This window comes from Phocoena sinus, chromosome 3 (assembly GCF_008692025.1).
Source record: "Phocoena sinus isolate mPhoSin1 chromosome 3, mPhoSin1.pri, whole genome shotgun sequence".
Classification (NCBI taxonomy): Eukaryota; Metazoa; Chordata; class Mammalia; order Artiodactyla; family Phocoenidae; genus Phocoena; species Phocoena sinus.
The window spans coordinates 132,468,992-132,757,349 of NC_045765.1; the positions used below are offsets into that span (position 1 = coordinate 132,468,992).

At 38.3% G+C, this 288,358-nt stretch overlaps 2 protein-coding genes, 1 non-coding gene and 1 pseudogene across 9 annotated transcripts; 2 read left to right on the forward strand and 2 right to left on the reverse strand.

Moving 5' to 3' along the window:
• Positions 1-2,531: 2,531 nt before the first annotated feature.
• Positions 2,532-124,442, reverse strand: NDUFS4 (NADH:ubiquinone oxidoreductase subunit S4). Of its 2 annotated transcripts, XM_032628961.1 has the most exons (5): positions 124,309-124,442; positions 72,308-72,386; positions 39,753-39,925; positions 28,322-28,395; positions 2,532-2,748 (listed from the first exon to the last, which is right to left on the reverse strand). In XM_032628961.1, the coding sequence occupies exons 1-5, from the start codon at positions 124,404-124,406 to the stop codon at positions 2,645-2,647; spliced, it is 528 nt and encodes a 175-aa protein (XP_032484852.1). In that variant the 5' UTR covers positions 124,407-124,442; the 3' UTR covers positions 2,532-2,644. The 2 variants fall into 2 exon arrangements, with proteins under 2 accessions (XP_032484852.1, XP_032484853.1); XM_032628962.1 differs by lacking the exon at positions 28,322-28,395 and having other exon boundaries at positions 2,534-2,748.
• Positions 108,910-108,982, forward strand: TRNAG-CCC. Its single transcript has one exon. It is a non-coding gene; the product is annotated as a tRNA-Gly (tRNA).
• A 28,387-nt stretch (positions 124,443-152,829) lies between the features above and the next one.
• LOC116751102 lies at positions 152,830-161,315 on the forward strand (annotated as a pseudogene).
• A 22,454-nt stretch (positions 161,316-183,769) lies between these two features.
• FST (follistatin) lies at positions 183,770-189,346 on the reverse strand. 6 transcript variants are annotated; one of them, XM_032629112.1, is made up of 6 exons: positions 188,882-189,346; positions 186,803-186,994; positions 186,160-186,378; positions 185,617-185,841; positions 184,670-184,900; positions 183,770-183,929 (listed from the first exon to the last, which is right to left on the reverse strand). In XM_032629112.1, the coding sequence occupies exons 1-6, from the start codon at positions 188,964-188,966 to the stop codon at positions 183,847-183,849; spliced, it is 1,035 nt and encodes a 344-aa protein (XP_032485003.1). In that variant the 5' UTR covers positions 188,967-189,346; the 3' UTR covers positions 183,770-183,846. The 6 variants fall into 6 exon arrangements, with proteins under 6 accessions (XP_032485003.1, XP_032485004.1, XP_032485006.1 ...); XM_032629113.1 differs by having other exon boundaries at positions 184,670-184,897; positions 188,882-189,345; XM_032629115.1 differs by having other exon boundaries at positions 183,770-184,204; positions 188,882-189,292.
• Between the last annotated feature and the right edge of the window lie 99,012 nt (positions 189,347-288,358).

Consider the following 288,358-nt stretch of genomic DNA (forward strand, 5'->3'; position numbering starts at 1 on the left):
CAGTGGGGCTAGCTAGTAAATGGAGAATTGACAGAACTAGAAAATTACCATTTGCAGTCTCTGGTGTAATACCTGATTCAGGTAAGGACAGTCCAAAAATGCTTACACAGTTTGGTAAAGTTTTCTTGGGAAACAGGATTTATGCAACCTCAAAGTATCAAACCATAGATTATGTACTAATTAAGAGATAAACGTACTTTGTGATGGAGACTCTGGCATGTACCACCTTAACCAAGTGATTACACTAACATCACCAATAATTGGACAGTGATTTTACGTGCCTCCAGGACTGATTCTTTGAGAAAAACAAAAAATTACTAATTATTGGTGATATTAAGTTTGATCACTTGGTTGAGGTGATATGTGCCAGATTTCTCCATCATAAAGTACTTTTATCTTTTAGTTAGTACATAATGTATGGGTTGACACTTTGAGATTGCATAAATGTGCTTCCCAACAAAATTTCACCACTGTTTTAGCATTCTTTGGATTATTACCAGGAATGTTTAACTTTAATCTCATCATGAGGAAACAATGAGAGAAAGCTAAATTATGGAACATTTTTTGAGGACTAGCCTGAATTCTTTGAAAACACCCAATGTCGTGGAAGAAACAAAAAAGCAGGTGAACTGTTCAAGATCAAGGAGACTAAATTTAATATATAATTATTGATTGGATCCTGGACTGAAATAAATCAGTGTAAAGAACAATATTGGGGCAACCTGGCAAAGCCTGAATATGGACAATTGTTAAACTATCAACAGTCAAATTTTTTAAAATTGTGACAATATTGTGGTAATATAGAATAATGTCTTTTTTCTAAAGAGATATTTCCCTAAGTATTTAGAGATGATATGATGCCTGCACCTTACTTTTAAATGAAGATTGTGGGGAGGAAGGGGGGAGAATACATGTGACAAAATATTAACTAGTAAATTTAAGTGAAGGGTATATGAGTGTTAATTTTTAACCTTTTCTTCTTATAATAAAAATTTGTGGAAAATCCCACTGAAAAGGAAAAAAATTTAAAAATCAGTGATCTTTAGATTAGGAGAAAATCTATTACAGTATAATATATTATTATGATCACATACCATTGTTGGCAGGCTTTGGTCACAAAATCATCATCAGGAGCTTCCTACAATAAATAATGACATCTCCTGGACTTATTCTTGTTAAATTGACAACTGGAGAGACACTGGAGCTTCTCATTAGGTTCCCAGAGTTGCCATATATTCCAGCATTCAGTTTCCTCAACCTAGATCCACCCCTAACCAGGATCCAAAGCACAGGCGTAAATCATGTCTACATCTATGGGTAATCAATTAAATCACAATTTGAAAATCTATTTTTTTCTAATTTCGTGATTTAACCTTCATTACCCATGTAGGTTTAATATTTATCTTCCAAAAAACCCACTTTAATTAACTTTTCCTCAGTTTTCGAGAATATATGGGAGATTATTTTAACAATATTTAGGATAAAACAAGATTGTTTTATAAAATTAAAAAAAAATCTGAGTTCTAAAATTTTAAAAATCCATTTAAAATTAACTCTTGAGTGGTCAGTATAATTCTTAGATGAGTGTAAATAACATCAACTTTTGAACAGCTATTGAATAGAGTCCCAGTAAACTGAAAACTAGAAGAGAATGAGACAGACCAGGTTTGGTTTGTATTCAGAATCACTGAAACAGTCAAACTAACCATTGTTTATTGTGCTTTCCCATGAGTGAGCCTTTGTTGAAGACAATGAGAAAGAAATTTCAATACTTACAGTTTTAGTCATTTGCAGTCTGGCTAGGGAGGTAAGAGTTATATGTTTTTAAATATAAAAGCAAAAAACTGGGAAAATCAAAACATTGAAAACCAGAGGTTTAAATTGTGTATTACATGCCACAATATAAAAAATGTCTTGAGAAAACACGATATAGTCAGTGTGTGCTTGGTAACTCATACTGTATGACCTAAATGATTAGCACATAACAAAAGCATATATATATATTTTCTAAAAATAACAGTGAATACTAATCATCTTTAACAAACAACTGGTTTTTGTTTTCTGAGTCTTTTAATTCACAAGAATATAAAATCTTTACCTGAACCTCACAATCATGAAGTGTTGATTTGTGGGCAGCATTTAGTATGGAACACAATTCATTCAGGCTCAAAGAAACTTAGAGAATATTTCTAATTAAAGAAGAGAATTTCAACAATAAGGAGATTTGGGTTTAGGTTTATCAAATTGCAATGTAATCATGAATTTCTTTACCTATGATAAAAGGAAAATTTCTAAGACAGCATTTTGATAATGATGGCTGGTAGTTTATAAATATTATTAACTTGAGAATGGTCATAAAAAGCAAGTATAAAACTTCAATATTGCAGATTTCAAGTATTCCTTTTAATAGATTTTTAAGTGCCGAAATTTCCTAGAGGTATGATCACCTGAAAATGTCTCTCTATAAAGGAAATTATAACAAGTTTAATTTGAGACATCAAAAAACATTTAAAATGACACCACAAAATGTATCTGTAGTTTAAAGGTCAAATTTATTAGGAGATTGAGGTGTAATATACACGGACTATAAATACTGAACAGCTGACTTTATTCACAGACAAGCAGAGATATAATCCGTGCCAACCTATTTTGTGGATACTCTTGTTCTTTTGTTCCAAGAAAAGTTTGCGCCGTAAGACTTGGACTTGGGTTTCGGAACCCTTCTCTCTTCAACATCATAGCTCCATCCTAGAAAACAAACAAAAAAATAAACACACAAGAACAGAATTAAAGAGGATACCTGAAGAACACAGCGAGCAGAGGCTAACTTTCATAAATTTAATGTTCATTTATCACGAGTATGTGTCAACACATTTGAAATATAAATACTTAGTAATGCGTTCCCTTGTAATCCTGTGTGATGAGAGGGTCTAAAGTATTGCCTGAAGATGATTTACCATATCTTAAAGGTGTAGGCCATGATTTAATTTCTCTTTGCTGAATATTACTTGTTCAAATATCCATTAGTTATGTATTATGTAAAAATTTCCATTCCTCTTTGTGGTTTAATATGTGATTTCTTTAGCTGTAATGAGCACTACTGAACAATATAACCCATCTCACTGCTTTCTAAGAGCTGGTGCCTTTATAACAGTTTGGAGCTCACTTGAAGTGATACAGAGAAACATGTACAGAACTATCTATATAAATCAGAGTTAGAGGAGACCAAAAGAGATTACTTGGTTGAGCTCCCTGGAGTTTGACAGGCAGATTAAACTCAAAAAGTTTTTCAACATTTGTTTCAAGGGCTGTCTACATTAGAATCCCATTGAAGTATCTGATAACAATGCAAATTCTTAGGCCTGACCAGAGATCCACTGGATCAGAATCTCTTGTGGGGACCTGGGAATCTCTACTTAATTGATCCCAGGAGATTTTTATGCATAGAAATTTGAGTACCACTGGTCTAAACTGTCTATTCCCTTCTGAGAGTTTATACCTTCTCTCCAAAGCCCTTCTCAGTGTTTTACAATTTTGAAAACTGGATTTATATATGTCTATACCTTCTGCTTTAAGTATAGTTCAGTTCTTCTAAGACATGGAGAAAACCCAAAACACACTCCTCCTTGAAAATATAATTGTCATACTTTTATTCCCTAGTCCAAGCAACCTATCTATATAACTCACTTTTCTTCATTAGAGCCATTTTCCATCTCTGTAATTTGTCATTCTTCTCTTCTAGAACTTTCTTCAAATAACTCATCTTGGAACATTTTGATTCATGGCTGAATCATGCAGTCATATATAAAATGTCCAAACTGAATACTGTAGTCTAATTAAGTAAGCTTCTTGATCTTGTGAGTTGTTATGAATTCTAGTGCCTCTAGGTGAGTATAGTATTTGCTACCACAAAGCTTACGTTTCAACAAGCCTTTTAGAATTCAATTTTGCCGTAAAAGTGAAGCCTATGAAACTCAAATCATCAAAGTATACTGCTAGTTTGCCTATTTCAGTGCCCAAAAAGGGGAAATAATTAATAACTCCACTGCTAGAACACTATCTTCAAAGAAAGCCCATTTGCTATAAGGAAATGGAGGAGGAATGCAAATGAAACAAATGGTTTAAAATACATCTTACTTTCACGGAACCCCAAATACTGGTATATTAACAAGCGGTTGTTTGAATTTCAAAAAATTTACTAAAGAGCATAAGAATAGTACCTACTTTATAGGTTGTCATGAGGTTTAAACAAGCTAATTCATGTAAAGTCTTGGCATTTATTAACTTCTATGAGAAAGGTATTTTTCTAAAACCTTTATATGAATTAATATTAGTTCTTTTATATAACTGAGGAAACTGAGGCACAGAATGGTTAGGTAACTAGCACAAGGTCACTCAGCTAGGAAAGGGCAGAAGCAGGATTTGAACACAGTCTGATTCTGGAGCCTGTGCCTTAACCATACTCTATTGGTTCTTGTGGTTTATAGTAAGAACTTGATAAACGTAAAGCTATTATTTCTCCCTCAAGTTTGATTTGCAACTTCCTAGCAACTTATCTTCTATATGAAGTATTTATGTGAATAAAATCTGTCATATTGGAACCCATTAATTTTGAACTTATGCTTTGAATCTAGTTAGGCATAATTTGGCCTAGTTATTAACTATAGAAAGGGGTTTTGGTAAGCAAATTAATACTGTGAACTAAGCATAATTTTAACATTATAAACTTCTCAAGCATTTCCTACATTAATCAGCAAGTGGTGCTGGTAATTATAAAATACTCAATTCAGTAAAGCAGGTATAACAATAATATTTACTGAGCATTTGTTATACATTTAACAAATATTATCAATTGCCTTCTCTGTGTCAGGAACTGTTTAGACACCAGAGGTAAAGCAGTAAACAAAAAATTTCCAAACTTCTTCAAGTCAGTAGGGGAGGAGAAGTTAATAAGTAAATGCATAGTATATTACGTGCTAATATAGTAAAACGTATAATTAAAAATATATATTATATACTAATGAGTACTAAAGAGAAAACATTTTAGAGAGGGCAGATAGGGGCACCTTCCGTCCCTGAGAAGATTACATTTGAGCAAAGACATAAAGGACATCAGAGGGTTAGTCATGTGGATGTCTGGAAAGAGAGCTTGAAGGCAAAAAGAACACAAGTACAAAGCCCTCCATTCAGGAATGCGCCTGGTATTCTGTGTTCTAGGTCCTGCACTGAGTTTTAAAATTGAGTTCATAGGTTGCCTGGCTTATGAGGTAGGCATTATAAATACCCTGATTTTATATCTAATTATGAGGAAAAATAGAGAACATAAACAAGCAGCCTAAAGCCACATGGCTAATAAGTGGCAAAGCCTGGATTTTAATTCAGGTTAAGTCTATGCACCTAACCACCTCATAATAAAATGGCATTTCCCTGTAACTGCAATTTTTATCTATTTCACCCATCTCCTTTCAACCTGTGTGATTTCCTAACTTTTTTTTCTGTTTATTTTTGTAAATGAGTTGAAAAGACGGTTTTAAGAATCCCTGGAAAGTAAGGCTACGTCCTCCATATGTCCCCCATAGTTGTGAAGAAAGGAAATCGTTTCTAGTGTGGATTCTATGTCTGGTTATTGTAATGATTACTGGTAAGTTACCCAAGACTCTGTGATCTTTTCTTGCCAAATGATGGGTGAGACGACTTACGTTCCCTCCCCCTCGGCCTTCCTACACACACTCTCCAGCCCAATAAAGACACTAAGAGGAACTGAAGAAGAAATGAGAAAGCACTTAGAAATATTTAGTAACTGGTACTATACACACACACACATACTTGATAATCACTCTCAATTACAGTTATCCTTCAACCACGAGGGAGAAAAATAATTTTTTTTTACTGCATCAGAATGCAGACATAGCTCTATTATCTGTTCTGTCCATGGAGTCTGAAAACGCTGTCAGGGTCACTGCAATGTGAGAAGACTGGGGTTTTGTACACATAAAAGAACAACTGGTTTGGGTTTTCTCCTGGTAACTAAGGAGTGAGCTGACTCTTGGGAATTGTGAGCCAGATTATAGTTGCTGTTGATAGTGATAACAACAATAAATAGAAGTATCATTATAGGGATTGGAATGTGGATGGGCAAAGCACCCTGTGAAACAAACAGAAACACCCATGGAAGAAACCTGCGTTTGCTAACGGCATCTGTCTCTATGCTATTACTTTCCACTTTACCACAGCCACCAGTGATTTTTCTACGGAAAACTCTGTTCCCAAAGCGACACAAGCAACTGTGTTTCTCTGATTAAGTAAAAGCAAAGAAGGGTATGAGGAAGTCTAATGACAATTCACAATAGAGACTGAAACTCAAGTCAGAGTCTACGTAAAATCTCCCTTTGGATTTTTCAGCAGTTTTCTACTATGTAGGACTGATGTTACAATGAAAATTTGCCCTTTTCTGGAACCCTGTTAAGAATCTGACCACATTTCCAAGCATCCCTCTACAAAGTGTTTACCTTACAGTGCCTGGATGAACAAATTTACTGGTCCCACTAAAAACTTCATACCACAATCTTTCCCAAATTATTTTTGTAATATTGTAGCAGTATAAAGGCTACTGGGGCAAGCTGTAGCTTAAACTAAAAAGACAAGATAACTACAAGAGTAAAAGCACTTGAAAGGACATTGAACATTTGTACTTAATGAGTATGTTACATGAATTCTACTCATCTTTTCTACTTCCTATTTGAAACTTGTTCTTAGAAGGATAGAAGATAATATAACCTGTGGGAAATAAAACATAGACCTTTAAGAATGGAATCTTATTTGTGAAATGTTTAAATTTCCACAGGAATTGCTTTTTCAACCTGAATATTTTTTTTAAAGAAATAACTCAAACTTGAGTTTTTGAATGAGATTATGAAAGTGAAAACGCTTGCACTCTCTGAATGCTTGTATAAAATCAAGGTGTAGTCTATGACAATGGTTTCATGTGTTGTTCTGTTGTTCTGGTTGTTCTGAAAACCAGCCCTTGCTCCTCCCAGCTGTGCAACAGAAGAAGATCAAAGCAACTGAGTCTAAGGCAGCTGCCCAGGGATGGGGTAAAGCTCCTAGGGCTGCCGTCACTTCCCACTGAGGAGAGCAGCCATATGGCATGGATTAACCACAAATCCAACCAATAGCACCCAAATGATGAGAAGCTGACTCCCTTTGCTGTTTCACACACTGGAATGCTTTCACAAAGATATTTGAACTTTAAGCCCTAGTATCAGAGAAATACCTCTGGCAAATGCTCCAATAAACTTAAAATGTGATCTGTGATATCCCATGCTCAATTTCTTTTTCAGAAATATGCCCATTTATTTTGTTGACCTCCAGATTGTGGCTGGTATATTCTACGTCCTATGATATGAATGTCTGGTGTAACCTTTTCAAATACTACCAAAAAACAAAAACAGAAAAGCCTCTGAACAAAACGAGACCCCAATAATTTATGAATTCCATGTATGAGACAAAAGAAAATCCCATTCATTTAAATTTACAGAACCATTTTATTTATGGTTCAGTAATGCAGAAATACAGAGAAACATTCATCAGTGTTTTTACTGCTTGTGAAATATGTTACCTCTAGTAACCTTGGTTCAAGTCCTGTTAAAGGTCTTTCTCCTCCAATAACCTAATCGCAAACTCTGATATTTGGAAGTGAACAGTTTAATGATTTTTCCTACTGTCCATTTGTGTACAAAGTAAGAACGATCACATAATTTGGCACAAACTGACATATCTGGCAGTCACTGCTAACAGAGGCATGGGATCAGAATAGCAAAGACTCTGAGAGGTATGTTGATACTTAGAAAGTTTCAAGATTCCCCACCAGGCCATGGACCCATACTATGCGCCTAGGTAAAAGCAAAGCATAAACTTAATATATAATTTAAGGAAGGAAGGGGAGAAGAAAGAAAAGTAGCTTTATAGGCACTCAAAAGTACCTTGGGACTTCCCTGGTGGTCCAGTGGTTAAGCCTCTGCGCTTCCACTGCAGGGAGCACTGGTTTGATCCCTAGTCGGGGAAATAAATAAGATCCTGCATGCCGCGTGATGTGGCCATAAAAAAAAAAAAAAAAAAAGTACCCCTATTTGAAATTCTCACGTATCTAATATTTTGGGGGAGAGGAAGAGGTTCAGAATAATTTAAAAATATCTTAGATCTTCTTTTAGAAAATATTATAGAGGAGAAATGTATTTTGGATACACTGGCAAAGCAATTCTTTCCATGAAAATTATATAAGATGGATTAGCAACACCCTACACCTGCCACAGCTGCAAAGACCAAAAAAAAAAAAAACCTTTGATACGATAGTTAATCCTCCCTTAAATTTTATCTGTTCAAATAATATATTTGCTATACAGTATTATTTTTTTAGAGCCACATTCAGAATTTGCCACAAAACAAACTGGTTTGTGTTCCAAAAGTACATTTGAAAATCAGTCATTAGAAATTTACAATACATTTTTCTAGAGAACTATACAACAAAGGTAGATTTTCAAAAATCACTCAGGGGCTTCCCTGGTGGCACAGTGGTTGAGAGTCTGCCTGCCAATGCAGGGGACGGGTTCATGCCCCGGTCTGGGAAGATCCCACATGCCGTGGAGCGGCTGGGGCCCGTGAGCCATGGCGGCTGAGCCTGCACGTCCGGAGCCTGCGCTCCGCAACGGGAGAGGCCACAGCAGTGAGAGGCCCGCGTACGGCAAAAAAAAAAAAAAAAGAAAAAAAAAAGAAAAGAAAATCACTCAGATTTTGACATAATTGGTCTGGGTGTGGTCTGTGTGTAGGGATCTCCAGAATCCTGTAGATTTCCAGAATCCTATATAACCCAAAATATACTAGAACCTCACTAAGCCCCCATGTATAACGCTATCTCTATAAGAAAAATTATTTCAGACTTCCAACAGGGAATCTAAGGAATTCACGTCTGTCTGTCTGTCTTTCTCCTTAGCAGCCAAACGGAACATTTCCCTAGCCACAAGACAGTCAGTAGTACTGGGACTGGGGATTGGGAAGAAAGAATTATGTAGAAAAAAAATTTGGTGCTTCAGTAGAGACGACGCAGTGTTTATAGAACAACAGATCATAGCTGTTAATCTTCTTTGAGTTACTTTGCAATTCCAAACGTTGTATGTACAAATAATCTTCATTATTCGCAGATTCTGTGTTTTCAAATTCGCCTACTCACTAAAATTCATTTGTAAACCCAAAATGCATACTTGTGATGCTTCCATGGTCATTCATGACATGCACAGAGCAATGAAAATTTTGAGTCATCCAACACACATGCTCCAGCTGAGATCAAACAAGGTAATGCTCTGCCTTCTTGTTTCAGCTCTCACACTGTAAACAAGTATCTTTTTTGTAGTCTATTCACAGCCACGTTTTTTGCATTTTTGTGCTTCTTGTTGGTAATTTCACTGTTTAAAATGACCCCCAAGGGTAGTGCTGTTTAGTGTTTCTAAGTGCAAGAAGGCTGTGATGTGCCAAGTTGTGTTAGATAAGCGTCATTCAGGCATAAGGTATAATGCTGTTGGCCATGAGTTCAATGTTCATGAATCAACAAAATACATTAAATAAGGTACTTTTAAACAGAAACACACATAAAAACAAGATGGTGTATTGACTGGCTGACAAAATTTTGTGATCAGAGTCTCACAGGAATCATTTTCCCTAGGAGCAATATTTCAGTATTCACTAATTTAGTGTTTGTGGTGACTTTATAAAACATAACTACCGGGCTTCCCTGGTGGCACAGTGGTTGAGAGTCTGCCTGCCGATGCAGGGGGCACGGGTTCGTGCCCCGGTCCGGGAAGATCCCACATGCCGCGGAGCGGCTGGGCCCGTAAGCCATGGCCGCTGAGCCTGTGCGTCCGGAGCCTGTGCTCCTCAACGGGAGAGGCCACAACAGTGAGAGGCCCGCACACCGCAAAAAACAAACAAACAAAAAAAACAGAAAAAACCGTAACTACCACGAATAATGAGAATCAACTGTACTTGATGGATATATAAATTCTGTCCTGCCTGGTGACTCCCTAGGGCCTTGGAAAAACCAGTTTTGTTTCTATTTGCAATTCATCTCATTCTTTCACTCTATATAAATTTGTGCTGTACTGACTTTTCCTTTGAACTGGTTATAACGCCTGCCTGGCTCCCTTATTTCATGAGTAAAATAAATTCTTCAACACATGTTTACTTATATCTATATTAAATCATAATCTCATCTTTTTCAGGATATTCTTTTAACAATTTTGGAGGTACTACTGAGATGCCCAATAGGTTCACCAACCAAAACCAAGTAAATTTCTTCACCAGAAGTTCTGTACCTTATTTTAAGCTCAGGCATATCTTTTCTTGGCTTCTGAAAGTAAGAGAACTTTGCTGATTCTCGTTTTTCAAATTTCAATGTTGTTCTCTACTAATCTGGGGAACTGACTTAAAGGTCTGATCATTTAATGATTCCCTTAAAATGGATTAATGGGGACTTCCCTGGTGGCTCAGTGGTTAAGAATCTGCCTGCCAATGCAGGGGACACGGGTTTGATCCCTGGTCTAGGAAGATCCCACATGCCGTGGAGCAACTAAGCCCGTGCACCGCAACTACTGAGCCTTTGTGCTGCAACTACTGAAGCCCACGTACCTAGAGCCCATGCTCTGCAACAAGAGAAGCCACCACAATGAGAAGCCCACGCACCACAACGAAGAGTAGCCCCCGCTCACTGCAACTAGAGAAAGCCCACACACAGCAACAAAGACCCAACGCAGCCAAAAATAAATTTTAAAAAATTATAATAACATTTTTAAAAATTAATTTAAAACAACCAAAATGGATTAATGCCTTTAGAAATCCATTCTCAGATGAGAAAAGACAAAATCTGGTTTGTTAGTCCTTCCAATTTGAGGTCAAATAAATGAAGAAGTTGTAATCACTGAGTAGAGAACAGCTCTTTAGCGTCGACCAGTGAATATTAAAATTCTATGTTTACTATTAACCCATGGCTGAAATTTCAGAATTGAAATTATAAGTTCTTTGTGTGACTGTGTCTGTCTACGTAACCTATTAATTCAGAAATGCCTTTACTTCTCATTATGTGTGTGGCTAGTGTTTTTCTACCTCCAGATGGAATTAATGAATTAGATTATAAAATATCTTTAAGGGGCTCTGTTCTGACTGGGTATAGAGAAAATACGTGCTTGTATAAGTGGAATATTCCTAAAATGAGGGAACTGAATTTCTAATACCTTGAATGTGCTAGGTTTAAAAAGTATTCTTATAGGACCTAACAAACATTTAAGAATTTAAATTTAGGTAATATAGGTAAATTTTGGCAAATGGCAAATTGAATTTTTGTTTAATAAAAACAGCTATGTTTTCTCTAATATATCAGTGTTAAATATAACACAAGCATAGATTTTTATTCTACCCGAATACAGTCTTTCTAAACTTATACAACTTTTCTGATCAAATAAGCTAACATTACTTCTTTTCAATGTTTTACAGTCCTGCAAAATGTAAATTTGTGTTTATCTACAATGATTAGTTATTCTAACAATTTTATTTCAACACTAATTACATTTTGCAATATGTCATCTTTAAAATTAATTTCCAGGATCTTTAGGTAACCTAAAACCTTAAATGATATTAATGAATATTTATTAGATACCTAGATAATTTCTACAATAAAATACTGAACAATTGATTACTAAGCAAAAATTTTAATTTATGTACTTTTGCTTCTTTTATACGCTACAGGGAGGCTGTATCTTTGGTTTGTTAATGGACACGTTCATTTTTGCCACTTGGATAAGTTGGACTGTAAGGAATGCACACGAAGATGGCTTACTAGGAGGACACGGAATTTGCGTCTCCTCACAACTAGGGCACCTACCAGGCACCGGTGGGTGACCACGGTCACCTAAGGGGACAGGAGGAACCCCCAACGACAGGGTAGGACGTGGGGAGTGAAGGGGGAGGAGAAGTGGAGGGGGGATGGGACTGGCACCCCTGAGGGGTGGCTTTGGGAGGGGAAGGGATCCCAGCCTGAAGGGGGAAACTGGTGAACCGTTAGGAGGGCAGAGGATCAAAAGGGAGCGTGGCCAGGTTTCCCCTGCCCACCTGGATCCCCAGGAACCTGTTGAGATCCTGGGCCAAATTCTCTGCCCACCTAGGCCCCCTCCAGCTGCCTGGGTCCTGAGGGAATGGGAGGGAGGTAAGGGGGTGCAAAAGTAAAGGCCGGACCTCTGGGACCGGCACCCCTGAGTGATGGCTGGGGGAGAGAAGGAGTTCCTACACCCAGTGAGACCCACCCACAGTTAGAGATCCAGTGGCAACGGGGGAGACGCTGGGGGAGATGATGGGGGAGGGGTGCGAAGTAATGGAAGGGAACACAGCCAGGGCTTTCCCTGGCCACTTAGGCATCAGGAAGCCTGTTGGGCTCCTGGGCCTAATCCTCTGCCCTCAGAGCCTCCCTCCTGCTGCACAGAGCCCAAGCCCACCCCTACACCCCCACCCAGGGCCCTACCTCCAGAACTCCACACTCCAGAGGCCCTTCCTTTCCACTTACTGCCTCTCCCCTTCCCAGCAGGTCCTAAGCAGAGGCCCTGCCCCATGCTTAAAAATCGCCACACCTAGGCCACGCCCCCAGGGCCTTTCCCAGCTATGTGGGTACTGAGCCTAGGCCCTGCCCCACCCTAAACCCTGCCCCTGCCTAAGTTCCACCCCTAAGCTCCGCCCTCATAGCCAAGGATTTTTTCTTTTCTTTTTTCTCTATTCGATTGGAGGTCTGTTATACCTTGTTGATTCATAGTTGTTCATTCTTATATATCTTTACTTTTCCTAATCTTTTATTTTTCTAATTTTATTTTATTCTTTATACTTTATTAATGATCTCTCCTTTTGGCTTGCTCCCCACGCCCCCCCGCTTTTTTGTTGTTCTCTTTTTTTCTGCTGTGGATTTATTTTACCTTATGGCAGTTGTTTCAATTATAGTTTTATTTTTCCTAATATATTTTTTATCTTTCTAATTTTATTTTCTTTTGTATTCTTTGATATTGTACTGCTCCTTGTTTCCTTCCCTCCCTCCCTCCTTCCTTCCTTCCTGGTTCTTTTATTTTGCCATGAAGCTTGCGGGATCTTGGTTCCCAGGCTGGACGTAGGGCTTGAGCACCTTTGGTGGGAGCTCCGAGTCGAAACCACTGGACTAACAGAGAACCTCAGACCCCAGGGAATATCAGTCAGAGTGAGGCCTCCTGGAAGTCCTCATCTCAGCACTAAGAACCAGCTCTATCTAACTAACTACCTGCAAACTCCAGTGCTGGATGTCTCAGGCCAAACAACCAGTAAGAGAAGAATACAGCACCACCAATCAAAACAAACAAAAAAAATTGAAATAACAAAAAAATGTTACAGACGAATGAGCAAGGTAAAAACCTCCAAGACCAAATAATAAATGAAGACGAAATAGGCAACCTACTTGAAAAAGAATTCAGATTAATGACAGTAAAGATGATCCAAAATCTCAGAAACAGAATGGAGAAAATACAAGAAACAACAAGGATCTAAAAGAACTAAAGAGCAAACAAACAGTGATGAACAACACAATTACAGAAATTAAGAATACTCTAGAAGGAATCAATAACAGAATAAGTGAGTCAGAGAAATGGATAAGTGAGCTGATATATAAAATGGTGGAAATGACTGCCAGGGAGCAGAATAAAGGAAAAAGAATGAAAATAATTGAACACAATCTCAGAGACCTCTGAGACAGCAGTAAACAGCACCAACATTTGAATTGCAGGGTTCCCAGAAGAAGAAGAGAAAAAGAAAGGGACTGAGAAAATATTTGAAGAGATTATAGTTGAAAACTTCCCTAATATGGGAAACGAAATAGCCAATCAAGTCCAGGAAGTGCAGACAGTCCCATAAAGGATAAAACCAAGGAGAAACACACCAAGACACATATTAATCAAACTGTCAAAAATTAAAGAAAAATATTAAAAGCAGTAAGGGAAAAACAACAAATGACATACAACGGACTCCCCATAAGGTTAACAACTGATTTTTCAGCAGAAACTCTGCAAGCCAGAAGGGAGTCGCAGGACATATTTAAACTGATGAAAGGGAAAAACCTACAACCAAGAATACTCCACCCAGCAAAGGTCTCATTCAGATTCGATGGAGAAATTAAAACCTTTACAGATAAGCAAAAGTTAAGAGAATTCAGCACCACCAAACCAGCTCTACAACAAATGCTAAAGGAACTTCTCTAGGCAGGAAACACAAGAGAAAGAAAAGACCTACAATAAAAAACGCAAAACAATTAAGAAAATGGTAATAGGAACATACATATGGATAATTACCTTAAATGTAAATGGATTAAATGCTCCAACCAAAAGACATAGACTGGCTGAATGGATACAAAACAAGACCGTATATATGCTGTCTACAAGAGACCCACTTCAGACCTAGGAAGACACACAGACTGAAAGTGAGGGGATGGAAAAAGATATTGCATGCACATGGAAATCAAAAGAAAGCTGGAGTAGCAATTCTCATATCAGACTAATAGACTTTAAAATAAAGACTATTACAAGAGGCTAAGAAGGACACTACATAATGATCAAGGGATCAATCCCAAAAGAAGATATAACAAATGTAAATATTTAATGCACCTAACATAGGAGCACCTCAATACATAAGGCAAATACTAACAGCCATAAAAGGGGAAATAGACAGTAACACAATATTAGGGGACTGCAACACCCTGCTTCCACCAATGGACAGATAATCCAAAATGAAAATAAATAAGGAAACACAAGCTTTAAATGACACATTAAACAAGATGGACTTAACTGATATTTATAGGACATTCCATCCAAAATCAACAGAATACACTTTCTTCTCAAGTGCTCATGGAACATTCTCCAGGATAGATCATAGCTTCGGTCACAAATCAAGCCTTGGTAAATTTAAGAAACTTGAAATCAAGTATCTTTTCTGACTACAACACTGTGAGACTTGATATCAAATACAAGAGAAACACTGTAAAAAAAATACAAACACATGGAGGCTAAACAACACACTACTAAATAACCAAGAGATCACTGAGGAAATCAAAGAGGAAATCAAAAGATACCTAGAAACAAATGACAACGAAAACACGATAACCCAAAACTTATCGGATGCAGCAATGGCAGTTCTAAGAGGGAAGTTTATAGCAATACAATCCTACATCAAGAAACAAGAAACATCTCAAATAAACAACCTAACCTTACACCTAAAGAAATTAGAGAAAGAAGAACAGAAAGCCTCCAAAGTTAGCAGAAGGAAAAGAAATCATAAAGATCAGATCAGAAATAAATGAAAAAGAAATGAAGGAAACGATAGCAAAGATCAATAAAACTAAAAGTTGGTCCTTTGAGAAGATAAACAAAATTGATAAACCATTAGCCAGACTCATCAAGAAAAAAAGGGAAAGACTCAAATCAATAGAATTAGAAATGAAAAAGGAGAAGTAACAACTGACACTGCAGAAGTACAAAAGATCATGAGAGATCACTACAAGCAACTCTATGCCAATAAAATAGACAACCTGGAAGAAATGGACAAATTCTTAGAAATGTACAACCTGCAAAGACTGAATCAGAAAGAAATAGAAAATATAAACAGACCAATCACAAGCACTGAAATTGAAACTGTGATTAAAAATCTTCCAACAAACAAAAGCCCAGGACCACATGGCTTCACAGGCGAATTCTATCAAACATTTAGAGAAGAGCTAACACCTATCCTTCTCAAACTCTTCCAAAATATAGCAGAGGGAGGAACACTCCCAAACTCATTCTACAAGGCCACCATCACCCTGATACCAAAACCAGACAAGGATGTCACAAAGAAAGAAAACTACAGGCCAGTATCACTGATGAACATAGATGCAAAAATCCTCAACAAAATACTAGCAAACAGAATCCAACAGCACATTAAAAGGATCATACACCGTGATCAAGTGGGGTTTATTCCAGGAATGCAAGGATTCTTGAATATATGCAAATCAATCAACGTGATACACCATATTAACAAACTGAAGGAGAAAAACCATATGATCATCTCAATAGACGCAGAGAAAGCTTTCGACAAAATTCAACACCCATTTATGATAAAAACCCTGCAGAAAGTAGGCATAGAGGGAACTTTCCTCAACATAATAAAGGCCATATATGACAAACGCACAGCCAACATCGTCCTCAATAGTGAAAAACTGAAAGCATTTCCACTAAGATCAGGAACAAGACAAGGTTGCCCACTCTCACCACTCTTATCAACATAGTTTTGGAAGTTTTAGCCACAGCAATCAGAGAAGAAAAGGAAATAAAAGGAATCCAAATCGGAAAAGAAGAAGTAAAGCTGTCACTGTTTGCAGATGACATGATACTATACATAGAGAATCCTAAAGATGCTACCAGAAAACTACTAGAGCTAATCAATGAATTTGGTAAAGTAGCAGGATACAAAATTAATGCACAGAAGTCTCTTGCATTCCTATACACTAATGATGAAAAATCTGAAAGTGAAATCAAGAAAACACTCCCATTTACCATTGCAAAAAACAGAATAAAGTATCTAGGAATAAACCTACTTAAGGAGACAAAAGACCTGTATGCAGAAAATTATAAGACACTGATGAAAGAAATTAAAGATGATACAAATAGATGGGGAGATATACCATGTTCTTGGATTGGAAAAGTGAACATTGTGAAAATGATTCTACTACCCAAGGCAATCTACAGATTCAGTGAAATCCCTTTCAAACTACCACTGGCATTTTTTACAGAACTAGAACAAAAAATTTCACAATTTGTATGGAAACACAAAAGACCCCGAATAGCCAAAACAATCTTAAGACAGAAAAATTGAGCTGGAGGAATCAGGGTTCCGGACTTCAGACTATACTATAAAGCTACAGTAATCAAGACAGTATGGTACTGGCACAAAAACCGAAATACAGATCAATGGAACAGGATAGAAAGCCCAGAGACAAACCCACGCACATATGGGCACCTTATCTCTGATAAAGGAGGCAAGAAAATACAATGGAGAAAAGACAGCCAATTCAATAACTGGTGCTGGGAAGACTGGACAACTACATGTAAAAGAATTAAATTAGAATACTTGTAACACCATACACAAAAATAAACTCAAAATGGATTAAAGACCTAAATGTAAGGCCAGACACTCTAAAACTCTTAGAGGAAAACACAGGCAGAACACTCATGACATAAATCACAGCAATATCCTTTTTCACCCACCTCCTAGAGAAATGGAAATAAAAACAAAAATAAACAACTGGGACCTAATGAAACTTAAAAGCTTTTGCACAGCAAAGGAAACCATAAACAAGATGAAAAGACAACCCTCAGAATGGCAGAAAATATTTCAAATGAAGCAACTGACAAAGGATTGATCTCCAAAATATACAAGCAGCTCATGTAGCTCAATATCAACAAAACAAACAACCCAATCCAAAAATGGGCAGAAGACCTAAATAGACATTTTCCCAAAGATATACAGCTTGTAACAAACACATGAAAAGATGCTCAACATCACTAATCATTAGAGAAATGCAAATCAAAACTACAGTGAGGTATCACCCCACACCAGTCAGAATGGCCATCAAAAAATTTACAAACAATAAATGCTGGAGAGGGTGTGGAGAAAAGGGAACCCTCTTGCACTGTTGGAGGGAATTTAAATTGATACAGCCACTATGGAGAACAGTATGGAAGTTCCTTAGAAAACTAAAAACACAACTACCATATGACCCAGCAATCCCACTAATGGGCATATACCTTGAGAATACCATAATTGCAAAAGAGTCATGTACCACAATGTTCACTGCAGCACTATTTACAATAGCCAGGACATGGAAGCAACCTAAGTGTCCATCGACAGATGCATAGATAAAGAAGATGTGGCACATATATAAATGGAATATTACTCAGCCATAAAAAGAAATGAAATTGAGTTATTTGTAGTGAGGTGGATGGACCTAGAGTCTGTCACACAGAGTGAAGTAAGTCAGAAAGAGAAAAACAAATACCATATGCTAACACATATATAGTGGAGTCTTAAAAAAAAAATGGTTCTGATTAACCTAGGGACAGGACAGGAATAAAGATACAGATGTAGAGAATGGACTTGAGGACACGGGGAGGGGGAAGGGTAAGCTGGGACAAAGTGAGAGAGTGGCATGGACATATATACACTACCAAACATAAAACAGCTAGTGGGAAGCAGCCGCGTAGCACAGGGGGATCAGCTTGGTGCTTTGTGACCACCTAGAGGGGTGGGATGGGGAGGGTGGGAGAGAGATGCAAGAAGGAGGGGATATGGGGATATATGTATGCATATAGCTGATTCACTGTGTTATACAGCAGAAATTAACACAACACTGTAAAGCAATTATACTCCAAAAGAGATGTTAATAAAAAATGCACACAGTTGTAGAAAGTTGTGTTACGTGTATTAATGACCTTTGCTTGTCTACTAGAATGCTGGTGTTTGAGAGTTTTCAACTTATGTCTATTTTCTCTATGAAATCAAAGTAACTTACATAGAATTAATATACAGAAATGAAACTCCACTGGGAGTGATGGTGGCAAAGGGTATAACTTTGTATGCAAGGTTATGAGATGTGTTTTTGTTTACCAAGGGGAAAAAAGAATAGTTAGGTCCTAAAGTAAAACGGCTGTTCCAGAATGAGAAAGAGAATTATGAAGGACGAAACCTGAATGGGTACAGAAAGTTATGTAAGATTTGGAAAAAGTAAATTTTATTTGCCTTAGATTACAGTATGTCTGGAAAATAAGTCTGAAAAGCTATGATATGTGTTAAAATCCTTGCAAAGTCTGCTCCATTTTGATGGGCTTGTTTCGTTAGTTTACTGTTTACTGCTTTCACCTACAAAATGAAGGGTTATTCTTTTTGTCTAATCTGCCTAGATTGCAAAGATTCTGTGGCTTAACAGAATAACTTTATATGCTTTATGTTGACTTTAAGTACTTGATGACTTATGTAAGAGCTCAGGTTCTTCACAGTTATGCTAACCTCTATGTTTATAAGTTTAATTGTCACTTTGACATGAGCAGTCAAATACTGTTTCTCAGGCACATGTGATTCTGTTTCCTAAATGTTCAAATCTATTGAAAATGTTTTATTTTTGCCTCCCAGAAATCAAATCCTAAATGTAAAATATTCAGCGTATCTTTGCATCTAAAACTATCTTTGTGATCTTCCACAGGCCCTCTGGGGAATCTCAAAGATGTGTGCTTCCAACTTTGTAAAACGAGAAGTGCTAGAAACAATTAGATTTATTTGATATGTTACTATTGATGAGCTACATTGGCAGAGCTGTCAAGTCAGAAGAGATGCTTAACCATCCTGAGGTTAAATCTGTATGGCTAAAATGTTATTAATGTAAGTATTTCACAAATTGTATGCTATATGCTAAGTATAGAGATTTGTCAATACCCTCACTGTCTATGATAGGTTTTATCTACCTGATCTCTGGTGCTGCTTTGCCTGATATCAGAAAATGGTATAGGTTATCAGTCACAATTTCAGTTAATTTTAAAAACATTAACTTGGTTGCATCTTTACTTCTTTAGTTTAGACCTTTTATCTTCTAGGCCACTATATGTCAATAGGAATCCATACCGCATATCTATGGAGTTTTATTAATATACAGATGTTTAGGACCTACGCTAGACTTATTGGATATTTTTACTTGATATATTTTTTGACATATTCTTACTATATGTTTGGTATAGTCATGGTATATTATGTCTCAGGATTACTTTGTCTTAAGATTCTTTTCTCTGCAAAGAGTATGTTCATCTATTTTCATAAATTAGATGAACAGTCACTGTCTTCTTTGAAAACAGGCTTACCTAATTGTGTACAGATATTTTGCCTGTAACATTTTTTGGAATGCCTTTAAATTGCATTATTCTTGTTATTAACTCCTATCATTTATTTCACTTTTGAAATTTATCTGTAATGTTAACTACATCCATTTTAAGTCTTTAATCATTTACAAAAAGATTAAGTTTTACTCTACTGCTTCCCTGACAGTTCTTGCAAATAGCTACAGGCAGAGAGCTTTATCTTCAACAATGAAAGACTGTCTCAAAGCCCTGTGAAGAATATGTATAGGCTTCCGATGGCATCACTTAAACAATTATAAGACCGTATCAGTGGACTCAGTCAAAATTTCCAGAACTCTAGTTAAGAAGCAAATACATTTATGATCCAGTGAAACAAGAATTAGTTACACAGGACTGAAAAAATTGATGAGAGATAATTCTATGGTTTGGAGAATATTTTATGGAGAATGGAATATTTTATGGAATATTTCTGGAATTTTATGGAATATTTTATGGAGAATATTTTTGATATTGTTTTAACGTTCTATTTTCTGGACATATAGGAAGTTCTTTCCCTCTCCTCTTGAGGTATCTATAACTCATTACAATTTAACAGAAACAATGGTTATGCAACAAAGGCCTTACCTGGAATGACATATTTGAGAAAGATGCTCATTTACTCAGGTATGACCAGACATTTGTAAGGAACTAAAGTTGACTTTATGGAGGCAATGCTTCCAAAGTTCTTCCATGGCACTAGGGCTTACAAAGTTCCCTAAGGTATTAAGGAACCTTAGGATATTTTGGGGACGCTGAGAAGGGAGGAATTCGCCCAATTTAATAGGTACTGCAGGAGAAATCTGGTGGCAAGTTATTGGCTTGGCTTCTTAGTCTTAAAACGGTTTGAAAAACCCAATTTGAGATTCCTTATGAAATTTTCAGCAAAGCAAACGTAGGAAAGCTTATGTGGTAAAGAGTAGAATATGCCATTCCAAAATATACCTCTTTGGCAATAAGGATTATCTTGAGCTGGTTATTTTTAAGAAACAGTAAACACAGGAAATCTCTGAAAACAGAGAAATTGCCCTTTTCTGAGGGACATTTACATTTATAAGGGAAATTTCCATTTGTAAGGTGTCTCCTTCTCTGTAGCAGGAGGAGAAAGGATGACTAAAACTCTAGAAACTTATCAATGGAGGAGGCTTGAACTTAAATCTCCATAACAACCATACCCTTGTTTATGATACTTTGCCTGATAACCTCCCATAACTCACTCCCCACCCAAAATATCTCTTGTCTTTAACTGAAGACCGTATTTAAGGACTAAGAATTAAATTGACACGAGATAGATGAACAGGAGAAAATCAAACAAAAGTTTCATAACATATATACATGGGAGAGACCCAGCAGAAGTAAGTAATTAAAAACTGCCAAAGCCCTCACCTTAAATACCATCCTCAGCTAAAGACAAAAGAGAACACTGAGCATAGGGAAAGTCAATTCTGTGAGATCACCAGGAAAAAAACAGTAAACAAGGGTGAGATTGTTATGCAGATTTAAGTCATTGCCTTCTCCACTGATAAGAGTTTCCGGAGATAAGGTCATCCCCCTCTGTCAGGTACATCAGGGAGATACCCTTACAAACCGATATTTCCCTTATAAATGTAAATGCTTATTACAAAAGGGTAACTCCTACTTTCCTCCAAGTATGCAGTTTCTTAGAAAATAATCAGCTTAAAATAATATGCCAAAGAAACGTATTTTGGGGTAGCAAATTCTGCTCCCCTACAGAGTAAAATAAATCCTTTAACAAGCATTTTATATCTATATGAGAGTCATAATTCTTACTTTTGTTTTGAAAGTCGTCTTGTCTTGTTCGTTTTATTTTTTTGAAAGTTGTTTTTTTAATAACAGATATATGGATGTGAGGTTGAGACCCTCATTACAAGGTTTAAATTAGGCGGAAATCTAGACCTTGCTGATGGTGTCCACTTCTGGGGTAATTCTACGTTCTGGGCTGCAACTCCAATTATCTCTTTATTTTCCTGAATCCAGGGCCTAACCTGTCTGCTTCCTTAGTTGCTTCCACCTTCTATTACTTCAGAGGTGGGTTTTCCTTCCCAAGAGACCACTACAGCAGTTTCAACGCTTATTCTCTGTCTTCCTATTTCTGAAGGAAACCCTCCTCTATTTTGAGAATTTCAAAGAGTTTTTTACAGCTAACAGCAATGAGAAAAACACAGGGGGTAAAATGACATCCCAGAGGAAACTCACAGAGTTTCAAATCAGCTCAAATGGGGGTGGGGGGAGCCATTCTGGTCCCATTAGCATGTAAATGGTAGTAGATGCTAGCTTGCTATGGAAATTTTTCACAGCTTCTACCTCCTCTCTCAAGGATGCTTCCTTCTCCTCCCCCACCCTTTGACTCCAACATGAAACAAGAAAAGACAAAAGCCACATGGGTGAGAAAGGTGGGTCTTTTCTGTACACAAAGAACTAAAATAAGGTTCATCTACATTTCAGAGGAAACCTCAGATAACCTTTCTTTGTAAAAAGAAAAGAGTTTGAAGAGTTCCTCTGGAATATATGCTGCGTTCAAAGTGGGACCTTTAGGATGAGGAGGATGAGGCTCTGGAGTTAAAACCCAAAGACACAGGGGCATTTGTAATTTACTTTGTGTATGTTGGGGGAGGGAGAAGTAAGAGGTGGGAAGCAGGGGGAAAAAGAAGCCATGAGAAAGCATTCAGTCTTTTTTTCTATCCCAATCCCCATTTCACAGAACCAGCCTTCCACAAGAAGTGAGGAATGGTGAGAAGGGAGACCTAGGCAGAAAAGAGGAGCAGAGAGATAGTTGCTGGAATTATCAATAGCAGGAAGAAGAAAACTTTAGTCTTAGAGATGAGGGCATTCTTAGGTAAAAAGATGGACATACACAATGCCTTATTTGATTAAGAAATTGAAAATAGGTGATTAACATGGGTTTTATGACGTAATATAGGTCTCTTTTAGCTATTTTATTTCACTATTATATGTAATGTAAGAGTTTACACTTATCCTTGATTGATATTGGGTAAGAGTGTCTGAAGAACAGAACTGCATTTCTTTTTTAAAAGTTTTTATTTTTTGGTCAAGCAGTGCAGCTTGTGGGATCTTAGTTCCCCAACCAGAGATTGAACCCAGGCCCTTGGCAGTGAAAGTGCTGAGTCCTAACCACTGGACTACCAGGGAATTCCCCACATTTCTTAAGTAATAAAATGTGAACTTTTAAAAATTGGGTAAGTTTTCCTGTTCTTTTTAATATTCACCTAGAATATGTGTATAATGAATGTCTTGTATAGCTTGAAGTATTCTAGATTAGTGCTGTCCAATAGAAACAGAATGTGAACCATACATATGATTTTAAATTATCTAGGAGCAACATTTTAAAAAATGACTAAAAAGAAACAGGTAAGCCTTTAATCATTTTTTTCCTAGCCCAATACATATGTGAAATATTATCATTTTAATATGTAATCAATATAAAAATTAGATATTTAATGCTTTTTTATACTAAGTCGCTGAAATCCAATGTATATTTTACAGTTAACAGCACACCTCAATTCCAACTAAACACATTTCAAGTGCTACACAGCCACGTGTGCCTACCACACTGGACAGTGCACATCTAGATGACTGATTTTTTAAGATCTACCAGCAGCATAGTATCAGAAGAAACACTGGACTTGGAACCTAGAAACTTGGGCCCTATCAGCTGGGAGCTATGTGATGGATACTGGTCTTGTTTTATTAACTTCTCTAGGTCTGAGTATCCTTTAAAAAGAAAAGTTTAGAACAAATAGCATACAGCTTGGAAATAACTCTAAAGTTATGAAATAATCATCTTAAGTACACTGGAATATACTTTAGGGTACTAACTCTTAAACTAAGGATAAGATGCAAATTAACTTCACAGAAAAACGTTTATTGGTTGCATTTTACAAACACTAAAATATAAGAAATTGCTAATCATTCTACTATAATTTTGTTTCTTCAGGTTGCTACTTAGAGGGAATTAACAGTTCTTCTAAAAGATACAACAAGTAGCCAAATTAACTTAAAGTGATTTAAGGAAAAGTTTAAAACATGATCTGGAGAATAATTTATAACATCACTAAATATACTGTTGAATTTACCAATTTTTATTGAGCATATTAAAAGATGAAGATGAGTGAGACTGGGTGTTTTCCCTGGTAGGTGCTTATAATTCAGTAAGCAGGGTAAAATATTACAGTTTGAGTAAGAGGACTATGCCTTATTAACTAATGATCCCCAGAACCTAGCCACCACTGCTGGCATATGACAGGGTACTCAACATATGTATGACTGAATGCAATACAAAAGAAGTAAAATACAATACCATACTATAAGAGCTGTAAGAAAGGAACAAATCATTGTGGAAGTTAAAAGGAAGAGAGGGCACATCTATTTGGAGGTGGGAGATGGAGGTGGGAAAGGGAAATAAGAAAAGAGATCAGGAAGGAGGTAACATTTAAAATGTATTTTGAAGACTAGGTTGGAGCTCACAGGCAGGAAAAAAGAAGAGAAAGGGAACAGAATGAGGAAGAGGTTATAGAAGGAAGAAACTAAAGCAGGCTTGGGGATAAGGGCAGGAAGAAGAGCTGAGGCATAGTAATATAAAGTTAGGTTAGTACTTGAGTGATAATTCAAGTTCTTCACAATATAAGCACTAACTTATCAATTGAGAAAAGTGTATCTATTAAGCACGGGCCTTTTGAAGTGTCTGAATAAAGAATATTTTGGATTTATAAAAATGTCAGGGAAGAAAGGGTCTCAGTATTGAGGGAATACATATAATTGTTTACATGAGGGGTCAGGCAATATTTTCTGTAAGTGGCCAAGTAGAAAATATTTTTAGACTTTGGGAGCCATAAGGTCTCTATTACAACTATTTAATTCTACTATTATAGCTGAAAAGAGGTCATAGACACTACATGAATGAACATACCTGTGTTCAAATAAAACTTACCCCCTTGTAAGTATGTGGCCTTGTTAATGTTATAATATCGCTAAACCCTCAACTTCCTTGAACTGTAAAATGAGAATAACTGTTCTTGCTTCATAGAGTTGTAGTGAGAATTTAAATTAGAATGAAAAGCACTTAGCACAGTGACTAGCTCATGACTTGGTGTTTATGAATGTTAGCTTTAACTAAGTCTGATATATAGGCATTAAAAATGTTTTCTAGAAAGCAACGGAATCTGTAAATCTTGTTCTTCATTGTACTGATTCTCTACAGTACAATCTTTTGTGTCAAGGGAAATGATGGTCATGACTTTTTTAGAAAACCATTTAAAAGTAAGGGAAATTAGAAAACGAAGGAGGAGATGAAAGGTAGATTGTTTATTTTCAGAACAGTTCCCTTCGTGTACAAATTATCTTTTTTGTGTGTGGTAGTTTTACCCTAACCTCCTATTTCTAGACACTATTGAAAGGCAAACTAATGCTCATAACTGGATTGCCAGATTTTACTATCAACACAGAATTATCTATATCAACAAAAACAAATGTTTCCTTCTAGAGCATATGATGAATAAGGCACTGGGTTAGACAGTAAAGAAATAAAGATATATATGAGCTGGTTCATGGGCTTGACATCCTTAAGTCTATAGTTTTTTATCATTACTCAATCCAACTTATTTTAAAGATGAAGAAACATGTTTATCAATGGCTATAGTGAAACATGACTTGCTCAAGCTCTCCTGTGGGGCAATTACAGAATGAGAATCCTAGTTTCTAGCCTCTTAATCCAATAGTCTTTCATGTTAGTGCTTCTGAACCATTTCTTTTTATTGCCTTAACCTACCAGAACACTGGTTCACGTAACCTTCAATAGCACTAGCTTACAACAAAATGACCTTTGGTGTGGAGGGGAAGCGGGCATCTGTTTGTATGCCCCCCACCACTATGCACCTACCCAAGAGAGCAAAATCAGAATAGAGGGCATGCTGGGCAATTTGGAAAAGATCCTCCACCCCATGATTCTGTACCATTTCAATGGTGTTTGTTTAGACTTGCTGCCACGATAGCTGCAGAAACAGGACTTGTCTATTTAAAGACATATAATGCTAAATGTTAAATAAATGAGGAATGAGGAATAATCATTGAGGACTTCCCCAGGAGATGAAAGTGGCTTCAAATTCTTGAGTAGAGGAAAATATTTTGGAAAGTCAATAATTTCACCACATAGCAAGTGTCCATTATATAGGTTTTGTGTTATGTTGCTTTGTTTCCAGTATGTGCCCAACTCTTGCTACATTGTAGGTTAGAATTCCTGATCCACTGTTTTTCTGTTTTTGTTTTTTTAATTTTATCTTGGCCGTGCCACATGGCTTGTGGGATCTCAGCTCCCCAACCAGAGACTGAACCCGAGCCACAGCAGTGAAAGTGCCAAATCCTAACCACTCAACCACCAGGGAACTCGCCTGATCCACTGGTAGCTTACAGTTTTATAAGGTAATATCCTCTAAACTTTTTCAAGTTTTACTGTCTATTGACTTTGATAATGTTCCTCAATTTTCATTCTGGTGTTGGGGGTAGGAATCAGAATGGAAAGGCACTTGATTTTAACAGCAGCAGTGGTTAGTTCACACCTGCAAATCACATGGCAACTATAGTCAGGCAGTCCTTGTGCCCACTCAGAGACTAGTCACCAATAAGAGTTTAATTAGATTTCCTGTCATTAAACTCACAGTACGGACATTTTTGAAGTGTCAGACATGAAATACGGTAGGCTGCAAAGATGAAAAACATTAATAGAACTGTTGCTGATAAGCTGTATTACAGTTTAATTTAAAAAAGAGCAATGTAAATGTTAAATCATAATAATATTTTAAAGACTATAACCACTTTGAGAACAAATATGTAATTCAGAAATTTGGAAATTGCCAAGAAAGTATTAATAAGGAATTATACTTAAATCTTTTTTTTTAATTTCAAAAGTCTACTACTAATAAAATAAACTGATATACTATTACATACTTACTTAACTATGTTCTAAGCACTTTAATTAACCCATTCAATCCTCACAACAATTTCCATTGTACTTCCATTTCCTCCTGTACAGAGTCAAACAGCAATCCGACATGGATTCAAACCCAGGCAGTTTGGCTTTAGACTCTTAATCGTAAGGTATATAATATGAACTTAGGATGAAAAGAAAACATTTCAGATAATAATAACCTTTACAGTGCTTTCACGTTTGTATCAAATGTTAGATAATGCTAATAATCTTTTACACTTATATATTGCCTTATAGTAATAACATACTTAAATGGACAGTATGTCATTCAAATAGATAGCTAAATTAGATACAAATTCAATTTGACCAACTAGGGCAACAGAATGCATTAGATACAAATGCACAGTACTGCATTAAAATCCGAGAGAAACAGCAGAAATAACAGATGGAGAGGGAGGTAAGGAACAGGATTAATAGTTACCAAACGTCTATTATGTATCAAGTACTGGATACGTACACCTTAAGATAAGTACCATTATTTCAACAACGAAGAAACATTAAGTCCATGATGAAATTAATCCAAAATCATGTAGCTTCAAGTGGCATAATAAGGATTAGAATTCAGAATGGTCTGCCTCCAAAGCCTCCTTTCACTACTGTGTTGCATGGCTTAACAGCAGGAAATGAGAAAAAAAAGACATTCTGTATTTTTGCTGAAAGCAAGACCAACATAGGCCAATAGTTTTAGGTGGCTACAGTAGTTTTGAGGTATAATATACTCTGAGGCTGTATTAATATAATTGTAGACATGAGATTATGCTTGGTACTAGGCCCAACATATCAATAAAAGTGGCAAATGTAGACATTTAGGCTTACATGAAATTTTAGAGGAAGTATGATAATGATAACTATTTTCAAATAATTGAAAAGCTACTAGGTAAAGTAACAGACATGAGATTTTGGCTCAAAGTAGAAAATAATAACCAGATGTCAAAACTGGAATAGGCTGCCTTATGAGATGTTTAATTGGAGTTTAAAAACCTAATGTTAATGATTTTGCAGAGGAATTCATAAGCAAGATAGGAATTAGACAAGTAGTTTTATTCCCTGTCTCTACTTCAAATTTAGAGCAGTTTGACTTATATGTTACATGTGCATTTTACTTTTAGATTTTTTTTTTGGAGGGGTAAAACAAAAAAATCTAAAAACCACTGGATTAGATACATTGAGAGATTTCATTCAACTTAATGACAGTTAGGGATATAGAATCTGATTAAGGTTAAGAACATAAAAATCATATCTTGATTTTATTTGTCAAAGCAAAACAAAAACAAACCAAACTTACCATTTTTTTCTGCAAAGGCAATTGCGTCGTCTTTAGTACTGAAAGCTAGAACCATGTTGGACAATGGATCAGCCCTGTAAGAAACAATTTTTTTCCAGGATTTAACATTAACCTCTGGCTGAAAATTACTTATTTTAAATCATTCCTTTAAAACTGTTAAATGTTTGAATATGTTTTTCTGTGTTAAATTTGGTTTTTCTAACATGTATTGTCAAATTAAAAAATTTAAAATTGCAGAGATATTCAGCAATCTTTAATCTCAAATAAAATCATTTATTAAACTTAAAAAAAAACTAGAGGAGAATGAGAATCCTCTTAGGTTTTTCTTTAAACCTTACAAATTCATCAAAATGAGAAGGAACGTGGCCAAAATGGTGGACTAGGAAGACCCTGAGCTCACCTCTCTCACACACACCAAAATTACAACTATTTACACAGCAACTATTGAGAAAAACTGGAATCTAGTGGAAAAGATCTTCTATAACTAAAGATATAAAGAAGGAACCACAATGAGACAGGTGGGAGAGGGAGACCCCTACCCACGGTGGGCTACCACAAAGAGAAGGATAATTACAATTGTAGAGGTTCTGACCAAGGAGCAATGGGTCTAAGCCCCACATTGGGCTCCCAAGCCCAGGGATCCTGCACTGGGAAGACGAGCCCCCAGAACGTTTGGCTTTAGCCAATGGGCCTTACTTTCAGGAGACCCAGAGGGCTGTGGGAAGTAGAGACTAACCCTTAAAAGGTACACACAGGGCTTCCCTGGTGGCGCAGTGGTTGGGAGTCCGCCTGCCGATGCAGGGGACATGGGTTCGTGCCCCGGTCCGGGAGGATCCCGCATGCCGTGGAGCGGCTGGGCCCGTGAGCCATGGCCGCTGAGCCTGCGCGTCCGGAGCCTGTGCTCCACAACGGGAGAGGCCACAGCAGTGAGAGGTCCGCGTACCGCAAAAAAAAAAAGTGTCTAGGCTCTTTGAGGACAAGAATATCCTTGAGTCCCATACATTGGAGGACCTAAACATATAAATAGGAAGTTCTTAGTAAATATTTATAAAAAAAAAAAAAAAAAAAAAAAGGTACACACAAAATCTCACATACTTTGGGACCCAGGGCAGAAGAGTAATTTGAAGGCAGCCTGGGTCAGACTCACCTGCTTATCTTTGAGAGTCTCCAGAAGAGGCAGGAGGCAACTGTAGCCTGGAGACGTAGAAAACTGGCAACAGCCATTTTGGGGAGCTCATTCTACCACGAGGACAGTGGCAAGTGCCATTTTGGAACACTCCCAATAGCTTATTACCACTGGAACCCACGAGGCTGTAGGCACCAATCGTGAGGTGCCTCAGGTCAAGCAATTAACAGGGTGGGAACACAGCTTTACCCACCAGCAGGCAGGCTGCCTTAAGAACTTCTGAGCCCGTAGTGACCCCGGGACACAGCCCTCTCCACCAGAGGGCCCTGCAGCCAGAGACCCCAGGACCACAGCAGACCCTCAGCCTGCCATAGAGGACCCAGCCTACCCACCAACAGGCAGTACCAGCCCTGGGACCCCATAGGCCCTGGCTCTGTGGACCATCAAGGACAACACCAGCTCTGAGACACCGTGGATCGTGGATCCCTCACAATCCCTCACCTCCCTCAGCTGTCCTGGTACCACCCAGCAGTGGACAACAGCAGTTCAGCAGCAACCCCCAGGATTCTGTAGCCAGAGATCCCAGGACCCAGCTCTGCCTACCAGTGAGCCGGGACTAGCCCCAGAACCCCTTGGCCTTGGCCCCACTCACCATTCGTTTGACACCAGCTCTAGGACCCCTGGACCCTGCAGCAAGAGACCACAGGACTTAGCTTCATGCAACAGTGGGAGGAAATTAGCCCCGGAACCAGACCCTGTCCACCAGCAGGTGGTCCCAATCCCAGGACCGCTGCAGCCCCACAGCCTGCTTTATCCAGGATCCAGCCAACACACCAGGAGGTTGACACCAGAACTGAGACATCTTGGACTACTAAACCAGCTGACCTGGAGTCCAGCGCCACGCACCATGAGGCCAGCACTAGTGTTAGGACACCACAGAACCCCCAGCCAGCCATGTCAGGAAATGACCCCACCGACCAGTAGGCTGACACTAGATCCAGGAACCCAGCTCTGCCAACTAGGGAGCCAGCACTAGCCCTGTGACACCCTGGGTTTCCACAGCCAGCCTCCTCCACACGAGGTAAGGCCTAGCAAACAACTGGACCAGGGGCCAGCCACATCTCTCTGACTGCCCACAGTAGTCAACCTGCCACAACAGAAGGACCCATGCAGCCCACACAAACGGCACCCTTAGCGCATATAGCTTTGGTGACAAGAGGTGAGTGTGCTGCTAGGACACATAGGACATCTACAAAAGGCCACTTCTTGAATGTTGGGAAACAAAACAAACCTGCCAGATACATAGAAATAAAAAGGGCAAATCAGGCAAAATGAGGCAAGAAAATCAGTTCCAAACGAGGGAACAAGATAAAACACCAGAAGAACGAAGTGAAGTGGAGATACCCAATAAAGTGTTAAAAGTAATGATTGTAAAGATCAAAAAAATCAGGATAAAAATGGATGACACAGTGAGAAGTTTAACAAAAAGAAGATATAAAGAAGAACCAAACAGAGTTGAAGAATACAGTAACTGAAATAAAAAGTATACTAGAAGGAATCAACAGATGATGCAGATGAATGAGTAAGTGAGCTGGAAGTCAGGAGTAGTGGAAGTCACTGAAGCTAAAAAAAAAAAAGAAAAAAAAAAAGAAAAGAATAAAAAGAAATGAGGACAGATTAAGAGACCTCCGGGACAACATCAAGCATACGAACATTTGCATTATAGGGGTCCCAGAAGAAGAAAGGAGAAAAAAAGGGGTAGAGAACATATTTGAAAACATAATAGTTGAAATCTCTAACCTGGGAAAAAGAAACAGACATCCAGGTCCAGGAAGCACAGCAAGTCCCAAATAAGATCACCCCAAAGAGGACCAGAGCAAGACACATTGTAATTAAAATGGCAAAAATTAAAGATAGAGAATATTAAAAATTAAGAGGGAAAAACAACAAGTTACTTACAAGGGAACTCCCCATAAGGCTACCAGCTGACTTCTCAGTGGTAACTCTGCAGGCCAGAAGGGAATGGCATAATATATTTTAAATAATACAAGTAAAAAAACCTACAAACAAAAATACTCTACCCAGCAAGGCTTTCATTCAGATTTGGTGGAGAAATCAAAAGTTTTACAGACAAGCAAAAGCTAAGAGATTAGCACCACCAAATCAGCTTTACAGGAAATGTTAAAGGTAGTAAATCAACCATGTAGAAAGCTACTTGGAAGATTAAAAGTCAAAAGTAGTAAAATCATATATGTCCTCATAAGCAGTTAAAAGATACACATAACAAAGATGTAAAATATGATGTCAAAAACTGTATTCTTAGGGGGAAGGAAGTAAAAATACAGGGTTGTTAAAATGAGTTTGAAATTAAGAAAGCAACTTAAAATAATCACACACAAACATATAAATTGCTATATATAAACCTAATGGTAACCACAAACCAAAAATCTATAATAATACACAAAAAAGAGAAAGTAATCCAAATATAACACTAAAGATAGTCATCAAATCCCAAGGGAAGAGAAAATAAAAAGGAACAAAAACTATAAAACAACCCAAAACAATTAACAAAGTGGCAATAAGTATATACCTACCAATAATTACTTTAAATGTAAATGCTCCCTCCAATCAAAAGACACAGAGTAGCTGAATGGATATAAAAACAAGCCTCATATATATGCTGCCTACAGGAGACTCACTTTGGACCTAAAGACACACTGAAAGTAAGGTGATGGAAAAAGGTACTCTTTGAAAATGGAAATGAAAAGAAAGCTGGGGTAGCAATACTTATATTAAAGCAACAACAACAAAACAGTTTAAAACAAAGACTGCAACAAGAGACAGAAAAGGACATTACATAATGATCAAGGCATCAATCCAAGAAGGAAATATAACAATTGTAAATATATATGCACCCAACATAGGAGCACCTAAATACATAAGCAAAATTAACAGACATAAAGGAAGAAATTGACAGTAACACAATAATAGAAGGGGACTTTAACACTCCTTCTATCAATGAACAGATCATCCAGACAGAAAATCAATAAGGAAACACTGGCCTTAAATGACAAGACAAACGGCCTTAAAAGTTACACATTTGTATAAATCTATCTATCTATCTATATATATATACACAACAACATTCCAAACACAAGCAACAGAATACAAATTCTTCTCAAGTGCACATGGAACATTCTCCAGAATAGATCACATGCTAGGCCACAAAACAAGTCTCAGTAAACTTCAGAAAACTGAAATCGTATCAGTCATCTTTTCCAACCAAAACACTATGAGACTAGAAATTAACTACAAGAAAAAAGCTGCAGGGCTTCCCTAGTGGCGCAGTGGTTGAGAGTCCCCCTGCTGATGCAGGGGACATGGGTTTGTGCCCCGGTCTGGGAGGATCTGACATGCCACGGAGCGGCTGGGCCTGTGAGCCATGGCTGTTGAGCCTGCGCATCCGGAGCCTGTGCTCCGCAACGGGAGAGGCCACAACAGTGAGAGGCCCGTGTAACACACACACACACACACACACACACACACACACACACACACAGCTGCAAAAAAACAAACACATGGAGGTTAAACAATATGCTACTAAACAACAATGATCCAAAATCTACAGGATGCAGCAAAAGCCACTCCAAGAGATAAGTTTAAGGTGATACAAGCCAAACTCAGGAAACAAGAAAAATCTCAACAACCTCACCTTATACCAAAAGGAACTAGAAAAAGAACAAATAAAACCCAGCGTTAGTAGAGGAAAGAAATCATAAAGATGATAGCAGAAATAAATGACAGAAACTAAAAAAAAATACAGAAGATCAACAAAACTAAGAGCTGATTCTTTGAAAAGATAAACAGAACTGATAAACCTTTAGCCAGACTCAGCAAGAAACAAAGAGGGCCCAAATCAACAAAATTAGAAATGAAAAAGGAGAAGTTACAGGCTGCACCAGAGAAACACAAGGAATCATAAGAGATTACTATGAACAACTATATGCCAATAAAATGGACAATCTAGAAGAAACAGACAAATTCCTAGAAATGTACACTCTCCTAAGACTGAACCAGAAAGATATAGAAAATATAAACAGACCAATTACCAGTGATGAAATTGAATCAGTAATTTAAAAACTCCCAACAAAAGGAAGCCCAGGACCAGATAGCTTCACAGTTTAATTCTACCAAACATTTAGAGAAGTTAACACTTACCCTTGTCAAACTATTTCAAAAAATTGCAGAGGGAAGAGCACTTCTGAACTCATTCTGCAAGGTCAGCATCTTCCTGATACCAAAACTAGACAAAGATATCACACACAAAAAAGGAAACTACAGGCCAATATCACTGATGAACAGATGTAAAAATCTCCAACAAAATACTGGCAAACCAAATTCAACAACACATTAAAAGGTTCATCCACCATGATCAAATGGGATTTTTCCCAGTGATGCAAGGATGATTTAATATCTGCAAATTAATCAATGTGATACACCACGTTAACAAACTGAAGAATAAGAACCATATGATCATCTCAATAGATGCAGAAAAAGCTTCTGATAAAATCCAACATCCATTTATGTTAAAAACTCTCCACAAAGTGGGTTCAGAGGGAACATACCTCAACACAGTAAAGGCCACATATGATAAGCCCAGAGCTAACATTACAGTCAATGGTGAAAAGCTGAAAGTATTCCCTCTAAGATCAGCAACAAGTCAAGGATGCCCCCTCTCACCACCTGTATTCAATATAGTACTGAAACTCCTAGCTATAGCAATCAGACAAGAAGGAATAAAAGGAATTCAAAGTGAAAAAAGAAGTAAAACTTTCACTGTTTTGCAGATGACATGATACCATATACAGAAAATCCTAAAGACACCACCAAAAAACTACAAGAGCTCATTAATGAATTTGGTAAACTTGCAGGATACAAAATTAATATACAGAAATCTGTTGCATTTCTATACACTAATTATCAGAAAGGGAAATTAAGAAAAAAACCCATTTACCATTGCATCAAAAAGAATAAAATACCTAGGAATAAATCTAACAAAAGAGGTAAAAAACCTGGACTTGAAAAACTGTAAGACTCTGATGAAAGAAACTGAAGACGACAACGAACAGATGGAAAGATATACCATGTTTATGGACTGGAAGAATTAATATTGTTAAAATGATCATACTACTCAAGGCAATGTACAGACTCAATGTAATCGCTATTAAAATACCAATGGCATTTTCACAAAACTAGAACAGATAATTCTAAAATCTGTATGGAAACACAAAAGATCCTAAATAGCCAAAGCAATCATGAGAAAGAACAGAGCTGGAGGTTATCATGCTCTCTGACTTCAGATTTTTCTACAAAGCGACAGTAATCAAAACAGTATGGTACTGACATAAAAACAGACACATAGATCAATGGAACAGGCTACAGAACCCTGAAATAAACCCCATGCACTAATGGCCAATCAATCTATGACAAATGAGGTAAGAGTATACAATGGAGAAAAAACAGTCTTTTCAACAAATGGTGCCAGGAAAACTGGACAGCTACATGTAAAAGAATGGGATTAGAACATTTCCTCACACCATATATAAAAATAAACACAAAATAGATTAAAGACCTGAATGTAAGACGAGGAGCCATAAAACTAGAAGAAAACATAGGTAGAACACTCTTTGACATAATTCATAGCAATACTCTTTTAGATCTGTATCCTAGGGCAAAGGAAACAAAAGCAAAAGTAAACCAATGGTACCTAATCAGATTAAAAGCTTTTGCACAGCAAAGAAAAAAAAAAACAAAATACACTGACAAAATGAAAAGATAACCTACTGAATAGAAGAAAATATTTGCAAATGATATGACTGATATATCTAAAATAAACAGCTCATACAACTCAATATCAAAAAAAACAAACAACCTATCAAAAATATACAGAAGACCTGAATAGATATTTTGCCAAAGACATACATACAGATGGCCAATAGCCACATGAAAAGATGTTAAATATTCCTAATTATTATAGAAATGTAAATCAACACCACAGTGTGATATGACCTCATACCTGTCAGAATGGCTGTCATCAAAAGGCCACAATAACAAACATTAGCAGAGATGTGGAGAAAAGGGAACCCTTGTGCACTGATGGTGGGATTGTAAATCGGTGCAGTCACTATTGAAAACAGTATGGAGGTTCTTCAAAAAAACTAAAAACACAACTACCATATGACCCAGCAATTCCACTTCTGGGCATATATCCAGAAAAAAACAAAAACACTAATTTGAAAAGATACATGCACCCCAAAGTCCACAGCAGCATTATTTATAGTTGCCAAGATATGGAAGCAACCTAAATGTCCATCAACAGATGAATGGATAAAGATGATGTGGTATTCATATGCAATGGAATACTACTCAGCCACAAAAAAAGAATGAAATTTTGCCGTTCACAACAACATGGATAGACCCAGAGGGTGTTATGCTTAGTGAAATAAATCAGACAGAGAAAGACAAATACATATTTATGTTATTCCTTATATGTGGAATCTAAAAAAATAAAACAAATGAATAAATATAACAAAACAGAAACAGACTCATAGACAACAAACTAGTGGTTCCCAGTGTGGAGAGGGAAGAGGGAGTAAGATAGAGGTAGAGGAGTAAGAGGTACAAGCTACTATGTACTAAATATATAAGCTGCAAGGCTATATTGTAGGGACTTCCCTGGTGGTCCAGTGGCTAAGAATCCACCTGCCAATGCAGGGGACATGGGTTGGATCCCTGGTCCAGGAAGATCCCACAGGCCGCAGAGCAACTAACCCTGTGCACCACAACTACTGAGCCTGTGCTCTAGAGCCCACGAGCTGCAAATACTGAGCCCATGCACCACAACTACTGAAGCCCACAGCTCTAGAGCCCAAACACTGCAACTACTGAGCCTGCATGCTGCAACTACTGAAGCCCATGTGCCTAGAGTCCGTGCTCTGCAGCAAGAGAAGCCACAGCAATGAGAAGCCTGCACACTGCAAGGAAGAATAGCCCCCACTCACCACAACTAGAGAAAGCACCCTCACAGGTACGAAGACCTAGCGCCGCCATAAATAAATAAATACATACATACATACACACATACATAATTTTAAAAAAGGATATATTGTAGAGCACAGGAAATATAGCCAATATTTTATAATAACTTTAAATGGAGTATAAGCTGTAAAATTTTGAATCACTATGCTGTACACCTGAAACTAATAGAATATTGTACATCAACTATACCTCAATTAAAAAATTTTAGTATCAAGAAAATTGCTGAGTACAACCGTTACTACTACTATCATTACTGCCTCCCTGCCCCAAATAGATGGCAACAACACCTACTCTTCTTAATGAACCGTCATCATTATGGAGAATACTCTTTAGAATACATCATACTGACAATACTGTTTTCAGCTTTCGGCCACTTTAAAAAAATAATGCTCTAAGATCTGACATCTAATTGAGTTCTTCAAACTAGGATAGTGGTAATGTTTACAAATCTACATAGACTCTTTACAAAATAACCATATAATTTCAGAAATGTCACTTTTATTAGCATGTTTATTAAAAGACTGTTTTGCTACAAGTATTTATTTTGAATCTCTAAGCCAAGTATAGCATTCATTCTGTGAAACATCGTTTAGATACATGGAATAAAAAATATAGAAAAGAAGATTCAGGAAGTAATTTGGAGAGTGTAAAGATATGAGATATACACAGAAGAGAATACATGGGAAATAGCACTCACTGAAGTGAAGATTCACAAGTTGTACAAAATGGTTACTATTCTGGGACTCCCGTAAGATCCCTATATGCCAGATCAATCTTCCTAAGTTCAATTCCCAAATTCACTGTCCAACTCAAAAACTTTGAAAAACTGGAACCACAGTGGACTTGATCGAAGTTTATACAATTTTCCCCCCAAAGGTGCTCTCTAGTTCAGACAGCTAGGAGCATCAAGCACTCAAGCAGAAAGCCAGTCTTGTAAGCACAAGAAGTCTGGAGATGGAATTTAGTATATTCCCAGAGAAGCTGGAAATTTAGGAGCAAAAACAGTAAAAAGGAGGAATCCCCAGAACAGAGAACTTTTGAATTGCACATGAATGGACAAGGCTTTAAAACAATAGCTGAGGGCTTCCCTGGTGGCTTAGTGGTTGAGAGTCCGCCTGCCAATGCAGGGAACACGGGTTCGTGCCCCGGTTCGGGAAGATCCCACATGCCGCGGAGCGGCTGGGCCCGTGAGCTGTGGCCGCTGAGCCTACACGTCCAGAGCCTGTGCTCTGCAACGGGAGAGGCCACAACAGTGAGAGGCCCGCGTACCGCAAAAAAAAAAAAAATAATAGCTGAGAAGGCTGAGAGAACCCAACAGAGATTTCAGCAGCTGTCCACTTGCTACAGTGGAGACTGAGTTTGGAGTTCCACAGAGTTAGAAGGAGTTAGTAAACACCTTGTACTTTCCATCAAAACCTCAGAAAGGCCATGCCTTTTTATTTTCCAGATTATGTTCCAGGATTAAGAAGAGGGGTAAAACTGCAACAGACCTACCCTAATAAAGCATAAAATATATCTTCCACAAGTTCAAGGTTTTCTATCAGTAATTTAACTGTCTGTCATTAACTACATAAGCATAAGGGATGGAGAATTAATAGATTGTTGATATTTCTTAATATAAATTGGTTTATTAACTGATAATGTTTCAGGGATTAATTAGCATATTATTAGTATGAAGTCATACATTCACCAAAAGATTTGTACAATAATTTTCATTTTAGTATTATGTATAATAACCCCAAATGAAAACTACCCGATGCCATCAATAGATTGTGCAATGGATGAACCTTGTGTATAGATGAACACATTAAAAGATCATGTGACTTATTTAAAAATGAGTAATCTTAACATTTCAACCATTGGGCATAGACGAAGTTATTCCTTATAAATTTCTTTAGTCTCTATGAGTGTGTGATTTACAACAACACTCCATATATTACATGAAACATAAAATCTAAAGATACCAAAACACCTGAAAAACCATGCCTACGTATCATTCTGCCAAATAAAATATAATTCTATTTAAACTGCAACATGACAGATATTTTAAACAAAAATTCTCCCAGGTACATCATCAGGAAAAGATGTTAAGTGTCATACTTTTCTAAAATGAGACATAATTTAAACTGATAACTACCTTCAACTGGAGACTGAACACATATAATGTTCCAGTAGTCTCAGTAAGAAAGATAATATTCTTGAATATCTAGCTATTTTCTCTAGTAGCAGCTTCTTTCATTCAACTAGAGGCAGTCCTGCTCTTTAACATGTGGGCCTTATGCACCATAGAGATTCAGGTCATTGATTTCATTAGTGCCACAGAATTTATGACTACTTTATTCTAATGCCTGTAAACTTATTAATCACAAGATCTCACTCAGGAACTTACAAGTTTCCCTCAAAATAGCCAATTTCTAAACTTATCTAATCTCTTCTTATAAATAACAAAAAAATACTTTATAAGTTTTATTTTATAAACAAGTAAAAGTGTCACTAAATTATTAACACTATTCATACAGTGTATCTTTAATATATATAGCTTGGGGACCATGCTAAGAGTGCTCACAATGTCAGCCATTTTTATCCAATAAACAGTACTCTGAAAAAGACTATTTTTATGGTTTATTTTGCTGGGCCACACTTATATGAACATTATATATATGTTATATAGATGTAATATATACATCTATATCATTGAACATAGTGATATCTACACAAATTATCTCAAAAGGTATTGTCATAAAGCATCCTGGGGACTTTCCTGGTGGCACAGTGGTTAAGAATCTGCCTGCCAATGCAGGGGACATGGGTTCAAGCCCTAGTCCGGGAAGATCCCACATGCCACGGAGCAACTAAGCCCATGCGCCACAACTACTGAGCCTGTGCTCTAGATCCCATGAGCCACAACTACTGAGCCCACGTGCTGCAACTACTGAAGCCCATGCACCTAGAGCCCGTGCTCCACAGCAAGAGAAGCCACCCTAATAAGCAGCATGCGCACCACAACGAAGAGTAGACCCCGCTTGCCACAACTAGAGAAAACCTGCGTGCAGCAACGAGGACCCAACACAGCCAAAAATAATTAAAAAAAAAAAAAAAAAAAAGCATTCTGTACACAGAAGAGTCTGAAAATCAGTGTATTTAAAAGGAAAATCTACACAGAAAAACAGAGCAGAGAATAATATTCAAATAAACCAAAGTACTCACGTTGATGCCCAGCCCATCAAAGGATTTTCCCATCTCTCTCTGGTATCAAACTCCATCTTCCATTTCTTCGTGTTGTTTACTCCAGACTGCATGTTATTGCGAGCAGGAACAAAGATCCTGACTTTTCTAGTTTTGATATGCTCTTCTGGAATACCAGTTAAAGCAGTAATATCCTACAGAAAAACAAGCAAACGTGTTTCTAACAGCCCACATACGCTCTAATGTGTTTTTGTTGCTTTTTGTATCTTGCAATTCTATTCGTACTTATTTATACATTTTTTTAAGCTTTCTGACTTAATTCACTACTTTGTTATTTTACCACGTAAACTGCTATTTTGATATTTGGAAAAGATATATTGGGGGAGTGTTAGGGTACAGTGGGGAAGGGTTCATAAAAAAAAATTAGGTCCCTTCTGTACAACAAAGCACTGGTAATTTCTGAAGATTTTGCTGGTAGAAAAGCCTGTATACAATAGACTGTTATTTCATAAGCAAGTAATTACCTGCTAATTAGTTAGCAGAGAAAGAATGTAAAGGGATATTAAAAATAATGAAATATAAAAAGTGACTAAATTTTAAATAGAAAAATCTATTACCAATGGTTTCTACGTCAAACTGCTTACAACAAGGCATTCCCTTCAGAGGAAGGCCTGACCCTGTTTGTAAACAATTAAAATCAATTAACAACTTTAACTAGCATTTTGATTTATCTCCCTTTGGTGAAACCTATTGAAGAGAAAATGATATCAGATAGATGTCAAATCTATTCTGCAAAGCAGAGCCAAAAAATTTGCACAATTTTTGCAGAAACATGAGATGAAAACAATGGTAACTTTCTTGACTCTTTTTCTTTATTTCTATCCAGTAACAAATGCTCAACTGATGAATGCATACAATTTTGATGCCCTAGATTAGATATATTTATCAATTTATAATAGCAATCAGGATGCAAAATAACAAAGTAATTCAGAATTTAAGTCTCCATTTAGTAATGGTAAAATACTTTATCAACGTAAGCACATAGTAGGGTCAACTATATTATTCTTATAAATGAAGCATTTTAAAATCATGGTTCACTTACTAAGGTAAATTTTAACTGGTTAAAAACAACAGGTTTAACCTGGAAATGAGTATACCAAACTTGTGAAAACTAGAAAATATAGCCCATTTTGTCAATTTTAATTTCACTGTAGTATGTCCTCTAATGAAGGCTAATGTTTATTTGTGGTTCCACTCTAATCAATGCTTTGGACCAAAGAATTAGTATAAGTACTTAGTTGCAATATGTACTGGGAAAAATCTAAATGTATTTCTGACTGGACTAGGCTTTCTACCCACAGATTAAAGAACAAATTCTTTAAAGTTATTTTAGCTGGCAACTATACCTTTCCACCTGTACCAATAATTAGGTGTGGTTACTTTGTCACAGCTTGTCTGTTTGGAGAAACTATTGAAATGATCCATACAAATATTTACACAAAAAAGTACTTCTAGTATATGCCTACATTTTTTAAAAGTTTCTTTGCTTATAGGATAAAATTAAAACAAAACAAGTACAATTAGTACATAATTTTTAAAGACATGAATATAACTTTTAATTAGTAACTTCTAATTGTCAAGTTAAACCTCAAAGAAAAGTAATTTCAGGTATTATTATATTTAATGACTTTCTAAAGCATATTCTTCTACTCAGGAGCTTGAAAGAGACTCAACTCCTAGGAAGTCCTTAATGTTTATTTCCCCCTTTGAATTCACTACAGTATTTGTAATCTTTCATATTAACTTATTATTTAATACTATATATCTTCATATTAATATGTCCTATTTCTTCAGTTATAGTCGAAGCAAAGTATAAACAAACAATCTAAGTGTATTACAAAATTATGGGGTGAGGCATCCTTGTCAAACTCCATAGCAACCCCTCCATTCTGAACTGAGATCATAAAAACTGGAGCTGTAGCTAACTTAGCTATTCTTTTAATTAAGACTTATAGAAAAGGAAATATATTAATCTCTTAATACCAGTTACCTCAGAAAGATGAGATCATGGGAAACAGACTTACCTTTTAATAAATGTCTATATTGTGTGCATATGCCAAAGTAATTTGAAAACCAATAAAGCTTTAATAAAATGGAAAGAGTATCTCTTGATTTGTACTATCAAAGCAGAAAGGAATAGAATGAGTTTTTAACGATGGAAAACCTCTTTAAAATCAGTGGCTACAAAATATTGCTAAGCTCCTAACTGCCAGTGCTTCCATGCCCCCTCAAATTACGGCAATTATTTACTGATATCTTCCCCCAATAAAGCAGGCATTCGAACAAATGAGTTTCCAAATTTTGAAGCCCAAGTTGTTCTGACATAGAATCCCTGTCATTGCCTGCAGAAGACATGTAAGGTACTGCAGCCGAGTTGAACTGCTGCCAAAGACAGAATAAAAAGGCTTGGCATCTCTCACATACTTGACACCTAAAGGGCACAGAAGCTCTAAAATTCCTAGTCCCTCCAGGCACACTCTCAGTCTAGACAAACTGATTTCTCACACTTTTTAAATGCATCACAACACTCTATTGTTATCATTTCATCCACACAGCTTCAGCTAGTGACAGAAGAACATGTCCTTTAAGCGACATTTCAATGGGCTAAAGCTCCCATTCCAAGATTCCATTAAAACAATGTAATACTTGAAAAGAACTATGAAGCACTATGTTGAACTTTTTGCTTGTGTCTTCAATGCTTTGCTTTCCTCAAAGTTGTCACTCACCTACCTGTGACTCAACTTTTGAAAATAAATAAATAAATAAATAATCTGCACACTACTTAAACTATATTGAACTAATGATATTCTCTCTAGATTTCTACTTCTCTATTGCAATACGGATCATCTGTGATTATTTAAAAAACCCATTTACAAAAGATAGGAGTGCCCTGAAGATGCCCATGTTGCCTTTTACAGATTTCTCATTTGATTGGTAAAATAGGCAATTTATAAATAATAATTCATAAATTTTCTATGATTACAAAAAAGTTAAACCACATAAGATACGAGAAGCCTTCAAGTTGGCACCTGAAGAACCTCAAGACTCACCAGTTAATAATTATCTATAAATTCTAAAAAAACAAGTAACCCTATAGATAATATATACAGACTTACTGAATTTTAAAACTTAATTTTAAACAGTTGGGTCAAGCCTGAAACCTATATTTATATTATTAAAGACTGTCACTATCTCAATCAAGTTTTGGAAACACAATCTTATGTACGATAAGCTATTTTAAGAAATAGTAACTAATTAGCTCATCATGATTCACAGATTAAAGGGCATTCAAATTTAAAAATTTGCCACTGAAAAGAAGCATATCATAAGTTCCAAAGTTCTACTCTTTCAGTACCATCTCTTCCACAATTTAAATTCTAGAAGAGCTGATAGCTGACCTTCCATTTCACAAGTCTAGTTTAGTTAAATGGAAGAGGAATTTAAAAAATCATTAAGAAAGTATATGCCAGTATATGTAAATGAACTTTATTTTTTCAAACACCAATTTCCATTATAAAATATTAGTTTTCCATACAAAAACTGTATGACTCGGTTATCAACTGTCCCCATTTATCTTGTGTGAATTCAACTTTTTTTTTTTTTTTAAACAAAGGAAGCAGGGAACAAGCAATGGGAAGTTGGTGTCAAAATGCAGAAAAACCTCCCAGCAAGCTTCTTGCAACCACCCAGGATTTAGAGTCTTGCTGGCCGCTCTCTTTTCAATACCAGAATTTCACACATTTCAATGACTATTATGACTTCAAAGAATCAAATTTTCATCATTGTCCGTCATCTGCCAGTTGATTTGTATAAAGGAGTTCTTCTGCATGCATTCCAAACAAAAGCCTCCTTACTTTTGTGGCTATATATCAAGTTTAAAAGTTTTGTTTGTGACAGTTGTGTCTTTGGTAAATTAGGGTAACACTGAAGGAGTGCAGCTGCTCTGCAGGAACCTCCTTTTTGGCACCATTTCACTTAAATAAAAACTGAATAATTAGCTTCTGCCTTTATTAAACCACAAAAATGCCACTGGCCTTAGTAATTACTTCCGGTTGCCCCACCCACTTAACCTTAATACTTTACACTTGTCATAAAGAGAAATTAATGAAAAAGGTTTTCACCACTTTGGATGAATTTTTGATAGATCTCTCAGTACACCCAGAACAGCCAAAATTTTTACCAGGCTTTTTGGTAATAAGTTGACTAAATTGCATGTTATTATGGATCAATGTTGAAAAGTTTTAATAGAGTACATATTGGAACATTAAGTACAAATATTGCTCATAGAAACTTGTTCTATTGCAGGCTATTAGTTACCAATTATGTGTTTAAATTTATTTTAGGGCTAAAACTGATCTAAATTTGATGATTGTGTTTATATTCTACTTCAACCATGAAAGATGTTAAAAGGAAAACAATCCTGGATCTGTAATAAAAACTTCCTTTCAAGTGCCCTACAGAAACTTAACACAAGAAACTCATTAAGTGGTCTCATAAGTAATGAAGGACATTTTACAAAATAAATTTTACAGTTTGAAAATTAACAAAGAGTTGGTAGATAGCATAACCATATGTATTTACTTACCATGGAAGAACTTTAAACATTTCTAAAAAGTTAGTGGTCACATCGATTCAAGATACAATCAAAACTGTAAAAATACATTAGAAGTGTGCCAGCAGAACCAATTTTTGTTTGTTTGTTAAAGCAACATATTGATGTAGGAGTCTAACCAGGTAATGAAACAAGTGTTGAAATATGATATCCATTATATCTTGCATATCGGGCAAAGTTACCATGAAACCAAAAGTTCAGTTTTAAATGGAATGTTGTTAAGATATTAACAATGGATCAAGCAAATGATGCAGCTAATCATATAAAGAGCAAAAAACTAAGAATTAGAGACATGTGTCTCAATCTCAAACTATTTTCATTACTCCTAGATCCTTCTGAGCAGGATAGGGTAGAGCAATGTCTAAAAGCAAAGGGCTGAGTCAAAACTGGGTTAGAATCGCAACTTATGTTGGGTAAATTAATAGACTTCTCCCTAAATCATCATCTATAAGGATCAATTAAACAAAGTAAAATGAGGACTAAATAATGTATGTAAAGTGCTTGGGCAATAAAGAGATGTTCCATGTATATTTAATGTCTACTATGTATTAGACAATGGACACAATGCTCAATAGTATAGACATGATCTCCATTCTCATGAAAAGTACTATTTGACTTTTCAAAAAGGACAGAGTGAACAAGTAACAGCAGGCTGTTGTTAAGTTGAAAAAAACTCCCATCTTCTTTGAAGAATATTAGTAAATAAAATACAACAAAAGGAATAAGGTATAATTTATCTTTGTTCATTTCAATTCAAATGGACAGATCGTACTATGCCAAGTTATCTATGCCAGGGACTGAAGAGAATATAAAAATAAGACTTTAGTCCTGAATTTTAAAAGTTTATAATCTGTGTACCCATAAGGAGGGGGGATAACTAAGTAATCATTACTATAAAATACAGTATTAGTTGAGATTCAGATAAATCTCGAAGAACCCAAGCTCCACCGTTTGCAACCTATGCGGTATTGATAAGTTGCTTAAACTCTGTCAGTTTCCTCCTCTAAAAAAATGCACTACAAGGAATTCCCTGGCAGTCCAGTGTTTAGGACTCCACGCTTTCACTGCCGAGGGTGCGGGTTCAATCCCTGGTGGAAAAACTAAGACCCGCAAGCCCTGCAGCTTGGCCAAAAAAAAAAAAATGCACTACAAAACCTACCTCATAGCAATGTTTGGAAGGATTAAGTCAGGATATGAAGTAAAATGTGATAAATGCCATGGGGGTCAAATAAAAGAAAGACTGCATTTGGTTTTAAAGGTGCAAAAGTATCAGAAAATACTTTTTCTGACTAAAGAGGGAGACAAGATGATTCTTTCAGGATACTTATGATTTTAAGAAGATACAGTTAAAACATAATAAAAAAATTAAAGAAAAATTTAAAAAATATGTCCATATGTTTAAAACCCTAGCAACTGCTTTTCTTATGCATATTACCTACCAATAATTATCTATATACATATCCACTGTGTATAGTTATAATAATAATAAAATTATTTTGCATTATTGTTAAGTATCACATCACTTACTTTTTTCTCCATGTAGTTACCCAGTTTTCATATTTCTTGTTTTAATGGCCTCACTGACAATCTATGAAGTTGATATGCCACAATTTCTTAGTCAATTCATTATTGAAAAATCAAATTGTTTTGTTATTATTTCTTTTAAAGTACAGATTACTGCAATGAAAATCTCAGTAGCCTAATTCTTTAAGGTTAGTCACTGAGGGTAATACTAACTGGATCAAAGGTCATAATAATTTCCATGGTTCCTGATGTTATCAAATTGCTTTCCAAAGGGGTGGTAAATTTTTATATTGCCAACCACATGTGGGCCAATTTCCATTTATGCTCTAAAGGCACAGAGAAACAGGTATATATTAATTGGATTGAATTTATTTATTGTGTATTCTTCCATACAAAACTATAAAGGAGATGAGTTTGATCTTTGACTTGTAAAAACATTATCCTCAAAATTGATCCTAATGATATTACTTTATAGGAGCTAATACCAGTAGAAACAGGTGGGAAAAGGTAACACCTAAAATCTAATTAACTGTTCAAAATATAACTCTGGAACATCAGAGAGATGTATAATCTTTTTGTAATGGTGTAAGGATGGTGAATATTTTCATATTCTGAAATACTGTACATAGTTATAGTACATGATTTGACATATGGCATAGCCAAATCAAGTCTACTAAACAACTATTTTAAGACAGAATGCTGTAATTTTTTTTTTTTTTTGGCTGTGCCACGTGGCTTGCAGGATCTCAGTCCCCAACTAGGGATTGAACCCGGCCCACAGCAGTGAAAGCCTGGAATCCTAACCACTAAGCAACCAGGGAACGTCCCTGGAATTCTATAATTTAAAAAAGATTATACAGAAATAAACTTTTTCCCCCAAATCAGGAAAAGTCTTCCATTGGAAGACTTCCTTCATTTTTATAAGGAAACACTTGAAAGAATCTTCATTTTCTACTAACTTTGAAACAACTGAAAGTTACTTAAAAAAAAAAAAAGCTTAATAAATAAATGAACAGTCAATACTACCTCATTGAAAACCAGTATGCTTCACTGAAGCATTCTGAAAGTTATTAAGTTAATAATTTTTTAAACTTAAGAGAAAGATATAACATTAATAATGATCAACTTTTTAATACATAAACCCTTCTCCCCTTTTGCTTTTTAATCCAATGTTCCAGAATGTTTTTGATTTTTAAATCACTAACTCATATAGCTATATTAGGTCACATAATAGCTTTTTCAGAAGCTGAAATAAAGGGAAAAAAATTTTGGACACAAAACACTTGGAACTTATATAGCATATTATATTTTTAAAAGATCCAATCTGTTATTTCTTAATCAAATAGTCTTCCTCATACCGTGGTAATAAATTAAAAAGTTGACATACACACAACATAAATTAAGAATTATGAGAACAAAAGCCACAACAGCAGAGAACTAAATACGCAATAACTGTTGAATAAACATCAGGGCAAAGGAAAAGAAGGTAAATAAACATCTGGAAATCAAGTTATGGTTTAAACAATAAATGAAATTAGTTAAATCTGGAAAGGAAGCTGAAAATAATGAATCTAAAGCTGATTGTTTCTAGCTTAATAAAGCAATACTCAAGAGGCAATGCTGTGAAAGTCAAACTAGATTTCAAGGAGACACAAAATGTATAAGAGAATCCCTCATTACTTTAGCGTAAGAATAGAAGTTAAGCTATGCAATAGAAGTCTCCTTTCTGACTTAGGAACTGATAGTTGTTCAGTTAACTGAAAATATTAGTGAAAACAGAGGATCATTAAGTAAATACACACATGCACGCATACACAGCCACACTTTAAACACTGTATTGTAACTTAAAAAGCATACATGTACATTCTTTCAATAATCTTCTGATATAGGGCCAGTACCTTTCCTTTGAGTGTAAGTCCAGTGGTAAGAATTCCAAGTGTTGTTTCTTCCATAAACTACCAAGAAACTGCATATCTACAATTTATAGTTTTGGTTTTTTAAATGTGAAGTGAGAATACAAAGACACTTGTGAAACATGAGTCCAAAATCTGTCTAGATTTGCTTTTACATCACAACCTTTAATATAATTGTTTCACCTCCACCTAATTTGACAAAGATCGTGTTAGAAATTCACCTTTATTGTCTTTTCAAAGTATTCAAAAGACTGTCATATAAAGAACTCTTTGTCCCCCATATAGCAACATTCAGATTGTACTATCCAATTAAATTATGTAATTACAATGGCAAGTAAAACTGGCATAGAAAGGTGTGGAAACAAGCACAGCTGAGTTTTGGTAAACATGACTCATTACTGAGAGCTGAAGTCTGGTAGTATACTAAAATGAAACCTAAATTAAGCCATAGTATGTAGTGTGTTGGTAAGGATGTTTTATAGAAAGAACTGAGAGCATCAATAACAGAGCAAATTGTTAAAGGCTGGTTTAAAAAATTAAAGATTCATTAAAGCCATTATTGTAAAAGATTGTCACAATGTAGTATATGGATTTTCATTGGGATCCATGATGGAGCAACACATACTAGACTACCACTGTTGCCATGTAAAACTATAAAACTGGGAAAGTTAAGCAACTTTTTTCAGATATTAGACAACTAGATAATAGGCAGCATCATACTGTCATCCCTGAAAGAAGGAAAATTTATGTTGTAGTCCTACAAATGTCCCAGCTTTATGCCTGGAGGCACATTCTAGACCATGATGGAGCCCAAGCAGAACACCGGAGTCTCACTGATCAGAGAAGGTAGGGATTAGAGTTCAGGACTACTAACATTTGTGAGGCAGAGTTCTGAAGAGGAACAATTAGGCAAGAAAAATAAATTTAAGGCATCCAAATTGGAAAGAAAGAAGGAAAACTACCTTTGTTCACAGATTTGTAGGATTCTACACACAATCACAAAACCTGCTAGAGCTAATGAACAAGTCAGCAAAGTGGCAGATAAAAAAAAAAATCAACACAACAAATATCAGTTGTGTTTCTATACACTAACAATGAACAATATGAAAATGAAATAAAGAAAATAATTCCAATTTAAAAGATATATGCACCCCTATGTTCATTGCAGCATTATTTACAATAGCCAAGATATAAAAACAACCTAAGCATCTACTGATAGATGAAAGGATAAAGAAGATGTATGTATAAATACAATGGGATATTACTCGGCCCTAAAAAAGAATGAAATCTTGCCATTTGCAACAACATGGATGGACCTAGAGGGTATTATGCTAAGTGAAATAAGACAGAGACAAATATTATATGATTTAATTTATGTGTAGAATCTAAAAAACAAAACAGAAATAGACTCATAGATACAGGAAATAAACTGGTGGTTACCAGAGGGAGGAGTGGTTGGAAGGTGGACAAAATAGGTGAAGGGGATTAAGAGTTACAAACTTCCAGATATAAAATAAATAAGTCAGGGGGATGTAATGTACACCATATAGTCAATAATACTACTATAACTGTATGGTAACAGATAGTAACTGGATTTATCGTAGTAAAAGAAAAGGGTTGGGGGGAATATGCCAAGACCATTTCACTGGGGAAAGCACCAACAAATGGTGCTGGAAAAACTGCATACCCAAATGCCAAAGAATAAAATTGGATCCTTTACTTTATACCATATACAAAAGTTAGCTCAAAATGGACCAAAGACCTAAATGTAAAAGCTTAAAACTATAAAACTCCTAAGTTTTGTGCACCAAAGGACATATATCTGATAAAGGATTAATATCCAGACTATATAAAGAACTCCTACAACCCAACAAGAAAATGTGCAAAGTACTTGAATAGACATTCCTCCAAAGAAGATATGGAAATGGTCAATGAATGCATGAAAAAATGCTCAATATCACTAGTCATTAAGAAAATGCAAATCAAAACCACAATGAGATACCATTTCATACCCATTAGGATGGCTATTATCTAAAACATGGAAAGTAAGTGCTGGTGGGGATGTAGAGAAATTGGAACCCTTGTGTATTGCTGGTGGGAATGTGAAAATGGAACAGCCACTGTGGAAAACAGTATGGTAGTTCTTCAAAATGTTAAACATAGAATTACCATATAATCCAAACAATTCCACTTCCACGTATATACCCCAAAGAACTGAAAGCAAGGACTACAACAGATATTTGTACATCCAGGTATATAGCAGCATTATTCACAACACGCAAAGATGGAAACAACCCAAATGTCCATCAATGGATGAATGGATAAACAAAATATGGCACATATATACAACATAACCTTAATAAGGAATGAAATTCTGACACATGCTACAACATGGATGAACCTTGAAACATTATGCTAAATGAAATAAGCCAGTCACAAAAGGACAAATATTGTACGATTCTGCTTATATCATACATTATTTGGCAAATTCATAGAGACAGAAGGTATAATAAAGGCTACCAGGGACTAGGAGGAGGAGGTAATAGGGAGTTATTATTTAATGGGTTCGGAGTTTCTGTTTGGGGTCATCAAAACGTTCTGGAAATGGATGATGGTGATGGTTGCACAATACTGCGAATGTGCTTAATGCCACTGAATTGTACACTTAAAAGTGGTTAAAATGGTGAATTTTGTGTTAGGTATATTTACTACAATTTTTTTTTTTTTAGGAAAATGGAATGACATCTTTAAAGTGCTAAAATAAAAACCATCAATCTAGAATTCTATATCCAATGAAAAGGTTGTTATGGACTGTATGTCCATAACATTCAATGTCCTCCTGCCCTTCAATTCATACACCGAACCCTTAACCACAAATATCATGGTATTTGGAGACAAGGCCTTCAGGAGGTAATTACGGTTAGCTGGGTCATGATGTGGGGTCCTTATGATGGGATTAGTGCCTTTATAAGAAGAGACACCAGGACTTCCCTGGTGGCGCAGTGGTTGAGAGTCCGCCTGCCGATGCAGGGGACACAGGTTCGTGCCCCGGTCTGGGAAGATCCCACATGCCGCGGAGCGGCCAGGCCTGTGAGCCATGGCCACTAAGCCTGCGCGTCCGGAGCCTGTGCTCCGGAACGGGAGAGGCCACAACAGTGAGAGGCCGGCGTACCGCAAAAAAAAAAAAAAAGAAGAGACACCAGGGTGAATCCTCTTTCTCTCTCTTTCCTGCCATGTGAAGATTCAGTGAGAAGGCAGCCATCTCTACAAGCCAGGGAGACATTCCTAACCAGAAACCAACCACGCAGGAACCTAGATGTTGGACATCTAGCCTCCAGAACTATGAGAAAATTAATTTCTGCTGTTTAATCCATTCAGTCTATGGTATTTTGTTATGGTAGCCTGAGCTAAGACAAAGTATTTCAAAAGCAGAGGCAAAATAAAGGCATTTCTAGATAAACAAAAGCTAAGAGTTTTTGTCCCAACAGACCTGCACTACAAACAATGTTAAATGAAGTTCTTCAGGCTGAAGGAAAGAGACACCAGATGGAAATCTGTATCTATAAAGAAGAATGAAGAATACCAGAAATGGTAAATTTTTAAGTAAATATAAAATATTTTTATTCTTGTTTCTTTAATTTCTTTAAAAGATAACTGATTATCTAAAGCAATATTAATAATTTACTATGAGGTTTATAAAATATGTGGAAGTGAAATCTATGTCAACATTAACACAAAGGACTAGAGAGACAGATGGAAGCACTGATTCAAGATTCTTACGTTACATGTAAAGTGATATATTATTAGTTCATGGGAGACTGTACAAAGTTAAGAATGCATGTTGTATTCCCTAAAGCAACCACTTAAAAAAAAAAGAGATACAGCTAAAACATCAACAGAGAATATAAAATGGGTTTCCAAAAATGTACTCAATCCAAAATGAAGATGAGAAAGGTAGGCAAGCGGAGAAAAGAAATCAAACGGGAATTAAAAGGCAGAAACTGTCAAACTAGATGAAATAAAAGCAAGAGCTTTTTTTTTTCACTAGCAAAAAAGAATAACCATTTATTAAAGTAGATACAGAACACTCGTTTCCTCAGATTTTAATACTGCTTTACATATTGTGTTTGTGAAACAGTCCCTCCTATAACATGTTTATAAACCCAAATTTCAACTGATTACAGATTTATTTTTCACTTGTCAAACACACAGTTAATAATCTTCAGAGGAAAATACATCAAAGGAATTTATACAATTATAGAAGTTCTTTTTATACATGTCTCATGGAAGATACATTTATTACTTTTTAGATTCAAACTGGCTGATAAACTTCTTGTGGTTGAGGTCCTTCATTTTATTTTTTGTGATAAGAAAATCCAAAATTATTAATGTTGAATTTCTCATTGTACATTCATCTAAAAACACAGTAAAAAAACTTGTAAAGATTGTAGATTGGTTAATTTAGGTGTTTTATAGTGGCTTATTATCTAATTAACTGACTGCTGGGGATATCTGCTGGAGAAGGAAGAAAAATAATCTGGAGAAAATTCTCCCATTTGTTTATATCTGATAAACAAATAAAATGAAAAGAACAAAGAGCTGCAAAGCCACATTATGCTATTTCTGGCCTAGTCCATTAGGTCCTGATGAACATTTAAAGTGTTTTCTTTTTCATAAAGGTAAAAATCTGAAAAGAAAGACACATTGTAGGAACTTCCCTGGTGGCACAGTGGTTACGAATCTGCCTGCCAATGCAGGGGACACGAGGTTGAGCCCTGGTCTGGGAAGATCCCACATGCCGCAGAGCAACTAAGCCCGTGTGCCACAACTACTGAGCCTGCGCTCTATAGCCCGTGAGGCACAAATACTGAGCCTGCGTGCCACAACTACTGAAGCCCGCATGCCTAGAGCCTATGCTCCACAACAAAGAGAAGCCACAACAAAGAGTAGCCCCCGCTCACCACAACTAGAGATAGCCTGTGCACAGCAACAAAGACCCAACGCAGCCAAAACATAAATAAATTAATTAAAAAAAAAAAGAGAAACACACATTGTATATGTTTTTTCCCAAAATAGATTTTACAAAAATATACACATAATATATAGAAGCTGAAAGTATTCAAAACCAATAAACAAAACACCACAGAAGAGTAAGTGGGTGCAGCATAGAGATTATAAAATGTCCCCATAGCAGTTTGGGGGCTTCCCCCTCCTTTACCCATTTCATGATTTTACAATCACACCTATGTATCATCAAGCCTGAAATAAAGGCACTACTGACATCAGCTAGTGCAAAGAGTTCAGATATCTCTTTAAGTATAAAATACTTTAAATGAGTAGATGAAAATGCAAAATGGCACATTTTTTCAACTCATAAATGTGTGCAAGGTACAAACTTTACCTTTACCTTGGATTAAAGACCTAAATGTAAGGCCAGAAACTATAAAACTCTTAGAGGAAAACATAGGCAGAACACTCTTTGACATAAATCACAGCAAGATCCTTTTTGACCCACCTCCTAGAGAAATGGAAATAAAAACAAAAATAAACAAATGGGACCTAATGAAACAAAAGCTTTTGCACAGCAAAGGAAAACATAAACAAGACGAAAAGACAACCCTCACAGTAGGAGAAAATATTTGCAAATGAAACAACTGACAAAGGATTAATCTCCAAAATTTACAAGCAACTCAAGCAGCTCAATATCAAAAAACAAACAACCCAATCCAAAAATGGGCAGAAGACCTAAATAGACGTTTCTCCAGAGAAGATATACAGATTGCCAACAAACACATGAAAGGCTGCTCAACATCACTAATCATTAGAGAAATGCAAATCAAAACTACAATGAGGTATCACTTCACACCAGTCAGAATGGCCATCATCAAAAAATCTACGAACAAGAAATGCTCGAGAGGGTGGGAAAAAAGGGAACCCTCTTGCACTGTTGGTGGGAATGTAAATTGATACAACAGTAGGGAAAACAGTATGGAGGTTCCTTAAGAAACTACAAATAGAACTACCATATGACCCAGCAATCCCATTACTGGGCATATACCCTGAGAAAACTATAATTCAAAAAGAGGTATGTACCACAGTGTTCATTGCAGGTCTATTTACAATAGCCAGGACATGGAAGCAACCTAAGTGTCCATAGACAGATGAATGGATAAAGAAGATGTGGCACATATATACAATGGAATATTACTCAGCCATAAAAAGAAATGAAATTGAGTTATATGTAGTGAAGTGGATGGACCTAGAGTCTGTCTGTCATACAGAGTGAAGTACGTCAGAAAGAGAAAAACAAATACCGTATGTGTTAATACCGTATGCTAACACATATATATGGAATCTGAAAGAAAAAAAAAAGGTTCTAAAGAACCTAGGGGCAGAACAGGAATAAAGACACAGATGTAGAGAACAGACTCGAGGACACGGGGCGTGGGAAGGGTAAGCTGGGACGAAGTGAGAGTAGCATGGACATATATACACTACCAAGTGTAAAACAGATAGCTAGTGGGAAGCAGCCACATGGCACAGGGAGATCAGCTCGGTGCTTTGTGACCACCTAGAGCGGTGGGATAGGGAGGATGGGAGGGAGACGCAGGAGGGAGGAGATACGGGGATATATATATATATTTTTTTTAATTAAGAAAAGAAAAAATAAATTTAAAAAAACTTTAAATATAAGCTCACAAATAGGTTAAAAGTAAAAAGGTGGAATAAGATGCACCATGCAAAACTAAGAATAAGAAAATGGAAGCAGCTATATTAATGTCATCAGAGTAGACTTCAGAACAAGGATTAGCACCAGGATAAAGAGGGATGTTACATAAGGATAAAAACATCATTTCAGGGCTTCCCTGGTGGCACAGTGGTTGAGAGTCCGCCTGCCAATGCAGGGGACACGGGTTTGTGCCCCGGTCTGGGAAGATCCCACATGCCGTGGGGCGGCTGGGCCCGTGAGCCATGGCCGCTGAGCCTGCGCATCCGGAGCCTGTGCTCCGCAACGGGAGAGGCCACAACAGTGAGAGGCCCGCATACCGCAAAAACAAACAAACAAAAAAAAAACCATCATTTCATCAAGAACACATAACAATCTTCAATGTTTATGTACCTAATAGGAGAGCTTCAAAATCATTGAAGCAAAAAAGTGATCCAACTAACAGAAGAAACAAATTATATTTTGAGATGTTAACACTTCTCTCTCAGTAACTGACAGAAGACAAAGACAAAAATATCAGTAAGGATAAAGAAAACTTGAACAATGCTATTAACCAACCTAAACTTAAATTTATAGATCACCAAACCGTAAAACTAAAAAACTACGCATTCTTTCCAAATGTACATGAAACGTTAATCAAAAAAGACCATATTCTGAGCCGTAAAAATAAAAAGTCTAAAAAAAATTTCAAAATTGAAATCGTAAAGAGTGTGTTATTGACAATAAAATTAAATTAGAAATCAAAAATAATGTAGTTCACCAAATAAATGATGAAGATAATACTGTAGATATATTAGTGGATGATCACCTTGCATTGTTCTGGAAGGCTTTGTAACAAGAAAGAATATAGACTGACACATAAGATCTGGAGAATATTTCTCAGATACATTCTTTATATAACAAACCCTGTTACAATGCATTATAAAAAATGGTAATAGCAGTAGTACTAATTGCTATGCAGTGGCCTAATATTTTACATTTATTTATGATATAAATTTATCAGCCTGCACGCCCACAAACTGATAGTACGGTGATAGCTAAGTTCATAATGCTGATCCTCAGGATGTATTGAGCTTTGAAGTACTTTCTAATTCAATGGTACATCATTTAAGTACTATGCATTTTTATTATTTTCTAATTCTTAGATGTATAGTATTTATCTGTTGTACAGAACTTGTTAAACCCCATGTGTCAACGTTTGAAAGGCATCTATAGAACTGGATAATGTATACTAGAAAAAAAAACAGCCCATGAAGAGCCATATCTCTAAAATTATATATAGTTCATTAGTAAAAACCACTCAAGAAGGTTATTATCTTTAGGTATCAAAAATATTTAAAATATTAATATTAAATAAGCCCTTTGATTTAGTAATCCCACTTCAAAGAATCAATCCTAAAATAAAGATGTTATCAAAGATTAGACTTAGGAATAGAGATATTCATTCTAACATTGTGTATAATTGCAAAAAATTGTAAACAACCTGCAGTATAACAAGAGAAGTTATTAGGTATAGCCATATAATGGGAGATTATATATCCATTTACAATCATTCTTTTGAATAATTTTAAAGACAAAGATATTCACAACATAATGCAAATAAAGTGAAAAAAACAGGACATCAAACTACAAAGCATAATCTGTGTTTTATATAAGTATGTTGGCTGTTGCTGTTTAACTTTTCATATAAAAAAGAAGTAAATTCACCAAGACTATGACATTAAAGGTGATTTTAATTTTTTTATGTTAATATTTCTACAATGTACATGTTTATTAAAATCAAAAAATTTTTAATTACAGTTTAATGACCAAATATGAAGTTTAATACCAAGAATAATGCCTTCAAAAACTTCTTTGGAGTAATACAGTTTAAAATTCGCACCGTTAAAAATAGGTTATAAATGACTGAAGAAGTTTCTCATGGGAATAATAATCATACAGCAATACATCTACACAACTGATCGGCAGAAACTATGTAAAGAAAAATAGTAATATCACAGATTATTTAGTAAAATGCCACAGGCTGTAAGAAAAAGGCAAATTATATGACAAAAATCATTAAATACCAACTCGACATACACTGACATACACAAATGAACACACTTCACTAATATAAGACCACTGTAATTGAGACCAATATTTTGCTCCAAGATCCCCAAGAACTCAATACCTGAATAGCAAATTGACTTAGAACAGTAGTCTTCTCAACTAATTCAGATTCAATTAAGGATAAGGGTTATAATTTCAGTTTGCTTTTCTTTTCAGACTAATAACTCCAAACAGGAAAAAAAGGGGGGGGGTACTTTTACTGAATGATGAAATAAACAAGATGTTGTGTTCTCCTATTGTTTAATGTAGGTATTCTCAATTAACTTTCGAAACAACTCTAAGGACTTCCCTGGTGGTGCGGTGGTTAAGAATCTGCCTGCCAATGCAGGGAACACGGGTTCAAGCCCTGGTCCGGGAAGACACCACATGCCACGCAGCAGCTAAGCCCATGTGCCACAACTACTGAGCCTGCGCTCTAGAGCCTGTGAGCCACAACTACTGAAGCCCGCATGCCTAGAGCCCATGCTCCACAACAAGAGAAGTCACCGCAATGAGAAGCCTGTGCACCACAACGAAGAGAAACGCCCTCTCATCACAACTAAAGAAAGCCCATGAGCAGCAACGAAGACCCAATGCAGCCAAAAATAAAGAAATAAATTAATTAAAACAAAAAAATTACTCTAAAAGTGTTTTCACTTTATGAGGACACTCACAGAGGTTAAATAACATGCTCAAGGTCACACGGCTAAAAAAAAGAGATTTAAAGATATAATGCTATATCAGTAAATAAGTCCATGGTCTTTCTAATATCCCAAGTTTCTCACTAGATTGAAAATTTCAAGTAATATAATGTACAAGTCATGGTATTTCTTCTTACAGTTAGTAAATGTCTTCAAAAGTCCTGTATATTCCCAAAGGGGGAAATAAGACTGAAAGAAAAATGCAGTTAGAGGGTAGAGTCATCTTTGTCTCTCTTCTCTATATCTGATGTAGCTCTTCCATCATTTTGGAAGAAGGAGAGGAAAAAAGAAACAAAGAAAGAAGAAAAAGGGCAAAAGGCACATAAGTGTGGAGAAAGAAGAGCAAGAGAGGAAGAACAACAAGGGGAACAGAAGAGACACATAAGAGTGAAAAAAAGAAAAGAATAATGATAGCCAAAGAATTGGCCAGAGAGTCAAAGCCAGACAGAGACAGAGGTGGAAAGTGCAGAGGAGGAGAAAGAAATAGCCATTGAAAAGGGGGGACAGTACGGGGGTAGGAGGAAACACAAGCAGCCAGAAAGAGGAGAGACAGATGACTATCAGCTACATAGTCAGCAAAAGAGGAACAGAGAGTCACAGAGACAGAGGGAAAAAAACATACAAACAGTGGGTAATACAAACATATCTGGGGCTTTGTCAGCACCTAATCTGGTGGACAGCAGCTCAGACAATTTCTTATCTTTCTTCACCCTGATGACAAATCTCCACTATTTCCCGACCCCTTTTGGGGGTGGGGGTGGAGGGGAGTCAGTGTAGGAGGGCCATGGAGAGTGGAAAATTAGAGGAAGAAGATGAATTTATTACTCCAGCTCACAATATGACCTTTATAAAAAAGCAATTTCAAATTCAGAAGATTCTTTAATAGACAAATCAGTGAATTGTTATACCATATGTAAAATCTAAAATGCACAGACAAAAACTGTGGTCCTTTTTAAAAAGTAGTTGTTAAAAATTCAATTGCTTGTAGAAAACTTTGTGAAAACTATAAAAATTTCATGAATGTCCAAAAGAGGCATATGAGTAAATAAAAATAGCAACAAACAAATCACTTCAAGCTTCTATGAAGTAAACTTTAACTGTAATAGCTAAGTAATTCTCAAGCTTTTTTGAGCAGTAAATCAGATCAAATCACTTTCCTACTTAAAACCCTATAATGGCTTCCCATTAAAATTAGGATAATATTCACACTTGTTACCATGGACCTAAAATCTTACCTAATCCAGTTCCTTCCTACCTCTCTGACCTCACTTCCTATCACTCTCCCCATTTCTCACTATGTCACATAGCTTTCCTTCTCCTCTTTGACTACTACCACCAGCTAGTTAACACTTGAAGGCCTTACCCTTTTCCTCTACCTGGTATGCTCTTACGCTGGCTTCTCACATAGCTGGCTCCTCCTCATTCAAATCTTAGTTCTTATTTCATATCATCTCAAAGTGTCTTTCCTTGATTGCCCTATAAATAACACTTTTTCTACCCAAACCCCCAGGTATTCTCTACCCTATCACCTTGCTTTTTTTTCCTATAACATTCATCAATCTATGCAAATATTTTAATCATTTAGAAATAAAGTTGGCATATGCTTACACATGAAAATATTGATACAAGCTCTAAGGGGAATGATGCTGTTCCTTATTTACTGTTATATCCCCAGGGCCTAGAATATGGTACATAGCAGGTGCTCAAATAATTGAATGAACAAATGAAAAAGTACAATATGATTTTATATTATAAATAAAGGATGAGTTAAAAAAAAAAAAAATCCCTTGAAGGATCTTCACAAACACCTACAGATTGTCATAGTTGAAAACTCCCAGCTCTAGAGGAATTTTAGTCTCCAAACACTCTAGGCACATGCCACACCAGCCATGGTATGAATGTTTTATACATTATAAAGCTTACTAAAACAGTAACCTTATTTTAAATTTTTGGATGTCAAATTTCTAACTACTGAATTAGGCTTAAAAATCTTTTTAATTGATAGATTTTAATTATAACAATACATATTCAGTAGTCATTGTAACAGATGCAAATCATTACACTAATCAGATCCTCAATTCTTGAATTTAAATTAGCATTCTCAGCCCAATGTTTTGGTATATTTGTGTCCTATATGTTGCTTAGAGAAAGCCAAGATTATTTTTTATACCTATTTTATTGGAAGCATTAAAATTTAAAAAGACCCTCATTAACTAACATGCAATAAACTCAAAGTTGAAACAAATAAAATATTAAACATGAAACAGGACCTGAATAAAATGCCTATTCACACATATCTTGAAAAGTATGCCTAATAAAGAGAGAGTTTTGTGGACACATAGTACACTGCAAGCAGTAAAGCTTCCATATTACTGCCCTACATTTTAAGCCTCCTCATCTTGTAAAACATGAATGATATTTGCAAGCTTTCAAGTGGCCTCCTAAAGAGTAAAATCAGAGCACAGATTAAGTCATATAAGATTAGAAAGCCTGAAGACAGAAACAGATTCGATGTTTGCTAGTCTCAAATTCCAAGGTCTGCATTTTCCTTTCCTTTGCTCGAATTCTATTCCCAGAGATACATGATATAAAGAGAAAAAATAATTGTCACTATAAGATGTTACTCCTATTTTCTTCATTTCTTCTCACTCCTGCGTTCATTAAGAACTTACTATAAGATGATGGACATGAGGCTTTTAACAAATTTAATGTGGGTATTTGGAATTAATTTTTGAAATTATCTGGCAAGCTGGCCGATGAAAAAAGCTATAACTCTAAAAACAAAATATTCTTTCTACTACCAAAGAAACAAACAACAACAAAGTCCCACCTACACTCACAGTATAAAATAAAGCATCATATATCTACATACTCTGATATAAACCTTGATGATTAGTTTATATTCAGTTAAATAAATAAAATTAGACAACCAATTTTTAAGAGGATAATATACAGCTTATGACTTTGAATTCATTTTTTAAAAAAGGTAATGTATTTTCACATATAAATTGTATAATCTCTAAAATATAGCCAAAAAAATCTTAATGTAAAATCCAAACAAGTAAAATATTATCAATTCTACTTTATTGAGGGCCAAAGCTCCTACATAATAACATGCAAGAATTTTAAATTCTTGAAAGCAAGTGTCAAGTACTATACACAATTTCCATACACAGCAGGTAGCAAAGCAAGAAAAGAACTGACACAGTTACTCTCCTTAAAAGAGACATACAATAGAGAACTGTTATACAGCGCTAGCATACTACAGATCTATGCATTAAAGATGTTGTGGCTATTAACAGTTTAAACCTTTACTGTATTTTACTAATTGGTACATAGAACTTTAAAGCTTTTGAAAGATAAAACATTCCAGTCAGTTCAATTCTCCAGCATTGTTCAAGTATTCCAAGTAGGAACAAAGAGGAAAATAAATCTGCTTTAATTGCTGAAGAATCACAGATAATAGAGATGGTTGAATACTTCAGAGGAAAAATCTTTTGTTCCTTAAACAATTTTAATAAAGAAAGATCATTCTCTATTTAAGTTTAAATGGTTCCTGTCTGCATATTAAAACTATTATAACATTCATTTTCTCTGTATTTAGCTAGTACAAGTTTTATATAGCTTGACAGTATGTGAAAATACCTTATTTTAATTGGGAGTATATTTTAGAACACAAAGTTCTGTATTTACCAATATAATTTTATTTAAAATAACTGTATATAATAATTGATCTGACTTGTTTTAATCCGTGTTAAATGTAAGAGTTAACTGAAGTTGTTTTAAAACTAATGACATGTCATTAATAAGAGTACAAATATTTCTATTTAAATGATCGATTAATTCTATTAATTTAATAGAATTCAGTAATTTAAGAGCATGTTTTACCCATAAACATAAAACAAGCTATTTTAATATAAGTTCAAATGCTGAGGTATATTATGTCATGTAACAGGAATATTATATACAATTTAATAATCTTCTAAACATGTAAGCAATCACTTACTATGGGGATTAATGCTACTGGTACATAATACATTTACTGATTAACCTATACCAAAAGTGCAGAAGGGAACACATTTATTTCTAGCTATACTAAGTCTTAACATTTTTCATTACTTGAATTTTTTATATTTTCCAAAATCAATGCCCTCCCACCCTCCACACACACACACACCAGTACTTGAAAAAAGGCCAATTAAAGAATGGCCATTTCACTATACAATTTACACTACCAAAATCATTAGTCATTACTTCTTCCTTAGAATTTTAAGCAATAGTATTGCTACAATCTTAAAAGCTATTCACCAATTTTCTTCAGTAGTTCGTGGGTAACGTAAAACCAACAGAGAGCAGTACATTGTAAAAAACTATTGCTGTTTTTAAAACCTAAAACTATATTGCAAACTAACATTTATATTTACTCAACACTTCTCTCTTTTTAATAGTCTCATCTAAATACAAGAATATAAATAAGCATCTGCAAAGTAAAAAACATGAAAAAACATTATTCCATATTTAGTGCAAGTCTTAAAGAAAAAAAACTTTCATGCTAAACTGCCACCATGGAAGGTTCTCAAAGCCTACTAGTCTTTGATGTAAAATGAAATACTACTTAGTGAATAAAACATAAAAAACTCCTGTCTACCCTTCAAAGAGACATATCCTTTGACCTGGTACTCCAGACTAAAGCCTTGAAATTTTTGCACAAGAATGCTGCGTGAGGAAAGTCCAGACAAAACAGACACTTGAGATGCTAGAAGGCTGTATAACCCCAATCGCAGACACTACTCCTTCCAATAATCTAGCAGAGATAGCACTGCCATACACCAAAAGAAAGTAATCTCACCAAAAGAAAACTGACCCCTTAAAAAAAAAAAAAAAAAAAAAAAAAAAAAGCAAGCAGTCAAAGCAAATATAAGCCTTTAACTTAGGTTTATCTTTTTGTGCAGGTCACCTCTTAATGACCGATTTTTAATTCAAGTTTCCAGACTTATAAAAAGTTTTCATCTATAAACTTTTAGTATTGTAGGAGGCAAAAATAACATAAAACAAATACTGGTGCTGCAAATATGGATTTATTTTGAAAGACTTGCAAAAATCGTTCATTTTTAAAATTTCTTACAGTAATACAAGCAATGAAAAAATTCAAAACTTATTAAAGTGACAATAAATTTATATTAAATAACTTGCTGCTTGCAGACATTCTAAAACAGCAATATTTGTTGGCTGAATGTGTTAATAACATGTGCTTAATCAAGTAGCAATTAATTATTGCAAGTATCAACAAGTAACAAACCTTTAACTGCTGTGTTACTGCTATTTGGAAGTAACTGTCAAACAGCCAAACAAAAAATTGGCAATATTCAAAACACTGACTCTATTTATTTTACATGCACACCTAATTTTTAAATAAAGATATTAATACAGACTACGTAAAACATCTAAAATATTAGGATTTTATATTAATAGTGTGTACTATCGTAATTTTTCAAAAGAAAAAAAAAGTTTAGAAATCGTAGCCATCCTTCACCCCACGCCACAAATTTGAGATTTACAGATAGCTAAAACAAAAAAGTTTCCTTTCTTACATGCTTGTATGTTGAGATTGCATGTATAACTAAGTGTAACACCTTTATAAAATTTAAAACAGGTGGTGCTTAATAGTTTTTAGATAAAATAACCAAGTACCTAAATGAAAACAAACCACTGAACGTATCAATATAAACACTGAAGGATAGTGCCTGGCACACTTATGTGCTCAGTAAGTATTTAATGAATAAATAAATGAAGAATGAAGGAAAGATGGCATATAACATAATTTTATGGAAGTAATATACTAATGTCAAATTATTAAGGCTTATTTCACATTATTTTTATTAATAAACTGAAATCAATTCTTATTTTATCGGGGTAGTTTTTTATTTTTGTATGTTAAAAGATTAACTATAGCAGTTGATAGCTAATATAAGGTAATTGTGAAAAACAGGAATTAGTATTTTTAAAACACTTACTACAAATGATTAAAAAGCAAATCAAAAATGTACCTATGCAGGTCTAAGTTATGCTTTAGTTGCTTTGTGGGGGAGCCTTTACTCACTCTTCAAAGAGTACTGAAAATTTAACTTCTGTCTTTTGTATAATACAAGTGAATATAAAAAGACAATGTGTTCATTGGACTTGTGTATTCATCAAATGTACTGAAAGGAGACTGGGGTGGGGTGGCATAAAGAAAAAAAAGTTACTCTCTTAATAAGCACAAAGGCAAAAACATTCTTCACCCAACCTCCACAGCACAGCAGCTCCTGCCACAAAAAACAAGGGCCTAGCAAACAACCATTCGTTAGCTTTCCTTGTTATCTGTAGGAAGTATCACATATTTGAAAATAATAATGGTGCAACCCACAAAAGTTGCATCACGCAAAATTTTTTTTTAAACACTGTGCTTCTACATAAATCAACAAGATTATTCTAAGACACTGTCATCACCTCTTGATATTTAACATTTTATTAGTTGCAAGAATAAATGAGGGCTTCCCTGGTGGCGCAGTGGTTGAGAGTCCGCCTGCCAATGCAGGGGACACGGGTTCGTGCCCCGGTCCGGGAAGGTCCCACATGCCGCGGAGCGGCTGGGCCCGTGAGCCATGGCCGCTGAGCCTGCGCGTCCGGAACCTGTGCTCCGCAACGGGAGAGGCCACAGCAGTGAGAGGCCCGCATACCGCAAAAAAAAAAAAAAAAAAAGAATAAATGAAAAGGATAGTTAGCAATTTATACACAAGAAAGAAGATACTAAGAATGACTGATTAAAAATTTACCATGTGCTCTGACATAAAATTCATTATTAGCAGTAATCCAGGTATTACTACAATTTTATTCTCTGAAGATTTGTTTTCTAACAATGTGAACATTAGGTATAGTTCTAAAATGACAGAATAGAATTCTTTACACTAGAAAATGCTAAGCAGACTTTACCCCTCTACATTCTATTCCTAAAAGAAAGGATAGGATACAAGTTGTCAACATACAACTGATGCACAGAATAAAACGTTTTTTTCTTTGTATGGTATCGACATCCACAAAACACTATAAAAATTCCTTTAATTTGTTATGTTATATATATTAAATTCTACCTGTCAGATATAACAGTAAAAAAAGAAAGACAGAAAATTAAAGTTTACTTGGTGACATGCCCCTAGAGCTAATCTAATAACAGTTTAAAATAATAAGCATTATAGGGAGTTCCCTGGTGGTCCAGTGGCTGAGAATCCACCTTTCAACGCAGGGGACACGGATTTGATCCCTGGTTGGGGAACTAAGATCCCACATGCCGCAGGGCAACTAAGCCCACGTGCTGCAACTACTGAGCCTGTGAGCCACACAACGAAAGATCCTGTGTGCCACAACTAAGACCTGACGCAGCCAAAAATAAATAATTTTTTTTTTAAATAATAATAATAAGCAGTATATACTTAAGATTTAAGAAATGAAACATGACGGGACAAATAAAAAAGGGTCTGAGGTTTTAGCTCTCCAAGAAATCCACGTAAGAAGAAGTTTGAGGACCTAAGTTTTAAGTTGCCTTACTAGACTGCTAAGATTAAAAAAAAACAGAGGTGGGGCTTCCCTGGTGGCACAGTGGTTGAGAGTCCGCCTGCCGATGCAGGGGACACAGGTTTGTGCCCCAGTCCGGGAAGATCCCACATGCCGCAGAGCGGCTGGGCCCGTGAGCCATGGCCACTGAGCCTGCGTGTCTGGAGCCTGTGCTCCGCAACGGGAGAGGCCACAACAGTGAGAGGCCCGCGTACCGCAAAAAAAAATAATAAATAAATAAAAAATAAGAGAACAGAGGTAATAATCCCCACCATATCCTGCACCATACATCTGAAGTATCATGAGAAATCCTGGCAACATTTTAAAAGGGATTCAGTCAAACTGGAAGGTAATCAAGATGATGAATTAACTGAAACTCATGTAAAATGAACCAAAGCCCTGGGGATGTTTAAGCCAGAAAAGAAAAGACTTAGGAAAATGATTCTCAAACATTTTGGTCTCAAGACTCCTTTACACTCTTAAATATTATGGAACCCCAATGAGATTTTGCTTATATGAGATATACCTATAGATATTTATCATACAAGAAATTAAAATGGAAAGAAATTTAAACATAAACTTAGTATAAAATAATAATAAATCAATTATATACTAATATAAATAACATTATAAAAGTGTATTTCAAAAACTAAAAATTTGAGAAGAGTAGCACTTTTGAAATCTCTAATGTCTAGCTTAATAGAAGACAGCTGAATTCTGATTTCTGTTCTTATATTCAAACTGTTGGTTAAGTTGTCTTGCTTACTATATATGAAGAGAACTCATCCCCGCACAGATATGTAATTAGAGGGGGGAGCAATATTTTAATAACCTTAATATTTTCATTCTCTCATTAAATCCATGGCTGGTTCTTGCACTTTAATTGAAAATTTTACCAGGACTTCCCTGGTGGCACAGTGGTTAAGAATCCGTCTGCCAATGCAGGGCACATGGGTTCGATCCTGGCCCAGGAAGATCCCACATGCCACAGAGTGACAAGTGCGCCACAACTACTGAGCTTGCGTTCTAGAGCCTGCAAGCCACAGCTACTGAAGCCCGTGTGCCACAACTGCTAAAGTCCGCGTGCCTAGAGCCCGTGCTCCGCAACGAGAAGCCACCACAATAAGAAGCCCACACACCACAACGAAGAGTAGCCCCCGCTTGCCATAACTAGAGAAAGCCCGTGCACAGCAACGAAGACCCTACGCAGCCAAAATAAATAAATTTATTTAACCAAAAAAAAGAAAGTTTTACCCATTCATGATTTTACAACCATCATATGTCAGTTACTGAAAATAATGGTTCACAGAAGTATGCAGATCTTCCAAATGTTAACATATTTCATTACACAGTATTTTAAAAGTCACATTCATTAATATCACTATCAATCCCATTAGAACAGTCCTTAAGTACTGGGAAGTTGTCGAGCTCATTCAGATCAGTGGCAGAATCAAGTTCTACAAAAATTCTAATTTTCACTCCAAAGCTTGAAGTTTATCATGGGCAACACTTCCTGTAAGTGACAGGTTTATTTCTGAAAAGATGTCTACCACATACTGAATACTGAACAACCATAATGTGTCTGTCATCTGTTATTGTTTTTTCACCTAAAAGGTGTTCCATGAAGAAAAGGACTAGGTTCAGTTTGCAATGGCAACTCAACCATACAAGTTTTTCCTTGATACAACTGTACTTCGGTATGCCAAAGAGTTTTACGCATACTTCTGTTTTGCTACATGGAACATAAAAAAGGTGTACATGCAGAATTGAGATTTTTAAAAATTAATAATTTTCACTGCTTCATCAAAGACATTAAGTGAAACTAGCTTCATTTTTAAGAAACCTCAAATGCAGGGAAGTGAAGGATACAATGACAGGTCACACAGTTAGGGCCACTGCCTTTATTTACACTAAGGTGCTAACAGTTTTGCCACCGTTGCTTTTGTAACATACGTGTCAAAGTCAACGCACTGAAAAGGGCAAATAAAGTCTCTGAATAATTATGAAAATAGTTTGACTCTGTGGACCTTCTATAAGGGTTCTGCTCCCTGAGCCCCCCACCACTCTTTGAGAACCACCGATTTAGAACCAAAGAGCTGTTTTCAAATATACAGAAAGCTATCATGTAGAAAATGGCATGCCCCATGTATTATTAGGGCAGATCTTTTTTTTTTTAAATAAATTTATTTATTTATTTTTATTTTATTTTTGGCTGCATCGGGTCTTTGTTGCTGCGTGCAGGCTTTTCTCTGGTTGTGGTGAGCAGGGGCTACTCTTCGTTGTGGTGCACAGGCCTCTCACTGCAGTGGCTTCTCATTGCGGAGGACAGGCTCTAGGCGCGTGGGCTCAGTAGTTGTGGCATGCGGGCTCAGTAGTTGTGGAGCACGGACTTAGTTGCTTGGCGGCATGTGGGATCTTCCCAGGCCAGGGATCGAATCCGTGTCCCCCGCATTGGCAGGCAGATTCTTAACCACTGTGCCACCAGAGAAGCCCAAGGGCAGATCTTGAACCAATGGACATTATTTATAAAGAAACAGCTTAGCACCAAATTAAGAAACAACCTTTTCCCTTTAAAAAAACTGACGAACAGTAAAACCCACCCTTTATAGTGTACAGTTCTGGTTTTTTCTAACAAATGCATCACAAAAAATATCGGTTTTGACAAAAAAATCAACACGACTATCAAGATATAGAACAGTTCTCCATCGCCCCCTAAAATTTTCTAATGCCCATTATAGTTAATTCCTCCTTCCACATCCAATCCTGAAAACCACTCATCAGTTTTTTGTTCCTAGAGTTTTGCCTGTTCTAAAATGTCAAATGAATGAAATCACACAGTATGTACGTAGCCTTGGAGTCTGGCTTCTTATTAGCATAAAGCATGCTAATAAGCATGCTAATAAGAAGCATGTTCGTTCCTAATCAGTGTGCAGAAATCCACTGACAGAGTGTTTCCAGTTACTGGAATTATTAATAAAGCTATTAAAAATATTTACATGCAGGATTTTGTGTAAACATAGATTTCATTTCACTTCGGTAAATATTCAGAAGTGAGACTACTGGATTATATGATAAGCATATGTTTATAAAAAACTGCCACACTATTTTCCAAAATAGTTGTACCATTTTGCATTCCTATGAGAGTTCTAGTAGCTCTGCATCCTTGCTAGCATTTGGTATGGTCAGTTTTTTTAAGCCATTCAAATAAGTGTGTTGTGGGAGCTCACTGTAGTTTTAATATGCAATTTCATAATCACTAATGATGTTAAGCATCTTTTCATGCGTTTATTTCCCATCTGAGTATCTTCTGGGTAAAGTGTATGCTCATTTTTATTTAAGTTAATATCTTATTATTTAGTTATAAGTGATTTATTTTCAGATACATTTCCTTTATCAGATAACATGTTTGTCAAATATTTTCTCCCAATCTATGGCTTGTCTTTTCATTCTTTTAACAATGTCTTTCAAAGCAATTTGAAAGAAAATTTTATTTGTGAGCAAGTCCAACCTCATAATTTTTTAAAAAATAAATTATGCTTTGGTGTTATAGCTAAAAACTATTTATCCAAACCAAAGTTACAAAGATTTTCTCCTACATTTTCTTCTACAAGTTTTACAATTTTCAGTTTTATATTTCAGACTATGAGTTTACATCTAGGGCTTTGAGTTAATTCTTAAGTATAGTGCAAGGTATGAATGAAGTTTTTTGTTGTTTTTTGGTTTTTTGCATTTGGATATACAATTATTCCATCTTCATTTGTTTTGTGTATTTTTTTGATATATTTTTTTTAATTTTATTTATTTATTTTTGGCTGTGTTGGGTCTTTGTTTCTGTGCGAGGGCTTTCTCTAGTTGCAGCGAGCAGGGGCCACTCTTCATCGCGATCCACGGGCCTCTCACTATCGCGGCCTCTCTTGTTGCAGAGCACAGGCTCCAGATGCGCAGACTCAGTAGTTGTGGCGCACAGGCCCAGTTGCTCCGCGGCATGTGGGATCTTCCTAGACCAAGGCTCAAACCCGTGTCCCCTACATTGGCAGGCAGATTCTCAACCACTGCGCCACCAGGGAAGCCCCTTCATTTGTTTTAAAGACTATTTTTTTCTACATAAGAAACACCATTCTAATAATTATGACTGATCAGTGACATAAAGAGCAGCCTCAAAAGAAATGAGAATCAGCTGGAAATTTTTAAAACAGAAGTTTAAGAACCAGTTGTTCAGTCCAATAAAATAAAGGGCAGAACATTAAATTATCCTTCCAACTCTCACTCTATGAAGTCCCGAGAGGAGCATGTCTTAGGGAAGACTTACAGGTCTTCTTCCCTCATGTTCTCAACCCTCACCCTCCAGCAGTTCAGCTTTTATCTAGTTTATTACTAACTGAATTCCCACATCAGATTTCTCCTGAATAAAATGTTAAACAATTTTTTAGATGAAAAACAACCTGATGAAGTAATATAACTAGGTAACATCTAAAGTTATCCTTTGGTTTTAAATTCCTAAGATCCATTTTCTAAAACTAGAATAACCACTGAAATTGGTCCCCAACTAAGTTTAGTCCATATGCTTAATCACTGGGCTTTAATAGGTATACCTGTATTAATTTTTAAAATATATAACAGTGTTCAATAGAAATCATAATAGCTAGTTCCCTTACCTTCCAATTAAGATTCAAGCTTCTATCCAATTTCAGATACAAATATAACAGTAGTCTATAACAGTAGTGTTGAGTAATTAATAAAAATGGTATACTAAGTTAACAAATAGGTTTACCGTATATAATAGTGACATTAAAATGCTGTTTCCACATCTCCTTTTAAAACACGCATGAGGATTTACTTCACATTTTGAAATATTTTTATCATTAATGTTGATATATACATTTTTAGAATCATTTTTTGTTCAAAATGCAAGCATAATCAATTCCAATTGCTCAATATTTCTGGAAGTACCCTTCAGCCCCTGGTCTTGTCATTATGCTACTTATTAAACTCTCCATCCAACAGTGTGTAGGAACAAGACGACATGAAACCCCTACTGGCATTATGTTACCTATCTGATTACTTAATACTTTCATTTTAATATAAAACTAAATGAATGGCAAAAACTTAGGTTTGAAAATTACCTATGGGTTTCAGTTATCCATATTAAGTATCACTTCAAGAACTATGAATAAGGCTTCCCTGGTGGCGCAGTGGTTGAGGGTCCACCTGCCGATGCGGGGGACGTGGGTTCGTGCCCCAGTCCAGGGGGATCCCGCGTGCCGTGGAGCGGCTGGACCCGTGGACCATGGCTGCTGGGCCTGCGCGTCCAGAGCCTGTGCTCCGCAATGGGAGAGGCCACAGCAGTGAGAGGCCCGTGTACCACAAAAAAAAAAAAAAAAGAACTATGAATAATTATACATAAGACTTCAACTGATTTCAACTGGAATATCACACTGACATTTTGACTACTATACTTCAAGAAAGACATAACAAAGCTAGGGAAAATCTAAAAAGGGCAACAAAATTCATTAAAACTATACAACTGATTTTAGGGGATATCATTAAAAACACAAAATTCAAAGCAGCCTGTATACCTCTCTGGTATGCTTCATAGCACCTTTTTAGAGCAATAGATTGCTCTCTGACTTATTCATTTTGCAAACTGAATAGAAAGAAAAGAACTTACAAGTGCTACTAACAAACTCTCTAAAATTTGAAACTTTATTATAGAGAGTAAACCTCATAATACTGGAACAAGAAAGTAATCTCTTGGGGCTTAAAAGAGATGGTCATTGGAAAAGGTAAAATAATAGTACCTTCATTAATTAATGAACATGTGGCATGTGTAAATCCTCCTCCTCTCACACACACACCTGTCTCATTTCTCTTATACTTGACTAAGCAAGTGACATTTGGTTTTTTTGTTTGGTTTTTTGGGGGGGTTTTAGGCTGAGCCACGTGGCATGCAAGATCTTAGTTCCCCAACCAGGGACAGAACCTGGGCCCTCTACAGTAGAAGCATGGAGTCCTAACCACTGGACCATCAAGGAACTCCCAGCAAGTGACATCTGATTAACACTTGATGAACAGGTAGATGGTACCTGGATGAAGAGCTAGGGAATTGGTAAAAAGCAGCTGGGCATAATTAACTGAAATCTGAATGCCCTGAAGCAGGAAAGAAGAACAGCAAGTTCCAGGCTTGCTGTGGTTGAAGCACAGAGTGTAAAAGACAGAGGCACAAGATAAACTTAGAAAGATAGGAGTTAAATCACACAAGACCTCAAAGGCCATGATAGGATTTTAATGTTTACTCTCAGGTCAGTAAAAAACACCAAAGGATTTTACACAAAAGGATGACACAACCAGCATTTTAAAAAGACTATTCTGGTTATCTGTGGAAAGTGAATTAGAGGAAGATTAAAGTATCTATGGAGATCAATTAAGAAACAGGGCAGCAATCTAGGTGAAAAATGATGGTAGCCTTGACTAGGATGATGGCAAGGTCAGGAGGCAGATCTAAGAGATAATTTAAAGACAAAACCAAGCAGTCTTAGGCATAACCAGCCTTCCAAATTGTCTGTACTTGTCTATTTATTTATCTATTTATATCTTTAATGGTGCAAACAGAAACTTAAGTGTGACCCATTATTTAAATTATGTTTACAGGTTCAAAATTAAGTGACAAAAGAATGTACAATTAGAAAGGGAGTAGTCAAGAAACATACCCGTATATCTGATAATTGTAAACCAGATATAAAATGAAAAGCATGTTTATATGATTACACATTTTTACTAGAAGTCTTAGAAACTTTACAAAATTTATGCCATTGTACAATATAGGTATAAATAACAAGTTGCATCTAAAGTAACACCACACACTGAAAAATTCTATAAGTGACGATGACCAAAATTCTATCTGCTGCTGATTAACAGAAGAACCTTACTCATGCATTGTTAGTTGTAATCTCTCATGCATAATGCAGAAATAGGATGTGTGTGTGTACACACACATATATACACAAGTAAAAATTACAATAATTGGCTCCAGAAAAACCCAATATACTTAATTTTAGATAGTACTGGTAAGTTCTTACAACTTAAATAGGAGTGTAACTGAGAAAATTAAAAATAATATATTCATTATAAAAATATTGATTCCTACTTATAAATGCCACAAAAATGGAAGCCTTTTGTAATTTTAATGTTTGTATATATTTGTGTAAAATGCTTAACACAAATTATCTTTTTGTAATGATTATTTCTTCTTAAAATTTATATACACTTTTCCTAGAAGAACCCAGAACACCATCTGAAAAATCTGTTGTACAAAAATAACCCTGAAGGCAGAATCCTAGCAGTGTATAGTAGAGAATTCTTACCAATTTTTCATCAACCGTTATGAGTTGCGTGTCTCGAGTTTGGTCCTGTGCCAACCTCCATGTGGAAGTGCTCAGCGACCTGCAGTGAAAGACTTTAAGTTAAAAAGTGATCCATGCAATGAGAAAAGAGAGGCAGACAAATCTTACAGAAACCAGCTACTTTAACAGTATCTGTCTTATAAAACAAAAAGAATAGAAAGAAATAGAAGAGGGCACAAAAATCCTTTTTCTCCCCAATTAGTTCTGTCTGCTGAGTTTCTGGCAGACTCTCACTTGACAGTTCACAACAGGCTGTACTTTATGGCAGTCTATAGGCTCTCTGTCATAGAAGGGCCGCCAGTGACAAGAACTGTTCTGCTCTCTATGAATGCACACTGGCTAGTTTGTCATTACAAGGAAGAAAAATGCAAAGCTATATCAACACTTCTGGAATGCTGATTCCTAAATGATGGCATCAGAAAGAAAAAGAAAAATCTCCATCATATTCTTAATGGACTAAAGTAAAAGTTGTAGAATTTAATTACATAATGTTAACAAAAAGTTCCTTCACTCTAATTTCAAAACAAAAGTTTAAATAGGAATGATTTGCATCATTTAAACCAATGTTATTGGTTTAATCCTGTGACCCATTCACAGAATTGAATAAAGTCTGAATAGCTGAAATAGAAATATTAAGTCAGAAATAAAATCAGCACAGAATCTAACTCCTTTGTATTAGCATGGTCCCACTCTCACCCCAAGGAAATTATGAAAAGCTAACAGATTTTTTTTATTTCATGTACACACTGTAGTTTATACTAATGAATGCAATAGCCATCGATGATTGTGACAATTTAGTATTTTAGAATTTTCCAAAATATTAAACCATCCTATGTAGATTTCTCTTTAGAAAGTAAGTTAGTATACACAATTGACTTGAGTTTCCAAACCAATTGAATATAGAGTATTCAATTCTTTTATTTAATGCAATATAATCACCAATAATTCATGTAAAACTTCATACCAAATGTTCAACTTTCAACAGCTACATTGTACACAGCTTTATAGAAAATCTACCTACTAATAACATAAAGATAACTCATAATACAAAAGGCTTTGTTTCATGAACATATATTTTTTAAAAATATCAATTATTTCCCCTAATTAATACAATTCATTATCACTATAAATACCTTGCTCAGAAATATATCCACACAAAATACACCTACATGGATATTATTTTAAATTATTTATACAAACAGTTAAAATATATGTTCTAGTTGTTATAATACTAAAGAAGTATAATTAAGTACCTTTTAAAATCTATTTACTCTGGAAATCACTAAGAGCAATAATATAACAATAAGAACATTTTGAGTATTTATAAATAAATCCATATATTGCAAGAAAAAAGTGAGGCAATGATAAGGGAACTCAGGAAAACTTGAAATATTAGAAGTATTAGAAAATGCAGGGACTTCCCTTGTGGCCCAGTGGGTAAGAACCTGCCTTCCAATGCAGAGGACGCGGCTTCAATCCCTGGTCGGGGAACTAAGATCCCACATACCGCAGGGCAACTAAGCCCACACACCACAACTACTGAGCCCACGTGCTCTAGAGCCAGTGGGCCACAACTACTGAGTTCACACACCACAACTAGAGAGCCCACGCACCACAACTACTGAGCCTGCGTGCTCTAGAGCCCCCATGCCACACACACAGACCACGCACCACAACAAAAGATCCCTCATGCCACAACTAAGACCTGACACAGCCAAATAAATTAAATAAATATTTTAAAAGGAAAAGAAAATATAGCTATATTTCAAGAAAATGGAACTACCTAATTCCTCTAATGAATAGAAGTGTTAGATCAAAATAGTGGAAATTAGATTAAAACTCTGTAATCCACAAACTGTGTAATTTAAAATTATACAGTAGGTTTGATTGATTTAAACAATTTTCTTTTAAATTGTATGCTAAAATCTTATTGTACATTAGCTGTAACCCAAAGTAAATTTTTTAAAATGTTAAAGTATATATACTTTAATGGTAGACATATTTTAATAATTTTAGATTGATCTCCAACTAATCATAAGAATGAAGCTGTATGTCATTTTCTGTAAACAGATAACTATTATAAACAAATACACAGATGAAAAATTATGCTTATATTTTTATCAGCCTGTATGTAAAAGGCAACACAATAAAAGACAAAAGATGTTAAGTAAAATAATATTACCAGAAAAGTTAAAAATAAAAATAGGGCTTCCCTGGTGGCACAGTGGTTGGGAATCTGCCTGCCAATGCAGGGGACATGGGTTCAATCCCTGGTCTGGGAAGATCCCACATGCTGCGGAGCGGCTGGGCCTGTGAGCCATGGCCACTGAGCCTGCGCGTCCAGAGCCTGTGCTCCGCAATGGGAGAGGCCACAACAGTGAGAGGCCCGCGCGCCGCAACTGGAGAAAGCCCACGCACAGAAATGAAGACCTAACACAGCCAAATAAATAAATAAATAAATAATTTTTAAAAATAAAATAAAAATTTTTTGTAAGAAAAAGATAGGCTAGGGCTTCCCTGGTGGCGCAGTGGTTAAGAATCCGCCTGCCAATGCAGGGGACACGGGTTAGAGCCCTGGTCCGGGAAGATCCCACATGCCGCAGAGCAACAACGCCCATGTGCCACAACTGCTGAGCCCACGTGCCACAACTACTGAAGCCCGCGTGCCTAGGGCCCCTGCTCTGCAACAAGAGAAGCAACCGCAATGAGAAGCCCATGCACTGCAACGAAGAGTAGCCCCCACTCGCTACAACTAGAGAGAGCCCGCGCGCAGCAATGAAGACCCAACACAGCCAAAAATAAATAAATAAATTAAAAAAAAAAAAAAAAAGATAGGCTAGAATGCAAAGAAATTATAAGTAGAAATTCTTATTTATTATTTGAAACAATATATTCACATATAATTTATTTCAGAAAAATTTGCCTAAAAAACACACAATGTATATATGTATATGTATATATATGGGTTATATATATTAAGTCATGTGCCAAGTAGCTACTCCTGAAACACAGAGACAGCAATTCTTAAAAAACAAACCTCAGATGTGGAGAAAAATTTTCCTCCAATTCTAGATAGTTAAGGTAGCAACAGAGATCTACAGTCAATTACGAACACAGCATTTAATTAATTATACCTACAAAATATAATCTACAGTTAATTTTAGATTAAATATGAACTATATAGCAAATATCTTTTTGTTTATTAGCCTGTAAAGAACACCACAACAGTGAAGTGGAAGAAGTAAAGAAAATATTTTTAGTCATATTAGAGTATAAAAACGTTACTAAACAAAATATAAAACCTAGAAAGCATAAAGTAAAAAATGACAGAAGCTACTACAAAAAAACTCCTAAACCAAAATACGATAAATTAAGAATAAGACAGGTAGGGCTTCCCTGGTGGCGCAGTGGTTGAGAGTCCGCCTGCCGATGCAGGGGACACGGGTTCGTGCCCCGGTCCGGGAAGATCCCACATGCCACAGAGCGGCTGGGCCCGTGAGCCATGGCCGCTGAGCCTGTGCATCCGGAGCCTATGCTCCGCAACGGGAGAGGCCACAACAGTGAGAGGCCCACGTACCACAAAAAAAAAAAAAAAAAAAAAAAAAAAAAAGAATAAGGTAACAAACAAGGAATCTTTACAACACAAAACAGTAAAGGATCAATATCCAAAATAGGTAGGGAATTCTCTGGCGGTCCAATGGTTAGGATTCAGTGCTTTCACGGCTGGGGTCTCAGGTTTTATCCCACAAGATGCGCAACAGGGCTAAAAAAAAAAAAGTAAAAGAGCTCCTACAAATTGGTACATAGGAATAATGAGTTTCAAAGGAGGGAGTCAAACAAGAAAAAAACAACCCAATTACAAATGGGAAAAGAATTTGAAGCCACATTTATCTAAAGATCTACAAATAACCAATAAGCACATGAAAAGATGCTCAACATTACTAATCACTAGGGAAATGCAAGTCAAACCTACAATGAGATATCACTTCATACCCATTAGGATGGTTGGGAAAAAATAAGCATTGGTGGAATATGGAGAAATTGGAACCCTTCTGCATTGCTGGTGGGAATGTAAAATGCAGTTGCTGTGGAAAACAGTATGGCAATTCCTAAAAAAACTAAACAGAATTAACACGTGATCCAGCAATTCCACTTATGGGTACATACCCAAAATAACTGAAAGGAGGGACTCAAACAGATATTTGTAATATTCATAGCAGCATTATTAGCAACAGCCAACAGTCAAATATTAATAATCATATTTTATTGGGCCATGTATCATAATACTAGGAAGTTAAGTGTACATACAGAAATGACTAATGTGTAATGATTAGTAAATAAATGGTAATTTTATCTTGCTATTTAGTTCCCCTTTTTTTTTGGGCTGCATTGGGTCTTAGTTGGAGCACACGGGATCTTCATTGAGGCGTGCAGGATCTTTTGTCTCCACGCACGGGCTCGTCGTTATGGCACACAGGCTTCTCTCTAGTTGTGGTGCGCGGGTTTTCTCTTGTCTAGTTGCAGTGTGCAGGCTCCAGGGCGCATGGGCTCTGTAGTTTGCAGCACGTGGGCTCTCTCATTGAGGTGCATGAGCTCAGTAGTTGTGGCGCGCGAGCTTAGTTGCCCTGTGGCATGTGGGATCTTAATTCCCAGACCAGGGATCAAACCCATGTCCCCTGCATTAGAAGGTGGATTCTTTACCACTGGACCACCAGGGAGGTCCCTAGTACCCATTTTTGAGAAACTTAGAAATTTTGTTTGCTTCATGAACTTGCCTTGCTATCCACCCACTTGTTTTAACTGGTCTGTTCACATTTCCAAGTTTCTTAAGTGTCAATCTTAATTCTGAGCCCAAAGGGCTGTGACTGTTACTAATCAATTATTATTAGAGTATACAAACAATTTATTCTATTTAGTTTTTTTGTATAAGTTTCCTGTAAGACAATGAGGTATCCTGGAAATGGATATTAAGAGATATTATTTCTAACTCTGAATTTTACTACTTACTGTTGTGTCTATGAGCAAATCATTTAACGTCTCCGCATCTCGATTTCATTTTTGTAAATGTGTAAAATGAGGACTTGTTCCTCTCTTTTTTTCTACTGAAGAGTCTATGTGATTCTAATAAGTGGAACTGATTATAGTTCTAGTTTGTTTTAATAATCCCCTATGAAAATGCTATGGAATAACTACTCAACTCATAATCTGATTTTCTTTAAAAATCTAAGGAGTTACAACTTTCAAAAGCATATACACATTTGTTTATCCATTAATTTCATGATGAACATTTGGGTTGTTTCTGCTAAAGATATTCACGTGCAGTTTTTGTGAGGACATAAGTTTGCAACTCTTTGGGTAAATACCTAGGAACACAACTCATGGCTTATATGTTAAGACTATGCTTAGCTTTGTAAAAAACTGCCACACTGTCTCCCAAAGTGGGTGTTCCATTTTGCATTCCCACCAGCAATAAATGAGTCTTCCTGTTCTCTTCATTCTCACAAGTGTTTGGTGTTGTCAGTTTCTTGGATTTTACCTATTTTAATAGGTGTGTAGTGGCATCTCATTGTTTTAATTTTCAATTCCCTAATGACATATGATGTTGAGGCACCTTTTCATATGCTTATTTTCCATTTACATATCTTCTTTAGTGAGGTATCTGTTCAGATCTTTCGCCTATTTTTAAATTGAATTTTTTCTCCTTATTGTTGAATTTTGAATTCTTTGTATATTGTAGATAAAAATTATTTATCAGATGTGTTTCGCAAATATTGTCTCCAACTCTGTGCTTTTCTTTCTCTTAAAGTGTCTTTCAAAGAGCAGAAGCTTTTAATTTTAATGAAGTCCAACTCATCTATGTTTTTCTTTCATGGATGGTGTTTTTGATGTTGTATCTAAAAACTCAGCCCCAAACCAAGGTACCTAGATTGTCTCTTATGTTATGTTCTAGAAGTTTGATAGTTTTGCTTCTTACATTTAGATCCATGATCCATTTTGAGTTAATTTTCGTGAAAGGTGTAAGGTCAATGTGTAGATTCTTTTTTTTTTTTGGCATGTGGTTATGTTCCAGTTCCACTTATTAAAAAGATTATCTTTTCTCCACTGGATTGCCTTTGCTCCTCCCTCCAAGATCAGTTACCTATCTTTGACTAGTCTATTTCTGGACTATCAATTCTACCCATTGATTTATTTGCTGATCACTGTGTTGATTATTGCAGTTGTATACTAAATCTTGAAGTCAGTTAGTGTCAGTCCTCTTTGTTATCCTTCTTCACTATTATATTGAATATTTTGGGTCTTTTGCCTTCCAGTATATAATCAGTTTCTTGACATCCACAAAGTAGCTTGCTGGGGTTTTGATTGGAACTGTGCTGAATCTATACATCAAGTTGGGAGGAAATGACATTTTAACAATATTGAATCTTCCTATCCATGTATATTTATTAGGATCTTCTTTGATTTTTTTCATCAAAGTTTTGTGGTTTTCTACATAGACGTCTTACAAATACTTTTTTAATACTTCAAAATATACTCTTCAAAAAGTCTTAATGGTGAAAAGATAAAAAGAAATCATTTGCACTAAAAATAGTATCTGAATAAGAATCACATTGCTGACTCCAAGTACTAACACTATTCTCCTCCTGAAGCAAAGTAACTTTATCAACTAAGAATAGTAAAACTCCCATATTATTGTAGCAGTTTGAAAACATGGCTCCAAATTCCTTTGACACTCCTCCTTCCCATGAGGGGCTGGAGGTCTATGTTCTCTATTCCTAGAATCTAGTCCTGTGACACCTTGATCAATATAATACGGAAGTGAGGCTATGCGTATTTCCAGGCTCAGACCTTAAAAAACTAACAGTTTCCACTTCTTGTCTCTTAGAACATTGTTTCTTGGGATATTCTCTCTTGGAACCCAGCCACCATGTTGTGAGGAAGTCCAGCCTGCCCCACAAAAACCCATGTGAAGAGGAATCAACAGCCAATACCACTTTGCTAGCCAAGTGGGCAAGCTATTAGACATGAATCCTCTAGCCCAAGTTGAGCCATCCCAGCAGACACCACCTGCAGCAGAGATAAGCTTCCCTGCCAAGCCCTGCCCAAATTTCAGATTTCTGAGTAAAACAAATGACTGTTGCTGTTTCAAGCAAATGAATATTGGGGTACTTTGTGTTCAACTATAGATAACAAAAACATCCTTAAAAATAACTGAATATGGTTTTAAAAACATTAAAATTAAACCAGTAACTTCTAGGGACCAGTAATGATCTGCTGGACTTATAGACAAAGTAAAATTCCTAATCCTATAAAAATTATTAATGAATCAATGAATCCTCAGCCTTTTGACTAAAACCAATTATGCCTGTTGTCAATTTACTGCAAACAGAATTAACCCAAATTCACATTAAATCAGAAAGTGTTCAGTTCCATACTAAAACATAAGGAAATATTACTAAAAGTTCTAGCAGAAATAGTAAGATAATAATATATCCATATACTTTGTGCCACAATAACTATCTCAGGCTTAAAATATGTTGATATTTGGGTCAGTCACCTTCAAGTTGATGATCTTAAAGCTCTTCAAAATCTTGAATCTATAGAGAAAATTTAAACTGTCTTCATCATACTGTACTCACTAGATAGAAGCAAGAAAGAATGAATTGTTAACAGAAAAAATAAAAATGGGCCCTGGTGGCACAGCAGTTAAGAATCCACCTGCCAATGCAGGGGACACGAGTTCAAGTCCTGGTCCGGGAAGATCCCACATGCCATGGAGCAGCTAAGGCCATGTGCCACAACTACTGAGCCCACGTGCCACAACTACTGAAGCCCATGCACCTAGAGCCCGTGCTCCACAAGAGAAGCTACTATAATGAGAAGCCCTCACACCGCAACAAAGAGCAGCCCCCGCCTGCTGCAACTAGAGAAAGCCCGTGTGCAGCAATGAAGACCCAATGCAGCCTAAATAAATAAATAATTTTTTAAAAAGAAAAAAGATGGGAGGTCAGGAGACCACCTTAATATTCTGGGAAAATATGTAGAGTAAAAGGAAAGGCAAAGATCCTATAAATTTGGTTAATGCAGTGGAAATAACAGTGATGACAGTTTATAATCTATTCACAAATTAGTTACTTAATTCTAAATCAGATTTATTGCAATAATTTTTAATCTTTACATAAGTACTTAATATTATCTTAAAATGTTCAACTGGTCAAGTCAGTAAAAATTATAATATCCTGCTCATAGATATTTTCCCTTTCTTCTGAGCCAGGTAGAACTTGCAGCAGGATCTTACAGCTGTTGTGCCTCTGGACACAGCTCAAGCCAAAACCTTAAAGTAATCCTTTGAGAGTCATCCAACAGACTAAGGAGATTTGTGCAAGAGGGATAAGAGTAATTATGCTCACATACCAGACTTTGGAATGGAACTGAAGAGTAACAAGGAGGAGAATGTGGGCAAGGTTTCACAGGGTGGTAACAAAGAAACTGGAGGGCATGATGGAAAATGTAAAGGAGAAATATACCCAAGTTTATACCAATAGGATATCAAAATAAATATACATGAGCTTAAAACAAAGAGAATAAGAGATATAGGTGTCATGGTGATGATAATTATATTACAAAACACAACAAATATATGTGAAAAGTTCATATTTAGGAAGGTCAAATCATTGACCTACACTGGCCATTAAAGAATAACTTTACTGGTTTGGAACGCCTCAAAGGAAGGAATTGAGTTGCTGTACTTTATCATGTCTTGTAAATAACTGGAAGCTAATTTACCATAAGGATGTCAGTTTTTAGAAGATTTTTTTTTTTTTTTAATTTATTTTTATTTTTTTTGCGGTACGCGGGCCTCTCACTGTTGTGGCTTCTCCCGTTGCGGAGCACAGGCTCCGGACGCGCAGGCTCAGCGGCCATGGCTCACGGGCCCAGCTGCTCCGCGGCGTGTGGGATCTTCCCGGACCGGGGCACGATCCCGTGTCCCCTGCATCGGCAGGTGGACTCTCAACCACTGCGCCACCAGGGAAGCCCAGATGTCAGTTTTTAATCTACAAATTAAATATAATAATAATAAACTTCCTAGCAGAATTTTTATAAAATTAGATGATCCTTATCAGGAAGAAAAAATTCACAAAAATAACCAAGAAAATTTTGAAAAACAACTACAGGCATATCTCGGAGATATTACAGGTTCAGTTCCAGACTACTGCAATAAAGCAAATATAGCAAAAAAGCAAGTCACAAATGTTTTGGTTTCCCAGAGCATATAATAGTTATATTTATACTACACTGTGATCTATTAAGTGTGTAATAGCATTGTATCTTTTTTTTTAAAAGTACATACCTTTATTTTAAAATAACTTTATTGCTAAAAAATGCAACCATCATCTGAGCCTTCAGCAAATCATAATCTTTTTGCAATAGTAAATCAAAGATCACTGATCAGGCTTCCCTGGTGGCGCAGTGGTTGAGAGTCCGTCTGCCGATGCAGGGCACAGGGGTTCGTGCCCCAGTCCAGGAATATCCCACATGCCGCAGAGCAGCTGGGTCTGTGAGCCATGGCCGCTGAGCCTGCGCATCCGGAGCCTGTGCTCCGCAACAGGAGAGGCCACAACAGTGAGAGGTCCGCATACCGTAAAAAAAAATAAAATAAAATAAAATAAAATAATAAATTTACTTATTTTATTCATTTATTTTTGGCTGCATTGAGTCTTCGTTGCTACACGCGGGCTTTCTCCAGTTGCAGTAAGTGGGGGCCACTCTTCGTTGCAGTGCGCGGGCTTCTCATTGCCGTGGCTTCTCTTGTTGCAGAGCACGGGCTCTAGGCACGCGGGCTTCAGTAGTTGCAGCATGTGGGCTCAGTAGTTGTGGCTCACCGGCTCTAGAGCGCAGGCTCAGTAGTTGTGGCGCACCGGTTTAGTTGCTCCGCGGCATGTGGGATCTTCCCGAACCACGGCTTGAACCTGTATCCCCTGCGTTGGCAGGCAGATTCTTAACCACTGCACCACCAGGGAAGCTGTGAAAGACACTTTAAGGAATGAAAAGACAAGCACAGAGTGGGAGAAAACATTTGCAAAACACATATCTGATAAATAACTTTTATTTACAATATATAAAGAACTCTTAAAATTCCAACAATAAGAAAACCCAATCAAAAGGGAGCAAAAGACCTGAACAGACACCTCACCAAAGAAGATATATAGATGGCAAAAAAGCATATGAAAGTGCCTCAACATCATGTCATCAGGGAATTGAAAATGAAGACAAAAATGAGATGCCACTACATAGTAATTAGAATAACTAAAATCCAAAAAACTGACACCAAATACTGATAAGCATGTGGAGCAAGAAGACATCTCATTCACACTGGTAGGAATGCAAAATGGTATGCAGAGCCACTTTAGAAGACAGTTTGGCAGCTTTGTACCAAGCTAAACAGTCTCAACATACAATCCAGCAACTGTGTTACTAGGGTTTACCCAATTGAACTGAAATTATAAGTCCACACAAAATCTGCACAAGAATGTTTATCACAGCTTTATTCATAATTGCCCAAAACTGGAAACCACCAAGATGTCATCTTCAATAGGTAAACTGGTAAACTGTGGTAGAACCATACAATGGAATGTAATTTAGTAAGGAAAAGAAATGGTCTGGAGAAAATATTTGCAAACCACTTATGTGACAAGGTATATGCAAAATATATAGAGAACTAGTTAAACTCAACAACAAAACAACAACCAACTCAATTCAAAAATGAACAAAGGACTTAAATAGACATCTCTCCAAAGGAGGTATACAAATGACCAATAAGCACATGAAAAGATCTTCAATATCGCTAATTATGAAGGAAATGTAAATCAAAACCAAGAGATACTACATCTTACTCATTAGGATGGCAAAAGGAGCAAGGGAGGGAGAGAGGAAGAAAGGAGCAAGTATTGGCAAGGATATGGAGAAACTGAAACCACCAGTTAGAATGTAAAATGGTGGAGGTGTTATGGAAAACAGTATGACAATTCCTCAAAAAATTAAAAATAGAATTACCATATCATCAGGCAATTCTACTTTGGCTATTTAACCAAAATAATTGAAAGCAGGGACTCAAAGAGGTTTTTGTTCACCAGATGTTAATAGCAGCATTATTGACGGTAGCCAAAAAGTGAAAAAAATCAAGTGTCTACTGGTGGATAAATGGATTAAAAACAATGTGGTATATATGTACAATGAAATTTTATTCAGCCTTGAAAAGCAAGAAAACTCTGACATATGCTACAACAGGGATGAAACTTGAAGAAATGCTAAGTGAAATAAGCCAGTCAGAGAAGGACAAACAGTGCATGATTTCTACTCACATGAAGTACCGAAAGTAGTCAAATTCTTAGACAGAAAGTAGAATGGTGGGTACCAGGGGCTAGTGACACAGGATAATGGCAAGTTATTGTTTAACCAGTACAGAGTTTCAGTTTTGGAAGATGACAAAAAGTTCCAGGGCTATATGGTGGTGACGGTTTCACAATAATATGAATGTACTTAATGTCACTAAACTACACTTTAAAATGGTTCAAATGGTAAATTTTGTGTTATGTATATTTTACAATTAAAAACAAAAAGACTATGCCTTGTGAAGAAACTGCTGAACCCTGGTTTACACTACCAATAAAGAGAAACATACAAACAAAAGTTTGTCAAAGCCAAAGATGTATAGCTTTGCCTAGAGAAAGTCTCTCCATGTATGTATGCAGAAGTACTCTCTATGTATTAATCACTCATGTCTCTACAAATTTTTAGAAGACTAAATTGAAGCTGTTAAACCAACATACCACGGGGCCCACATGCCACGGAGCAGCTAGGCCCGTGAGCCATGGCCACTGAGCCTGTGCATAGGGAGCCTGCGCTCCGCAACGGGAGAGGCCACAACAGTAAGAGGCCCACGCACCGCCAAAAAAAAAAAAAAAAAAAAAGGACCAAAAATGTAGTTTTTTGTTTTTTGCGGTACGCGGGCCTCTCACTGTTGTGGCCTCTCCCGTTGCGGAGCACAGGCTCCAGACACGCAGGTTCCGCGGCATGTGGGATCCTCCCAGACTGGGGCACGAACCCGTGTCCCATGCAATGGTAGGCGGACTCTCAACCACTGTGCCACCAGGAAAGCCCCCATTTTTGGTCTTTAAGGTCAACATGATTTATTTACTTGTGCCTCCAAAGCTCAGAAGGGGTCAAAAAGTCGTTATATGATTTGCTTCACACCACCTTTAATGCTACTGCTTCATCATAGACAGCCCATCTAACTTTTTTTTAAAAAGGCTATGTATTAAAAAAAAAAAAAAAGGCTATGTATTTTATATTCATTTATCTTCACTTTGAACTATTCGAACTTGTTGCTTATTTGCTTCAATTTAAGAATCTTTACTTTAAAACTTTTAACTACTATAAAACGATCAGGGATTGGTTTGAATCGTATGTAGAAATAACACATGATAGTTGAACAACACAGCATTCATTATCTAGCAATGTTACACCAAAGAGAAAGCTAGTTGGTAGGTATTGCTTACTCTTCAATTCAAAGATGGAGTGTATGTCCATCAGGAAATCTGGTACACTTAGGCACACTATTTCTTAAAGGCTGATGATTACATGATTAAGAATAATTACAAATACATTGAGAAGAAAAAAAATCACTAACATTCATATTCGTTTCATTTTTTTAAGTGAAAAATGGTCACATAGTGACTTCAGAGTTGGTCAGAGCCATGTTAAAATTCCGTATATGCCACTGAAGAGCAAAACAATCCTGAACAAATTACTTCACAACTCTGCACTTCAATTTCCTCATCTGCGAAAATAAGGATAATAATACCTCACAGGATGACTGTCAGAATTAAATAACATGTTAAATAATTGACATGGAGGGCCTGGTGTAGAAAGAAATAAATCTTCTTTCCTTTCCCTCCAATAACAAATAAAACCAGTTCATTTAGTGGCAAGAGAGGAAAAGGAACCCTACAAAGGATTATTAACAAACACATATTTCCCAGATTTTCTCTAAGAAATGTAAACAGCTAACTTCTTTTTCTGTCTAATTAACCACAAAATACTACAAAATCCATTACTCTATTTCTGTCCTTATTCCCTCTCAGCTGGACTAATACATCCAACACTTAACTGGCCTCCCTGACTCTAGTCTTATCTTCCTTAAAGGCGTCTTCCACATCATCAGTGAATTACATCCTATCATGCCACTCCTTTGCTTAAAATCCTTCATTGACTGGTAGTAGTTTACTTTTAAAAATGGAAGTATTTAACGATGGAGTACCACGATATTTATAATTTACTTTCAAATAGATTAGATAATAAAGACTATATGTGTATGTGCATTTTGCTCATATACATATATACGTACATATAATCATACATGTATTTTTCTTATCTATATACATATAATACATAAATGCAAAATGAGCAAAAAACAGCAAAATATTTACAATGTTAAATTTATGTGGTGGGTTTATGGATTCATTATACTCTCTTGCATGTGTGAAGATTTTTATAAAAAGTTGTAAAATTGAAAACAAAATGGAAATTATTATATTACAATTAGCATGCTTCATCTATGGAAAAATCGAAAAGAAATAAGAATGTATTTGCTTAAATATGCATAGACAAATTCCAAGCATAAGAAACTGATAACAATGATTTCTTGGGGGTGGGGGTGGGGAGAGCAGTGGTAAATGGGGAACGGAGATGAGAGGAAGACCCTTACATGCTATTTATTTTATAAACACAGAACTCTGTGACTGTATTATCAATTCAAAATATTACACTGGAAAGTAGTGTTGACCATATTTTTACTCAATGCATATGGTTACTGTGAGGATTAAATGAGACAACATATATAAAGCCTTAGTAAGTGCTTGGCACTTGGCCAAGGATCAATAAATGTTTTAGCTAAGTCTAGCTGTTGAAGTAAGAAAAAAAAAATCTTGGCAATTCCCTGGTGGTCCAGTGGTTAGGACCCTGTACTCTCATTGCCAAGGGCCCAGGTTCAATTCCTGGTTGGGGAACTAAAATCCTGTAAGCCATGTGGCACAGCCAAAAACAAAAAAAAGAAAACTTCAGTATTAATAATACCATCTAATGTATACAACTTAATTTTAATCTACACCCTAGGGATGGTTAGTTATACACTCCAGAAGTGGCTCCTTACAGACACGAATTTCAAAAATGATTATCAAAATTTATAACAAAAGAATTTTTTGACTGGCATAAATCAAGACTGAAATTTTTTTCCTTGATGAAATGGTGGTACTTGAAATTTATGACTGTCTACAAAAACTGCGTGTGCACCACTGAACAAGGTTTAAAATCTAGCAAGGTCAGTAGCCTAGACTTTTAGAACAACACTCAAGGTCTAAAGCTCCATTTGCACCTAGGATCTCCCACTGTTGCCTGACTTGACCAGTCTTGCCATCAGACTACTGCTATTGTTTATCTTTAGTGAACCAAGATTCTCATCATAAGGCCTGTGAACTATCTCTTCATAGTGAACCCTACTACCTAACCTGACTGGACAGCAGACCATTCCTATCCTAATTTGTAATCATCTACCTTTAGTCAACCGAGGTATAACCTCATAGAAATACTAATAAGATTAAATGAGATATAAATGATAAATGCTTAGCACAGCTAATTCTAAGATATAGATTCAACTATCAAAAAAACTTCAGATTTAAAATTAACTAGACAACAATTCACTATCCTAAACTGCTACAGTATATGTTTGCTACCCATAACCTGTTTCAGAACAATCATTTTTTAAAATCAGGCACAAACCAAGGAAAAATTTAGTAATAAATTACTGTAACAAGAGGTGAGTTGTTAATAAAAGAAAAACTGAAAATATCTCGTACTAGTTAGCAATGCCATACTAGTTTAACATACAGTACATTTTTAAAATAATGCATGTCTGTAAATTTAACAGATGTATTAACTTGTTTAAATAAATTCAAATAGAATTTTTTAAAGTAATATGAAATACAATCTAGACTTTATCACCTCATAAACATTAACAAAATATATATGCGTAAAAGCACAAAAGGCCACATAGAAATGAAGATACAGACACACACTAAACTTCATAGTGGTTAGCTTAATGAAAATAAATAACCTGTTTGTTACTCAATTAACAGTTTTACAGGTCTTCATTCCATTTAAGAAAAACTTAGGGACTTCCCTGGTGGTGCAGTGGTGCTTGCCAGTGCAGGCGACATGGGTTCAAGCTCTGGTCCGGAAAGATCCCACATGCCGCGGAGCAACTAAGGCCGTACGCCACAACTACAGAGCCTGTGCTCTAGAACGTGTGAGCTACAACTACTGAGCCTGCATGCTGCAACTACTGAAGCCTGTGTGCCTAGAGCCCTGCTCTGCAACAAGAGAAGCCCCCGCAAGGAGAAGCCCACGCACCACAACGAAGCGTAGCCCCTGCTCGCAGCAACTAGAGAAAGCCCGTGTGCAGCAATGAAGATTCAACGCAGCTAAAAATAAGTTAATTAATTTTTTTTTTAGAAAAAGAAAGAAAAACTTAGCATTCACTATAAGATTTATGCAGGAGACCTGGTATAAATCTTGGTGTGGTCAAGATGGCGTAGTAGGATGACCCTGAACTCACCTCCTCCCACGAGCACACCATCTATGAGAACAACCTGAAGACTAGCAGAAAAGACTTTCCACAGCTAAAGACATAAAGAAGGAAACAGGATGAGATGGGTAAGAGGGGCAGAGATGTGGTATAGTCAAGACCTATACTAGCAGATAGGCAACCCACAAATGGGAGGACAATCACAATTGCAGAGGTTCTCCCCAAGGAGCAAGAGGTCCAAGCACCATATGGGGCTCCCCAGCCCAAAGGTCCTGCACCAGGAAGAGGAGAACAGCTGGCTGTGAAGGCCAAGAGGGCTTGAGTACAAGAGAGCCAGAGGGCTCTAGGAAACAGAGATTCCGCTCTTAAGTGGCGCATATAAAATCTCACACCATCCAAGTCCCACTGCTGAGGCAGTAATTTGAATGGAGCCTGGGTCAGACCTACTTATTGATTTTGGAAAGCCTCCCAGAGAGGCTAGGCAACTGAGACTCCCCCTGGGGACACAGAGGCTGGCAGCAGCCATTTGGGGGAGCACATCCTACCATGAGAACACTGGTGTTGTCAAGTAACATTTTGGAGTCCTCCCACTAGCTGATTAGTGCTGGGGGCTTACTGGCCCACAAGTGGGCCAGCACCAGCTTGAAGTCGCCTTGGGCCTCACAGCCAGCCACCCTAGTCCCTGGCCCTGTCCACCAGCAGGCTGGCACCAACCATGGAAGCCCCCAGTTAGTGGTACAGCAAGCTGTACCAGAACCCGACCCAGCCCACAAGCAGGCCAGCAGCCACCACAAAAGGCAGGGCCTCACAGCCAACCAGGTTGGGAGCTAGCCCTGCTTACCAGTGCACCCCCAGTAGTTGGTCCCACAACAGAAGGGCCCATGCAGTCCACACAGGGGGCAGCCTTAGAGCTTATAGGTCTGGTGACCAGAGTGGAGTGTGCTGCTGGGCCCCATAGGATGTAACCTATATGCATAGTTCTCCAAGCTCAGGAAATGTAATCAACCTATCTAACACACAGAAATAGACACAGAAATTCAGGCAAAATGAGGAGAAAGAGGAATATGTTCCAAACGAAGGAAAAAGAACAAAACCCCAGAAGAACAACTAAGTGAGGTAGAGATCAGCAATCTACCTGATAAAGAGTTCAAGGTAATGATCATAAAGATCTCAACAAACTTCTGAGAAGAATGAATGAAGTGAGAAATTTAACAAAGACATAGAAATTATAAAGGAAAACCAAACAGAGCCAAAGAGTACAATAACTGAAATTAAAAATAAACTAGAAGGAAGCAACAATGACGCAGAAAAACAGAGCATGGATCTGGAAGAGAAGTAGAATTAACCCAAGCTGACCAGAAAAAAGAATTTTTAAAAAACGAGGTAGGGGCTTCCCTGGTGGTGCAGTGGTTGGGAGCCCGCCTGCCGATGCAGGGGACACGGGTTCATGCCCCAGTCCAGGAAGATCCCACATGCCGTGGAGTGGCTGGGCCCGTGAGCCATGGCCGCTGAGCCTGCGCGTCCGGAGCCTGTGCTCCACAACGGGAGAGGCCACAGCAGTGAGAGGCCCACATACCGCCAAAAAAAAACAAAAAAAACCCAAGATAGTTTAAGAGACCTCAATATCAAGCATACTAACACTCATAGTATAGAGGTCCCAGAACAAGAAGAGAGAAAGGGGCTGAGAATTTATTTGAAAAAATAAAAGCTAAAAACTTCTCTAAACTGGGGAAGGGAAGAGACATGCAGGTCCAGGAAGCACAAAAAGTTCCAAACAAGATGAACCCAAAAAGATCCACACCAAGACACATTATAATTAAATGGCAAAAACTAAAAACAGAATTTTAAAAGCAGCAAGACAAAAGCAACTAGGTAAGTATAACAGAATTCCCATAAGACTATGAGCTGACTTTTCAGCACAAACTTTGCAGGCTAGAAGGCAGTAACACGACACATTCAAAATGATGAAAGGAAAAAACCTACAACCAAGAATACTCTACCCAGCAAAGCTGCCATTCAGATATGAAAGAGAGACAAAGACAGACAAGGAAAGCTAAAGGTTTCAGCACCGCCGAACAGGCTTTATAATAAGTGTTAAAGGACGTAAAAGGAGATGGAAAAGGTATTCTATGTAAACAAAAATGAAAAGAAAGCTGGGGTATCAGTACTTGCATCAGACAAAATAGACTTTAAAACAAAGACTGTAACAAGAGACAAAGAAGGACACTGTATTAACGATCAAGGAATCAATGCAACAAGGAAAAAAACAATTGTAAATATATATGCCCCTGAGATAGGTACACATAAATACATAAAGCAAATATTAACAAACATAAAGAAACTGACAGTAATGCAAAAATAGTAGGGGCCTTTAACATGCCACTTACATCAGTGGCCATATCATCCAGATAGAAAATCAATAAAGAAACACTGGCCTTAAACAACTTGTGAGACCATATTGACTTAATACAGATATACATATAGAACACTCCATCCAAAAGCAGCAGAATACACATTCTTGTCAAGTGCACATGGAACATTCACCAGGATGGATCACATACTAGGCCACAAAACAAGTCTCAATAAATTTAAGAAGACTTAACTCATATCAAGTATCATTTCTGACCACAATGCTATGAGATTGTGGTCAGAAAACTATAAGAAAAAAACTGCAGAAAACCCAAAAACACATGGATACTAAACAACCAAAGGGTCATGGAAAAATCAAAGATGAAATCAAGAAAGATATGAAAAAGGAAACACAATGATTCAAAATCTATGGGATGCAGTAAAAGCAATTCTAAGAGGGAAATTTATAGCAATACAAGCCTACCTCAGAAAAATCTCAAATAAACAATCTAACTTTACACCTAAATGAACTAGAAAAAACAGAACAAACAAAACTCAAAGTTAGTAGAAGGAAAGATACAATAGAAATCAGGGCAGAAATAAATGAAATAAGACAAAAAAAAAAAGAAAGCCCAGTAGAAAAGATCAATGAAACTAAGAGCTGGTTCTTTGGAAAGATAAGCAAAATTGATAAGGCTGTAGCCAGACTCATCAAAAAAAAAAAAAGAGGTGGCACAAATAAAGAAAACCAGAAATGAAAGTTACAACTGACACCAAAGAAATTAAAAAGGATCATAAGAGATTACTATGAACAATTATACTCCAATAAAATGAATAACCTGGAAGAAATGAATAAATTCCAAGAAATGTACAATCTTACAAGACTGAATGAGAAAAACAGAAAATATGAACAGACCAAATAATAGTAATGGAATTGAATAAGTAAAAGAAAACTCCCAACGAATGAAAGTCCATGACCAGACAGCTTCACAAGTGAATCCTACTAGATATTTAAAGCAAAGTTAACACCCGTCCTTCTCAAACTGTTTCAGTAATTGAAAAGGGAAGAATACACCCAAACTCATTCTATGAGGCAAGCATCACCCCAATATCAAAACCAACAAAGACATCACAAAAAAGGAAACTACAGGCCCAAATCACTGATGAAATAAAAGAAAAAATCCTCAGCAAAATATTAGCAAACAGAGTTCAATGATACATTAAAAGTATCATACACCATGACCAAGTGGGCTTTATCCCAGGAATGCAAGAATAGTTCAGTATTTGCCAATCAATCAGCGTGACACACCATATTAACAAATTGAAGAAGAAAAATTGCAGAAAAGAGCATTTGACAAAATCAATATTCATTTATGATAAAAATTCTCGGGGCTTCCCTGGTGGCACAGTGGTTGGGACTCCACCTGCCGATGCAGGGGATGCGGGTTCGTGCCCTGGTCCGGGAAGATCCCACATGCCACGGAGTGGCTGGGCCCGTGAGCCATGGCCACTGAGCCTGTGCATCCGAAGCCTGTGCTCTGCAACGGGAGAGGTCACAACAGTGAGAGGCCCGCGTACAGGGAAAAAAAAAATTCTCAACAAAGTGGGTGTAGAGGGAAAATACCTCAACATAATAAAAGCCATATATGACAAACCTACAGCCCACCTCATACTCAACGGTGAAAAGTTGAAAGAATCTCCTCTAAGATCAGGAACAAGAAAAGGATGCCAACTCTCACCACTTTTATTCAACATAGTACTGTAAGTCCTAGCCATATCAATCAGGTAAGAAAAAGAAATAAAAGGAATCCAAATTGGAAAGGAAATGTAAAACTGCCACTGCTTAAGGATGACATGATACTATAAATTGAAAATCCTAAAGGTGCCACCAAAAAGCTATTAGAACTAATAAATGAATTAGTAAAGATGCAGGACAAAATATTAATATATAGTAATCTCTTGTGTTTCTATACACTAAAAACAAACTATCAGAAAGAGATATTAAAAATAAAAATTCCATTCACAATTATGGCAAAAAGAATAAAATACCTAGGAATAAATCTAACCAAGTAGGTAAAAGACCAATACTTGAAAAACTATAAGACCGTGATGAAAGAAACTGAAGATGACACAAATAAATGAAAAGATATACTGTGTTCATGGATTGGAAGAATTAATATTGTTACAATGACCATACTACTCATGGCAATCTAATACAGATTCAATGAGATCTCTATCAAAATACCAATGGCATTTTTCACAGAACTAGAACAAATAATTCTAAAATCCATAGGGAAACACAAAAGACCCCAACTGGCCAAAACAATCTTGAGAAAGAACAAAGTTGGAGGCATCATGTTCCCTGATTTCAAACTATATTACAAGTTACAGTAATCAAACAGTATGGTACTGGCATAAAAACAGATCCGTGGAACAGACTAGAGAGCCCATAAAGAAACCAACACTTCGGTAAATTATTCTACAAAAAAGGAGGCAAGAATATACAATGGAGGAAAGACAGCCTCTTAAATAAATGATGTTGGGAAAACTGGACAGCCACATGCAAAAGAATCAAACTAGACTACATTCTCACACCGTACACAAAAATAAACTCAAAATGGATTAAAGAGTTAAATGTAAGACCAGACAGCATAAAAATCCTAGAAGAAAACATAGGCAGTATGCTGTTTAACACTGGTGTTAGCAATTTTTTTTTTTTTGGATAAGTCTCCATAGGCAAGGGAAACAAAAGCAAAACAAAAATAAACAAATGAGATTACATCAAACTAAAAAGCTTTTGCACAGCAAAGGATGCTGTCAACAAAATGAGAAGGCAACCTACTGAATGGGAGAAGATATTTGCTTACAAAATATCTGATAAGAGGTTAATATCCGAATAGGTACAAAGAACTCATACAACTCAACATCAAACAAACAACCCAATTAAAAGATGCACAGGGGCTTCCCTGGTGGCGCAGTGGTTGGGAGTCCGCCTGCCGATGCAGGGGACGCGGGTTCGTGCCCCGGTCCGGGAGGATCCCACGTGCCGCGGAGCGGCTGGACCCGTGGGCCATGGCCGCTGGGCCTGCGCGTCCGGGGCCTGTGCTCTGCAACGGGAGAGGCCACAACAGTGAGAAGCCCGCGTACCGCAAAAAAAAAAAAAAAAAAAAAAAAAAAAAGATGCACAGAGGGCCTGAATAGACATTTTTCCAAAGATACACAGATGGCCAAAAGACACATGAAAAGATGCTCAGTATCACTAATCATCAGGGAAATGCAAATCAAACCACAATGAGATATCACCTCACAAATTTCAGAATAGCTATTATCAAAAAGATAACAAATAACAAACGTTAGGGAGGATGTTGAGAAAAGGCAACACTTGTGCACTATCAGCGGGAATGTAAATTGGTACACTCACCATGGAAAACAGTATGGAAGTTCCCCTTCCCAAATTTAAAAACAGAACTATCATATGGTCCAGCAATTCTGCATCTGGGTATTTTTCTGAAGAAAACAAAAACTAATTCAGAAAGATATATGCACCCCTATGTTCACCACAGCACTATTTACAATAGCCAAGGAAGCAAACTAAGTATCCATCCATAGATGAATGAATAAAGAAGATACAGTGTATATAAACAATGGACTATTACTCAACCATAAACAAGAATGAAATCTTGCCATTTGAGACAATACAGATGAATCTAGCGGATAGTATACTTAGTGAAATAAGTCAGGCAGAGAAGGACAAATACTGTATGATTTCACTTATATGTGGAATCTAAAAAAACAAAATAAATGAACAAACATAACAAAACAGAAACAGATTCACAGATGCAGAGAACAAACCACTAGTTCTTAGGGGGGAGGGGATGAGGAGGATGAGACAAATAGCTAAGAAATATTTAAGAGGTACAAATGACCAGTTATAAAATAAGTAAGTCATACAGATATAATGTACAGTGTAGGAGGTATAGTCAGTAATACTGTAATAACTTTGTATGGTGACAGATGATAACTAGACTTACTGTACTAATCATTTTGTAATGTATAAAAATACTGAATTACTATGTTGCACAGCTGAAACTAATATAACAAATCAATTATACCTCAACAAAAAAAGAAAATTTTTTCTTAATTTATCCAAATCCAATGAAATAATAGACTACTAGACCTGAACAGAGTACTTAGAACTCTCAATGATTTCCCTAACTAAATGTTTAAGTCTATGACTTTTACACTAGAAGTATTTTCAGGTCTGTATATGCAATTTCATTTCAATCACAAAACTGATATAGTCAAAAAGAAAATGAGATATGGGGGTGGAGTCAAGACAGTGGTGTGGGAAGACACCAAGTTAGCATCTCCCCACAACTAAGGCATCTGCCAGCTGCTGGTGGGGGACCCTGATGCCCAAGGAGATGGAAGGAACCCCAAGTGAACTGGTAGAACATGCGGGGACAAGGCAGGTAGGAGAAGTGGAAGCCAGACAGGATTGGGGCTCCCGAGACCAGGGAGATCAGGATGGGTAGCTGGGAGGGGCCCTCCAGGAGGAGCAGGAGAGGAGTGCAAGCATTTGCCCCGCCCATGCGGGCTGGGGAGGCTGCTGAGTTCGCAGGCCAGTCCCCTGCCCTCCAAGGCCCCCCTCACCCCAGCCACATTGGTCCTGGGGGCACAGGAGGGAGGCCGGGCAGATCAGGAGAGGCAGGTGGGAGGAGCCATCCAGGAGGAGTGGCAGAGGAGTGGAGGGCGTTTGCCCTGCCCACTTGGGCCGGGGAGCCTGCTGACTCCCAGGCTGGTCCCCTGCCCTCCAAGGGTACGCAGCCACATTGGTCCTCGGGACACAGGAAGGAGGTCCCCTCTCCCCCTGGCCGCATTGGTACCGGGGGCATAGGAAAGAGGCTGAGGGGAGTTCAGGAGAGGCAGGTGGGAGGGGCCCTCTGGGACGGAGGAGCAGGAGAGTAGAGGAGGGCATTTGCCCCGACCACTCAAGCACAGGAAACCTGCTGGGCTACAAGGTGAGGTCCCTCACCCTCTGAGACCAGGGGTGGGGGGCGTGCCTGGGCCCCTTCCGTTCTTTGAGCCTAAGCCCCACCCCTCACAGCCCCCAGGGCCTTTTCCAGCCCTGTGGGTCCTAAGCATAGGCCTCACCGACTGCCCAAACCTTGCCCTTGCTTAGGCCCCGCCCTCCACAGCCAAAGCTTCCCCCCACTTTTTTTTTTTTTTCGCTTCTACCTCCTCTTTTTTACTACTGTGGTACTGTTGTACCTTCCAGTTGTTGATTCACGTATATTTTTATTTTTATATTCTTTCTAACATATCTGTTAGTTGCCTAGTCTAGTTTTATTTTTTACTTTGTTTTTGCTCTCTATTTTTTTTTTCCCCACCCCACGCAGCTTGCGGGATCTTAGTTCACGAGCCAGGCGTTGGCCCAAGGCTCCTGTGGTGGAAGCTCCGTGTCAGAACCACTGGACTAACAGAGAATCTCAGACCCCAGGGAATATTCATCAGAGTGAGGTCTCACAGAGGTCCTCATATCAGCACCAAGACCCAGCTCTACCCAACAGCCTACAAACTCCACTAATGAAATTGAAACCATAATTTAAAATCTTCCAACAAACAGAAGTCCAGGACCAGATGGCTTCACAGGTAAATTCTATGAAACATTTAGAGAAGAGCTAACACCGATCCTGCTCAAAATCTTCCAAAAAATTGCAGAGGGAGAAACACTCCCAAATTCATTCTATTAAGCCACCATCACACTGACATCAAAACATATCACAAAAAAAAGAAAATTATACACCAATATCACTAATGAACATAGATGCAAAAACCCTCAACAAAGTACTAGCAAACAGAATCCAACAACATATCAAAAGGATCACACACCATGATCAAGTGGAATTTATCCCAGGTATGCAAGGATTTTTCAATATACGCAAATCAATCATTGTGATACACCACATTAACAAATTAAGCAATAAAAACTATATGAGGGGCTTCCCTGGTGGCGCAGTGGTTGAGAGTCTGCCTGCCAAGGCAGGGGACACGGGTTCAAGCCCTGGTCTGGGAAGATCCCACGTGCCGCGGAGCGGCTGGGCCCATGAGCTACAAATACTGAGCTCTGCGCGTCTGGAGCCTGTGCTCCGCAGCAGGAGAGGCCGCGACAGTGAGAGGCCCGCGCACCGCGATGAAGAGTGGCCCCCGCTTGCCACAACTAGAGAAAGCCCTCGCACAGAAACGAAGACCCAACACAGCCAAAAATAAATAAATGAATAAATAAATTTAAAAAAAAAAAAAAAAAAAAAAAAAAAAAAAATAAACTATATGAGCGGGCTTCTCTAGTGGCACAGTGGTTGAGAGTCCACCTGCCCGTGCAGGAGATGCGGGTTCGTGCCCCAGTCTGGGAAGATCCCACATGCCGCAGAACGGCTAGGCCCTTGAGCCATGGCCGCTGAGCCTGCGTGTCCAGAGCCTGTGCTCCGCAACGGGAGAGGCCAGAACAGTGAGAGGCCCGCATACCAAAAAAAAAAAAAAAAAAACCAATATGAGCATCTCAACAGATGCATAAAAAGCTTCCGACAAAATTCAACACCCACTTATGATAAAAACTCTCCAGAAAATGGGCATAGAGGGGACCTACCTCAACATAATAAAGGCCATATACGACAAACCCACAGCAAACATCATACTCAATGGAGAAAAACTGAAAGCATTTCCACTAAGATCAGGAATAGAACAAAGATGTCCACTCTCGCCACTGTTATTCAACATAGCTTTGGAAGTCCTAAGCATGACAATCAGAGGAGAAAAAGAAATAAAAGGAATACAAATTGGAAAAGAAGATGTAAAACTGTCACTGTTTGCAAATGACATGGTACTATACATAGAAAATCCTAAAGATGCCACCAGAAAACTACTAGAACTAACCAATGAATTTGGTAACGTTGAAGGATATGAAATTAATGCACAGAAATCTCTGGCGTTCTTACATACCAACAACCAAAAATGAGAAAGAGAAATTAAGGAAACAATCCCATTTACCATCACAACAAAAAGAATAAAATACCTTGGAATAAACCTGCATAAGGAGGCAAAAGACTTGTACTCAGAAAACTATAAAACACTGATGAAAGAAATCAAAGATGGGCTTCCCTGGTGGCGTGTGGTTGAGAGTCCACCTGCTGGTGCAGGGGGCACAGGTTCGTGCCCCGGTCTGGGAAGATCCCACATGCCACAGAGTGCCTGGGCCCGTGAGCCATAGCCACTGAGCTTGCGTATCTGGAGCCTGTGCTCCACAACCGGAGAGGCCACAACAGTGAGGCGCCCGCATACCGCAAAAAAGAAAAAAAAAAATCAAAGATGACATAAACAGATGGAGAAATATACCATGTTATTGGATTGGAAGAATCAATATTGTGAAAATGACTATACTACCCAAAGCAATCTAGAGATTCAATGTAATCCCTATCAAACTACCAATGGCATTCTTCACAGAATTAGAAAAAGTTTACAATTCATAAGGAAACACAAAAGGCCCCAAATACTCAAAACAATCTTGAGAAAGAAAAATGGAGTTGGAGGAATCAGGCTCCCCGACTTCAAACTATACCACAAAGCTACAGTAATCAAGACAGTATGGTACTGGCACAAAAACAGAAATATAGATCACTGGAACAGGATAGAAAGCCCAGAGATAAACCCACACACATATGATCACCTTATCTTTCAGAAAGGAGGCAAGAATATACAATGGAGAAAAGACAGCCTCTTCAATAAGTGGTGCTGGGAAAACTGGACAGCTACATGTAAAAGAATGAAATTAGAACATTCCCTAACACCATACACAGAAATAAACTCAAAATGGATTAAAGACCTAAATGCAAGGCCAGACACTAAAAAACTCTTAGAGGAAATCATAGGCAGAACACTCTTTGACATAAATCACAGCAAGATCCTTTTTTACCCACCTCCTAGAGAAATGGAAATAAAAACAAAAATAAACAAATGGGACCTAATGAAACTTGAAAGCTTTTGCACAGCAAAGGAAACCATATGTAAGACAAAAAGACAATCCTCAGAATGGGAGAACATATTTGAAAATGAAGCAACTGACAAAGGATTAATCTCCAAAATTTACAAGCAACTCAATATCAAAAAAACAAACAACCCAATCCAAAAATGGGCAGAAGACCTAAATAGATATTTCTCCAAAGAAGATAAACAGATTGCCAAGAAACACATGAAAAGATTCTCAACATCACTAATTATTAGAGAAATGCAAATCAAAATTACAATGAGGTATCACCTCACACTGGTCAGAATGGCCATCATCAGAAAATCTAGAAACAATAAATGCTGGAAAGGGTGTAGTGAAAAAGGAACCCTCCCTCACTGTTTGTGGGGATGTAAATTGATACAGCCAGTATGGAAAACACTATGGAGGTTCCTTAGAAAGCTAAAAATAGAACTGCCATATTACCCAGCAATCCCACTACTGGGCATTTACCCTAAGAAAACCATAATTCCAAAGTCATGTACCACAGTGTTCACTGCAGCACTATTTACAACAGCCAGGACATGGAACCAACCTAAATGTCCATCAACAGATAAATGGATAAAGAAGCTGTGGCACATATATACAATGGAATATTACTCAGCCATAAAAAGAAACGAAATTGGGTTATTTGTAGTGAGGTGGATGGACCTAGAGACTGTCACACAGAGTGAAGTACGTCAGAAAGAGAAAAACAAATACTGTATTCTAACGCATATATATGGAATCTAAAAAAAAAAAAAAAAGGTACTGATGAACCTAGTTGCAGGGCAGGAATAAAGATGTAGACATACAGAACAGACTTGATGACACAGGGTGGGAAAGGAAAGCTGGGGTGAAGTGAGAGTAGCATCGACATATATACACTACTGAATGTAAAACAGTTAGCTAGTGGGAAGCAGCAGCACAGCACAGGGAGATCAGCTCAGTGCTTTGCGATGACCTAGAGGGGTGGGATAGGGAGGATGGGAGGGAGGCTCAAAAGGGAGGGGATATGGGGACATATATATGCATATGGCTGATTCACTTTATAATACAACAGAAACTAACACAGTATTGTGAAGCAATTACACTCCAATAAAGATCTATTTAAAAAACAAAAATGAGACATGAACGAAATTTCCATAGACTTTTCATAATAACATTCTATCTTTTAAAAATATCCACCTAAAGATTTTTTAAATTGAAGTGAACAGCGTATTAGTTCCAGATGTACAACATAATGATTTGATATTTACACATACTGTGAAATGATCAGCAGAAATAAGTCGAGTTAACACCACCACCATAGTTACAAATCCTTTTTCTTACGATAAGAACTTGTAAGTTTTACTCTCTTAGCAACTTTCAAATATGCAATATAGTGTTAACAAAGTCACAATGCCATACCTGGCCCAAGGCTTGCAGGATCTTAGTTCGCCGACCAGGGATCAAACCTGGGTGGGCCCCCAGTAGTGAAAGCACTGAGTCCTAACCATGAGACAGCCAGGGAATTCCCAAAGAGGTTTTAACTTTAAAATATTTTGGGGCTTCCCTGGTGGCGCAGTGGTTGAGAGTCCGCCTGCAGATGCAGGGGACACGGGTTTGTGCCCCGGTCTGGGAAGATCCCACATGCCGCGGAACGGCTGGACCTGTGAGCCATGGCCGCTGAGCCTGCGCGTCCGGAGCCTGTGCTCCACAACGGGAGAGGCCACAACAGTGAGAGGCCCGCGTATCACACACACAAAAAAGTTTTGGTTATGCTGACATCCAGACAATAAAATACTCTGAAGAGAAGTATGAAACATCAGAGGAGAGACAGTACTTATCAACTACAAAACAGTGTATCTGTGTTCAAAACGCCCAGCTGAACTCTATTGACCATATATACTTAAGAATATATACCAAGATTCTAAATCCTATTCTCAATTCATCAAACATCTACTGAAACGTCTACTAAATCTTATGCACAATGCTAGACCCAGTAGCTGGTTTTAAAGATTTTACTGGTAGGAAGGCAAACATATAAACAGTAATTTCAATGTCACTGCTTTGAATGCTAGTGGTAATTACTATGATAAAGGTATATCAAGGTGCTTTTCTACGAATAAAGGAAAAACTGTCCATTGGGGAGTGGGAGATGTAGTGGGATATGGCATGGTTGTGAGGAAAAACTTCCTTAACGATGTTTCCCATGCTGTCCAGACACTTTTGTTTTCATTGAGCATCCAATGTTATAGGCTTGAGAAGGGAATTACAAAAGGTTTAGCATATTACTTTGATTCATTCACACAATTAGTGCCTATTGTGTGTGGTACAGTCTTGGCAAATATGTTCATAGTTTATTTCTAAATTAGGTATAGTCCCACAAAGCCAGTAATTTAAATAGTGGCTGAAAAATCATCTATACTTTATTTTCCCAAAATGCTTATCTTTCCACCAGTGCTTCTTATTTTACCTCCTCCCGACTCCTTTCCAGTAAATTAAATGAAATGGTAACATTTAATCATATCTACGGTATTCGAAAATCCTTTAAACCGGGGGTCCCCAACCCCTGCCCCCAGACCAACACCGGTCTGCGGCCTGTTAGGAACCAGGCCACACAGCAGGAGGTGAGCAGCAGGCAAGCAAGTGAAGCTTCATCTGCTGCTCCCCACAGCTCGCATTAGCACCTGAACTATAGCTCGTGTTACCACCTGAACCATCCCTCCTTCCCCATCCATGGAAAAACTGTCTTCCATAAAACCAGTCCCTGGTGCCAAAAAGGTTGGGGACCACTGCTTTAAACACTAATAGATTCCATACTTGCTTTTATTTCTAAAATAAATAGAACTGAACAAATTTAACTAAGTAAAATCATGTGGTTTGCTTAATGTGGACTATAACAGAAGAAAGTTATTCTCAGTCTCAAGTCAGGATTTATTCTGTATATTGTCTACTGTGCCACTCCAAAATCTACATTATAATAGCTACAGAGCTACTTAGATAGAAAAAAATTACTACTGGCAATTATTTAAATTTGCAGTACAATTCCATCTTTTCCATTCTGCCTTTGATGGAAAACTTTGCAGTCATAGTGAAGACCCAATTCACCAAAAAGCTGTCTTTCTGACAGAATTCCATTTACATGTTTTAGTAAATGTTTCCACAAGATAAAGTTTGAAACAAGGATATCACAAAAAAACAAAATTACAGGTCAATATCACTGATGAACATAGATGCAAAACTCCTCAACAAAATACTAGCAAGCTGAATCCAACAATACATTAAAAGGATCATACACCATGATGAAATGGGATTCATCCCAGAGATGCAAGGATTTTTCAATATCCACAAATCAATCAGTGTCAATCAGTGATACACCACATCAGCAAACTGAAGAATAAAACCCTATGGTCATCTCAAGAGTTGCAGAAAAAGCTTTTGATAAAATTCAACATCCATTTATGATAAAAACTCTCCAGACATAGAGGGAACCTACCTCAATATAATATAGGCCATATATGACAAACCCACGGCTAACATCATACTCAACAGTGAAAAGCTGAAAGCATTTCCTCTAAGATCAGGAACAAGACAACGATGTCCACTCTTGCCACTTTTATTCAACATAGTTTTGGAAGTCCTAGCTACAGCAATCAGAGAAGCAAAACAAACAAAAGGAATCCAAACTGTAAAGAAAAAATTAAAACTGCCACTGTTTGCAGATGACATGATACTATACACAGAAAATCCTAAAGATGCCACCAGAAAACTACTAGAACTCATCACTGAATTCAGTAAAATTGCAGAACACAAAATTAAAATACATAAATCTTTTGCATTTGTATACAGTAACCAACAAAATATCAGAAAGAGAAATTAAGGAAACAATCCCATCTACCATCACATCAGAAAAAATAAAATACCTAGGAATAAACCTACCGAAGGAGGCAAAAGCCTTGTACTCCAAAAACTGTAAGATACTACTGAAAGAAATTGAAGATGACACAAACAGATGGGAAGATATACCTGTGTTCTTGGATTGGAAGACTGAATATTATTAAAATGACCATTCTACCCAAGGTAGTCTACAGATTCAATGCAATCCTATCAGTTTATCAATGACATTTTTCACAGAACTGAAACAAAAAAATTTTTTAATTTGTATGGAAACACAAAAGACCCTGAATAGCCAAAACAATCCTGAGAAAGAAGAATGGTGCTGAAGGAATCATACTTCCTAACTTCAGACTATACTACAAAGCTACAGTAATCAGAACAGTATGGTACTGGCACAAAAACAGACACATAGATCAATGGAACAAGGCAGAAAGCCTAGAAATAAACCCACACACTTACGGTCAATTAATCCATGACACAGGAGGCAAGAATATACAAAGGAGAAAAGACAGTCTTTCAATAAGTGGTGCTGGGAAAACTAGACAGCTATTTGCAAAGAATGAAATTAGAACATTCGCTAACACAAAACACAAAAATAAAACTCAAAATGGATTAAAAACCTACATGTAAGGCTGGATACTACAAAACTCGTAGTGGAATACGTAGGCAGAACTCTCTTTGACATAAACCACAGCAATATTTTTTTGGGATCTCTCTCCTACAGTAATGAAAACAAAAGCAAAAATAAACAAATGAAACCTAGTTGAACTTAAATGCTTTTGCACAGCAAAGAAAATCATAATCAAAACAACAAGACAGCCTACAGAATGGGAGAAAATATCTGCAAACAATGCAATGAAAAGGGATTAATTTCCAAAATATATAAACAGCTCATGCTGCTCAATATCAAAAAAACAAACAACCCAATCAAAACATGGGCAGAGGGTTTCCCTGGTGGTGCAGTGGTTGAGAGTCCACCTGCCAATGCAGGGGACACAGGTTCGTGCCCTGGTCCGGGAAGATCCCACATGCCACGGAGCGGCTAGGCCCATGAGCCATGGCCACTGAGCCTGCGCGTCCGGAGCCTGTGCTCTGCAACAGGAGAGGCCACAACAGTGAGAGGCCCGCGTACCGCAAAAAAAAAAAAAAAAATGGGCAGAAGACCTAAATAGACATTTCTCCAGAGAAGACATACAGATGGCCAACAGGCACAGGAAATGATGCTCAACATCACTAGTTATTAGAGAAATGCAAAATCAAAACTATAATGAGGTATCATCTCACACCAGTCAGAATGGCCATCATTAAAAAGTCTACAAATAATAAATGCTGGAGAGGGTGTAAAGAAAAGGGAACCCTCCTACTCCTACACTGTTCGTGGGAATGTAAATTGGTGCAGCCATTATGGAAAACAATATGGAGGTTGCTTAAAAAACTGAAAATAGCATTACCATATGATCCAGCAAGCCCACTCCTGGACATATATCTGAAGAAAATGCTAATTCCAAAAGATACATGCACCCCAATGTTCGTAACAGTATTATTTACCATAGCCAAGACACGGAATCAACCTAAAAGTCCACTGATGAACGGATAAAGATGATGTGGCGTGCGTGTGCGCACATACACACACACATATATATACACAATGGAATATTACTCGGCCATAAAAAAGAATGAAATAATGTCATTTGCAGCAACATGGATGGACCCAGAGATTATCATACTGAGTAACTCAGACAGAGAAAGACAAATACCATATGACATCACTTATATGTGGAATCTAAGAAAATGATACAAATGAGCTTATTTACAAAACAGAAATAAACTCACAGACATAGAAACCAAACTTATGGTTACCAAAGGGGAAAGGGAGGGAGGGATAAATTAGGAATTTGGGATCAACAGATACATACTACTATATATAAAACAGATAAACAACAAGGACCTACTGTATAGCACAGGCAACTATATTCATTACCTTGTAATAACATATAATGAAAAAGAATCGATATATATGTATAACTGAATCACTGCTGTACATCTGAAACACTGTAAATAACTATACTTCAATTTTTAAAAAAGGATTAAAAAAAGATAAAGTCTGCAATATGTAATACTATTGTTCAATATAAGGAAGAAGCAGGACACATCATAAAATGAAAAAAAGTCATCATTTTTCCAGTAATCTATAAAATCATTGCCCATGATGCTTACATTTAAACCCCAAATAGTTATTTCATAAGGAAAACAAAAATCTAAAATGCTATCCTGCTTAAGGAGATGCTGCTATGAAATATTTTAAATTTTCTATACTGTTGCATAATCAAATGAGCCCACAGATATTTAGTGAGAATCTAAGTTCTGTGTTATACTGTGAAAGGAAAAAGGTGAAGAAAATAGTTCCTTCTCTCGAAGAACTTAAGACTATTGGAAAACACAGACAAGGAAATAGGCCATCATAATGAAGCATAACTATTACTAGAAAGAGGTAAGACATAAGAACAAGGCACTCTAAGACCACACAGAATTGGCATTTAACCTAAGCTTGTGAATTCAAATAGTGCTCCTTAGAGAAAGTGATGGTTAAAGTGCCACCTGAAGGATAAATAGACCTTAAATAGGCAAAGGGTGTTGAGGTGGAGTAAGGGAAGGAAAGGACAGAGGGGAAAGCAGAAGAAACAGTCTAAGCAGACAGAACCGTAATCACATAGGAGAGAGTAAGAGAGCATACAAATGCCAGGAGACAGGGATAGCAAGTAGTTCAGAAACACCAAAATATAATTTGTATATGGCTGGAGATTGGGCCAGAAGGGAACTGAGGAGAGGATGAATGCCAAAAAATGAACAGAAGATATGAGCAGGGAATATGAAGGCCTCTGTGGCATGTTGAGAAGTTTGGACTTTATCCTCCAGGCAACATGGAGAACAAATTAATACCAATGGCAAGCAGACCAGTTAGGAGGCTGGACGATAGTAACTGCAGTTGCAGTAAGGATGGAATTGAATGGGAGTTAGGAAAATGAATACTAGGATTGAACGACATTGATAGGAGGCCTAAGAGAGGGAGGAGACAAGAATGATACATAGGAGGGACTGGGGGTTAGGACATCAACAAAAAAAAAAAAAAAAAAAAAAAAGAATGATACATAGGTTTCTGGCTCAGATAACTGGCTGGGTGTTGGTAACAGTAACTAAGAGGGAGAATGAATGAAGTGGTGGAAGAGATGATCATTATCAAATTGTTTCAGATATGCTATGATTAAGATGCCTGTGAAAAATCCAAGTGGTTAGTTCTAAAGGTCTAGAATTCAAGAAAAAGATGCAGAGTCATATCTTAGATGGAAAGTAGGTCCTAAAGTCAGTGTGTTAGGCAAAAACTGCAAACAGTAAAAATTATCTTTGGAAATTCGTTAGGAAGCCCTTTCACCTCACAGTGGAGACCCACATACCATCTCTTAATAAGCCAGTCCTCTAGCACTGGGACAAACTGCTGTTTCTTTGGTTGAGTACTAAATGATCACTAAGTAGAACATGAAAGATCCAACTTGAATTTTTAAATGCTTTTAAAACATTTTCTACTGTTATCTTCCATGTATATGGGTTGACTTTCTTCTGTGAAGAGTGTATATGATGCAAATGAACTATATACATTTAAGCTTTCATATAAATAGATGGTAACTGAAGTCACATTAGATAATGAGATACAGGAAGAGTGTACTAGTTTCCTACTGCTGCTGTAACAAATACCACAAAGTTGGTGGATTAAAACAACACAAATTTACTCTCTTACAGTTTTGGAGGTCAGAAGTCCAAAATGAGTCTCACAGAGCTAATATCAATGTGTCAGCAAGGCTGGTTCCTTCCAAAGGTGCCAGGGGAGAATCTGTTCCTTGTCTTTTCCAGCTCTTACAGGCTGCCTTACCATGTGGTCAAATCACTCTGGTCTCTGCCTCCATGGTGATATTTCCTTCTCCTCTGACACCTCCTGTGTCTTTCTTATGTGAACCATTTTGATTACATCAGGCCCAATAGGATAACTTCCCATCTCAAGAGCCTCAATTTAATCATACCTAGAAAGTCACTTTTGCATCCAAGGTAATAGTAATATTCACATGTTCTGGGGATTAAGACATGGACATTTTGGGGACTTCCCTGGTGGCACAATGGTTAAGACTCCATGCTCCCAATGCAGGGGGCCTGGGTTCGATCACTTGTCAGGGAACTAGATCCCACATGCATGCTGCAACTAAGAGTTCGCATGCCACAACTAAGGAGCCCACCTGTCACAACTAAGGAGCCCATGTGCCGCAACTAAGAAGCCAGCAAGCTGCAACTAAGAAGGCCATGTGCCGCAACTAAGGACCATGTAAGCTGCAACTAAGACCCAGTGCAACCTAAATAAATAAATATTAAAAAAAAAAAGACATGGAGATTTTAGGCCAAATGGGTATCATTCAGCCTATCACAGAGAGTATGCAAAGAATAAAGGTATTGGTAGTTCTTCAATTGAATGGTGAGTCCACGTCAATTCATTTTGCCATTATGCTTCCTTACATATATGTTACATACATTCATGTGTATATAAAATATATAATGTAAAACACTTTTATAAAAGTAAAGAACTATAAATCAAACTCTGAGAAACACTAGCAGTTCAAGGAATGGACAAAAGATGATGGGCATTCAAAGGGAACTGAGGAGTAAAGCCAAAATAGAAGTGAAAGGAAGAATCTTTCAAGTATGAGAAAGTCATCCTTTTGGATTGCAACGATCATGTAAGATAAGTACTGAGAAGAGTCTATTCATTTAGTAACAGGTTCACTGTTGACCTTGATGAAAGCTATTTCAGTGGAATGGTGGATACAAAAATAGATTACACTGAGCTGAGGAGTGCATGGGAGGTCACGATCTGGAAAAAGCCAGGTGCAGATAAATCTTTTACATACTAGTGAATAAAATACTGTAAATAAACAGACAAAATCTAAGATGCTCCAATAATCCAGGAAGAGGAACTAGAATATAGGTAAGATTTATGAAAGGAGGGGGGAAAAGAGGTGGGGAAGAAAGAAAGGAATAAAAACTAAAAGAAAGAAGCCACAAAAGAAAGAATAATAATGATGATGTTAATGATGGTGATAATTTTGTTGTTACAATTTATTAGGCCTTAGCATATGCTGCACACTGCCCCGAACACTTTATATACTTTATGAAACAGATTATTATGTCCAATTTACAGAACATAAAACAGGCACAAAGTAGACAGAGCAAGAAATGTCAGAGGTGGCACTCAAATGTCGGTAGTTGACTCTAAAACATGTGCTCCTAACTACTGTATTAACTGATGTGATGGCGCCAATACAGTATTTTAAGTATGAAAAAGCTAAGAATGGAAAAAAAAAAAAAAAAAAAAAAAAAAAGCTAAGAATGGCAGAATTAGCCAGAAGCTAATTAGCTAAGAAACTAAGAATTAGCTTGGCAGCATGGCTAATATCGGGAGTTAGAAGAAAATCTCTGGAAAGCAGTTCTTCCCAAAGCTAGAGTCAAGGACACTAAGTAAAGAGATTTTAAGGGAGTTGGCCACATCAACAGTTTGAACTCAAAACCAAAAGATTAAATTGGGGACCAAAATAAAAACTTGAGCCCTAAAGAGGGGCCATTTACAAGCAGTAACTAAGATGTACTTAAACCATTAACTTCAGCAGCAGCAGAATACCAATGTTTTAAGTCTCAATTGAAGGAAAAGAAAACCGAAATTTGTGAAATAACCCCAGATGCACATTGTATCCATACCACTACTAACTATGCACTAACATGGTATGCTGAAACACATTAATAAGATGGACAACAAGGCTACCACCAAGGTAATCAGAGAAGACAGTGGGACAGGAGCAAGAGCCTAAAAGATAGCAGTAAAGGGGCTTCCCTGGTGGCGCAGTGGTTGAAAGTCCGCCTGCCGATGCAGGGGGCGCGGGTTCGTGCCCCGGTCTGGGAGGATCCCGCGTGCCGCGGAGCAGCTGGGCCCATGAGCCATGGCCGCTGAGCCTGCGCGTCTGGAGCCTGCTCCGTGGCGGGAGAGGCCACAGCGCTGAGAGGCCCGCGTACCGCAAAAAAAAAAAAAAAAAAAAGATAGCAGTAGAAAAAAGTTCTCATAACTACCATTAAATCATTTAGACAGTGTCAGTGAAAGGAAAATATATGCTCACCCAGAGAATGAGATCAACTAGGTTACTGGCCACTAGTACCTGTTACATTCTCAAATTCAAAGAAAACTCTGTAGGTTGACCTTTGTCTGCTGGGATGTTACAGTCACTGGTCAACTGGTACACAATACGGGAGTATTATGCCATCATGAATTCTTTAAACATGGAACTGTTCTCTTCCCTAGAGAACTTCTATTATTATTTACAGTTGAATGAGTTGTAAGACCTCAGTGTCCTGATCCTTTGTCATGTCCTTCAGAATATTGGTGAATAAAGCAAATTCTAATAAATATGAGTTATTTACAACCCTAGGAATAGATTAAACTATAATTATCAATAGACCATCTAAAATGAGATCATTCACTTTCATGAAATGAAATAACATACATAAAGCAATTACCACAGTGCCTAAGTGTTCAATAAATTATAGATATTAGAATTCTTAGGACAATCCCTGGTGGTCCAGTGGTTAAGACTCTGCACTCCCAATGCAGGGGGCCCAGGTTCGATCCCTGGTCGGGGAACTAAAATCCCACATACTGCAACTAAGTCTGCACGCCGCAACTACTAAGCCCACAAGCCACAACCAGAGAAGCCCACGCACCGCAACGAAGACCCAGTATAGCCAAAAATAAATAAATTAAAATGTTAAAAAATAAAAACTTTAAAAAAATAAATTAAAAGAATTCTTATTAGCAACTCCGCTCTCCCCAAAAAAGGTTGCAGAGACTCTTGAGTTATAAGGAAGCCTATAACCGATACCTTTGGTGCTCACATTACATTCCTTTGACCCATTTTTCTTTTCAGCCACAGCTATAGAAGCTCAGACTCGGGTCATCATCCAGTATCCCACCTGAAGTGAACTCATTATGCCTGAGGGTCTTCAGGAGCACTAGTATAGCTCAGAGTACAGAAGAGCTAACACCTTCAACCAAAGGGAAATGAGAACCAGTAGATAAATGTTCAAGCCTTCCAGCTTTCAAATGCATAATACTGAAAGGCATTCTGTATGCTTAGGAGATTCCAGTGGAACTGAGCCTCCTACTGCTTGCTCACTGCAGCAATCTCAATTATCACCCTTTTTCCTTCCTTCCCAGTCTCACTCCAGAGCTCCTCACTTCTAGTTCCTATGTCAACTCTCAAATAAACCACCTATACCCATGGTCTCATACTCTTCTTTGGGAAATGCCAATCTAAGACAAAGCCCATGCACAAGATCCTAAGAAATGATCACCTATCCTTGGATTGAACACTTTTACCCTAACACATTCATCCTAAAAGCAGATGTTACAAAGGCATACATCCTATTAAAGTGTAGAATTGCAGTCTTGGAGACTAGAAAAGAACCAAAAGCATTTATTGAATGAGTGAGCAAACTTAGCAAGCAAAATCCCAGAGTTCTTTAAGAAACAGGTAAGAGATCAGTCTATACAATATACACAAACATTATTTGTTCCCTAAAGATATTGCAGTATAAAATATTCCTGGTTCTTGGGACTTCCCTGGTAGCACAGTGGTTAAGAATTCGCCTGCCAATGCAGGGGACACGGGTTCGATCCCTGGTCCGGGAAGATCCCACATGCCACAGAGCAACTAAGCCCGCGCGCCACAACTACTGAGCCTGTGCTCTATCTAGAGCCCATGCACCTAGAGCTTGTGCTCTGCAACAAGAGAAGCCATCTCAATGGGAAGCCCTCGCACAGCAACGAAGAGTAGCCCCCTCTCGCAGCAACTACAGAAAGCCTGCGCACAGCAACAAAGACCCAACGCAGCCAAAAAATAAAAAATAAATGAATAAATAAAATATTCCTGGTTCTTAATTTTCGTTCAAGGGGCCCAGCTTTCATTACAACCAACTTCCAGAGTTTCTATAACCTATATGCATATGATACAACAGCATAAGTACAATTACAAACAATGACTATATCACAGTAAACCCTTAGTCTGTTTAATCTGACTCAACTGAGTATTCCCCCAAGATTTTTTTTTTAATAAATTATTTTATTTATTTATTTTTGGCTGCATTGGGTCTTCGTTGCTGCGTGCAGACTTTCTCTAGTTGCGGCGAGCAGGGGGCTACTCTTCGTTGTGGTGCACGGGCTTCTCATTGTGGTGGCTTCTCTTGTTGCGGAGCACACGGGCTCTAGGTGTGTGGGCTTCAGTGGTTGTGGCATGCGGGGTCAGTAGTTGTGGCTCATGGGCTCTAGAGCGCAGGCTTAGTAGCTGTGGCACACGAGCTTAGCTGCTCCACAGCATGTGGGATCCTCCCGGACCAGGGCTTGAACCCGTGTCCCCTGCATTGGAAGGCGGGCTCTTAACCACTGCGCCACCAGGGAAGCCCTCCCCCAAGATTTTTAAAGCTTGGTACCAAAGAAAGGGATTTTCAGTCCCTCCCTCATGATAAAGCTATGAGATATAAGCCTGAAAAAAACTTCAGTTTTTCAGTGTTAAATAGCTGAACACTACTGTGTTCCATCAGCTATGATATCTGCCACATCAAAAAAAAAACAAGCTGAAGTAGTAGCTGACAAATGGCAGAGACAAATTAGAGAGAGAACCTAGTAGCTTTCTAGCTCTGATCCCTGGGACCAGTTAGCAGTACCCTTGCCCTTTTCATTGCTTGATAATACCAATATAAACCAACTCTATCTTCTTATCTATGCTAGTCGTTTGAGTTTCTAGGTTTCTGTCACTCGCAACTGAGAACGGTCTAACACAAGAGCTAGTATAAACAAAACGTCATATAAGATCTAGTGCTCTCTATGCAAGGGCTACAAAAGCCTGGGATCCATGAATACCCTGGAAATGTAACTCTTGATTTTATATATTTGAGTGTATACACCTCTAGAAGGAAGTCACCAAAACTTCCATCAGTTACTCAAAATAAATCTCTGACTCCTACATCCTCTCAAAGAAATTAAGATTTATTTGTTGGTGGTCTAAAACAGTGACTCAATGTATTTTTCTGCCCATTTACATGGGCAACAAATTTCCATCTTTTATTAAATGTCATAATTTTCAACCAAATGCACATGTATTTTCTTTTAAACCCTTTCTCTGGCCCATTTCTAAGTTTCTTCCTCCTACCACAGTTGAGAATCAATGGTTTAGAATCTGATTCTATGAAGAACTTTTTGGGGGGTCACCTTTTAGATTTTTTAAACCTATTCAGATGTACTAAAATGCAAGAAATATTAGAATTTAGCTTTTAAATAATTCATCCTAGGCTGGCTGGCCCTGGTAAGATGTAGTAAGCACACTCTATCCTGTCTCTCCCACTGAATACAACCATAAATTCTGGACACGATGCTTGGAAAAGCTATTTGAACACTGAAAAGTAAATAGCAAGCAGATCAGGGAAGATTACCAGAATTCAAAGTATCAGTCAACCAGAGACGAGTTTACCATATTTTTTCCCTCCAGTAGCCCCTGCCTGAACTTAATGCAACTGGAAACCTAGAAATGAGCATTTCTGAAGGAGAAGCATTCTGTCCCAAGAAGCTAGAAGGGGAACTAACAGAAATGTCTGAGTGGGAAATCACCCATTTTTTTTCTTTTCTTTGTTTTCTCGTGCACCAAGTAGTAGGCAATCCTATGGCTTCCATACATGGAAATCTGCAAGAGCCAAAAACTAGAGGGAAGGAAACCTTCTTCTCCATTCATTGAAGTTGTGATTTTAAGAAGGTAGGACCAACACCTACTGCTTTCCTGTTTTTTTTCTCTCTCTGTCCTCCCATCCCTTAGCCCCTGATGCAAATGTAACTGTAGGACTGCACTACAAAACAAGGTAGCAAGAGCCACAAGTTCCTAGACGGAAACTAAAAAGGGAAACCCCATGGAATCAGGTCTTCAGAACATAATGGAATTAAACTAGAAATCAGAAACAGAAAAATGAGAGGAAAAATCTCCAAATTCTTGGAAATTAAAACACTTCTAAATAATCCATGTATCAAAAAGGAAGTTTGGAGGGAAATAAGATATTTTGAACCCAAAGATAATAAATACAACATATCAAAATTTGTGGGATGGAACTAAAGCAATTCAAAAGAAAACAGAAGATGAAGAAGTCCTTCCTAGCTCATTTTGGGTCCAGTATTATACCGATATCAAAACAAAAATAGAACAAAAAAAGAAAACTACAACCAATATCCTTCATAAATATAGATGTAAAAAGCCTCAACAAAGTATTAGCAAATCAGACACAGAAGTATATAAAAAGAATTAAATAACACAACCAAGTGGGATTTATCCTGAGAATGCAAGGCTGCTTCAGTTATTTGAAAAATCAACATAATTCAACATATTGACAGGCTAAAGAAGAAAAACCATAATAATATATCAACTGATACAGAAAGGCATTAGATAAAATATAACATCCATTCATGATTAAAACCTATTAGCAATCTAGGAGTAGAAACTTCCTCAATCTGATAAAAGGCATTTCTACCAAAAAAAATCTTTAGCTAACATTATATTTAACGGTGAAAAACTGAAAGATTTCCCTTAAGATCAGTAAATGGCAAGAATGTCTACTGTCACCACCCTTGTTTAACACTTCTGGAGACCAAAAAGAAACAAAGGTATAGAGAGATTGGACAGAATAAATAAACTGTCCCTAGTCACATACTACATGATTACCTACTTAAAAAATCCCCAAGAATCTACAAAATACATAAAGAACTAACAAATGAATATAGCAAGGTTGCCTGCTCAAACACACAAAAATCAGTCCTATTTCTATATATGGCAATGTACAATTACAAACTGAAATTTTAAAAACAAGGCTATTTACCACAGCTCCCCCAAACTGAGATATGTAGGCATAAATCTAACAGAACATACAGGATCTGCAGATTCAAAACTATGAAACACTGATGAAAGAAATCAATAAATAAATGAAGAGACGTCCATATATATGGACTGGAAGGTTCAGCATAGTAAAAATGACAACTCTCCTCAAATTAATCTATAGATCTAAAACAACACCAATCAAAACCTCAGGTGGATTTTTCAGAGATATGGATAAAAATGATTCTAAAATTTAGACAAAAAGGTAAAGGAACTAGAATAGCTAAAAAAATTTTGAAAAACAAGAATGAAATTGGAAAAATCACAACTCCTCAATTACATTAACTATAAAGCTATAGTAATCAAGGCTATGTGGTATTGGCAAATGGATTTAGATAAATGGAACAGACCCAGACAAATACAATCAACTGATTGGGCTTCCCTGGTGGCGCAGTGGTTGGGAGTCCACCTGCCGATGCAGGGGGCACGTGTTCGTGCCCCGGTCCAGGAAGATGCCACATGCCGCGAAGCGGCTGGGCCCGTGAGCCATGGCCGCTAAGCCTGTGTTTCCGGAGCCTGTGCTCCGCAACGGGAGAGGCCACAACAGTGAGAGGCCCACGTACTGCAAAAGAAAACAAACAAACAAACAAACAAACAAAAAAAAAATATATATATATATATATATATATATAGTCAACTGATTACTGACAAAGGTCCAAAAGCAATTCAGTGGTAAAAGAATAGTCTTTACAATAAATGGTGTTGGAACAAATATAGTCCATTTGCAAAAAAAAATTAAGCTCAACTTAAATCTCACACTTTATATAAAAATTCACTCAATATGGATCATAGATCTGAATAAAAAGATTTCAAAACTTCAAGAAGAAAATAGAGGAAAAAAATCTTCATGTCCTGGGGTTAGGCAAAGAGTTCTCTGATATGACAACAAAAGTACAATCCTTAAGAGAAAAAAACTGGTGAACTTTATCAATATTAAAAACTTTTACTCTCTGAAAGATACTGTTAAAAGAATTAAAAGAAAAGCTACAGATGGGGAGAAAATATTTGCAAACTACATATCTAACAAAGGTCTTATATCCAGAATATTTTAAGAACTCTCAAAGCTCAACAATAAGAAAATAAACAACCCAACTTAAAAACTGGCAAAAGACATTACAAACACTTCACCTCAATATTATTAGCCATTAGAGAAATACATATTAAAACCACATGAGTTATCCATGATGGAAATGCAAATCAAAACCACCAGATACCACTTCATACTCACTAGGATGGTTATAATAAAGATGGTAATAACGAGTGTTGGCAAGATTGTGAAGCCAATGGAACCCTCATTCACTGCTGGTGGGAATGTAAAGTGGTGCAGACACTTTGGAAAGAGTCTGGCAGTTACTCAGAGGGCTAAACACAGAGTTATCATATTGTCCAGCAATTCAACTCCTCCGTATATACCCAAAAGAGTGAAAACCTGTGTCACACAAAAACTTGTACACAAATGTTCACAGAATGTTATTCATACTAGCCAAAAGGTGAAAACAGACCCACTGTCCATCAACTTGTGTATGATATGTCCATTCAACAGAACATTATTCATCAATAAAAAGGAATCAAGTATTGATACATGCTACAACTTGGTTAAACCTTGAAAACATTGAGAAGCCAGTCACAAAAGATCACATATGATTCTCTTTGTATGAAATGTCCAGAGTAGGTAAACCTAAAAGACAGAAAGCAGATTGGTGGTTGCCTACGGCTAGGGGAAGGGAGAAACAGGGAGTGACAGCTAATGAGCACAGGATTTTTTCTTGGAGTGATGGAAATGTTCTAAAATTGACTTTGAATGGTTGCACAACTCTGTGAATATACTAAAAACCATCAAATCATACATTTTATATGAATGAATTATATGGTAATTATATCTCAATAAAGTTGTTATAAAAAACACAATGAATATTATTAGACACCAATTAAAATGGCTAAATTTAAATATACTGACAATACCAATGTTAGTAAAGATGCAGAGCAACTAAATTTCCAAACATTGCTGCTGGAAAAGCAAAATGGTATGACCACTCTGAAAAATAGTTTTGCAGTACCTTATAAAGTTGAAGTATATTACCTACGGCCCAGAAATCTCCCTCCTGGGTATCTACTCTAGAGAAATGAAATTATGTTTACATAAAATCCTGTACACAGATGTTTAAAGTGGCTCTATTTACCACGGTCAAAAACTGGAAAAAGGGTTTCCCTGGTGGCACAGTGGTTAAGAACCTGCCTGCCAATGCAGGGGACACAAGTTTGAGCCCTGGTCCAGGAAGATCCCACATGCCACAGAGCAACTAAGCCCATGAGCCACAACTACTGAGTCTGCACTCTAGAGCCCGCGCACCTAGAGCCCGTGCTCCACAACAGGAGAAGCCACCACAACGAGGGGCCCACGCACCGCAAAGAAGAGTAGCCCCTGCTCACCGCAACTAGAGAAAGCCCGCACACAGCAACCTACCCAATGCAACCAAAAATAATTAATTAATTTTAAAAAAAAAAATTTGGAAAAAACTGAAATGTTCTTCAAGGGGTAAATGGATAAATAAACTGTGGTATATCCAAACAATGGAATATGATTTAGCAATAAAGAGAATGAACTACTGATACACACAACTTAGAAGAATCTCAAAGGCATTATGCTAAATGAAAGAAACCAATCTTCACAAGGTTGTATACCATATGGTTCCATTTATATTACAGTCTCAAAATTACAAAACTATGGAGATGAAGAAAAGATTATTTGTTGCCAGAGATTACAGGGGTAAGGAGGGACTCTTTTGGGGTGAAGTCCTTTGGTATTCTGTACGCTGATTATTGAGATGGTTACACAAATCTATATGTTTGTTAAAATTCTAAAAACTGTTCACCAAAAGGAAAATAGTGGATTTTTCTTTATAATTTTAAAAATTAAAAAATGTTAAATCCAACTGAGAGTCAATAGTCAATATTGAGAGTCAATAGCTTTTCTTTAATTTGGTTTAAATTCACTAGACTACCACTTCTGATCATCTCATTTAGTTTAAAATACAGTGGATACTAAAAAAATGAAATTCATCCTAAGGAGTACCAAGAGGTAATAAATCTGGTCATTAATTAGGGGTAAATAAACTAGACATGCTAAGCCTGGAGCACAGACTCAGAAGGAGAATGACCGATGACAAACGTCTTCAGTTATCTGAAGAGCTGACATATGCACGAGAGTCAGAATTTTTCCATATAATATTAAAGAGAAACTTCATTTACCAGTGAGCCTAAAAATATAGAGGGTTTTCTAGGGCCACCAGTAATTCACCATATATTCCTCAACTGCTAGATGATCAAGAAGCAGGAAGTTCTGAAGATTCTTGCATTAAACAAAGGGTCAGAAAGGATGATCCAAGAGTTTTCTTCCACCTCAAACATTATATGAACTATAACTTCTACAGTTAACCTACCAAAGTAGAAGACACCAAACATCTAAAAAGGTATCCCTTCCTGCCAAAATATCACCTTTCATTGCATAAAAATATTAAATAGCACTCTAAGTTCCAAATTTTTAAAAAGACCAAATAAATTCAAAATCTTAACAAAAACCTTGTTAAGACCCAGTTTATTTCTCCAAATCTCATTTGTACTAAGGATATTACAATTAAATTCAAATTACTAATGTCTAATTAAATCTAATTTCATTAGACTTAAAAGACAAAAGTTATAAATATAAATTTCATGCAAACTTCTATAAGTATATTGAAGAAATTTCTTGAAAAAGAAGTACTCTTTCCACACAAAGGGTGGTAGTCCTCAAAAGAGCCAAAACATCTGTATTCACTTTAAAGCTCATCAAGACAGACTGACATTTTTAGGAGAAGCATATGGCTTGCTGAACAGTCATCTAGAACAGGATCTTTCGTCTAGTAAACCCTATTCAAGGACCATTTACTTATGTATGGAGTGGCTGAATAAAGAAAAGAACATATTTTTAAGTCCTAGAAAACACAAAGAAATAAACTCTTCATCTAGCTTTGTTAAGGATACAGCAAAACACATTAGAAAAGCAGCCAGATCTTTACTCTCAGAGACAGTGCTCTCAACATCTGAAACAATTCTAAGAAATCACTGAAACAAAAGAACTCTAGAAAAGCTTTCTTAGAGAACTATATCCAGCCAAAGACCACCTCCCTAAAAAAGGCATTTCCATTTTAAAGGATAAAACACTTTCTTCTTAAAACTCTGAAGGGCAGAGTTCAACAGCTGCGCTATATTAAACCTGAGCCCTTCCAAAAGGAAGAACAAGAGTCTCTGGAGAGCGAGTAACATGGCCTGCTTTCTCCAAAATTATCAAAATGCCTGCTTTGCCTCAAAGGAAAGTTTCTCCAAGAAAAAGACTCTATACAATACATGGGTGAAAAACAAAACTTAGATTAGGAAAACATGCAAAAATAGAAGCACTTGTTTCTGGAAATCTCCTCCGCCTAAGGCAAAATGCATTTTGAAGTCCTTCAAGACATAGCATGGAAACTATTAAACAAAAAAAACCAAAAACAGTAGTTTTCAGCCCTAGCTTCCCTTCAGAATGACTATAGAGCTAGATCTCAACCTAAATTTACTGAACCAATATATACTGGGACCAAAGCATCTGAATTATTTATGCACACAGCAAGTGATTTTGATGCACAGCAAGGTTTTAAAAACAACTGAACTGGAGCATGATCCCATAGAGGAACAATTAAAGTCTAGTGAGTAAAGACAAGAAGGAAAAGGTCACATTTGAGCAGCTAACTAGTTCTAAAGAACCTAAGGTTGTATATACCTACTAAAATACTCAGTAACAAACAGAAAGAAAATTTGAAACAGAAATTCTGAATTGTTCTCATGCCATTACTTAAAGGACAAAAGTCTTAGAATAGTTTGCTAAAATATCCAAATATTTAGATGAAAGTTGTTATGAAGAATGTGATCACTGCAAAGGTTCCATCAGGGTCTCTGGATACTGCAAACTGAAAAAAAGAAAAGTTATAATAAGAGCTCATGTATTATATGTATTATCTGTCAACCTTTAAAAAGATCAAGGCTTTAATCACAACAAAGTAAATTTCAGCCATTACCAAAGCTTTATTAAGCCTACTTCATTTTACACAAAATTCTACCTGGTTTTACTTGCTTGGTATTCAAATCCATGATAAACGAAAAGTGTCAGTGGAACTGCTAAAGGGGAGCAGACCAGTCAAGGAAGGATACAAAAACACTATTAAAAAGTAGACATGGGCTTCCCTGGTGGCGCAGTGGTTGGGAGTCCGCCTGCCGATGCGGGGGGCGCGGGTTCGTGCCCCGGTCCGGGAGGATTCCGCGTGCCGCGGAGCGGCTGGGCCCATGGGCCGTGGCGCTGGGCCCGCGCGTCTGGAGCCTGTGCTCCGCAGCGGGAGGGGCCACGGCAGTGAGAGGCCCGCATACCGCAAAAAAAAAAAAGTAGACACAAGAACTCAGAAAGCACAGCAGACACTTGATAGTTTTTAAAGGCAGCAGAATACGGTAACTCTATTTCCTAATGATCACTAGAGTAAAGAAAAAGAAAAATATGTTCAGTATACCTTGTTTAATACATGCCTTACATGTATTTTGTTTAAGAGAGTAAGAAAGTATAATAATCAAGTTACCTATACAAAATCTCTCATCAAAAATAATTACAAAATTTAGGGGAAAAAATCCTTACCACAAAAATAACCACAAAATCCCCTAATTCCTCAATTGGAGACTCTAGCTGTATAAAAGGAACAATGGAAAGAAAGTAAAGAGCATCAGATAGTCTTTTAAATACAGGATACCTTGAGGGGAGGGACAGACTGGGATTTTGGGACTGACATGTACACACTGCTATATTTAAAATAGATAACCAACAAGGACCTACTGTAGAGCACAGGGAACTCTGCCCAATATTCTGTAATAACCTAAATGCGAAAAGAATTTGAAAAAGAATAGATATATGTATATGTATAACTGAATCACTTTGCTATACACCTGAAACTAATAGAACATTGTTAAACAACTATACTCCAACACAAAATAAAAAAAATATATATATATATATACCTTGCTAAAAAGAAAACAGAGAAGACACTGAGGTTTTAATTTACTATTACCAGACATAATATTTCTCTCTGCAAAAGTCAACATATTCCTTTAAATTGCTAAGTCAGACCATTTCCTAGTAATGTAAACTTAAAATCTGTTTCTTTGTCTGAAAAATGAGAATAAAAACATGTGAGTTGTAGGATTACTGTGAGAAATGGGATAACAAAGGTAACGTCCTTGGCACAGTGGCTAATACACAGTGAGAAATAAATGTTAGCTGCCATTATTAATTTGTACTCAGAATAAACATCATAAAAATGATTCTCAATGTTCACCAAAGGGTATATTTTAGAAGCTTTTCCATTTGAAATGGTCTTATTCTGCATTCACCCCATACCCAGAGACCTCTCTAAAATGTATTTATACAGGAATCAATTTGCCCCATCTTTCTTCATTAAGTCCCATGTATTATCAACTTTTAAAAACTTCATGTAAAGTAGCTTGCACACAGCAAGTCTAATAATCACATTTAGTTACTATTATTCCTAAAGAGCTCTCATGTTCTGAGTACCCTTTCTCAAATTAAATTCATTTCCACCTCTGTTTTAAATTTGAAAACAAAAGAGGAATCAGGACACTTGTCAAAGAAGTGCTTGAGTACAAAAAAAAAATCTATTTAGGGACTTCCCTGGTGGCGCAGTGGTTAAGAATCCACCTGCCAATGCAGGGGACACAGGTTCAACCCCTGGTCCAGGAAGATCCCACATGCTGCAGAGAAACTAAGCCCGTGCGTCACAACTACTGAGCCTGGGCTCTAGAGTCCATGAGCCACAACTACTGAGCCCACATGCCACAACTACTGAAGCCCATGCACCTAGAGCCTGTGCTCCACAACAAGAGAAGGCACCACAATGAGAAGCTCGTGCACCACAACGAAGAGTAGCCTCCACTCGCCACAACCAGAGAAAAGCCCGCACGCAGCAACGAAAACCCAACACAGCCAAAAATAAATAAATAAATTTATTAAAGAAAAAAATAACCTGCTCATTTTCAAGTGTGTGTGTGCACGCTCACTTGTGTGTAGAAGAGTCAGTATAGGTTGTTATGCTGAGGCAGCCAACAATCCAAACAACTTTGTGGCTTATAACAAAGTTTGTTTCTGTCACTTTACATTTTATATAACCTATAAGAATCAGCTTCTGCTTTCCTCCATGTTACCTTTATTCCAGGATCTAGGCTGAAAGAAAAGACCCCACCAGGGAAGCAGAGGAAAAAATGACATGGCAAAACATGGGATAGCTCTTGGAGCTTCTGCTTGACATGGTATAACATTCTTGGTTAACATTTCATTGGTCAAGGGACTTTCCTGGTGATCCAGTGGTTAAGAATCTGCCTTCCAATGCAGATTACACGGGTTAGATCCCTGGTCCGGAACTAAGATCCCACATGCCACGGGGCAACTAATCCCACGTGCAGCAACTACTGAGCCCGCGTGCCACAACTAGAGGGCCCATGCGCTACAACTACAGAGCCCATGCTCTCTGGAGCCTGTGAGTCACAACCAGAGAGAAGCCCATGCACCACAACTAGAGAGAAGCGAGCCCACGTGCCGCAATTAAAGATCCCCCGTGCCACAACTAAGACCCGATGCAGCCATAAATAAATAAATAAATATTTTTAAAAACAAAAAATGGCGGGTAGAGGAGATGTTCCCCTTGAAAAAAAAAAATTCATTGGTCAAAACAAGTCACTTGGCCAATGGGGTGGTGATGTATAGTCGTGTCACAGGGAATGGAAATTAATATTATAAATAATAATACCATCTACCCCGATATCCACCATCGAGATTAAAGAAAAATATTCAGGCTATTCAAACCAATAATAAAATCAGCATTTATTTAGGTAAGGTTTACTATGTGCCAAGACATTATTCTAATATTTACTAGTGTTAAAATATTTAAATAAACAAAGATGTCTGCTACTGATGAAAACAGACCAACTAATTATGGGTATTTTTTAATGAGGAAAATAAGCAAAACAATGAAACCTATTAGAAAACACATTAGAAACACTGAAAGCTCACAAAACTTGGCTTTGATATGTTCCAGACAGCAAAAAGTAGCTGCCCTTCAGAGGAATTTGTTTATCCAGCTTATCTGAAGCAGAAGCTAACCTACTGATTTTAAATGTCCTTAATGTTTTTCAAATTAGGGCTGAGACAGTTTCTTAGCAAGGTGTAATACACACAGAACTCTTATCAAATTTAGTGCCTCTTACTCATTGAAGGTTCCTACAGACTCATATTCATACTGGCTTATCTAATGCTGAAAAAGGAAACATAGCAACAAAATACAGCCAGAGACTGGAGCACAAAATAGGCCTCACAAAAAGGTCCCAAACACTCAGTCCCTACCAGTATTAATTAACACCCTCTGAAGACCCTAAGGAGCTATATTTGAGGTAAACACAAGACTCAGTCCAATTGAGAAGTGATAGAACAGGGCTAGGTGAGATAAGTATGCATGAATAGGTTAAAGAAAACAAAAACAAAAACACTGTATCAAATGTCCTGAGTCCCAAGTATTGCTATTTTGAAATAGAGTGCCATTTTATCTGATTTTAGATTAATATCCTAAATAGTTAAACTTACCTTGGACAATCCCTTAGGAAAGTCAGGGAAAGTAAGAATAAATATAGGCCATATATCCGGGGTTGTCCCCCCTCTCTTCAGCCCAGGCAAGTAAGAAGCATGTGGAAACAGACTCACTCTAAAGCAGGATCTCAGCAACTAGATCAGCTGAATCAACTACACTGTTTAAACAATTTTTCCTCTTTCTTATGTGTACACATTGTTGGGTTTTTCTGGTTTGCTCTTTGTTTTTTAGATATACTAGAGTTAAATTCATAAAAGTTAATGTAGCAGTTAACTGTTTCTTTCCTTCTGCTGATAGTTCCTTTTCTTCAGTATTTATATTTGTTCACTACTCCCTTCATCGAGGGCCTTACTGATTCTATCCCCCCTCATTTCACTGAAGTGATCTGAAATGTCACATCATTTGCAAATATTTTCTAAGCAATAAAATGAATTTTAGATGCAGATGTCCCCATTAATTGGTTCTCTTTCCACGCTCTACCTTTTCAGATCCTCATTCCTCTCAAAACATAATGTGAAGAGAGTGCTTAAGGCCGAAAAGCAAATAATATCTAAGAGAGAAGTGCCATAAATTTCTCTCAAGGTGAAGTGAACAACATAAGCTCTTCGCGTAAAAAAGGTGGTAAAGAAAGCAAATAAATGTATCATTTCACTTGAGCTTAAAATTTGTTTTCCTTGGCTTTTAAGTTTTTTAAAGCCTGAAACAAAGGTCATCTTACATGATTTAAAATTTTATTTTCAAATCTCTTTTAACACATTTGCAAGCAGAAACTCTTTAAATGTGGTTAAGTAGTACTAATTAGCAAAGTTTCCAAAATCTAGTATCTTAACTTCGACAACTGTAAATTGCTAACAAAATGGCTGTGACTTAGACATACATCCATGTTTTGATTAGCCATGGACCCTTCAAATTTGTTCTCAGTTCTAGGAATACCATGAACTTCTAGGGAATGCAAAATTAATGCCCATAATATCTAGAAGAATAAGAACTAACCTTGGTCACCTCTATTCTAGACCTAAGTCAACCAGTGGAGTATCTTACCTTAGAGAAATACTCATGTGTAGAACAGTTAACTGTTGTACAAACTTACCTTTCCCCAATCTTACAATTCTTATTTTTCAATGACACTATATTATGTATACATCGCTCTATTATTACCTTCAAGACTTTTCATAAGCCACTGACATCATCTTTCCCATCCATCATCCACTATTTAAAACCTTAATAAAACTTACCTCCAAAAATCCTTTCTAATTAACTCTAGTTCTAACTCTCTGTATTCCCTTTATGTTTAATATAACACTAAACTAATTAGCGTTTCACTAAACCCTCTTTTCAATTTTTAACCACTCCCATTCCTCCCACCCCTTCACATCTGTCCATCCAGTCTTTCCATCGCTGTTCTAAGCACTCATGTAGAAGATACTGAACATAAGCCCTGGTTAGTATTTATACTAACAAGCTGTGAAAATAGCAATGAAACAAAATAACTCTTCGCAGACAAAAATGCTAGAATGTGTGTATGCGCGAGCGGGCGCGCGTATGCTGTTGTGTTAGTACTATAATAAAGTCAGGAAAATTCAGAAAAATAGGGAAATGGAGGGTTAAGTAACGAAGTCGAAAAAGAAATCATCACAAAAATGCTTCAAGGCAAAACAATGAACGACAACAATCTCTGAATTACTGTATCACTGTGAGGCTTTAATAAAATTCTGGATGGGAAAACTCCCGGCATTACCACCAGTCCTTTAAAAATTACTTTCCAGTACTACTAGCAGTGATATTTTTACTAATGTTGAATTCCAACCAAGTTTTCCTCCCAAGCAGCCTGATAAATAAAACAATCTTTCAGTACAGAAACCCAATCAATATCACCTAAAGCCGTGGAAGGGGAGGAAGTGATTTAACCCTCCAGTAAAGACTGGAGTGACGGGCAAACAGGTAAAAAATGGAGGGGTGCGGAAAGTGGGGAGAAAAATGAGTGAGACTCCGCCCCCTCTCTGGGGGTTCGGCTCTTAGCTCCGGAGACAGCCCCACTCCGCAGACCCCTCACAGCAGCAGTCCAAGTTTCCAAGAAACCAGAGGTACTCCTCCCCCCCCCCCCCGCATTCACGCCCCCGCGGGCCTGGCCAAGCTTCCCCAGGTCGCAGCTAGTCCCAAATCCGCCCGCCCTCTCCCGTGGAAAGGGTCAGCAGAGGACGTTTTCCCGAGGCCTTCTCCGGGACCCAGCAGCAGAGACCTCCGCAAAAGTGGAGAGACCCGAGAAGCTTGAAGAAGCCTCACAATGCTGTTACCTGGTAGGAACCTTGGAAACGGAAACGGCCGCTACAGCCGCTGCCCTTCTCCCCCACAACGCTTGCCTCAGCGCCACTGACATTGAGACCGCCGCCATCTTGCTGCAGGCAAACACTAGGACGGATCACCGCAAGGGACAAACTTCCTTCGTTTTCAAGCCAATGGAACCGCAATGCAATGGAGTGGGTTGTTTGGGTTAATTTTATCCTTGTTTGGTGTTTTGTTAAATAATGGAGTTTAGGAAAGAGGTGAAACGTTTGGGTGAAAGAGATAAGAAGGAAAGTGGACGGAAGAAAAATGCAGAAGTGCATTACGTGTAAAGTTCATCCTCATAGAGTAAAATCCTTTTTTATTGTTAAGGACTGGTTACTTAGCAGTTAATGAAGAGACCAAAAGAAAACACTTGAAAGTTTAAACACCTGCAACTCATAACTTTTTCAAAGGACTCAATATTTAGGGCTGAGCCCACTGGAAGAGCCAGAGGGCTCGTTGGGTTCTTGAGAACCTTAAGTAGTACTTTTCCAAAGTGTTGCCAGATTAAGTTTGCAAGACCTCAGGAAAGGGCTGTATTCAGTTTGGTGTTCTGTAGTTGATAGTTATAATGATCATATTTTCCAGATGAAAAATCTAGACACATGGCCTGGCAAAGGATTATTTTTTGATGTGTGTATTTATATGACAAACTAACGGAACATAATATTTTATATCACTCTTTTCCCAGTAAATCCTGAATGTGTGATCATAATCCATAGACACCAGACATATAAAACAAAAATTATCTTCTGAGGCGATTGTTGGAAACATGTTTGTATTGTGGGCTACTGACCTTAAGAACAATGATTAACTGTGGATTATAAAATGAAAAGCAGACTACTTTGTGGGGGTTGTTATTTAAAAGATTTTTTTTTAAGAGTTAGAACGTTGCTGCTTTTAAAATTAAGCAAGTTAAAACATAACCTTTATTAAAAGAATAGGATTAACAGGAGGATGGGGAATGCCTTGGTTTTGCATTAAGGCCAATTAAAAGAAAACTCAATACATAGGGAAAAGGGGAAAAGAAAGAGATTGAGCACCATAGCACCTAGCACCAAAGAGAGAGAAAGCCATGTCCAGGAAAAAAGGAAACGCACAGAAAGATGAAAGAAGAGATGTCTCAGAGGGAATTTTCTTTTAAACTTTTAATTTTGAAATCGATTTCACAGGAAGTTGCAAAAACAATACAGAGAGATCTTGTGTACCTTTCACCCAGTTTCCCCCATTGATTACATCTTATATAATTGCTGTACAGTATCTAAGCTAGGAAACCGACACTGATATATAAAGTGTTTATATGGTCCTATGTCATTCTATCACATGTGTCAATTCGTGAAACCACGAACACAATCGAGATACAGACCTATTCCATCACCACAAAAATTTTCCCTGGTGCTACTCTTTCACAGTAGTACCTACCTCCCAATCCCTGGCCACCACTACTGTTTCCATTTTTATAATTTTGTATTTCAAGAATGTTATGTAATGGAATCTTGCAGTATATGACTTTTTGAAATTGGCTTCTTTCACTCAGCATAATGCCATTGAGATCCATCCAAGTTATTGCATTTAACAATAGTTCATCCCTTTTTATTGCTGAGTAGTGTTCCATGGTGTATTAGTCCAGATGCTGCCAAAAAACAAAACTAATAGTATGTATATCTGGACTACCACAATTTGATTAACCATCCACCTGTTGCAGAATATTTTGGTTGTTTCCCATTTGGGGCTATTACAAATAAAACTGCTATGAGCAATCATGTACAGGTTTTTGTGTGGACATAAATTTTCATTTCTCTGGGATAAATACTCAAAAGTGCAATGTATATTTAGTTTTTTAAGAAAACTGTTAAACTATTTTCCAGAAAAGCTATACCAGTTTTCGTCCCCACCAGCAATGTATGAGATCCAGTTTCTCCGTATCCCTGCCGGCATTTGGTATTGTCACTATTTTTAATTTCAGTTCACCTAACATAAATAATACGTGTGTAGTGATATGTCATCATGGTCTTAATTTGTATTCCTCTAATGGCTAATGATGTTGAATATCTTTTCATGTGCTTATTTGCCTTTATGAATATTCTATTCAGTTAAATATCTCATTTTGCCCATTTTCTAGTTGCATTATTTGTTTTTTACTGTTACATTTTGTCTTTATATATTCTAGATATGAGTCTTTCATCAGATATGTGGTCCACAAATATTTTTTCCTATCTGTAGCTTGTCTTTTCATCCTCTTTGCAGGATGTGTTGCTAAGTAAATGTTTTTAATGTTGATGAAGTCCAGTTTAGTCATTTTTAAACTTATGAATTATGCTTTCTTTTGCTTCCATGTTTTACTTATTTTTGTTGCATTATAATTAACATATAATATTATGTTAGTTTCAAGTGTGTAACAGTAATTCGATACTTTTGTACGTTATGAAATGATTATAGCAAGAAGACCTCTTAACATCTGTCACTGTACAAAGTTGTTAGAATATTATTGACCAAATTCCCCATGTGTACATTATATCCTGACTTAGTTATTTTATAGCTGGAAGTTTGTACCTCTTAATCCCCTTCACCTATTTTGTCTGTTCCCCCTCCCCACTCCCTTTTGCCAAGCACCAGTTTGTTCTCTGTATCTATGAGTCTGCTTTTGTTTTGTTTTGTTTGTGCATTTGTTTTGTATTTTAGATTACACATGTAAGTGAAATCACATAGTATTTGTTTTTCTCTGTCTGACTTATTTCACTTAGCATAATACCCTCCAGGTCCATCCATGTTATTGCAAATGGCAAGATTTCATTATTGTTTATGGCTGAGTAATATTCCACTGTGTATATATAGACCACATCTTCTTTATCCTTTCATCTATGGATGGCCACATAGGTTGCTTTCATGTCTTGCTTATTGTAAATCTTGCTGCAGTGAACATGGGGTGCATGTATCTTTTCAAATTAGCATCTTCTTTGGATAAATACCCAGAAGTTGAATTGCTGGATCATATGGTAGTTCTAGTTTTAGTTTCTTGAGGAACCTCCATACTGTTTTCCGTGGCTTTCTAATTTACACTCCCACCAGCAGTGCACAAAGATTCGCTTTTCTTCGTACCCATGCCAACACATTGTTTCTTGTTCTTTTGTATGGATTGTGCTTTTGGTGTCTTGTCTAGGTACTGTTCACCAACCCTAGGTCCTGAAGATTTTCTCCTATGTTTTCTTCTAAAGGTTTTTTAGCTTCACCTTTCACATTTAAGTCTATGATCCTCTCTGAGTTCGTTTTTGAGTTAAGTTTTTAGTTAATAAGGTGTGAATTGTAGGTCAAAGTTCAGTTTTTTACCTGTGGATATCGAATTATTTCAGCAATATATGTTGAAAAGACTGTTCTTCTCTCATCGAATTGCTTTTGTACCTTTGTCAAAAAATCAGTTGGCCAAGCTTATGTGTGGCTATTTCTGAATTCTCTATTTGGGGGGATTTTAAGGCCAAGGTGGCTTTGATTTTAGATTAAATTTTTTTAAATATGTTTTCTTTTTTGAGGAGAAACTTATGATCCGCCCAAATGTTCATAAGGACAACTTACTATAGCCCTGCTTCTAGTCCTATTGATAGAAAGCCAACCTCTCCACCTACCACCTACTCTAGTCCTTTCCTTCTATGAGCTTGCAGTCCTCAGCAAAACCCCACTGTCTGCGTTTTTTGCCTTTTTACTCAGCCCATGATCCAAAACCAGCATTGCCAATAATACACTCCTATAGAATCTCTGGTTTTACTGACCTGCTGCTGGATTCCCTCATCCGCCCATACATGAGTTCTTTCTGACCTCACATACAGGATATAAGTCTGAGAATGGAATAGAAGTAACTGGCTGTGTGCATTTCTTTAAAACAATTTCACCAAAACTATAGACTACCACTAAGCTTAATAGAATGTCTAGGTCTAAATGCCGTCTTATTATTGCAATAGGAGTATTAAAATATGAATTGATGGTAACTTTTGCTGGCATCTCATGCATGGTGACCAGAATTCTCCTGAGCTGCTCATCATTGCTAAACAAAATAGCAACCTAAAACACTTGTTTTACTACCAGCGAGTACTCACTATCTAACCTTATCTGACTCCTCAATAGTTTGGCATAGCTTTTAACTCAATGTCTTTTACTTCATTTACCAAATGATATTCTGGGGAGAATACTAATTGTGGAAGACTTTAACAGATGCTTCTAAAAATTGATCCCATGCTATTAATATTCCAGACTTGGATATTCATAATATCTTTGGAGTCACTTTTATCCTCCGGCTTTATTGAGACATGACTGGCGTACAACATTGTATAAGTTCAAGGTATACGTTGTGACGATTCGATATACACATATATTGCAAAACAGTTACCACAATAGTGAATACGTGTATCACTTCACACGGTTACCTTTGTGTATGTGTGTGTGCTGAGAACTTTTTTTTTTTTTTAATTTATTTTATTTATTTTTGGCTGCATTGGGTCTTCGTTGCTGTGCACAGGCTTTGCTCTAATTGCGGTAAGCAGGGGCTATTCTTCGTCGCGGTGAGCGGGCTTCTCATTGTGGTGGCTTCTCTTGTTGCAGAGCACAGGCTCTAGGCACGCAGGCTTCAGTAGTTGTGGCTCGCGGGCTCTAGAGCACAGGCTCAGTAGCTGTGGTGCACGGGCTTAGTTGCTCCGCGGCATGTGGGATCTTCCCAGACCAGGGCTCAAACCCGTGTCCCCTACATTGGCAGGTGGATTCTTAACCACTGCGCCACCAGGGAAGCCCTGAGAACTTTTAAGATCGTCTCTCTTAGCAACTTTCAAATATATAACACAATATCATTCATTATGGTCACAAGGCTGTACATTACATCCCCAGAACTTAATCATTTTATAACTGGAAGTTTACTTTGTACCCTTTGAATACCTTCGTCCATTCCCACCCTCACCCCCATTCTCACCAGCCCCACCTTTCCCCTGGAAACCACCTATCTACTCTGTTTCTGAGTTCGTTTTTTTTTTATTTTTTTTATCTTTTTTTTTTTTTTTTTTGTCTGCACTGTGTGGGATCTTAGTTCCTGACCAGGGATCTGCCCCCTGCCCCCTGCGTTGGGAACGTGGAGTCTTAACCACTGAACCACCAGGGAAGTCCCTTGTTTTTTTTAGATTTCACATATAAGTGATTTCATACAGTATTTATCTTACTCTGTCTGACTTATTTCACATAGCATAATGCCCTCAAGTTTCATCCATGTTGTCACAAATGGCAATAAATTTAAAATTTTCTATCTTTTTATGGCTGAATAATATTCCATTGTGTATGTGTGTGTGTATGTGTGTGTGTACCACATTTTCTTTATCCTTTCATTCATTGGTGAACACTTAGGTTGCTTCCATGTCATGGCTATTATAAATAATTCTGCAATAGATATGAGGGTGCAGGTATCTCTCCAACATAGTGATTTCATTTGCTTCAGATATAGCCCAGAAGTGGAATTGCTGGATCACGTGGTAACATTGGAGGCATTCTTAATTCCTCTCTTTCTTTTACCTTTCAGCTCAATCTTTTTTTATTAATTAATTTATTTATTTATTTTTGGCTGCATTGGGTCTTCGCTGCTGCACCTGGGCTTTCTGTAGTTGCAGCGAGCGGGGGCTACTCTTGTTGTGGAGCACAGGCTACTCATCGCAGTGGCTTCTCTTGTTGCAGAGTACGGGCTCTAGGGCGTGCAGGCTCAGTACTTGTTGTGCATGGGCTTAGCTGCTTCGTGGCAACTAAGGGCTCGAACCCATGTCCCCTATATTGGCAGGCAGATTCTTAACCACTATGCCACCAGGGAAGTCCCTCAATCTTTAAAATGTATCCAGAATTGGACTATTTTTCCTTCCTCTACTATTAATACTCTGATCCAAGCCACCATCACCTCTTTCATGGATTCTTGCACAAGGCTTCTAGTTGCTTCCACATAGCAATCAAAGCTATTGAAACAAAAGTCAGATCATGCCATTCTTCTGTTCAGAACCCTTCAGGGACTTCTTATCTCAATTAGAGTAAAAGCCAAGGCCTTATTATAACGTATAAAGCCCTGTATACTAGGAACCCTGAAGTCTCTCTGACCTCACTTCTTACTGCTGTCCCTTCACTCACTGCATTCTAGACCCATTGGTCTCCTTGATATTCTCAGAATACACCAGGCCCACTTCTATCTCAAGGCCTTTGTGCTTGCTGTTCTCTGTGGCTAGAATGCTGTTCCCTGTATCTGGAATAATCTTATCTCTCTCTTTCTATCTCTCTCTCTCCCCTTCTTCACGTTTTTGCTCACATGTCACCTTCTCAGTGAGGTCCTTCCTGAGCACCCTGTCTAAACTTTTCACCCCACCCCAATGCTTTCTATATGTCTTCCCCACTTTATTTTTCCTCCTTAGCATTTTTGTAAGTTTCAGCACTTTATGAACTTCTTATGATAAATATGAATTATAAAATATGGGAGAAAATCCTCCAGTAAATAAGGTCAATCTCCTTCCACTTATGGTCGCAAACTTTTTCTTACCTTCACAGTGCTGTTTCTGGGAACAATTATTCTATTTCTGCAATTAATCAAATGAAGATATTTTTACTTAGCTTACAATAATTAGTGAACTATATAATTTTACTCTCCCTTGTACCTGGAGATCTGCAATGGCCCCTACTGGGTTACCACATTCATTCTGGCCTCCAATTTATATCCACTCTGGAAGTGAACACATGTCATGTCACCTGTATAAATCCAGTGGCTTACCATTGTCCTCAGGATAAAGACAAAATCCCTTCACCTGATCTGACAGGCTCCACATGGTCTGTCTCTCACCTTCCTTCCTCTCTAGCCCACTGACTGGCTTTCTGTAATGCCCCAGAGCCTTTCACAAATGGTCTCTTCCTTGCCTCTTCTCTAGTCATCCTCCTTGCCCTTCAGATCACAGCCTAAGAGTCACTCCCTGTGGTAGAAAATGCAGGTATCTTATAAGCATTTCCCACCTCCCCCTTCCTTGATGATAAAGCCTGATTCCTACTATAGAGACTAAAAAATGTTGTATACTTGCTTTCCCATCAACTTGAAGCTAGCACATGGACATGTCCAAGGCCAAGGGATCTGAAATTCCTTCTGGGAAAAAAAGGCATCTGAAAAACGGAGACACGCAATGGAAAAGGTCTCTTATCCTGCATTTGGATACAGTTGAATGAGGACATAATGCCTAGAGCTGTGGAATCTCAGCAAAAGGAGACAGATAAGAGCCTAGTCAACAAGAAAGGATGGAAGAGCAGAGAAAGGGAACAAGCCTAGGGCTTTAATGGCATTGTTGAGCTTCTGAATCAACCCTGATCAAAACACCTCCAGTCTTCTTGTTATATGAAATAAAATGGCTTAATTGTTTAAGCCTACATCTGTTAGATATCCTACAACCAAAAATATTGTTACTGATGCCCTTACACAAGAATTACTTCTCTGACTTCCGTGACCATGTCAATTCCTCTTTTTATAGACCCACCTAGCACCATAACTTTCTCCTTCAGAACACCTCCCATGCTGTGATTTTTTAATTTTCCTTTTCTATCTAATGCATTTTTTAAAACATCTTTACTGGAATAAAATTGCTTTACAATGGTGTGTTAGTTTCTGCTGTATAACAAAGTGAATCAGCTATTCATATACATATATCCCCATTTCTTCTCCCTGTTGCGTCTCCCTCCCACTCTCCCTATCCCACCCCTCTAGGTGGACATAAAGCACTGAGCTGATCTCCCTGTGCTATGTGGCTGCTTCCCACTAGCTATCTATTTTACATTTGGTAGTGTATATATGTCCATGCCACTCTCTCACTCCGTCCCAGCTTACCTTTCCCCCTCCCTGTGTCCTCAAGTCCATTCTCTACGTCTGCGTCTTTATTCCTGTCCTGTTGCTAGGTTCTTCAGAACCTTTTCTTTTTTTCCGTATATCTGTGTTAGCATACAGTATTTGCTTTTCTCTTTCTGACTTACTTCACTCTGTATGACAGTCTCTAGGTCCATCCACCTCACTACAAATAACTCAATTTCGTTCCTTTTTATGGCTGACTAATATTCCATTGTATATATGTGCCACATCTTCTTTATCCATGCATCTGTCGATGGACACTTAGGTTGCTTCCATGTCCTGGCTATTGTAAATAGAGCTTCAATGAACATTGTGGTACGTGACTCTTATTGAATTGTGGTTTTCTCAGGGTATATGCCCAGTAGTGGGATTGCTGGGTCATATGGTAGTTCTATTTTTAGTTTTTAAAGGAACTTCCATACTGTTCTCCATAGTGGTTGTATCAATTTACATTCCCACCAACAGTGCAAGAGGGTTCCCTTTTCTCCACACCCAATCCAGCATTTATTGTTTGTAGACTTTTTGATGATGGCCATTCTGACTGGTGTGAAGTGATACCTCATTGTAGTTTTGATTTGCATTTTTCTAATGGTTAGTGATGTTGAGCATCCTTTCATGTGTTTGTTGGCAATCTGTATGTCTTCTTTGGAGAAATGTCTGTTCAGGTCTTCTGCCCATTTTTGGATTGGATTGCATGCTGTGATTTTAATGCAATGTAATCATCTCTTTCTCTAGAATGTAAAGTAAGTTCTCTGAGGACAAGGGTCATATCTGTTTTTGCTAATCATTTTGCCTGTACCTAGCCTAGTTCCTGACACACAGTAGGACCCAAAGAAAGCATAGAATACATGAGTGAATGAGTGAATGAATGAATGAAAATAATTGGAACTTTAAAAATATCAAAAATCTAATAAATAAATAATAAATTTTAAAAATATATATCAAAAAAAGAAAAAATATATATATATCAAAAATCAGGGGAGAGAGCCTTTTCTTTTTGCTATTTTTGTTCATAAAAAGTTTGTACAAATTGCTTTTAAGGGATTTTTCACTCAGGTCTACAGATCTTATTGGTTTCTAATATTTCATCTTTGATCAAGTGCCATTTCCTGAAGACCTTCGTGGGATGTTAGGGGTCGGGGCCCAGTGTTGCTGGCAAAAGACCTGAAACCATAAATCTACCATTTATTAGGCTTGCATTTAAAAAAAGAATTTTAATAACCCCTTTCATTTCCTTATTTCTCACATTTCAAATACAGGATATAGGTCTGAGCTTGGAACACAAATAAGTTGCTGTGTGCATTTATTTTTTTAACAATTTCACCCAAACCATAGGTTCTACCACTAGGCTTAATAAATATCTAGGTCCAAATACTATTTTATTACTTCAAATAGGAGTATTAAAATATGAATTGATTTTACTTTTTGCTTGCATTTCAAGCATGGTGGCCAAAAGAAACATTTAGTTTAGTCTTTCTGAGGCCATGTGAAATTTACAGTGGATCTGAAGTTGTCTGGTTTTAATTTTTTCCCTTTACACATGGGTCTTCAATAAAGCATCCAGAAGAAACTAAATTAAAACCAGACATTTCTATCAGAAGTTTCACATGCAATCACTGTAGACATGAAAAAATTCCACCATCATTTATTGGCTACAAACTAATATTTTAAATCACATTTTATTTCTCACTGCTAATTTAATTGAAAATCTTGAATGAATACCTTATCATCTTATAAAATTATTATGACATCTGGCAGGGCTGCTGAGGCTTTGGCAACAAATGAAATCATTTCTACCTATAGTGAAGAAATACCACTTGAAATTATTTTTGGAAATCAAAGGGTACAAACAATCAAAATTCAAAAAAATTGGAGGAATTTTCCCACATAAATTTGATCACATGTCCCTTCACGATCTGGAGTTCCAATCCTAAATTTTCAACTGTTTATGGGTCATTCTCAAACTTAACATGAAGAAAACCAAACAAATTATATTTCTTCCCTTTCTTTCACCTAGAGCAAATCTGTCTGTCCCATCCAGTATTCTCTGTCTTGGCAAAATACTCCTATCTTTCTTCCAATATAGGATGTCATCAACTGTAAAATGCATCGTTATTTTCTGGACTATTAAGTACAAAAAAATGCAACAATTAAACCATGACACAATACCAACTGTATTATATATCCTGATGTCAGAGAGGTAAAATGTGGGGAAATGCAAATTTTAGAAACAAAGAAATATAGTAATTGCCTAATATATTTCCTCCTCTTTTTCATTAGTGATAGAAGCCATTATTTATTGGTCTCTGGAATAAAGATTTTATTTTATTGCTAGGAATAACCATGTAACAAGTTCTGACCAAAGAAACGTAAGAAAAAAGTATCATGTGACAATTTCTGGGAAACCTCCTTTAAACATAGATAGTAGTTGCACCTCTTTGCCCTGCCCTCCCCCTTTTTCTTTATTTCTTCTATCATCCTGCTATGTAGATGCAAATGTGAAGACTCAGACCATGAAAACAAGAGCCCTATGATGAGCAAATAATGAGGTGGAAGGACCCTGGATACTCCAACCATCCTTTGATTCCATAAGAACTGCCGATCCATTGATCCTATCACCACTCCCTTGATGGTGGCTCTCCCCCCTTATCCAGATTAAGTTCCACGGCCAATTATTATGACCATTTTCTTGCTTACACTCACAACTCCCTTGCCCCTCTCTATTTCTTATACTCAGCAAAACTGCCACCTAAGTTAAATTCACCTGTCTTTCTATCCTGCCCCTGCACACAACTGAACACAACTGGGGAAAAGCACCAACCTCTACTGATTTGTCTCACTTTATCACAAACCTCAAGTTGGCTCTTAATGTTACTTGCCAATCATATTAAACTTTCCTATGTTCTATATTCATGCATTCTTAACCCATTTACTCTTTTACACCTTCTTCTTTCTCCTCAAACCTCTGTTACCTCTTCTCCTATCCCCACATCTTGCTGGTGACTTTCCCGCTTCACTGAGAAATTTCATTAATCAGAAGAGCCGTTCTCCAGATACCCATCATCATATCACTTATCAGCAGCTGCACCTACATATTCTGCCTTCCCTTGGTTATCATAGATGAACTATCCCTGCCCCTATCTAAAGGTGATCCTCGACTTGTGCACTAGATCCATCCTGAATCATCTACCTGAGGACATTGCCCCAGTAATTCTGTCTCTTCTCTTCTACACCGTAAATATTTCACTATATCCTGGAACATCCTTCTCAGTTCACAAGCATGTTGTTATTTCTCCCATTTTCAAAAACAACACTTATCTTGACTCAATTTATCCCACCAACTATTGCCACATCTCTGAAACAATTTTCTAAATAGTCGTCTCTATACACTGTCTGCAATTCTCCTATTCTCCCAATGCTTTGATTCCACTAAAACTGTTCTTTCAAAATCACCAATATCCTCCATGTTGCTAAGGCCAATTATCAATTCTCAGACTTCATGTCATTTGACACAATTGATTTCTCATTTCTCAATACACTTGCTTCACTTGCTTTCCAGGACACCATACTGTCCTGGTTTTCCTTCCATTTCATTTATATGCTCTTTCTCAGACTCCAGTTCCTGATTCCTCCTTCTCTCCCAAACTTGTTAATGTTTGGGGTGTTCTAGGACTCAATCCTCGGTCTTCTCTTCTTCTCCCTTGACAACCTCATTCAGTCCCATAGCTTTTAAATGTCATCTATTTACCAATAGCTCCCAAACCTTTATCTCCAGCTTAGTCTTTTATCATGAATTAAAGATTTGTATTTCCACTTATTTACTTGATTTTCTCACTTAGGTGTTTAATAGATATCACCAGCTAAAAATGTCCAAAATTGAATTCTTGATCCCACCCCCAAATCTGATAGCCTTCCCCATCCTAACTAATGGCAACCTTATCCTTTTAGTCGTTCAAGCTAAAAACTATGGAGTTATCCTTAACTCCCTTCTCTCTCTCTGGAACACTAGTTCTGAAACATCTTGGAATATTTCTGAAAGATGATTCCATACTACAGAGTGGCCACAAAGTCCCTCTACATGAGATTCATCAACAGCTGAACAACTGTTCAATGTCCATTGACATTGGAAGAGGTCCAGAAGAACCTAAGGAAAATAAATTTGTGTAGCTGTTAGAGAAACACAGGCAGATAACTTCTCACTGCCATGCCAGAAGACTTCTGGTCGCTTTGTGTATCCCTAGCTAGACATTGCAACATCATTACAGTCCTTCTTCACTCCTCTCTTTCTCTCTCATCCTAATAAATTCCTTTGGCTCTGCCTTCAAAGTATAACTATAATATAATCACTTCTCACTACCTCTATTGCTAGCTCACAGGTCCAAGCTACCATCATCTCTTGCCTAGAATGCTGCTAGAGTCTTTGAGCATGACTTCCTTTTGTCTCTGTCCCCTATAGTATATTCTCAACACAGTTGCCACAATGGTCCTTTTAAAATATCAGGCAATTCATGATACGCCCTTGATCGAAACCCTCCATCAGAGATGATCGGGCTCCATTACCTCTCCTACCTCACCTACTAGTATTCTCTCTTTCACTCTGCGCTTTTCTTCAACATACCAGGCATTTTCTCACCATAGGACCTTTGCGTTGATTGTTCCTTCTGCCTGGAATTCACTCCCCCCCCCCCGCCACATATCAACATGGCTAACTCCCTCCTCTCATAAGCTTTGATCAAATGTCACCTTTCAAGGAGGCTTTCCTTGACATACATATCAGTCAATGTCCTGCCAGGAAAACAGAAACCACTGTTTCAAACAGAGGAAATTTAATTCAGGGAATTGTTTACACAGGTGATGGAATTGCTGAGGAGCCAAACAAGGGAGATTATGAGACAACTCAGATATCAGAATCAGCAGGAGCTGCTGTCACCCCTAGGGCTAAGGACCACAGGGAGTAAGTGGTGTGACCAGAGCTCCAAAGCTGGGGTAATCCATGGGCTTTGAAACCATAGCAAGGGAGGCTGAGTAGGAGCTGGGACCAGGGAGGGATAGATAATCCAACGGGAACTGGAACAGAATGATGGAAAAAGTGCCAGACATCACCCCTCAAGCTGGAGAGGGGAAGCAGATAAATATCCATCTTGCCCTCCAGTCTGCCAGTACCTCCCATTAACTGAACCCACCTGGCAGCTCGAAGTCAAGAGAACCCGGGAGAGGTTGTTCCTTATGAAATGGCAGAGCAGGGAAGTCAAGGAAGAAATCTAAGAGAAGCTGGAAAAAGTTCAGCATACCACAGTTCTAAAATTTCAAGATCCCAAACCCCGCATCTACCACACACTCCCCCTTACCCTGCTCTATGGTCTTGTCTATCAGGATTCCTAGTTGGAAGCAACAGAAACCTATTGTGACTTTAGAAGAGGAAATTGTTGAAAACATATGAGGTAGCAGATAGAATCACAGGAGGCCTGGAGAACTGAGCTCAATTAAAAGGGAGCAGTAGCCCAGGAAACTAGGCAGAAAGCAGGACCAAAGAAAAACATGCTGCAGAAACTAGCCTGCTGAGAACCCTACCATGGCCATGATAGATACAGATGCACAGCTGTTTTGTATATCACTGGAGACTAGATCCCACTGCTGGAACCACGGCCACTGCTGTTCATGAAAACTGGGTATCACTGCCATTAGTACTGCCACCTGTCTCCGTAATGGATTCTCCACTGCCCTGGGCTCTTGGTATCAATGACTTCCTCTCCAAAATCCAGGGCAAATGTGTCTGAATGCCTGAATCTGAGTCACATGCTTATATCCTAGCTGCACAGAGGGCTGGGAAAGGTTATGTGTTATTTTCAGATTTCTTGGTGGAAGGCAGTCTCCACCTTTCATCAATATTCAGAAGGTAGTAATTTCCCAAACATACAAAGGAGATTTACAGCCTGGGCAGCCAAAAATATTACAAGCATTCATTGTATCTTTGTATGTATCCAAAACTACTGTGAATTTTCTCTCTTGGATACCCTTTATACTATCTTATCCTTTTAGAAATGTCTAGTGCAACCTTCAAGATCCAACTTAGTTTCTTTTTTCATTTGAAGTCACCCCTCCCCCCACCATGTGAAGCGTAGATATCAGTCTTTCTTTATGCCACCACTCTACCTTGTACAAATTTCTGCTATGGCACTAGTAAAAATTAAAAAGTAAAATCTTACAAACCTACTATGTACTGGATAATGTGCTAAGTGCTTTACATGTTTTATTTAATCTTAATCAGCCCTATGAAGTACTACATTTTCTTTCTGTTGCATGTGAGAATATTGCACTTTACAGAGGAGAAAGTAATTTGCACAACCTAGATACTACTAGAAAGTGACAAAAACAATATATGAAGCCTAGTCCATCACATCCCAGAATCTAAATTCCTTTTTTTAAACATCTTTATTGGAGTATAATTGCTTTACAATGTTGTGTTAGTTGCTGCTATATAACCAAGTGAATCAGCTATACGCATACATATATCCCCATATCTCCTCCCTCTTGCGTCTCCCTCACACCCTTCCTATCCCACCCCTCCAGGTGGATACAAACGACCAAGCTGATCTCCCTGTGCTATGTGGCTGCTTCCCACTAGCTATCTATTTTACATTTGGTAGTGTATATTTGTCCATGCCACTCTCTCACTTCATCCCAGCTTACCCCTCCCCCTCCCTGTGTCCTGAAGTCCATTCTCTACATCTGCGTCTTTATTCCTGTCCTGTCGCTAGGTTCTTCAGAACCAATTTTTTTTTTTTTAGATTCCATATATGTGTTAGCGTACGGTATTTGTCTTTCTCTTTCTGACTTACTTCACTCAATATGACAAACTCTAGGTCCATCCACCTCACTACAAATAACTTGGTTTCATTTCTTTTTATGGCTGAGTAATGTTCCATTGTATATATGTGCCACATCTTCTTCATCCATGCATCTGTTGATGGACACTTAGGTTGCTTCCATGTCCTGGCTATTGTAAATAGTGCTGCAGTGAACATTGTGGTACACGACTCTTATTGAATTATGGTTTTCTCAGGGTATATGCCCAGTAGTGGGATTGCTGGGTCATATGGTAGTTCTATATTTAGTTTTTTAAGGAAATTTTAAGGTGTGTTTCTCCTTGGATTTATCCTGTATGGGATTCTCTGCACTTCCTGGACTTGATTAGCTATTTCCTTTCCCGTATTAGGGAGGTTTTCAACTATAATCTCTTCAAATATTTTCTCAGTCCCTTTCTTTTCTCTTCTTCTTCTGGGACCCCTATAATTCAAATGTTGGTGCATTTAATGTTTTCCCAGATGTCTCTGAGACTGTCCTCAATTCTTTTCATTCTTTTTTCTTTATTCTGCTCTGTGGTAGTTATTTCCACTATTTTGTCTTCCAGGTCACTTATCCGTTCTTCTGCCTCAGTTATTCTGCTATTGATTCCTTCTAGAGAATTTTTAATTTCATTTTTTGTGTTGTTCATCACTGTTTGTTTGCTCTTTAGTTCTTCTAGGTCCTTGTTAAACATTTCTTGCATTTTCTCCATTCTATTTCCAAGATTTTGGATCATCTTTACTATTGTTATTCTGAATTCTTTTTGAGGTGGCCTGCCTATTTCCTCTTCATTTGTTTTTTCTGGTGCGTTTTTACTTTGCTCCTTCATGTGCTATTTTTCTCTGTCTTCTCATTTTGCTTAACTTACTGGGGTCTCCTTTTCTAAGGTTGCAGGTTTGTAGTTCCCATTGTTTTTGGTGTCTGCCCCCAGTGGGTAAGGTTGGTTCAGTGGGTTGTGTAGGCTTCCTGGTAGAGGGGACTGGTGCTTGTGTTCTGGTGGATGAGACTGGATCTTGTCTTTCTGGTGGGCAGGACCACATCCACTGATGTGTTGTGGGGTATCTGTGAACTTATTATGATTTTAGGCAGCCTCTCTGCTAATGGGTAGGGTTGTGTTCCTGTCTTGCTAGTTGTTTGGCATAGGGTGTCCAGCACTGTAGCTTGCTGGTCGAGTGGAGCTAGGTCTATGCGTTGACATGAAGATCTCTGGGAGAGCTTTCACCGTCTAATATTACGTGTGGCCGGGAGGTGTCTGGTGGACCAGTGTCCCGAACTTGGCTCTCCCACCTCAGAGGCTCAGGCCTGACACTCGGCTGTCAGGACCCTGTCCTGACCCAAGACCCTGTCAGTCACATGGCTAGGTACGTGGGGAGTTTCTTGACTTTTGGGAAGTCTGAAGTCTTCTGTCAGCGTTCAGTAGGTGTTCTGTAGGAGTTGTTCCACATGTAGATGTATTTTTGATGTATCTGTGGAGAGGAAGGTGATCTCCATATCTTACTCCTCCGCCATCTTGAAGATCTCTCTCAGAATCTAAATTTTTAACCATACAAGAGATATACTGCTTTTAAAAAGTGTGCTCATAGGCTGGGCCCATGAGCCATGGCCGCTGAGCCTGTGTGTCCGGAGCCTGTGCTCCGCAACAGGAGAGGCCACAACAGTGAGAGGCCCACGTACCACAAAAAAAAAAATAAAAAAAAAAAAAAAAAAAAAAAAAAAAAAAAGTGTGCTCATAGAACCAAGAGTAACAAAATGTTGATAATTGTAGAAACTGGCTAATGATTACATGGGAATTTATTATACTACCCTGATATTTTAAAAACATTAAAACCCATAAACACACGTCCTACTCAATTTTTTTTTCTGGAGTATTTTAAAACAAATCTTGGACATCCCATCATATATTTTATTTATTAATCAACAGAAGTTTATAGAGTTCACACTACAATCCCACCATTAAAATGATTCAGTTATGCTCAATTCTTACTTAGTATTTTCCTAGTACCAAATTCCTATGAAAGAAGAATCAGATTGGTTCATCTTGGGTCAGATCTCCATCCCTGCCAATCAGCTGGACTGGGTGGCCATGTTACATGGACTAGAGATGGCTGCCTATGCCCATCCCTTCAGAAGAGCCAAATTCTAAAGGAAAGTGTGTGAGCCAGGTAGATATCCCAACTTTTACCTAAGAAATATAGGCTTTATTTTCTTCCTGAACCCATAAAATAAAATTAAAACTTAAAAATATATTTTTACAATAAATACAATTCATTTTCTTGATCATAAATAAGGCTGACTGTATAATAATTTGTGAATCAAATAGCATTTATCTCTGGTACATTTAATTTCCTTGTGTTAGTTAAAATAATGCTGACTGCTTTAACAAATACACCCTAAGTTCTCAGAAGCTCATCAAAATAAAAGTTTATTTCTCACATATCAGTAAAATAAGGTGTTCCAAGTCAGACCAGGGACCCAGGCTCCACTCTTCTCAAGATCCGTAGGGAAATTTGCCTTCAATAGGTGGATGAGAAAAGATACCATGCAGATAATGTGGAAAGTTTTTAATGGATCAGACTTGGAAGTGGCATACAGCACTTTTCCCACATTCCATTGACCATAATTCAGTCATACAGTTACACTTAACTGCAAGGGGAATTCTGGGAATAGTATCATATCTATGTACTCTGAAGGAAAAGGAAATGGACTTTGGTTAACACATAAATGTCTCTAACCCAGTCTGCTTTTCTTTTTTTTTTTTTTTAATTTGCCAGAGTTCCCTGTATGTTTTTTCTTTTCATTTATTTATTTATTTATTTATTTATTTATTTATTTGCTGCGTTGGGTTCTTCATTGCTGCGCATGGGCTTTCTCTAATTGTGTGAGCAGGGGCTACTGTTTGTTGAGGTGTGTGGGCTTCTCACTGCGGTGGCTCCTCTTGTTTGGAGCACGGGCTCTAGGCGCGCCAGCTTCACTAGTTACAACACTGCAGGCTCAGTAGTTGTGGCACAAGGGCTGTGTTGCTCCGCAGCATGTGGGATCTACCTGGACCAGGGATCAAACCCGTGTCCCCTGCATTGGCAGGCGATTCTCAACCACTGCGCCACCAGGGAAGCCCCCCAGTCTGCTCTTCTTATCACCAAATATCTATTCTCCATAGATACATCTGAAGTATGCCCTTCTTGGGAACTGCCCAGTTTTTACTGCTTGCTCTCAACGTACAAGTTTGGGCTTTTAATTGTGTTTGATAGTTCAATTCCTTCAAAATCATAGTAGATTTCTGATTGATGTATTTTTAGTTCCATATGTCAGTAACCACACCTAAGGGTCCTTCCTAGACATAACTCTCAAGCCTCATTTATTTTTTTGCCTCCTTGCCTCTTATGATAAATACTGTTTCAGTTAAATGCAGCTACTGAGTCACCCAACCTGGTTCCTTGTGGAGCAGAGATAATACATCCATCCCTCTGAGCTATTTCACAATTGCTCAATCATGAGTAGGTAAATGGCTGTGTTTTAATCTACTAATTTTGGGATTGTTACACAGCAGTAGATAACTACATAATGCAATGACTTTTTTTTCTCTTATCTAGCCAGCTACCTTCAGGGCACCTGAACTTTGGTTAGGGAGATGACATCTGTAATCTGATTTTTGCCAAAATGAGTCATAATAATACTATTAATATTTAGGCAGAAACAAGAGGCATAAAACATGACTATCCTGGGAAAACTGGAACATACAGTTGCTGTGTAGCCCTTTTTTGCCAAAAACTTTTTTTTCAGTCTTTTTTCCTATTCCGTAGGATTTAGAAGCAGTTGACTTTTCCAGTCCTTCGAGGAACTAAGTTTCTGGACTGTCTTTATTCCCTTTCATCTCTGTTTGTAAACTGATTTTTTTTCCCCCCAGAGTACATCAGTTTCTTGCGATAGCTTGCTGAAAGCAGCTACCCCTGCTTTTTCCAGTCACTTCCACGAGTGCTACAGGTTCAGAGGTTATATGGTCTTCCTCTTGTAATAGGGAAGAACTTTTTGTATTCTATTACAAGTTAATCACTAAATGGATGTTGCCTATAAGCTTGAATTATACATAATGGCCCATCTCTGGGAACCCTGCCTTCCAGGTAATGAACATTAAGCTAAAATACCTTTGTTTATTTCACAGGAAACATCTTGACCAAACTCACCTGTGAATGACTACAGGGAGGAAGAAATTAACATATACCCTCCAGAGGCAGACCAGAACCAGGAAATGTTTGACTTTACACCTTCCCTTTTAGTATAAAAGAAGCCTGAATTCTAACTCAGGCAAGATGTTTCTTTGTGGCTCGAGTCCATCCTCTTTTTGGTTTGCTGTCTTTCCAAATAAAGTTGTTATTCCTTGCCCTAACAACTCATCTCTCGATGTACTGGCCTGACATGTGGGGAGCGGTAACACTTTAAACTATCATTGAAGACAATTTTATCATATGTTTTGCTTCTAGGCATTATGATTCTCTATCTTTCCAGCCTCCGATATCAGTTTCCTTACTGCTTGATGCCCCACCACTAAACCAATGTCACAAAGGTGGAGTTGTCATTTTCAGCCGTACTCCACTTCCAGTATGAAAAGTGCAATGGCTTCAAAATCAATATTTCTTTATTGAAAACAATAAATATTTCTTCATATATTTATTTCTAACTCATGTAACGTTCAATAAAAGTATTCTTGATTGGTGTGGAGTTTTCCCGTAAGCAGTGTTTCTAGAATGGAGGCTAGTTCTATCTTGTGGGTCTGCCCTCTTCATCGTAAGTTTTCAACGTCGCCATGCTCTGAGTCAGGCCTGCAGGTGGAGAAAGGGTATAAAAGATCATTTGTGGGAGACTTTCATGGGTCAGGCCTGGCAGTGAAGCACATCCTATTAGCTAAATACATCCTACAGCTGAAACACAGTCAAATAATTACACCTAACTGCAAGGGAGGCAGGGATGTATGGCCTAGCTTTGTGCCCTAGGGAAAAAAAAAAGTTTTTTGAAAAGCCAGGCTGTCTCTGCTATACCGGTTCACAGAGTGACAAGATATTCATAGTTTTCAGTTTTTCACCCTTTAGAAATAAAGGCAAATTTGTGGATAATGTATAGGTCAATAATCTAAAACACGTTGTGCATTGGACTTCGGCAGTTTATTTTCTCTCTGCATTTGAATATGTATGCGGCTGATATTCTTGGAATGCCCCTCTAACCAAATAACACGCGCTACATAGATTTCATTCTTGCAAGGCCAAGAAACTGATCAGTTTTGTTATCTAGTCTCCCCCGTTCAGCTCTTCCTCTGGAACTATTGAAAGACAAATCTACAGCGCACCATCTTTCAAATCTTCTTTGAAGCTAAATGTGGTATTTCAATAAACTTCCTTATTGGTTTGCAGGCTAATTGTTGAGTAAGCATAAGACATAATAAAATAAGTAGCTAGTCAGTATAGAAACAGAAATCATCTGGTCCACTCTGTTTAATTTTCAGATGATTATTTTGTGTTTATTCTACCATCCTCTCTGTGGGTGTTGGCAGTTAATAAGCATGAAAAGAATATTTTCAAGAAATGCAAAAGAAATTTCAGTGCTGGGCAGTAGAGAGTTGACTAAACAAAATAAAATAAGATCTACAAACATTTTTATAGTTAATTCAGTTTTGAAAAATTGCTTTCAAATTCTGTCACCATTATTTGTAGAACTTTTAAAATGGAGATGATAAAAGCTGTCAACAGTTTTCCAAACAGATTAGACTTGTCTTTTTAAACTCTGAAAATCTAATTGTGAGCGAATCTAGCGATTTTATTTGCTGAGTCTTCTTTTTTTCTCATTGCTCGGGAGTTTCACTAGGACTGTACCTCCATTCAGGCATTAAAGAATTGGGCAAGAGGAGTCAATAGATTATATTACCAGGAGGAATATTAATTTCTGGAAGACAGCAAGATTCCAAAGCTTGCCTTGAAATCATCAGTTAGTCACGTGGCCCAATTGCAACAATTGAGGAAAGCAGGATGGAGCTATCCCATGCCACTAAAAGGCTTAGCATACTAATGGCCCTTTGACACTACCAGCCATTCAGAAATCAGACTTTGTCATGCTGAAGAATAGACCACTCACCCCCAACAGGAAGCATTGGGGAGGCAAACGTGACAGTAATTCCCTGTCAGATAAAACTGAGGTATTGTTTTGGATCCCATCATATGTGAAAGGAATTACCCAGTCATAAATTTAAATTTTTCTTTCTTTACCTGTTAGTCACTCTGTATTAGAGTTAAGTATCTGTGACAGGTTAAGGTTAACAATTTTGAGAATCTAGGTGTTTTTGAACAGGTTGTGGAAATTGGGATATGGCCACCTGCTGTATTTTGATAATCTAAGTATTGCTAAAGATTACACATGCAGCTATCAAAGAGAAAAGCTAAGCAAGGCTCAAATATTTTCTATCTTTTCTTAGCTAGAAGACATAAGGTAGTGAGAGAAAATAAAGCAAAGTAGAGAATAATCTGCTTTAGAGTTATTTTTCTCTGTATTTACATAGCTTTAAATGACCTCGTATTAACATGCAACAAAACACTAGAAACAATTCAAAGGAAAGCCAGCATAAAACCCCAGTAATGGTCCATGGAATCTTGGGGAGGTGGGGAGCTCACACATTAACACATCAAAACTAATTTGAAGAGGATTTAATTGATCCATGGGCTGTCAAAGGAAGACTTCAGCTTGTAAATTACAAGTGGTTGTCTGCTCGTTACATTTTTTCTTTAGAAAATATGGTAGAGAGATGTAATCTTAGTGTTTTATCTGTTTATATTTATTTATTATTTCCCACCTTAACTATGTGTTCGGCACCTTATTTTGCCCAGTTATCTTTTGTTTGAATCATTTTTCAAAGGGGGAAATATTTATTTCAGGGAGATTGTCTCTTGTTCCATGAAAGAGGAAAAAACAGGTTCAAATCAGGGAGATTTCATCAAAGAGAGTTGTAATCCCTATTGTGTCTGTGTATTCTTCCCATCAGTTTAGAGAATGTGATAAATATCTCTTTGAATCAAGCGTTGGCATTTACTTTTCCTGGCTCCAATGATTTAAATGTGGTGCAAAAATAAGATATTCAGATACAGTAATTTACTACATTGAGTTTCTTTTTAATGTAAAAAACTACTTGTAGCTCTTTTTAAAATGCCCCTTTTTGTTAGAAGTAGATTTTTTTTTCTGTAACTTTTATTTTATAACACTATGTTTTGGAGGTAAAAGGAAAGTAAAATAAGATCATTCTTGTGACCCAACACGTTTCACTGAACCCAAGAAATGAATAATTGCAAAAGAAAAAGAAGCCTTTTAAGTTTCATTTAACATTGAAAACTGTCCCAGACCTTGTCAGCTCCAGCAACATTCTCTTGCAAAAAGACATTATTTTAAAGTTTTGAACAGGAACTGGTTTATAACAACATAGAATTTATTTTTCTTGATTACTCAATTACCAAAAATTCCAAAAAGATTAATTTTTAAATTGTAATTTGGTTGTCCTGATCTTCTTGCCAAGCTTCCACATGGTTTTGATTTCATCAGTTGGTATCTTTATTACTTCATGCCTCCCTCTTATTGAGATACACTGGGTAATTATATTGTTCCTTTGTAAACAAGAAGAGTGATTAATAAATTTGGAATTATTAAATGCTTATCAACAGTTTTTCTTAAGTTCAAGGATTATCAGAACAGTTTTCTTAAGAGAGAAAAATACCACATTTTAAATGATAACATTATTATCCAGAGGATAGATACGTACTATAAATTTTCTTTTGTTGTCCTGGAAGAGGAGAAAAAAACAGTTTATTTTAAAATTAAATTTGACATTGTGAGTGGCTTCTGAACATCTGGGGCTTATTCATTTTCTAATAAGCATCTGTAAACATTTTAAATTTTACAAAACGTATGTAGTAAAGGTATACTATTGTCAGGATACTAATAAGATTATTACACACATAAAACCTTTTGAAATAAAATCTTTATTTCAGCTTTATCCGATTTTTTGATGTGCTGATATGAGTGCTTAGTAAATATGTCTTACTTTATTACCAGTCTATAGTTTGCTTTTTTAAATACTATTTTAGTTTTTAGGACTTGAAATTTAAAGAGAACTGGTAAAATGAACGTTTTTTAAAGTAACAGTACGATCCAATGAGTCCTATGACATTTGTATCACGTGTTTTCTTCAACGTTCTGTGATTTCCATCAAGTGCTGAGACACCCTGCGCAAAGTTGGAGGCTTATTTCGCAAGAGCAGCTGGTCTGTCAGTGATACTGATTTTAGGAACTGAGCGCTTTCTAGACTGAATTCCTCTCTGCTGGGATGTTACTCCTCCCCCGCACACTCAGCCCACCAGGCACTAAAACCGCAAGAAAAAATGTGACCAGCTTTTTTATGCAGTATCATTTTTACTCTAGGATAAATAAATTTAAACCTCATTTTGCACTAAAATTACAGATATATTATGGATACAATGCAAAATTCTCATGATTGTTTGGATCAATTGTAAGACTTTAAAGAAATTTCAAGATTATGAAGGCCTTCCAGATTCTTTTCTCCGCAGTTAGGGTGCCCAAGTAGAGAAGTGTGAAAAACACTGAATTAACACACAAAAATGGGCAATCTTTTTTTTCTTTTCCTAACTTTATGGTAGTGCATATATACACCATTATTTTCAATGAGTTTTCCTCATCCAAAGTCTTCAATCTCTGAAAACCCCCGGGGCTCTGAAGTCAGGACTTTTTTTTTTTTTTTTTTTTTTTTTTGCGGTACGCGGGCCTCTCACTGTTGTGGCCTCTCCTGTTACGGAGCACAGGCTCTGGACGCGCAGGCTCAGCGGCCATGGCTCACGGGCCCAGCCGCTCCGCAGCATGTGGGATCTTCCCGGACCTGGGCACGAACCCGCATCCCCTGCATCGGCAGGCAGACTGACTCTCAACCACTGTGCCACCAGGGAAGCCCCCTGAAGTCAGGACTTTTGAACTAGAGAAGACCTGGAACAGCAGCATGAATTCTATTGAAATCCAAATTCAGTGATGAATGGGATTTCAAGGATAGTTGCCTTACCGAGTCACATGTAGGGAAGTAATTATGGGTTTTCTTCTCTGTTTATTTCCTTTTTTAAATGTGAGAATATTTTTCTACTTCTAACTATATTTGTCTCAAAATATATATAGAAAAAGAAAAAGAAGGAACTAAAATTCACCTCAGGTCTTATCGCCCTGAGATTAACCCTGTTCATTTAACAAAATATGTATTCGATGGTCACTGTATGACAGAGACATCTTCCTACACACACACACACACACACACACACACACAATTTTACATAAATAGGGACATACCATACATGCTATTCTATTACTTGCTTCTTTATAATAAAAAATACATCACAGACAACAAATATCTATATCACCATTTTTAATAGTTGTATACTATTTCTCTATGCAGTCCTAGTTACTTGACCATTATTATGGCCTTCCTCAGTTTTCATCCCTACACCAATTCTTGAGACTGAAATTTTCTCAAGTTTACTCCAAAAATGAATATTTCTGTCATTTAATGATTTTTCGACTGAAGAATGCAAAAGGCAGTCCTTGTACATGTTTATGAGTTTATATACTCTCATATGTATGTCTGTTTGAAATACATATGTATGCTTGACACGTATTTATTTTTGTCTCTGCATTTAAAATTATTTCCTTCACAGGTTATAAGAAAATGCACATATCTACCAATTTCATCAAATAATAGGTTATTTGCAAATCAAGCCTACGTAAGTTCCCTGCTAACATAGTCATTTCCTTTGAAAGATGTCTTTCAGAACTCTAACCGCTATCCTGAGAATGAATACACCTAACTGGATCTTAATTCCCAGTATAGTTGCACAACTTCAGCAAGTATTTCTTGGTTTTTCTTGTCCTTTTCTATGTGCTTCATCTCCTCATGGAGTTAGTCACCCAAACTAAATTTCCTCTGGGGAAACTGTATGCACATTTTCTGCATAATCTCTTGAGGTTAAAAGCTTTGAGGATCTTTGTACATAATGGAAGAGGACAGTCCTTTTACTACAATTGTCTTAATCCTTAAGATGTTTTGTGTGTCCTGAATGGGAAGCCATCATTTCTTCTAAGGCTTCCTAAGACAGGATCTGCAAGATATTTGCCTCTCGGTGATTTTATTGAGTAATGCATTGAATAGACAAAGTTAATTATTACTAAATAACCGTATGCTAAATAAGTTCTATATTTTAAGGTTATTTGGTGCCCTCAGGTTATATCTAATGGTATGTGATAACATTTCATAATGAAAAAGGCATTTGTCTTGTTGAAGTAAGTGATTTCTTCAGTTGATGAGGTGGGTTGAATACATTACTTCTAGCTGGATTTAGCACATTAAAAATTTTTTTTATTATAGGGGGAATTTCTTTCATGATATTTTACATATACATAACCTTTTGCTTAATAATTATTTTGTTATCAATATCTGGAACTTAAATTGTAATTCATACAGGAAACTGTTATTTAAAAAAATCATAAAATAACTTTGTGTTGGATGTAGCTAGACTTAGCATAGAATCAAAGGAACAGTCTCTCCTTTGTTTCTTTAATTGTTCCCAAAAGAAAATTCTTAGACTCACATCTCTCCTCCATTTACTTAACCTGTAGAACTTTGTCAAATATAATTGATATATTTAAGAACATGGAAGCCCAATGGAGATACAGGATTTCTCTTTCTAGAATACTTTTTTTTTCCTACATGAAGCCTTGTTTTATTTAAAAAAATTTTTTAAATAGATCTTTATCGCAGTATAATTGCTTCACAATACTGTGTTAGTTTCTGTCATATGCATACATATATCCCCATATCCCCTCCCTCTTGAGCCTCCCTCCCACCCTCCCTATCCCACATCTCTAGTTCATCACAAAACACGGAGCTGATCTCCCTGTGCTATGCTGCTGCTTCCCCCAGCTAACTATTTTACATTCGGTAGTGTACATATGTCGATGCTACTCTCACTTCACCTTAGCTTGCCCTCCCCCCCAGCGCCCTGGTCCTCAAGTCCATTCTCTATGTCTATGCCTTTATTCCTGCCCTGCCACTAGGTTCATCAGTACCATATGTATATATATATATTTTTTAGATTCCATATGTATGTGTTAGCATACAGTATTTGTTTTTCTCTTTCTGACTTACTTCGCCTGTATGACAGACTCTAGGTCCATCCACACACTTAAAATAACTCAATTTCGTTTCTTTTTATGGATGAGTAATATTCCATTGTATATATGTGCCACATCTTCTTTATCCATTCATCTGTCGAACTGGACAGCTACACGTAAAAGAATGAAATTAGAACACTCCCTAACACCATACATAAAAATAAACTCAAAATGGATTAAAGACCTAAATGTAACACCAGACACTATAAAACTCTTAGAGGAAAACATAGGAAAAACACTCTTTGACATAAAGCACAGCAAGATCTTTTTTGACCCACCTCCTAGAGTAACAGAAATAAAAAGAAAAATAAACAAAGGGGACCTAATGAAACTTAAAACCTTTTGCACAGCAAAGGAAACCATAAACACGACAAAAAGACAATGCTTAGAATGGGAGAAAATATTTGCAAATGAAACAATGGACAAAGGATTAATCTCCAAAATATACAAACAGCTCATGGAGCTCAATATCAAAAAAACAGACAATTCAATTAAAAAATGGAAGGAGGCCATTTCACCGAGGAAGACATACAGATGGCCAAGAGGCACATGAAAAGATGCTCAACATCACTAATTATTAGAGAAATGCAAATCAAAGCTATAATGAGTTACCACCTCATACCGGTCAGAATGACCATTATCAAAAAATCTACAAACAATAAATGCTGGAAAGGGTGTGGTGAGAAAGGAACCCTCTTGCACTGTTGGTGGGAATGTAAATTGATACAGCCACTGTGGAGAACAGTATGGAGGTTCCTTAAAAAACTACAAATAGAACTACCATATGACCCAGCAATCCCACTACTGGGCATATACCCTGAGAAAACCATAATTCAAAAAGAGTCATGTACCAAAATGTTCGTTGCAGCACTATTTACAATAGCCAGTACATAGAATATATATATATATTTTTTTTTTAGAATACGTTTTTTAAAAACAGAGACCTTTACATTTCCCTAGAGCAGCTGCTTGCCTTCAGGTGGTAAAATAAACAAGGTGACTTCTTGCGTCCCCTTTAGCCTCATAATAGAGCCATCCCAGCTTCACTTATCTCTCTCTTATTTTAAAATTTCTCCAGAGGGGGGAAAAAAAAATTTCTCCAGAGATAAGTGAACCCTGGAATATTTGGGTGTATAATCACAAATCTCAAAAGTTTGACTTCCAGAATCCATTTTTTATTGCCTTGCTTTGGCTCCTGAGGTATAGCCAAATAGGCTTTTAAATATTTTGGAAAGTAATTCGCAAGTCTTCTATGGCTGGTCATATATTCTTTCATCGTGAATCAAACCCCAATCCATATTTCATATGAGTAAACTTGAAAATAGACTTAAATGATTATTAAAGTAATGCATACTAATCCTAAAATATTTTAAAATCCTAGGCAAATTTAAATAAGAATGTCCATAATGTTACTATCCAGAGATAACTATGACAGGAATTTGATGCATTTTTTCTAGTCTTTTCTCCATGTGTATATAAATGTATATATATATATATATATATATATATATATATATATATACACACATTTGAATCTTCTGTCCATATTTAAATATATTTGTCTAAGACAAATTCCTAGATGTGAGATTACTAGATAAGAGTATGAATATTTTTTAAAATATTTATTTATTTATTTATTTGGCTGTGCGGGGTCTTAGCTGCAGCACGTGGGATCTTTGTTGCCGTGTGCCGGATCTTTAGTTGCAGCATGCGAACTCTTTAGTTGTGGCACACGGGTCTAGTTCCCCAACCAGGGATGGAACCTGGGCCCCCTGCATTGGAAGCGTGGAATCTTAGTCACTGGACCACCAGGGAAGTCGAAGAGTATGAATATTTTTAATGGCCTTAATTCATATTACTACATTGTTTGGAACAGATTTATACCAATTTATAGCCTCACCAGCTGTGGATGTGTATGCATACCATTTTTTCTCTCTTTTGCTTGCACTGAATGTTCATTCTATTTAAAGCTTTGCTAATTTGATAGGTGTAGTGAGACTGAATGGTAGACTCCCCAAAAGATAAATCTACATCCTAATATTCACAGTCTGAGTATTACCTTACATGGCAAAAGATGTGATTAAGTTAAAGATTTTGAGAAGAGGTTTTATCCTGGATTATGCAGGGAGCCCTAAATGCAATTACATGTTTTGTTTTTTTGGCTGTGTTGGGTCTTCGTTGCTGTGTGCAGGATTTCTCTAGTTGTGGAGAGTGGGGTCTACTCTTCGTTGTGGTGCGAGGGCTTCTCATTGCAGTGGCTTCTCTTGTTGTGGAGCACAGGCTCTAGAGCACAGGCTCAGTAGTTGTGGTGCACGGGCTTTGTTGCTCCACGGCATGTGGGATCTTCCTGGACCAGGGATCAAACCTGTGTCCCCTGCATTGGCAGGCAGATTCTTAACCACTGTGCAACCAGGGAAGTCCAAATCACATGTATTTTTGAAAGAGAGAGGCAGAGGAAGTTTTGAGGCAGACACTCAGAGAAGAAGACAATGTGAAGACAGAGGTAGAGATGGGAGGTTGGGGACACAAGCCAGGGACGCCATGCTGGCAGTCCCCAGAAGAGGGAAGAGGTAAAGAACAGATTTTCCCTGGAGTCTGCAGAGGAAATGTGGTCCTGCCAATACCTTGATTTCAGATTTGGGCTCTAGAACTGCGAGAGAATAAATTGCTGTTGTTTTAAGCCACCAAGTTGTGGTGATTTCTTAGAGAAAAAAGTACAGGAAGTGAATACAACTGTTCAAAATTATATTTCAGTGTTGCTTTAACCTGCATTTCCCTCACCAGACACATGGTTATTTAAAATTTTATTTATTTAATGAATAATAAGGTTGGATGAAGCTAGGACAGAAAGCAGAAAGGTAAAAAAAACAGTTTGGGGGCTTCCCTGGTGGCGCAGTGGTTGACAGTCTGCCTACCCATGCAGGGGACACGGGTTTGTGCCCCGGTCCAGGAGGATCCCACATGCCGCGGAGCGGCTGAGCCCGTGAGCCATGGCCGCTGAGCCTGCGCGTCCGGAGCCTGTGCTCCGCAACAGGAGAGGCCACAACAGTGAGAAGCCCGCGTACCACACACACACAAAAAAAAAAATTTGAAGGCTGCTGCAATATTTTACAAGAGAAAAATACCCTGGCTTGAGATAAGATACAGATCGGAGAGGTAGTTAAAGTTTTAAAAAGACAAGACTTAGCAATTGCATAAGATTGTGGAGAGGGAGGAGATGAGGATAATGGACAACCAGGTAGGTGACTGAGATAGAAAATGCTGGAGGGGAAGAAGCAGGTTTGGAGGAAAAGTAAAGAATTCAGTTAGGAAGACTTAAGGTGCCTGTGAGACATTAAAATGTCTCCTGGGCTGTTGGCTACACAGGCCTAGAGCTTAGGACAGAGATCGTGGCTAGAGCCGTGCATTTATAAGCCATCAGCATTTTGAAGCTATTGACATGTGTGAGTCTTTTCTATATAGAGTATTCAGGGTACAAAACAAACAAGACCTGGGACCAAACCCTGAGGAACAGCGTTAAGTAGATGGTGAGAGAAAGAGTCTTTCAAATGTGATTGAGAAGAAGCTGAGAGAGTAACAGGGAAGAATCAGAGGATCTTTCTGAAGGACAGAATGATCAATGTCATTGAGCCGACAGATTCCAGATTTTAGTACCTCCCAAATCTGCCTCAGCTTTCAGACTGAGGCCAAGCTCTTCCTGGACAGCCCACAGCAAACGATGGAGCTTAACAAGAACATTGAGTAAGTAAGGACACTTCTGTCCAGCCCAGGGCTCCTTTAAGGAGCAATTTTTGCCCCAGGACTTCTTGTTGGATTGACCAAGAATTTTTCAGATTTGCATCACCATCTGAAGGCCTTCTATGCTCAAATCCTGCTTCCTCCCCTTTCATATTTCATAGGTGCTATTCCCAAAGAAACCTCTTGCACTGTTCACTCTGTCCACTTCTGACACAGTGATCTTGCAGAAGTTTCCATGGAATTAGAGGAAGTTGAGGAATAAATGCCCAGTAAAGTTTGAGACTCAGTGGTGAAGAGGAAGAGCGAGGGAAGAAACGAGTGGGGCTCGAGTCACTGGGGACTTCACTTTAATAATAGACAGGCATGGGGACTTCCCTGGTGGTCCAGTGGTTAGAGCTCTGAGCTTCCACTGCAGGGGGCCCAGGTTTGATCCCTGGTTGGGGAACTAAGAGCCTGCATGCTGTGTGGTGTGACCAAAAAAAAAAAAAAAGAAGAAAGAAAAAAGAATTGACAGTCATGAAATATTTCGATCTGGTAACTTGAGTGAGTGGAAGGGGTGATATCCCAAGATCCCTGAGAAAAATGAAAGGATAGAATCCTGAGCTGAATAGCCAGAGGAATTCAGCTGAGACAAAAGGAGAAATCACTCTCCCACTGTGAGAGGAGGGAAGGAAGAAAGGACTGCATATAAGTTTGCAGATATAGTAGCAAGTGAGACCATGTGCTGAGAGGGAAGGAAGAGGTGATAGAGTGTGTTCAAGGACAGTAGAGATGGTTTGATGTTAACAGTAGTGAAGGATGGTTAATGGTGAAACACTGGAAGCATTCCAGTTTAAGCCAGGATTAGATAGAGATATTCACTATTACCACTTGTATCAGTAAAGTTCCCAGCCAGAGACAGATGACACAATCAAGTCAGGGTACCGAGAGGAGAGGGGCTATTGATGAAGTTTTGGCAGCATATAAGGGAAATTGGAAGATCTAGTGCAACACCCCAGGATGAGTAACCCAGGATACTGTTACCACTCCCAGGACCGAAGTAGGAAAAAGAGGAAAGTTACCGGAACTCAGTAACTTAGAAACTTAGAAAGCTGAGTGGAGAGGCTGGCTTTTAGGAACAGGGACTTTTGATAGGATGAGAGACACCTCCATTCATAGGGACCCACAAGTGGGGAGCTGGGAGAAAAAATACTTAGACTTCACAATCCCTAATCCTTCCATTTTCTTTGTTGGCCAAACCCAACCAAAAGCCAGAGAGCAAAGGAACAGAGTAGGGTGGGGAAGAATGAATTTGGAGGATTATAATATGCCTTACCACATGTAAAAATGTACCATAAAGCTACCAAAAAAGAAAAACAGTGCATTATTGGCTCAGAAATAGGTTATAGAAAAAGCTGGTGAGTCTAAAAATAGGACCAAGTTAATATATGGCATTTATTATATGGTAAAGGTGTATTCAAACTAGTGGCACAAAAGATGAATTATTCATCAAATAATATTTTTGAACAGTTGGCTAGTGATTTAGAAAAGATAAGTTAAACCCCTACTTTTAGATACCTGTAAACTTTAAGATAAATCAACGACTTAAATGTAAAAGAACTTGAAGGGAATCTAAGTGTATATATTTATATTTTGTTGTTTGGAAATTATCACAGGAACTGGAAACTACATTATAATTCAAAACATCTTTAGGGCAAAGAATACCATAAACGAGCTAAAAGATTCATTAAAAAATTAGGAGAAATTCGGGGCTTCCCCGGTGGCGCAGTGGTTGAGAGAGAGCCCGCCTGCCGATGCAGGGAACACGGGTTCGTGCCCCGGTCTGGGAAGATCCCACATGCTGCAGAGCGGCTGGGCCCGTGAGCCATGGCCGCTGAGCCTGCGCGTCCGGAGCCTGTGCTCCGCAACGGGAGGGGCCACAGCAGTGAGAGGCCCGCGTACCGCAAAAAAAAAAAAAAAAAATTTTAGGAAAAATTCGTAACACATGTCAAAAAATTAATAGCCATAATGTACAAATGAATAAATCTATAAAAAAATTAACAACTCAATAGGAAAAAAAATCTGTGATAGGTTTTAACAGGCCAATGATATATGAAGAAACACATTGGTAAATAAATATAAAAATACTTCTGGGGCTTCCCTGGTGGCGCAGTGGTTGAAAGTCCGCCTGCCGATGCAGGGGACACGGTTTCGTGCCCCGGTCTGGGAAGATCCCACATGCTGCAGAGCGGCTGGGCCCGTGAGCCATGGCCGCTGAGCCTGCGCGTCCGGAGCCTGTGCTCCGCAACGGGAGAGGCCTGCGTACCGCAAAAAAAAACAAAAAAAACTTCTGGCTTTATTAATAATCAAAGACATGAACTAAAAGCAACTGTGAAATGGACTTCCCTGGCCGTCCAGTGGTTAAGACTCCGCGCTTCCACTGCAGGTAGCGCAAGCTCTATCCCTGGTTGGGGAACTAGGATCCCTCATGCTGTGTGGCCAAAAAATTAAAAAAAAAAAAAAAATTCTACTAAAAACATACCAAACACAACTGTGAAATATAATTTCCACATCTATAAAGTTGTGAAAGATTGAAATGACCCATTATTGTAGGAAGTGAAGGAAAACAGACCCTCTAATTTACTGTGGGTATATAAATCAATACAACTTTTCTACAAGGCAATTTGACACACTGTATCAAAATATAGAATGTATACAGCTTTTGACCCACCAATCTCAATTCTAGAATTTATTGTAAGGAGTAATTGCACAAATGCAAAATGTATCTGTTAGGATGTCCATTTCTTGTTTTCTTTATTTTAGCCCCCTCCCAATCCATTAATATGGGACTAGACAGAAAAATTAAGATACAATCCTATGGTGCAATACTCTGTGGCCATTAAAATTAATATATGTTTCTATATTAATTCATGTGAAAATATATGCACAAGATCTCTCAGTGAAAAAGATAGCATGTATAGAATAATCCTATTGATTTAAAATTGATTACTAAGCATAGTAATCTGGAATCACAGTATCTGGAAAGATAGTCACAAAATTGTTAGCAGCAGTTATCATTTTTGGGGTATTTTGGGTACTTTTATTCTTATTTGGCTTTTTCTGTGCTGTATGAATTTTTAATTTTTATTTTAATTAATTTTATTTTATTTTTGAATTTTTAAAGTGAATATGTGTAATTTTACAAAATATATATATTTTGTAGATACTTGTAAGTATAGTAATTACTTAAAGTACAGCTTTTTTGAAACATATTATAAAGGAACAAATGAAATAGTTTATGTGAAGGTTAGAAGCAATTGTTATATAGAGAATTACAGGATTTCAGCAAATCCTTGACAGTGCAGGTAAAACTGGAACTCATGCATTTATGTCCCCGACATTAGTGATGATCGCCAATAGAGCTCAGTGGCTCTATAGTCTGTCTTCTAAACGCTGTCCTTTGAATATCAAGAGCCAATCTCATGAACTCAGATTATAGAGTTTTACCGTCACGCATAGTGTAAGGAGCATGCAGAACATGATGGATAGAAAAGACCTTTCAGACAGGAAGAGGAAAGAGAAAGTTTTACGTGATAAGAGAAAACGAGACAGATTAGCAGGGCTGCAACCTGAGAGAAGATAAGCATAATTGAATCCTGGAATAGGAATTTGATGAGCCATCATTCTCGGCCTTGGGCAAAGGAGGGTGTAGCAAGACGATAGTAAACCCAGATAGCTTGAGGGAGAATTTGAGAACATCCAGGCTTGTAATCAGCCTCATGGCTTTATCTATCATAGCTCTGGAATGATAAATTAACAAGGGCCCTGGGAGGATTCTAGAGCAATGGGCCTGAGATACAGTATTATTCAAAGCCTATGACCTTCATATGCTACTTTTTTTTTTTTTTTTTTGGCTGCACCATGTGGCATACAGGATCTTAGTTCCCCAACCAGGGATGGAACCCGCAAATGGAGTCTTAACCACTGGACCACCAGGGAAGTCCTATATGCTACTAAATGGTAAAAAGCAGAGATGCTGCAAGGACTGTAAACATTCTACACCCAAATTGGAATGTGGGCATGTGTGTTTACCACACCAACAAGCAAACAATCCTTGGACCACAGCTGCGTGTCCCACAATTCAGCTCCATTCTGACACTATCTACCTGGAGACAGTGTCAGATTCCACAGGTTAAGGGTTCATTTCTACAAGACTGTCCCTCACACCAACTCTCTGCCCAGCTTAAGATGCCAGTGAAATGCCCACGGTCACGAGACCCCTCCACAAGACCACCAGAGACAAGAGTCAAAGCCAAACGGCAAGGGTCATTTATTGCAGGTTCGAACCTGGACCTCCGCGCACTCGTTGCCGGTGACGCTAAGAGGTCCCGATGGAGTTTAGTACAGCTCTTTTATAGACAGGTACAAACAAGCTCGCGACCTTCAGGGGTGGGGGGTACTGATTGGCTAACTTTTAAACAAAGACATTAGTCACTGATTGGTTAACTTTTAAACAAAGACACTAGTCACCGTCTGATTGGTTGGATGGTTGCAAAAGGGGGTTCAGCAAGCATAGTTACAGAAGCGAGAGCGGCTGGTTAAGTTTCGGTTTCCTGAGGCTTTGTTTTTCAATTAGGAATACTTAAGATGGGGCCATAGTTACAAACAGTACAAACAGGAAGATCGATGCAATCCTAGCAGCACTACGGCCTAATGGCAGGGCATCAATTCAGTCCTATTTCTACCAAAGTAGAACATAGCCCTTCACCAGTCGCAAGTCCAGACTGTCATCTGTACTTCTGACTATAAATCAGAGGTCCCCATGCCCCCCCCACCCCGCTTGTGTTCAATTAATTTGCTAGAGCAGCACATGAAACTCGGAGAAGCATTTTACTTACTAGATTACTGGTTTATTATAAAATGATGCAATTTAAGAATAACCAGATGGAAGAAATGCATAGGGAAAGTTATGGGGAAATGGCTCGGAGAGTCCATGCCCTCTCTGAGACCACTACGCTTCTCAAATCACCTGTTCACCAACTCAGACGGTTTTTAAACCCTGTCCTTTGGGGCTTTAGTGGATGCTTCATTACACAGGCATGATTGATTCAATCATTAGTCATTGGTGATTGATTCAGCTTCCAGCCTCTAGGGAAAGGCGGGGGTGGGGTGGGGTGGGGTGGGGGGACTGAGAATTCCAACCCTCTACTCACAAGGTTGGTTCCCCGGCAACCAGCCCCACCCTTCAGTGCTCGCCCAAAGTCACCTCATTAACATAACAAGACACACCTGTATCTGCTCTCCTCAGAGGAAATGCCAAGGGTTTTAGGAGCTCTGTGCCAGAAACAGGACAAAGAACAAATACATATTTCTTATTATAAATCACAATATCACAGACTGAAAGATCAAAGTGGCTTGGGCTGGGAAAAGAAAGCTGTAGCTGGTGAAGAACTTACACCTGGAGGATTGTCCCCGCCATGGGCACAGTAGCCATCATTAGTAGTTACCATGCAGGACCAGACAGTCCTCAGCAGATGCCAGGGCTGACGACTGAGGACACACTACACTGGAGGTAGGAGAAGACCCAGAGCAGCCAGTCCAATGGAACTATAATGCAAGCTACACATACAATTTACAGTTTTCGAGCAGCCACATTAAAAAAGTTAAAAATAGGTGAAATTAATTTGAATAGTTAACATTTATTTAACCCAATATAAGCCAAAGTATTTTCATTTTAACTTGAAATCAATGTAAAATATTAAGGAGATAGTTTATGTATATACTTTTGGGTACTACACCTTGGAAAGCCAGTATGTATTTTACATTTACTGCACAGCTCCATGTGGCCCATCCACATTTCCAGTGATCAGTAGCCACCCATGGCTAGTGACTATTGTGTTGGATGGCACAGATCAAGAGAATAGGAGGTAGACTAAAGGCCCTTCTTCCCGCCATCATTAATACATAGAAGCTTCCTTCTCTACTCAGCAGCAATCTTGGCAAGGAATAGCGGGGAGAGGAGACCCCTCTGGCTGTAAGAAATGTCTTTGTTAGGAAGTTAAAACTATGGATTGATTAAGAGACTTTTAACTGGAGGTAACAGTTAATTTTTTTTTTTTTTTTATAAACAAGAGAATTTTATTTCTCACACTTCTAGAGGATGAGAAGTCCAAGATTAAGGCCCTGACAAATCCAGTGTCTGGTGCGAGCCCACTGCCTGGTTCATAAATGGCCAACTCTTTGCTGTGTCCTCACATGGTGAAAGGAACAGGGAGCTCTCTGGGGTCTCTTTTTTATTATTTTTTTTAATTGGGGTATAGTTGTTTTACAATGTTGTGTTAGTTTCTACTGTACAGTGAAGTATACAGCAGGCTCTTATTAGTTATCTATTTTATACATATTAGTGTATATATGTCAATCCCAATCTCCCAATTCATCCCAACCCCCCCCCACCCCCTGTTTCCCCCCTTGGTGTCCATACATTTGTTCTCTCCATCTGTGTCTCTATTTCTGCCCTGCAAACCAGTTCATCTGTACCATTTTTCTAGATTCCACATATATGCTTTAATATACGATATTTGTTTTTCTCTTTCTGACTTACTTCACTCTGTATGACCCTCTTGAGGTCCATCCACATCTCTACAAATGACCCAATTTCGTTCCTTTTTATGGCTGAGTAATATTCCATTGTCCTTTGACAGACATGGTAACAGAAACCTGCATGGATGAAGGCCAGATTGCAGCTGTGGGCCATGAGTGCCTGCAGGCTTTGGAGTTTCTGCATTTGAACCAAGTTATTCATAGAGACATCAAGAGCGAAAACATCCTGTTGGGAATGGATGGCTCTGTCAAGCTAACTGATTTTGGATTCTGTGCCCAGATCACCCCAGAGCAGAGCAAACGGAGCACCATGGTGGGAACACCGTACTGGATGGCACCAGAGGTTGTGACACGGAAGGCCTATGGGCCTAAGGTTGACATTGGTCCCTGGGCATCATGGCCATCGAAATGATTGAAGGGGAGCCCCCATACCTCAGTGAAAGTCCTCTGAGAGCCTTGTACCTCATCGCCACCAATGGGACCCCGGAGCTTCAGAACCCAGAGAAGCTGTCAGCTATCTTCCGAGACTTTCTGAACCTCTGTCTTGAAATGGATGTGGAGAAAAGAGGTCCAGCTAAAGAGATGCTGTAGCATCAGTTCCTGAAGATTGTCAAGCCCCTCTCCAGCCTCACTCCACTGATTGCTGCAGAAAAGGAGGCAACCAAGGACAATCACTGAAACCACATTCACCCCAGCCTCTTTGTGCCAAGGCTTCTGTGAAATAAATGCTCATTTTGAAAAAAAAAGATGTGGTATATGTACCACATCTTCTTTATCCATTCTTCTGTTGATGGACATTTAGGTTGCTTCTGTAACCTGGCTGTTGTAAATAGTGCTGCAGTGAACATTGGAGTGCATGTGACTTTTTGAATTATGGTTTTCTAATTTTATCTAGAGACTAAGTTTTTCTTCAATTATCAGTGGCAGTGGGGACTCAAAGACAAGATGAGATTATTTGAAATAAAGAAATGTATAATCTGCTGTACATCTAAGTAGTATTGGGTACATTTCAACCCATATTACAAAAGTTTGGAGAATTGTTTTTACTGTCTGGGAACCTAGACCTTATTAAGCATATTGAAAAAGTAAGTCACTATTCATCTCACTGGATTTAGGCATGGTTCTACAGCAAGTAAGGCAGTATTGCTTGAACCCTCCAGATGCTTGTAACCTAAAGCCAAGACTACATAACACTGGTCATTACAAGCAAGTCATGATCTTTGGGAATGGGGTTCCTTGCGGGACAGAAGTTTCATAACTAATATGATTTCAAACAGCACTAATGCAATGCTTTAGAAAAGCTCTTCTCTAAGCCTTTTTTACTATGGTGTTGTACCCACCAGGCTGGCTCTCTCTTCTCTGCCTTTACTTTCCATGTTCCCTGTCTCAAATACCTCTACCCTCCGCTCTGATACCTGATTCTATCCACACTTCACAAACCAATGTATGTTCTCTCCTTGCTATGAATCATGCTGGGACTTGTTCAATTTAAATAAAATTTATTGTGTGGTTCACATTAAGTGGCTTAGCTCTTAATTATATACTCTTTTGTATTATTTTCTAGTTGTTTTCTTTGTGAATTTCTCATCTCACCATTAAATTCTTGATCTACTATGGGAAGAAACTTATCTTTCTTTTATATATCTGATGCATTCAAAAAGTGCTGGGCTTGAGATTAATCCTCAAAATATACTTGTTGCTTGAATTGAATCAACTAAGTAGTCTATGATGATTCAATTTGAAAATTAAGGTAGCCAAATGCAGTCATAGAGAGATGCATTTACAAAATGGGGAGTGCTAACTGCAAACAGATAATTATATGGAATTAATATTCTGGGCATTGCAGAGACAATTTTGATTCTATCTTCTTTGAATATCCCAAGTTGAGAAAAGCTCCTGACTTATATTCTTCCAACCATTGTTCATAAAACTGTTGACCATTTCTCCTTAGCTGCAGTGAGAAAAAAAAATGATCACTATCCGTAAATGGTTCTGCTATTTGTCATTTATTTCTTCCACTAGTTCCTAAAATGTGCCCTTCCTCCTCAAGTATTTTAATATCCAAATGAGTACAGCTCTGGTAGGTATATTTCTCCTGATGAGTCCATGGGATCACTTCCAGTACTACAATGTGCACATCTTTTATCAATGACAATGGGCTGAAACTATTCACCAGGATATGAAATAAAGGCTCACTCCCAATTTCTGGCTTCACTTTTCTTTTGGCCACACCACAGAGCTTGCAAGATCTTAATTCCCCAACCAGGGATTGAACCCGGGCCAAGGCAGTGAAAGCACCAAGTCCTAACCACTGGACCGCCAGGGAATTCCTGTCTTCACTTTTACCATGCTCAAGAAAAGAAAGAGTTTGGCATGCCCACGCAAATGGAGGCAAAGTAAGTAGGGCATATGATGGTGTATTACAACTGACTCATCAGGAGAAATATGCCTACCAAAGCAATATTCCATGTGTTTTACACACACACACACACACACACACACACACATGTTTTAATATGAAATACTTCAGAGACAACAGTGCTATAATACATCAGTGCTACTCAAAGCAGTGCTCAAGGAAGTATGCGTCTAATACTCTGGGGAGTCGTTTAAGTCCTTCTGGCACATTGTAAGATAATAAAGATATCTAAATAAGTTTATAGCCTCAGTTCTGATTTTGGATGACTTCACGAAACCTTGAGTTTATCATTTGTTTTTAATCATAGCCCTTTAACATTTGTCAGGCACATGGCTTTTTCTCGTTTCATCTTGAGAATTTTGATGTTGATATTCTGTCATTTAAAATCATCTTTATGCTGTTTATTTTTGTGTGTGTGCTGAAATAATAATTCTTTGACTAGAAAGGCTTGTACACTTTAGATGGGGAATTCAGTTCAAAGGGAACTGTGCTTGGTCAAAGAAATAGATACTTTAATAATTGTGATATCTATAGATCCACAGAGTTAGAACTCAGAGGCTTCAAGGAATTATTTCAAAGCTGAGTAATTCTTTTAAATGTGTTTAGTTTTTTTAAAAAAGGAATTTTGCCTTTTCAAAAAATTTTATTTATTTATTTATTTATGGTTGTGTTGGGTCTTCGTTTCTGTGCAAGGTCTTTCTCTAGTTGCGGCAAGTGGAGGCCACTCCTCATTGCGGTGCGCGCGCCTCTCACTACCGCGGCCTCTGTTGTTGTGGAGCGCAGGCTCAGTAATTGTGGCTCACGGGGCTAGCTGCTCCGCAGCATGTGGGATCTTCCCAGACGAGGGCTCGAACCCGTGTCCCCTGCACTGGCAGGCAGATTCTCAACCACTTCGCCACCAGGGAAGCCCTTAAATGTGTTTTTTAAAATATGTATTTCTTTATTTTGACTGCGCTGGGTCTTAGTTGTGGCATTCGGACTTCTTAGTTGCGGCATACATGCAGGATCTAGTTCCCTGACCAGGGATCAAACCCGGGCCCCCTGCATTGGGAGCGTGGAGTCTTACTCACTGGGTCACTAGAGAAGTCCCTAAAAGCTGAATAATTTCTTTATGTGGGTTCAACAATGGGGAATAATATGGGCTAGTAGATTAGGCAGGTAGATGGCAATGTTTTGGAGTGAAGAACTATATACAAAAAAATAGGGCTTCCCTGGTGGCATGTGAGCCATGGCCACTGATCCTGCACGTCCGGAGCCTGTGCTCCGCAACGGGAGAGGCCACAACAGTGAGAGGCCCGCGTGCCGAAAAAAAAAAAAAAAAAAAAAAAAAAAAAAATATATATATATATATATATATAAAATGGAGTATGTTAAAACTATTAACATAATAGTTAATTATGTTATGTTATGCAGCTATTCATTTCACAAATATCTCTTGAGGGTTTCCTATGTGCCAACAGTTTCTTAAATGGTAGGTAAGCTGTGACGAACAAGACAGACATTGTTCCTAGGGAATTACCTGGTGGTCCAGTGGTTAGGACTCTACGTTTCCACTGCAGGGGGCAGGGGTTGGATCCCTGGTCAGGGAACTAAGATCCCCACATGCTACGTGGCAAGGCCAAAAAAAGACACATTGTTCCTAAACTTGGGAGTTGAGAATTTAGCAGATACTAATATATTGATAATTGAATGGAGAAATAAAGTTTTACTCTTATCTTAGGTGACCGGCGGTTTGCTGGTACATGCAATGTTCCTTAGAGTGTGGCAAATAAAACATCAATTTAGTTTCCTTTTTCAAATTCCATGTAAATGGAAATGAAGGTTTGAGTCAGGTACATTACATCCTATAATATTACATCCCATAATATTTAGCTTCACAACAAAGGAAGCATAAAATCTCAAGTCCTTGGCTAGTTTAGGGGTTTAAAGTGAAGACTGATGGCTTGAAGGTTTGTTTAGATTCCTTTTCAGTCTAAATAATGTTTCATAAGTGACGCTTCTTCTTTTAAGCTGTCAAAATTAGGCTTGGGGAAAGTGCATACTCCTTTTCATATCTCATCCTTCACACATTTCTAGAAACATTAGATAAGCTTTTAAGTATTGAGAAAACATGAGATTTTTTTTTAAGTCTTGATTCTTTGATACCCTCGGACAACTAAGATATTGACTAGGATCAAATATGAGGTCGAGGAAGCATGTTATGTCCATACAGCAAATAGATAACAAGTATCTCCTAAGAGTGTTGCTAGTTTTATAATCTTCTTTATAGTCCAGATAAACTGTGGGTATGACCTTCATTTGAATCTGAAGCATGTTGCAGGTCAGCACATAGAACAAATGTAAACATTTAGAATTTTTTAAAGAAAAATTACCACGTTTGCAAAAGTTATTGCTTTGAAGTTTTTTGTTTTTAGATAATGCTTTATGTAGAATCAAATCTTTTTTTTCTTTTTTTTAAAAAATTTATTTATTTTTGACTTCATTGGGTCTTCCTTGCTGCACTCGGGCATTCTTTAGTTGCATCAGGTGGGGGCTACTCTTCGTTGCGGTGAGCAGGCTTCTAACTGCGGTGGCTTCTCTTGCTGTGGAGCACGGGCTCTAGGCACGCGGGCTTCAGTAGCTGTGGCACGCGGGCTCAGTAGTTGTGGCTCGCAGGCTCTAGAGCGCAGGCTCAGTAGTTGTGTCGCACGGGCTTAGTTGCTCCACGGCATGTGGAATCTTCCTGGTCCGGGGCTCGAACTTGTGTCCCCTGCATTGGCAGGTGGATTCTTAACCACTGTGCCACCAGAGAAGCCCCTAGAATCAAATCTTGAAAAAAATAAAGAAGGCAAATGGAAGGAACATCAGTAAGGGTATAAGGGTATAATAAAAAATAAATGAACATCAACTGTTTGTCCTTACCAAAGGCAACTAGATCTGAGTCTAATAAACAATGTTCTCCAGTCAATGAAAATGAAATGGCATAAATCACGACCTAGGTGTGGAAAGAAAACACAAAGGAGAATAAGGAGACTTTACAAGAAAGATCTCACTCTTTAATATATTTTCCTTGTTTTTACTTTCTCCAAAGAGAACAACCAAGGAGTTTCTTCAGCATCTTAGAGTATGGCTGGCATGGGAAGCAGCAATCCCCATGTAGGCAGAACACAAGGAGGCTGTGGGGTTTCCTCAAATAACCTAAAGCAGAAGCCAACAGTGGTCATGTCCCTCCTCTCCCCTCTTTCTCTTCCCTCTTCCTCGATCCCTCTTCCCCAATTCTGTGGACAATAGAATTTTTAAAATTGAAATTTGATGGTATCCTTGACCTGCTTGAATTCCTTAATGGTTTGTGATTGCTCTTCAGATAAAATTTAAAATCCTACAAACTTCTGCATGATCTGGCACTCACCTCTCCAGCTTCATTTTCTACCTTTCTCTGCCTTCCCCACTGAGTTTCAAACTCAATGACCTGCTTGCTGTTTGTCAAATAAACCAAGCTCTGTGATCCTTCAGGGTATCACTGTTTCCGTCTGTGTGGGAAAATCTTCATTACCACCTCCAGCCCTCCCCAGGCTACCACTGCCAGCTAGTTCCTCCTCAACCTTCAAGTCTCAGCTTTAGTGGCTCGCCAGCCTAGGTTAGACTTCATATTATTATCATTATTATTTTAATTAATTAATTTATTTTTGGCTGCGTGGGGTCTTAGTTGCGGCACACAGGCTCTTCATTGCGGTGCACAGGCTTCTCTCTAGTTGTGGTTCACGGGCTCCAGAGCACGTGGGCTCTGTAGTTGTGGTGCGTGGGCTTACTTGCCCCACAGCATGTGGGATCTTAGTTCCAAGACCAGGGATCGAACTGTCGTCCCCTGCATTGCAAGATGGATTCTTAACCAATGGACCACAAGGGAAGTCCCTAGGCTACATATTATTACAGTATCCTATACTTTGCCTTTACACATACTACTTGTATAAGTGAAACTACTCAAACCAATAGTAATTTTGATAGAAACATGATGAATTATTTATTGTCTATCTTTTTTTTTTTTTTTTTAACGTTTTGGCCATACAGTACAGCATGTAAGATCTTAGTTCCCCAACCAGGGATTGAACCTGTGCCCCCTGCAGTGGAAGCACAGAGTCTTAACCACTGGACCGCCAAGGAAATCCCTATTGTCTCTTTCTCACTAGATTTTAAGCTCCATGAGAGCAGGGATTGTGCCTATCTTGTTTATTACTGAATTCTAAATACCTGCTCTGTGCCTGACAGAGTTGGTGCTTAATCAATATCTCTGAAATTTATGAGAGGGCTCAGTGGGAAACCTTGTCATTGACTGTTCACCTTGAACCAGGTGAACATGGTTTTTGCTTCATCTAAAAGTTCAAATCTAAGTCACCTAAGAACGTGAATAATGTAGATTTTACTGAATGCTTTTGGGGGAGCTGAAGAAGAGAATGACATCACACACCACACAGCAAAGTTTTATTGAACATTCCTATTAGACTTTTCTATTCTTCCCCTCAAAGTTCCTTTTTAGTGTGTTGTCTCCCCCTTTACCTTTCAAGAAACCTATCCAGCTTTACAGACTCAGCCTTCACCACTCTGATTGCACCGAGCCAACAGAGATCTTTTGCTATTCCTTTTCTAATGTGGAACATTATAGCCTTCATCCTTCTATAAGCTTGCAAGAACTGACATAAGTACCACAAACTTGGTGGTTTAAAGAATAGGAATTCAGGGCTTCCCTGGTGGCGCAGTGGTTGAGAGTCCGCCTGCCGATGCAGGGGACACGGGTTCGTGCCCCGGTCCAGGAAGATCCCACATGCCGCGGAGCGGCTGGGCCCGTGAGCCATGGCCACTGAGCCTGCGCATCCGGAGCCTGTGCTCCGCAACGGGAGAGGCCACAATAGTGAGAGGCCCGCGTACCACAAAAAAAAAAAAAAAAAAAAAGAACAGAAATTTATTGTCTCACAGTTCTAGAGGCTAGAACTCCAAGATCAAGGTATGGGTAGGACTGGTTCCTTCTCAGGGCTGTGGTGGGGAATCTGTTCCATGGATTTAGCTTCTGGTGGTTTGCTGGCGATCTTTGACATTCCTTGTCTTGTAGAAGCATCACCCTAATCTCAGCTTTCACCTTCACGTGGCGTTCTCCCGGTGTGCATCTCCATCCAAATTTCCCTTTTTATGAGGACACAAGTCATATTGAATTAGGGTCCACCCTAAATGGACTCATCTTAACTAATTACATTTGCAGTGACCCTATTTCCAAATAAGGTCACATTCTGAGGTGCTAAGAGTAGAACTTGACATATTAGTTTTCAGAGGACACAATTCAACTCATAACAAGCTTCCTGCTCCTCATTCCTCTCTATAAGAAAAAACCCTTCTTTGAATCTATCTTCCCTATAAAAGGGGTTGGAGGGAATTACAGATGAGGGGAATTGTTTATAGTGAATATATTTTATCTGTCCAAAATAATTTCCTTTACAAGTGACTGAAAAACTAAGAAATTAGTCAATCTTTTCTGTGGATTTATCTTCCAAAAATATAGATCAGGTGACATCATTCTCTTGCTCAAAGGCTGAGGGTAGACAATATCTTATCTCTCTTGGTGGCCACTGCATCTCTAGTACCTGGCTCATGGCTAGTTACATATTAGGTACTTATAGATATTTGTTGAATGCAATTGAAAAACTTTAATGGCTGCTTTTCACTTGCAGAACAAAGACCAGATTCATCAGCCTAGCCCACAGCAATTTGATTACAACTTATCTTTCTAGCTTATCCTACCATTCCACGCCTTACAACTATATACCTTTAGCCATAAAAACCATTCTACAGGGCTTCTCTGAGTACACTCTTCACTTTCATGCCCATTCTTTAACTCAACCTTTTCCCTTTGCCTGGAATGTGTTTCTACCTTCTAGCTAGCCAGCCTATAAGGCCCAGCTCAGACTGTCTCCACCTCTTTTGATGATAAGCCTTTTTCCTCTAGGTAGAATTGATCTCTTTTTCAGATAGCCTCATAGTACTTTGCATTCTTTTCACAGTAGAACTCATGGTAGAATTATTTTGAATTGTGTCTATCTCCCAAGTAGATTAAAATTCTTATAGGACCAAGAATATGTCCTATTCATGTTGTTATCATTCACAAAGTCAGGCACACCTCTTTTTTTTTTTTTTTTTTTTTTTTCAGGCACACCTCTTTGTACTATAAGTATCACCCAGCACAATTTTAATTAGTGAGTTTTAAAATTAAATGCAATTGATTTTGGACTTCTTCCCCTAGGTTAGCTTTTTCTTTTTCTTTTTCTTTTTTTTTTTTTTCCAGTACAAGGACTCCTTTGTAATCATAATTTTGGGATTTTTCTGAAAAACTGTATAATGATCAAAAAGCTACAATAAATTTAATAGTATTTTAAAATAGATTTGTGTTCTACTTACCACCAAAGCATCTACAGACATAGGGAAAAAATGGATGTTCGTCTGTTAGCAGACATATTATAATGTTCGGTGCGTATGTGGATTTGTGAAAAGTCAGCGGCTTACAAATTGCAGTTTTCTAGAAAATAAGGGCCCATTGCAGATTTTTTTTTTTTTTTTTTTGCGGTACGCGGGCATCTCACCGCCGTTGCGGAGCACAGGCTCCGGACGCGCAGGCTCAGCGGCCATGGCTCACGGGCCCAGCCGCTGCGCAGCATGCGGGATCTTCCCGGACCGGGGCACGAACCCGCGTCCCCTGCATCAACAGGCGGCCCCCCAACCACTGCGCCACCAGGGAAGCCCCCATTGCAGATTTTTGATTGGGTAATGACAAAGGAAAGTTAGACCACATAAAAATGAGATTACTTTTTTTCAAAATATTCTGCCTTGCCTTCATACCTTTATTCATTCAAGGAATATTTGTTCAGTTCTAGTTATGTGCTAGACAACATCCTAGGTGTTGGCATACAAGAGGAACCAAGGTGGTGTCAGTGGAGGTGATGAGAAGTGGTTGGATACTGGACATTATTGTGAAAGTAGAGCCAACAGGATTTACAGATAGATTAGATGTAGTGTGTATGAAAGAAAAGAGTACAGGATGATTCCAAGGTTTCTGACTGGAGCAATTGGAAGAAAGGGGTTTGAGCATAGGGGGTAATCAGGATGTTGCTTTTGGACATATTAAATTTGAGATGATTATGAGTCAAGAGAAGATATCTTTAGACATATGCTAATGTAGGTACCTGCTAAATGAAGATACACACAATTAGAGGCATGCTAGAGCTGGTGCATACCAGCTCACGAGAGCTGATTGTAATATTTTCAGGAATTTTGTAAGCCAATTGTTAGAAGCTAACAAGCTGTTATTCAAAATTAAGCTATGTAAGTATACGTGTATTAGTTAAATTATACCAAAACAAAAGTAATACATATTTTAAAACCCATCACTTCCTAATCATTTTACTATTATCTATAATGATGAGGTTAATTCTCTTGTATCTGTTCAGAAAAAATACTATAGAATGGTGCATATCTCTTTCCAACTCTGGGTTCAGTGGCATCACATTGGTAGCTTGAAACTGACTATGATGCAATGATCAGCAAATGCCACCAAGCAGGGATTTTTCTCCCTGGAAAACTTATTGTTAAATCACACTTCCCAGTACACCACTGAAAACTCCTCATGAAAGCAAATTGTCTCTTCACCCTCCTATGTCCTTATGTCATCATCATCATCACATTTGTTCTTACCTTTTCTGCTATATAAGTGAAAACAAACAAATAAATCAAGAAGGTGACTAGGAAATAAAAGGCGAAGGAAAAATAAAGTGTTGATGAGTAGCTAGCACAGGATACCCAAAACAAGAAAGGTCTTAAAAAATAGCCTAAGTTATGGTACATCTATGTCTTTTTTTTTTTTTTTTTTGCCACCAGGGAAGCCCACATCTATGTATTTTAACACTTTATCTTCTTTTTTAAAAAAATAAGCCAGCTCTATACTGATATGGAACAATCTATATCTTATAAGATATAAAAAGTGGACAAAGCAAACTGCACAAAAAAATTTCAGTATGGCATCTTTTATGCAGAACAAAACAAAACAAAAATACAGTACATGCTTGCTTATGCACTGAGTATTTCTGAAAAATACACAGGAAACTGGTACCATTCATTGCTTCAGAGGAGGGGATCTTGGTGACCAGGATATAGGGGTGGGAGAGAAACATTCAATTCCCTAGATATCCTTTTGTTCCCTTTGAATTTACTGACACGTGTATGCATTTCTTATTTGAATCAAACACACATGACTTTTTTTTAAAAAAGTGCTTAAGTGGTTTTAAGAACATGATGTACAAATAACCTTCAACCTAGGGTGGGTGGGAGGAGAAGCAAAGCTCTTCCACTTTAAATTTGTACCAATTTTGTCTCTTTTAAACACAATTATATTTCTTTATAAATGTCATTAACATTTATAAGGAAATCTTCTGTGATATGCAGCTTCCAAATATGAAAGATTTTTGGTTAACAATTGTAACCTATAAACTTCAGGTTATGTTAATCTCCAGGCATGTTTAAGAAACTGTATGTGTTAGAATATTTGTTATACAAAATTACATTTGTTCACTTAAAGTAATAAATACGTTTGTCTTAGTAATTTGAATTTGTTTAACCTACTTGTGGTAATTAATACATTGACTATGACCTCACTGGTTTTATTATAATGATTCTTTCCATTATTTAAATAAGATAAGCTCCTTTGTTAATCCAAAAATGTAGCAGATTCTGAGTCTAGGCTTTTCTCCTCAGTTGAGCAAGGAAATAAAGCAGTGCTTATAGCAGACTCATTATCAAAAACACAACTGAAAAGCTTGTGCTTTCAAACAGATTGGTGCCATGGTCCTGGACACAAGTCTGAACAGAGAGGGTGGTGGAATAGATTGCTTTAGCCCTAAAACTGGAGTGTGCTGATATAACAAGTGAAGAGGACTCAGGAAACCTCTTTTGGTTTTCAGTGGAAGTTGCCTGTCTTTGCTGCTATTCCAATTTGAGAGTGTCAAACTGCTGTATTCACTGAATTATGTACCCTAAAAATGCACACGTTCACGTGTATTGGGTAAGGATCCGAAGTTTAGAAGCAGTGTTAGCAAAAGCAGTGTTTTTCAATGAAATGAGGCAGATCAAACTGAGAAGCAGTCATATCAGGCTGTGGTAGAGAAACTCTTCTCTTCCTGAATGTTTTCTTCCCCCCTTTTCCTATATGAATTCAGGATTGATCAACCAAAAATCAGGTCTGAATAGGAAGTCTTAGAAGACTCCTGTGTCTGTCAGGTTGAGGCAGGAAGAGAGAATCCATGCCCGGTCCCTGGTCCGAGAGTTTGATCAGAACCTTCACACAGGATAGGACTCGTCACAGTGGTGTTGCAGGGGTAAGGGAATAAGAAAGCAATGGCAAGCAATGGCACCTAGACAAGTAAAAATAGGAAGACCTTACTTTCCTTAGAGAAGAATGAGGGCAAGAAATAGAGTTTCTGGACTGAAAGGGAACTGGAAATGTATAGATTGGGCTGCCCTGCTTCTCCTGGATGGTCATGGAGGGAAGCAGCGACTACCAGAGAGTTGGTGCTGAAACAGGGAGCGAGCAGGGAACCAATACCCCACATCTCTTTCCTCCCATCCTCTGCTTTCTTCTCATTGACTTGGCCAGACCTAGAGGTAAACCAGCTCCCACAGGGGCATTCTGTAGGGCTCAGCCTTCCAGGACACAGAGCAGGAGAGAAAAGGATGGAGAATGGGTGGGAGTGGAAGTGCAAAAAGAATAATCAGCATACTTAGTGTTTCCTGCCTTAAAACCCTCCGGGCAAATTCCAAGATAGAGCAAAAAGTGTAAGTGTTTCTCTTGACAGGTAAGCTATTAGTAACCTTTGTCTGTCCAAACCCCAACTAGCTTTGGGTGATTATGGGAACCCTATGTGAATTGAAGTAGAGTTTTAAGGGAAGATTCTCTCATTATATATGCATATGCATCATTGCCATCGTATGTTGTATATCATACTTTGAGATATATAATTAATATTCTAGATAAACAAGAAAGTGTTTGCATGAAGTCTCAAGTCCCTCTCCCCAAAGGAATCGAATGATCAAATTAAAGTCTTTAAAAAAAAAAGCACACACCCAACTTTAACTAAAGAATAAGAATCTGAGTTAAGATTGGAGGATTTTATGAAAGATCAAGATCGTATAAAGGAGAAAAGACATAGTTAACTCTTTCCTTCTTTCACATTCTGAAAGGGAAAGCTGCAATTTTAAAACCGTAATTAGTGAAAAACAATTTAATTTAATTTAATTAAAGAAAACTAGCATTCAGATGGTAGAGTCTAATTTTCCACTGAATTTCTAAGTGGAAAATAAAGCATATTTACTTGCGGAATGAAAATTTTTCTTAAGGAACAATTTGCTCTAATCGGAAAGAATGAGTGTGCATAAATGTATTTGCCAAAAAAGTTGCAAGCTTTTCATTTCCAAGATGAAGTATAATAAGCAACACTAAAATATGACTACAGATTAAACTCTTGTATACTAGTAATTCTCTTTTCTAGCATCACTTTACACCCAAAAGGGGAAAAAATTAACTTCTGTGCTTATAGAACTTGGCAGCACATCAATAAAAACATGTGATAACATAATTATTTGCCTTAAGACTGTTTGACTGTGTTAGTAGCCAGGTGGAACCAAAATTATTCTCTCTTTGGGTAAAGTTTTTATATAAATTTATTAATTATTATTCTTTTAATTTTATCTTAAATGTTTTCAGTGAAAAATAGGATATGATAATACTGGGATTTTTATCATTTACCAAGTCTAGAATTTTCTTAGTAATGTTAAAAGAAACTTGCATTGGTAGATTAAGTCTTTTTTTTCCCATAGAATTCTGACTCCATTTCTCACCATCTCTATGGCAATAAAACTGGGATGAAAGTATGGAGTATTATTAATTCATGAAAAGATTTCTACTGAAGCTAAAATGACTAAATTTTCTAGAGTTATAATTTCAATACTTGGTTTATATTTAGCACCATCAAAACTGATATTTAAGGGCATTGAAATCTAGAGTAAATATGAGTACACAACTAGAATGTGTTAAGATGTAATAATGTGTATCTTTTAAAATCGATTCTTGTAAAACTAAAACAATTTTATTTTATTTACTCTTAAATTTTATTTATTTATTTTTGGTTGTGCCGGGTCTTAGTTGTGGCTCGTGGGCTCCTTAGTTGTGGCTCGCAGGCTCCTTAGTTGTGGCATGCATGTGGGATCTAGTTCCCTGACCAGGGAGCGAACCCGAGTCCCCTGCTTTAGGGGGCAGATTCTTAACCACTGCACCACCAGGGAAGTCCCTAAAACAATTTTAAAAGTAAGCCAAACTATGAAATTCTTCTATTTAAATTATATTGGAAGTTATTAAAAAAAAAACCCAGCTTCATTGAGATAAAATTCATATACCATACAATTCATTTATTTAAAGTGTACAATTCAGTGGTGTTTATGTATTCACAGAGTTTTGCAATCATCACCACAATCAATTTTAGCACATGTTCATCCCTTCAAAAAAATCCTGTACCCACTAGCAGTCACCCCCTGCCCCCCCAATTTATGTCCCATTCCCCCAGTCCTGGACAACCACTAATCCTTCTGTCTCTATATATTTATCTATTCTGGACATCTTGGCTTATTTTTAAAGGTGCAATATTTCTCTGACAAATTCTGAATTTTATATTGATTTATTACATATAGATATAAATCTGTTTCTGTTTTCTTTCTAATTAATTATTGGAACTTTGTGTTAATTTAATACTGAGTTCATATGTAAGATTTCTGAAAAAATTATAGTTGATTCCCAACTATAAACAAATGATACCTTGTGGGTTTTTGTTGAGGTGTAATTTTGGCCCATAAAATGGAAAGCACTTCAGGAGAATTTTAAACAGATTAAAAAATCAGTAAATCAAATAAAAGAACTTTCAAAATGTTGATTTAGTTTATATTCATTCCCTCTGCCCCTAGATATTGGTGAAGGGAAATGTGTATCTTGATCTGGTCCTTTTTCTTTTGTCACCTAGATCTCTGTCCCATGTCATCAGTGCTGGAGATCGGACATTCCCATATAAGGATCTTTGCTAATGTCAGAGAATTCTTAGTTTTCTACCAGTCTTTGCTTGAGGTTGAGTTCAGACTCCTCAGTCACATATTTCTAAGTATGAGCTTCTGCTCTGGTCCACTAGAGGCTGGAGGACAGAAAGCTTTCCCTTGCAAAACATTCTGCTAAATGCTGACTGCTGTTCATTATTTGGGAAATCGCTTCTCTGTCTGATGTTGTTGTTCTCTGTTCTATTTCTCTGCCCTCCCATGTTCCTCTGAATTGTGTTGGTATAATGCAGAGTGTTTGGCAGCAGCCATTTTATCGGGTGGAGTATTTGACTGGTAGTAGATTGGGAACAGCTTCCTGGTTGTTGAGTGCTTCTGAGAAAATACTCTTGAACCTTGCTGATGTTGATGAATTCTATACTCTCCCTCTGGCTTCAGCCACTTGCAGTTCTACTTTTAATAACTTTATAACTATCTTTGTTTAGATTATCTCGTGGTATTTACCTGTCATTGTGGCTGCCAAGATCTCTGGGACACTCCCTCTACTTTATGCTTCTCTATGCTGAATTATACTTTCCCAATTTAAAATTTAACCCTGCATTTCCCAGCTTCCCTTGTTGGGGACTTAGTTTCACCAATCAGATTTATTCCTATAAGATTCTGATTTGGAAGGAATCTGTGTGAGGAAACAAGCAGAGTGAGGGGCATCCCTTTGTTAGGGGCAGTAGGTAAAGGGGCAATTTCCTGACTGTAGAAGAAAAGGAATGATCTGAAGCTCAATCAAATGTCAGGGCTGGTCATAGCAATCTTCAGTCACCAGCATTTGGATTGCAGTGAAAACCATGACAATCTGATGATATTGGAATATTGTGGAATACATAGAAGACTGTGCAGACTGAAAAGCGAGGGGGTGGAGGATGGAACTCTTGGCCAACAAAGGGCAGTCAGATCAGGTAGATGAGTGAAACAAACCAGGTGAAGGACAACAGGCGACATGGGAGGTGCAGTGAACTAGGGGGCATGTACCCATCTAAAGAAAGAGTTGCTAAAAAAAAAAAAAAAAAGAAAGAAAGAGTTGGTGATGTCTGCTCTGCTCCTGGTCATTGTGTGGGATCACAGGCCCAGTGATATCTGGTTCTCAGATTTTTCAAGAGAAAGTAGAAATCCAGATTTTGGGGTGGGATTTCCTAATTTTAAAATATTGTTAACTAATTCAAAATTATTTTACAGGTGTGGGTGATCAAATAAAATATAAATTGGATACAGTCCATAGGTTGCCAGCTTTTAATCCTACTTTACTGGTGAGAAGAACACAGCACATAAGGAAGTCCCATAAGAATGGTGTGATAACGGGTGGGGGAAATTAAAAAACCAGGGGAATTGAGAAGAGCAGAGACAATGTACAAATCAAAGAGTGATTCATTAGGTAAGGACGGAGTCATCCATTGTGTCCATTGTACTGGGAGCTTGGAAGTCATTGATGTTTGCCAAACATGTTTAGATGAAGAATAGGAGGAAAGACCACATTGCAGAAGGTTGAGGAATGAGGGAGAGGTGAGCTAGTGGAGATAGAATGGAGATTACGCCACAGGTTGTGTCTAGAGGAAGATACAAGAAGGCTTTTTTTTTTTAAAGGGCTAGCCAAGGCTGAAGCATTTATGTGTGTGTGTGTGTGTGTGTGTGTGTGTGTGTGTGTGTATGTGTGTGTGTCTTGAATTAGGCAAACTTTACTAATTATTTCAATTTTCCTATACTTATTTAAAAACATTTTTATGAAACATATTTATAGGCTCAGGTTAATAAAACCACCATAGAGGGAAAAATTTTAAATGATGGAGGGAAAGTTCTGTTCATAGAGTGAATTTCTGGAAGAGATGGGGGGGGTGGAAAACACAGAAATGAAAATGAGATTCTTTGAGGTTGGAGGGAAGGTCGTTACAAATTGTATGGAATAGGGCAAACTTATGGCAGTGGAGGAAGCTGACGTAATTCTTTCCCGATGGCAGCAATTATCTAGTTGAGTAGAGGAGATAAAGTTCACTGAAAGTGAGGAGAGTGGGCGTGGTTTGGAAGTGCCAGAGAGGGAAATGGGAAAAGACAGATGTATAAAATATTGCTCTTAAAGAACCCAACTGAGATTAGATTCCATACTTGTGTAAGGGCACCCAGTGGTACTTTTTGAGGATTTCATCTTTGCTCAGCAGCATAGGTATAGTTGTAGAGAAGGTGGATTTCACTGATCCATAGTTAGAATTTTGGCCAAAGAGTATGGGGAAATGGACAAGAATTCATAGAACCGAGGTTCTAGTGGGAGAATCATTGAGGTGATTGAGGTAGGAAAAGATATGAGGCCAGGAGGAATAGAATGTCAAAACATTGTGAGAGAGGCCCTTTCACTCTTGGTTCAGCCTATAGACCTTGGGATGTGGTTGTCTCTGGATGCATTCCTAGGAGGACATCACTTATTATAGTTTTGAGCCTGCACGTCTATTCCATCTGGTTGCTTAGAGCTCCCTGTTCTTAGAAGAGGTGGATGAGATTAGTAGCAGTTTTGGCTTCCTGACCAGTGGATGAAGCTGGAAGTTCTACCCCCTAAGAAGATGATGTAGAACTGCTGGAAGAAGTTGTAGGCAAGTGCTAGGGAAGGGAAGTGGAACAAATGTCAATTTAAGAGAGGACCAGGGTTGGAATGTCACTATCTTCATTTAAAATTCATGTCTCTTCTTGATAAACTTACCACTCAATACATATGCCTGGAAGGGATGGTAAAGGCAAGTCCACAACTCCTAGCCAGTCCAGCTTAAGTCTCATTGGGAAGATCTCCCATAAGATAGTGAAGGCTGAGAATATTCTTAGGAAAAATGTGCCTTGTGATGTCTATGGCCAAGTACCTTTACCACCAGCAGGTACGCTCCTGAAAATAAGGCCAATTATGCGTGGGAATTCTGGCCAGGTGGGGCTGGCAGAACAGAGCTGAACACGGTTTCTCTGTAGCCCTACCAGAGACCCATGTATGGGTATTCTGGCTGCCTTTGGAACATCAGGGAGCCAGGGCTCACTCAGAGTTTGAATTGATTCTAGGACAGTAGTTCTCAAACTTTAGCATGCACAAGAATCACCTGGAAAGCTTGTTAAACCATAGATTCTTGGACCCCAGGTGAATTTTGTTCAGTGGTTCTGGGGTAGTGCTCAAAAAGTTGTATTTCTAACAAGCTCCCAGGTCATTCTGATGCTGCTGGTCTAGGCACTACACCCTGAGTAGCACTGTTTATATTTGGGAATTTTATTGACTGGGTCCTGATTCCGTACAGCTAATAAATAAAGTGCTCTCAATCTATTTTGATAACTTTTCCTCGGTCACTGTGTCTACAAAAGACTCTAGGAGTTTCAAGTATTGGTAGCCTTTTGAGTAATCCAATTCTTCCCATGTCATTGGCCCCTAAGTCCACAGCAATCTCAAGAAACTATAGAGATTGGCCAGTGCCTTGGTCTTTCACTGCCACCACTGTTTATGGGATGCATCATGACCAGGAAATCATCCCATCAATTTTTATTTTTTTCGTGCCAGAAAAGATAGAGATATATGAAGATCTCTTAGAATTCAAATAGATGTACAGCTACTCTGATTCACCAGGATTGTGACTTTGCTTCTGATTTCTTGCTTGCCCAAAATCACTGAGAAAAGCTTATACTTGTTCTTTAGCCAGAGACCTGAGTCCTTAGGGAATTAATATAAGAGACTTTTGGTGGCAGTATATCTGGCTGCTGACTGTACCAGCTGGTTCCCGGGCCATATTCTTAAAATAGAAAAATAAATGATAGCTCTGCCAGGACTACACTTGGTATAATCCAGAGAATATGTGTTTAAGTGTCTGAAGGAATCAGCCACAGGAATCTTGATGGTACCAGCCAAGATATCTGGGGTCCAAGGGTGGCAAAACCCAGGGACCATCCGGTACTCATGGGGGGATTCCAGCTAAAGAGAAGCTGGGATTTGGACATGTTCGGGCAGGTCTGCTGAATACTCAGGGCAGGCATGCCTGGAGTCTATTTACATGACAACTTTTGGCTGAAGAATGATTGTTTGTTGATCTGAATGGAAAGTGGAATGGGAAGAAGAGAAATGTGTCTGTCTTAGGATGCAGGTTTTGAAAAATGTTTTTTAATAAATGAGTTTATAAATTAAATAATATATCACCTTTTTGTATCTGGTAATTGTACAATTTACATTAGGATTTTTGCTAGTTTGGAAATAATGTATTACTATCTTTAGAAACCTATAGCCCTCATGTAGGAAATCCTATCAAAATTAAAGAGAGATTTAATCTAGTTTACTACCAGGGATTGTGTTGGGTGTGTGAATGAAAAGACAAAATGCATGTCTTATGGCTTTGGAAATGTTGGGTGACTGATTTTTTTCTAAATTTCCATGAAAAATAATGTATCTCAATTTGTTATTTGAACTGTGAACTTTTGCTACAGCACCTAGATCTTCCTGAAGCTCTGTTAAATATTAACGTGGCTAAAATAGTTTAAAATTTAAAATAAATTGTTTACACTTGTGCTTCTGGTCTTGATTGGTGCCACTCCTTATTCATTGCGTTTTCAAGGTAGAGGCTGGTTGATGAGCTACAATTTCACTCTTTCTTTCTTTTTCTTTTCTTTTTTTTTTTTTTGTTCAGGCCATGCAGCCTGCAGTGGAGGAGCAGAGTCTTAACCACTTGACCACCAGGGAAGTCCCTCTTTTTTCTTTAATTAATAACAATTATTACAGTCCTAGAGGACACTTATTCACTGGCTGTTTTTCATGTGCAAGGCACAGATCTAAGCACTTTACACATTTTATTTCTTTTAATCTTCAGAACACTGTTATGAAGGAGACACTTTTATTATCCTGGTTACATACATGGGAAAACTGAGGCCTAGAGAGGTTAAATTCCTTGTCTAATTAGTATATAGCAAGCAGTGGGGAGAACTGGGGTTTTGGTGTTTGAAGTGTTTTATCAAAACTACTAATTACTCTAAATTTTAAGATGGTTATGGAAAAGAAAAGGCTGTTTCTCGGTTCAGGTATGGTTTAGGTGTCAGAAATTCTCATTGCCAATTTTGATTTTTTTAGCCCTTGCAAAGTCACTGGAATTATTTTCCAGTCTTTTGGTCATACAAAATTTTTTTTTTTTTTTTTTTTTTTTTCAAAATGATTTTTTAAATGACTCTATTTCAGTTGCTTTCCTAGAGATTGGGAAAAGCAGTCTACTGTGCACCTCTCCTTGAGAATGACTTTTTAAATCTTTAAACTTTTTATTTGGATATTATTTCAAACTTACAGAAAAGTTGCAAAAATAAAGGTAGTATTAAAGATACCCATATACCTTTTACTCAAATTCACTTATTGTTAATTAACATTTTACTTCTTTTATCATTTGTGTGCTCTCTCTGATTACATATGGGGGAAAAAAACTTTATAAAGCTATATTTTTTCTTTCTAAATCACTTAAGGGTAAATTACATACATTTTGGTCTTTCCCGCTAAATAGTTCAGTGTATCTTTCCTAAATAGAGGAATATTCTCTTACTTGTATATTTCAGTAGTCAATTTCAGTAAATTTGTTTTGATACAATGCTTTAATCTATGGACAGTGTTCTAATTTTGTCAGTTGGACAATAATGTTATATACAGGGCTTTCCCCCTTGGGTACAGGATCCAGTCTAAGGCCAGGTACTACACTGAGCTGCATTGTTTGAGAATGATTCTAATTATGCCAGATTTTATTTTTGCTATACCCATACAGTATGTAAAAATCTTAATTGAAGTGGACCTCTGATGAAAATTAGACCCCTGATAGATTTTTCATTATTACTTGATATTTTGCAATTCCTAATGATGATTAGGATTAACTCATACTAATTAAAGCTAGTTACTAGCAACTGTTTCTATTAATTACTTTATATACCTAAATGAATTAGATTCTTTTGAGTCATAGCTGAAATTCTAACAGTAGCCTAATGGTATTAATCTAATTTTAATTTTAAAAGAGACTTCTATTTTTTGGTACTAATTAGCCTAACACAGGATTACTGGAAAAGTCGGAAACCCCAAGAAGGAAAATGAGATACTGTCTGGTGTTTGAGAGGAATGATTGATGCTGACAAGTATGAAATAAAAATTATAAATAAATAATCCGGATGTTGTTTAAAAGGCAAGCTGTTGATTTTATCACTCCCCCTTGCCAAGACACACATTGGTGCCTGTTAAACTTGACGTTTTTACTCTGATGTCAATGGCAGCTTTAAAGCATCAGTAGCATCCCAGGATGAGGTAATAAATCTGTCCCAGGAAGAGATGTGAAACCATGTCTGCCTGCTGTTTCCTTACCCAAGAGCCCAACCCTAGTGGCAAGCCAGCAGCTCCTGGGCACTACAGAAGTTACCATCCTTGTCTTTCCTCGGTTAATGGTGGCCTGTTTGTCTTCTGCACCTCTTTTCCCCCTTTCTCTGTGAACCGGGAGCAGAGGGCTAATGAACCCAACAGGCTCCTAATCATTATACAAACTCTGCCCACCCAAGAGGCCCCTCTGCCTTCACCAAATTTCTCATTTGGTGACCACAGTTGAGAGCCAACAGTCTCCTATAGTCATTTTTAATAATTATTTATATTAAAGAGGGTTTTCACAAAAGGGATAAACTTTTGAAAAGAACTTGGGTCACAGTCTTTGAAAGAAAGAACATATTTGCTTAGCAATGATTGCAATATTGACTGTTGTTTGCACTTGCCCTCCTACAGTCCCAATCCTCACTTCTTTGCATCTTGTACTTGATATTTTTTAATATACTTAGGCAATGAATTAGCACACGAGTTGGAAACTTGTGATTATATAGTTAAGTATCACTATGTAGTACAATGTATCACAGGGACAAACAATTGATGCCCCAGATGCCAATCTGAGACTCTGATAGTGTGACTTGGCTGTCTAACGTAAACTGCAAAATATTAATACATGTCCTCTTACTTTGAAAGTGTCATCATTTACTCTCCATGAACCATGGACATCATTGTGGAGATCCACCCCGCCCCACCCTTACGTCACCAAGTCTCTAGAATTCCAACACTATACTGCCTTTATTTCTGTAGTTGATATTCTGACTTCTAGGATGTGCTGTCATATATTAGTCTATTTTCACTTTTCCTTGTGATGTGCTTTGTTTTTTAAAGATCTAAGATCCACTGTATTTAGATGAGGAAAGATAAAGGGCACCTCTGGCTATAGAGATGAATTTGGAACAAGGATAGCTAAGATGGTGTTTTTAAAGAGGAAACTTTAGGCTTGGTACATTGCAGGGAAGAACATCTACAGTGTCCTCCAGGGCTGAGTGGTAGGTATGCCATCACTCCTACAAAGGGGTGGCTGGACCTCAGATTCCTTTATCTTTTGAGCTCCACTGAGGTGATCTGTAATTTACCTTGGAGTTCCTACTGCCCTGGCCACTTAATTTCAGTGATAACTCTATTTCTCAGCAAATGTATCATATACATTTTTACTCAAAAGCCCACATAACTTCTTTTACATCATCAGCAATTGAGACCATTGGCTTTTTAAATTTTTTTTATTTTTTCACTCATCATTTATTTACAAATACACATTATAACTTTTATATACATTGCACATTTACATGGTAGAAAAGTACAAAACTATATATTTAAATGAATTTATATTTAACTTGCCATGTTTGAAAATATAAAATTGCATCAGAAAAAAGTATTGTGAAAAGCAAGAAACTTGAACTGATAAAGCTTTGATATAACTTTTCATGACACATTGGGTGAAAAGCACTAATTTAAAAGGTACAGCAGACTAGCTTAAAGGAAACACCTAACAAAAGGTTGAATGTGTAGCATTCCCCTTCCTTCAGGCTCCTGACACCCATATCACTCAATTTCTTTGGATCTGTAACATCTTAAAAGTACATTATTAGAAACCCAACATTGCTATCAGCCCCTCTCACAAATGTCATCATCACAACAAGAGAACGGAAGTAGGAATTTCCTCAAAGATGTATCCTCTGTACCTTCTATCTGAGTCAGAGTTATAATGCCTTTTGGTCAGTCAAGATTCCTTGTAAACAAAACCCGAGGGATCACGTATGTACAGAACAGGCAGCAGAAAATCCAATAAATAAACATGACAGAAACTGACATGCAAGTTTGTTATAATGGAAAAGAGTCTAACAACAGTGAAATGAAGGGAGACAGATGAGTGAGTGAATAGTAAGGAATGGACTTAAATGGTTTACAAGGAAAAAAAAAGCTTTTACTTTACAAGCAAGAGACCTCACAATAAATAACAACTGCTCTTCCTTTCACGAATAAATTTCTTCAAAAACAAGGTGTACAGTCAACCAGACATTTTATGTATAAATTATAAAACATGACACAGTATAAATAAATGTCTACAAGTCTCAACTATGGGCCTCATCCAGTAGACCTCACAATGACTGCCTCTCCGGGTCCAATGAGTAACAAGGTGGCCTGGGAGAGAGCTTTAGGACAAAGGTCCTTTATGTATAGTTTTCCCCCCAAATAAATAAGCATACACTTATTTACAGTATGGACAATATATTTTTTCTTTTTCTTTCTTTCTTTTTTTTTTTGCCCAAAGGCTATGTCAACACTGAACATTGGTGGAGGGTTTACCACTCTAGAATGGAAGATATAGGAAAGCTGTAGTCCTGGTCTTCATCTTCCTCCTCTTCCTCGGTGTCTTCCGAAATGGCTAGATGGGGGAATACAGGGGAGCTGCTGTTTAAATATGGACAACAACAGCGCAGAAGCAGCTCAGTGTACGTTTTCAAAGCCCTCTGAAACAGCCATATTACAGCGTTGCATTTTTATGTGACTTGCAGTAAGATGCTTTTTTTGTTTTGTTTTTGGCATCTGCTGTTATGCAATAAGTTTAAAAAAAACTTTAAAAAAAACACCATTATCTATGAAGTCAAAAACTGCAGAAAGTTCTGAAGAATCAATGGCTCAGGTTTTACGGGCAGATTCCTGAAAGTAGATAAAAAGCGCTCTTGTGTTCTAGGTAGAACTGCTTTGGGTCCTTAATTCAGAGTTAGTAGAGGTAGCTGCACAAAGCAGCAGCCCCTGTGTGATAACAGAAAGCTGTCTTTGAAAAAGAAAAAAAAACAACCTTTGAAGCAGTTAGTTTAGATTCAAGTGTTAATAAAGCAAACAGCAAAGCACACTACTAAAGCAAAAGAAATTAGGGGCAAATGACTGGAAATAGGTTTTTAGAGGCGACCCCCTTGATGATCATCAGACAAATCCTAAAAGCCCAGAAACATTCCAGGCAGTTTTTCTGTGGATCGCCGAACTGCTGGTAAAATTTAGCAGCTACCTAACTTAAACAGAAGTGGGCTTATATGGGGAGGTTTTCGTGCTTTTTACGTCTCCATTCCCTAGGGCTTGCCTGGGAAAGCCTTAAACTGCAGCAAGGTTAGAAATTGCACTTACAGTTGCAAGATCCGGAGTGCTTCACTTCCAGCAGCACGCCTGAAGAGCAGGCCGCTTCCTTCATGGCACACTCGCTGGCGTAGGTGGCATTGTCACTGGCACAGACAGGCTCCTCAGACTTACTCTCAGGGCACAGCTCATCGCAGAGGGAACACCGGCCTCTGCCAACCTTGAAATCCCATAAACACTTTTTTCCACCAGTGCACTGGATATCCTCACAGGACTTTGCTTCTAGGATATAATACACCTGTGATGAGTAAATCCATTTCCCCCTTGCCCCCTTTCTCTAGTCTCCTATCAATAAATGTAAACATATAACATATCTTATTACTCACTTATGGGGGTAATGGAGATATTGTGCAAAAATGCTCTATAAATAAAACCAAAACACACACACACACACACACACACACACACACACACACACACACACACCCCAGTTTCCTACATACTATATTAGTACATGAAAATACTGTAGCATTTTTTTGGAACAGAATTTCACAGTATCCTTGAGTTAAATATGTATTTGATTATTTCCCACAAGTGGGATCTTTTAAAAAAAGAAAGAATTCTATCAGTTATCAGAATCTGATAACAGATTTTAGGAACTGTTAAGTAATTATTTCATGCTTCCAGCAAGTCTAGCACTTAAAAAAAATGTGTAAAATTGAGTGAGTTCTTTGGTTTCTAAGGAGGAAAATTGTTTCCTGTGTCTTGCTGGCATTTCAATACATATGCCAATGTTTCCAGAAGACAATGGTTTTCTTAAGGAATGCTGTGGTCATGACAGTTTACCCAAACTGGAGAGTATTTCTCTCTTTGGTGAAGCTATGTGTTTGGGGAGGCTTTGGCCTTATTTATTGGTTAACCTCATAATCTTAACACCAGTTCTAGCCTCTTTCTCTTTTTGTATTTTTTCTTTTCCTTCCTCAATCCAGAATACCTACTGATACACTTTCCCTCATAGGCCAATCCAATAGACCTGCCCAGTAGGCAGGTAGCCTTTCTCAGGTGACAGGCACTGGAGTAGGTTACTCCATCATTCCCACAGAGATACTGTTCAGAGGAGGTGGGCTCTGGGCAAATGCGGTTACATGTCACACAGTAGGCATTATTAGTCTGGTCCACCACGCATGTGGAGCTGCCTGGACAGAAAACATCCCGACAGGTCTCTGAAACAAAGAGGGAAACACACATTAATAGGCATCTTCTGGTCCTTAGGGACTGAGCATTTGATAGTATCAAGGAAATCATGAAGCATCCAGCTTTCAGAAACGTACTCTGGGAGCCCTGTCGTTTTCGAAAGAAAACTATGATTCTAGGTTGGTCCTTCAGTGTTTTAAGGAGTCTTCAGAAGTTAGAAAGGGTTCCTTTATTTGGTATCATCCTTATTATTATTAGGCTATTACTGCAGACTACACCATCCCCCGGGGGTCTTGCAGTGGGTCTATCTCAGGTAGAAAGCTGGGGGAGGGGCGGGTAAGACCTACTTTTACATTTGCCCTGGTACTGGACTTCCAGTTCCGGCTGCTCTTTACATCTGGCCTTGAGGAGTGCACATTCGTTGCGGTAGGTTTTTCCGTCCAGCCCACAGACTGGGCCTTTCCAGGTGATGTTAGAACAATCTGGGGCGCAGACGCAGCGGGGTTTGTTCTTCTTGTTCATTCGGCATTTTTTCCCGGGCCCACAGTCCACGTTCTCACACGTTTCTAGCAGTTGGAAAGATGCAGGGATTAAAACCGGGGCCAGGCACCATGCAGGTCAGCCAGGAGGGCTGCGGGTGCCTCGCGCAATCGTGCTGCCAGCAGGCCGAGCCCAGGGGCTCTCACCCAGAAGTTGAGGAGGGGCAGGTGTGGGGGACAGTGGGCTGCATCCCATACCCAGATCTCTCTCAAAGTGCACGGGTTGGCTGGCTTCACCACCACGTTTGGCTAAGAAGTCCGAGAACCTCTGTCGACCTTGTTTTGCCTGTAGTATGTGACACCCAAGATTAAACCCGATGGCTTACCAGGGCTGGGGGTAGTTAGGTGGATCCCACGAACAAAGGTCTCCCAGTCCCAAACACCAGCTGGGCACTAGGAGGGTAAGACGCCCTCTACTGAGGGCCTACACATTGGGGAGGAAGAGCCCTACCTTTACAGGGGATGCAGTTGGGGGCGCCCCCATTGAAAATCATCCACTTGAAGAGCGTGTTGTCATTTACGTCCTCTTCGGTCCATGAGGTGCTCAGGCGGCCGGTGCTGCAGCACTCCTCCTTGGTCAATTCTGTCTTGTACAGGACCTGGCAGCGGCCGTTCTTTGCTTGGCGGAGCCAGCAGTTCCCAGCTGCGGGGAGACAGGGGCGGGGAGGTGGGCGAGTGAGCAGTGGCGGGGTAGGGGGAGAGAGGCGACGAGCCGGCAAGGGAAGGAGACCCGGCGGGGATGGGGAGGGAGTGAGCGTGGAGGAGGAGAGACGGGAGAGAAAAGCAGAAAAGCAGGAAACAAATCGGAGGGAGTGAAGGGGTGGAGAAAGAGGGGGAAAAAGCCAGATTGAAGAGGTGGGAGGTGGGCGAGGGGGAGGGAAGGCGAGAGCGAGAAGCCAGAGCGCCCCAGCCATATCAATGTCAGTTACCAGTGACCCAGACACAACACGTGCAGCTTGCATTGACTTTTACTAGACTGTTTACTTTTATTCGTCCCATTTCATAACCTGCAGCGACTCGAAGAGCAGATTAAAGAACCTGACAAAAACAGGATGCGACGGGTGTTTTTACATGTTGCATTCATGTAGGCGGTACGAGTATTATTTGTGACAGGGGTTAAGAAAGTAGGAGAACTTGAGAGATAGAGAAAGAAAAAGAAAGGGGGAGACAGAGACCGAGACAGACAGACAGACACACACACACACACACACACGAACAGATCAAGCAAAAGGCACTTGTGAAAAATGAAAGCAAAAAAGCAACCGGGCCCTGCCCGGCGCTGCCCCGCGCGGCCTCGAGGCGCAGCCCGCCCGACGGGCCGTTTTGCAATCCGCCAGACCCAGAGGACGCCCGCGGACACCGCGATCTTTCGAAATCTCCCAGGGCTGCTTTCCCCGGCACCCCGGCAGCGCCTCGTCCCGAAAGGCGGGCAACTCAGAGTAGTGCGTCGCAGACGGCTAGGGACAGTGCCCGGGGGACAGTTTACAACACACACAAAATGTTAACGCTAAAGCCAGGAAAGTTACAAGTCTGCCTCAAGAAAAGAGTGGGGGGGGGGGAACAAAAGGGGGGGGAACTTCCTACTGTTTCATGGTTTTATATACATGTATGTGTGTATACACACACCCCTATCTCATACCTACCAAGAAATCTTTGCAAGTAATTTCTCCCCCTTCTTCCTTTTTAATGTTCGGATTTTGGTCAGGAAGATTTCTCATGAATCATCCATATAACTTTAACAATAATTGGATCGCAAGCTGCTATTATTATTTTAAAAAATTCTGCCCAAAGACTAATTGAAATAAACAAATCTAATTTTTAAAAGCTTTAGAAATTTGCATCTCAGAATTTAAATCAATTGTGGGCTCCTCACTGTTCTACAGAAAGTTAACAGAGGAATGAGGCAAAGGGGAAAAAACTGTAAACTACTCAAAAGAGTCCAGGGCAATAATTTTTTTTTTTTTTTGCGGGGTTGGGGGGAGGGGGTTGGAAGAAGCATCCACTAGGCAGAAAGCTACTTCCCTCTAAAATTTTCGGCACCCACATTTCCAAGTTTGGGCAAAGTTTCTGAAACCACGTCCCCCAGCCACCGAAGAAATTTCAGTATCTCCCCCTCCCCACCCAGTCATTTTTTTAAGGTATCCACAAGACGTAGGAGGAAGGGAGGTTAGACTGCAAATGGGTCGACTGAAATCTCCAGGGTACTGATGCTTGTCCCCTTCCTCAGAGCCAAACAGGGGAGATAACATCTGAACTCATTATGTCCAGAACTTGAGCATCTAACCCTACCTACTGAGAGAGACTCCAGCTCACCCCCTTTCCTTTTAAAGGATAACCGCGCTCCAAACTCGTCTTCAGGTCCTAAAGTGTCACTGCCTTTAGTTTTCCCACTCCTCTCCATCCCAGACTCGCTAAGTTGGTCCAACATCTTCCGAGAGCAGCGTTGCTCAGAACAGACCCAGTGGAGACGACCGAAAAGTACAAACCCCTGCCCTGTGCCGAACCTCCCAGCGCATCCCCCCTCGCTTACCCTGGGCACTGCGGTCCTCCATGAACTGGCAGAGCAGCAGCAGCAGGAGGCAGAGCCCGCCGGGCTGGTGCCTGGGACGGACCATCCTGGGGGCAGGCGCGGGGCGAGGAGCGCGGCGGCGCGGGGAGCGGGCGCGGCGGCGGGTGGCTCGGGCAAGCGGCGCGCGTCGCAGAGGCGAGCGGCGGAGGGCGCAGCGATCCCGGCGCAGCCCCGCGCTCGCCGCCGGCCGCCCGCGCGATTCAATGGACGTCAGAAGCCGGGCGCAGCCGCGCTTTAAATCTAGACGGGGGTCTCCGCGGTTTGCGGTGGGCGGTCTCCCAGTGTGTGGGGCAGTGGGAGGGCGGCCGCGAGCGAGGGTGTGCGCGGCTCCTTGGGGGTGGGGAGCTTCTAAAAGTTCAGTGTGAATCAGGTGACATTTCCCACCTTCTGGAAACCCTTCCCAATTATCTGGTGGAGGTGCCTGAAATCAAAGCTGCAGGAGGGGAATCGCCGAGTTCTTATTTGCGTAGGAGCGAGAGGGAGGGGGCAGGCGACCGGGGCGGGGGAGTGGGGAAGAACACCCACTTCAAGTCCTGCACGCCGCCGCTCGCTGGTAGCGCCGGCGCGCCGGGGGTGGCGTGTGTGTGTGTGTGTGTGTGTGTGTGAGAGAGAGAGAGAGAGAGTGTGTGTGTGTATATGTGTGTGTGTGTGTGTGTGTGTGTCTGGGGGGGGCCGCGCTGGGGGCTCTGGAGGCGGCGGCGGGCGGAGCGGAGCTGGGCGGCTGGGCGGGAGTTGGTCTCCGCACCGGCGCTCCTTCGCTCCAGGAAGACTTTGCAAAACGCCCGAAGAGCCCTGAGCTGCTGAAATATCCCGCTTGAGGTCGGGTCGCTGCCGTTTTAGGCCCCCGCAGTCTGGGCGCGGGACCCCGAGACGTTTTGTGTCTGGGTCTGCGCGTGCCGAGCGCTGCGGCCACCCGGAGCCCAGAGGTGTGGCTGGGAACCCCGGCCCCGGCACCTTCCACCCCGGCTGAGCCGGGCCGAAACGCGGCCCTGGGTCTCGACGAGTCAGAAGCGAACAAAAATGTTGAACACCTCAGCCCCGGCCTCTTCGCCCCCCCCCGCCCCCCGTCACAGTCTCGACCCTCTCCTTTTCTTTTCTCCCCTTTCACTTCGCCGCTTCTGGAGTCGGAACCCGGAGCGGGGGCGCCGACGCAGGCGGTCTACCCCCCTTCCCCGGCTCGGAGGCTCCCCAGTTTCCGTCCTGTGTGTCTCCGTCTCTCCCAGTCTCCTTCTCAGCATCCCCCCACCCTTTCCCTCTTTCCCTCTTTCTCTCTCCGTTCGCGGAATAAAAAAGATTGCAACATCGATAATGAACTTCTGTAGCCTCAGTTTATTAAGCACAGTGCCTGGCATTCTTCGCTGAAAGTTGGCGGGTCTCTCATTTATAACATTTTTGGCACCGCTGAATGAAACTGAGGAGGCGATATTTCCTTTTATATAAAACGATTACTTCACGGAAAATGCTATATTGTTTATTCCAAAGCTGCCTTTTAAATTTCTATTCTTTTCGCTTCTGGAGCCCGAAGGACAACAGACAGCGAAGTATGCAGACAAAATTCTTGGACATTCGCAGGTCACTGGGATTTGTTCTCCTACGGATTTCAAATCCGCCCCTCTTCACGCCCCCAACCTCCCCCCGCCAGATCGCCGCCCCCCACGCCTTCTCTCGTCCTCCCACCCCCCATCTTCCACCACCCCCTCCCCAACTGCAAATAACTCAGTGATAACAGATTTTTTTCCACCAACTGCAGGAGATAGTGCTAATCTTTTAATAAAAGATCCCATTACAATGGGATCTGTCTGGACAGACTATAATAGATCCCGAAATACAGCCGTGCTAATATTAGAAGACAGTTGTTTGGGTGCCTCTCAGACGGGCCCAAGCCCCCCTTTGAAAGTGGGCATGAATCACAAAGCCCCGCGGCCGCCGCACCTGCACCGCGCGCATTCGGTGCAGCAGGCTGGTAAAAACGGGTGACCTCGCCGCTGCTTTTCGCTTTATAATTACCGTCCTGAGGACGGGAGGGGAGGGGCGCGGGCGGTCGGGGCGGGGTGGCGCTGGCTTTTTGCTCACTTCAGACGGCTCTGGGGGCTCCACATCCTTCTTAATCTTTCGGATTTATTCTTCCTCTCTCTCTCTGTGTCTTCCCTCTTCTCTCTTTCCCTCCCGTCCGCCCAACCCTTCTCCTCTTTGCCTCCCTCTTCCCCGACTCTGCTTGTACTCTCCCCCCTTCTCCCTCCCCTCTTGCTTTTCCACTCTTCCCTCCAATGCAGCATTAATGTAGAGTTGTTTAGTGCCCTCTAATGGCCGACGACATTAACAATTAATAGCAAACTGTCCCCTTTGCAGGAGCCGACACTCCATGGCAGAGTTCCAAAGTTGAATTTATTTCTTCTTTAGTCAGGCAGATGGATATAGTGCTTATATAGTAATGTGCTGAGGGAAAGTTTGTTTTCTCCCTTTCAAATCCTCTTTCCCAGGGAAAACTTAGTTGAAGGAAAGGGGAAAGCTAACAATTATTGTTACTCGACCATTTTGGGGGGGGGCGGTATAGCTTTGTCTTTTAATAGCAGCAAGAGACACAGCTTCTGTTTTATCAAAGTTTATCAAACGTGTATCTAGGGTTGGAAAATAAATTCAATATTCTAAATACACAAATTATCTTAGATGGTAGGTGGTTGGATTTCGTGGCAGTGTTACCAATAGCCATTAAACATTTTAAGACCCAAATGTGATTATATGATTTTATATTGTCCCCAGTTTAAATACATTTATCGGTCCTGAGTCTTCTGTAGCCTCTGGAAGCTGAAATTTCTCACTTTAGGACCATATAAAACATTTAAATTTTGCTCATGCCTGGTTGTATATGAAGTCATCTTGCCTAGAGGAACGTGGGGTTATATATTAATGCATAGTTTATTTTCTCAATACTTTTGGGAAGATTGTTTTAAAGACCATAAAGTCCTCATATTTTATTACCATATAGCAATGAAAATAGTGATGTAACCTGCATGTTCTCATTATGATTTAGCTTATTCATTTGCATGTGCACTTAGAATATATTGATATAAGAAGAGCATACCCGATATGACTTTGAGGGGGGTGGGGGGAGAGCGGTCCATGTGGCTAAATGAAAACTAGAATAAAGGCAATTTTGAGGGTTTAATCACAAGAATATTTTATCTGGACTTTTGAGTTTTTGGTTTATTCAGATAGTTATTTTAGTTTGTGTATATAGAAACAACTCATGTCACAGAACTTTCTGAATTAACTTAATCCAAGGTATGACCACACAATTCCAGGATGATGGGTAAAAAGTAAAAATTCTGTTGCTATTTTATTATCTGTCTACATAATGCCAAGTGCTCAGACCAGTGGTTTGACTAAATTGACTGCATTGACTAGTTGCTTTGGCATCATGTGATTGTCTAGGCTAGGCCAAAGCCGACACAGTAGTTCTCATTGTAAAAATGCCACCACTCACAGGAGTGACCCAGAGTACCAGAGGAGTACCAGAGGCAGACCCAATACAGGATTACTTTTCTCTGCAGAGAGGGTGGCTCTGAGGGGTCAGGGTTGAGGTCACAGGCAAACACAATGTGGAAAACATAAGTGCTGTGTTGCTTTTGCCTTTGTGAATAAGCAGTTTGGTGTTTGTTTAGTGATACAAGCTCATCCTGTTTTTCAGCTGCACCTTGGATAGTATTGATCTGTTTGGGAAAATGTCTGCCCTGAATCGACACAGATCAGTCATCAGGATTCTTGTTGGCCTGGGTTGTTTTCTGGCCAATTGGAAGAAATGAGACACAGGTCAATATTGGTCTCATATGGGCCTCCTGTGAGCATCAGCAAGAGATCCATCCCATTTCTGGGGTATGAAATGGTATCACACCTGTTCAGTGACATCACAGAAGAACAGCTGCTATTTCTTTTACTGTTTTATCTCCTGTAAATGTTAAATATTGGGTTTGTAGATGTATAAATGTCAAGGGGACATTTTAAAATAAAAATGCCTTCTTTCATTTTTGTTGTATGCTTCCAAGTTGGACTTCTTATTTTTTTCCTTTCTGCTCTGCCAAAAAAGTAAATGTAAATTATGAGAAACACAATAGGACCACTTTGTAACTGACTTTCTGGGCAGCACACAAAAAGACTGCTGTTCTCTGTTTTTTTGTCAGCTTCAAAAGCTATCTTCCTTCTAAAGTTTATAAATTTAAAATATTAGAGTTTAGCAAATGATTCAATCTAGCTCCCAAGATACCTATTTGAAATCATATGAAATTGTTGTTTGAACCAGAACTGACCTGGTTAAATTTTAGTCCCTAAAAAAAGAATATGGAAAGGGTGGGTGAGGTTACATATGGACAATTTGGAAGTCAGGAAGTGAGTAGCTTTTACTTTTTTGCCTTAAAATTAAATGTCAAACTTTTTTGAAGTTAGGTATTTTCCAAAATGATACTAAGATTTCAAATGCAAACAATCAATCTTGATTAAGCGACAGAATTTAAGCACTGGAGAAATACGCTGAAGTGTTTTTAAAATCAGATTTTGTTCTTCTAGGTACAAAACCGGTTACTTAATGCGTCATAGTCTTTGGTGTTGTGTAACTTCATGGGCTAGATGAGGATTGGGTGGGGGGTAATAGTTCTGTATTGGCTGAATTGTTGCAGAACTAAAAAGTTAAGAAATGTGAGTACATAAAAGCAATGTTTATCCAAGAGGTCCAAACCATCAGGTAATTACGTTTTTAAAAATGTCATTGGAGTATATGTCTTTTTAAAATATAGTACTAAGAAAACAATCAATTGATTACCTGAACTTTTCTCGTTTCAATGGTGCTTTTATGTTATATAGAGTCAGTCAATCATGGACAGCCCTTTTCTTTTTCTTTTTTAAAAATTTATTTATTTGTTTTTGGCTGTATTGGGTCTTTGTTGCTGCGCGTGGGCTTTCTCTAGTTGCAGTGAGCGGGGGCTACTCTTAGTTGAGGTGCACAGGCTTCTCGTTGTGGTGTCTTCTCTTGTTGCGGAGCACGGGCTCTAGGCACATGGGCTTCAGTAGTTGTGGCACATGGGCTTAGTTGCTCCACGGCATGTGGGATCCTCCTGGACCAGGGATCGAACCCATGTCCCCTGCATTGGCAGGTGATTCTTAACTACTGTGCCACCAGGGAAGTCCCTACAGATTTTTAATTAATCATCTTTCCTGAAAGGGGAATTCATTCCAAATCTAATTTGTACTTTGCCTTTGCACTTTATAGGTGTGGATCTATTTCTGGGTTCTCTGCTTTGTTCCACTGATCTATTTGTTGATCCTATGTCAGTCTCACATTATCTTGACTACTGGGACTTTATAGTAAGTAAGGAAGTCAGGTAGTGTAATTCCTCCAACTTCATTCTTTTTCAAGATTGCTTTGGATATTCTAGTTGCATTTCCATGTAAATTTTAGAATCCACTTGTTGAATTCTATAAATACACACAAAAAGCTTGATGGGATTATGATTGGGATAGATCAATTTGGGGATAATTGAACTTTTAAGGATATTGAGTCTTCAAAACCATGAACATGGTATATCTTTCCATTTACTTAGGTTTTCTTTAATTTCTCTCAACTGTGGTGTTAGATCCATTTTGTATTTTAACTGTCATTGAAAAACTTGCTGAGGTAGGATAATAAATGCAGTTTCCAGCTCTTTATCTCAGAGGAACTCGATGAGTTATAAAGATTTCCTGGTGCAGGATTATGTTTTCATACTTCCTAAGGCTGATTATCTATGGTCAGTCAAAAAGAATGTATTGAGCACACTTTTCAGGAGTGGTGTGCTAACTCATCAAAATCTCTTGCATGCATTCTTTTGTTGTTTCTTTCAGACCACAGATAGTCCTTTGAATGAATAATTTCTGTCACCATGAAATTTATACCCAGTGAGAGTTTAAAATTATCCTTTATTGGTTAGTGTTTTGTTGAGTAGTATTTCATAATTTTCATATGACTAGATTCCTACTCAAAACAATCCATCATCATGCTTAAGTTTTGAGAGGTAGAAATATGCAGTTCCCATTGTGCCAACATTTAGGTGGCAGTTACTTTCTGCTTGTGTTCTTTATTGGAGAGTTATGTCATCTTTTCGTTTGTCATTGCTCTCCCTGATTCATTCATCCTCCCTGTGGTTTCCTTTCCTCTTATAACTCATTTTCCATCTACCAGAAGGATTAGCACTATAACCCAAAACTGTACCTTTTGCAGCATATATTGGCTTATTTTTTTCATGTAAATGCTGCATTCAAAAGTAAACTATACTTTGTATTGTTTATCCAACAGTACTATTAAATATTTAACAATGGGTTGAGGTCAAATGATGATGACACAACATGTGGAAATACAGAACAGATGATGCATTAAGTGTTGAAATAAATTATTTCAACACATGGCGAGCCTTGCTCTTTTTTTGGACTAGAATAGGAATATGTATATTATGAAGACTAGTAGATGAATGACTTAGAGGTAGTTTTGGTCAGTGTGTGCTTAATCTCCAATAAATAGTCATTCTTTTAGCAATATAAAATTATTAGTATGTATAGGAGGCTCATTTATTTGGTTTTCCAATACATTAGTTAAATGATTCTTCTGAACTGGCCTCAGTGATTTCCTCGCAAATAAGTATATGAAAATCATCAACAGGAACCATGTGTTAATGGCTCACATGCTGGGCAGATGGAAACATACTGGAGAAGAACTATTTAGTTGAGATCATTTTGGCCCCAAGACTTCTAATCTTTGCTTTAATAGAAAACATTGCTTTGGCCAGCCAAATGACACAACCATCACACTGTCAACATTTTCATCTTTGCCAGAGCACCAGATTTCCTGAAGAAACCTTTAGGCAATGATTCCTAACTCTTTCTTATTTGCAGTCCATCTGAGAAGCTGTTGAAAGATATGAACCATCTCCCCAGAATAGTGCACAGACACAAATACATATACACCTGCACAAAGTTTTGCATTCATTTTTAGGAAGATCTTAAGCATTTTGAAATCCATGCATGGATCCTTACAGGGTTCCATGGATCCCTGATCAAGACCCCTGATTCTGAAAGATACAATTGCTAGGTGTTCCGATTATTCTGCCAATACACTCCAATCTGTCTACTTGCTTTGTAAGAACCATTCAGATCTCAGTTAGAGTGTCCTCCCTGGAATAATTCCATATATTAGTGTGTTTTACAAAATTAACCAGTGTCACCAATAGAGCAATTGTCTTGAGAGAGTTCAAAACACACCCCCCCCCCCCCCACACACACTGGTATGCATCTATCTATTATTTGTCCTTTAATAATAGCTACCATGTATTGAGTACATATTCCATGCCAGGAGCATGAAATATATCATCTCTATTTTCTTAGCTTCTTTTCCAGATAGATATTATTATCACCATTTCCTAGATCTCTCCACAAAATTGGACAAAGCTGAGCCAGGAAAACTTTATAGCCTAGCATTTAGGAAGGGATTGTACTTTAGGCATTCTAGGGGGCAATGAGCAAAAGAAACAGCTCTGTAATTACTACTATATTCTAAACAACATAACATACTTTTACAGATAATGTTTTTCTACTGTTATGCATAAAATCTGCAGTTTTGAGGCACACAAAATATGCTAGCACAAATAGCCCGTAGTCTTTCTGTGGCTTAATTTTCAACGTAATTTCAATAAATATTTATTAAATATCTATGATATTCTCCAGACTCTGTGATAGAGATAGAGAAGGAAACAAGGCAAATCTCTTAGAACTTTTGAGATAACAGAGAAGGCAGATATTAAATAAGTCCATATAATAAACTGTGATGAGGATGGCCAGGTAAGGTCTTCCTAATGAAGTGACATTTAGCTGAGACCTTACATTTGAGAGTTAGCCAGAAGAAGGTGGTGCTTGGAGAGATGGTGGAAGAGTATTTGTGAAGCCCAGGAGGCAAAGGAGAAATCATTTGAGGAACCAAAAGATGTTTAGTAATGACCAAAGCACTTACTTTGAGAGGAAAAGTGGAAACTGAGTAATGGGAGAAGTTGATGGTGCAGATTATATAAGCTCTTATAAAAACTATGGGTTCATTGGTTTTCCAGAGGAAATCCATGGGAATATTATAACTGGCGGGGGGGGCATGAGCCATTTTTCACTTAGAAATGCTCTCTTTGCCTGAACTGTAGAGATAGATTTGCAAGGCGCTAGCATTGGTGAAAGGCTATCTTTTAGGATGCCATCCCAGTAGCAGAACTCTATCGGGGGTGACACTTGGGTTGAAGAGGAGGATAGATTCAAGAGACAAGAGGTAGAATTGATAGGTTCTGTTGATTGATTGAATGAGGGGGATGGGGGAAAAGGAGGAGATGAGGATGACTCTTGGGTTTCTGGTATGAATAAGTGAGTGGGTGGTGGTATCATTTCCTGAGGTAAACAATAACAGAGGAAGAGCAGGTTTCTGTTTGGGACTTGTCTTTAAGGAGCCTGTGGGAATTCAAGAAATTCTGAATGCCTTGAATTGCCAGGGTCATCTTTATGAATAAATCTATTACAGTTAACACAAGACAGTCTTCTTTTCTGACCCTGGAAACAGGCACATCTACCTAGATATGACCAGTTACAACCAAAAATACAAAACACTTTGGGATGAACTAACCAAACAAATGAATGAGAATGGGTGGTTGTTTCATAAACCAGTTCCAAGAAAATATTCCCCTATGTACTTTCTAAGCACTAACTTTAAAGTATAGCAGCAACTCAATATATAAAACTTACGTGAGGATAGGATGAAAGGGGCCCAAGCACTCTCTTAAGGTATACAAGCATGTGGGAATCTTTGTCTTGTGTAAACCGATTCCAGTCTCTAGAAGGCATTGCTATTCAGGATCTAGTTCCTGGAGAGGGGAAAGAATGAGTAGAAGATGAGCAATCCATCTTCAGCTACCTTGGACATTTATTCATACATTAAACAATATTTATTTCGTAAACAGAATTAATTGAGTACAACTGAGTAACAATTGATAGCAAAACCATTAGATGAATGATTGATGGCGAATTGACATTTATGTCGATATGTATATATCCTCACCAATATTTGGGTTGTTTCCAGTCTAGTCTGCTGTGAACGTACTCATACAAGTTTTTGTGTGTCATATGTTTTCATTTACCTTGAGTACCTAGGAATATCACATATAAATATACTTAGAAGTGGGACTTTTCTGGAGGTCCAGTGTTTAAGAATCCACGCTTCCACTGCAGGGGGCACTGGTGTGGCCAAAACAAAACAAAACAAACAAAATGTATACATAGAAGTGAAATTACTGGATCATAAGATAACTGCATGTTAAACTTTTTGAGATACTACCAAATTGTTTTCCAAACAGTACTTTGTCATATCATTTTATATTTCACCAGCAAAGTATGAGTGTTCTAATTTCTCCACATTTTTGCCAATACTTGTTATTAACTGTCTTTTTGATTATAGCCATCTTAATAGATGTGAAGTGGTAGCTCATGTTTGTTTTTTCAAAAGTAATAAATTCTACTTGAAGCTAAATCATATAAAGAGATTTTGTAATGAGGAAACAAATGACAGAAGCCTGTACATTTCAAGTAAAGAAATTCAAATGCACAACAGAGAACTTTTGTACTCATGCATGCAACTGAGGAAAGTAGCTTATAGAAACTGCAGCACAACATAAATGATCAATTAAGGAAGAGAACACATTTCCCAGGTAGAGTGAAAAACTGTGAGATTACAAGAAGGCAGCTCCCCATCAACACAGAAAGATCTAAGTCTTGCTACTAAAGCACTGGGTGGAATGGGGGGAGAGAGGGGAAGAGTAAATTTCCAAAGCTGAAGGTCATTTGATTTTGTGTCTAAGGCATAATTCCTCATGTCCTGCTTCCCTCTCTTTGTGGCTTTGAGTCACGCTTTCCAATTCAGTTTTAACATTACATTAATTTAATTTTTTATTTTGTGATTTTTAACTTAAATTTTTATTTTATAATTTTCATGGTGCTATGAAAATCTTGATTTCTTATATCATTAATAAATCACTTAATCTCCTTTTTCTATGTTTTAAAGGATATGGTTTCATAACCTTGCTTTCTAATGTTATAAAAGATTTTAAAACCTTTTTAAAAAATGTTTTCTCTCAGAATTTGTTCTTTAGATTTTGGCCTTCTTTGTGGAGAGAAAGTTCTTTTTCATCAGGCTGCATTTGGAAAAAAGAAGAGAGAATTTACTGAAGCAGAAACACAAGGGAAGGGTAATGGTATGTCTTGGTAACTTAGCAAAACACAAAACTTTTTTTTTTCCCTGAGTACAAAAGTAATAAAGAACATTTGGAAAATACAGTAAAGGAGAAAATTGAAATCATGTGTTTCCTTACCATCCAGATAATGATTATTAATGCTTTGGTGTATATTCATCCAGATTTTTTTCTATGTATAAAAGCAACGATTCAGAGGAGCACCAATACCAATCCATTTGGGCAAGCAGAACCACGCCAACAAAGATGTAGGTATTCTGGAAATATTTCTTACTTTTCAGGATTCCTGCCAACATGCAGAGTCTATCTCTGGGAAGGAAGACTGGTAGGATATAGACAGGGTTCAGGGTTCTCAGCTTGCAGATTGAGTTTCAAGCAAGGTTCCAGATCTCTTTGCCAAGGAAGAAGATACAGAGGACTGGATGCAAGGCTCCTGGGTCCAGGGAAACTGACCTGTTGCCAAGCTCTTTAAGAATGGTAGGGTTATGGCTACTCTGTACCTCTTTTTCCTGTTAGGACTATCTCAGGAAAGGGGATAGACTTGGCCTCTATTGAAGGAGCTCATCAGAGGCTCTGACACCTTGGGTTCTGAGGAAGACAAAGGCAGGCAACCAAGGCAAAGACTAACATCGTGCAGGTTGAAAATGAGTCTTATTTCTCATTATAATACAAATTTTCTGAAAGAAGAAGTCTTTAAAAATATGTTTTAATATGGTATCTTTTTTCTTGGCTCAAGCCACTAGTGGGCTTAGTTGAATATTTAAAAGTATCATAGAGCTTGCTCATAGAGTATATTATGTTAATGAAAAATTTAATGGAAGCAGAAAATTGTATTGCGTTATGGAAAGCAATTAGGGATATTCGAGAAATGTGTATTCTTGTTGCCCTTACAATAGCTAGACAGCTTTTAGCTTTCAGCCAAAGTTTTTTTTTTTTTCCTAGAAAGTTTTAATAAGATACAAGCTATACATCAGTAGAGTGCTTGGTCCAATCGTGCGTTTTCAATAAATATTAAACACTAACAACAACTGTGAAGTTTCCTGTGTTATGCCCATCCCAGAAAGGACTTCTTCAGCAGAGCTACAGTTTAAGGATAGTCTGGGGCTGCAAGAAAGAGAGACGTAGAAACTTTGCCCACAGCCCTATCCCACACACCAACGTGTCAGGACAAAAAGATCAGTATATGGTGGTAGCTTCTGCGGTCCTCCCAGCACACTGCAATGCCTTTTCTTGCTATTGGCCCTTTATGAATAAGGAGTTGAATCGGCCTGTGATAAGGCAACTGAGAAGCGCTGGCATTTTGAAAAGGATAACCTGTGAGTATGGTCTTGGGTTTTACTTACATATTTACATCTCCCCAGGTCTAGCTGCAACTTGAGAAGAAGCTGGAAATAAGGAGATAAGTGTTCTTTGGCCCAGATGAAGGGCAGAAGTCAGTTTCCCCTCTGATCTGCAGTCTGGATCTCGTATCTGTGAGCTGAATCTCTATTGCATGAGGGACGAGTACAGGTTGTGCAACAGAGGGTCCCTGTGTGCATCTGACAGGAGAAGTTTGTTCTGAGTGTCATAGTGTTGTTTTCATCTTGATAGACTAGTACAGTCTGGGTGAAATGGTAGGGGAGGGTGCTGGGGAAAGGAGAAATGCCCAGGTAGCTGAACAATGAAAGCTTATATGCTACACGGACAGAAAGGAAAGGGAGAACACAGATGGCTTAGTGAAACCACTGGTTAGCAGAGGCAATGAGAATGCAGAGTGCGGATTTCAGGAAGGATAAGATTTGTGAAGGCTGAATATAATCAAGGGGATCAGAGCCATATACTGGAAAAGTGATGGGAAATACAGTAATACGTCCATTAACCGCAGCACCATCACCATCAATCATCTTTAGTCTATGATGAGAATTCAAAACTCAAGAGAGGCTTGTCTTGGCCTGTGCCTATACTTCACATTAAGTATTTATTTTTGTCCTTGGTATTAGGAGATACTGCCACTGACAGCATTACTGTTAATGTGTGTGAGTGGGGCTCAAAACGGACCAATTAATGATGCACAGTTCAATCCTGTCTAAGTACACATGTAGACAGGCTGTCACCATTGGTGGCTTTCCCTCTTCACCTCTGGGGCTGCATGAAGTCTCAGTTAACAAAGAGCTTCTCCAGGTTTGAAGAATGCAGCACTGATCTGCTGACTGCTATGGTTTCCCAGAGTCAGAGGACATGCTGCATGGCTAACTGTTGAGCTTCTACACATTCTTCCCACTTTTCTTCTGTTGACCCTGCTTCTAATCAAGCCCCTTTGGCTTGTGGTGGGTGCAGCTGCTGTGGTTTAGTGCACATGTCCAGAGGCAGAGATTCAGTGAGCAGAGCTAAGATGCTGATGGAGTGACTATACTTTGGATCTTTGTTTTCGGCACTCTTGAGTTTCCACTGATGTTAATTATGGCCCATGGGTGATGCTGTGGAGACTGCTGGAGGAAGCAGGTGGGAATCCAAGTTACTGTCGTTCTTCCTCTGGAGAGATATATACAGTGCAGAGGTTTACTTTGGCTGATTGCCTGACGCCATGTCTTGGTCTTTTGGGGGGATGGCCACCAGAAGAGAGCTTTTTTGAACAAGCATCCTGAACTTTTTTTTAAAATAAATTTATTTTATTTATTTATTTAGGCTGCGTTGGGTCTTTGTTGCTGCATCCAGGCTTTCTCTAGTTGCGGCGAGTGGGGGCTACTCTTCATTGCAGTGCGAGGGCTTCTCATTGTGGTGGCTTCTCTTGTTGTGGAGCTCGGGCTCTAGGCGCACAGGCTTCAGTAGTTGTGGCATGAGGGCTCTAGAGCACAGGCTCAGTAGTTGTGCTGCATGGGCTTAGTTGCTCCGTGGCATGTGGGATCTTCCCGGACCAGGGCTTGAACCCGTGTCCCCTGCATTGGCAGGTTGATTCTTAACCACTGCACCACCAGGGAAGCCCCTGATTTTTTTTTAAGGCTGCCCTTGCATCTCTGAACAACAAGTTGCCTAGGAGATGGCATTTGCATTTAGCTCTCCCCACTGGATTTCTAGAAGTTTCCTCTGTGAGGATGGCAACACCACCTCAGGCTTTGGATTACATTTTTGCATTGATATTATTTTTGCATCATCTAGGACATAATTCCATGGAATCACATGTATTTTTTTGTGCTTTGGGCTTAGAAGTACAGTCAATGAATATAGAGAAGCTCCTGAATGATTGCACCAATGTTGCATGATCCTGCCTTCTGTGCTGGCTTGATTTTTAAGAGGATGCTGGGCATAGTCTGATTCTGGCTTTTAGAATCACGGTTTTGTCTAGCACACTGCACAAATAGATGTACCCAAATTCAACTGGTGGTGAAGAGCAGATTTCATAGCTTTAGTAAAGTCTGCCACCAAATCTAACATGCTGGCTTCATCATTATTTTAGGAGTTCATGGAAATCTTCTTGTCAAGATACCTACTTGTTAAGACTCTGGTGTAAGTGTCCAAGTTAGGCTCACAAATACATTGAACCAATAGTATCAAAGATGCAGAAATGAAGTGGGTCAGGATTAAGTTCAAATTCAGGAATTAAGTTTTGTGCATTTTGAGGATCATCTCTGATATCACAGAACTTGACTCTTTTGCTTCACTGACAAAAAAAGCCTCTCTGTATACAGGTGTGACATTTGGACACTTGTTTTCATTTCCATATTCTATATTTTGATTCTTATCGAAACTAGTCTTTTTAAAATAGGTTTATATGGCTTGGTCAAAATAAAAATAAAAGAGATGAAGTATAGATATATACTTCCTATATAGATATAGGAAGATTTCTATTATTTATTACGTAGAGTGGTTGATATAAAATGATTTATGGGTGTAAAAATTAGAGAAAGTATATATTTAACATACAAACCATTTAGTGGAGATAGAAATGAGTGTTTTATACATTATGAAATAAATTGAAAAATTGGGGGATTAAGGAAGGATTTGCCTTTTTACTTTTAGGTATTTAAATTTTTGTAATCAATATATTAATTTTGCAAAGAAAAGAATACATATGCTTATCGGTCAACTCTGGTTACTTTGAGGAGAACCCCAGCCTTCTCTAAAGTGAAGCAGCATTGTTATGGACACTTAGGTGCCTTATGATAAAAGATATATGCAGGCAGACTCTTGGTCAGATGTGAGAACTCTGAGTATTGGGGTTCAGCAATCCTCAGAGATAAAATTGAAGAGAATAAACACTGAGTTAAATTATTTGGATAACGAATGAAGGTTGCCCGTGCCCATAAATATGGAGCTATTCACTTTATTATACACAGCTACTGTGACTGATGCTTTTGACAAACAAGGGAACAAAAGAAAAGATAGATGTGATCTCGTTTCTTAAAGATTGTCTAATTAAGGTAGAGAGTGAAGACCTGATCAGCAATGGACTAATCCCAAAGCAACCTAAAAGCAAGTTAATGACCATGCGGTACACATGGTATACATAATTTCTAAATGAATTCAAGAAAGGAAAATATTTTGTGTGGATCTGTTTAGCTGATAACAATCATTATGTTCCCAGGAAAGGATCATTTGAAATAAACAAATCCAATTCAAAAAATAAATATAAAGATTAATAAATCATACTTAGTCTTCCCCATAAGATAATAATTTTGATAAACTTTATAGATAAAATGCTACTGAAGGATGGAGGAATCAGTAATTAAATTTTCTGAAGACGTCAGAGAAGTGATCATAATATATGGAAAATACCTCAAAAGAGAATTATTTTATTACGAGAAGAATGGAGACATGGATATTCCAGGTAAAAGCAGAAGAAATACCACAAATTTATGAGACGTCTAGGATTGTGAGGCAGGTACTGTAGCTGATGAGTCTGGAAAGATTAAATTGTGCGGGTCCTAGAATGACATATTAAGGCATTTAAACTTGATCCTGTAAACAATGTAGAGCCATTAAAGGCCGTATGTCATGACTAGATCTGTAATTGTTACTATGACATACATAAAAAAATATAATTCAGGGCTTCCCTGGTGGCGCAGTGGTTGAGAGTCCGCCTGCCAGTGCAGGGGACGTGGATTCGTGCCGGGAAGATCCCACATGCCGCGGAGTGGCTGGGCCCGTGAGCCATGGCCGCTGAACCTGCGCGTCCGGAGCCTGTGCTCCGCAACGGGAGAGGCCACAACCATGGGAGGCCTGCGTACCGCAAAAAAAAAAAAAAAAAAAAAAATATATATATATATATATATATATATATAAATTCAGAAATTAAAACAAGTTGCGTCTGCACAGGTGCAGTCTTGCCTCAAGGCAGAGCATGCGCGCGCAGTGACTCCCCACTTCCGCCCTCAGCGGAAGTTTCTGCGGGGCAGCAGGGGAGGACGCTAAGGTGGAGTTTCCAGCCCGGTGGATCTGAGGGCCGGTGTGTGGCCCGGTAAAGCATGATACCCTGTGTCCAGACCATGGCAGAAATATCGAAGCGTTCAAATTCTGCCCTGACTGTGGAGAACCTTTGCCTACAGAGGAGCGTGAGGAGTCCCAGACCTTTGTGTCAGACCGCTCGGAGCATGCTTCTGAGGCTCAAGGAGAGAGCCGAATGCCATATCTAAAAACCTCTTGCAAGAAAGTGAAATGGGCCAGCTCTGTTACCTCTCCCCCATTAACCACCTTCTCAGACCGTGACAGTTCTGGGTCTGAAAACACCTGCAGTCCCAATGAGAGACTCAAACCTGCATACGACCAGGTGAAGCCCTCAGACGCTAAAGTGGAGCCCGGTAGCCGCCACGCTTTTAGACCTTGCCCACGGGGACAGTGCTGACACACAAAAGCGGGCAGCACTGGAAGCTGGGATCCCTCCGGACCAGGGATGACCAGAGCATTCTTTGTGAAGGTACACTGTTCACAAGCGGCAGGGGCTGGGCTGGGCGGAGCCGTCTTCGAGCCAGGGCAAGGGGAGGGGGACCCCTTTCTGAGAATGGGTATGAAAACCATATCCCAGTTGCACACCCGCCTCTAGGCAACCTCTTAGACTCGGGACTGCAAACCTACCCACCTACAGGGGCCAGGAAGGTTGAGTAAATGAGGGCTGGAGTCTGAGAGTGGGCCATTGCGAGTGGTGGGGACTGTGGCCAAATGGAGAGCATGTGCCCTGTGTAGGGAGGGCACGTTTCTTCAGTTCCACCTACTGTTGTGTTGGAGTGCAGGCCCCAGTGTGGCTGGTTGATAACGGATGATGATGATCGTTGTAGACACCCTGCAGAGATAGGACGGACCCGCATCCCACCCTACATACATTTGGTTTGGATGTAAAGACAGATGATTTCAAACACAGAACAAGAGGGTGTGAAATATTCATTGCTCGCAAAATTGAGGTCTCTGGGGAGAGCAGTCCTGAAATGCCTTGAGAGAACAGGGAAGGAACCCGGTCTGGTTTTTATTGTGGTTAAGGGCTGGGGCTGAGGTGAGGGTTCCAGCACATGGGCCAGGGCCTCACATAGATTGAATCTTCCACAGGCACCAAAGAAGGGAACACCCAGGCTTTCTTACCAGCTTGCCCAGATGTGGGTGGGTGGGGAAGAGGGAGGGCCAGGCTTAAAAGCTGTCAGTAGTCAGACATTAAAAAAAAAGGAGTCATTTTATTACAACGAAGAAAATAATAACTGTGCTGGAAGTTTTAGTATTAATCATACCTAGCATTTATTGAGTGCTTACTCAAGGCCAGGCCCTGTTCTAAGCGTTTTACGTGTGCTTTTTATTCTTTTAAGCAATTTTTAAATTCAGATAAAATTCATACAACATGAAATGCACCATTTTAAAGTGCCTAATTCAGTGGATTTTCAAGTATTCACAGTGTTGTGCAACTATCACCACTATCTAATTCCAGAACATTTCCATCATCTTAAAAGGAGGCCCTGTGACTTTTAGCAGGTACTTCCTATTCCCCCTTCTCCTTAGCCCTGGGCAACCACTAATCTACTTTCTGTCTCCATTTGCCTGTTCTAGATATTTCATGTAAATGGAATCAGACAATAAAAACAAACAAACAAAAAACCCCAACAGTTCAGATGGCAAGCCTGTGAAATAAGTTCATAGCTTCTCAAGCAGGTGCTGTTGACATTTCAGGCCTGTCTGTTTAGTCACACAACATATGATTATGACCAAAAAACATTATAATGTACACAGTCTTTGGCACACTAAACCCTTTCCTATACAGTGCTAAAACAATAAAATAGAAAAATTAAATAATAATTTTCTTTACAGTTATAGCTTTTTGGTAAATGTTGTATGAAAAAGAAAACCCCCAAAGCAGTAACAAGAAACAAAACAAAAAGCATAAGGAATAAGAAATTCATAGTTTTACTTAAAAGCTTTTTGTTGGCTTCCCACTACTATTATTACTGCTGCTACACACAATTGCTACTTACCTTTTTTTTTCCTGGTACTCAGGCCTCTCACTGCTGTGACCTCTCCCGTTGCGGAGCACAGGCTCTGGACGCGCAGGCTCAGCGGCCATGGCTCATGGGTCTAGCCGCTCCGCAGCATGTGGGATCTTCCCAGACCGGGGCATGAACCCGTGTCTCCTGCATCGGCAGGCGGACTCTCAACCACTGTGCCACCAGGGAAGCCCTCCGCTACTTACCTTTTATTGAGTGCCTGCTATGGACCAGATGGTTTTGTTCTGTTTCAGAGGTTTTTAAGAAATTTTTTATTCTGGAAAGAACACTTAACATGAGATTTACCCTTTTAACGAATTTTAAAGTGTATAGTATATTATTGCTGACTATAGGTACAGTGTTGTACAGTAGATCTCTAGGGCTTATTCATCCTACCTGACTGAAACTTTATGCCCATTGATTAGTTAACTCCCTGTTTCCCCCTCACCCTTACCCCTGGCAACCACTGTTCTGCTCTTTGATTTTATGAATTTGACTATTTCAGATACCTCATATAAGTGGGATCATGTAGTATTTGTCCTTTCGTGGCTGGTTTATTATACTTAGTATAATGTCCTTAAGTTTCATTCATGTTGTTGTATATTGTAGAATTTCCTTCTTTCATTAAGGCTGAATAGTATTCCATACCACAGTTTCTTTATCCATTCATCTGTCTTGAGGACATCTAGGTTGTTTTCACATCTTGACTATTGTGAATAGTGCTGCAGTGAACATAAGAGTGCTAATATCTCTTTGAGATCCTGATTTCAGTTCTTTTGGAAAAATACCCAGAAGTGGGATTGTTGGATCCTATGGTAGTTTTATTTTTAATTTTTTGAGGAACTTCTATACTGTTTTCCATAGCGGCTGTGCTATTTTACATTACCACCAATAGTGTGCAAGGGCTTCAATTTCTCCACATCCTCCAACGCTTCTATTTATTTGTGTGTATATGTAATAGTCATCCTGAGAGGTATGAGGTGATATCTCCTTATGGTTTTGATTTGCAATTCCCAGATGATTAGTGATGTTGAACATTATTTCATATACCTGTTGGCTATCTGTATGTCTTTGGAGAAATATCTATGCAAGATCTTAGGCCTTTTTTTTTTTTTTTTGGGCCACGCTGCATGGCATGTGAGATCTTAGTTCCCCAACTAGGGAACGAACCTGCACCACCTGCTGTGGAAGCTCGGAGTCTTAACTGCTGGACCGCTGGGGAAGTCCCTCTTAACCCATTTTTTTTTTTTTTTAATTGCATTATTATTTTTTTTAATTATTGAGCTGTAGAAGTTCCTTGTATAATTTGGATATTAACCCCTTATCAGATAGATGGTTTGCAAGTATTTTTTCCTATCCTGTAGGTTACCTTTTCACTCTGTTGATTATTTACTGTGTAGAATCTTTTTAGTTTGATGTAGTCCCACTTGTTCATTTATTTATTTATTTATTTTTGTTGCCTGTGCTTTTGCTGTCAAATCATTGCCAAGACCAATGTCATGAAGCTTTTCTCCTATGTTTTCTTTTAGGAGTTTTACAGTGTTGGGTCTTATGTTGAAGTCTTTAATCTGTTTTGAGTTGATTTTTTGTGTATGGCGTAAGATAAGCATCCAATTTCAGTCTTTTACATGTGGATATTCAGTTTTCCCAACACCATTTGTTGAAGAGTCTGTTCTTTCGCCATTGTGTATTCTTGACTTCCTTATTGAGTATCAGTTGACCATACGTGTGTGGATTTATTTCTGGGCTCTCTCTATTTTGTTCTATTTGTTTACATGTCTGTCTTTATGCCATTACCATTACTGTACTTTATAATACATTTTGAAATCAGGAAATGTGGTACTTCCAGTTTTGTTGTTCTTTCTTAAGATTGGTTTGGCTATTTGTGGTCTTTTGTGGTTCCATATGAATTGTAGAACATTTTTCTATTTCTTTAAAACATGCCATTGGGATTTTGATAGGGATTGCATTGAATCTGTAGATCGCTTTGAATAGTATGGACATTTTGACCATATTAAGTCTATATATTATTCTTAATGCTTTATGTATAGTAACATTTGACACTTTTTCTAATTCTAGTTTTTACTTTTTAAAAACTTTATTTTAGAGTAGATTTAGATTAATAGAAAAGTTGCAAAGGTAGTATAGAAAGTTCCATATACCCCACACTCAATTTCTTCTATTATTAACATCTTACATTAGTATTACATTTGCATAATTAAGGAATCTATATTAAACCTTATTATTAACAAAAGTCTATACTTTGTTTGAATTTCCTTAGTTTCTACCTAATTTTTTTTGTTTGTTCTAGAATCCATCCAGTATACTGTATTACCACGAGGCTCCTATTTGCTGTGACAGTTCATAGTAGTGTCCTTACTCATCACAATAATTCCATGTGGTAGGACTATTATTATTTATTTATTTATTTTAAAAATAAATATTTATTTATTTAGCTGCGTTGGGTCTTAGTTGCGGCACGCGGGATCTAGTTCCCTGACCAGGGATCAAACCTGGGCCCCCTGCATTGGGAGCGTGGAGTCTCAGCCATTGGACCACCAGGGGAGTCCCTATCATTTATTTTTAAAGATAAGAAAACTAAGACTAGGGTCACACAGAAAAGGGAGTCAGCTCTGGAAATCTGGGTCAGAGTCCTCACTCTCAACCACTGCACTGCATTGCTTCGAACATATTAGGTACTCAGTAAAAGGTAAACAAATGCACAACTGCACACCTGGATCATGATCTAAGGGAGCATGTGGTAAATGCTTTAGAGCTCCCAAGGGTAAAGGTTATTTGTAAGAGTTTAGTGAAATTTGTGTAAGATTTCAACAATGAGATGAAGTGTGAGCTAGGCCCTGAGAATTGGGAGAAATAATTATATAATACGTTATAGTTCCTTTCAAATATGTTAGAATCCCTGTCCCAGTTCATTTTTTTTTTTTGCGGTACGCGGGCCTCTCACTGCTGTGGCCTCTCCCATTGCGCAGCACAGGCTCCGGACGCGCAGGCTCAGCGGCCATGGCTCACGGGCCCAGCCGCTCCGCGGTATGTGGGACCTTCCCTGACCGGGGTACGAACCCGCGTCCCCTGCATCGGCAGGCGGACTCTCAACCACTGCGCCACCAGGGAAGCCCCCAGTTCATTTTTATAACATCTCCAAGGATAGATGAATGGTTTTGCCTTGGAGTAAAAAGCTTGGGGATAAAAAGTGTGGGGTCATGGTTTAAACTTTCAGTGTCTAACCAAAGTCATGTTATGGAATTTCATTTTACTTCCAAGAGGTCAAAACATTTTAAAAGTACAATGTTTTTTAACCTATGAATGTTTAGTTTCAGAATTAGTTTGATCACAGTCCCAAACTCTTTCTCAACCAGTTTAAGATGAGGATGGAGTCAATTTTGTTTGATTAATGCATTGTGGATTCTTTTACATCATTCTGGCACATAGGAAGTAATGAATAAATATTTGTTGAATGAGTGAATGAACCCTGATTCAATTCAAAGAGATGTTAAAGATTTCTTGATTTTCTGTTGACAGGTGGAGGCTACACAGGGTTTCCTTTCTCAAATGAATACACTATTAGAGAATCTTAGCATCTTTTAAGACTTGCACTCATTCAGACTCCCTGGAGTCTGTAAAAAGGGGGAACAGAAATGTCCCAGAGTCTTTGCTCTTCCTACCAGCTCCCCTAAGCAGAACCGTAAATCCCTGAATTTGTAAAGAATAATGTTCTAGGAGTACGTTTTATTAATGTTTACAGCTTTTCTAAAAAGTAAAGAGTAGGTCTTACAATATCAAGTTTATTTATTTGAAGTGAACTCTACTGAGAAATTATTTTAAAATGATAACCATCAGCTTTCCTTTGTATTAATTAACTGTGTTCAATTAAATGATTCATGATTGGCTTTATAAAGTATTGACTTTTTAAAAAAAGGGCATTCTGCTTCAGAGGAGAATGTGATACATATGTCACATATTTGATCTTTAGAGATTTTTGGATAATAACCAGAATTTTCAAATTTGGAACATGGTACTTATATCAATGACTGGTAGGCCTGAAAATGCTTCCTTTGGAATTATGACCCCTTCCCTGCTGTGGTCTCTTTACTCCCAACTCTGGGAAATGTTTATAAAGGGGTAACTAGCCAATTAGAAATAGTTCTGGCAGATTAAATCTAACCCTGCAGGAACCTGTAAAACTGCCCTCTAATGGAGCTTATTGAAATTTAGGACTGGAGGGTTCCAATAGAGAAGTGTCTTAGGGTCAAGGGTTGTATGAAATTCCATATTGTTTCTCAAATTTCTCAAAAGCATTGATGGAAATGGCAGTTTAGAATGGAAAGAGTAGAGGTCAAATGTGACCTATAGAATATGCATTTATTATTTTTGTTTCTTTTTGATTATCAGCTCATGTTAGTAAGGCCTGTGTTTTCAAGGTAGTTATAAATGCATAAAAAAGATGTTATAACCCAAAATAAAGTTGAAAAAATCAAAATTAAAAGGTGTAGGCAGAATAATTAACCCTATGAAGAATAGAGGTGTGGTCATTTACTTTGTGGTGACTGGTTTTCACGTTTGATTTTGACCGTGACTTTGAGGAAAAAGGCAACATCTTTAAATTTAAACTTAATATATTCCATTTTCTGTATAATTATGTTTCTCTGTGGGTAGCTTGGAAATGTTCAGATGTTCTGTGAATTTATCCTGGCGATCAAAGCAAGTATGTATCGGTCATGAGAGGGAAGCTCCAAGGATCCCTACCTTATGTGTAGGGGAATAGTTATCTCTTACAGGGTTTGATTTGAGCCCTGTTTATAAGATGAATGATGCTGAATGAGAGAACACCAAAGATGATCTTCTGCATTGCAAATATCCGTTGTCTTGCCAGCATTCCACCATTGGAGATACATATCTTTAGCTCTACATACTTCTAGTCAGGAGTTCTTTGTTAAAACCTAAGCCATTATCAATGAATACTTTAATTACCAATAAACACCATAATGCAGTATTTCTCCATTGGTGGACCATCTGCTTCAGAATCACCTGGAGGGTCTGTTAAAAACACTGATTTAGGGGTCCCACTCCAGACCAGTTTGGTCAGAATTACTGGGTGGGAAGATGGATGAGCCCAGTGAATCTTATACCTAGTGAAGTTCTAGAATCAATGAAATAAGTTGAAAGCCCTCTGAGAGCAAAACTCTTTAGAGTACAGGGTAGGCATCTGAGGAGAAGGAAGGAATATGCCAAGATGAAGGAGAGAGCAGAGATGGGGCAAATGGGAGACACCAAAGCTGAGCTTTGGCCTCTTCATGATTTTGTCCAAGGCTAGTCCCCAGAAGAGTCAGTGGCTCTATGACTAATCTCCCTCATCAGGAAAATGGGAGACATGAAAACCTTCTTTTGGCAAAGGTAGGACTAGCCCACAAGAAAGCCTGAAATACAAAGAATTCTCAGAGATAAACTCCCTCAACTTAACTGAGCCCCTCGGGGTAGAGGCTTTTCATTTGTGCTGGCCCCAGTGACATGTGGTGCAGATCCAGATACGTCCTGGGTCTTGTGATCACAGTCTTTCTTTTGAAAACAGTTGCTGACAATCTGTCACTCCTTTGTGTTAGAGCTCAGCCTGTTTGAAAATGCAGGGTATCAGCTGCTGTTGCTGTAGGTCCATTTCTATTTTCCAGCAGGTGGGTGTGCCTGTTTCTTTCCTTTCATCTCCATCCAGGCTTTCTTCTTTCAGGCACTTTCCGGTTTGTCAAGCCAAGTATGCCTGTCATGTTGGAACCCAGCCCTGGGACACTCACCAACTTCTCTTTGTGTTAGTATCTCCCTTGACTATGTTTCTCCTCTTTCTTATCTTCCTAAAGCCCATCAGTCCATTCACACGTTCACCTATACATCCTATTCTCTTTATTGTGCGTACTCAAAAACTGCCAGTTAACCTTGTAGTCTCACCTTTTCTGTGTTTTTGCTTCATCTAGACTTGCCTTGTGCTTTTCCCCAGGGTCATTTTGGCCTATCCTTATCTCTTCTTCCCATTATTTCTATATCAAGTCATACTAAGTACTTAAGTAGCTTTCCTGAACAGAAATATTAGGGTTCAGTAGGAAGACAATGGGTTTCAGACTCAAGGCTAGGATTGGAATCCTCTCTTCGCTCCTTATTGGTAGCTCTGAAAACAATAATTTTCTCATAGAGTTCTGAAAGTTTAATTAGAAATATGCCAAGCACAGCACCTATAACAATAAGTGTTCAATTCATGGTAGCTATTATATTTATACATTACTATTTTTTTATTGAAGTATATTTGATTTACAGTATTTTAGGTATATAGCAAAATGATTCAGTTATATATATATATTTATATACATATATATGTATTCTTTTTCAGATTTTTTCCATTATAGGTTATTGTAAGATATTGAATATAGTTCCCTGTGTTATATAAGTAGGTCCTTGTTGTTTATGCATATTGTTTTTGTATGAAAACTTTCCATTCTACTGTAGTACACTGCTTTTTCTTCCTTTGTGTTTGTGTAGATTTTCTTGGGTTTGGGGTTCCAAGAGAAGTAGGAGATTAGGATATATAGCCTTTAACCATGTGAAGCAAGAATAAAGGGACTCATGAGCAGGAGGAAGCTATCATTTGCCCACTCACGGGCAGAGGTTTCTCTTGGGACCAGGCCCCTGGTTGTCTTTGCCTGAGTGTTCAAGCCTTGGAGTCCCAACAGGACCTGTCCAGTGGGGCCATGGAGCCCCCACCATATTCCGGGTTTTTGTTGTGTCCTGGCTCTGGTGCCAACACAATTCTCCAGCCTCCTAGTATGCTTTCCCATTGCTGTTAATTTCTGTTTTTCTCCCCTTCTGTAGGCTATCTTTTCATTTCATTGATTGTTTCTTTTGCTAAGCAGAAGCTGTTTAGTTTTTTTTTAATTGAAATATAGTTGATTTATAGTATTAGTTTCAGGTGTACAACATAGTGATTCAATATTTTTGTAGATTATACTCCATTTAAAGTTATTATAAAACAATGGCTATCTTTCCCTGTGCTGTACAATATATCCTTGATGCTTATTTGTTTTATACATAGTAGTTTGTATCTCTTAATCCTCTAGCCTTATCTTGCTCCTCCCCCTTTCCCTCACCCCACTGATAACAAGTAGCTTGTTTTCTGTATCTGTGAGTCTGTTTCTGTTTTGTTATATACATTCGTTTTATTTTTTAGGTTCCACATATAAATGATAATAGAGTATTTGTCTTTCTCTGTCTGACTTATTTCACTAAGCCTAATACTCTCTAGGTCCATCCAGAAGCTGTTTAGTTTGATGTAGTCCCATTTGTTGAAATAAACCAATGCATATACAGTCAATTAATATCTGACAAGAGAGCCAAGAATACTCAGCGGGGTAAGGATAGTCTCTTTAATACATGGTATTGAAAGACCAGATAATCACATGCAGAAGAATGAAATTTCACTTCTGTCTCACACCCCTCGCAAAAATTAACTCAAAATGCATCAAAAACTTAAACATAAGACCTGAAATTGTAGAACTCCTAAAAGAAATCATAGTATAAAAGCTCCTTAACTTTGGTTTTAGCAATGATGTTTTGGATATGACACCAAAAGCACAAGCAACAAAAGCAAAAATAAATAAGAAAAATATTTCTTAAAACCCTTAAGTTTTCTACCAGAGTAGACAGTACAGGCCTTTTCTTTCTACTTCTTACTTCTCCCCCAAACATCCCAGTAAAGCTGAAATAAGTGTATCTGAAAGCCAATCAACCAACCAACCAACCAAAGAAACAAAATATCCAACCTCCTCTTCAAATTCCTAAAACTGTCCAAAAGCCAAGAAGTGCCCCCCGCCATCCCACTTTTTGCTCTGCTAGACTCTATTCATCCATTCTTGGACTGTGCTTGAATTTCCCTTTTACATCATCTTGCCCAGCACTGACAGTTCTGTCCCTGTGTTTCTAGCCACTGTCCCAAACACTACTCCTCAGGACACTCAAAGACTTATTGTTTGTGCTTCATTTGATGCAGATCGCATACTGCTTAGTAGCTGGGTTTTTTTTGTTGTTGTCGTTAGCAAGATTGTATGCTTCTTGAAGGCGCAGCCCCACGTACCCTCTATAGAAGGCACAATGATTTCCAAAAAGCAGCTGCTCAATAAAAATTTATTGACTGGTTATTGATTTTTGCTTTAGTTATATTTCACAGTTTTCTTGCTTGCCAGGTCCTGCTTCTAGCCAACATGGGATTATGTGTGGCACCTGAGGACAAAGGTGGCATGGAGAATTAAAAATCTAGAGATAATCATACAAGCTCACTTAGAACAAAGGATTTAATTATTCCCCTATCAACTGAGCCTTTTATCTGAGCTGAGTTGCCATAAGCAACAAATTGGTGAGTTTCATTCACTCTGCTTTGCTTTGGCTATGGTGAATAGCATAAGGAACACAAGTCAGAGTGAAGGAGAAGCAGAGGATCTGCACAGGATAGGTAGCTTTGGTCTGGTTATGTTGGCCAGAGAGCAACATGTGCTAAGTGCATCACTGAACAAGTGTTTGACCTTTCTGTGCGGGGAAATAAGCATCTGACTAGTTGTTTCATGATAAACTAGAGCTAGTCTGGGGATGATACTTTCTAATGCCCACTTTTCCTTATTTATGAACCAAAAGGCTAAGTGGTGCTGTCCCTGGAGACGGAGATGGCCGAGGGAATAGAGATAAAAAAAGGGGATGGGGACTTCCCAGTGTGGTTTTTTATTGCTGCCAAATAGGGGCTCTTTCTCCTTCCTGTACTGTCAATACCTCCTACCTCTGGAGGGTCAACAGCCAGAGGAAGCTGGTGACCAGCGGTAAAATAAAGCCTGTTGGCATGCTGAAAGGGTATCATTTCTACCTCCCGGAAACTTCTTGAATCCATCCATCTCTTTCCATCTCCACCATCACCTCCATAGCAGGGTTTATATTCAAAACATTTAATAACTAATACGGCACAAGGCACTGACCTATCAGGATGGAGCCTGACTGCTTATAAATAACCAAAAATAGTCATACTGGTCACCCTTCCTCTTGGGAATCTAAGGTCCAATTGCCTCTGGCCTGGGCCCTGTAAAGGCCTCCTAAGTGGACCCTCTGGTGTACCCTAATCTACTGCACAATAGCCAGAGTGATGTTTTTCAAGTGCAAATTGTACTCCTTCCTCCCCTCACTTCTTAAAACCCTTCCGTGGCCCTCCATAGCTCTTAAGATAAAGAGAACTTCTTTAACTTGGCTTTTTAAGCCTCACATAATTTGTCCCCTGTCTCTCTGTAATATGATTGATAGCCTATTTCCTACACAAAACTGTAAGCTCAATGAGATTAGGGACTATGATTGTTTTTTCCCTGCAGTTACTTCCCCAGTGACTAACTGGTATAGTTAGTCACTAACACAGAGCAGGAGCTCATTAAATATTCTTTGAATGAATAAGTAGATCATGAAACAATCCCAACTTTTCCAACATGTATCTTCATATCTAGTCCACGATTTTTATTGTATATATATGTGAATACGTTTTTAATAAACAGTTTCATAGAAGATACTTGTTCATATTTCTTGTATTGTTGAACAGCAACAGCGTTATCCTAATGGTAGATATGAGGCATCTGGGAGCTCTCTGAGGCGAGGCTGCCCTCTTTGCCCTCCCTCCTCCTCCCCACTGTCTAAATAGTCATGTGGCACTATAGTTCTGTTTCCCAAATGATTCTCCCAAGTGATCTCTCCTTTCCAACTCCTGGCTATGCCGTGGTCCAGCTCACCATTTCTTGCAGTTACTTCTAACCTGGTTTCTCTACTTTCTTTCTTACTCTCCTTCAGTCCATCTTCTGCAGAGCTGTTAGGGGAAACTTTCTAAAACTCAAACCTAATCATATCCTTCTCTTGCCGTAAAATTCTTTAGGGTATCCCAAGAGGATCAGGTCTTAGCACAACATATAAAACCCTTAGTAATTTGGAACCTGTCTACTCTTTGAGACCTATTCATTTAACAAATAGTTACTGAACACCTACTGTATGCCAGAGGATCTGTTGGAAATATTATGGTAAATGAGGAGTACTTCCTTTGTCCTTGTCTAATGGTGGATTCACCCCTTGGAACAATCATACGTAGCTACTATTTGTGGATCCCAGAATCTACCACACCCTTATATTTCTTTGTCATGGCTGCGGTTCCCTTCTATTCCTCACCTCTACCCACATCCATCAGACATACTCCTATTTATTTTTCAGGACTTAATTTAAGGACCATTTTTTTGGGGGGGACACTTTGATCACCTTCCATCCCCCAAGAATTACAGTTCATTCATTGTCCGCCTTCTATCAGAGTACTGGTTACATTGTTTATATTTCCTTATCTTTCTCCACACTAGTCTATAAATTCCGCATTGCATGACATTTTGTCTGTCATTATTGTCTCTCCAGAGAATAGAAGGGTACATGTTAAGAGGTAAGCAGGCATTCAGTAATGTTTGTTGACTAAGAAAATGTTTTCTTGGAATGTGAGATCCAAGAAGATATGGTAATATATATTTAATCTGTATCATAAAATTTTGAGATCTTAAGAAATCATAATTTATTATAGTAATTTGTTGATATATTTAAAAATTTATTTAAATTTTATTCAATATCCTTTGTTTAAGTGGAATCCAATTGTAAACTGACCCCTTATAAAGCTTATTATCATCTATGATAATTAAAATGTATACCTTGAATGATACACACACAGCTATTGCAAATCTCAGCCGTAAAAATTTTCATTTGACTCTTTCCTGCTTTGACTTATGATGGACTTTGGCATAGTCTGGTAACACATTGATATATTCCCTTCTGGAATTTGCCAGATTTTCTTCCTATTGATGGGGATAGACATTTTAGCAATTCGTTTTCAAGCTAGATTTCCCACCCATTTCTTTTTCCCCAGGACCTATTTTTATTTCCATCTCTTGGTTATTCTTTTTTTTTTTTTTAATTTTTGTTGGAGTATAGTTGATTTACAATGTTGTGTTAGTTTCAGGTGTAGTTTCAGGTGTACAGCAAAGTGAATCAGTTATACATATACATATATCCACTCTTTTTAAGATTCTTTTCCCATATAGGTCAATATAGAGTATTGAGTAGAGTTCCCTGTGCTATACAGTAGGTCCTAATTAGTTATCTGTTGTATATATAGTAGTGTGTATATGTCAATCCCAATCTCCCAATTTATCCCCCCCCTCTTTCCCCCGCTGGTGACCATAAGTTTGTTTTCTACATCTGTGACTCTGTTTCTGTTTTGTAAACACTTTCATTTGTACCATTTTAAAAAATTTTATTTATTTGGCTGCATCGGGTCTTAGTTGCGGCACGTGGGATCTTCGTTGTGGCATGTGAGAACTTTTGTTGCAGCGCGTGGGCTCTTGGTTGTGGCACGCGGGCGGGCTTCTCTCCAGTTGTGGTGTGCGGGCTTAGTAGTGGCAGTGCACGGGCTTAGTTGCCCCGCAGCATGTGGGATCTTAGTTCCCTGACCAGGGATCGAACCCGTGTCCCCTACATTGGAAGGCAGATTCTTAACCACTGGACTACCAGGGAAGTCCCTCATTTGTACCATTTATTTTAGATTCCACATATAAGCGATATCATATGTGTGTTTCTTTGTCTGACTTACTTAGTATGACAGTCTCTTTTGGTTATTCTTAAGCATAAAGTTAATATTAACTACTTCCTGTGACAGCATACCCTGGTTAGAGCTCTCTGGGGTATGACGGTTCCAGTGGAGGGTTGTCTGAGATGAGACTACTAGGGATTGGTCTTGTCAGTGCACAAATATTTATTAAGCACCTGCTCTGTGCTCAACTCTCCAGTAAGGTATAATTACTTCTGTCCTATTCACCACTGTATTTCCAATGCCTAATAAATGCTTGATGAATATTTTTTAAACGAATAAATTTTCAGAAAATATGGAGCCTGTTCTTAGTGGAGTTGAAAAGAAGAATAGGGAGAGAACTATCAGTTATGTTCCTACTCTGTACCAGGCCCTATGTTCACACTTTTCACACCTTGTAAGTTTTACAAAAGCCCTTTGAGGTAGCTGGGCTTATTTCATTTTCCATGCATTCCTTGTTTTCCCAATTGGAAGCTAAGGAGTAAAACAGTAATCACATAAATAATATCATCGTATTCCTAACTCTGTACTTAAGCTGTCTCTATTGACAGACCTTAGCTCTTCCAAAGCCCACTTGCTTATTACAGAAAATGTCTGGGGGTGTCCTCTATGTACTCATGAGAATAACTTTTGCATTTACCGCTGCCCTTCCATTTGCCACATTGTGTCTACCATTTTCTGCTTCCCCTGGTCTGCTGCTATCTATTTTTCTGCCTGCTGATGTCTGCAGGGATTGAGCTGTGCAAGCCCTTGTGGCACTGATGGCTGCTTCACTGTTACATCATGACCTATTTTGTGTAGCAGTGTCATGGATCTGTGAGAAAAGCAACCTGGTGACCAGATGATCTTTCTCCAGCAGAGGACAAAGAATCTGGAGGGAAGGGCTGACGTGGGCAGGGCACTCATCTGATGTGCTCTTACATGTGTGGCAGTCAGAAGCATGGAAATTGCTGGAGGCATTGTAGCTGGAGCTTCAGGCTAGAGAGTCCACTGTCTGGCTCAGTCCACCCATAATAGTGTTTTCTGTTAAGACAAATCTTCCAACCCTATGGGAGAAGGCGAGAGGTAGGAGAGGTTTGGGATCTGATGAGAAATGCCTCTGGGGAACAAGTAGCATGCCCCTCTTTATAGAGACCCGCCAAGATTTAACTAAGGGGAGGCAAAAAAGAACAAAAAAATTAACCTGGTAAATACTATTAGCCTTTTCTTCTTTCTCTACCTTTGAAGGAGGAAGAGTCCTCTTTGCTTCAGTAGTCCCAGGGACTGGGATTTTGTTCTGGTTAATGTCTGGGGTATAATGTTGGAAGGAGCCCCAAAAGTCTAAATTGATATCCAAGAGACAGGGTAGAGAGCTATTCAGGAAGAATAATAGATTGAGAAGGAAGGGAATATGAGAGAAATAAAACAGAAGTATGGGCTAGAGTTTTAAGGGTAGAGAATCTAAGTGAGAGGGAGAGAGAAGAGTGATTACTAAGCAGCTGTTATAAAAGACCTCAGAGATGATGATGGAAAAAGAGGATCTTCATGATACTTCCTGTCTGTGAAAAATCTTGGCAAGTTCCCTGGTGGTCCAGTGTTTAGGACGTGCACTTTGCACTGCCATGGCCCGGGTTCAGTCCCTGGTCAGGGAACTAAGGTCCCCCACAAGCCATGCGGTGTGGCCAACTACAAAAAACAAAAATGAAAACAGAAGCACTTCAGTAAAAATTTAAGATATTTTAAAGTATATGTTGGGTTTTGGACTTATGCTTCTGTTGGATACAGCACTGATATAAGACTGGCCGTAAGAGTGGTTCAGCTCTGTGTTACTATCTTATTGGAGAGCCAAAATAAAGCCGTGAAACCACTGGCAAACAGAGTGATGGACTGTGAGGTGCAGACAATATGTGTTTCCAGGGATCAGACAAAGCAGGAATCAATGTGGGCTGTGGTTGTTGGTGAAGGTCTCAAAGAGCTTAATGGAACATAGCTGGGACTCAGATCTCAAAAAATATACAGCACTTGAATAGATGGAGAGAAGGAAGGACATTTTAGCCAGTGGGAATATATTTAAGTAAAGGCATGAGGTAGGAATGAACATTGTATTATCTAAGGGGAGCTAGTCAGGAATTCAGCCTAAGGGAAAGAAAAAGAGTGATGAGTAGCAATTGGGAATTAGAATGTATCAGTAAAGTGGGGTCAGTTTATGGAGGATTTTAGAGGCTACACGAAGAGGTTGTTCTTAATTTATAAAGGACAAGAGATATGTTCTGTAGAGTGATGAAAACTAGAGTTTTAAAAAGCCTCATCTGAAGGAAGTGATTGAAATGGAGAAAGCCTGGAGACTTTTTGTTTTAAATCCATGTGTGAAGCATTTAGGTTTGGACTTGGTGGAGAGGAAATGTTGAAAGGACAAATCATAGGGCTCGTAACTGATATTCAGGACAGATGTGAGATCAGAACTGAATATAATTCTAATTTTTCTAGTCTAGAGGTTTTGGAGAATTATGGCTTCATTCATTTCTCCATTTATCTTTTCATTTATTTGAGAAATATTTATTGAGTACCTACTATGTTCTCCATACTGGGATACAGTGAAAAGAGACATTGAAAACTCCCTGACCTCACGGAGCTTACATTCAAGAGAGGGAGAAACCGATAATTAAAAATATGAACAAGTAAAATATATAGCATATTAGCTGCTGATAAGTTCTTTGAAGAAAAATAAAGCAGAGAAGGGGAATAACGAATTAGGGGTAGGTAAAGAGGTTACACTGATAAATAACTGAAGTGGCGGTGTTGGAAAAGGAGCTAGTTGTCAGGGAAAGGTGGGATTTGGACACTTTTGTGGAATTATTTTCTGAGAAACGTAGGTCAATAATTCTTACGGGAGGTATGATTGTGAATGTAGATTTGGAAGCCACTAGCATAGCTGCAGTAATTGAGGCTTTTATATTAGGAGAACTCTCAAAAAAGCAGGATTTGATGAAAGCCTGAGGTCTCAATCCTGGGGGCTGACCATTTTTTAGGAGAATTCCTTGGGAAGAGGAATAAGACCCAGGGAGGGAGGAACAGTACTCACATGTTACCGGGATTAGAAAGAGAGGCAGGAAAGGAAGGGAACTTACTTTTTTTTTTTTTGCAGTACGCGGGCCTCTCACTGTTGTGGCCTCTCCTGTTGCGGAGCACAGGCTCCAGATGCTCAGGCTCGGCAGCCATGGCTCACGGGCCAAGCCGCTCCGCGGCATGTGGGATCTTCCTGGACTGGGGCATGAACCCATGTCCCCTGCATCGGCAGGCGGACTCTCAACCACTGCGCCACCAGGGAAGCCCTGGTGGCACGAACCCATGTCCCCTGCATCGGCAGGCGGACTCTCAACCACTGCGCCACCAGGGAAGCCCTGGAACTTGCTTTTTAAGGTTGTTGTTGTTGTTTTTAAAATTTATTTATTTCTTTATTTTTGGCTGTGTTGGGTCTTCGTTTCTGTGCGAGGGCTTTCTCTAGTTGTGGCAAGCGGGGGACACTCTTCATCGCGGTGCGCGGGCCTCTCACTCTCGCGGCCTCTCTTGTTGCGGAGCACAGGCTCCAGACGCGCAGGCTCAGTAGTTGTGGCTCACGGGCCTAGTTGCTCCGCGGCATGTGGGATCTTCCCAGACCAGGGCTCGAACCCATGTCCCTTGCATTGGCAGGCAGATTCTCAACCACTGCGCCACCAGGGAAGCCCCTCTAAGGTTGTTTTTATTCTTATGTGGGTGATAACTGAAAGGTACAAGCTTATCAAAAGTGTGTTCCAATATACACAGTATTCATCACCCTCTGGTAATGTCTTAAGGAAGTTATGCAAGTATCTGGAAGACTGTTGACTGAAAGGGCAATGAACCAGTTTGTTGCCCAGAAATGGATAAATAAGTAAAATTCATGTTTATCTTAATACCAAAATGCACCATTAAAATGACAGTGCCTTGATTAGCGAGTACCTTATGAGTACTAAAGACTTTGTAGATGTGTTTGTTTCACAACTAACCCATCCTCTCATCCTCTGTAAAACTGTTATAATGTGCGTCTTGATGCCATAGCCCTGATCTTGAGATTTGACAATCTAGCATGAACAGCACCAGTGTGGCAGGACATGAAAGCCTTTTTAGACAGGGAAGACCAGTAAGCAAGTATAATGCATGAAACAGAAAGTAAATAAATAGGTGACTAATACTGAGGTCTGAAGGGAATGGCCTACCAATTAGGCAACAGCTTCTCACCATTTTACGAGGTGATATTACTGATTCTTTCCTATAAAGTCAAGGCTGCTAATGTACCTGTTATTTTTTTCCTCCACGTTAGAATCTTTTTCTTTTTAATTTAAAAGGCTACTAAGAAAGACAAATGAAGCAAAGAATGCTCTAACTCTGAGGGATTGAGTTATGAGTCTTTATCTGTGAACTGTAAAGGCATCTTCTGCTGACACTCCCGTGTGAACTTGCAGGCTGGTATGATAAACAGCAGTGATGCAAGAATGGCATAACTCAGGAGACTTTAAATGATTGTGATCTACATTTCACTTTATAAAAAATTTAAATATTAATGATCTCTTTTTAAAATCAGTATGTTTTCAACTGCATGGACATTTAATAAGAAAAAATAAATAACATTTAATATTGATCAAAAGCCCCTAAGCCACGAATTTAAAAAATTAATTTACTACCTCTTTGTTCTAGTCATTAACTTGTAGGGGAATTAAAATAATCACAAATGATGGCAGTGATTGCAAGAAAAGTTCCTTATCTTATAATAATGCCACATGAAATTCTTAGAGGCTGAATATATTTGTTTCTATCCTTACGTTACACAGACCATCTTTCAGAAATGGAAAGAAGTAAGGGATCAACTTTAGTTCTGATGCTTACGAATGATGACTCATCTCCAGTTTGGGAACCTGGAATGGTCGAATAGTATTATCTTTGATTTGCAAGCTCAGGTTTTGCTATTGGAAGCAAATGCTTCCATTCCCCCCTTCTCCTCTGCTCTTTTTTCCTATAAGGTTCAAGACTGAAAGAAAGTAAATATTTTTCCACTGAACATTTTTTAATTTTTATTTTTCTATAGATAGTAAGCATACTTTCATCATAAACTAAAAATGACAGATGTTTGAAGACAGTATGATGTCATTGATTTTAGTTACCTGATTTAGTTTTGTCAGACTAGATATTTCTGTTACTAAAGTTGATTTGGTTGTTTTTTTTTTTTTTGAAAGAAAACGTTTTTAATCTTACAGTCCAGTACCTTGAAAAGTACGGTAGTACAGTACAACAGCTGGCATCCAGGGGCTGGCATCGAGTGAACAGGCAAGAAGGTTACTGACTGGAGGAGGGAGAGGAGGTGGGAGATGGCAGAGCTGAAGGATCATCAGCAGTAGGAGACGGAGGGCAAGCTGCAATTTCACTCATGCCTTCCATGATTGGACATGCAGATGCACGTTCGCATCTTTGAAAGTTTGCAACTTGGAGGTTCGTATGTAGGGGACTTACTGTATAGTTCCTTGTGCTATATAGTAGGTCCTTGTTGTTTATCTATTTCATACCTAGTAGTGTGTATTTGTTAATCCCAAGCTCCTAATTTATCTCCCCCCATCCTCTGCTATCCACTTTGGTAACCATAAGTTTGTTTTCTAGGTCTGTGAGTCTATCTCTGTTGTGTAAATAAGTTCATTTGTATCATTCTTTTAGATTTTACATATAAGTGATGACATAACATTTGTCTTTCTCTATCTGACACTTCACTTAATATGGTAACCTCTAGGTCCATCCATGTTGCTGCAAATGGCATTATTTCATTTTTTTCTTATAGCTGAATAATATTACATTGTGTGTATATACGTATGCAAATATATATTACACACACACACACACACACACACACACACACACCAACACACCAACACACCATATCTTCTTTATCCATTCGTCTGTTGTTGAACATTTGGGTTGCTTCCGTTTCTTGGCTATTGTAAATAGTGCTGCTATGAATATTGGGGTGCATGTGCCTTTTCAAATTAGAATCTTCTCCAGATATATGCCTGGGGGTAGGATTGCTGGATGATATGGTAACTTAGTTTCTTAAGGAACCCCCATACTGTTTTCCACAGTGACTGCACCAATTTACATTCCCACCAACAGTGTAGGAGGCTTCCATTTTCTCCATACCCTCTCCTGCATTTATTATTTGTAGACTTTTTAATGATGGCCATTCTGACTGGTGTGAGTTGATACCTTGTTGTAGTTTTGATTTGCATTTTTTCCAATATTTAGTGATGTTAAGCATCTTTATTTTCTTTTTTTTGCTTAATAAATATTTTAAATGATTTAATGCATGAATATGGAGGAATGAATATACAAGAAAGTAAACATGACATTTTAATAAAGAAAAACGTGAAGAGACTGAAAAGAAAAACACACTAAAATAGCGATAAGTAGAATATATTACCCTATTGAAATACAAGGCTTTTTATATTAATAGAAAAAAGCTCAGATGTACTGTTTCCAAAACATGGCTCTTCAGACAACACTGGAAAAGCAGTGTTGTAAATATAGGATAGGCCTGCTATCCCATGCCATGAAAATTAACAGAAAAGAGAAAACATTAACTAGGAGAAAAGAATGTTATCTTTTTTTTTTATACAGTAGGTTCTTATTAGTCATCAGTTTTATACACATCAGTGTATACATGTCAATCCCAATCGCCCAGTTCATCACACCACCACCCCCTCCCCTGCCACAGCTTTCTACCCTTGGTGTCCATACATTTGTTCTCTACATCTGTGTCTCAATTTCTGCCCTGCAAACCAGTTCATCTGTACCATTTTTCTAGGTTCCACATATATGCATTAATATATGATACTTGTTTTTCTCTTTCTGACTTACTTCACTCTGTATGACAGTCTATAGATCCATCCACATCTCTACAAATGACCCAATTTTGTTCCTTTTTGTGGCTGAGTAATATTCCATTGTATATATGTACCACATCTTCTTTATCCATTCATCTGTTGATGGGCATTTAGGTTGCTTCCATGACCTGGCTATTGTAAATAGTGCTACAGTGAGCATTGGGGTGCATGTGTCTTTTTGAATTGTGGTTTTCTCTGGGTATATGCCCAGTAGTGGGATTGCTGGATAATATGGTAATTCTATTTTTAGTTTTTTAAGGAACCTCCATACTGTTCTCCATAGTGGCTGTATCAGTTTACTTTCCCACCAACAGTGCAAGAGGGTTACCTTTTCACCACACCCTCTCCAGCATTTATTGTTTCTAGATTTTCTGATGATGCCTATTCTAACTGGTGTGAGGTGGTACCTCATTGTAGTTTTGATTTGCATTTCTCTAATAATTGAAACTTTGACCAGTTTTTCATGTGCTTCTTAGCCATCCGTATGTCTTCTTTAGAGAAATGTCTATTTAGATCTTCTCCCCATTTTTGGATTGGGTTTTCTTTTTAATATTGAGGTGCATGAGCTATTTATATATTTTGGAGATTAATCCTTTGTCTTTTGATTCATTTGCAAATATTTTCTCCCATTCAGAGGGTTGTCTGAATGGTTTCCTTTGCTGTGCAAAAGCTTTTAAGTTTCATTAGGTCCCATTTGTTTATTTTTGTTTTAATTTCCATTACTCTAGGAGGTGGATCAAAAAAGATCTTGCTGTGATTTATGTCAAAGAGTGTTCTTCCTATGTTTTCCTCTAAGACTTTTATAGTGTCCAGTCTTACATTTAGGTTTCTAATCCATTTTGAGTTTATTTTTGTGTATGGTGTTAGGGAGTGTTCTAATTTCATTCTTTTACATGTAGCTGTCCAGTTTTCCCAGCACCACTTATTGAAGAGACTGTCTTTTCTCCATTGTATATCCTTGCCTCCTTTGTCATAGATTAGTTGACCATAGGTGCATGGGTTTATCTCTGGGCTTTCTATCTTGTTCTGTTGATCTGTGTTTCTGCTTTTGTGCCAGTACCATATTGTCTTGATTACTGTAGCTTTGTAGTATAGTCTGAAGTCAGGGAATCAGATCCCTCCAGCTCCGTTTTTTTCCCTCAAGACTGCTTTGGCTATTCGGGGTCTTTTGTGTCTCCATACAAATTTTAGGATTTTTTGTTCTAGTTCCTTAAAAAATGCCATTGGTTAAAAAAAAAAAAAAATGCCATTGGTATTTGGATAGGAATTGCATTGAATCTGTAGATTGCTTTGGGCAGTATAGTCATTTTCACAATGTTGATTCTTGCAATCCAAGAACATGGTATATCTCTCCATCTGTTGGTATCATCTTTAATTTCTTTGATCAGTGTCTTATAGTTTTCTGCATACAGGTCTTTTGTCTCCCTAGGTAGGTTTATTCCTAGGTATTTTATTCTTTCTGTTACAGTGGTAAATGGGAGTGTTTCCTTAATTTCTCTTTCAGATATTTCATCATTAGTGTATAGGAATGCAAGAGATTTGTGTGCATTAATTTTTTATCCTGCAACTTTACCAAATTCATTGATTAGCTGTACTAGTTTTCTGGTGGCATCTTTAGGATTCTCTATGTATAGTATGTCATCTGCAAACAGTGACAGTTTTACTTCTTTTCCAATCTGTATTCCTTTTATTTCTTTTTCTTCTCTGATTGCCGAGGCTAGGACTTCCAAAACTATGTTGAATAATAGCAGTGAGAGTGGACGTCCTTGTCTTGTTCCTGATCTTAGAGGAAATGGTTTCAGTTTTCCACCATTGAGAATGATGTTTGCTGTGGGTTTGTCGTATATGGCCTTTATTATGTTGAGGTAGGTTCCCTCTATGCCCACTTTCTGGAGAGTTTTTATCATAAATGAGTGTTGAATTTTGTCAAAACCTTTTTCTGCATCTATTGAGATGATCATATGGTTTTTATTCTTCATTTTGTTAATATGGTCTATCACCTTGATTGATTTGCGTATATTGAAGAATCCTTGCATCCCTGGGATAAATCCCACTTGATCGTGGTGTATGATCCTTTTAATGTGTTGTTGGATTCTGTTTGCTAGTATTTTGTTGAGGATTTTTGCATCTATATTCATCAGTGATATTGGTCTGTAATTTTCTTTTTTTGAAGTATCTTTGTCTGGTTTTGCTATCAGGGTGATGGTGGCCTTGTAGAATGAGTTTGGGAGTGTTCCTTCCTCTGCAATTTTTTGCAAGAGTTTGAGAAGGATGGGTGTTAGCTCTTCTCTACATGTTTGATAGAATTTACCTGTGAAGCCATCTGGTCCTGGACTTTTGTTTGTTGCAAGATTTTTAATCACAGTTTCAATTTCATTATTTGTGATTGGTCTGTTCATTTTTTCTTTTTCTTCCTGGTTCAGTCTTGGAAGGTTATACCTTTCTAAGAATTTGTCCATTTCTTCCAGGTTGTCCATTTTATTGGTCTAGAGTTGCTTGTAGTAGTCTCTTAGGATGCTTTGCATTTCTGCAGTGTCTGTTGTAACTTTGCCTTTTTCATTTCTAATTTTATTGATTTGAGTCCTCTCCTCTTTTTCTTTGTGAGTCTGGCTAATGGTTTATCAATTTTGTTTATCTTCTCAAAGAACCAGCTTTTAGTTTTATTGATCTTTGCTATTGTTTTCATTTTTCTATGTCATTTATTTCTGCTCTGATCTTTATGATTTCTTTCCTTCTGCTAACTTTGGGTTTTGTTTGTTCTTCTTTCTCTAGTTCCTTTAGGTGTAAGGTTGGATTATTTATTTGATATTTTTCTTGTTTCTTGAGGTAGCGTTGTATAGCTATAAGCTTCCCTCTTAGAACTGCTTTTGCTGCATCCCATAGGTTTTGGATTGTTATGTTTTCATTGTCATTTTTCTCTAGGTATTATTATTATTATTTTTTTTGCAGTACGCAGGCCTCTCACTGTTGTGTCCTCTCCCATTGCGGAGCACAGGCTCCGGACGCGCAGACTCAGCGGCCATGGCTTGTGGGCCCAGGCGCTCCGTGGCATGTGGGATCTTTCCGGACCGGAGCACGAACCCGTGTCGCATGCATCGGCAGGCGGACTCTCAACCACTGCGCCACCAGGGAAGCCCTCTAGGTATTTCTTGATTTCCTCTTTGATTTCTTCAGTGATTTGTTGGTTATGTAGTAACGTAGTGATTAGCCTCCATGTGTTTGTGTTTTTTATGTTTTTTCCCCTATAATTCATTTCTAATCTCATAGCGTTGTGGTCAGAAAAGATGCTTGATATGATTTCAATTTTCTTAAATTTCCTGAGGCTTGATTTGTTACTCAAGATGTGATATATCCTGGAGAATGTTCTGTGCACATTTGAGAAGAAAGTGTAATCTGCTGTTTTTGGATGGAATGTCCTATAAATATCAAATAAATTTATCTGATCTATTGTGTCACTTAAAGCTTCTGTTTCCTTATTTATTTTCATTTTAGATGATCTGTCCATTGGTGTAAGTGAGGTGTTAAAGTCCCCCACTATTACTGTGTTACTGACAATTTCCTCTTTTACAGCTGTTAGCAGTTGCCTTATGTATTGAGGTGCTCTTATGTTGGGTGCATGTAAATTTATAATTGTTATATGTTCTTGGATTGATCCCTTGATCATTATGTAGTGTCCTTCCTTGTCTCTTGTAACATTCTTTATTTTAAAGTCTAGTTTATCTGATATGAGTATTGCTACTCCAGCTTTCTTTTGATTTCCATTTGCATGGAATATCTTTTTCATTCCCTCATTCTCAGTCTGTATGTGGCCCTAGGTCTGAAGTGGGTCTCTTGTAGACAGCATGTATATGGGTCTTGTTTTTGTATCCATTCAGCAAGCCTGTGTCTTTTGGTTGGAGCATTTAATCCATTCACGTTTAAGGTAATTATCGATATGTATGTTCCTATGACCATTTTCTTAATTGTTTTGGGTTTGTTTTTGTAGGTCCTTTTCTTCTCTTGTGTTTCCCACTTAGAGAAGTTCCTTTAGCATTTGTTGTAGAGCTGGTTTGGTGGTGCTGAATTCTCTTAGCTTTTGCTTGTCTGTAAAGCTTTTGATTTCTCCATCGAATCTGAATGAGATCCTTGCTGGGTAGAGTAATCTTGGCTGTAGGTTCTTCCCTTTTATCACTTTAAGTATATCATGCCACACCCTTCTGGCTTGTAGAGTTTCTGCTGAGAAATTAGCTTTTAACCTTATGGGAGTTCCCTTGTATGTTATTTGTCGTTTTTCCCTTGCTACTTTCAATAAGTTTTCTTTGTCTTTAATTTTTGCCAGTTTGATTACTATGTGTCTTGGTGTGTTTCTCCTTGGGTTTATCCTGTATGAGACTCTTTGCACTTCCTGGACTTGGGTGGTTATTTCCTTTTCCATGTTAGGGAAGTTTTTGACTATAATCTCTTCAAATATTTTCTCTGGTCCTTTCTCTCTCGCTTCTCCTTCTGGGACCCCTATAATGCGAATGTTGTTGCGTTTAATGTTGTCCCAGAGGTCTCTTAGGCTGTCTTCATTTCTTTTCATTCTTTTTTCTTTATTCTGTTCTGCAGCAGTGAATTCCACCATTTTGTCTTCCAGGTCACGTCTCTGTTCTTCTGCCTCAGTTATTCTGCTATCGATCCCTTCTAGTGTAGTTTTCATTTCAGTTATTGTATTGTTCATCTCTGTTTGTTTGTTCTTTAATTCTTCTAGGTCTTTGTTAAGCATTTCTTGCATCTTCTCTATCTTTGCCTCCATTCTTTTTCCGAGGTCCTGGATCATCTTCACTATCATTATTCTGAATTCTTTTTCTGGAAGGTTGCCTATCTCCACTTCATTTATTTGTTTTTCTGGGGTTTTATCTTGTTCCTTCATCTGGTACATAGCCCTCTGCCTTTTCATCTTGTCTGTCTTTTTGTGAATGTGGTTTTTGTTCCACAGGCTTCAGGATTGTAGTTCTTCTTGCTTCTTCTGTCTGCCCTCTGGTGGATGAGGCTATCTAAGAGGCTTGTGCAAGTTTCCTGATGGGAGGGACTGGTGGTGGGTAGAGTTGACTGTTGCTCTGGTGGGCGGAGCTCAGTAAAACTTTAATCCACTTGACTGCTGATTGGTGGGGCTGGGTTCCCTCCCTGTTGCTTGTTTGGCCTGAGGCACCCCAACACCAGAGCCTACCTGGGCTCTTTGGTGGGGCTAATGGGAGACTCTGGGAGGCCTCACTCCAAGGAGTACTTCCAGAACTTCTGCTGCCAGTGTTCTTGTCCCCACAGTGAGCCACAGCCAACCCCGCCTCTGTAGGAGACCCTCCAACACTAGCAGGTAGGTCTGGTTCAGTCTCCCTTGGGGTCACTGCTCCTTCCCCTGTGTCCTGATGCACATACCACTTTGTGCGTGCCCTCCAAGACTGGAGTCTCTGTTGCACCCAGTCCTGTCAATGTCCTGCCATCAAATCCCACTAGCCTTCAAAGTCTGATTCTTTAGGAATTCCTCCTCCCGTTGCTGGACATGCAGGTTGGGAAGCCTGACGTGGGACTCAGAACCTTCAGTCCAGTGGGTGGACTTCTGTGGTCTAAGTGTTCTCCAGTCTGTGATTCACCCACCCAGCAGTTACGGGATTTGATTTTGCTGTGATTGCGCGCCCCCCTACCGTCTCATTGTGGCTTCTCCTTTGTCTTTGGATGTGGGGTATCTTATTTGGTGAGTTCCCGTGTCTTCCTGTTGATGATTGTCCAGCAGCTAGTTGTGATTCTGGTGTTCTCACAAGAGGGAGTGAAAGCATGTCCTTCTACTCCGCCATCTTGGTTCAGCAAAAAAAGAGTGATTTTGTTTTTTGTTGTTTTCTGTATTGTGAGAAAGGAATATTTACTTTCATAAAGTATTTAAAAATATTCAAAAATTAACATATACTAATGTTAATCCCGATACAAGTCTTAGCATAATATTTAAAATAGCTTAAATGTTGTTTTAGTTATTAAATTCTGTGCTCCTGTAATTTTTAAACACAACAAAGCAAAGCCAAGGAAACAGTAGTTAAATTGATTTTCATAATCCTTCTTCCATAGGATCATCTGGAATGTATTAAACACATCTTCCCTTTTCCTTACCGTAAAATCTAAGGGGAAATAAATATTTTTACAGAAGTGAGTCAATCACATTTGAAGTTAGTGAAATTGAGGGCACACTGAGATTTCTTTCTTCATTAAAGTAACTCCAAAGATACTTTACTGCATGGTTTATTCTGGCCAAATAAAAAGACAAATTGGGACCAAGATGCAAGAAAAGTATGTGTTGTGTACAGTATCTGTTGGGATATGATTTGAAAGATTGAGAAAAAACTTTACATATATTCCAACATATCACATATCTTTACACATTATTAACATCGTAAAAAACTGGACATAAAATAGTGTAAAAGCCAACATTATGTCATGAGGAGCAGAAAAGAGAAAGAGCAGACATTATAAACTTTCTTATATGCTTTATACCAAAATCCTTAAAAAAATAAATTGGAATGTGGCTTGCCACCATAGGTGCAAAGTAGATTATAAATTAATTTGGAAGCAGGTGTTTCCATGGTTGTTGAAAAAACAATGCCAAGTGAACATTTCTATTGCATTAAAAGAGCAGACTATGGTTATACTTACAACAGGCAAGAAAGAGAAATAAGGTCATAATGCTGGAACATATTCCTCACTCTCTGAAACAAAACCTGGAGCCATAAATGCTGCAGCTGGAAGAGTTTTGTAGAAGTTTTGATCTTGGTGGGCGAATTTGGCATTAACATCTTTAACTCAGATGCATAGCTTGCAGTAAAATCCATATCCACAAGGTATTTTCTATTCCCAACTGTGAAGTTTCTGCTCTTTCTTTTTCTTTGAAGAAGAAATAAACAAAGACCAAAAATTATTGGATTCGTTAAACTTCAATTTGTCATTTCTTGGAGCAAGTGAAGTTGCAAAACAGAAATTCTCAAGCTAGCTATATATATAGTTATGGTAGTATAATACTTTATACTCACTAGCACAGAATCCCATTCCATTCGTGAGCTGTGTTGAAGAATAACAATGTCTGTGCTTCCATGGGCAATATTTTCCTCTGATAAGAGTTGTGTTTCCAATTGATCACAGATTCCATCTACCAGTTTTCCTATGCCGAATTCTGGCAGTTCCCACCACCTTATTTTCAGTTTAGGGCAAAGAAAAAGATCTGATATGGGACTCATTTGTTATTTTATTCCCTGGCCTTGGCTGAATGACAATTGTGACATCTCTCCACTCTATCCTCCATAGAACTTGGACATGTTGTGGGATATATATACAAATTACAGAAATTTACCTGGCCCTCCTAATAGCCACTTGCTTTATTATTAATGGGATTGTCAGATAGTACATTTGATTTCATAATTAAAATATGCATACACATTTAATATAAAGTATATATTTGAATATATGCGTACAAATACTAAAGATGTAAAGAAATAAATACAGTTGATTTTTTCATGCTTTAGTGGTAATTTTAATCTCTGCCTGTATTTTCATTAACTTAAAACTACTAGGCAAGAAATAAATGACTCATATACAAACAGTTAATCTCCCACCATTCTCCTCAAGTTGAGTAATCATCTGCTGATTTGTCTGGTTATTTAGGTTTGGTTGAATCATATGGCATTGTTATTTCCATAGGAGAAAAACAATTGAATATTAGCAACAGCAAGTGATTCAACCTAATAGATTCAAGTTCAATCACCAGTCATGTATTTCCCTTTGTTGGTTCCAGCTAATAATATTAGGACCAGGACTCTTTCCCCCAAATACTTCTATTGGAGAGACTCAGCTTTACCCCACTAATTTACCATATGCCCTTGCTTCCTTTTTAAGGGGCCCATTTTCTCTGCCTTCATGTTTCTTTTCCTTTCTTCTATTGTTTCTGCAGAGAGAGAGAGAGAGAGAGAGAGAGAGAGAGAGAGAGAAAGAGACGAAGAATAAAGAAAGATGGAGAACGATGAGGTGTGGTTCTTCCCCAAATCCCCCTAAAGATTCTAAACTCAAAAATGTTTGGTTATAAATAGATTTTTGTAGAAACTGGTAAACAAACTGGGCCTTCTGCCTGGTTTGATGTGTGGGAGCAAAGAGGCAGAAGCTCAAGGAAGCCAGTCCTGAGCACTCACAAGAATCACGGGGAAGATTCTGCTTTTCACAGTCCTATAGTATTCGGGTCTGTCCAAGTTTAAATAGATCTCCAGGTTCCCTATTTGACATCTGTGTTTCATTTGGGGTCCTGTCCAGTGTTGTTTGAATTAAGGGGCAGAGCTGAACCAAGGAGTACAGCCTTGTAATGACTTCCAAACTGTGGCGGTACACTGTGCAGGGCGATCAGGGATTTGTTGGATTAGCTAAAAATTTTGATGATTTTGGAAATTCCATTGAAATTTAGAGAAAAGTTATGGAAACCATTCTGAGATAGGCAGTACAGCCTTTGGGGAAAGTGCACTGTTTAATATTGGCTATTTCAGAAAGAAGGTAGGTATGTGTTGAATCACAAACAAGATGGGTGGTAACATCTGTCAGTATAAAACATACATAGGACTTCCTGGTATGCAGTGTCGTTTTGTTAATGGAGAGAAGAGACATTTTGTGGCAAATGCCTGCTAGCAGGAAAAACCGTTGCTCTTCCATAAATTCAGGTCAGGAAATGGGAAAAAAGTCAAGGAGGTGAACTGCTACAGCACTATGAGCAAAGGTGCTCCTATAAACACCTAACCCTTTTTTGTATATGGATGAGGCTCTAGAGGGAGGTGCTGCAGAGGGCAGGGTGCCCACTTAATAATATCCAGGGTGGTCTCTGACTCTGAGTATGAAGAAAATGTGGCACAAGGTTTAGATTAGGAGTTTCACCCCCTTCTTGGGGCTCCCTTAAGCCTAGTGCTGTTTTCACTGTATTGACAATAGTGCTACATTCACAGACTTCTCTCCAGGTTTCTTGGAGACCTCTGGAACCTGCTAGACCTGCCAGAGAAGACCTTGTCTGTTTGGGCTGAGTCAGCAAGACCCCTCAAATGAATAAAGAGGCAAAGCTGGAAGAGGATTCCAATAAGACCTTTAGAGCCTGGATTTCTCTAAGGCCAGAGGAGAAGAATGGGGGAAGTTAGGCCTGTGTGGTGAAGTAGGTGTGGTGTGAAGGGGAACGGAGTGCTAAGTAGTCATCATGCTTTGTCTTCTCCTTACCTTTTCCTTTGGGGGAGAACTTGGTAAAAACTGAAAGACTGCAAATGTTCCCCTTTTCACCTTCACTTAGGGGGAATTTTAATAAGGTGGAGAAAATTACATTCACTAGAATTCACTTAGACAAACGTCCTGTTTAGGAAAGTGTGGGGTTTAGAACAAGATTCCAACGATATGTGTGGAACTCTTTTGAGCTAGATAAGCAAAGAACTTTCTCACTTCTTGGAGGGGAGGAAAGGAGAGACTAGTACTGGTGGATCCACCCAAATGACGGAAAGTCACATGTTCTATAATGCAACTCTCTTCATGACTGTGTAGCAAGGTAATAAATTCAAGAAATGCTTGAGCAGGAGTGGATTTTTGGTGGCAGCCAATGAGGAGACTCTGTGTGGAATTATGGGAGCATTTGGACTGGAGAGCATGAAGCCAGGGAGAAGGATGAGAAAACTGGACATTACCTGTAATGTTCTGCATTCTCACAGTCTGTATAATTGGCAGACAAGTTTAACCAGATTTGTGATGTATGTGTGTGTGTGTGTGTGTGTGTGTGTGTGTGTATGTGTATGTGTGTGGTCACCTAGCTAAATAAAAGGAGTCATGTCTTCCTGGGAATCTTCCTGCCCCAGGACTGTATGTTCCCATGGAAGCACTTTACACACTGTTTTGTAATTATCCTTCTGACTTTTTCCCCAGACACAGATACTTCCATTCCACTGAGTTATCACAGTTCCCTCATTCAAAGGTGTCCTTGTCTCACTGTTTTCATAGGAAGTCCATGTAGATGAGGCAAAATTCTTTCAAATAATTTTAACCTTGTCCCCATTAGATGGATCTAAGAAGACCAAAAGAAAAAGGGAGGGGGGGAACCCCCTTGTGACTCCTCTGTGACTGCCATACTCTTGCTTTCACATCTTTGTTTATCTTAGCCTCTTGCCTAAATGCCTTTCTTCCACCCAAATCTTATCCATCCTTCAAGTCCTAGCTAAAGGCACACGTCCTCCTGAACTTTTCTCTGATCTTTCCAGTCCTTGCTGATCTCCTTTCTAGCATTTATCTTGTCTTTAACTCCACTGCATCCTCTTTGATGATGAGGCATGTTTTATGCTTCTAAAACTTCCGCAGTACTTAGCACAATGGTGAGTGCATAGCAAGCATTTCATTTAAACACATTTCTTACTAGCTGTGTGCAAATGTGGTCAATTGATTAAAGATGTAAGCCCCTAGAGGGCAGAGCCTAGGGCTTCTGGGTGTTTTTTTTTGTTTTTTAAACAGGGCTTCACACATTTTAGGCTGTTTGGCTGTATTGAACAATGAAGGCCATGAGAGTACTAGAAACCTCATTAAAAGTTTACATGGGATGCGTGCTTAGCTCTGATACTCTATGATGGATGTGAAACAGCAATGAGCTGTTCTGTAGGTGTACTCCCAGTGGCCAGACATGCCAGGAGAACAGTTATTACAGTTATCACCTACTGAGATTTTAACTGATTTTCCTTTGTGCAAATATTGCCATAAAGCCAAGGAACCCAGCATCTTGACTTTGAATTCATCCTGAATTAAATAATGAATTATTATTGCTAGAAAAGACATAAGAGCAAAATATAAGTAGAAAATCAGCAACCATTGGTCAGTAGTAAGACTGGAAAAATGGAATTAAGCCAGAGTCTCTTTACTCACTTAAGGAGCTCATACCTTTCTTAAAGCCTTGTGTTATTAATAATAATAATAAGAAACTTTGTCAGCTACTTGGATCCAGAGAGCATTCCAAGACCAACAGAAATGATTTCAGGGAGCCAAGTCTTCAGGGTTTGCATAATTGCTAAACACTGTATTTCTCAACTTCATAAGACATATCCATCTTCAAAATTTATTTATGAGATAAATAATTGAGCCTGAAAATTTGATGCTGACATTTCCTGCCTATTGTGGACGTCTATAGAGTTGTCTTAATCACGTTTTCAATAGTGTCCAAGAATGACATTCTTCTGACTCCTTTTAAGCAGCGACTGTGGAAATTTCTAGTGTAAGCGATTGCCTCAGTTTTGGTAGCCATTTCTGACTTCTGACTCCTTTTAAGCAGCGACTGTGGAAATTTCTAGTGTAAGCGATTGCCTCAGTTTTGGTAGCCATTTCCTTGGGGGCATACCGTTGTGCCTCTTTCACTTGTGGAGTAGGTCCTGCAGAATGGAGGAGTCACATCCTTCCCTCAGTCTTCCTTCATGCCGTCAGGACTATGGAAGGTTTGACTTCATGAAAAGCCTTTATGTATCCTAGACAAAGGATATTCTTTTCATCCTTGTAAAAGTGATCTTGCCCAGGGAGTCACATAGAGAAGGGTTGGGTGAGGCAGGAATGAACTGACTCATTGATATATCTCCCATGAACTCTGGATTGCTTTAGAGCGATGAAATGAGCAGTTGAACGATTGTCTAAATTCCGAGACAGAGAACTGGCTTAAGAACAACAAACACAGTTTGGGCCTGCATAAGATAGAGGGCTTTCTAGGGGATCAGAAGAAACCTGTTTTGCACACGTGTTACTCTAATTGTGATCCAGAGCTATGGAGAATTTCAGTGTGCTGCGGTTCCTCCATTGAGACCACAGCTGTTATGATTCAAGTCCCTCTGCACCCTGTGTGGTGGTCTTGCATTGTTGCATAGGTCCATAATAGGATGCACATAGAAAAACAAAACAAGATATCAAGGCTTGTGCTTGGTTCCAGTGAATGGGGGTAGCTTTGCTCCCACAGTTCGGTTTTGATCTGTCTAAAAGGCCTTTGGAGAGGCAAATGTACAAACTGAAAACTTCTTCCAGTATATAGAATCACTTGTTTTAGCACTTACAAATGAGGATTGCACATGATTTTATTTTAAGGTTCAGTGGAAGGCACAATTAAAGGAAAAAAAAAAACAAACCTCTGGTGTTGCAGAGACTGACAACCAGGTCAGTAGGATATAAGTTTCTGTTAATAGGGTTTTTTGGTGTCATTGCTCATAAAAGTTGATTTGGTCCTGAATGTTAGTCTTCTGGATATAAAAAATATTACATATATATGTATATATATATATTTTCTGACTCTTGCAGTAAGAATAGAAAGTGTCCATTCCTTTTCATTAATGAAGTCACTTGACTGTGTGTGGGTCATTTTGTGGTCTGCTTTTAAATTGGTGGGTGTGAGTTTCTTTGAGGGTTGTCATCCTACATATTGTTGGCACAATATTTTGAAGCATGGGCCCAGCAGAGTAGACCAGTTTTAAGATAGTATGTTTGGTTTGCTGCTCTTTCTGGGATGAGGCACTAAGGTACTTCATCTCTGTGAAATTAACCTTTTAAAAAATATCAACAACAAATAACTTTTCCTTGGTTATTCAGAACTCCTTATTGAACTGTCAGTACGATTGCTTTTAAATTTTGAAAATCTTGTTACACTATCCTGGGTGACATTGTCTCCAGTCTTAAACTGTCTTGGGTGTTCTTACCTCCCCAACTTTCTACACAGCTTTTCTTTTCTCTCTCAACTCTGTATAAATTGCTTCACAGTCACCTTCCCATATAGCTAAATTTCAGGGCTTTTTTCCTCCCATTCCCATAGCCCGTTATGTATTTTACTGGTAAAGGGATTATAAATTCTTCAAAGGTTAGGAACTGCTATATGTTTACCTCTGTAACTCTATTAATCTTTATGTATTAACTCAAAGATTATTAACCATCTCTTACTTCTTTCACATACCTTTGCTTCTTTTCTTAATATGCCCTCTTTTTATCATCCCACTGATACAGAACTTTGTTAATAACTTCAGTGCAGTGGTCCTCAACCTTAACTACATATTGGGATCATTTGGATAGCCTAAAAAAATACAGATAGCTGGGTCCTATCAGCAGAAATTCTGATTGAATTGGTCTGCAGTGTGGCCTGGGCTTTGAGGTTTTATTAAAAGCTCCCTAGGTGATCCTAATATCCGGCCAAGGTTGAGGGTCACTGCTCTTGTGCCCTGTCAGTTCCAATCGTGAATTTGAGTTTACTGGAGTTTGCACTCTATGCAAATGTCTAGCGCTTTAATCTTTGCAATGATGTTTAAAATGATGATGATAACAGTAAAAATGATAACTAACAATAATAACTAACTGTTATTGATCACTTCTTGCCAGGCACTAAATACTTTATAGTTTATTTTACTTTTACAAAAATAATGAGATAAGAAATGGTATTATTCCCATTTTACAGATTAGGAAATTTAGGCATAGGGAAGTTAAATAAATTCTCCTAAGTCACCTGATTAGTAAATGACAGAGCTGAGATTTGTACCCAGGCAGGTTAACTTCCAGAGTCAACACCTGCAATCACATTATGCTGTTGTCTGTCACACCTTCTTCTTGGGATAATGACTCCTGATTAATGGGGATTTCCAAGTTCTAGAAAAAAATTGCTAGCCTGTCACATAGTATTTTCCCTGTTACTTTCATCTGCTGACTCTGCCCTGCGAGGTATGATGAGGAAGAAATTTCTTCTAAAGGGGGACCAGGCAGATCAAAATATAGGAGAAAAACGTGCTGCAGAGCCACAGAAACATCTAATCCAGTGTTTTCAAGTGTGATACTGTTGACCAGTAGAATGCCCCCATCAGTTGTGACAATCAAAAATGTTTCAGACATTGCCCAATGTCCCCTCCTTGAGAACTACCATTCTAATTAAACAGCTTTCAAGCCAGTAATAGTAATTAAACTTGGAGTAGTAAGATGTTTTGATTGATGGTGACAACTTATTTCAAAGCAAACATATCATCATTTATTTATTCAGATGAAAGTGTTTCTACCCAAGTAATCTACTGGGAAGACAACACTCTTATTCCAGCAATGCTGCTGTTGTTCAAAACATTTAAAAAATTGTCTTCAGATCTTGTAGTACAACTTAAAAATAACTACCCAGCATAATAAATCATCCTTTGCATGGGGAATTTAATATTTAGAAATCTCTAAAAGATATTTAAAGCCAAGTCTGGTGAGTAGGGTGTGTTGATGAAGATGAACTGTAGAGTTTTTTTGTAACTCTAACAACTTGGTCTTTCTTGTATGGCTCATAAACTGTCTTTGACAGCCATTAAATAAGAATTCAAACTAATGTTCTGATTAGTGATGCTCTTTGTAGAAGTCCTTCCAGAACTTCTCCTCTAAAGGACAGTACTATATAAAACAACACTGTATAATGCTCATTTTTGTTTGAAAATAAATTTCATTTCCTAAGCATCATATATTGTGCGTGTACTAAGAATTTTCATGAGTGAGCAAGTCCTAGTACTAGAGAATAGTGGGAAGGCTTCCTTAAGGAAGTTAGTCTTGAAAGAAGGAAAAGCCAAGGACTGGCGGAGAAAAGTTGGGGAAACAATTCAGGTAGGGGCAGTAATTGTGCAAAGCTTGGAGGTGGGAGGGAGTTAGTCATGAATTAAGGATGGTGAGCAGGTGCACTTAACTGGATTGGAGAGTCTGAGTGGAGAAATGTGGTCTTAATCCTGGCCACATTATCAACATCACCTGAAAAGTTTATAAAAAGCGATAGCTGCCTGAATCCCACACTGGACCTTTAAATAAGACACCACTGCTGTGGTGTCCTTCGTCTCTGTTTTGTTTTGAAAATCTTCACAAGATATCTCAATGCATATACATGTTTGAGAATCAGTTTAATAAGACATATACTTGGTTGAGTAAAGGGAGCCTGCAATCCATGTTTTCCTTGCTCACAAAGTGATAGTGGGCCAGGTCAGGCTTCTTAACAGGGCAGTAAGAACCTCACGCAGTTTTGTAGACACCAAGGTGATGATACCAATTTAATATGAGAAGACAAAAGACGTTAAATAACTTGTCCAAGTTCATCTAGCCAGTAAGTGCAAAGCTGAGGCATAATTCCCAAGTCTGATTTCAGCTCCCACATGGACAGATCAGAGAAACAATTAGGGACTTTGTTGGAGCATAGGAGTGGGAGAGAGGTTAAAATAATAATGGAAGGTGTCTATACCTTTAGAGGGCCTTAGAGAGCAGGAGGGAAGAAAATGAAAATTGAATATCCACCATGTGCCAAGCTGTATCTCATTTAATCTTTCCAGTACCCCAGCAGGGTAGCAGCAGTGCATGCAAGGGTGCTGAGGCTCAGAGTGGTCAATAACTTGTCTGATGCCACACAGATAGGAAGTGATATTCAGACCACACTTTGGAGCTGGCTCCGGAGCTCATCATGCTCTTTTTATTACCTCATTTGGCCCCTTATCTGAGAGTAGTGGTTCTTTACTGAGGACAGTTTTGCCCCCTAGGGACATACGGCAATGTCTAGAGACATTTGGGGTTGTTATAATTATGGGGTAGGTGGGGACTTCTACTGCTATGTAGTAAGTAGAGGCCAGATGTACTTCTAAATAATGTGTAGAACAGCCACAAAGAATTATCCAGCTCAAAGTTGCAATAGTGTTGAGATTGAGAAACCTTGATGTAGGAGGATGGTTGTAGCTCAGGAAGTTGGCAATGAAAGACAAGTTTATGGGTAAGATAATGAAGTGACTTCAAACATTCATTTATTAGTTAGGTGTTCAGTTAAATCTAGCTGTCTCATCTCCTTCCACCTGAGAGTTACGTGAGGCTGAGGCATTGCTCATTGTATTCTAGTAACTGACCTCATGCCTTAACTGACTGCTTTTTTTTTTTTTTTTCTGTACATGGGCCTCTCACTGTTGTGGCCTCTCCCGCTGGGGAGCACAGGCTCCGGATGCACAGGCCCAGCGGCCATGGCCCATGGGCCCAGCTGCTCCGCGGCATGTGGGATCCTCCCAGACCGGGGCAGGAACCCGCGTCCCGTGCATCGGCAGGCGGACTCTCAACCACTGCGCCGCCAGGGAAGCCCCTGACTGCTTCTTTATATGAGCCCTCCTTCAAGACCCCACATGGGTTTACCACAAGAACAGTTAGTTTCTACCCACCTATTAAGGTGAAGGAGTTTTTCTCCCCCATTTTTTTTTCTCCTGTTTATTATTATTACTATCATTATTAATTTTTTCCTTCTTTATGGCCCATTGAGTTCTTGGCAGATTTGTTATACACTTGCTCCAAGGTTCTCTTTTTGGCCTTTTGTTTGAGGGAGGTGGATCCTTGTTTACCAGGACCCAAGTGGAAACGTCCAAGCCCAGAGGCCACAATAAGGCAGCCATTTTTAGTCACTTTCCACCTGGGCTGAATCTGAGCCAGAAGATAAAAGGCAAAACGTTTCCCATTATCAGACCCCTAAGCCATCTACTCCCCTGATTTCTCCCATGGATATTCTTGTTCCAACGCCAGTAAGCCCACATACTCTATTTGTGGTGGCTTGAAGCCAAAATCCAGGTGTGATATTCCAAAGCATTCTTGCGGAGGAGTTTTCAACTGGTATTTTGTTTACCTGCATTTTTGGCCAGTCTCAATCCTTCGGGAGCCAAAAGCTTACAGAACTGAAACATCTCGAGCTTTTACCATACCTGTCTATAAAATATGTGTGAATACAGACTTTACACAGTGTGTCTGTGGCCTTCGGTGACCCCTTCTTTGCCTATTTCTTTCTTTAGGAAATTCCAAGAGGCTGTGGAAACACCTCCTATATAGCTACTGCTGATTGGAAATCTGGTACCCTCACAAAGTGCTCTGAGGTCCATGGCAGGAAAAAAAGCCCTCTAAAATCAAGGTATGTTGTTCTTGGGATTATTTCCTATTTTTTAGTAGAAGACTCTTCTTGAATGTTGATCTTAAGGCAGCGCTGGAGGAAAATCATAATAAATATACTAGCCATAAATGAGTTCTTCCACTCTGTCCATTCTAGGAAAAGACTTAAATGTAATATAGATTTGGATTTTTGGTGTGTATGGCTTTGGGATCACCCTCCTCTTTGACTTCTTTGGGGCCATTGTGTTGTTCTGCTTACTTTGGGGCTTAGATGTGTGTGTTCTGGCTGGCTCTGTGACTTCCCCCTGTGCTCACCTCTGCTACTGCTCTAGCCTTTATCTCTGATGCCTGCCTTGGCCCCTGGTATGCAGGGCAGTGGGGCAGGTGGAGGGTCATGAGTTAGTAGACAGTGAATTATGGCAGAGCGCCTGCAGGCAAGTTCTGCTCTTATTACTTTTATTGTTGACACATAGACTCTCTCAGTCTTATTTCTGTTATCTGTAAAATGGGGATAATACTCTCTGGCCTCTTCATCCCACACCTGAATCAGGACTTTGCCTTGTTCACCATATCTAGGTTAAGGCTTGGTGCCTATTAACCACACAATAAATATATGTTGAATAAATAAATAAACATCATATAAAATTCTCCAATTCTGAATGAATTTAAGATATTGCTTTCTGGGAGAGGAGGTTGTACTTTAATCTGTTTTTATTAAACATAAGATAAAATAAAAATGTTTGACAATATTTCTGGCTTGACTTGTTTCTGGCCCTGGGCCATAGAACTATCAGACGAGCACAAGGAATCAGATTATCATAGATTTTTCCATATCAGTACTTACGGCCTTTCAGAGTACACAGTGTTTTTTTCCTAGGCATGGTTTTAGTGGAAAGTGATTATTACTATTTGTTATGTACTTTTTTTTTTTTTTTTGTGGTATGCGGGCCTCTCACTGCTGTGGTCTCTCCCGTTGCGGAGCACAGGCTCCGGATGCACAGGTTCAGCGGCCATGGCTTACGGGCGCAGCCGCTCCATGGCATGCAGGATCCTCCCGGACCGGGGCACAAACCCACGTCCCCTGCATCGGCAGGCGGACTCTCAACGACTGCGCCACCAGGGAAGCCCTGTTATGTACTTTTAAAGGGAAAATCATTGTATAGACTCTTCATCTAGATTATTTGAATCTCAGTTTTTAAGATTTATGAGAAGAAGATATAGGATGTATGTAGATTTAGTGGATTTCTTAGTCTACTGCACTGTATATTGCCCAGAGACTTCAAAGCAGGGAGACCCCTGGTCTTGGCTTTCAGCTTGGGGAAGGTGAAGGCATCTACAGTCTATGCCTGTCTCTTGATTCATAGGCATGATACACCCACACATGCATAGACACATGTATACACACGTTATCAGGACAGTGGCAGCTCATTTGATGGCTAACCTTGTTGTTGGAAAAGTGAAACTTGAGTGTGTGTGCTTTTGCCTTTTATTAAGGTTCTTTGTTGCTCTCATGTTGAATCTTACATAACTAGAGCTTACATATGTCTTTGCTTAAATTACTTAGTGGTAATTTTCCTTCTTTGAACACTCCTATTATTAAAATTTGAAACGTTAGGACATTTTTGCCATTTGTAATCTGTCTGATCCTTTAGCTAAAAACGTCAGGACCACTTGAAACTTGGACTTTTTAGATATGAGTTTTTTAGAGATTTTAGACTTTAAACTTTAGATTTTTGAAAGACAATGAGGTGTATTTACTAGGTTATGTAAAACTGTCATCTGGGTCTGGACCAGCATCCATAGTCAGCCAAGTTTTTGCAGTGAAATGCATGGTATGTATACCAAGAGGGACGAATCAAGAACGTAAATAGCCTCGTGGAAACTCAGGTCAGATTTTTGCCACCATATGAGTTTTCAGATCAAACTAGGTTTGTCACCAAAAGAGTTTAGGAAAAAAAAAAAACTTTTGCTTTTTAGAAACTTTTGGTTATCTGAGTTATGGAAAAAGGGTTGTAGACTGGTATTTTCAAAGGGTTGTGGACACAATTATTAATTAGCTTTATTTTTTTGGATTTCGTTAAGAAGAGAGAAAGCTCATTTTATCCAGAGCCTTGTGGAGGGAGGCAGGTGGCTTACCTTGGGGTCCACTGTCCGCTACAGGAAGCATGCAGTGTTTCTGCTCGCAGTCATTTGAAAATCAGCTCAATGTATTTCTTTGTGCCGGCTGTTAAAATGGCTTGGATTCCACTAGAGGGCAGTTGGGCCTTATCTCAGTGGACTTTATGGTTATCAGATCTGATACCGTCAAACTGGGTAATTTTCGCCATTGACCAACACTCATTTCTGTTTCTATTCAGCATCTGTCTGTCCCACTTTCATCACCTACACTTCTATATGTCACACTTATTCCCATGCTTATATCCAGCCTAGGCCGTTCTTCTGAACTCTTACTCCGCATTTTCTTGTTGGCTGTTTTAAAGACCATTGAATCTAGACATGTTGAAGGTTGACCTCGAGAACTCCACTGCCTATTATCCACCCCCAATTCTCTTCTTCCTGTGCTCCTTGGCTCAGGGAAAGTCACCCCCAAAGTCACCCCTAAAAGTCTATTTGCTTATGCAACCCTTGGAACCTAGGCTTCATCCTTGATACTCCCTTTTCCTACATAATTCCTCATCAGAGCCCCTCCATTTTACTTGCCAAATGTCTCTCAAGGTCTTTCTACTTTTGTATGTTTCCACTGCTAGCTACCACCTTCTTTTATTTGGCTACCAGCTACCTAACTGGTCTTCTAGCTCTAGGCTTGTCTTTCTCCCTTCTTCCAAATTCCTCTTTTATCCTCTGCTTTTCCTTCTGCCAACTCTAGACCTTTCAGTCAATCTCAGCTTCTGTCCTCACACTTGTATGTTTCTATCCATTATGAAATGCTGTTTTTCAAAAATGTGAAAGCCCAGTACACTGAGGATGAAGGTAGTAAGACTCAATTTCCCAAGAGAGTAGAGGGAGGTCATATATACAAGTAGTCCTCACTTTGCATGGTTCCCTATATGTATGAATTGCAGTTAGCACAAGTTAGTTAAATAACACCAGTCCAACACCAGTTTCCCAACAACACAGTACAAATTTTAGATCTCTATTTAGTCACTTCCTTTAGAGAAGTCTTCCCCTCGGAGATTTAAGAACATTTTAAAGGCACTCGTAGCTCTCTGTATTTTTTTTTCCATGGCACTTATCATAGTTTGTAATTATCTATTTCCTTCTACCTTTCCTCCTTCTCTCCCTCCCTCCCTTCCTTTCTTTCTTCCTTCTGTAAATTAGCTTATTTTTGTCTGCCTTGTTCTTACATTAAAGGGCTGTGAGGTTATACTATCTTCAGCTTGTAACAGTGACTGGGAATTCTCAGTTAATAAAGGCAGAATGAATGAATGAATGGATAAGTGAACAAAAACAGGCCCCATTTGTTTTTTCTTATCTACCAGAATCTCCCAAGGTTTTGGTTGAAATAGATTTTACACCTCAGCCCTAGCAATGAAGAGGGAGATATTTGCATTTTAATAAGAAACTAAGAAAGACAGAAAGAAAATAATTTTAGCATGGACTTTAGTTTATAGCATACCCTCGTAAAATATTCATTGAATGGATGACAAATCTCTGGTGCTGGAATTGATATGAAGGACATATTTAGGGAAACTGAGTCTTTCCAGTACCTTAAAAAGAATTTGAACAATTCAGGATTATGTATAAGAGAAAGTTAAAAAAAAATCACTCATAATGCATCTTGCTCCCTCTTTTGTATTTTCTTTTATTACTCAAGCAATACATTGATACAGTCTTGTTTTAGATTCCAAACCTTACAGATGTTTGAAAAAATGAAGAATAAAAAATGAAAAACTCTTTCTGCCATCATTTCCATTCCCCTCCCAGAGGAAACCATTATCAAATCAGATGTACATTTTCTCTACTACCGCCTCTATGCATTTCATAGCCGTATATGTACATGTACTCATGTTAAAAAAAAAAAATGGAAGAGAGAGAAAAACCACTGAGAAGGCATAAGGGCCACATGGTGGGGGCCACCATGTGAGGCAAAGCAGTCAGTAAAAACACCCTAGTAGGACTGTTGAGGAGAAGAAGAATAACATAGCCCCAAATTGATGTGCTATAGTGTCCCCTTTCTCTGTGCCCAACCCAAAGCACTCTTCAATAAAGTCTACTTCACACATATATGTGGACATACAAACAAAACAGAGCAAAACAAAACAAAAAATACCAAAGACCCAAAAGCAAAAAGAAAAAAGACAAAAATGAAATCATGTTGTAGGGGAGGAAAAATAATTTCCCCTCTACTCTTCTAGGTTTTTGGCTGAGACCCTCCTAGAACAAAATGATAGACTAATAAGAGAAAAACAAATAGAAGTTTAATAATGTGTATACCTCCTGTGTACATGGGAGACATCCAGGAAGACTGAGTAACTCACTGAAATGGCCCAAGCCACCACCTTAAATACTATCTCCACCTAAAGACAAAAGAAAGAAAGATGTGGGGTGGAGGTAGTGGGGGAGGCCAGTTAGGGGAGGTTACCAGGAAAATCACAGTAAAAACAAGAGTATGGTTGTCTAGAGATTTAGATTCAACCTCCACTTCCTGGTACAGAGAGGACAACACCCTTAACAAATGGAGATATCTTTTATAAATGTAAATGTCATTGGTAGTTTGATATACCCTGAGAAAACCATAATTCAAAAGGACACATGTACCCCAATGTTCATTGCAGCACTATTTACAATAGCCAGGACATGGAAACAACCTAAATGCCCATCGACAGATGAATGGATAAAGAAGATGTGTAAAATATATACAATGGAATATTACTCAGCCATAAAAAAGAATGAAATTGGGTCATTTGTAGAGATGTGGATGGACCTAGAGTCTGTCATACAGAGTGAAGTAAGCCAGAAAGAGAAAAATAAATATCGTATATTAACACATATATGTGGAATCTAGAAAAATGATACAGATGAACCTCTTTGTAGGTCAAGAGTAGAGACACAGACATAGAGAACAGACATGTGGACATGGGGGTGGGGAAGGGGAGGGTGGGATGAATTGGGAGATTAGGTTTGACATAAATACACTACTATGTGTAAAATATATAGCTAGTGGGAACCTGATGTATTGCACAGGGAGCTTAGCTCGGTGCTCTGTGATGACCTAGATGGGTGGGATGGGGGTGGTGGGAGGGAGGTCCAAGAGAGAAGGGATATAGGGTATACATATAGCTGATTCACTTCATTGTACAGCAGAAACTAGCACAACATTGTAAAGCAATTTTACTCCGGTAAAAAAAAAAAAATGTAAATGTCTCTTACCAAAGGGTAACTTCTACTTGGTTTTCAGAGCTTCTCCCATGTCTGCTGATTTTTAAAAAAATAACTAGTTCAAAAAAATCCTTATGCCATAGAGGCATATTTTGGGGTGGCATATTCTGCTCCTCCAGTGTTTTTCTTTTTGTTCTGTAACTACGCTCTTCTTAATGAGACTCAGAAGTCTTTCAACATGAAAGACGTAAGTTTACCTTATTCTTCTTGATGTCACAGTGCTTCATAATATGGATCTATCAATACCATCATTAATTTACCATTCCTCTATTAATGGAAATATAGCTTCTCCATTTTTTTCAATTACAAACTATGCTTTGTTGAACCTCCTACTTTTGTGCACATATTGAGTCTTCTGTGTGGGTTTTTCAAAGTGGAATTGCTACATCAGAGTTAGCACATTCTACATTTTGATAGATATTGTCAAATTGAATCAAGCACACTATTTGAGTGTGCTTGTCTCCACTTTTCAAGACATAATTTTTAAATTATTTAAAATAAATAATTATTTAAAATAAATGTCGTAAAGAAGAGTGACGTCCAATGAGCAGGGTTCGGAGGGTGGTGTGATGAAAATGTTCTAAATATTCTAAAGTTGATAGTGGTGATGGTTGAACATCTCTAAATATACTAAAAGCTATGGAATTGGACACTTTAAGTAGATGTATGGTAATGTGGATTATATCTCAATAAAGTTGTTTTTTAAAAAGCTCTAAAAAATAAAAAATAAAATTAATAAAATGAATAATGTCATCTGATGGATGAAAAATGTTTCATTGTTTTGGTGTGCATTTCCCTGATATATAATGTGGATGAGAATCTTTCAGTTTGTTTAGTGGATATATACATATATATATGTATCAATTATATCTTTTGCCCATTTTTATAAACTTTTGATTTTTCATTTAGAAGAGCTTTCATAGTCATTTGCTTAATCTTGTCAACAGCATTTATCAACTACAGGCATTGTATAGGCATAACGCTAGGTGTTGGGATTTCAGAGAATACAACACAATATACAATATACAATGCCAGCTCTCTTAATGGTGGGTGGGTTGGAGGATATACAGACTTGCAAAGAAAATAAATGCAATAAGGTGTTAAAACTGTCATGTTAGACAGACTGCCTACTTAAGAATAACTTGGTTGTGGGCAGTTGCTTATAAGTCATCTCAGAGGGAGAAAAATTGAAACTGGCATAACAGTTCATCTCTCTAGTAGCAAATTCACAATGTATTGAAAGTTGCTTACTATCTTTTAGCTTGCTGTTCTACCCTTAAATGAAACTTTTTACATATTTAACTCAGCAGTTATTGCTTATGCTGTATTAGTTCTGAAGGCCAGAGAACTAAGAATAAAGGCTCTTTGAAGTAATTTAATGTTTCAATATAGTTTTTTTTCTGTATCTTTAATTGCAATGATGTTCTCAGTCAACTAGATCAGAGTCCTTTGATAGCTTCCATGACCTTCCACTGTACACATTTAAGCAGAAATACAAACAGAGTCACGCAGACACAGCTGAGCCAAGTGGCGTTATGAGAAAGTACTAGACAGGATGCTGGTGACTGGAATGCTGTTGAAGAGGACAGGCCAGCTGGGGAGGCCCGCATTCATGAGATCTCTATTTGCCATTTAAAGCAAAGCAGATTTAATACATCAGTGCTGCAGTTTATTAAGAACCATAGACACCTGAGTAAGTTAGTAAGATAGTGCCTTACTTATGTCCAGGGAGAGGGTTAATGTTTGTATATCTTTATGCAAAATTGTAAAACTCATCATTTTTGTACAAAAGTTACCAACAATTAACTCTCTTCTTCAAGTGAAAAGCTGGACCAGTGGTTCAAATTTACTGAGAGTGAACTTGAAACTGAGAAGGACCCTGGGGGCTCTTGGGCATGCCTTTTTTGTCCCCCCATTTCTTGTAGGCAAGACTCCAGCCTCTATGACCTTCCCTGAGTTCCAAAGGGCAGATTTGAACAGTTGCTAATCAAGGGAGGAGCAGCCAAGAAACCACCTGAGGCGAGATTAAAGGGACCAGAGAAGCTCATCCAGATTAGGAGATGAGACCACCTGAGACAAGATTAAGGCATCACAGGCCCTGCACACGCCCTAATCCTGTCAGCAACCCCACCCTTGAACTATTGCTATAAAACTCTTCATCAAATCCTCCCAGGTTGGGACACATAGTTTTCGAGGGCAGGAGCCCTCTGGGGCCCCCTTTGCCTGGCAAAGCAGTAAAGCTATTCTTTTCTACTTCACCCAAAACTCTGTCCCCGAGATTTGATTCGGCACTGGTGCAGAGGCCAAGCTTTTGGCATCAAGCTCCCTGTGGAGTTAGGAAGGCAGAATAGTAGGTAGTCTTATTTCTTTTTAAGTACAATCCCAGTTAGATTGACCAGAAAGAAGATAAGAGGGTGGGCAGAATTATTGATCAGGTCAGTACAGAGAAAGTGCATGATGCCTCCTTCCGGGCTCTGTAACTGTGTGTGTCTGGGGGAGGGTGTCAGAAATATGATAAACATGAAATATGATAGTACATGCAATAGCTTGTAAATTGTGTGACATTAGTCACAGTTATATTATTTTCTGTAAAAGTATAAATCCCAACCACGGGCTTTGATGTTCAGTTATAGAGTGAGTTTATAAGCAGCAATCTGATTGGAACAGAACTTGCCTCGAAGCTGTGTTTGTATAGCAAATATCTTATTTTTGTTAACTTGTATGTGGGTTGGTAGGAAAGGCAGCAATGTAGATTATGGGTCACTACAACACCACATGTACGCTCACCCCTGAAGACATCCCATGGAAGCACCACTGAACCTCACAAATATTTTGTCAGGATAGGCACTGAAAACAGATATAAACTCTGACCGCCATCTTGGGGTCTACCATTACCAAGTCACATTGAGTGTGGGGTGGTGATAGAGGGGGAGGGGCTGAGAGGGAGACAAAAGCCATAGGCAAATTTTTTTTCTCACCTGAGGATACCTCACCTGAGGTAGAGACTATAGGAGAGATAAAACCCTTCAGATATGAAATTTACCACCTGGCATGAGAGCTATATTAGCTGAACCTGTAGAGGAGGTCTTCCCTTAATTTGATTGAGGTTTCTATAGCATGGAGGATCTGGAGTAGCTTTCAGGGAGCATTTGTCATTCTTATCTCCTTGTTTCCAGATCCCCTAGCTTGGGAAAGCATTTTTTTCACATTATTCTGAGTTCAAAGAGCGTACTGAACAACAGACACTCAATATTGATTCTTCAATATTATTCCATTATTTATCACACCAGAGCCCATTTGTTTTCACAACACTTAACTAGATTTCCCGGAAATGGAAAAGCCATTTGCTTTTTTATGGATTTACTATCAGTCTGAAACCCAAAACCTTTCCAATATTTTAATACAAACCAGTCTTACTGACTTAAGTTAAAGGAATGTGTTCAAAGTAGGAATAACACTGATAAAAGAGACTGTTGATATGTCCTGGATAGCACCCAGTCTGACAGGATGACATTTTGGTGGAAGTGACTAAGACATATTATTAAAGGGAGGTTTTTCTTTCGTGAAATATTTAAAGCATAATTTGCTTTTCACTTGGCAGAATAACAACAACAACAACAACAACAAAAGAAACCATGTGGCCATTTTTCACTTTGCAAAGCATTCTTTGCAGATGCTCATTGTTCTTGGATGGCTTCAGTGCACAGACACCATATTCATCTTTTGAATGTTCTCCACCAGGTCCAAGTGGCTGATTGATCCCAGGAATGGGTGAGGCACATCATGCCTTACAAAGGGTTTGGTATTTTATTTGTCTGTAATGTGGCATGCTTAGGAACATATCTGCCTGAAGACTTTCTTTTCGCTGAATCTAGAACCTTGCAGGACTGCAGCATTCTGTTTCTAATGTAAATTTGGCAGCAGTACCTAGTGCAATGCCTGGCACATAGTAGGTGCTGAATGAATGCCCTGAGACAGAGGGTCTAGCTATTACTCACAACCTAGAAATTCTTGTATTGATTTCTACAACAGCCTTAAACCATGGTGCAATTTTTGGCTCTATTACCATTTTGGGCAGGACAATTCTTTGTTGTAGGGGGCTGTCCTGTGCATTGTAGGAGGTTTAGCAGCATCCCTGGCCTCTACCCATTAGATGCTAGTTGCATTCCCCAGATGGGAAAACCAAAAATGTCTTCAGACATTGACAAAGTTTCCCTGGGGTGCAAAAGTTGGAGCTGCTGCCCTAAACTAAGCATACTTGTGTGGAACAGATTTGGTTTTAGGCATGAGTTGAGTCAGCAGTACTAAATAATGAAATATGATATGAGCACCCTGGAAATGCCCTTTTGACCAATAATACCTCCCCTGACTGCAGCATCTTCTAGGAAGGCTGACCATAAACATGTTAGCTGGGATAGTTACAGAAAGTTGAGAGCAAATGACTGGGCAGTCAGCCAGGGAAATGGTTCTTTTTTGATTTAGAGAAAAGGACAGTCACTTAGGAGTCATGCAGTCACTTGTAAAAAGCAGGTGTCCAAGAGGTAATGCGATGTATTGGGAGAAAAATGGAAAGGAAATCAGGAGACTTGCACTCTAATCCTGAGTTGGCTCCTGACCAGCTGTGTCTCACAGGGGAACTCTCTTTACTTGGCTGATAACAAGGGGGCTAAACTCAGTGACCCATGAGGTTCTTCCTACGCCTCAGGTGTAAAAAAATTATGGATTTGTTTATCCATTGAATAGCCTGTTATTACCTATTTTTGTAGAAGAGGAGTGGGGCTTTGAACGAATGCAATGTAGGAATCAGAGAGGTGTTAGATAGGAGTATAGGAAGATCAGTAATGGGGGGTGGGGGATGACAGAATCTAAGATGAGGGCAACGGAGTTTGTGCTAAATGGAAGTCAGAATGTACAAGGAAGACACAGAAGCCATGCAGTTTTGCTTGCTTGTGTGTGTGTGTGTGTGTGTGTGTTTGTAGGTTGATAGTCGGGGTGCTGAGTCGGCCACAGCTAGCAAGCTAGTCAGTTTCCACATGGCTCCTTAGGGAGGAGAGTTTACTCAGAAGAACAGTCTCTCTTGCCAAATATGAAAACCACCATCATAGGTTACTGACAGCAATGGGCACTCTTGGATGTGTATGAAAGCTCTCACTGGAGCATTCAGCTGATTCGACTGCATTACCTATTTTGCAGATGTACATGTCAAAACAGTCCATAAATATTATGTCTTGTGGAAACCAATGTCATGATTCATTGACTAAAAAAAGTAAAATAGCCTAAAAGATTCTGATATGCAATAATACAGAAACCAGGGTAGGACAAATCTGGCTGGAATTTGAATGTTTGAAGAGTTTTTCAGCCATTTTGGGTTTGATAAAAGAGCAAACTCATTTTATGAAGCAGTCTTAACCCTTATTTCTAAACACGATGTGTATTTGAAAGGAAATTCAATCCATATGCTTTTGATTAATCATCAAAATATTATTTCTTAAGAGTTGTTTGATGTCTGAGAAGTATTTAAGCCCTTTGAATAATTTAAAAGAAATATATATATATATATATTTTCTCTTTAAAACAGGAAATCACTTTTTAAAGAGTTTAAATGAGTTTGGACACAAATGAGATTCAGACTTGAAATCCTGACCCTGTGAGATTAGGGAAAGTTTGAAACTTGCCAAGATAGACTCTGCCATTCCTCCCTAAATGTCAGTACCTTCTGATATTATATTGTCAGCAGAGTAAAATTTTTTGTTATAGTTTTGTCCAACAGAGTAAAATATTTTGTTATAGTTTTCTCCCAAGTCATAGGGTTCATAACCTCAATAAACTTTGACTCTCTTCTCTCTCCTTTGCATTGGGCTTTGTATCAGGTAAGTCACTAAATTCTCTACCTCTTTTAATCTGCCTCTTTCTCTTGGATTTCTGTTGCCTTCAGCCCTTTCAGGCTTCTATCACCTCAGGTCTAGATCACAGCATTTATCATCTAGCTGGTGCCTCCCTCTGTCTAGTCTCTCCTGGCACCAATCAGATGTATATGTTGCTGCCTTTTAATCCTCACCAAAATCTCCTCATTAAATCTTGCCTAAAATTCTCGCTTTCCTGTTAGAGAACTGTCAGTGGTTCCTAAAGCCCATGAATACTTTAATATGCGTTCAACGCTTCTCTGCATTCACAGGCCCCAGCATACTTTTTATTTTTTTTTAAATTTTTGGCTGAGTTGGGTTTTCATTGCTGCGCGCAGGCTTTCTCTAGTCGCGGCGAGCGGGGGCTACTCTTTGTTGCGGTGCACGGGCTTCTCATTGCGGTGGCCTCTCGTTGCAGAGCACTGGCTCTAGGCGTGTGGGCTTAGTAGTTGCGGCTCACAGGATCAGTTGCTCCACGGCATGTGGGATCTTCCTGGACCAGGGATCAAACCTGTGTCCCCTGCACTGACAGGCAGATTTTTAACCACTGCGCCACCAGGGAAGTACCCCAGTGTACTTTTCAAACCCATCAGCCGGTACTGACCAGTAGAGAATCTCTTCTCAGAGTGGCTTGGTTGCTTTGTGAAACACAAGATTTGTAGATAGGTCTGAGATGTCCTTTCTCCTTTTCCTCTTACTCATTCAATGAGAACCAATCCTAGTCTCAACTCCTTTCTGATGACTCCTGCCTGTACTGTTACTCCCTCCTTCGAGTTCATCACTCTCTCTTGCACCACTTGTCCTTCTGAGTTGGTGTCTGATATGATGCTACTGTGTAGAATTCCTTCACTTCATAGGGGTCTATGCCTTGCCTCCTTATCTAGATGAGAGACTTGGTTCTATAGTGGTGATTCTCCAAGTATAGTTCCTGGAGCATAGTAACAGTATCATCTGAGAATTTGTTAGAACTGTAATTTCTTTGGCCCTACCAAGGGCTGCTGAATCAGAAATTCTAGGTGTGGGTCCCAGCTGTATTTTAACAAGCCTTCTTCCAGGTGATTGGATTGCATGCTCAAATTTGAGAACCACTGTTTTAAAGGAAAAGACAAATCTTGTACTTCTTTGTATCCTGCACAATGCCAGGACAAAGCTGAAATACAGAAGTTATTAAAATTCTAGATAACTTGAATTTTGAGACAAGTTCTCAGTGACATCCAAAGAAGAGGATGAAAACATAAGATTTTTTTAAATGAAATTTTAAGAAATAAAAAGCTACTATTTCTTACTGGATTATCATGGAGGATTAAATAGTTTGCAAGTTTATTAATAATCCTTTTAATGAGAATTTCTTCATTTTTCCTTTTTAAAGGATTTTAGTGTTGTTTAGCATTGAGTAATCAGATGATAGAATTCAGCACACTATGTTCCCAATGTTTTTGAAACTCTAAATCTGTAGTTTATAGATTATTTTTTTCTTTGGAAGTTGGGTGCTTGATGGCCACATGTGAGTCTAGAGAATAATTTCCTTTTCTTATATATTTCCTTAAAATCCTTTATTATAGCTTAGAAGTCTCATGCAGAGGTGAATGTTGCTACATAATAAAAAAGTAGTGATATACAGAAAAATCAACCCTTTGTGTGTATCTATATGTCACCAGGGAAAAAATAAATTTAACTTATTGTTTCTCAGGAAGTGTAAATGTTGCATTCTTCTCTGTCCTCCTCCAATCAATTTATGCACAGCACCACAGTTTATAGGCTTCATTGCTGTGGTGAGCCTTAACCCAGTCATATTTTTTCTGTACTCCCCAAGAAAGTTGTACAATCAGGGATGAACCCTATAAAGTGCCTGGCTCTGGCAGGCCTGCCTATTGGGCAAGCCCACAATTGCACCAAGCCAGTTTGACAACACTGGTACACATGAGCCCAGGCAGATGACAGAGGAGCCAAGGGCTCCTCCAGTGTTTCCATTGGTAACAACCAGTGAGCCTGGCTTTTGATTAGAGGCAGCAACCGGTTAGTCAGCATAGCACTGAAGAAAACATTTGTGATTTGGAGGCAGACAGACCTGGGTTTGAAGTCCACCTCTCTGTCTCTAACTAGCCATTTGCCTCCTATGGTTTTTTTTTCTTTTGGAATGAGGTTCTTAGTATCTGTCCTGCAGTGTTGTTGAAGAAGGTATAGCTAATGCATGCAGAGTGCGTGGCTCAATTTGGATGCTCAGTAAATGGAGTTATTATTGTTAGTCTCTCATAATTACTGTCTGTAATTTTTATTTATTTATTTTGTGGTATGTGGGCCTCTCACTGTTGTGGCCTCTCCCGTTGCGGAACACAGGCTCCTGACGTGCAGGCTCAGCGGCCATGGCTCACGGTCCCAGCCACTCCGCGGCACGTGGGATCTTCCCGGACTGGGGCACGAACCCGTGTCCCCTGCATCGGCAGGCGGACTCTCAACCACTGCGCCACCAGGGAAGCCCGTAATTTTTAATCTTAAATACATAACTCGAATGAAGTCATCCCCTGCCTGGCTTTTTTGCTTTCAGAGAGCTCTACTTCGAATTGTTCTTGTCTAATAGTAACTGTGTTACGTTGATTTAAAGTGTGTTGAACAATTTTTTTTTTCTTTTTCTTTGCTCCTCTTTACTGAAATTGTACCTATTGAGTTTCTAGAAAGCAGGTGGGTAACTAATCAGTGCTATCATTTATTCAGAAATCAAGTCTGTCTGGACCTTCCTTCTTTTATTGAACTGGTATTTATTGGATGCTTACTCTCTGGCAGGCTCTGAAGATACCCAAGTGTGCACAGGGATTAGAGCATGATCTATTTAATTTCAGCCAATAGTGAGCAGAAGTAAGAACTTGTGACTAGAATTATCCTATTGTCTGTATTGTCCCTACAAACCTGGATTTCGGAGTTGTGGAAGCAGGTATATGCCTACATGGTGAGATTTTCCAGTACTTAATTCAAGGCATTTCCCCCATCTGTTTGTAGTATACCCGATGTTTCCACCACTAGAGTTAGTGCTTATCAAGGACTAGCTCTTTTATCGTCTGATGAAGGAGAGTGTGAGCTGGGAATAATACTTTCCCCCTGTAGCATTCTCTGAACACATTAATAAAAATTAGCTTACCAGATCAGCAAAGCTACACTTAGTAAAGAATAGAGAAGTAAGAGGATAAACACACTAAAAATTTGCTTTGGTTGGGGAGGCCATCTGGAGAGGATGGCCAGGGCAAATGCAGGCAGGCAGGCCAGTGTGGGAGGCCTTGGGCAGTTAGGGTATGTGGTAACCTCCAAGGTGGCCCCCAGTGGTTCTCATTTCCTGTTAGTCACACTTGTGTTGTTTCTACCACTTTGACTGAGGTTAATTTGTAGCCAATAGGACATTATGGAAATGACTCCCAAAGCTAGGTTACAATGAGGCTTCTGCATTACTCACTCTTAAATCAATCATTCTGGGGAAAGCCAGCTGCCATGTTATGAGGATACTCAAGCAGCTTTATAGAGAATTTCTTATGGTGAAGAACTGAGGCCTTCTGCCAACAATCAGCACAAATTAGCTGTGTATATGCATGAAGCATGTTGGAAGTGGATTCTCCAGCCTAAAAGAAACCTTCAGAAGACTGTTTGACTCCAATGTCATGAGAGACCTGCAGGCAGAAATACCCGGCTAATGCACATTCAAATTCCCGGCCTACAGAAACTCTGTGAAGTAATAATTACTTACTGTTTTAAACCACTAAGTTTTGGGATAAGTTGTTAAACAGCAATAGATAACTAATACAGGGCCCAGCATATGCTGCTAGATTCCTGGAAGAAAAGAACAAAGTTAAGGAGGGAGATACTGAATGGTAACATCAGAAAGGTCAAAGGCAGACACTTGTTTACACTTCATAAACGGTATATAGAGATGGAGCTGGGAATGGTGGTAGGGGAGGAGAAATTGAATTTAATACTCAATTACCACAGTACATGGAAGAAAGAAAAAAAGGCTAAAGGATGGACATTAGTTTGGGAAGGATGCCTGAATATGAAATCTTGCAAATGGATCTATCTTTCAACACTATGTGAAGTTTTGAAAGTTGGTTTTTACTTGAGCAACTCTTGGATTTCATCAAACAGTATGATCATAGTATTAGAGGTAAAAAAATTTCTAGAGATCCTTTAGGCCTTCTTTTTTTTTCCCGTACAAGACACTAGTTAAAGCCACCAAAGGCTGTCTCACCTTTTAAAAGCCAACATGCCAATGAAAGCAGCAGTTTCCAAAGCCTGACAAAAAGTTTCACATTCATTTAAACAAAAGGGGCTCTTTCTAAAATTATCTACAACTATATTAAACTATGGATCACTTTTGTAACACCAGGAAGGATTTAAGTGACATATGAGCATTTAGGTAAGAAAGCTTTGTATTAGAGATTAAAAAACAATTTTTTTTAAAAAACAAATTAACTTGCTTTCTAAGTGGTTTTATAACTGTCAATGTTTTTAGTTGGGGAAAAGCATGAGATTCTTTGGAGAGGGGCAAGGCAGGAAATCAGTAATGATTCATACCATTTTTTCACATGCTTCTCTGACTAGTTTTAATCACAAATCTGGGTCCACTTGTGTAAAAAAAACAGTTAAAGAGGGTGTTTTAAACTGTGTCTTTTTGTTAATCATGTATTTGATCTTGTAAACAATACACGCAAGTACATCCGTGTTACGTCATTTGGAAACAGTGATTAACTAACTAGCTGTTTAACTAGGAGACAAGAGTATCTAGAAATTTTATATGTAGTTCTGAAATAGCTGTGTGTTTTCTTTTGTGTTATTTAATTTGACTTAGGCAAATATTTTAAATTTTAGAATGTCTTTAATTGATTTTTAATTTTAATGATCCTTTCTATCTTCCTTTACATTTAATGGCAATTTCTAAGACTCTGAAGTTAGTTTTCTATGCCACAAAAGCCTTTTGAAAGAAGGCCATATTTATTTGTAAGAAATATACTTTGTTATTTCTAAGTCCTTCTGATATCACTGAAAATGGTTTTACTTTAGTTTTCCCTTCAGCCTCATTCCTTTTTCCCTTTGTTTCTATTGGGATGAGGTAATCCTGGGTTTGTAGAGTCTTTTGTGATGGAAAGGATTATGACCACACAGACACAGCATAATATTTACTAGGAATAAGAGAAAAAGAAATATCAATAGTGCTGCTCACCAAGCATTTGAAAATGCTTGAGTCCTTCATTTCCAGAGAGAAAAATGCCAACTAGCATGTTCATCATTAAATTTGGGTGACTGAAGCATAGTATGTACACATAAATTGTGAACCAAAATTGAGTGGGAAGAGAGGAGTGAAATTTAAAAATTAGTTATGACAAGTGGGTGAGGTGGTCTGAAGTTAAGGAGGCCAGCTGCATTTACAATGCCCTAATATAGTGCAGGACATTCATAAGTGGAGTAAGAAGGTTATGTGGCGCTGGGCAAGCTCGACAGATGGGTAGGGTCATATGTGAATACAGTAGCTAGCTCAGTAGTTGTAGCCGAGATTCTAGAGCAGGACTTAGAGACCTTTTTCTATAAAGGACCAGATAGTAAATATTTTAAGCTTGGGGGCCATAAGGTTTCTGTCACAACTGCTCAACTGTGCAGTTGCAGTAGAAAGCTGCCATAGCACATAAATGAATGGACATAATTGTGTTCCAGTAAAACTTTATTTACAAAAACAGGCTGCAGACAAGATTTGGCCTGTGGACTGTAGTTTACCAATTCCTGTTCTATAGTGTGTAATTTTTCTTATTTGCTTGTTTGTAGATCAATGCATTACACAATGTTTGAAGCCATTTATAAGAATTTATATAACACTAAATGCTTAAAAATGCATATGGCAAGTTAGAGGGTCACTGGGACCTGCTGAGATTTTGTGGGTAGGAATAAAGTCAGCTCCAGTGTACACTAGATTGAGTGCATCCATTGCTAGCACCAGGGAATAACTTGGGAGCAAAACCACTGTCTGTGGACCATTCTGTTTCCCTTTCACTGAATATTTAACATAGGCTGTGCCGAGGACCTACTTAGATGCCCTTCCTATTGACATTGGTGGAAGCCTTCCAGGTCCAGTAGCCAGCATCTCTCCCAGTGATCATTCAGAGAGATTATGCTCAATTCCTATTTGACTTTAGGCAAAGAAACCCCTCTTTTCAATGGCTTAGAATACTCTTAGATGCCCTGAGAAGGAAGGTGGGGCCCTCAACACCTAAAGGGGTGATGGTGGGGAAGGAAAATCTCTTGCATCTATACTGGGGTGTGACTAAACAGGGCTAACTCAACCCCTCCATCCCTCACCAAGTGGAATGGGAATAAAACATGCCCTCTATATATGTATATGTCCTTTGACCCTATAATGCCACTTGCCAGGAACCTATCCTAAGAAAAATTTTGGAGTAACTGGTAAAGATTTTTATATAATATTTGAATTTCAGCCTGATTTATTAAATAAAAAATTGGAAAGAAGTTAAATATCCAGCAGCAGGAGAATAGGTAAACACATTATGCTGTATATGAGGTGAAATAATATATTGTCTTTTAAAACTGATTTTGAAGATAATTTTATGACAGGCAAATGCTCAATATATTTTTAAGTGAATATAGCAGAATAAAGTGTGATCCTAATTTTGTTGAAAAAATATAGCAAAAAGTATAGAAGAAAATATACCATACAGGAGACTGCTAACTATTTACCAAAATCCCTTCTTTACTTCTTCCTGGTATATAGCCACACTACATTTCCTAGCCTTCCTTGCAGTTATGTGTGACCATGTGATTAAGTTCTCTCCAAAGGAATGTGAAATAAATGATGTATTCCACTTTCAGGGCTAACTTATAAAAATCTCCCACGTTTCTCCTGCTTTTTTCTTTTTAACTACCTTGAGTTGACTAGAATGTCAATACTCAGGGCAGCTTTGGAAGTCACATGTTGAAAATGGCAGCATGTCCATCAGCTTAGGTTCATGAGTGACATGAAGAGGTGAGTTGCTCTGCTGACCTGAGTACTCATCTAGAACTGTCACTTGGAAGAAATACATGCCTGTGATGTTCAGCTAACCATGGTGGTGCCTGATGGGAGAACAGATGTGTGGAAATCCATGTAATACACCCACTGGGGACTTCCAGAAACATTTGGTTGGGGGCAGAAATGGCATGTTTTTTAGGAACTCAAAGACTTTCATTAATATATAGAAGTATAAACTAGTAAAATTTTAGTTACTGTTCAAGTTACCCCATTTGTATCCACATGGTGATGAGGTCTGAGGAAGCTTGAGCTATATATAGTCTTAAAAATTTTATAATTAAGCATACATTTTTTAATTGGGAGAAGCAGTATAAAATACAAATGTATACATGATAAAATGGGAAAATGTAAGTAAATTAAAAATATGGGCCAGGGAAAGTATAAATTAATGTGAAAGATAAAGAACCAATGACGATACAACATACAAGCCATTGTGTCCTACACAGTTTCTGAAAATTGAGTGTAAGTTAACTGATCTTCTTGTCAACCAAAGGGATTAGTTAAATGATTAATACATCAGTTTCTTATATGTGCAAATGTTTCCTTTGATGATTAGTTCTGAAATTTCTCAGTGAAATTGCTCAGTGAAAAGCAATCTGAAGTTGCTTCAAATAGGAAGCAATGTCCTCAGCAATAGCCCTAAGAAAATATCAGAATGGGATTTACAGTGCTGCCTGTAGATTAAAAGGACACTGAATCAAAACAAACCTTAGGAAAAAAAAAAAAGTGAGAGTGCAAGGTACAGCTTGACAGTAGGACATGGGATGTGATGGCCCTGCTTGATCCAGGAAGTAAAAACTATGTCTGGAGAAATGGTGGGAAATTCTGCCCTTTAAATCGTCCTTCATTAATATCTTTGATCTTCATGAGGCTTTTTTTTTTTTTAATGTCAGTTTATAATGCCCAAATATAAGGTGCTTAAACAATTTTTTTAAATTGAATATAGTTGATTTACAGTGTTGTGTTAGCTTCTGGTGTACAGCAGTGATCCAGTTATACATATATATATATTCTTCTTCATATTTTTTCCATTATGGCTTATGACAGGATATTGAATATAATTCCCTATGCTCTACAGTAAGACCTTGTTGCTTATCTACTTTATATATAATAGTTTGTATCTGCTAACCCCAAATTCCTAATATATTCATCTCCCACCCCTTTCCCCTTTGGTCACCACAGATTTGTTTTCTATGTCTGTGAGTCTGTTTCTGTTTTGTGAATAAGTTCATTTGTATCATATTTTAGATTCCACATATAACTGATATCATGTGGTATTTGTCTTTCTCTTTCTGAATACTTCACTCAGTATGATAACGTCTAGACCCATCCATGGTGCTGTAAATGGCATTATTTCATTCTTTCTTATGGCTGAGTAGTATTCCATTGTATATATGTATATATAGCACATCTTTATCCATTCATCTGTCAATGGACATTTAGGTTGCTTCCATGTCTTGGCTATTGTAAATAATGCTGCTATGAACATTGGGATGCATGTAGCTTTTCAAATTAGAGTTTTCTCTGGATATAGGCCCAGGAGTGGGATTGCTGGATCATATGACAACTCTATTTTTAGTTTTTAAAGGAACCTCCATACAGTTATCCATAGTGGCTGCAGCAATTTACATTCCCACGGATAGTGTAGGAGGGTTCCCTTTTCTTCACACCCTCTCCAGCATTTGTTATTTGTAGACTTTTTGATGATGGCCATTCTGACCAGTGTGAGGTGATACCTTGTTGTAGTTTTGATTTGCAATTCTGTAGTAATTAATGATTTTGAGCATCTTTTCATGTGCCTATGGCCATCTGTATGTCTTCTTTGGAGAAATATCTGTTTAGCTCTTCTGTCCAGTTTTTGATTGGGTTATTGTTGTTTTGTTACTGACTTGTATGAGCTGTTTGTATATTTTGGAAATTAAGCCCTTGTCAGTTGCATCACTTGTGAATATTTTCTCCCAGTCTGTAGGTTGTCTTTTCACTGTTTATGGTTCTCTTTGCTGCTCAAAAGTTTGTAAATTTGATTAGGTCCCATTTGTTTATTTTTGCTTTTCTTTCTATTGCCTTTGGAGATTGACATAAGAAAACATTGCTATGAGTTATGTTAGAGAACGTTTTGCCTATGTTCTCTTCTAGGAGTTTTATGGTGTCCAGTCTTATATTTAAGTCTTTAAGCTATGTTGAGTTTATCTTTGTGTATGGTGTGAGGGAGTGTTTTAACTTCGTTGATTTACATGCAGCTTCCAGCTTTCCCAACACTACTTGCTGAAGAGACTGTCTTTCCTCCATTGTATATTCTTGCCTCCTTTGTTGAAAATTAATTGGCCATAGGTATGTGGGTTTATTTCTGGGTTCTCCATTCTGTTCAGTTGATTGGTATGTCTGCTTTTGTGCCAATACCATGCTGTTGTGTTTTTTTTTAACATCTTTATTGGAGTATAATTGCTTTACAATGGTGTGTTAGTTTCTGCTTTATAACAAAGTGAATAAGCTATACATATACATATATCTCCATATGTCCTCCCTCTTGCGTCTCCCTCCCACCCTCCCTATCCCACCCCTCTAGGTGGTCACAGAGCACCGAGCTGATCTCCCTGTGCTGTGTGGCTGCTTCCCACTAGCTATCTGTTTTACATTTGGTAGTGTATATATGTCCATGCCACTCTCTCACTTCGCCCCAGCTTACTCTTCCCTCACTCCGTGTCCTCAAGTCCATTCTCTATGTCTTTATTCCTGTGCTGCCCTTAGATTCTTCAGAACCATTTTTTTTTTAGATTCTGTATATATGTGTTAGCATACGGTATTTGTTTTTCTCTTTCTGACTTACTTCACTCTGTGTGACAGACTCTAGGTCCATCCATCTCCCTACAAATAGCTCAATTTTGTTTCTTTTTATGGCTGGGTAATATTCCATTGTATATATGTGCCACATCTTCTTTATCCATTCATCCAATGATGGGCACTAAGGTTGTTTCCATCTCTGGGCTATTGTAAATAGAGCTGCAATGAACATTTTGGTACCTGACTCTTTTGGAATTATGGTTTTCTCAGGGTATATGCCCAGTAGTGGGATTGCTGGGTCATATGGAAGTTCTGTTTGTAGTTTTTTAAGGAATCTCCATACTGTTCTCCATAGTGGCTGTACCAATTCACATTCCCACCAGCAGTGCAAGAGTGTTCCCTTTTCTCCACACCCTCTCCAGCATTTATTGTTTCTAGATTTTTTGATTATGGCCATTCTGACTGGTGTGAGATGATATCTTATTGTAGTTTTGATTTGTATTTCTCTAATGATTAATGATGATGAGCATTCTTTCATGTGTTTGTTGGCTATCTGTGTATCTTCTTTGGAGAAATGTCTATTTAGGTCTTCTGCCCATTTTGGGATTGGATAGTTTTTTTTTTTTTTGATATTGAGCTGCATGAGCTGCTTGTAAATTTGGAGATTAATCCTTTGTCAGTTGCTTCATTTGCAAATATTTTCTCCTATCCTGAGAGTTGTATTTTCATCTTGTTTATGGTTTCCTTTGCTGTGCAAAAGCTTTTAAGTTTCATTAGGTCCCATTTGTTTATTTTTGTTTTTATTTTCATTTCTCTAGGAAGTGGTCAGAAGGGATCTTGCTGTGATTTATGTCAAAGAGTGTTCTGCCTGTGTTTTCCTTTAAGAGTTTTATAGTGTCTGGCCTTACATTTAGGTCTTTAATCCATTTTTTTTTTTTTTTTTTTTTTGCGGTACACGGGCCTCTCACTGCTGTGGCCTCTCCCATCGCGGAGCACAGGCTCCGTACGCACAGGCCCAGCGGCCATGGCTCACAGGCCCAGCCGCTCCACGGCATGTGGGATCTTCCTGGACCGGGGCACGAACCCGCGTCCCCTGCATCGGCAGGTGGACTCTCAACCACTGCGCCACCTGGGAAGCCCTTTAATCCATTTTGAGTTTATTTTTGTGTATGGTGTTAGGGAGTGTTCTAATTTCATCCTTTTACATGTAGCTGTACAGTTTTTCCCAGCACCACTTATTGAAGAGGCTGTCTTTTCTCCATTATACATTCTTGCCTCCTTTATCAAAAATAAGGTGACCATATGTGCATGGGTTTATCTCTGGGCTTTCTATCCTGTTCCATTGATCTGTATGTCTGTTTTTTTGCCAGTACTATACTGTCTTGATTACTGTAGCTTTGTAGTATAGTCTGAAGTCTGGGATCCTGGTTCTTCCAGCTCTGTTTTTCTTTCTCCAGATTGCTTTGGCTGTTTGGGGTCTTTTGTGTTTCCATACAAATTGTGAAATTTTTTGTTCTAGTTTCATGAAAAATGCCATTGGTAGTTTGATAGAGATTGCATTGAATCTGTAGATTGTTTTAATATAGTCGTTTTCACAATGTTGATTCTTCCAATCCAAGAACATGGTATATCTCTCCATCTGTTCATATCATCTTTAATTTCTTTCATCAGTGTCTTATAGTTTTCTGCATATAGGTCTTTTGTCTCCTTAGGTAGGTTTATTCCTAGGTATTTTATTCTTTTGTTGCAATGGGAATTGGGAGTGTTTTCTTGATTTCACTTTTAGATTTTTCATCATTAGTGTATAGGAATGCAAGAGATTTCTATGCATTAATTTTGTATCCTGCTACTTTACCAAATTCATTGATTAGCTCTAGTAGTTTTCTGATAGCATCTTTAGAATTCTGTACGTATAGTATCATGTCATCTGCAAACAGTGACAGGTTTACTTCTTCTTTTCCAATTTGGATTCCTTTTATTTCTTTTTTTCCTCTGATTGCCTTGGCTAAAACTTCCAAAACTATGTTGAATAATAGTGGTGAGAGTGGGCAACCTTGTCTTGTTCCTGATCTTAGTGGAAATGGTTTCAGTTTTTCACCATTGAGAATGATGTTGGCTGTGGGTTTGTCGTATATGGCCTTTATTATGTTGAGGAAAGTTCGCACTATGCCTACTTTCTGGAGGGTTTTTATCATAAATGGGTGTTGAACTTTGTCGAAAGCTTTTTCTGCATCTATTGAGATGATCGTATTGTTTTTCTCCTTCAATTTGTTAATATGGTGTATCACATTGATTTGCATATATTGAAGAATCCTTGCATTCCTGGGATAAACCCCACTTGATCATGGTGTATGATCCTTTTAATGAACTGTTGGATTCTGTTTGCTAGTAGTTTGTTGAGGATTTTTGCATCTATGTTCATCAGTGATATTGGCCTGTAGTTTTCTTTCTTTGTGACATCGTTGTCTGGTTTTGGTATCAGGGTGATGGCGGCCTCATAGAATGAGTTCGGGAGTGTTCCTCTGTCTGCTATGTTTTGGAAGAGTTTGAGAAGGGTAGGTGTTAGCTCATCTCTAAATGTTTGATAGAGTTTGCCTGTGAAGCCATCTGGTCCTGGGCTTTTGTTTGTTGGAAGAGTTTTAATCAGTCTCAATTTCAGTGCTTGTGATTGGTCTGTTTATATTTTCTATGTCTTCCTGGTTCAGTCTCAGACAGTTGTGCTTTTCTAAGAATGTGTCCATTTCTTTCAGGTTGTCCATTTTATTGGCATACAGTTGCTTGTAGTAATCTCTCATGACCCTTTGTATTTCTGCAGTGTCAGTTGTTACTTCTCTTTTTTCATTTCTAATTCTGTTGATTTGAGTCTTCTCCCTTTTTTCCTTGATGAGTCTGGCTAATGGTTTATCAATTTTGTTTATCTTCTCAAAGAACCAGCTTTTAGTTTTATTGATCTTGGCTATTGTTTTCCTCATTTTGTTTTCATTTATTTCTCATCTGATCTTTATGATTTCTTTCCTTCTGCTAACTTTGGGTTTTTTTGTTCTTCTTTCTCTAATTGCTTTAGGTGTCAGGTTAGGTTGTTTATTTGAGATGTTTCTTGTTTCTTGAGGTAGGATTGTATTGCTCTAAACTTCCCTCTTAGAACTGCTTTTGCTGCACCCATAGCTTTTGGGTCGTCGTGTTTTCATTGTCATTTGTTTCTAGGTATCTTTTGATTTCCTCTTTGATTTTTTCAGTGATCACTTGGTTATTTAGTAGTGTATTGTTTAGCCTCCATGTGTTTGTATTTTTTACAGATTTTTTTCCCTGTAATTGATATCTAGTCTCATAGTGTTGTGGTCAGAAAAGATACTTGATACAATTTCAATTTTTAAAACTTTACTAAGGCTTGATTTGTGACCCAAGCTATGATCTATCCTGGAAAATGTTCCATGAGCACTTGAGAAGAAAGTATATTCTGTTGTTTTTGGATGGAATGTCCTATAAATATCAATTAAGTCTATCTTGTTTGATGTATCATTTAAAGCTTGTCTTTCCTTATTTACTTTCATTTTGGATGATCTGTCCTTTGGTGAAAGTGGGGTGTTAAAGTCTCCTACTATGATTGTGTTAATGTCAATTTCCCCTTTTATGGCTGTTAGCATTTGCCTTATATATTGAGGTGCTCCTATGTTTACTACTCTGTTTTGGTTACTGTAGTTTTGTAGTATTATCTGAAGTCTGGGAGGGTTATTGCTCCAGCTTTTGGCAATTCTGGGTCTTCTGTTGTTCCATGTAAATTTAGCATTATTTGTTCTAGTTCTGTGAAAATGCCAAATTAGTAATTTGTTAGGGATTGCATTAAATCTATAGATTGCTTTGGGTAGGTTGGCCATTTTAACATTATTAATGCTTCCAGTCTGAGAGCATGGAATATCTTTCCATTTCTTTGTATCATCTTTAATTTCCTTTGTCAACGTTGTATAGTTCTCAACAGATAAATCTTTCTCCTTCTTGGTCAGGTTTATTCCTAAGTATTCTATTTTTTTGATGTGATTTTAAACGGGAGTATTTTTTTTACTTTCCCTTCCTGATATTTCATTGTTAGTGTAAAGAAATGCAACTGATTTCTGTATGCTAATCTTGTATCCTGCTACCTTGCTGAATTCACTTATCATTTCTAGTAGTTTTTGTGTGAGTCTATATATAGTATCATGTCATCTGCCTGTAATGACAGTTTTGTCTCTTCCCTTTCAATTTGGATAACTTTTATTTCTTTTTCTTGTCTGACTGCTGTCACTAGGACTTTCAATACTATGTTGAATAGAAGTTGTGAAGAGTGGGCATCCATGTCTTTTTCCAGATTTTATTTTATTTTATTATTTTTTTTTGTGGTACGTGGGCCTCTCACTGTTGTGGCCTCTCCAGTTGCAGAGCACAGTCATCCAGATGTGCAGGCTTAGCGGCCATGTCTCATGGGCCCAGCCGCTCTGCAGCACGTGGGATCCTCCCAGACCGGGGCACGAACCCTCATCCCCTGCATTGGCAGGCAGACTCCCAACCACTGCGCCACCAGGGAAGCCCTTTTTCCAGATTTTAGCAGGAAGGCTTTCAGCTTTTCACTGTTGAGTATTGTGTTGGCTGTGGGTTTGTCATAAATAGCTTTTATTGTGTTGAGATATGTTCCCTCTATACCCACTTTGATAAGAGTTTTTTTTTTATCATGAATGGATGCTGAATTTTATCAAATACTTTTTCTGCATTTATTGAGATGATCATTTGGTTTTTGTCTTTTCTTTTGTTAATGTGGTATATCACATTGATTGATTTGTGTATGTTGAACCATCCTTGTGACCCTAGGATGAATTCAGCCTTGTTGAATTCGTGATGTATGATCTTTTTTATGTGCTGTTGGATTTGATTTGCTGATATTTTGTTGAGAATTTTTGCATCTATATTCATCAAAGGTATTTGCCTGTAATTTTCTTTTTTGGCAGTATCTTTGGTGTTGATATCAGGGTGATGATGGCTTCACAGAATGATTTTCGAAGTGTTCCCTCCTCTTTAGTCTTTTGGAGGAGTTTGAGAAGGATTAGTATAGTTTCTTCTTTGTGTGTTTGGTAGTATTCCCCAATGAAGCCATTTTGTGAGGCTTTTTAATGTTGGGCAGCAGGTGATTTTCAGGAGCTTTCCCAGAAACTGCTATAAACTCTCATCTTTTTCCATTTGTCCACATGTCTGTCTGCAGTGATTGCTAGAAAATATTGGCTCTCCTCTGTTTCCTTTTTAGTCTTGCAGTAGTACCTCTTACTGACAGAATTTAACCCAGAACCATAATTAAAAGGGATTCTGGGAAATGTATTTTTGGGCTTTTCCCTTATGATAGTAAGGACTTAGAAAGAGGAAGCTATGATGTTGAATGGATAACAGACCATTTGGCACACTGTTGGATATTATGTGTTAGATCTCCTATATGGTAAGTCAACAATTAGACAAACCAAATTGCCAACAATAGGTAATTCTAATATTATTTGTTTAAAAATCACATTAAAAACAAAATTACATGTAGAAATATTTGTATATAAATATGAAGGAAAAAAGATATAGATCAATCTGAGAATTAAAAGTACATCGGGGGCAGGAGTGGGATTTTGTAGGACCAAGAGAGACTTGTATATTACCTACATTATCTGATATTAAAAAAAATGAATTTCTGTATATTACTTCTTTAATTAAAAAGAAAAAATAAATGGAATTGTCTTGGGATAGTTAGTACCCTAATGTAATAGTTCAAACTAATTTCTATGATACGGTATTCTGGATAGCTCTGAATGTAAATGGTAGAAAACTTGAATTCTAGTTCAATTTCTGCATTCGCAGAAAACTGTATAACTGTATAGGTAATTTTATATTCCTAGGCCTCTGTTTTCCCAGTTGTGAAACAAGGGGATTGGGTTACATGATTTCTAAGATCCCTCTGAGCACTGATAGCTTGTAATTCTAGGATTTATTGGAGAGAAATATTAGAATCATGGAACTGTTTGTTCTAGGTGTGGGGAGGAGAATACACTGCAATGCTGGTCTCTGGGAAGCAGGAGGAACTGCCTGAGGCTGCTCAAGATTCAGAAAATAAAAGTGGGCAGTTGAAGGCAATTTGTGTCTACATTAAAATTTCACTGAAGTTCAGCTCTCTTCCTATGAGACACTTGAAGTTACACAGAGAAATTTGTTTTTATGTCTATGAACAGGGCTTATATTCAGTCAGTTTGCAACAAAATTGCTCTATGGTTTATTTTTGGAGGTCATCCTTTCTGATTGTTTAGGTCTTTTCTGTTTGGATTTGTTGACTTTTAATCGTACCCATACGTCATACTTGCACATCTAAAGAAATGTAGTCCTTTTTTATTTCTATTAGGAAGAATCTGGATGTGAAGTCTTGAGGTTTCACCATTTTATGCTATTCAGGATTAAATTTTGCAAACAATTTGCGTCAGAGCTGAGGCTCTACCCTTTCAGGGACTGAAAGACTGAAAGTGAAGGGGAATGTCCTTTAAGTAAAAGTGAAACTAGACGTCTGTTTACACAGCCAAGGAGAATAAATACATAAAGACCAAACAGCATAACAATTGGAGAAAGCCTATTAGTAAAAATCTTATTAGCAAAATTAGATGTAAAACTTAGGTTTTCTATTATTTGTTGTAATAATAATATGCATTCATATAATTTTTTGGGTAGTATTATTAACTTTTAACATTTATTAGACATCATTTATTTGCTCGATACTGAATGCTAATAAACAGAGTCTTTCAGAGATACTGATTCTAAAAATTTCCGAGAAAAATACTTAGAAAGATTGATAACACACGCATGGGATGAAAAAGGAATTTTGTATATTCATGAATGGGAATAGTCAATATTGAATTAAGATGTTATTTCTCCCCAAGTTGATTTATAAAGTCAGCTCAAACCCAGTCAAAATATCAGTAGACTTTTTGTTTTGTTTTTGGGCAATCTGATTCTAAACTTTATGTGGAAATGCAAAGAATCTAGAAAAACCAAAAAGAATTTTAAAAACAACAAAATTGGAAGACCAGCACTACCTAATTTCGAGACTTATGATAAAGCACTGGTAACCAAGAAAATATGGTATTAGTGTAAAAATAGACCAGTAAATCAATGGAACAGAATAAAAAGTCCAGAAATGGACCCATGCATATATGGCCAACTAATTTTCAGAAAAGGTATCAAAGTAGTCCAGTGGGGGAAAGAATGATCTTTTCAACAAATGGTGGTGGAGCAATTAGAGAGATGTGTACAGAGAAATAAACTTCTACCCTTACCTAACATCATATACAAAAATTAACTCAAAATGGATCAGAGACCTAAATATAAGAGCTAAAACTATAAAATTCGTAAATGCAAACATGTAAGAAAATCTAATGAAATATTTCAGATGGTAAACTTCTTGAGGCTATAAGGACCCATACCACCATTCATCATTTATCTGTCTCTCCTCAGCACCTAGCACAGTGCCTGGCTGTAGAAGATATCCAAGGACTGCAAGAACTAAGATTTAGATTTTTTTCTCTTGTATGTTACATCTCCGGTATATTCCCTCAGGGTTGGGCTTCACTCCTTTCATACTGTACTGGTGGAGAATGGGGAGCTCCATAGCCTCAACTCCAATGGGAAGTTCCCTGATGCCCCTCTCCTTGGGATTTTCTCAAAGCGCTTCTGAACTGAAAGAATGGGACTCTTAATCTTGACTCATAATTTGGTATTGCCTCAGCTCCTAGTTGATCCTATTCTAGATTGGATCTGGTGATTGCGTTGCTCCCTGGCCACCCAAGTTGAGGCCCTGAGAGAACATAGAGAGTCAGAGTGCTGAAGTTTATCAGTGAGAGGGTGGCTTAGCCCAGGGTAAGAGTTATTCCAAAGGAATATATGGAAAGGCACTTAAATCACCATAAACAAGTAAAATATTTATTTTTAAAGTATGCACAGGAAGGATGTGATGCTATTTTTATAAGAAGAGCAGAATTTCTTCACTTCCTGTTCTCTGAATTAGAGGTCTCCAATTTACTTTGCTCATAGCCTAGACAAGCCCTAGGAAGAAATACTGCAACTGAGAACTTTTTTTGTCTTTCCTTTTTTAAAGTCTCACCGTTGTGTTGTTTTCTTAGCACTAGTGACATCTTCACTTAAAACTTTAGCTGATCTAAAAAGAAGATGAAAAGAACCATGAAAACCCCCAAACAATGAACAAAATAGCAATAAGTACATACATATCAATAATTATTTTAAATGTAAATAGACTGAATGCTGTAATCAAAAGGCAGAGTGGCTGAATGGGTACAGAAATAAGATACACACACATGTTCATACTGCCTATAAGAGACTCATATCTAAAGATACATATAGACTGAAAGTGAAGGCATGGAAAAAGATATTCCATGCAAACAGAAAAAGAAAGCTCGGGTAGCAATACTATATCAGAAGAAAATAGACTTTAAAACAAAGACTATAACAAGAAACAAAGAAGTACACTACATAATGATAAAAGGATCAATTAAACAAGAAGATATAAATAACAACTGTAAATATATATGCACCCAACACAGGAGCACCTAAATACATAAAGCAAATGTTAATAGACATCATCGGAGAAATTGACAGTAACAAAATAATAGTGGGGACTTTAATACTCTACTTACATCAATGGACAGATTATCCAGACAGAAAAACAATGAGGAAACACTGGCCTTAAATGACACATTAGAACGGGTGGACTTAATAGATATATATATAAAACATTCCATCACAAACCAGCAGAATACACATCCTTTTCAAGTGCACATGGAATGTTCTCCAGAAGAGATCACATGCTAGGACACCAAATAACTCAGTAAATTTAAGAAGATTTAAATCATATCAGTCATCTTTTCTGAGCACAATGCTCTGAGACTAGACATCAGCTACAAGAAAAACACTGCAAAAACTCAATAACTTGGAGGCTAAACAATATGCTACTAAACAACCAATGGGTCACTGAAGAAATCAAAGAAGAAATAAAAAAATACCTGGAGACAAATAAAGATGAAAACACAGTGATGCAAAATCTGTGGGATGCAGCAGAAGAAGTTTTAAGGGGGAAGTTTAAGGCGATACAAGCCTACCTCAGGAAACAACAAAAGTCTCAAGTAAACAACCTAAAGGAACTAGAAAAAGAACAAACAGAGCGCAAAATAAGTAGAAGGAAAGAAACCACAAAGATCAGAGCGGAAATAAATGACATAGAGACAAAAAAAGCAATAGAAAAGATCACTGAAAAGGAGCTGGTTCTTTGAAAAGATAAAGAAGATTGATGAACCTTTAGCCAGACTCATCAGGAAAAAAGAGAGAGCCCAAATCAGTAAAATCAGAAATGAAAAAGGAGAAGTTACAACTGACACCAGAGAAATATAAAGGGTTATAAGGTATTACTGGGAATAATTTTATGCCAATAAAAAGGACAATCTAGAAGAAATGGACAAATTTCTAGAAATGTACAATCTCCCCAGACTAAATCAAGAGGAAATATAAATTATGAACAGACCAATTACCAGTAATTAAAAAAATTACCAACAGACAAAAGTACAGGGCTAGATGGCTTCACAGGTTAATTCTACCAAAAATTTAGAGAAGAGTTAACATCTATCCTTCTCAAATTATTCCAAAGTACTGCGGAGGAAGGAATGCTTCCAAACTCATTCTCTGAGGCCAGCATTAAATTGATAGCAAAAACAGACAAAGATAGCACAAAAAGGGAAAATTACAGGCCAGTATCACTGGTGGACATAGATGCAAAAATCCTCAACAAAATATTAGCAAACCGTATGCAACAATACATTAAAAAGATCATACAACATGATCAAGTGGAATTTATCTCAGGAATGCAAGGATGGTTCAGTATCCACAAATCAATCAACGTGATACACCGCATTAACAAATTGAAGAATAAAAATCATATGATCATCTCAATAGATGCAAAAAAAAAAGTGTTTGGGGCTTCCCTGGTGGTGTAATGGTTGAAAATCTGCCTGCCAATGCAGGGGACGCGGGTTTGAGCCCTGGTCTGGGAAGATCCCACATGCCGCGGAGCAACTAGGCCCGTGAGCCACAACTACTGAGCCTGTGCATCTGGAGCCTGTGCTCCGCAACAAGAGAGGCCGCGACAGTGAGAGGCCCGCGCACCGTGATGAAGAGTGGCCCCCGCTCGCCACAACTAGAGAAAGCCCACGCACAAAAATGAAGACCCAACACAGCCAAAAATAAATAAATAAAATTTAAAAAAAAAAAAAAAAAAAGAAGTGTTTGACACAATTCCACATCCATTTATGGTAAACACCCTCAACAAAGTGGGTATAGAGGGAACATACCTCCACATAATAAAGGCCGTATCACAAGCCCACAGCTAACATCCTACTCAGTGGTGAAAAGCTGAAAGCATTTCCTCTAAGATCAGGAACAAGACAAGGATGCTTACTCTCAACAGTTTTATTCAACATAGTAATGGAAGTCCTAGCCAGAGCCATCACACAAGAAAAGGAAGTAAAAGGAATCCAACTGGAAAGGAAGAAGTAAAACTGGCACTGTTTGCAGATGACATGATACTATATATAGAGAATCCTAAAGATACCACCAAAAAACTACTAGAATTTGGGCCTCCCTGGTGGCACAGTGGTTGAGAGTCCGACTGCTGATGCAGGGGACACGGCTTCGTGCCCCGGTCCGGGAAGATCCCACATGCCGCAGAGCAGCTGGGCCCGTGAGCCATGGCTGCTGAGCCTGCGCGTACGGAGCCTGTGCTCCGCAACGGGAGAGGCCATGACAGTGAGAGGCCCGCATACTGCAAAACAAAATGAAACAAAACAAAAAAACCCTCCTAGAATTCATCAATGAAGTCAGTAGAGTTGCAAGTTATGAAATTAATATATAGGAATCTGTTGTGTTTTTATACACTAACAACAAAGTAACAGAAAGAGAAATTAAGAAAACCATCCCATTCATAATCACATCAAAAAGAATAAAACACCTGGGAATAAATCAAACTAAGGAGATAAAAGACCTGTACTTGGACAACTATAAGGTACTGATGAAAGAAATTGAAGATGACACAAATAGGTAGAAAGATATACCATGCTCATGGATTAGAAGAATTAATGTTGAAATGACCATGCTGCGAAAGGCAATCTATAGATTCAGTGCAATCCCTTTCAAAATACCAATGGCTTTTTTCACAGAACTAGAATAAATAATTCTAAAATATTTATGGAAACACAAAAGACCCTGAATAGCCAAATCTTAAGAAAGAGCAAAACAGGAGATATCATTCTCCCTTATTTGAAACTATACTATGAAGCTACAGTAATCAAAATAGTATGGTACTGGGACAAAAATAGACATATAGATCAATGGAACCAAATAGAGAGCCCATAAGTGAACACACACTTATATGGGCAAATAACCTATTACAAAGGAGGTTAGGAATATATAATGGAGAAAAGATAGCTCTTCAATAAATGGTGTTGGGAAAACTGGACAGCTGCATGCAAAAAAATCAAACTGGATTACTTTGTCACACTATATAAAAAAAAGTTTTTAAATTGACTTAAAGACTTAAATGTAAGACCTGAAACCATAACACATCTAAAAGAAAACACAGGCAGTAGGCTTTTTGACATCAGTCTTAGCAATATTTTTTTGAATGTGTCTCCTCGGGCAAGGAAACAAAAGCAAAAATAAACAAATGGGACTACATCAAACTAAAAAGCTTTTTCACAGTGAAGGAAAGTATCAACAAAATGAACAGGAGGCCTATTGAACCGGAGAAGATATTTGCAAACAGTATATCTGACAAGGGATTAATGTCCAAAATATACAAAGAACTCATACAACTCAATGTCAAACAAACAACCTGATTAAAAAATAGGCAGAGACCCTTAATAGACATTTTTCCAAACAAGGCATACAGATTGACAACAGGCATATGAAAAGATTGGCTCAGTATCACTAATCATCAGGCAAATGCAAATAGAAATTTGCAATGAAATATGAAATGAAATATCACCTCATACCTGTCAGAATGGCTATTATCAAAAAGACAGCAAATAACTAGTGTTGGAGAGGATGTTGAGAAAAGGGAACCCTTGTGCACGGTTGGTGGGAATGTAAATTGGTGCAGCCACTATGGAAAACAGTATGGAAATTCCTCAAAAAATTGGAAATAGAACTACCATATGATCCAGCAATTCCACTTCTGAGTATTTATCCAAAGAAAGAAAAAATGCTAATGTTCATTGCAACATTTTTTACAATAGCCAAGATATGGAAGCAACCTAAGTGCCCATCAGTAGATGAATGGATAAAGAAGATGTGGTATATATATACAATGGAATATTGCTCACTCATAAAAAAGAATGAAATCTTGCTGTTTGTGACAACATGGATGGACATAGATGGTATTATGTTAAGTGAGATAAGTCATACAGAGAAAGACAAAGACTGTATGATTTCACTTATATGTGGAATCTAAGAAACAAATGAACAAACATAACAAATCAGAAACAGAGTCATAGATACAGAGAACAAACAGGTGGTTGCTGGAGGGGAGGGAGGTAGGAGGAAGGAGAGAAATAGGTGAAGGGGGGTTAAGAGGTCCAAACTTTCAGTTACAGAATAAATGAGTCACAGGTGTGAAATGTATAGTGTGGGGAATAGAGTCAATAATTATGTAATATCTTTGTATGCTGACAGATGGCAATTAGACTTTTGATCATTTTGAAATATATATAAATATCAAAACACTATGTTGTACACCATAAACTAACATACTGTTGTAGGTCAGTTATACTTCAAAAACAAGTAAACACATGAATCAACTCATAGAAAAAGAGATCAGATTTGTGGCTATCAGAGGTGGGGGTGGGGGGAGGGGAATTAGATGAAGGTAGCCAAAAGGTACAAACTTCCAGTTATAAGATAAATAAGTACGAGAGATGTAATGTACAACATGATAAAGATAATTAACACTACTGTACATTATAAATGAAAGTTATTAAGAGAGTAAACCCCAAGAATTCTTATCACAAGGAAAAAGTATTTTCTGTTTCTTTAATGTATTTATATGAGATGATGGATGTTCACTAAATCTGTTGTGGTAATCATTTCATGATGTATATAAGCCAAATCATTATGTTGCACACTTTAAACTTATACATTGGTTATGTCAATCATATTTCTGGAAAAACAAAACTTTAGCTCATGTAGTCCATGGCAGAGTCCTTGGACTCTGGGGAGCTGTTGTCATTTAGTAACAAAAGTCCTACTCTCAACAGGAATATATTTGTGGTTTTGACTTGTTAGAAGTGAATGATTGAGGCTTCCCTGGTGGTGCAGTGGTTAAGAATACACCTGCCCATGCAGGGGACATGGGTTCAAGTCCTGGTCTGGGAAGATCCCACATGCCGCAGAGCAACTAAGCCCGTGCACCACAACTACTGAGCCTGCACTCTAGAGCCCACGAGCCACAACTGCTGAGCCCACATGCCACAACTACTAAAGCCTGCACACCTAGAGCCCATGCTCCACAACAAGAGAAGCCACTGCAATGAGAAGCCTGCGCACCACAATGAAGAGTAGCCCCCGCTCGCCGCAACTAGAGAAAGCCCGTGCACAGCAATGAAGACCCAACACAGCCAAAAATAAATAAATAAAATAAATAAATTTATAAAAAAAAGAAGTGAATGATTGGAAGTTGAGGATGGGTGCTTAGTCAGAGAAGCCTAAAGAGCATGCCTTGTACATCTATGAACTTCAGATTGATGCCCTCTTAGTAAAATTCTAAACTTCACATCCTTTGCCTTAATAGTTTTTCATTCCCTTCTTGTGTGGTTCATTCATTGTTTTGTTTTATGTCAGCAGGTGCTTTACTTCCAGGGATACCTTTTTTTCCTTTATGGAATACCAAAAGAGTACTGCCAGATAAGTACTCTTTAATTCAGGTCAAGATTATTCTAAAACCAGAGGAGTTCATCCAGAAGAGGGTCTCCTGCAGGATCTAGAGTTCTTCTAAACACCCTTCTCCCATGCCTTGGCACTTGGATAATCCCACTCCATGTGTCCTAATGCTTATATATGACAATCATTTAAGCAAGAACATTGGTAGTTATTAGGTTGTTATAAAACTTGGTAACTAAGTAATTTAGTCCCTTCTTTCTCCAAAATTATTGCATGTATCTGCTTGGACATTGGATAAAAACTTACTTTGGGAGTGAAATTAGCAAAAATTATTTTTAAGCTGGAGGGTTGTGTATATATATAATTTCTTTACAGAGACTGAGTTTGTAAAACTACTTTTGCCTCTGACTATTTTTGCCTTCCCTTAGTAGCCCTACCTGCTACTCTAGATGATTTGAGAATAACTGGTCCTTGACTGAGGGACAGCCATTGAGGCAAGAGCTGAAGGAACTTCTGGTTTGTACTATGGGAGTTTATGGTTTTCTGAAAATTTCAGAGAATCTATAAGAAGAGCTAGCTTTTTATTTCAGGCACAATAATGTCAATACATTTTGTAACATCTCATTTTACTGCTTTTCACCAAACCAGGTTTCCTGATAGTGTTGTTGACATTTATTTCCCCTCATCCTTTGTGTGACATATGTAAAGTAGGAAAATGAACAAAAAGTCAAGCAGAAGAAAGGTCTGGAACGTCTTCTCCAGTGACCAAAAGTTGATGAACAATTCTTCTGTAGATTTCAAAGAACTAAGATTTGGACTGCTACCATGTTCTCTGCTACTGCTACAACATTGAGGTGTTCATGTATGCTGTTTTTAAAAAATCACTGCTTAGAAAGCAATGTGTGTTGACAGGCTCTAGTATGACCTAGGGGAATGCCACCTGAAGTTTGTGGTGGCTTTTGTGTGCCTGACTTGTCTTCAGTATTGGAGTTTCACCTTAGTGTGCTTGGACTGCCAAAACAAAATACCATAGACTGGAGGACTTAAACAACAGACACTTACTTCTCAAAGATCTAGAGGCTGGAAGTCCAAGATCAGTGTGCTGCCAGTTTTGGTTTTTGGTAAAGGCCCTTTTCCTGGATTGCGGATGGCTATCTTCTTGCTGTACCCTCACATGGTAGAGAAAGAGGGCTCTGGTTTCTTCTTTTTTTTTTTTATAAGGGTACTAATCCCATCATGTGAGTTCTATCCTCATGATCTCATATAACCTTAATTACCCCAAAGGCCCCACTTCCAAATACCATTACATTGGGGATTAGGACTTCAACATCTGGATTTTGGGGTTAAGCACACATTTAGTCCATAGCACACCTCTTGCCCTTAGTTGCATGTGGAGTCTTCCAGTGACTTCACTGGATATAAAGCATAAGAACTTGAATAAGAGTTCAGTTGTGCTCCGTATTATTGGTCCCCAAGAGTAGAGGGTCTTGTGAATTTCAATTCTTATGAATTTGCCCTCAAGGGAAAGTTGTATAATTGTAATTAAAATCTGGCATCCAGAGAGGCCCATGTTAAGCATTCCTCCTATTTATCGGGGATACCCTGAATAGCACACTGGCAAGAATACTTTTTTTTTTAAAAAACTCTGTCAGGCTGGAAGGATTTTAACATCTACTTTTTGATATAAACAGGTTTATCCAGCACTTACCAACAACTTGACCTACATTTTGTGTGGTACAACAAAAAATTTCAGTGAAAAATAGAAGCCAAGAGTGCTGGATTTAAAGCTAGAAATATTCAAGAGAGGGGGGTGTTTATAGGTGCTTCTTTCTGTTTACCATCTTAAAATGGATGTAGTACCAATGAAGATTCTAGGATTTTATTTCAGCCCACATTTAAAATGTTCTGAATAAACGCATGTGGTTTATTTTCACAGTGTTTACCGAGCACAGTTAAACAGCATTCGACGTCTAGGGTTAACCTCAAAATATTATGCATTTTACTGAAGTAGAGTGTAATCTGAGCAGGGCTGGACAGTAGGTGCATTTATTCTGTGCTTTTTTATTCAGTCAGTTCCATTAACTCTACTGAAACCTCACTCTTTAGTTCAGTGATAACTACTTGTAATAAATGATATTTATTGTCCCTCATCTTTCTGTTTGGGTGGAGGACAGATATTGTCAGATACTTTGAAAGCCTTTTAGGAAAATAAGGAAGAAGGAGATTTCTTTTCCTTCTAATAATGCAACAGTTTAAGGATGTAGGCTTCGTTCCTTAAGCCAGTGATCAGGTATGCCGAGTTGGAGACAGTGATGACTTTGTTGACCCGTGGCCTGTTGCTTACCTCAAGGCCTAGGGAGGTAAGCCCAGGGCTAAGGGCTAGGGGTAATATTTCCCCAACGTTTCCTCAGAGTAGGAAGCAATTGTATGTTGCCTGGTCCTGGCTCTAAGGCTGGAGGAGACACTGCTTTTTCATAGAGATGTGGAGCCTTTCTTCACAGGATTCAAATTCTATCATAATATTCTCTAGTCAGAATCACAGAAACCTTTTATCTAAGCCCTTTCTTGTTGATTGGGGACAGTTTCTTCCTCTATTCCTTTTAGCATTGACCTTCCTTTGAAATATATAAGGACTCTGTTTTGACTTTAGAACTAGGAAGAAGTGGAGACAGAGTAACAGAGGAACAAATTCCTAAATAACAGAGAAGAAACTTCCTTTTAAAAACGTGAATTTAAAACAGCCTCTTGAGCTTTTGGATAGGGCATTTTTGAGTTACCTAAACACATTTACCAGTCCCACTTGCTATGAACAAAGTCACTAGTAGGCATTTCTGGATATATCCATTTCCTCCTCTTTTGCCATATCACCAGGCCACAAGAGTTCTTGTCATCTTGTTACTTAAAAATTAATGCACAAAAACTAATTCTTACAAAATCTAGTAGAAAAAAATTAGAGAACCCACAGCTGATTAAATATCTTTTTAGATTAATCTATAAGAATTTAGGTTCATGTAATTATGCATGTTAATTTATATAAGGATTAGTATTTATTGCATTAAATATATATTGACTGACTCAAGTGCAAAACCAGTCTTACAGCAAAGTAAATCTTTCTTGGAGATGTTTTCCGATGTACCTCTGAATCCTCTGCCTAGTAATTTTTACTTAAATGCATGTGTGATGGTTAATTTTATGTGTCAACTTGCCTGGGCTAAGAGATGCTCTGATAGCTGGTAAAACATTTTTCTCGTGTGTCTATGAGGGTGTTTCTGGAAGAGATTAACATTTCAATTGGTAGACTAAGTAAAGAAGATACCTCACAACAATGTGGGTGGGCATGATCCAATCCATTGACAGCCTGAATAGAACAAAAAAGACAGAGGAAGGGTGAATGTGCTGTCTGCTGAAGCTGGGATATCCATCTTCTCCTGCCCTTGGGCATCGGAACTTCTGGTTCTCAGGCCTTTGGACATGGACTGAATTACACCACTAGCTTTCCTCGTTCTTCAAATTGTACAGGCAGATTGTGGGACGTCTCAGCTTCCATTATTGTGTGAGCCTATTCTTATAATAAATCTCTCTCTGTGTATATATATATGCACACTAATATATGCTGTATTTTCTCTCTCTATATGTATCTCTCTATATATAGACTAATATATACTGTATTAAGGTTCTCTAGAGAATATCCTATTGGTTCTGTTTTTTGGAGAACCCTAATACAGCATATAAGATATAAACAAAATTACTGAATCTTAGACCCTCATCTTAGTCACGTCCACTGGTTTATTCTCATTCCTCTTCTACTGAAAAAATTAAATGTGGGACAGTGAAGTAAGACAGTCTGATTGTGATTTTAGTAATTCTTTATATGTTTATTGGAAATATATCCAATTGAAATGACCTAAAGTTCAACACTAGCACATTGGTTAGATAAGGATTATCAATATAATATTGAACTATACAATGAACATTATTAAAAATGTGTTGCAAATAAATACTTACTGGAGATGGCATGTGAAGGGCTTTCTGTGGTTACTGGCAATCCCTACAGTCATGGAGACATGGTGGCCCTGAGGTATGAGCAACATAACCTTTCAGTGAGGATTATTAACCTGAAGTTACAGTCCTCCGTCTCAGTTAATCTGTTTTCTTCACCAGAGTATCCTCACATTTCTTAGCCCAGGATGACCTGCTGGAGTAAACACAAAATCTGGATTAGATAGTTCTTGGGTTGAGTTGTAGAGTTTAAGCATGAACATTTCAGAGCAGTTAGGGCCAGATTCCCATCAAAAGCAACCCCTTGGGAATTTGGAGTACTCAAGTATTAGCCAAGTTAGGGTCTAGTTCAATATTCTTCTGAAATGACACACTGGAATTATTCAGTCAGAGGGAGCTATGGAATGTACCCCAGCACGTGATCAGAAAGCCCTGGACTATAAACAATGGAACTGTTAAAATGCCAAATGGAGATCAGTGACACTTTACATGCTATCATTTTTGTGGCCTCATAACAAACATTGTATTCATTAAAACTTTGCCCTTGGGGTACCTTGACCTAAGTCAATGATGGTTTAAAATACTAGACTAAATCATTTCTAATTCCTTTGGCTTTTATTAGAGTAAAGTTAATCATGATAGACTCATTTGGTGTTAATGCCAATGTTATAAGTACTTTATCAGATTTCTCCACACAATTCATTATGAATTTTTCAGGAGATTCCCAGATGTCCCTGGGATGGAGTTAAGGTAAACATGAACTGGTTCTCCAAGGTTATGATTAGAGCAGTTTGAGCCAATCTGACAAAGCCTCATGTGCCTTTAAGTATAAAGCACCTGCCAAGCCACATGTGCACCAGACCACTGGAATTCCTTGGCATTGTTTTCCTGAGAAGGAGGCTTGGGTAGTGGAACGCTCACCAAACCACTCAATATTTCTTTCTTTTTGTTTTAAAAATAGAAATTCTTACAAAATAAGCCTCATCTCTGGTTTCCAAACCATAAAATTCTAAATTGGGGGCTTTCAGGAATCCACTGTATTTCTGAATGAAATGTCGCTAAGTCCCATCATCATTTTCAACTCTTGCACTCTCTGCAGAGAACTCTGATGGTCTATTGATACAACCATTTCACTTAGTGAAGTTACTGATGTAGAATTAAGGAGAAAGATACAGCACCTTTTCTTTATTTGGGCTACAAGAATTAATTGGCATTTTCCAGGCTTTCTCTTTTTTTACTTGATGGGACAGTAGATATGACACACAACTGCTCTGTTTCATTTCAGTGAGCAGACTCTGTGAGGAAGAACACACTTAATAACGTTCCATGGAATGGAAAAATTAGTCTCCTCTCGACACAAGTATAGTTACAAAGACCTTATAACCTATCAAGCCTAAGACTTCGGAAAGATAATTTATTGAGTCTTGTTTACTAAAGATTCTGGAATTACTTCATATCAGTTAGGGTTGGTCAGTTGCTTTAACAAACAGACCCCAAAATGTATAATGGTTCAAATATAATACAGGTTTATTTCTTGCCCATATACAAGTGCTGGGCAAGTGAGTAGGTGGGCAGTATCCCTCCCTCACCCAGTCATTCAGGAATCTAGGTTGTTGGCAGCCTTGCCAGCTTCAGCATGTGGATGCTCCAGGGTGCCTCTGTTAGGGAACAAGAGAGCAAAATACAGATTTTGCATCTCTTTCATTTTCCCTCTCAAGCCATAAGACAACTTTATACAAATTTGTATGGGTATAGCTGGGCTCTGGGTCCCTTTCACTACATATATGTTCAAATACTGCTTTACTCTTTACCATTACAGTATTGAAAGGTAATGCATACAGGCTTGTAAACTACAAAGAATTATCTGATTGTAATTAGGATGAGTGCTAGCATTAGATCCGAAACATTTGGTTGTATTGCTGGGCTAAATCAGAAAAACCACAATTTACTGATTGTAATTCCATTTTACTAAGTAATAATATATATTGATGTATAAAATATGTACAGGTAAAGGCATAAATCCTCATTGTGCAGCTTGATGTATTTTCACAAAAATGAACATCAAGAAATGTAACATAGGGGCTTCCCTGGTGGCGCAGTGGTTGAGAGCCCGCCTGCCAATGCGGGGGACGTGGGTTCGTGCCCTGGTCCGGGAGGATCCCACATGCCGCGGAGTGGCTGGGCCCGTGAGCCATGGCCGCTGAGCCTGCGCGTCCGGAGCCTGTGCTCCGCAACGGCAGAGGCCGCAACAGTGAGAGGCCCATGTACTGAAAAAAAAAAAAAAAAAAAAAAAAAAAAAAAAGAAATGTAACATAACCCACATTCAGACAATTCTCTTGTGCTTGTTCCTAATCATTACCCCCTCGCTTTTCCCCAGAGATAACTTAAAATTCATATAAATGGACTTATATAGTACAAAAAATATTTTCTATGAGATTAATTTATATTGTTGTGTGTGGCAGCAATGTGTTCATTTTTATGATTGTATAGGATTCCATTGTATGAATATGCAACAATATATCTATTTACTGTTCAAGGGCATTTTGATTGTTTCCAGTTTTCAGCTATTATGAATAACACTGCTATGAACACTCTTATATGTGTCCTTTTGTTTGCATATGTGCACATTTCTGTTCAGTATTTACCAAAGAATGAAATTTCTATGTTATTGAGTAGATATATATTCTCTTTCAGTAGATACAGCTAAACCATTTTCAAAGTGGCTGGAACAACTCACTTTCTCAGCAGCAGTGTATTGGCGTTCCAGTTCCTCCACATCCTAGCCAGCACTTATTATTGTTAGTCTTCTTACTTTTAGCCACTCTGTAGTTTCAGATTTTCCTGATGATTAATGAACTTGAGAGCCCTTTCATGTGTTTATTAGTCATTGGATATCCAGTTGACCTAGCATTATATATTGAAAAGACCCATTTTTCAACACTTATAGTAGAGGAACGGTGTTTTGCCCAGATTCCCATTTACCAAGCCAGTGCACCCATGCCTCCAGATGCTGTGAGTGACAACTGCTAGCAATTCATGCTGCCCACCTTCTTCAGAGAATTGGTCCTCTTCTAATTGGGCTATCTCTCCTGGGCAGTTATATATCCTCTGGGGATATTCCTCAACTAGTGAGTGACTAATGTGAGGATGCAAAAGGCTGGCCTCCTTGCCTCAAGAAAGGTCAACCTGTTGTGTGGTTTATGCTTCTGAGCTTCCTCCTATGGATTAATTTGTAGCCAGCTAACCCTTGTTTGGCTCTGTCTCCTTTCCAGTTCTGCCTCATTCTCTTCCTATATAGAATTTTTTCCAAAGTGCACGCTCTCAATAAATCATGTATAGTATAAACCCTCTCTCAGGTTTTGCTTCCAGGTAACCCAACCTAATAACAGTTGTTTCTAGACGTGCTCGTGGGGAGGAGACTCTAAGAATGAGATCCCAGGTTGTATCACTTTCTGGCAGTATAACAGAACACCTCATCATCAGTTCTGATAGTCTATTATGATATGTAATAGAAGTGCAATTGCTGAGCCTCTCACCTCTGGTGAACTGGGATTGATACAGTGGAAGAATCTGCTCTGGTTTGTGTATACATTATTTCTGGCATGTGGGCGGTAGCAGAGAAAGAATAGTTACAAGGACTGTGAAATTGGGTGGCTATTGTTGATTGCCACTGAAAATAGAAAGTCATAGGCTCAGGACAGTCAATCACAAATTTAAAGCAAAGCATGAAAGTTAGGGGGCATCTTAACCTTCAGAGTGACCTCATTTTCTGCCAGTGGAGCAGAGGTAGAGATGAAGATCAGGCACAGGACCTAAGTTTTTAAGTGTGGCAGAACTTTGGAAAAGGCTGAATTCTCAGCCTAGCCCCATCTTCTGTGCTAAAGATAAGTCCCTGGTAGAGAAGGGGTGAGACCCTAAGACCTGATATGAAGTTGTCTTGGTAGATGAACTTGAGCACCCAGATTCCTTTGTGCTCTCCGGGTTTTCAGAAGTGGCACCAGCTCTCCACTGTAGGAAGATACAGTTCTCCCTTTCTTGAGGACTATGAGGCAGGTAGCAGTATTATGTTGGTTTTCCTCAGGATCTGCCCTCAATTCACCTCCTGACTGCCAGAGCAATACTACTATTCAATTTCATCATGAACCAGCTAGGTATGTGCTGGGAAAACTAATGGAAGCAGTGATTAGATGTTAAAAGGGTGTCAGTACCTAACTATTATGTTCTGATAGGAATTAGGAGAGTGTTCCTTGGAATAGATCCTGGGGATGTTGGATCAAGGGTGGAGGAGTAATATATGGAGGAGTATGAAGGGTGATTTTTCAACATGAGACTACTGTCCCGTGATACAGAATTTAACATATAAATTCTAATATGTGAGACATTCAGATATCTTAGATACCTCTGAGATAATTGTGATAAACTGCTGGATTGCTCTTGGAACCCTGTGGAAAGTTATGGCCCACATTAAAACTGCCATGGCAGACAGTGGAGGAATGAATCAAAAAGTTCAGAGACTCTATACTGACAAATTTAATAACTTATTGCAGTTGACCAATTTCTTAAAAGAAACAATCTATCAAAATTTACACAAGGAAAAATAGCTAATCTGAATAGGCCTATATCTAGTAAAGAAATTGAATTGATAATTAATAACCTTACAAAAGAGAAAGCACCAGACCCAGGTGATTTCACTGGTGGAGTCTATCAAATATTTAAGGACAGAATGATATCAGTTCTCTACAATCTCTTCCAGAAAACTAGAGCAGAGAGAACACTTTCTAACTCATTCTTTGAGGATAGCATTACCTAATACCAAAACCAGGCAAAGACATTATAAGAAAGAAAGCTACAGACCAATATCTCAACAGTGTATTAGCAGATCAAGTTAAGAATTTTAGACCACAACCAAGTGGGATTTATTGCAGTTGTGCAAGGTTGGTTCAACATTTGAAAATCAATTAATGAAATTCATCACTTCAGTGAGCTAAAGAAGAAAAATTCTGTGGTCATATCAATAGATGCAGAAAAATCATTTGACAAAATCCAACACCCATTCATGATAAAAACTCTTAGCAAACTAGAAATAGAGGGATACTTCTTCGACTTGATAAAGAATGTCTACAAAAAACCTACAGCTAATAATTAATGATGAGAAGCTAGATACTTTTCTCCTAAAATTAGGAACAAGGCAGGGATGTCCCCCCTCTCACTCTTATTCAGTATTGTATTGGAAGTCCTGGCTAATGTAATAAGGCAAACAAATAATTAACAGACAAATAAATGAATAAATAATTTACATATTGGGAAGGAAGAAACAAAACTATCTTTGTTCACAAATGATATGATAGTCTTTGCAGAATATCCCAAACAACTGATAACAGATACTCTTGGAACTAATAAATGATTAAAGCAAGGTCATAGGGTACAGGTTAATATATAAGAATCAATTGCTTTCCTAGATAGCAGAGATGGACAGTTGGAATTTGAAATTAAAAGCACAACACCATTTACCTTATAACAAAAATTTAATGTTTAGGTATAAATCTAACAAAATATATACAAGACTTATAGGAGGAAAACTATAAAACTCTGATAAAAGAAATCAAAGAAGAGCTAGATAAATGTAGAGATATTCCATATTTATTAATAGGAAGACTCAATATTGTTAAGAAGTCAGTTCTTCCAAACTTGACCTATAGATTCAATGCAGTCCCAATCAGGATCCCAGCAAGTTTAGTGGATATTGAAAAACTGATTATTAGGTTATACAGAGGGGCTTCCTTAGTGTCGCAGTGGTTATGACTCCGCCTGCCAATGCAGGGGACACGGGATTGAACCCTGGTCCGGGAAGATCCCACATGCCACGGAGCAACTAAGCCCATGTGCCACAGCTACTGAGCCTGCGCTCAAGAGCCCACGAGCCACAACTACTGAAGCTCACGGGCCTAGAGCCTGTGCTCTGCAGCAAGAGAAGCCACCACAGTGAGAAGCCCACACACTGGAACAAAGAGCAGCCCCTGCTCGCCGCAACTAGAGAAAGCCCGCACGCAGCAATGAAGACCCAACACAGCCAAAAATAAATAAATTAAAAATAAATAAATAAAGTTATACGGAAAGGCAAGAGACTCAGAATAGCCAACACAATATTGAGGAAGAACAAAGTCTGAAAACTGACATTACCTGACTTAAAAACATATGATGAAGCTACAATAATTAAGACAGTGTGGTATTAGAAAAAGAATAGACAAATAGATCAATGGAACAGAATAGAGAGTTGAGAAATATAGTTAACTGACCTTTGATGAGGGATCAAAGGCAAATTGAAGGAGAAAGGATAGTTTTTTCAACAAATGGTGTTGGAACAACTGGACATCCATATGCAAAACAAATATAGGCACAGACGTTACACCTTTCACAAAAATTAACTAAAAATGGATCATAGGCCTAATTTAAAATGTAAAACTGCAAAACTTCTAGAGGATAATATAGGAGAAAATCTAGGTGACCTTGGATTTGGTGATGACTTTTTAGATACATAACCAAAAGCATGATACATGAGAAAAAAAAATGATAAGTTGGACTACACTAAAACAATAAACTTCTCTGTGAAAGATACTGTTAAGAGAATGAAAAGACAAGCCACAGACTATAAGAAAATATTTTTAGAACACATATCTGAAAAAAGACTTGTATCCAAAATATACAAAGAACACTTAAAACTCAACAATAAGAAAACAAACAACTCAATTTAAAAATGAGCCTAAGGGCTTCCCTGGTGGCACAGTGGTTGAGACTCCACCTGCTGATGCAGGGGACGCGGGTTCGTGCCCCGGTCCGGGAAGATCCCACATGCCGCGGAGTGACTGGGCCCGTGAGCCATGGCGGCTGAGCCTGCATGTCTGGAGCCTGTTGCTCCGCAACAGGAGAGGTCACAACAGTGAGAGGCCCACGTAATGCAAAATAAATAAATAAATAAAAATAAAAAAATAAAAATAAAAATGGGCCTAAGATTTGGAAGATCCCTCACCAGAGGCAATATACAGATGGCATATAAGCATATGAAAAAATGCTCAACATCATATGTCACTAAATTTATGCAAATTAAA

Excerpts from the sequence above, each read along its gene's own strand:
- FST (XM_032629109.1), bottom strand. The coding sequence starts at position 187,313 with ATGCAAGCTGCACGTGTTGTGTCTGGGTCACTGGTAACTGACATTGAT. Across the intron at positions 186,379-186,802 it reads CAACTGCATCCCCTGTAAAG|AAACGTGTGAGAACGTGGAC; the intron begins GTAGGGCTCTTC and ends TCCAACTGCTAG. Across the intron at positions 185,842-186,159 it reads GTACCAGGGCAAATGTAAAA|AGACCTGTCGGGATGTTTTC; the intron begins GTAGGTCTTACC and ends TCTTTGTTTCAG.
- NDUFS4 (XM_032628961.1), bottom strand. The coding sequence starts at position 124,406 with ATGGCGGCGGTCTCAATGTCAGTGGCGCTGAGGCAAGCGTTGTGGGGG. Across the intron at positions 28,396-39,752 it reads TTGATGGGCTGGGCATCAAC|GGCTGATCCATTGTCCAACA; the intron begins GTGAGTACTTTG and ends TGTTTCTTACAG. Across the intron at positions 2,749-28,321 it reads TGCCTTTGCAGAAAAAAATG|GATGGAGCTATGATGTTGAA; the intron begins GTAAGTTTGGTT and ends TTTGTTTTCTAG.